General features: G+C 37.6%; 1 protein-coding gene across 5 annotated transcripts; it reads right to left on the bottom strand.

The window, feature by feature from the left end:
- Positions 1-62,353: 62,353 nt before the first annotated feature.
- TTC6 (tetratricopeptide repeat domain 6) lies at positions 62,354-288,143 on the bottom strand. Of its 5 annotated transcripts, XM_047739120.1 has the most exons (33): positions 288,031-288,143; positions 277,703-278,629; positions 201,410-201,502; positions 196,307-196,516; positions 182,763-182,896; positions 177,879-178,073; positions 163,524-163,665; positions 143,868-143,972; positions 135,881-135,973; positions 133,766-133,840; positions 127,142-127,515; positions 121,549-122,011; positions 121,094-121,223; positions 119,744-119,916; positions 117,558-117,694; positions 114,540-114,709; positions 111,953-112,073; positions 109,978-110,128; positions 106,780-106,862; positions 103,525-103,601; positions 102,940-103,100; positions 99,823-99,957; positions 98,274-98,423; positions 97,114-97,254; positions 95,739-95,852; positions 91,981-92,100; positions 86,750-86,823; positions 75,683-75,893; positions 72,320-72,472; positions 71,334-71,504; positions 70,904-70,933; positions 63,632-63,857; positions 62,354-63,186 (listed from the first exon to the last, which is right to left on the bottom strand). In XM_047739120.1, the coding sequence occupies exons 2-33, from the start codon at positions 278,612-278,614 to the stop codon at positions 63,050-63,052; spliced, it is 5,661 nt and encodes a 1,886-aa protein (XP_047595076.1). In that variant the 5' UTR covers positions 278,615-278,629; positions 288,031-288,143; the 3' UTR covers positions 62,354-63,049. The 5 variants fall into 5 exon arrangements, with proteins under 5 accessions (XP_047595076.1, XP_047595077.1, XP_047595079.1 ...); XM_047739121.1 differs by lacking the exon at positions 70,904-70,933; XM_047739123.1 differs by lacking the exon at positions 98,274-98,423.
- Between the last annotated feature and the right edge of the window lie 215 nt (positions 288,144-288,358).

The following is a 288,358-nucleotide window of genomic DNA, read 5'->3' as shown; positions in this document are numbered from 1 at the left end:
CTCCTCTCTGATTTTAGGACAGTCATACTTGAGTGTCTTTCCTCTTTTTGCCCACTCTGTGCTGAAATCCAGTGAGCTGGTATTAGTGTGTGGCTTAGGGGACAGACACCAATAAGGTCTCTTGGCTATTTTGTCATGGTCGTTGTGAGTTTTGTGTTTATTACCATTTATCTCAATCACTTAGGTCTGACTCCTCTGGATTAAAAACATCTCATGACAGATTGTGGTACAGCTCAGCTCCCAAGGAAACTAGATTTAAGTTTGGAGTTAAACTTCCAGGATTTATAGGCTATCTGTACCTGAATTTCTCTCTTACACATCACCTTTTCACTCTGATGCCGTTAGAAGACCTATCACTAATGATGCTCTACTTAAGATAATAAGCCTTGCTTTGTAAAGGTGGGGAATGACATATCCTTTAGGATTACATAAGGCAACTCTAATGGCCCTTAAACGATTTTATAGCTCTGTAAAGAAGAGACAAACCTGAAGCATTATCAATATGATTAGAACCTAGAAATGGGTTCAGAGACTCTCTTGCCTTGTTCCCATCTGATGTCCACAATTATTCACAGATGCAATAAGAAAACAAACCTGGTTGAATATTTGAACAGTACCTGATTCTGTTTTTCACCTTTGTAAGCAGAAAATATTGCTTGTTTATGCTTTAATTGATTTGCAGCTTTAATATCTTGTTTATAAAGATAGAAAAACAAAGGGAATATAAAAGTCGCCCATGGTCTCAATAACTAGTTAACCTCTGTTAACATTTGCAGAATTCACTTTTAGTCTTATATATACGTATGTCTAAAGAGCTCATTTATATCTATATTTTCATTTTATTTAATTATCTGAGCAACATAGAGCTAATTTTTCATTAACAATCTTTTTTTTTCAAAATCATATGTGAACTAATATTATTTTCTAATTCTAAAATCCAATAGTGACATAAATATTAGTTTAATGCTCTTTTATTTCCCAATCTTTGCCAGTAAAACCCAAGAATATGCACCTGAAAAATCATGGTATTGTTTTTTGTCCTTTTATTTTTTTGTTTTTGTATTTCATTTGGGTACCAATTTAAAACAATTAGCTGGGCCCCACTCTACAAATGTGTCTGACCTCAGTATTCCCATCATGGTCCTTTAGGACAATCTGGGTTTTATATCATTGCAAGTAACCTGTTTGTTTTTCTTGCTTGAAAACTTTAAATTGTTTTTATACTAGAAATTCACATTTTCACCAGCATATATGTAGGACTCCCCAACTTCATTTATTCTGCCTGGAACGTTTTCCTAGGTCTATAGTGTCAGGTAATTTTTCAGATCCAGAAACTTTCTTTATATATCTTTGGTTATATACTTAATTACAGTTTTTACTCTTCTCATTCAGTCTCTTTCTTAAGGGCACCAATTATTCATAGCTTTATATTCTATCTCCCAATCTATCACTTCTTTTTATAGTTTTCTTTTTTTGTACATTACATAAAAGATTCTGAATTAACTAACCCCAATACAGATTTTAATTCTGCAATGGAGTTTTAATTTTGATGTTTTTTTTCTTAATTATGGCCGTTCTCTTTTGATCTTTATCAAGTCCCCCTTCAAATACTCTTTCATAGATTTTTTTGTCTTTTAACGACTCAAAGCACGTGCATCCTAAATTTTCTTCTTTTACTATGATGAACATTCACACTTTTTTTTTATAACCATACAAATTCATTACCCTTCCAGTTTCTGTAGCTCAGAAGTCTGACATGGTCTTGTGGGGCTACAATCAAGGTGTCAGCAGAGCTATGTTCCTCCTGGAGGCTCTAGCGGAGAACCCATTTCCTCGACTTTTCCAGCTTCTAGATACTGTCTGCATTCCTGGGCTCATGGCTTTTCCATTCAACTTCAAAGCCAGCACTGCAGGATCTTCAAACATCTCTTTCACCATTTCACTGAAATTCTTGCTTCCTTCTTTCTGTCATTCTTTTCTTAATTTGAGTAGAGTCGGCACACAACGTGACACTAGTTTCAGGTGCACGACATAGTGATTCCATGGGTCTATGCATTATGTTCACCACAAGTGTAGCTGCCATCTGTCCCCATGCATCACTATGACAGTATAATTGGCTATTTCTCATGCTGTGCCTTTACTCCCCTGATTTATTCACTCATAACTGGAAGCCTGCATCTCCCCCTCCCCTTCACCCATGTTGCCCAACCCCTCGTCCCCACTTCCCTCCGGCATCCATCAATTTGTTCTTTGTATTTATCGGCCTGATTCTGCTTTTTGCCTGTTTGTTCATTCATTGTTGTTTCAGATTCCACATATAAGTGAAATTATATGGTACTTGTCTTTCTCAGTCTGACTCAATTTCACTTAGCATACCATCCATGTTGTCTCAAATGGCACAATCTCATCCTTTTTTATGAGTGCCTAATGTTCCACTGTGTACATATACCACATCTTCTTTATACACTAGTCTACTGATGGACACTTAAGTTGTTTCCATATCTTGGCTATTGTTAATAATTTTGCAACAAACATAGGGGTGCATTTATCTTTTCAAATTAATTTTTTCCTTTTCTTTGGGTAAATACCCAATAGTGAAATATTGGATCACTAATATTTGGTGATGTTTCCATTTTTAGGTTTTTTTTTTTTTTTGAGGAACCTCCATATTGTTTTCCACAGTGGCTGTACCAGTTTGCATTTCCACCAGTAGTGTAGGATTTCTTTTTCTCCACATCCTCACCAACACTTGTTCTTTCTTGTCTTTTTATTTTAGTCATTCTAACAGTTGTAAGATGATGTCTCATCGTGGCTTTGATTTGCATTTCCCTGATGATTAGTGATACGGAGCATCTTGTCACATTCCTGTTGGCCGTCTGTTTGTCTTCTCTGGAAAAATGTCCATTCAGGTCCTCTGCCTATTTTTTAATTGGAATGTTTGGGGGTTTTTTTGGTGTTGGGCTGTAGAAGTTCTTTATGTATTTTAGATATTAACCCCTTATTGGATATATCATCTGCCAGTATCTTCTCCAATTCAGTAGGTTGCCTTTTTGTTTTGTTGATGATTTCACACCTTTCTTTAAAAGTACTTTGTAGCAATGGCTCTTATTTACATTATATACAACTTTTGTAAAGTTCTACATGTTTGGTGTTTTCTCCCTCTTACTTACACATCTTGAAAGAGGAGAAATTTTAACCAGGTCTAGTGATCTCCAAGCAGCAGAGGCAGTTTTCCCTTTGTTCCCACTCAGTGTTCCCAGCTCTGACGGTGTCTCCCTCTCAGCCCTTCCTCTGAATGTGGATGAACACAACCTCTCCACATGTTTATCTGAGACACTCTGCAGAACCTCAAATCCTCTACCTAAACTGTATTAATTCCTGAAGAATACGATCCTGTGTAGGTCTCTTATGTGTACCCAGAGAAAGTGTGTTTGTGTGTGTGTGTGTGTGTGTGTGTGTGTGTGTTAAACCTATATTGAACAAGTACGTTTCATGATGTACTAAGAAGCCAGTGACCCCACATTATCCCCTTTATTTAGGGTTTCCATTTTAGTTTCCATTTTTAGTCTCCCCTATTTAATATAAACTTTTAAATTGAAATGTAATATACATAAAGTTTACAAATTTTAACAGCAGCTTGATGGATTTTTACATTCTGAATATGCCCACATATGCACCAACTAGATGGAAAATTAAAGCATCATCAGCACCCCAGACACCTTCCTTGTGCCCTCTCCCAACCATTAATCCCACCCAAAGGTAATTACTTATATCATCATGGATTAGTTTCCCCTATATCTGAAATTTACCTCAATGGAAATATGCAGTATGTGTTCTTTTATATCTAACTTGCTTTGCTCAAGATTATATTTCTGAGATTCATCCATGTTCTAAGTAATCCATCATATGAACATACCACAATTTATTTACCGCCCCCCCCATTGATACACATTGAGTTGTTTCCAGTTTGGCGTTATAAATATGTTTTGGGGGTACCTATGCCATAAGTTTTATGTATACCGAGTTTTAGCAAATTCTGCCCCAGAGTTTTTTTGTAAGCAATGGATGGAAGTTTCAGTTACTCCAACTCCTTTCTAACTTTCAGCATTGTCAATTTATTTTTTTTTATTTTATCTATTCTTATAGGCCCATGGTGATATTTCACTGTTTCATTTGCTTATTGACCATTTGAATATCTTCTTTTATAAAGTGTTTATTCAAGGACTTTCTATTTCGAGCCATCTTTTTCTGTGTAGGATGTGTAGATCCTTTTTATATATTTGGATATAGTAAATAGTCAGATATTTGCATGTAAAATATCTTCTCCTACTCTGTGACTAACATTTTACTCTCTTATTGGAGATTTTTAAAATATTCTATATTGAAATAATTTCAGTCTTCAAAAGAATTGCAAAAATAGAGAGTTCCCATGTATACCTCATTCAGCATCCCCTAATGTTAACATGAACATTTAAATAGTTTGATTAGAGAAATCAGAGTTTTTTTTTTTTTAAAGATTTTTCTTTATTTATTTGAGAGAGAGGCAGTGAGAGAGAGCATGAGCGAGGAGAAGGTCAGAGGGAGAAGCAGACTCCCCATGGAGCTGGGAGCCCGATGTGGGACTCGATCCCGGGACTCCGGGACCATGACCTGAGCCGAAGGCAGTCGTCCAACCAACTGAGCCACCCAGGTGTCCCGAGAAATCAGAGTTTTAACATTGATTTAATACTATTAGCTTATCACAGATCTTCAGCAGAAGTTTACTGAGAGCCCCACTAGTGTTCTTTTTTTTTTTATTCAGGATTCATTGAAGAAACCAATATTTAGCTGTCATATCTTCTGGTCTCCCCCAGTCTGTGACAGTTCCTTAATCTGCTTTTGTCTTTCATGATTTGAAAGTTTTAGAGGGACTATCACCAGGTTTTTTTTCTTTTAATTACTTTCAATTTTGGTCTGATGTTTTCTAATGATTAGATTGAGGATATGCATTTTTTTTAAGATTTTATTTATTTATTTGTCAGAGACAGAAAGAGAGTGCACACATGCTGGAGAAGCAGCAGGCTCCCCGCTAGGCAGGGAGCCCCACGTGGGACTCAATCCCAAGGCCCTGGGATCATGACCTGAGCTGAAGGCAGGCTCTTAACCAAATGAGCCACCCAGACATCCCAAGGATATGCATTTTTGGCAAGAATACCAAAGAAATGATGTTCTGGGGGCGCCTGGGTGGCTCAGTGGGTTAAGCCGCTGCCTTCGGCTCAGGTCATGATCTCAGGGTCCTGGGATCGAGTCCCGAGTCAGGCTCTCTGCTCAGCGGGGAGCCTGCTTCCCTCTCTCTCTCTCTCTCTCTCTCTACCTGCCTCTCTGTCTACTTGTGATCTCTCTCTGTCAAATAAATAAATAAAGTCTTTTAAAAAAAATTTAAAAAAAAAAAAGAAATGATGTTCTGTTTTCTCAGTGCATCGCATCAGAAGATATACAAGGTTTGCGCATACCAATGGTGATATTAACTGATTATTTGTCTAAGGAGGTGCTTGCCAGATTACTCCTCTATAAAGTTACTATGTTCCTCTTTGTAATTAATAACAACCTTCTGGAGAGGACTTTCAAACCATGCAAATATCCATCTCTTCATTATACTTTCACCATTAATTTTAGCATCCATCAATGATTCTTATCAGCAATCATTATTATTTATTTTTTTAATTTTTTTTTTATTTTTTTCAGCATAACAGTATTCATTATTTTTGCACCACACCCAGTGCTCCACGCAATCCGTGCCCTCTACAATACCCACCACCTGGTGCCCCCAACCTCCCACCCCCCACCCCCCCAAAATTCCCAGATCGTTTTTCAGAGTCCATAGTCTCTCATGGTTCACCTCCCCCTCCAATTTCCCTCAACTCCCTTCTCCTCTCCATCTCCCCTTGTCCTCCATGCTATTTGTTATGCTCCACAAATAAGTGAAACCATATGATAATTGACTCTCTCTGCTTGACTTATTTCACTCAGCATAATCTCTTCCAGTCCCGTCCATGTTGCTACAAAACTTGGGTATTCATCCTTTCTTTTTCCTTTTTTTTTTTTTTTTTACAGCTTTATAAACATATATTTTTATCCCCAGGGGTACAGGTCTGTGACTCGCCAGGCTTACACACTTCACAGCACTCACCATAGCACATACCCTCCCCAATATCCATAACCCCACCCCCGTCTCCCAACCCCCTCCCCTCATCAACCCTCAGTTTGTTTTGTGAGATTAAGAGTCACTTATGGTTTGTCTCCCTCCCAATCCCATCTTGTTTCATTTATTTCTATATCTGTCCAACTTTGTGCATATACATGTATATTACAAATCATCAGTTCATACTGACACTCTGGTATCTCTGATGTCCACAGTCTCTTTAGCTTTCTCAAGTAGGCATGCGGCACAGTTCTCTTCACAACTGATCCTCTTGAAGCTCCCTCTCTAGGCACAGCGCCCTGCCGTCCCCAGACTAGGGGAGGAACTTACACCATTCTGACACACCAGTTTGGACAGAACTTCAGGGCTCCCTTGGCAAAATCTTGTCCAAAGAGCCCAGGAAATGAGGAATGCCTTATAAATCTATCTCTGAAGAGGTTTCCTCTCACACTCACTGTTGCTGCCCTTAAAATTGAGGCACCGAAAAGCCCAGACCGATGGTTTATACACAGCCTATAGATTTTCCCAAGGTCCTGACTGAAGACAAAGGAATAGCTTCAGCCACATTAGAAAGCAACCATGATCTGGGACAGAAGGAGTCTCCCACCTGTGACAGTTGTTTGAGATAGAACACAGCACATGGACAGCTGCTTTTTTCCTACTACTTCCTTGCTGGTGATACACTGATCAACATTTTTTTTGTTTTTGTTTGTTTGTTTGTTTCTCCAAAGAGAGCATTGCTCTGTTTATTTTATTCCATTTTATTTTACTTTATTTTTTAATTTTATTTTATTTAAATTGAATTAATTAACACATAGCTTATTATTAGTTTCAGAGGTGATTTTTCAGTTGCATAGAACATGAGTGCTCATCACATCACATGCCCTCCTTAATGCCCATCACTCAGTGACCTCATCCCCCCACCAACCTCCCCCTCTCCAGCAAGCATCAGTTTGTGATCATTCACACACAATAGAGGCAATTCCTCCAGATGTTGCCAAATCAGAAAATCATTTTTAGGTTTCCACAACACTCTGCCTCAGCAATGGCACGTACTTTCATAAATATCTCAATGTGAAGGTTAGGAGATAAATAAAATGTAACTAGTTGATCACCATCACACATTAGAAGTCTCTATGTATTTTCCCAAACATATATAACTTGTTTTTAAGGTTGTTTGAGGTTGTCTTTTTTAAAATATTTTATCTATTTGACAGAGAAGGATTGAGAGCACACACAAACAGGGGGAGCTGCAGAGGGAGAGGGAGAAGCAGGCTCCTTGCAGAGCAGGGACCCTGATGCAAGACTTAATCCGACGACCCTGGGATCATGACCTAGGTCAAAGACAGAAACTTAACCAACTGAGCCACCCAGCTGCCCCCGTTGGAGGTTATTTTTAAGAAACATCTTCAAGACGGAGTAGTATAAAAAGAGATGGAAATAATATCACAAACAGGCATAATTAACCAAATTTTGTTCTCTCCTGGGTAAATTCATCAAACAAAAGGTATAACTGGTGGGGTGCCTGTGTGGCTCAGTCAGTTGAGTGTCTGACTCTTGATTTCAGCTCAGGTCATGATCTTGGCATCGTGGGATCAAGCCCCACATCGGACTCTGCACTCGGTGTGGAGTTTGCTGAAGATTCTTTCTCTCCCACTTCCCCTGCCCCTCCCACCTCTCACCCCTCTCTCTAAATAAAATTTTAAAAATATATAACTGTTCCAATTTCTGTAAGTGGTTTCTTGTAACTTTTTTAATTAAAATAAGAGCCAGTTCCCTCAATACTTTACCAGAAATTAGAGGACAAGTGAGTAGGGGTAGTCAACTGAACATCTGGGGGCTGTCAGGATTAATAGAATCTCTGCTTACTGGGACAGTTTACCAGCTTTTTGGTGATGATGGAAAAAGCCTTGTTCCACACAAACAACAAGATAGGATGGCAAACACAGTTACCAGTAACGATTACAAAGGCCAACAGTAATAAGAAAAACTGTTATTGATGATGAACTTTGGTCTTCATCTCTTCCTGGTGGACCAAGTTGCTAAAGGATGAGCTCAAACTTCTGTCTCCTTAGCTTTTACCTTGATAGACTTTCCCTCCTCTCCTCTAAGCAGCCCCTGTCCCTCATTTTCATCATGAATATGGTGGACAGAGGAAAAACATTATCTAAGTTGAATACGCACAAAGTATATTCTCTTTCTTACTATATTCTTATGCACAAAGCATGACTAAAACGCGTGATGTTCTAAATAGAGATGCTAAAGCATTGATGAGCTGTTTACTTTCACATGTCATCAATTATCATGGCCAATAAATCAATTGTACTGATTGGCTCCCTACAGCACGGTGTAGGATGTATTTCTTCATACAGTGATACATTGCCAGTTATCATTACTCTTCAATTATCATTGCATGGCCACTTTCCAGTGCCCAATGAATTGGCAATGCTTCAAAAGTGAACTGGAATCAAATTTTCCTGTATCTATTTTTTTTTAATTCACTTAACTAACTTAATTTCCATTTACTAACCTTTATTCTAAGAACCCTTGTAGGCTTTGTGGTAATTATATAACAGTCTTGGCTTTCATAATAAAAGAGAAATAAATATTATCTCAGCTAGTATTTACAAAATGCTGTGCAAGGAGCATGGTAAAATGGCAAAGTGATACAGAAGTAGAAATACATGTTTCCACCCCAGATTAAGAAAAGTTTCTTAGAGTACTTAGTATCCAAGATTCTCTATAAGAGTAGGTAGGTTTTGAAAACATGATATTGGGAGATAAAAGGACACTCCTAGTAAATGGAATAGCATAGAAAAAAATTAAAATATCCAAAGACTGGCAAGTGGCTTAATTTGACTGAGGGCTGGGGTACTTAAAGACAGAAGTTGTAATTTTGGAAATGTAGGCCTGAACCAAGTCAGGGAAATCTTTGAACGCCAGCTGAAAGGTCTGGATTTTCTCTTGCAGTCTCTTCAGCAAATAAAATCAACTTTCAAACTTTATTTACTTAAAATATTCTGACTGAAGATTTGCCAACTATTATATCTGAAATTAGTTCTTATTTTCAAGAGAAAAAAACTGTTTTCAAAAGCTACAGAGTTCCTGTCTTATAATACCAACTGGGTGATTTTTTAAATAAATTGTAATCTTGTAGTTTCACCAAGTACATTATATGTTAGACAGCGACACCTAATGGTAGCATGTTACTTTACAGCCAATTCTAGGAATCTGGAAGAACACCAACAAAAGGCAAAGAATGAAGTCCAGTCCGAAGGGTCCTCCCAGCAGGAAGACTGCTCAGGACCATAAGTGACGAACTTAGCTAAGAACAGTGAGAAGAGATGCAGGGTGATTGGGAAGGACTCAGAATTTCCTGAATTACTAAGTTCAGATACAGCCCCAGTATCACTCAGCACCTGGGACTCTCCATGACCATGTTCCCTGAATCTGCCAGATGATGACCGGCTTAGAGCATTTTTGACTAAGGATGGTAAGAAAGTGAAAAATTCTATTTGGTTCTTGCAGGTCCCTGGGTATCAATGCATGCATGCCAACAAGACAAACCCCAGCGTGCCTTGTTTAATACCACACGCAACAGAAATGTATAAGAACTGTCTTATGTTCTTATTACTGGTGTCTTTCTGGGGGCAAAGAAAGAAAGAAAGAAAGAAAGAAAGAAAGAAAGAAAGAAAGAAAGAAAGAAAGAAAGAGAGAGAGAAAGAAAGTGGCCAAGTGTCATAAAATGTCTTCAATCTCTTTGTTGCTGTTCTATCACTTTCCAGTTTAAAGGTCACTGCAGCATCTGACTGCAGATGGTCACAGATGTGTGTTGGAAAGCCTTCTCTTCTGATTACATCATACAAAAAGTGTGGGGAATGATCTCGCTAGGATAAACTCTCCCGAGTACATGTGCATGACAAATCCAACCTATTAAAGAGGCAGAGTCTGTCACACTCCTACATGACTATGATAACGTTCAAAGCATACATTCCCTTGCTCACCCTTTAATATTGGCAAACTCAGGAAGAAAATGTTCCCTTGTTTCAAAGAAGGGGAACTTAGTTGTCACTTACTCTTTGCCGGTGTTTAATATGAAGATCTGTCGTCACTCTGACTGGGACTCCAGGCTGTGATCCATTGTATCCTAGACTGGAGGAGGAAAAGTAAAAGTTAGTGCAAAACATCTAGATTATTTTAGGTTTTCAGTTTGTCAACCTCACAGCCTTCCACTCACACTTTCAAGCACTACAAAAAAAGGAACACAAAAGAATCCTCTTTGCTTCTATGATTCTAATTGAGTACACTTCATTTCAGCTTTTAGCTCAAGTTTTATAATTTTAGCTCACACAGCTTTGAATTATTTTTCTAATTAAGATACAGCTTTCTGGATATAATTCATTTCTGTAAATGACATTAATTTAATGCCATGTATTGAATATCTGTTCCAGACCATCACAGACTTAGATCCAAGGAAGAGGCTGACAAAAAACAGGCATACTTCGCTTCCAACATCAAGTGTTTGTTTTTCCACTGCATTTGCATCTTAAGAAAATACTTTTTTTTTTAAGATTTTATTTACTTGAGAGAGAGAGAGAGTGAGAGTGAGTGGGAGGGAGAAGGAGAGAAACTCTGAAGCAGACTCCACACTAAGTACAGAGCCCAAGGTGGGGTTCGAGCCCCCCACTATGAGATCATGACCTGAGCCGAAACCAAGAATAGCGCACTCAACTGCCTGAGCCACCCAGGCAGTTTATTTATTTGAGAAAGAATGAGAGTGAGCAAATGAGAGAGAGAGCATGAGCAGGGGGAGGAGCAGAGGGAGAGGAAGAAGCAGACTCCCTGCTTGATCTGGGGACTCCTGGATCACGACCTGAGTGGAAGGCAGACGATTAACGGACTGAGCCACCCAGGTGCCTCTCCTAAGAAATACTCTTATGGGGACGCCTGGGTGGCTCAGTTGGTTAAGCAGCTGCCTTCAGCTCAGGTCATGATCCCAGCGTCCTGGGATCGAGTCCCACATCGGGCTCCTTGCTCATCAGGGAGCCTGCTTCTCCCTCTGCCTTTGCCTGGCATTCTGTCTGCCTGTGCTCGCTCTCTCTCCCTCTCTCTCTCTGACAAATAAATAAAATCTTTTAAAAAAAATACTCTTATGCACCTTCGATTTACTCAAATTTCTTACTTGACTTATGATAGATTTGTATTATATAGTGGCTAAAGAATACTTGCAAAATTTTCAATTCCTGTTGTTTATACCACAATCTCCGACGAACATACAGAAGTGGGGGAAACATCAGAGGAAGAGAAGGTTTCATATACCGGGTGTGTCCTAAGGCATGTGGCCTGAGAATGGACTAGCAACACAAATGGAAATCATGTGTTGAGTCTGGAGCACTCTGATGAGAGTAATCAGGGTAGATGAGCCCTGACTGCTTTGTCCAGCCCCCAGAGAGAGGGCGCTAGTGTGGGTAGAAAGACCTGATGTCTCCCACAGGGACCCTGCCTGCTAATGGCCCTGCAGGGACAGGTCCCTCGGTGAGCTGTAAAGAGACTGTCAGGCAGAATAAATTCTCCCAGGGAAGGAGCCTACCAGCTGCCCCACCACTGGGTTCTTTCCAGCTGGTTGGAAGTCAGCCTCCTCCACAAGACAAATCCTAGAGAGACCGATTTTCCATTTCTCTTTCCTGCTTCCCTCACCTCCAGCACAATAATGTTCTCAGTGAGAATCACAGAAAGATAGAGATGCCCTTTGTTCACAAGGCTGTTAGTTTCCTTTAGCATGAACCCCAAGCCCAATCTGTATTCTACTCCAAAACCACAGCTTGATAATATCCTTCATAAACGTAGATAATAAGCAGCTACGTGAAGTCCATACCACGGGACTATCCTGCAATCTTTTGGGGCCACTTTATAGGGCGTGTATTTCCTACAGAAAACCTACTGTATGTTTTTAAACTCATTCTGAACTTTTCTGTCTTTCAGTTAACGAATGTAGCTCGTGCCCATCTTACATGACAGGAGGTACACATACTTTGCCCCTTTCGTCTGATTTTAGGTTTCCTATTTATAGTTCTTTGTTTTGGATCCATCTGTCCATAGTGGCTTTCCAGCCACACGGTGGAGAGAAGCACCATCCAAAAGAACATTCTGTGATGATGGAAATGTTCTAGATCTGCGCTACCCAATTCAGTCGCCCCGGCCCCAAAGAGCTATCAAGCCTTTGAAATCCCATTAGTGAAACTGAGAAATTAGAATTTTTATTTTATTTTATCTTGGCTAATTTAAATTTAAATGGTCACGGTGACTGGTGGCTCCCCCATGGGTTGGTGCAGACCAGAAGCTTTTGTCAGGTTGGGTGCTACGCGTGAGAACCCACTTCAGAGGCAGATGCCTGGATTACGGGCTAGTGTGGCTGAGTCCCGCCTGCTTTTTTGGCAGCTCTGGAGCAGAAAAAGGTCTCCAGATAGCAGAGAGGAGAAGATTGCCATCCCGAGGAGGCTCAGAGTCAATTTTCCAGGTGTCCTCGCTGCAGATTGATGTCATCAAAAGCACTGAAATGTCTCATATCCAGGACTCTGAAGGTTTCCACAGCACCAGAAAGCTCTCTCAGGCTTCAATACTGTAGGTCCTGGGGAGCCTTCTAAGTTTCCTCCTTCAGTTGTTTTAATATTCCATAAAAGAATGGGAAGAGTAGCTCTCAAACCTGTTCTATTCCAAGACTCACCTCTAACCAATCTTCTGAAAATGTTGTATCTTGGCAATGACTTTGCAAATGACTGCACCGAATGACTAGGAAGTACTAAATGCTAGGCCATTTTAGCCTGGGTCCCAGAAGCCTGTTCACCCACAGTTGGCTGGAACTTTTCTGAAACTTAGCTTTTCTTACACTCCAGTTAAGGTAATCTTTGCCACCTCTAACCGCAGAACCACAGGGGACCAAACTCTGCCCTCTATGGCACCTCCCCGCCCACCCTCTTTTTTTGTTTTCACTTTTTGGAATATGCCCCATTTATTATGAACATTTTAGAACTACAAAGGGACTAAAGATCTTCTAGTCTAAGCCCCTAATCTTACAGGGGAAGAAAAAGAATCCCAGGAAGGACAAAGAGAAGGCACACACACTGCCACTCTCCCTTCCCACACATGTGGCAGAAACCACCGTTCAGTTCGAGGAATTTTTTCTACTGAACCTGGATGTGGCCTTAAACTCGAGCTCAACAGAAGGCTCCAGGCAGCCTCTTCATATTTAATCACAAACATGATTGGCATCACACATTAAACCCATTTGTGGATGCAGTGTTAAATGATGTCAAAGTAATTTGTGGCAGAACAGAAATCGAGACCTGAACCCATGTCGCCTGTCTCTCAGGCCACTGACCTTTCTGCCACATCACAGCGCTGTGCTGACGTCCAAATGTCATGCTTTACATTTTCCCAGCAAATATTCCATTTGGGTGTAAATTTCCCAAAAAAACATCTAATCGTGTTTTTGACTTTTAGCTTTTTTTCTTCTTGATTAATATGCCTGCAGGGCTTAGAAACCAAAGCACTATAAAGGCGCACCCCAAGAAGTCATGGTGTCACCCTGCCTCCATCCACTCCATCCCTCCACTTTTATTAATTCCTTGTTTACCCTTCCAGGGTTTCTTTGTGCAAATACAAGCAAATCGAATATATATTTTCATTTTCTGCCCTGGTTATACACAAAAGGTAGCACAGTATATACAATTTTAGCAACTTGTGTTTTTTTTTTTAACTTAATATATTCTGGAAATGGATCTCCCTCGTTTTTGAGCAGGTACATAATCATGTCACCTTTGACATTTAGGCCATTCGAACAAGATCCAATCTGCAGTACATGTCTTCTTAAGCCCCACTTTTGTTTCTGCTAGGATTTCTTGTCTTTCTTCGGGCAGTTTGCACCTGAGTCCTTTCTGTTTAAGTGTAAAGATCATTCATGGTCCCCCTCAGAATGTAGGTGAAGTTTTTCTATTATCCATCACACAATATGGCCAACATTTTTTTAATTAACTTATTAAAAACACCACCCCGTTGACAAACTTTTTTTTTTTTTTTTTTAATCACAGAGACACCTATAAAGTATCATAATGGCATTGGTCAAAGCTCAGGATTTTGGAGTTGCCAAGCATAAACATGGAGGCTTCGAAATTAATTTTGAGGGCTGAGCCCTGGTTATTGGCTGACATGCTGTCCATCCCACTATTAGAAAGCCAGGGACCCCTCTGGCTCTCGGGACCTTGGCAGAGCCCCTTCAAATCTGTGACCACCCTAGAACTGACCCACTTAGACTGGGCTCTGATTACATGGACCCCAGCGGGCTGGCCCACTCTCTTGTGTCAGCTGCCCTAAGTGAGCAGGACTGATCTATCACAGGAAAGTGTGGAGTCTGGTCTGGGCAGCATCCGTGCACTCGATCTTGATTACCTTCTGTAGAGGTACGAATCACCAGGGTGCTTTCCAGTTCCTTTCAATTGCCTGATAATAAAGAATGATCCTCCCGTCTAAGGAAGCCAACATCCCTATGGGAAAACAAATACTGAGGAATTTATATAAAGGAAATATTGGAGGATACAAAGCCTCCTTCCCTTCACAGTACTTCCTTGGATGGCAAATTTCATTGGAAATTTTAGAAAACCAATTTCGGCACAGTGTGGATGGAGACAACGTATTGCAAGACCTTGAAGCTTGCATTTTTGAGGCCAGAAAGGTGGCGACGCCATGTGGAGACTATTTTTGCCTTTTTCCTACCACTGGTCCCTGGAGAGTCCTGTGAGGAGACCACACTGGCAATGTTGCCATGTTTGCAGCCTGCCCAGGACGGGGCAGAGTCTGGTCAGTCCACCTAAATGCTAGACAAGAAAATTAGCCCTAACAGCACTAATTAGTAATTTATTTCTTCCTCATACAGCTGAGCACCTAATGACCCAAATCTCGGCAGGGAACAGGGTAGTAGTAGTTCCTTGCTGGACGACCCATCTCGACTTTAGAAGTTGCTATTGTTTTTACATTACTCTCAAGTATCATCATTAGGTGGTGAGCAAAACCAATTTTCTTAATCATCCCCAATCTCCCCAACCTCCTCCACTAGAATAATATCATCAACTAGCTGTACAAAGCGGGCATCTGAGATTTAGTTGAATTAGTAACACCTCAAAGATCATTTAAGGCTGCAGCAATCAGCCTCCAATTTCATCTAATTAGAGAGCAAGATGATTTCCCTAAATCCTCACTAATATTTTGAGTTGACAAACAATGAAGTCATCCTGATAAGGAGAATAAATGAGTTTCATAAAGCCGCCGCTTTTTTGCTCCCTCAGTAACCTGACCGCTGTGTCGCATGTGCAGATTTAAGTGGCAAAAACAGAATAGATGAGCATCTGTCACAATAGTCATTAGTCAAGAAACCTCCAAAGAAACTCGCCTGAATCATCAGAAACACTTAAACTCTGGGGCCGCAGTCCACCAGGAACCTCGCTACTGCTTTCATGCTTAAATTCTTAAACACTCAGGGACAGTGACAAATCTTGCTTGGTCCCTTACCATGAGACTACTGAAGTATTTACCGAAGCTAATTTCTGCCAATAAATTATGGCTCATTCCCCCAGAGATGTTGTTTCTCGAAGATGCTAAGGAACATTTAAAAAGAGCGGTCAATAAAATGTTATGGGGAAGTGGCAACCTGACAAAACCTGCTCTCACTTGGTAAATGACAACTTTTTCCATCTGAGACAACATTTGTAGATATGTCTACTTTGAGCACACATAAGGATATTAAAATAAACACAAAATTGTGGACACAATGTTGGTGAGTGTGCTCTATGGAACAAAACGGGAAACACACGCAGGTGGAGAATGGAGACAAGAGCAGAGAGGGATGTGAACGGAAAGAAGACGGAAATGAAGAGAAAGGTTAAGGGGGAGAGAAACTGCTGAGGTCGGCCTGACAAATGGCACGTGACCACTCACAGCTCCTCGAGGGAACCTGCTAGGTCAGGGCTTGGGCTGAGTGTCCTGGGAATGTACCTGGCTTTGTCCCAAAGCTCTTCATGCGGTGACCCTGGCAGGGTCCTTCTCCACCTCAGCTTACCTGGCAACATTCTGGAAAGAAAAGAGAAAACCTGTATTAGAGAAGCAGTATGGAAAGGGGTGTCCAGGAGGATATAGGGAAATGCTGGGTTTCATTTCCTTTAACAGGAGGTCAGGCAGTGTCCCCTTCACATCTGTCCTCAGCAAAATAAAACGTGCCACGCAGTCCTGCCACTTGCAACAAAAAGAATACCATGGACAGGATTTGCAAAATGCTTCCTGGAAGCTTAAAAGTGTCTCATAATTTATTTTCAAGTGAATAACTCACTTGGAAGTGTATAAACTTCTATTTCCTAGGAAGCTAGGAAAACAACTAACCCCCTTGATTTTCTGAGGACCAGCAGTAAGTATAGCTTATGAAGACAGAGGTCAGCAAAGCAAAGAGGGCCTGTCTGTTGTTTTCTCTCTCCCCTGCAAGTGCCAAGAACATCACAGCAGGAGTCTGCAGACCTGTTTGTTTTCAACCAACAAAGGTGATGGTGCTTAAATGTAGGGGCCACATCTGAGCTCCACTGTTGTGGCACTTTCTTGGCTTCCACTCTTGTTCCCTGCCCTCTAAGCCACACACCAATCAGTCCTCTGATTACTTACTGAACCCCATTTGTCAAACTTCACAGATACTTGAGAAGTGCCAAAATGGGGGGGGTCGTGCCTTCCTCCTGGTGACAGGAAGCCGGTGGGCTGTCCCTGCCTTGGGTGAAGTAATCCCTAACTTGGGGAAACTGAGGATCCACTTAAGAGCTAACCTTGATGAAACACCTTCACTATATGCCAACAGTGTTCTCAACACTGCATGTAAATCAGCTCTTTTAGCACAACTACTCTAAGTGGTTAGCCCTTTTACAGATGAGGAAACGGACTCCTAGAGAGGACAAGTGGCTGAAGGCCTCACCACAGGTGAGTGGGGGGTGCCTGAGTGTGGACTGTGGCTCGAGCCACCGTCTGCCTGACTTCTCTCTCTCCTTTCTGAAGCTTGCTGATGTTTCTTTAAACTCAAAGCCCCAAATACTTAGTTAAAAATTGGTTTAATACATTTTATCATTGTCATTGTCACCAAATTTTTACTTTTTTCCAAATGTTATCCTGTCTTGCCAGTATTTTACTTTTTTTTTTTTTTACTTTAAAAAAAAAAAAGGTTCACGCAGGATGCTATAGGATCTCCCTCTTTCCTACCACAGCCTATGCAGATAGACAACCCCAGAGACAGCCAGGACTAAAGGTTTGGGGAGGTGGTGTGCATGATTCTATGTATTTATCATATAATATCTGTTATATTATATATTATTTATTTATAATTATTAATTATAATTATAATTATAATATATAAATTATATTATATAATATATTATATATTTTATATAATATATAAATTATATTATATATTATTTAAATACACACACACAAACACACACGCATACACACCTTTTTAACGTAAAAGGATTACACCCAAGATACAGTTCTGCAACTTGATATTTTCAGTAAACAAGAGGTCTCGAAGTACTTTTAACTCCTCTGTGTGTAGATATGTCATTCTTCCAAGAGAAGCGAATAATCAAATGTCACCTTATCGGTGGGCACCCCCCACTATCCTATATAAAATAGCACCCACTCACCTTGGTCATTCTCATCCCTTACTTGGCTTTGTTTTCTTCTTAGCTTTTATTAAGCCAAGACGTATATTGCTTTGTTTATTTTCTATCTCCCTCCACTGCGAGAACAGGACTCTGTGTTTTCACAGTTATATCCCCAACCCATAGAGTAGCACTGCACCTAGGAAGCACTCAAGACATATTTTTTGAATGAATGGTATGAGATGACCCTTCAAAAAGACTTTATCAGATTACATAACCACAATAGTGTATGCATGTCCATTGATCCGCCTAATGTTGCATATTATGCAACTTTTTAATTTTTGTTAATCCGAGTTTATTTTAATCCACATTCCCAAGAACTTCTTGAATAAATTACCTGTTCAAATCCTTTTTCCTTTAACAATCAGATTTGATGTCTTCTTATTTACATGGAAGAGCTCTTTATACACATGGGCATTGATCTTTTGTATCTTATGTGCTGAAAGCATTTAGTCCTATTCTGTCCCTGTGTGTCCCTGGTTAGGCACAAAAGCTTTTGGCTGGCTCCTCAGGGAGCCCCGCGTCTAGGTGGAGACCAAAATTCTAAGGACTTGACACCACCACAAATTGGCTTGTTCTGGATAACCTGGACCTTCCAGAATCATTCAGTCGGTATCCACCATTCACTGAGTCCTACCCTGAATAAGGAAGATTCCCCAATTGTGCCTCCTCTAAGGCCTCACACAGTTGAATTAGCTGCTGTCCATCTCTCATCAAGTCAAGATAAAATATTTAAGGAATATGGCTGGAGGACCTGCTGCCCATCCAGGCCTTTATCTATTCTATCCAGCCTAATTATCTGAGAGTTGAATTCTTGGCCTCTGCTCTCCTGGAGTCAAACTAGCTGACCTCCACTTATCCAGCTTGCTGATTAACAGATGTTCCCCTGTTCCCTCTGAAAATGCACCAAGGAAAGCTCACAACCAGCTGAATGCTAGCAGCTAGCAAATCCGGGCATTTCCATCTCTCTGGTTATTTGCTTGCTGGGGCTCAGTTGTGTTTTCTCTCAAAGCTATTTATACTAGTTACTTTCGTTATTATAATTTACAATTTGATTAAATATGATATAAAGTGATCAAAATGGGGGTGAAAAGAAATCAGTTGTTTCTGTGAAAATTTAGTTGATTGCTTTGGATACGCTCAGTAAATTAGGTGCTAAAAATTGCTGTCTTGCTAGTTTATATGAGACAACTGTAAAGAATAGGGAAATTTCCAAAAATGCCAAGTTCAGAATTCAGACTGCATTGTAAAGAAAAATCCCTGACTTTACATCAAAAATAGCTAAATGATGGCACCTTTAGTTAGAATAAAATGAATATCGTATGCATCTCTTTCTGATTCCCTGCTTTAATACCTTTCTCTAGTAGCTGACCCACTCAAAGTGCATGCTGCAGCCTCAGTGAAGCCTATTAGCAATGCAGGACGGCAAGCCCGCCCCAGCACCACTGATTCAGGATCTGCATTTTAATTAGTCCTTCCGGTAACTGTACGCACGCTTCACTCTGAAAAGCCCCACCCTGCAGAGTGTTTTTCCTCTGCTTTTATAAGGACGTTAAAATAAATCCGTGGAGGTGAAGAATTTTCTACGCACGGCTTAGTCCATGTCAAAAGTTTATCTTAGCGGCACCTGGGTGGCTCAGTGGGTTAAAGCCTCTGCCTTCGGCTCAAGTCATGATCCCAGGGTCCTGGGATCGAGCCCCACATCAGGCTCTCTGCTCAGCGGGGAGCCTGCTTCCTCCCTTCTCTCTCTCTGCCTGCCTCTCTGCCTACTTATGATCTGTCAAATAAATAAATAAAATCTTTTAAAAAAATTATTTTAAATTTGATGCTAAGAAAAGCTTTTAGAGCTGGTTGCTTCTTCCCTGCAGACAGTAATAACTATAAAATCAATCTTGCCTTCCTTTTCGCTTTGACCACAAGGAAGCTCATCCACAGAGCTTTTACTCTGCTAGGTCACCTATTCTCGTGTCCTTTTTAAATTTAAACGCTAGTTCTCCTAGCGTGGTAGTTTTTCATTATGTTTTATTATTTCATTGTATATGTTCCTTGAAATTTATTTGCTTTATGCTTTCCCTAATATCATTTTTGGAGAAAGGGGGAAGATGGAGAGATAGACACTCCTCTAGCCCTGAGGAACTGAACTTAACCTGATCCTTCCCTACCTTCCTGAACTCAGCTCCTGCTCCCCCACACCCCGTACACAAACAGCATATCCTAACCCAATTATTCACCCCTTTCCATTAGCCAGACATTAGCCTTTTTTCTTGAACTCTCTGATTTTCCACAGCTCAGCCCAGAATTTACACCTCTCTTTTTAATGGTTTTCCCTGGTCATCAGCAGAGATTTTTCCCCCTCTAAGCTCTAAAGAGCACTCTGTAGTATCCCCCAATAGAAATTCACATTTAACCAAATATTGCATACATGGCTTACAAGAGTACATTAAAGAGAGGAGACACACATCCTTTGGGTACTCTGAAGAGCCTACTGTGTGGTAAATGCTACCATAGTGAATGAATAAATTCTATGTGTAATATAATAAAGTACATATGACAAGAATTTCATTTGGTTTAAATTTTTTTTTAATTGACAGAAGTAGCCATTCTGAAAGGTAAAATAACCCATTATTTTTACATTTTCTGGTTTACTCATCATCTGAAAAGTTTACTCAATATTTATAAGATAACAAGTACAAATGATGTGAATTTTAAGTCAAGCGAAGTAGGTATTGAGATGGCCAGTAGAGTGAGTCAGATGTCCAAGTGACAGAAGAGATTTGGATGAGTGCTAGAAGGGATTTCCATTTTTCCCAAACCATACTGCTCACCTAGGGCTTCTGGAACCACTTCTAAAGACTTGAGAGCCTTTAGCCAAGAGTTTTAGGGCCAAAAGTTCCCCACAGACTGTCTTACAAGGATCTGCCAGGGAATAAGGTAACGTTAATTCTACACTGCAAGGCAGAGCAATGCAGCAGCAGACAGACAGCATGGCACCCAGCCATCCAAGAAAATGGGACATCTGTGTGTGAGCCAAAACATCCCACTGACCTTGAGCTGAAGGGATGAGCCTCTGGCAAGGACCATTAAAAGGCTCAGGCTCCCTAAGCAGAAAATGAATGGCCCAGACAAGTACAGGAGAGTGGCCCGTGCCACGTTCACCAGTCTGGGACAGAGCAGTAATTAATAAAGTCAACTTAATTAGGGGACACAGGGAATAATAAAGTTGATCAATTCTCTCTTCTATTGAGATCAGTATAGTACTGTCTGAGAGAAATGTAATTCAGGCTACAAAAGTAATTTTAAAATTTCCAGTGGTTGTATTAAAAAGTGAAAAAGAAACAGGTGACACTAATTTTAATAATATGCTGAAAATAATAATAATAAGCTATATTTAACCTAATATACCTAAACTATTAGCATTTCAATATCGAATATGTAACATATTATGAGTAAGATATTACATCCATTTTACATAACAAGTCTTTGGGATCCACATCTTAATTTGGACTGGCCACATTTCAAGCACTCAATAGGCACCTATGGCCAGTGGTTACGATACTGGACAGTGCAACCTTTAGGTCCCAAAAATACAAAAGTGGTGAATTAAGCACCTCTAAACAATGGGAAAGGTCCCAGATTGCAGACCAAAGCTTCTGGCTTTTATTTCTACTCCTTGGCTTAACACTGAGCTCTAGGCACTGGAAAGGCCTTCTAACCTCGCTGAACCTTTCCTTATCTGGAAAATGTTGATGAATAATCCCTACCTTTCAATTTTGCTGGGATGAATGTATGCAAAGTACCAAGTGTGCCATAGTCCCCTGGAGGACACTCAATAGCGACAATGTACTAATAACATACCAAGAAGGACTGTAATGCTAACTGCAGTGAGAGGGAGAAACCCCTCTAAAGCAAGGTAGAGCCTCATATTTTTCCTGGTTTAAAAAATCACAAGAAGAGGAGGAGTGTTTCATCCTAATTTTCCTTAATTTTAAAGTACATTATTCCAATAGATGGTATTCCTTTGATGAAAATACACAGATTGGAGGAATCCATGTGTTGTTACATTATCATCTTCAAATCAAAGAGCCAAGACATTTTGAATGTGCCACAGAACAATATTTGGAGAAATTGGAAAATAAATACCTTTCACCAAGAAATGTTTTACCTCATACTATTACTCACACAAAATGATTTCATGATCAAGAAATTTAAAAGACAGTGTCTAGGGGTGCCTGAGTGGCTCAATTGGTTGAGTGTCTCCCTTTTGCTCAGATCATGATCCCAGCGTCCTGGGACTGAGCTCCGCATCAGGCTCCTTGCTCAGTGGGGAGCCTGCTTCTCTCTCTCCCTCTTTCTCTATCAAATAAATAAATAAAATCTTTCAAAAAATAAAAATAAAAATAAGTAAACAACAGTGTCTATTGTCAAGTGGTTAAATAAAATACCTGAAAATGTTCAGTCCTCTTGAGACCCACGACACTGCTAAACTTAACATCTCATGTGCTTCATTGTCCTTTTGTCTTTGGTCCTTCATGGGTGTAATTGGGATCTTGGAAATTCAATGCACATTTTTACTTATTCAAAAGTAGTATTAGAAAATGTCTCAGAAGAAGGGGAAATGAGTTAGACATTCAGGAATTGGGAAGTTATTCTAGAAGTGAAGAGTTTTTTTATGTCAATTTTAATTAAAAAAAAAAAACATTGTCAAGAGACAAATTGCAAAAAGACAATTTCCTGGCCTTAAGCAAAAGTAGAAAAGAATCAATTTGGTAGGTAGAAGTGGAGCTTGGGCAATATAGGAATTCACTGTCCTCCAGAAAACTCTAAGGTCAAAATAATTACTAGAGAGCCTGGGGAAGAATATATGTTATGAAATGAAGACACAGGGAGCAGAAGGGCAATTTCTCAAATCACTGCCAGGGGAAAAAAGGAATAGTTTTCAAAGGACAAGCAGAGCAGGAAGGTAAGAATATGAAACTAGAGGGGAGATACCAGAATGTTTTCCTGGAAGGCAAGAATAATTAGAAAATGGCAGTAGTTTCTCTCTTTAGAACAGAAACATAACTCCTGGAATGCATCTAGAAGAAGGTGGGTCAAAGACACTGCAGTCCTTGAAGAGGTCAGATGGAACTTTGGCTGACTGCTTCCACCTAAGTAAATGAAAAAGAGGGGCTGATGGACACTGAAGGCAGAGGGAACAGAATGACATCCTGTGTGGTAAAGCAAAGAGCAATCTTGCTTATGAAGCTATTTGAGACAGAATTCTTATAGGCTGACATCGTTCACTAGTAATTGTTAGATACTTGTTGCATTCCTGTCTCCAGCTCTCCACACTTGACCTTGCTTTTTTCTTTCCTGTTGCCACTGACAACAATTCAAGCACCAGCTCTTGCTTCCTAAGAATGAGGAAATTCTACAGACCCAACATATCAAATGGTTAGATTAGAAGGTACTGCTGGCGGGCGGGGGGGGGGGGAACACCTTGGGAAAAATTCCTTCCATTTAGCAAAATTCAAAATAGTATTTCTATAAGATTGATTATTTGCCACCTGTTTTGTCCTTTTTTTCTTTAGGAAGTTTTGAACAACACAAATTTTCCAGAGGACTTGTAAATGTTGTTAGCCAGATCTGGAACTAGTTTCACCACATGACTTCTTGAGGCTAAAAGCAGTAAAGTGTGGCTCTTAGAAAGGAACTCCTCTCTCCTCATGCTGTTTGGCACAGGCCACCATTTCATGCCTCTGCAGCCCCACAGGATGAAGCCAAGATAAACTCCTCATGCAATCTCACTCTGCTGTGTTGATAATCTAGACTCACTACAATGTTATGTGTTCCAAAATTGCCCAGGGTCTTTTTGGCAAGTTACTATCTATCAGGACATCTGGAATCAGTAGAAGAAGACACCACCTAAATCACTGGCTTTTCAACTTTTTTTTTTTTTTACCTTGACCCATGGTACAAAATGATTTTTATATCTTGACCTTGCACACACATTTGTAAACTAGACAAAAATATTCACAAACTGAATCAAGAGAATCATGAAACAATACTTTCTTACCCTGATATACCCCCAAATTTCAATCCCAGCTCTATTTCATTAAAAAATAAATAAAATGAAATTGTTGCTGCACACTATGTTGAACACTGCCCTTCAATGGGTCATATGCTTGTTTGAAAAACACTGGCCCAGAAGCTGTGACTGTGCGTCCCAAGTTGCAAGACCTTCCACAATCTCATCCCATTTCCCTGTTTTATATGAGTTCCCACTCTCTTAACACAGCTTTAAAAATATTACGACAGTTTCCTTTTATTGGGCACCTACATTGTGACAATTTCTGTAGAGACAATACATATAGTATCTCTAATACTCATTACCCTGGGATGAGAGCATGATTTCCTCTCAAATAACAAATGAAGAAACTGAGGCTTAGGGAATTTGATCAAGTGACTGACTGAGCTAGAACTTGAACTAAACTGGGTATAATCCCAGAAGCCCTTCTCTTTTCACAGGAACACAGAGGCCTGTGTGTCTCCCTACAGTCCCTCCGCTCATTTTGCCTGGAACCCACCATGTTCATGCTGTTTCTTTACCTGGAAAGCCCTTCCAGCTTCTGCCTCTGGGATTTCACAACTGTCTAGTCACATTTCTGGACCTACCTCAAAATCTGCTTTTTCTAAGAAACCACCCAGATGACATTGGCCCATGTCTTCTAATTCTGGTAGATAGTAAATCTCAGAGGTTAGAACTCAAGCACAGGAACCAGACTGCCAGTTTTGAATGCTAGTTCAGTCGCATAGAGCCTGGTGATGGTATTAACCATCTGTGTCTCCATTTTGTCCTCTGCAAATGGGGAGAATTACTGCTGCTACCCTTTAGGGGTTTTGTCAAGATAAATGAGTTAACAGTTAACGGACACAGAGTGATTTTTTTATAGAAGCTGGTGGACAGTAGGTTTTTAATAAATATTATCATTACTCAGTTGCACCACAATGAGACTTCCTATCCCTTATTTATGTATTCAATACATATGTGTCTTACTTCTCTGACTAAAATGTAAGCTCTTCCTGGGCAGGACTGGACCACATTTCTATGTATAGTTATATCCCAGAGTTACATAATCTCCGGCATGCCATATGCGTTTAACAAGTCAGAATTAAGCATTTCAAAACTGACCAATGCCAGATGAAGAAATTTTTTTCAGCCAAGGAACAGCCATTGAGGACCTGATAGCCTTCATATTTCTGAAGGTAAATATTGATGAAATTTGGTGATTTTTTTTTTTTTTGAGAAACTCACCAGGACGGTTTTGAAGGTCCCCACGTAGAACAGCTCTTGGGGAGATCTGTGGTGCAGATCCACTGTACCCCGTTCAATGACTAAGCAGACAAAGATTTCATAGATTATGTACTGAGACTGGGAGATGCAAAAATTTACATCTTTTTATTTTTCCCAAGCTGCTGTTATTTTAGCTCTTGAACTTTTATTTCCATTTCATTAGGTTGACTTTGTCTCTTCAGAGTAAAAGCTGTCATTCTAACTGCGATTCCTACCCCCTCACTTCACTTTCTCTCCTTCTTGACCAGGGTAGTCTAAGTTCCTAAGCCCAACTGGGGCAAGGACAGAGTGAGACAAAGGACAATAAATTCTGGAGGTTTTTGCCACCTTCAGGCCTTAATGAGCCTGCAAACATGGCACCAAAAGGTCAATGCATCATATGGGCCTCTGCAGAAAATAGGACATTTTAAATTCTCTCAATACAACCAGTTTCTTTGCCCATGGTTTTCTTTTTTAACCTCACCCAATGTGACCCATTCTGCAAACACCTGCCCTTCATAACAAGCACTTGCTGTAAGGAAGTGACAGTTACAGCAAACGCACAGACCTCCAGCCTGGCTGACTTTAGCTACTAGTCATAATGGAAACACTTTTTTTTTTCCCCCTCACAGAAGCGCAAAACAGCAAACACAGAAAGAGTCACAAAGAGAAAGCCCACAGGAAAAAGCATTAGGAACATCAAAAGAAAATCACATATCTTACTGTATTTATTATCTTTTCCAAGAAGTAACAGTGTGAGATCCCTTAGATATCTGCCTGTAGGGAAAACATTTCTGTTCCACTAACAAAGCCTTTATTGATTTTGATGGAACCAAAACACTGCCCCCCTCTTCTAGAATTTCACTTGTTAAATGCTGGTCCTCAGAATGTGGTTCTGCAGTCTTGCTCCCATATTTGTTGGCCTGGTTCAAGGAAGATTGGTTCAAGGAAATATGGATAGAAATGACAGCTCCTTGGGAAGCAGCATATTTTTTTTTTCTAGAAAGCTACTTGAATAAGTTTCAGCTGAAGGATAAATCATCCTCAAACTCTACCTGCTCTATTGATGGCTCACAGAAAGCTCTAAAAGAACCTGGACACTCACTGGTTGCTCAGAATTCTTGGAGTTATAACCTTGTCTGACTGATTGTCTGATTTCACTCCAGAATCTTTCAGTGTGTTATATTGCATGTGCTTCTATTGGTGCAAATAGAAATATATAAATCAGGGTACAGTCAGCCAGGTCTGAGGATTTTATAGCATCCTTCAAAATATTGGTAGCAGACTAAGATTGTAAAATCATATTCTTGGCTTCAACCCAAAGCAATAGGTACTGGTGTGATCAGGATAGTGCTAAATATGAATTTGGAGAAATTTCTTTTAGGAATCACATACCCACTTTAGTTTGTGTTCTGAGACTGGTTCTCCCAGGCTTCTTGGGACATCTCTGAAGACCAGATCTGCTACCACAGAACAGCCACAAGCTCAAGTAGCCAATCAGTTTGGCTTATTACAAACCCAGTTTAGGGGTCCAGTGGGGCTTATGACAAAGACAGATGTTAAGTACTACATGTTGGTATTACTTACAAAAAATAGTTATGTTTGTTAAGAAATCATAAATAACAAATTTCACTAACTAAACAATTATTCGGTGATAATAAGACAGAACCAAAGAAAACAAAACAGAGTAAAATCTTTCTGATGTACCAACTTTATTCTGATGTCTCTTTCTCACAATCTCCATGTAATTATTTTAAAAGTAAATCCTATTTCCAATAATAAATTAATGTCATCTTTCCTCTACTTTCCTCAACTTTCCGTGCTGAAAGTTCTAAAATGAGATCGGCCTGCAAGTCAGTTTGCTAGTCAATTTTTAGGGTTTCTAAATAATCTGCCTGTTCCTTCTAGATATAAGTACCTCCTCCTGCAGTAAATTTTTTTCAGCAAAATCATACTTTTGAGATTCTTCTTTTCAAAGCAGAGCTCTCCCTGTGAACTTCCCTTTCCAGGAATTCTACCCAGGGATGAACCAGTGTCTACTCTAAGCCTATTGAAAACTATCCTTAACTTTTACATACCAGAGGCTTATTTTCACGAAATAAGCATCATTGGATATAGAGTTAGAATACATTATGAGGAAAGAACTTCAGAAGGTCTACACTGGACCTATTCACTCAAATTTTGGAGCAGGGGGCTGGCTGGGGGAGAAGAAAGGATCTAATTCAGGGAGTTGATGAAATCTGGGTAGCCAGAGGCTATAGTCCTGTGCTCATGGAAAGTGAGGAAGAAGGAGAACTAGGTGTCCTTTTCCATCTCACTGGGTGTGGTGGGATATTGTCTGTCCTAGAACCCTGACCTAAGCTGTTTAGCTCCCTGTGAGAGGTCACAACAGATGAGAAGAAAGAGAGAAGGACAGTGATGAGACATTCCAAAGACTCAGAGACTACACTTAAGTCAAAAACTAGGTACTCCCCAAAATGGATCCATGGCCCAGAGATTCTGAGTCAGGTTCAACCTGCATGAACAACAGCATGTTGTCATAATGACAAGATGATGTCATGTTACTCCCTGGTGTTCAACTCTCCGGTGGCTCCCTTTGTTCTCATGATGAATCACCAAAATGTTCCAAGTCCTATTAAACCTGCAGATTTGGCCTTGTCATAGCTCACAGGCTCCCTCTCAGGCGACCTCCTTCTCCATCTTTGTGCTGAAGCCACAGTCACTTTTCTGATATTCCCACTCAGTTCCTGCTCCTCTCAGGACCTCCTGTCTAAAATGCCTATTCCCCCCAGCCCCACCAACTCCAATATCATTTGTGTCATTTTTTCCTGGAAGCCACCTGATCTTTCATCACCCTAACACCTTCTCCTTAGGCACTTGATATATTTGCTATTAAATTATAATTTGTCTAACAGCTGTCTTCTGCATTAGACTAGAAAACAGATGAATGCAGGAAGTAGATCTGCCCTGAATTCTCAGCATCTAAGACAATGCCTGAGTCCCAGAGGGCACTCGGTAAACCTTTGCTGAGTGAACACCTGAGAATGAATGAAGTTGTGTAGGAGGACATGGGAACACTTAAGTCAGTAACATGGTGCATTTCTAGCATTCTGTAAAACCCCCACATTAATGTTTCCTAAATACCCGCTGTAGAGAGATGTTATAAATTATAAACAAAATAGATCTCTTAACTTATAGAATAATTTTAGTCTATCTTCGAAGCCAGAATGTAACACTTCCATTAACAATCATGGAAGGCAAAGAGAAAAAATATGTAGAAAGATTCAAATAACTGTCCCACAATTCATGTGCTATGCCTTTCCACCATTTAATTCAGTGGATTGGTGGATTAAGTCAATTTTCACTTAGTGGATTTTTAAAATTTAGAATTTCATGTGTGCTATTTCCTGCTTTGTTAGTATAGGCAGTATTCACGGCTGAAATGGAACAGAAAAAACTGTCTGGGCCAGAATTCATCATGACCAAGGGACAGGACTGGAACAGGTGTGAGAGTGATCAGAGATAACTACCAAAGTAGATACAACTGATACTGATTCTTTTCCCTACGTGTAGTTGAGTTTCATCAAGAACAGCACTTCTCAAACTTTCATGTGCAAAGGGAATCTGGTTAAACGGCAGATTCTGATTCAGTCAATGAGGAGTGAAGCCCAAGATTCTGTATTTCTAACAAGCTCCCAGGTAATGTCTATCCGGTTAGCTCAAGGATTACGGTTTAAGCAGCAAGCAAGGGGCTAGAACAGACAGGACCGGTCACAGGTAGGCACAGGTCAGATGGCACCATCACACTCTGACGCAAGTGTGAAGTGAGGATTCTCCTCACTGAAAGGTAGTGTCAGAAAGTGCCAAATATAACATATTTTAGAGGCTAGCTAGGCCACTTGACACGGTGAAGAGCAAAGACCATCTGTCACCAGCAGAGGGAAGCAGAGGGCAGGGTAAGTGGCACAGGACTCCCCAACAAGCCAAACACCCCCGAGGGCAATTCCACTAATGCTCAGAGACTAGGTGAGAGGGCACCCGAAGAGTCCTCAGTGTGGAGAGAGGTTCACATGGATCAGAATAAATGCACAGGACAGAGCACTTTGTAGCAATGGAAGCAACACCCATCACTGAGTCAGGAGACCCAGGATTCAATTCCGACAGAAGCTGAAACCCTTTGGGGCGGTCACTCACCATCAGCTGGATTCCTTCGTCAGTAAAACAGGAAGGAGTGTGAAGCATGGTCCCTAATGGACGTTTCCATCCTTCACATTCTGTGATGAGTGCTTCTTATTCAGACTTTGAGGAAAATGGAAGGGTCCCTATCCTATAGGCAAAGGATGGAAGTCTGAGGGAGGACAAAGCCTGTGAAGAAATGGCTGGTCACCGGGAGGCAAGTCCCAAAGGGCACATGGACAGCCAGTAATTGGTTTGGCCTAAAGGCCGGGGCTTTCCTGAGGCTGTGGGGGTTTTATTGTCAGTTTTAGATTTTTGTTGTTGTTGTTTTCTTTTTTTAATCAAAGATTATGTGTAAATTGGTTTTAAAAAGCCAAAGAAGAGGCATCTGGGTGGCTGAGTCAGTGAAGCCTCCAACTCTTGGTTTCTGCTCAGGTCATGATCTCAGCGTGGTGAGATCGAACCCCACATGCGCTCTGTGCTCAGCGCAAGTTGGCTTGAGATTCTCTCCCTCTCCCTTTGGTCCTCCCTCTGCTCACACTCGCTTGCTCACTTGTGCTCATGCTCGCTCTCTCTCTCTCAAATAAATAAATAAAATCTTTTTTTAAAAAGCCAAATAGGACAAAAAGGCTTATAACCAATAGTCTCTTGTCCACATTATCGTCCTCATCCTTTTCCCCAGAAACAATGTCTTTTAATTATTTTACTGTTTCTTCTCCACATTTCCAAATAATAGGTACAATATAATCCTGTTACTTGACTCAGTAGCTTTTGACTTTTTCCTATGGTGGCTTAGGATATTAATACAATCATACCATCTCTTCCCTTCCATTATTCTCCGAATATAGTATATCTTACTTTTTTTAGATTATATCTATGTTCACTGTTTCCATTATTATGTCTATATATTATTTAAGTAACCTACTGTGTCAAGTAAAATACTGTGATTATACTTAATATTTTGTACAACTATCTGTTTTTTCTGGAATAATTGTCTTTTTTTTTTTTTAATTTGCATCGTTTCCTTTGACCAGCTGACTAAATTTCCCACACTCTCCAACAGCTCTGTAAAATGTCTCTTTCAAAGACAGTTTTCCACATTGGGGAACTGTCAGATTATTCTCAGGTTCATCTTTTTTGCGTTGGATCCTGTTTGTGAATTCCATCCTTCCTCTTGGGTTTTTTTCCTATTTTAGTGGAGCATATCCTCTGGTAACATCCACCAATCTTTGTTTCTATGCCAGAGTGGCTCTCTGGGCATTGTGGTTGCCTAAGGCACATTCTCCAGTGGCTTTCTCAGGAAGAACTCACAAGGCCAATGCCTCTTAAATTATGGTCATGACAGCAGGTCTCAGCTCTTCTATTTGAAGATACGTTTAGCTGGAATAAAAACTCCTTAGCTTACATTTTCTTTCCTTGAATATCTTTATTATTTTCTTCCATGCTTACTGGCATCGTACATTGTTCTTGAACAGTCTGATGAAAACCGATTTCCTTTCCTAACACATGAATTATCTTCTAGCCCAGACACCCAAAGGATTTTCTTTCCTTCGTTCTTTCAAATTCAGTATGTTTATTAGACTATGTATCAGTGGTGGCCTTTTTTGGGTCAGTTTTCCCAAATATTTTCCCTTTTAATCTGAGGCTTGAAATCATCTTTTACTTCAAGAAAGTTTTCTTGAATTACCAATTTTAGTTTTTGTTGTATCCATTTACTTGGTTTCCTTTTTTGAGGATTCCTATCATTCATATATTAGGTCTTCTTTACTTATCCTTTTATCTGTCCCTTGCTCTCAAATCCTCTCTCTTCATTTCTGATTGATCCATAATTTTTTTCCTTTTCCTTATTCTGTTTCTCTAGAACAGTATCCATTGTGTTTGTCTTTTGTTTTCCTCCTAATTTTGTCATTTCTGAAATTTTTCTTTTATTTTTACTTCTTTTTAAGTTATGCTATTTCTCATTTAATGTTCCTTTTCTCCAATTATCTCACTCATGGGTTTTTCTTATTCTGATTGCTGTTATTCTCTCATAATTTCTATCAATTTTCTTTATCTTGTTTTAAAATATTGGTTTACAATTGTCATCTGCTCTGTGGGTATATATATTTCATTGAATGAGGACATTATTCTACTTCTTAGTCTCCTTTTAAAATAACTTTGTATTATTTCACTCACAACATTTTTCTGGTGCTCATTTGTCAAACAGATGAATTTTACTGAACTTTTAGGAAGCAGGGATGAGTTGGTAGCTTTTGTAGTTTCATAGTCTTAGCGTTCCTTCTTCACTGTTTTAGAAGTGATAAGTGCACTGCCTTGAGCTTTCTGATATGTGCCTCCTCTGTGCCCCTCTTCCATTCCCAGCAAAATTTCTTGGTCCTTTGTGATTATTCTTTCTATTCTCAATTTGGATCATACTCTCATTAGTTTCTCCTCAATCCAAAACTTTGCCTCTGAATGGAGCTTTGGGTTTTCAGTTTCTAGACTTGGTAGAACCCAGACTACACTAAATGCTTTTGTGTTAATTACAGCCTTCAGCTCAAGTCACAGATGGAGCTCAGACTCTGCTACGGGAAGTCTAAACACTACTCTTTTCACCACGCCTCCCTGTAAGTCAGAAAGGCATGGTGCTGGTTCCACTCTGTATCCTGTTCCCCTCCCGGGGTTTCTTAACTATATGTCACTTTTAAAGGGGAAGTCTGAAAGGGAAAGTAACAAAAGCATAATTTATGAATCTCCACATAAAACCTGAGAGAGCAAATATTACCCTTGAGTTTTAGGTTCTTACCAGTATTATTTCCAAAATGCAGCAACTCATTGGATCCACTGTTTTTGGATTTCTATACTAGTTGTTCTATCTGAGTACTTGAGTTTGAGGGGGGTCTGTGATCTTGGGCTTCTATAATCCACTATTTCACCATTTGTAAATAGTATAAAGAACAATAGCCACAGAGTTATTGAAATGATGAGATGAGGTGATGTGGAATTTGAAGAGATGAAATTGCCTGTGATTTAACCTGATATGTAAAAATTTATAAACTGTAAAATGATGCAGCATTGCTAGCTATTTCAAAATAGATTTATGAAATATGTGAAAACCTATGGTTTTAACTGCACTGTTTTCACCTTATATGCTACGTATTTCTGTCTTTTCCCACCAGAATATAAGCTTCATAAGAGCAAAGATTTTTTCAAATTTTGTTCACTCCCTAGTACAGTGCCTGGTACACCGTAAGCACTCAATAAATACGAAAATGGCTGGTATCCAAGGTCTATAAAGAACTTCTCAAACTCAACAACCAAAAAACAAGTAATCCAGTCAATAAAGGGGCAGAAGACATGAAGAGACACTTTTCCAAAGAAGACATTCAAATGGCTAACAGACACGTGAAAAAATGCTCAGCATCACTAGGCATCAGGGAAATACAAATCAAAACCACAACCAGATACCACCTTAACACCAGTTAGAATGGCAAAACTTAACAAGACAGTAAACAACAAATGTTGGTGAGGATGTGGAGAAAGGGGAACCCTCTTACACTGGTGGTGGGAATGTAAGCTGGTGCAGCCACTCTGGAAAACAGTATGGAGGTTCCTCAAGAAGTTAAAAATAGAGCTACCCTATGACCCAGCAATTGCACTACAGGTGTTTATCCCAAAGATATAGATGTAGTGATAAGAAGGGGCACATGCACCCCAATGTTCATAGCAGCAATGTCCACAACAGCCAAACTGGAAGGAGCCAAGATGCCCTTCAACAAATGAATGGATAAAGACGTGGATCATGATTTCAATGGAATATTACTCAGCCATCAGAAAGGATGAATACACACCATTTGCAACCACATGGATGGGAACTGGAGGGGATTATGCCAAGTGAAATAAGTCAAGCAGAGAAAGACAATTATCATATGGTTTCACTCATATATGGAACATAAGGAATAGCATGGAGGACCACAAGGGAAGGGAGGGAAAACTGAATGGGAAGAAATCAGAGAAGGAGACAAACCATAAGAGACTCTGGATTTCGGGAACTGTACTGAGGGTTACAAAAGGGAGGGGGTGGAGGGATGGGTAACCGACTGATGGGCATTAAGGAGGGCACGTGTTGTGATGAGCACTGGATGTTATATGCAACTAATGAATCGCTGAACACTGCATCAAAAACTAATGATGTACTATATGTTGGCTAATTTAACATAATAAAAAAGGAATAAAATAAATAAATACTTGATGAACAAACTAATCATTTGTGCTAACTTTGCCTTAAAGCCTATCATGCAGGAGATAAAACAAATGGGCAAAAAAGACATTATTCTTCAGCTGTTGTTGAATTAGGACTGTGTAACATGCTCTGCCAACCCATTTCCTTCACCATTTTAGTTTGCTTTGCATTCTTGCCTAAAAATAACACCCCCCCAACCCCTCCCACACCCACCACACACCACCCCCTCCCCATGCTGTAGCATAGGGGCTCCATGACACCCAGAGTGCCAGAAACAGCTGCTGCTGAAAACGTGGCAGCATTGGCTTCATGCCTCCATCCTCTGGTCCAAGACATAAAAAATTGGAAACAATGTGGAGAATAGCTGGGCAGAGAACAAGGAAGAGCATTGTCCTTCTCTCACTGATGTTTGGAGAAGTCAGGCAGTCTGTTTTTAAGTAAATAGACTTGCTCTAATGGAGCAATCTGTCAAAATAAGCTGGGCTGCTTAGAGGGGATGGGAAGGTGCAGCACCGCTTCCCTCTCCCCTGGGAGCTATTTATTTGCAAGGGATGACAAATGAGAGCAAGGCCGAAGCCTGCGGTAATGACACTCAAAGTGAGAAAAATAATGGCGTGTGGCTTAGGATGGGCTCATCCTAACTCGATGTATAGATGGGTTTTGTGTGTTTAAATAGCTAGCCCTTCCATTTGCATCTCAAATGCTCCAGAGAAGGAGCAGACAAATGCAGAACCATCACCAGGTGGTTTCTAGTCAGTTGGTTTTGCAAGGCGGGAGAGGGGACACAATGAGCAGATTAATGGTGAGAAGCTAAGTCTCTGCAGGTTGTCTCCCTCTTTACTAATGGAGGTGGGGGGGGGGGGACCAGAAGTTTGCTTTGTCACCACACAGTACTTGACAAAGGAGTACCATATTTACATCCGGAGGTATATGCAGCAGGGGTGGGGTGCAGGGGGACGTGGAGGGGGACAATTACCAAATGCTCACGTGAAAACTCATATTTTGGACTTTACCCACAATACTCACTGCTGGTGAAACAACACAGTGAAAGGGCCACAGGTGTAGGTTAACTCTTTTAGTTTGTGCCAGAACCTTGAATTCTCTGGAAAGAAGAAAAGGATTTAATGTAAACTACAAATGCTTTAATCAAGTGGCTTTCTTCGCATACCATGAAAGCATTTTGAAACATTCAAATAAAAAAAAAAATCCCTTATTTTCTGAAAATATAACCTCTTAAAACACCAAGGACGCTGCCAGACCAAGTCCCATCAAGTAACAAGGCACAATAAGAAGCTTAAAAGGGGTAAGGATTAAGTTACATTTGTATGAATAAGCTCTTTTTTTGTTGTTCAGGTTCAATCCTTAAATGATCCTATCTCGTGCGTGGAAGGTGTCTCCTCATTAAATTATACATTTAAATCCTCAGTGTGGGTCTCAGACCCAGAAAGTCCCCAGGGCTCACCAACCTTTGGAGACAAATACCTACATCAATGACTATAATTCAGAGTTTGCTGGCCCATTGTCCCCACTGGCAGGATCCTCCCCTCACCCCAACCAGGTGTTACTGAGATGCCCAGGACCGTGTCACATGTGCAGAGGAGAAGCCTGCACATGCTGCCCGCCCATGAGCACAGAGACAGCCCCACAGTAGGCACCCTCTGTGGGGGCGCCCTTCTTGCCCGGTGGTGTCCCCAGGTTCTCAAATCCGCAAAGCACACCACTGCCTAAAGATGCCCATCAGGTGCAGGCCTCACTGGTCAATGCCATGCTGGTTCCACAACAAAAAACTGAGAGGGCCTCTCAGTCCAGTGCCGTGTCCCACTTTGTTCCTTGGGCCTTGAAACAGCCTGATGGAGGCCCCACATTTCATAAAAATTTTTCATGAAGACATCTTCGCCCGCTTCGGCCTTCTGCTTCTCTCTCTACCTGTCTCAGATTGAGACTAAGACCCCAGGAATGGATAAACACCACTCTTCCATCACTCGAAGGCGACCACATGTCCTCCTTCCCAGAAATATTGAAGTACCCATGTAAACTAATTCCCTGAGGACTTCCCTCCCATTTTACAAACTTGCCAAGATCTATTTGAACCTTAACATCCTGCTTTACCTTGTCTCTCACACCCAGGGACCAGGTTCTGGAAATTTTTGTTTTATAAGTCTTCACCCCGATGTTTCCTTCCCTTTCCTTCTCCTCTGCCTCCATCTTCATTCAAGCTCCTCTCTCCCTCTCTCTCTCTCAGCTCCTGGCTTACCTCAGAAGTTTGCTAACTGGAATCACTGCTCTGCTAATTCAGCCTAAAAGCTGCTCCTAAAACAATAATCCTTAAATGCCGCCTTAAACACATAAACTTTTTGCTGTAGTTTCTGACTTTCAATTGGCCATACAAATCAGGTATGTTACAGTGGAGAGAATGCTAGCCTTGGAATCAATCACCGTGTGTACAAATCTTCTGTGCTTGAATAATTTCCATAACTTTAATTGCTTAAAATTTAAATTTCATCATCTGTAAAGTGTGATATTAATATGTGTTTCATAGGTCTATTGTAAAAAAAAGTTAAATCACGAATACGAAGTTTTAAAAAAATGTGAACTACAGATGTAAATAATAATGTTATAAAAATTCAAGTGCTTCCCTTAGAACTGAATTCCTCCACAAGCTGGCAACCACCCACTTTCCAACCTTTTCTCCAATTACTCCCATTTCCAACCCTCCTGCCTGGACTCCTTTCTTTGTTTCTCATCCCTCAAATGTTTCTTTCACTTCCAGATAATGCTAGTTGCTAGAACAGATAAACCAAAAGGTCATTGCCTTAATATGAGAGCAGTTTCTTGCTTGCTCACTTAAAATCCAACACAGGTATTCCCACTTGGCATGTGGGTCTCCTCCAAGTGATCTTCAGGATCCTTCTCTCTATGGCCCCACCATCTTTAACATGTGGTTTCCAGGGTCACTTCAAAAGGAAAGAAAACAGGGAGAATCGCACATGAGAGGTTCTTCTGGGTCAGGCCTGGAAGGGGCTCAGGTTAGAGTTGAGTCACAGAACGGCATCAAATGTGGGGCAGTGGCATGTCCAATAAGAAGAAGATACAGATTTGGAAGACAGCCAGCAACTCTGTGCCACTACCTCAGATACACAAGTAGAGAATAGTTGCCAGAATGTGTTCCCCAAATATATCCTCCAATGACCAGTTTAGACCTCACTTCATTCATGAAATCCTTTTAGAGCAATCTAACAGATCTCATTCTCCAAACTCAAACTCCTGACACATACTGATTATATTATCCTTTGACTCATTAGCCTCCTTTTTGTTAAATCACAAAGACATTTATCAGATCTCTTTCTTCTCAAACTCTCTGGAACATTTAAATCTGACTCTGACAGATTTAATGAATCTGTCGGAATCAAGGAATGCTGATGAGACACCTCCCCACATTGATGTCCATAATTTTGGCCCTTCTCCTGACCCCAGGGAGCTCTATGGTTGGCTCAGTTCTTTTTTCCATTGCATAACTGTGAGAGTCTCGCAAAGCAGCATTCTTCTGGCGAAAGAGGCTGGGAGGATGTGGTCTGGCCTCAGACCTCACCTCTGGTTGGAAAGAAGCCGACCCCTGCCCAGAGATCTTCCAAAGTATCTAAAACCTCTTCAGCTGTTGAGTTGCATGATGTTAACAACACAGACATAAAACATAATAGCATTTATACTTGTCGGTAGCCAATGATCCACAGTAAGAAGTTGGTAATATTGACTATAGAAATAGTAGTAATTAAACATTTAAGTAAGTAAGGTGGGGAAGAATAGAAGATGTAAAAAATGTTTCTGTCTACTTTTTATAGCATTCATTGGTCAGACAGTGAAATTTATATAATGTTTTCTCCCTATCGATGGCAACATGTGTACTATCCACCCTTGTCTGTTCTTCATTGGTTTGGGGAACAAATGAGACTCTATGAGATGAAGATAAGAGTATGATTTAGAGATGGAAGAAAATTAAGGAATTCATCAGTAATTGCTTACAGAACTTTGAAATATGAAAAAAAAAATTACCAGAATTCCAAAAACCCACCTGCAATTGTAAAATAGCCTCCAACTCCCTATCCTCTCCTTCACCCGGGAGGGAACTCAGATGCCCAGAGCTCCCGGGACCATTTGGAATTCCCTACTGTGAAATCTCTAGAGCAGCTGCTCCCCCACGGCTCTGAACAGCCCCGTGGTGACGCCTTGGGGTTCTCGGGACAGAGCAGCGGGCTCAGCCCATCCTTTTGAAGAGACACAAGCCTCACTTCTCGTTCCGCTGGTGACAGCATGGAACGGTGTAAACGAAAGGCTCCTTCACATTTATTCATGCAGCTCAGCTCCTGGCCTGTTGACGTTCCCAAGCAGATGTGCAAGTGCCCAAAGACAATTAAATTATGATTCATGCTCCGGGACGCCTGCTAAGGCAGGCTGCCTGGCCCTGAGCGAACACCTATTTTAGCAGTAGCTGATGTTTCCCTTTGGTTGAGGACCAAGTCAGACCAGGCAGGGCTTTGAAGTTATTTCTGTCTCGGTGGATTAGAGGTATCAAAAGAAGCAGCTCCACAAACCTTTTAACAAATATTTACAATCCTGTGCTAAACAACCTCCACCGTACCTTAACCTTTACCGTCTTGTGAAATGCTTGCCAACCTCCCTGCCAAACTCCCGTGCCTGCCAGAGCGGGAGAGAGGGCCCCGGTTCGGAGGAAAGCAAGTACAAAACGGCAGGGCGTCTGCGCTTTCCGCCCTGGGGGCGCACACGGCCTGTGGGCGCTGCCCGGCCCAGGAGGGGCCTCTTCCCCGGTCCCCCCTCCCCACCTCGGAGGGGTACTGCTCTGCCCCTGCGGGAGGGTTCCCCTTCTCGGCCAGGGTGGCGGGAAGTGGTGTATTCACCTCGGGGGGCGTCGTGGGACTGCCCTGAAGCCGGTTTGCAAATGTGCCTGAGGGTGGGCGCAGCCAGCCCAGGAAAGACATAACAAGACAGGGAAGCTACAAGGAAGACGGTTGGGAGGCTGGAGGTCGGAGGCTCTGGGTTTTAGTCAGTCAGAAGGCTACAACACTGCGCGTAGTTTCTAATAGGCCTCCTTCTGTGGGAACTGCTCATCCCAGAATTCTTCAGTTGCTTCCTAAATGCTCTAGGGGTTAATTAAATGGATGACCGATGTATTTTTATTTTTTATATTTTTTTAAATTTACTTAGGAATCCTCACCTCATAAGCACGAAAACCTCCCAACAAAAATAGATGGAGACCAAAAAGATACCTGAAGGAAGCCAGCGGGCGAGATACCACGGTGACGGTAGGGAAAGAGCAGTGGTCCAGTCCCTGGCTTATCTCCATCCCCACTTCTCCGGGGGTATCCGTGACACCACACCTGTGGAGTCAGGCTGGAGTCGTTAAAGGAAACTCACAGCACTGGCGAGGTGCCCCAGGTGGTTTTCACCAGCAGCAGAGGCCTCCATCAGAGAAATTAGCCAAGGCAGAGCTTTAGAGAAACTGATGGCAGCTGCTGACTTAAGAGCCACCGCGGTTTTGCTGTAAAGCCCTGTGACGTGGTGCCCGCAGCCCCCCAGAACTTACCGTGAGACCCTGAAGGGACCTAGAAGAGGCCTCACAGCAGCGACAAAAGCAAGGGCACGAAGTATGCATTATACTCTTCACAGGACCAGCAACTGTTACCTCCGGCTGCTGTAGCCCAGGACATGCAAATTAGAAGCATGTGAGCTCAGAGGTTTACTGGCTGTGGTCATGGCCAGGCATTTAATTCATTCGTTCGTTCATTCATTCATTCAACAAATGTTTATCTTTCAAGGCACTGGGTTAAGTGTCTTGTGAAACAAAAATAAACTGCGCGTAGGTCTTGCCTCTAAAAGCTTACACTAATCACTATGGTAAATACACAAATAGCTATAGTACAGGTTAGAATGGGTCATCACGTAGTCAGAGTGTGCATTGTCTCAGGTGGCAGAGAGGGACGGGACGATCTCTGTATGGGGGGAATTGGGAAAGATTTTACATGGGAGCTAAGGGTTGAGGTAAAATTAGTGCATGCGAAGGTGACGCAGAATATATTCTCAAGGAAATGCAGTGTGAGGGATGGCATTGAGAAGGGAAAGTGTGGACTCGCCTAAAAACAAAAGCAAGTTGTTCCATTTGACTGGGCAATAATGAATAGGAAAGGAAATATTGGACAAGTGGTCAGGAAAGCGGGATAGTTAGGAAATGGAGGGCGGAGTGTGCCCGCTCAGGGAGTCTGATTTTCAGGATAAAGTCATGGGAAGTCATTAAAGGTTCCTTAGCAAAAGAGTGAGTTGGTAAGATGGATACTTCAAGAAGATGTCTTCTTTTTTTTTTTTAAAGATTTTATTTATTTATTTGACAGAGAGAGATCACAAGTAGATGGAGAGGCAGGCAGAGAGAGAGAGAGAGAGAGGGAAGCAGGCTCCCCGCTGAGCAGAGAGCCCGATGCGGGACTCGATCCCAGGACCCTGAGATCATGACCTGAGCTGAAGGCAGCGGCTTAACCCACTGAGCCACCCACGCGCCCGAAGATGTGTCTTCTTAACAGCCAAGAAAACTCTTGTACACAGGGCCAGGGTCACGACCAAACTTTGTAGTAGCTTCTATTACAGTAATACTCAGTAGCATCAACAAGCAACCCCAAACTGTGTCCTCCTACTGCCCAGAGTACTCTTTGAGGCTACCAAATTTTCTGTGTGCTTAGGGAGTAAAAACTCATGTAAAACAAGTCTGTGCCAATTAAAATTAGAAAGATCTGCCTGCTGGAGGGAGGGGCAGGACAGAGCACAGTGAAGAGTTAATGACGATACTTAAAATGATTCTTATTCCCACGATTACCAACAAGTGGCACAACCTCCAGAAGCCTTTCTGAATGCCCTACAATCTCTCCTCACCTCAAATGGATTGAGGGGACTGCTTTCACAGCCCAAAATTTCCAGGTACATATTCTGAATTTACTCAGGTAACTTATAAAGTTTTTGATGCACCACCTCATTTCTGAAAATTGGTGAAAATATCTTTTTCTACAGGGGTATTTTCCTTGGTAATTACATAAAAACAATGGTAATAGCACATAGACATTGGGAGTCTTATTTTTAGGCATTAAATATATGATAAACTCAATACACGTTATTTCACCCACTTTAAGAATAAGAAATGGTGGGGGGTGACCTGGGTGGCCCAGTTAAGCATCCAACTCTTGGTTTTGGCTCAGGTCATGATCTCACCGTCATGAGATACAGCCCCGCATGGGGCTCTGTGCTCAGTGTAGAACCTGCTTGAGACTCTCTCTCTCCCTTCCCCTCTGCCCCTCCCCCCTCCTGGTGCTGTCTCTCTCTCTCTCTCAAAAAAATTAATATATCTTTTAAAAAAAAGAATATGAAATGGGAACAATGGTCATCACTCTATAAGATCTAGCCGACACCTGTTGGTTATACCCAACGTGATCATGTTTATTTATAGAAAATGCCTCCACAACTCCTACAGCAGTTAATAAATATTTGCTTTTAATTTCAGAATTGAAATAAAATATAAATAAATTGAAATAAAAATAAGTTGAAAATTAAATGAAGTTGTTTCCTTTTAAAAATGTAGAAAATACATTATTGTTTTAACAAAATTAGGAAAATATATATAAACAAAATAAAGAAAAATCTTTAATCCTTTAATCCCACCAAGGACAATGACTGTTAATATTGTATATATTCTCCTACATACATATGTAAACAAAAGCATATGTGCACATTACTTTGTAGTTATATACTGCGCAATATATTGTGAATATCTTTCTAGGGAAAAATATTTAGTTATGATGTACAGTACTTGTTAATAGAGAAATAACATCTTATTGTATAAATATACCATAATTCATTTAACTTATATGTTTTTGTTTGTTTGGATTATTTCTAGCTTTTCCACTTTAAAGGCAGAACTTTTACGAGCATGTTTTCTAAATATTTGCTTACATTTGTAATCATTTCCTTGGAACAAATTTGTATAAGTCTAATTTCTTGGTCAGAAGATAAGCATATTTTAAAACGTTTTGATGAATACTGACAAGTTTTCCAGAAATCTTAGGCCAATTTATTTTTCTTCCTGAAAAGAATGAAAGTGGCTATTTTCTTGAAAACTGGATATTACTATTACACTGTATTGTTTATTCAAATATTTTATAATGCGTATTATTCATGTGATTTCTTTCTTTTTGAGTTATGTTATTTGCCCATTTTTAAATTTATCTATTTGGAATTTGTAATTCTTATGTTTAATAACTCTTCATATTTATGTTGCAAATATCTTTGATATGTTTTAGTTTACCATATTTTACTGGTTTTGATATAGTTCAAACTCTGTACATGGTCAAATCTACCTTTCCCTTTTACAGCTTCTGGATTTGTCCCTTTTATGGCTTCTGGGTTTAAAAAATCTAGCATACTAGATTCTATAAGTAGTCATCAAAACTTTTCATACTATTCTTATGAATTTTTGACATTTTTAAATTTCTTTAATCCATTTGGAATTTATTTTGGCATGTAGTGGTAAAGTAGTTGTTTGTCCCTATGCATTTGCAAGTAGCTAACCCAACACTATTTGGTAAAACATCCAATCCTTTTCACTGTGTCCCCCCTTTAATTACATACAAAATTTTCATAGATGAATGAGACAGTTTAAGGATTTTCTATTTTTTGAGTCAGAATTCCATTCCTCAGTCAATGGTATGCACTTTATTAATTTAGCTTTTTAATACCTTGTAATATCTACTATGGTTTGTGAGGTCCTCATGAGTGGTTTGTTTTGTTTTATTCAAATAGAAATTGAGCTAGTCTCACCCATTTATCATTTAACATTTTTCATATGTTATGAAATTTTTCAAGCATTTAAAGAAGCATATAGAATAATAAAATTAACACCCATGTGCGCACCGTGAATCTAAAGATTCTTTTGAATCCATTTACAACCTATGTGTGCAGATATATACACTTGTTTCTAACTTTTAATTAAAATCATGCTTTGAGGGAGCCTGGGTAGCTCAGTCAGCTAAGCATCTGCCTTCGGCTCAGGTCATGATCCCAGCATCCTGGAATCAAACCCCATGTCAGGCTCCCTGCTCAGCGGAGACTCTCCTTCTCCCTCTCTCCTTCTCCCCCACCCCCTCTGCTCCTGCACATTTTCTCCCTCTTTCTCTCTCAAATAAATAAATAAAATATTTTTTTAAAAGTTTAAAATCATGCTTTGAATATTATGTCTCCATTTTTTTGTTGATGTTCAATATGTTTGTGAGGTTTATGCAACTGACATATATATATCTAGCTCTTTCATTTTCATTGCTTCATAATATTCCAATGTATGAATGGAATGTATAAATTATCTATCCATTGCCTTGTAAATGAGGTTTTATGTGCTTTCTTTTGCTGTGAACATTCTCGTCCATGTCTCTGTATGTGCATATAGGCATTTGTCTAGGAGGAATACAGACTTATGAGTAGAATCTCGGAGTTATGGGATGCATACCTCTTCAGCTTTGTTTTGGGTATTGTTCCGGTACTCTCCAGAAAGGCTGTATGTTTACTTTGTTACAATTAGTGTGTAAGAGTATCCTTTGCTCCACAGCCTCACCAGATCTTAGTGTCTCCAAGTTTTTAAATTTTCATCAATCTATCAATTTATTCTTCCACATGAACTTTAGAATTCTGTTGTTGAGTTCTAAAAAACCTAGCTCAATAAGATTTTTAATAGAATTTGTAACTCATATATTTATTTGGAAAAAGTAGTACCTCTATATGTAATGGAAACTCTCCCCATCTGAGAAGATAATTTTTCTTTCCAGTATTTTCTTTCTCCTCTTTCTAAAGTTTTGCATTTTTTCATAGTCATGAACATTGTTTAAGTTAATTCATATGCATTGCATATCTTATTGCTATTGTGAATGAACTTTTTTCAAAAGTTGTTTTTTTAAAGTCAAAATTTATTTTATTCTTTTATTGACTTTGAATTTAAGTAGATTAGTGCCCCCAAAAGATGGAAAATATGTTAAGAACAAATAGCTGAGCACATCCATAGCATTATCTAAAATGTCAAATAAAAGGTCAGCACTGAAATTAAACTTCAGTACTATTATAAACACTGCTGGTCCCCTTCATCTGATATGCCCCACTCTCCAGAAGCCCTATTAAAAAAAAAAAAGTCACTTTCAATGGCTCCTCCTCCTAGCAGACTAGTAACCTCAAAATGATCTAGAATTCATCACATGAAGGAGTGAACACAGAGTAGGCAATTCCTATGGGACACTCCTCTCCAGGGCAATTTGCACCATCTTGCAACATCTTACCAAGTTTCACTAGCAGTTGTAAGGACGGTGTTTAATCCTTAGCTCTATGTTCAAAACTCAAGGACACAGGGGAAGGTAGGAGTACAAATGGGGGTCTCCTACCTAAGTGCTCCTCCTTACCTCTGTGAGAATCCACCCTTTATCATCAGGTGTTATCAAGCTCCTGTCTGCACCAAGGGCTGGGTCCAATGCTGCTGGGGAAAGGGAGACAGTAGGAAAAGAGCCTGAGGCGTATTTCCTATCCTCAAGGAGCATACAGGTCAGCTGGAAAGAGAATTCATGTGCACACAGAATTAGAGAACAGTTCAGAACCTCTAAAGAGTCTCTCATTCTTCACTACTACTCTCGGCAGTATTCAGTGATGGAGATAAATGGATAGATAGATAAACAGACAATATAAAATATCTGGGGTATTTTTAGTTTCTCTGTTCCTCTGTGAATTGGAACAATGGACAACACCATAACTGGACAGAGGACCTATTTTAATGCTGCTGTGTCTCATGAGTGATAGCCAGGTACAAAGTATGCCATTATTTCCCTGTGTGCTCATAGTGCATCCCATCTGCTATCACCACTCAGTGGCTCTCCAGCTGTGGGTTGTTCTGAACTACAGCACTTTCCTCCCCAAAGATGTTATGTTGAGTCCCTTGCTCTGTTTAAGCAATCTCTGGTATGAAAGAGTAAACTAACCTGCTTCTCAGAACTTTGAAAGGGGTAGGGAAAAAGTCCAGAACTCTGTGTACTTGGGATTAATTTTTACCTCAGTTGGGGGGGGGGGAGTTCCTCCCTCCATCCCATTGCCTTAGAATGACACTTGGAAAAAAAAAAAAAAAAAGAATGACACTTGGAGTAACATCTAGTGAGAGAGAGATTAGTCTGTTCAATTGTCTTGCGTTATGGTGTACAACATTAAAGACCTAAATACAAAAGATATATACACAGTCTTGAAGATTAAAAGTAAATTGCAAGCTATTTTGGTTCTTCAGAGGGAATTAATAGTATCACATTCCTTAATCTTTTGTAGAGGATTTACAAAGTAGTTTCATAAATATGATCTCCTTTAATTCCCACAACAACCCAGTTGGGTAGGTTGGACAGGTAATATTATTCCCATTAAATCCATGGATCTTAAAGCTAGAAGGGACTTGAAGACCTATCCTGAAGATAGGTCTTCAGAGCAGCCAAGTTGACATAACTGGTAGAGATGGGACTAGAAAAATCTCATTCTGACCACCAGACCCATTGCCTTTCTGTTACATCATGATCTCTCATATATGTCAAGTACAGAAAGCTGAAAGGGATGATTTAGTCTGCAGATGATCACAAGGGAAGGCAGAAGAACAAGGTGTTCAAGGGTTTCAAATAGTAGAATGTTTCTGTTTTATAACCACATCAACTGAGACCCCCACATTCAAAGTTATGGAAGTGTGAGGTACAGAACCTCTTAAATCTCTGAAGGTATATGTGCCAGTGTGAAAGCTGATGAAGCAGCAAAAATCCCCACATTTAGCCTCTCCAGCCTCAAGGGAACATTGGTTTCCAGTCAATGCATCCCACCTGGCTTTCTCAGGGGATACCTAGGTCTGAGATTTCAGAATCCCTGAGGAGGAAGGTCATCTCTAAAACTTAAACTATGCTCCACAGGCTCCAACTTTAATCCAAAATCTTGAAATCCCATTAGAACAAATTCTACTTAGAAACCAAATTGTACAGTTTCTCCCCACAATCAAAGCCACAGAAAAGCTCCAAAGCAAGGACAACTGTCTAGCCCCTCTCCTCTGAATAACCCTTGGGTTAGCCCATAGATGTACTGACAAGACTAGGCAAGGTGACAACCAAGCTGGGAAGGGGGAGAGGGGCCATTTATTTTATAAGGAGACCCCTGTGTCTACACCTTCATATTCAATAGCTGACATGGGAGACGCAAGGTGAGACAGGTTGCCCAAGGATTGTATCGCAACCTCCTTGCCCCTTGTGAGGCAGGGTAACGTGTGGCCGCCTAGCTAAGTTCTTTATTTGGCAAGCCACCAGGCATTTGGAACAGACAACTGGGTCACCATGCCCCTGTGACATCAACACTGTTCAGACACTGGAGCAAGTAAGACAGGAATTTGATCCAAAGATTGGTTTTGGACAACCACACTCAGACTGGAAGGCTGAGCCCCTGAAAAAGATCTGTCTCGCCAGCTGGGCAAAATAAATACGTGCGAAAAGAAAAGAAAAGGGGAGAAAAGCAGATTATGAAAACTTTTTCCAGACATGCAATTCTAAACCTTAAGTCCAGATATGCACTTTAGAAAAAAAAAAAAAAATGCCCCAGTCTTTTAAACTATTACATCCCTGGGAACGACCTTATTTTACTTTCTATTTCCTTTGATTCAGAAAATTGACATAGAATGAAATCAAGGATCTTATATGCATTTATGTAGAAGCTTATGATTCTGAGTATTAAAGCACATTAGTACAAGGCTGAAATGCATGTCAGTTGATTACGGCTGATACAAAACATGCATGAATACCTTCTATATCCTGGGAGTGAGCACTGCCTTTTTGTTGCAAATTACTGAAATCCATGTTCACATTTTAAATTGTTTCTTTTCTGAGAGGTCAAATCTACCCCCCCCCATGTTGTTTTACTTATTTCAACAAACACACATCAAATACCTACTCTTTGCTGTGTAATTCATTACTGAATTCAAGACTTCTTCTTTTTTATGTTGCAGCAAGGAAGAAGAGAAAGAAAATGAAGTTCCCCATGGGGAAATAGCTTTGAGACCTGATTGTTCACAATGCTAATCTTCATGTAACTTAGAAAAAGTACATATTGAATTTGGAAAGGTTTTAAGACTCCCATTAAGATGAGATGGGTAGAGTTTTGTTTCCACTCATAATGAATATTGTCGTCTTATTGTATTTTGAAATGGTAGCATGCATTGGTTGTTTCCAATCCCACAGTCTCAAATAAGAACAACATCAGTGAAACAAATTTGTCATGAATAATATATTAATTATTATGTGCCAGAAGTTTAGCAGCAACAATATTAACTAGTAAGTAGACCCTTAAAGTCATCAATGATAAAGAAATAATCGTCAAAATACTATAATACTATGGAAAAGGGAAAAGATATTCCTATAATTAACTGCTGTATTCCCCTGTTCCAGTACTCCAGGGCCTGGGAGAGCAGAATGTTTATAGCCTGTATTAACATTCATATCCTAAATAGCTTTTTAATGACACTGTTCTTCTTTGGTTAAATTATGTCACATAAAACCTCCCAGAGAAATGGGGAAAAAAAAAAAAAGGAATAAAGAAAGAAAACCACAGCAATGAACAAGACATATAAAGTTCCCAAATTCCTTCCATTGCCTTGCTGATAGCTTGCCCATTACCGAGCATGCTTTCAAAGCAGCCATTCTGACCTTTCTAATGAGTATCTTCTGAGAATCACAACTGTCATAAAAGAAAAGAGATCTTATTAACCAAGAAAGTTCATGTTCCACGTAAGCCTCACACGTTAAATATTGCATAATCCTTTCACTAGGGAGCAGAAAAGATCAATATTCTAAGTACAATGATCTTAGATAAACTTATTTTTTGTATTTGGATAATAATGACACACTCTAAACCCTAAATTATGAGTAAACATTTGAATGCAAAGCACATAAACACTTTCCCTTATTTTTGACAATTTATTTAAAACTATTAATTATGCCTTTGATGCCTGACCCATTTATATACAAGTTACACTATAAATGAAAGACAAAGAGAAGATGCCCTTATTTGGGCACCACATAGCATAACTAATTTTTCGTATCAAAGGATATTTATTCTTCTTTGGGACAAAATGAGATTGATTGGCGAGGTGCTCAGGAGTATCAGTCTTTATGTAACCTGCCCAGGGTTAATGTTAAATACCAAATTTCTCTATGCAAATAGCTAAAAATACCTTGTTTTGAAAATTCTCAAATCAAAGAAATGTGGATAATAGGGGATGAATAAAAAAAAACATTCAAAAATAAATCCACTCATGTTGTGTTGATGCTGAATCTATATGCTTCATATGTTTAATTATGTCTTAATATCTGCTTACCCACATCAATCATGTCTGGCTCTTAGGTAAAGCTCAGATTCATTACACTTCTTTAATAGCATCTAGCACAATATGATGCCCCTATTATAAGGACCTTTGATGACAGTTACAAACCCCCAGCTGAACTCCCAGTTACCACAAGAGTATCTTCCCAAAAAAAAAAAAGAATTTTTTTAAACAAACTAATAATCACCAATAACAACAGATTCTTGCACTGACTTGTCACTGTTCTTCAGTACTCTTTCAGTCAGAAGGAAATTCTTCTGAGTAATGCAGTATTTCTCTAACTCGAAGGTGCAGACAGAGCACTTGCAGATCCTGATTCTGATCCTGGGGGGAGGCCCAAGATTCTGAGTTTTTAACCGCCTCCTGGTGAGGCCAGCGTTACCTGTCCTGGAACCACACTGCGTGTAGCCAGAACAGAGAATTACCTCTAGGATACCAGTAAAAAGCCTCGGTATGCTACTGGAGCATGTTTTGGACTTTCCTATAAAGGCGCTCATCCCAAACACTACCTACCTTCTTAGCTAAATTGAAGAACAACTTTCATTGCTGTGACAACAGATCCTTCAAGTGGAAAAATGTAAAGCATTGGAACACCTGGGTGGCTCAGTCGGCTAAGTGCCTGCCTTTGGCTCAGGTCATGATCCCTGAGTCCTGGGATCAAGTCCTGTACCAGGCTCCTTGTTTGGAGGGAAGCATGCTTCTCCCCCTGCCTGCCACTCTCCCTGCAGGTGTTCAAGCACTCTCTCTCTTCCTTTCTGACAAATAAATAAAATCTTTAAAAAAAAAAAGAAAATATAAAGAAATAATAGTCTAGCCCTCATTTAAAGGAATTAAACATACCCTTTTCCCACTGAAATATTCATCCATTAATCAAACATCTGTTCAGCATCAATGGAGTGCCACTGCCAGGCAAGGCAGAATAAAAAGGGGCACAAACCTTATATTTGAGGAGTCTGCAGTATAATAGAAAAGCTGAAACATCTTAACATCTTCCCCAAACACTGTTAACCGCGCCCCCACATAGACAGGAATCTGTCCTCCCACAAGTGGAAAGATGAGGGGGGTTAAGGAGGGGCTGAGGAGAGAGAGAGCTCAAAATTGTGTGAATCAAGGATACCTGAAGGGGGTGGGCATCGCCCTCCGAAGATGAGCTGAGCCGAATATGCAGAGAGTTGGAGAGTGAGGAATGGTCCCCCACAAAGGCAAAGAGAGAGAAATTTGGGTGTTTTTGTTAACAGTTTTCTTCTTACAACCAAAATATTTGACATTTTAGACCATGTTTTCTTAAAAGGTTTTTTCAGGACTTCAAAGATTAGACTAGAACTTCTCAAAGCTCCAGAGTTCATGAAGCAGGATTTTTGAACCAGTAGCATTAGCAATACCCAGGAACTCCATAGAAATGCAAGTTTTTGGTTCCCTCCCGGGACGTACTGGATCGAAAACTCTGGATCAGAGCCTGGGATTCTGGTGAAACAAGTCTACAGCAAAATTGGAAAACCACAGGGCTAGACCTCCTCTGCTTCAGTACAGAAAGGAATCTCTCAGGAGCTTATTGAAATGCAGAGTCCCCAGCTCCACTCCAGAGATCCAGATAACTGAGGTAAGGCCTCAAATACACATTTGTAATAAACATTCTAGCCTATTTTGACCCACATGGACCACAGGCCCCATTTTGAAAAGCAGAGAGTTATAGTTTCAAAACAGGGCATAAGGGAAGGGAAAAAAAGGTGTGAAGAGAGTCAACAAACAAACAAAAGGAGAAAAGGAAGGAAAAGAAAGTAAAACAGCTCTTTGTTTATCAGTATGTAACCAGCCAGTAAGGAAAGGGTTTGATTCTGAATGCTCTGGGAAAAAAAAAAAAAAAAAAAAATTAGATCCAGAAAGCTGATACCTAAGTAACTCACACATTTCATAAAGTTTGATGGACAGTTCTGTGAGGATTTTTCAATAGCTATAAACAATTCCTCTTTTATAACAGAGGTCTCTGAGTAGGGCTCCTCTTGACATTACAAGTGTAGAGAAATCACTCGAGTTCTTCCTTGCTTGATGCCCAAGATAAGCCATTGCTGTTTTTTAAAAGACTGTCATTTATTGCTTGTGGGTCACAGGAGAGCTGAATGGCAGAAATTATTCTTAAAGCCTTGTCCTATTTAGAAAGCTAGGTCAGCATTAGCCATTTCTTCTTAGAGCGTCCTTTCTTTTTCTCATAAACTTTCAGGGATAAACTCAGAGATCTTAGTATCTAGAAATAAAAGTTCTAGTGCAGTAGAGGCTACAACCTTATAGTGTACTGAGGTTAGATACTAAATGTTAGGGTTGAATTGTCCTCTCTAATCTTCCTCATTTTAAAACAAAACAGGATGAAATCAGAGAGGGAGACAAACCATAAGACACTCTTCTTAATCATAGGAAATAAACTGAGGGTTGCTGCAGGAGTAGGGGCAGGGAGTGGGGGACGGGGCAACTGGGTGATGGACATTAAGAGGGGCACGTGATATAATGAGCACTGGGTGTTATATAAGGCTAATAAGTCACTGACCTCTACCTCTGAAATTAATACTATATTATATCATATGTTAATTAATTGAATTTTAATTTTAAAAGGGGGTGGAAAAGCCAATAAACAAACAAACAAATAAATAAAACAAAATTATATTGCCACTTTGGGCCTAGGTTATTGCAAACAGAAGATAAGGCATGGAATTCCTGAAGTCCTCACAGAACTGTATAGTTTCTGGAGTGTCAAGAGTCAGTGTTTCCAGGGCACAGATCCCAAGACCTGCAGACCCCTGCCAGGTAACTTCTCTGTATTAGTTGGGGCCTCAGTGTCTGTCCTTTGAGAGACAACTTAGACTTCAATAAAAAGCCAAGGCCCTGCAGATTGTTCAACCCCTTAACTGATGTGTGGCTTAAGTAAATTACCTAGTCTGTTTCGCTTCAGTCTTCTCATCTGTAAAATGGGCATGGTAATCACAATAACTTCATGGATCACTTGTAATAATTAAAGAGATAATACATATACAACCTTTAGAAAGGGTCTTGACAGTTTGTAAGCACTTAAATATTATTATTCCACATATTTTATATAGCATAGAACAGATCTAAGGAGACATGAAGATAGTACTTATAATATTAAAATACAGGTATCACTGAACGTTCTTTGAGAAATGAATTACTCTAATCAAAAATACTTTCCTTCAGAATCAAAAACAAAACAAACACCTCAAAGAGAGGAGCTTCAGCCTTTTTTTTCTGCCTGTCTTGGTATTTTCATTCCGAAATATTCCTGAAATAGCATTCCTCAAATTTCTCAGATTGCCTGGGTTTTGTATTAAGGCTCCTTCCTTAAATGTGGGACCTTGGTGAACCGCCTAATATCCCTGGACCCAAATTTCTCCATCTGTAAAATAGGCCCCTGAGCACCTGCTGCGGAGGGATTCTCAGGAACGGTGTTGCTGTGTTGTGGCGGCAGTGGCTGCTGCTATCTTGTGGTCCCCAGGAGCACGGAGTGAATGCTGACCTCCACAAGTCTGTGGTACATCTCCAAGCAGCCACTCAAAGGGGTGAAATGTCTTCAAAGTCCTTTGTTTTACGGTTAAGATTCATGTGAATTTTTAAAGTTCTATTCCATGACTTAGTGGTATCTTTTTATGTGAAACTGCTTAAATTGCTTTCCTGTTAAATTACTGTAATCTTTCTCTCCTCTCTCCCTTGAACACTCCCCAAGTAAAACTGATATTCTTTGGCTACCCAGTTATTTCCCTCGTGGTAAAAACATCCCAGGTTCAGAACCCTAGAGGAAAGTTCTGTTCAAAACTCACATTTTCACAATCAAGCTTCGACAAGAAGTCTAGTCTATTAAGGTATTTTCTGGATTGCCAAGGATTCTCAGACATTCTTTCTCCACCTTGACTCACCATTAAAGATCCAATATAGTAAACGTACAGCCTAGGAATTGAAAGCAGGAGATGCGGTACAGGAGAAGCCAGGGTTCCTCGGAAATGAGAGTGTGCTGCAGAGCTATTACACAACTCATACATTATTCAGGGTCAGTTGCATCCAGAAAAATTGTGTTGAGATGTCTCCCACATTTCAAAGGCAGAGTTGTACTACAGAATTTGCAAATTTTCTGAATGGGGTGCCAAGACTTTAATAAAATCATTGTTCTGTTATTTTTAAGGAAAGGAGACCTCATTTCTAGCTTTTGTGTAATAAATCACCTTAACTGAAACACTAAAATTCTTATCTTTCTCTTCAAATTCAAAAGAGAAATTTGTTCCTAGCTTATAAAGCAAACATACCTAAATGGCAGTCTCCCATTCTAATAAATTCAGAATATTGTGATTTATAAGAAGCTTTTTAAAAAAACTTACTACTGCGTAATGGTCGTAATGCCATAAATTATGAAGCTAAATTCCCAATTACCTTTTCTTTCTTTAAATAGGAGTCAAGCTAAGTTGATTCATAGACTTACAAAGGTCTCCTTTGGGAAGGTTATAGAAAAAAAGAAATGTTTCATGCAATATAATTAGAGATTTATTCCTCAGGCCTTAGAACTACATAAATAAAAATCACACTTTAAAGTATCAAATTATATATATAATATAATATATAGATAGTGGCAATAAATGGAATTGTCTAACCTAGTAACCAACTGACTTAACATTAAGGAGAATTTTTCTATCTGGAATGTAAATGATGCTTTTTCCATTTTCCAGTTAGTGATTTATTCCTTGTAAGTCATGGTTATAAAATTATAAGTATCATCAGCATAAACCACTAGTCAGTTTAGATTCCTTTCTCTATTAAAATTTGGGTCATGAAGTTGACACAAATATGTAGAGGGAAAGTTTTCAGTGATTAAGTTTTTTTTTATTTTCATCGGAGGCTTTGTAGAGCTTTCTACTTGCAAAGAAGCATCTCGAGTAAAACAAAATCACCATATGGGTACATTCAAACTAATACCCTCTCCTTTTGCAGATAAATTAAAATTGTGGTGCTGGGAAGATAAAAGATTTCAACTGAATCACAGGTTTAAAAAGCAAATTTTCTGTTTTTCTTGGAAATTTAAGTGACTATGATCACTACACTATATATTTTAGAAGATTTTTTTAAGGCTATTTTTTTGGAAGAGATGGTCATGGTGCAAACATGGACTGAGAAGCTTCATGAGCAGGACCTGCCTGATGCACATGGACCTCTAAAGGGGACCTGCCTTCCAGCTCTAGCTCAGAGTCCCCTGTGGGCACCCAGGGAAAAAGAGCAATGTGTGTCTTTCATAGTCTTAAGTATTGCCTCAAATAAGCTATTTAACCTAGGGGACAGGGACATAACTTTATATCTTTTCTACTATAAAATCTAGACATGCTCAATAATTAAAAAATAAATCCAAGAATGCAGGAGCATCAAAAGTGAAAAACCAAGGTTCTCTTAAATCTCCCATATACCGTCTATCAACAAAGCCTACACCAGCAATCTGCTCTCCACAGGTACTCACTGTTACAGGCTGGTGTAAAAAATCATTTAAGACTTTTATGAAAATGCAATAGGCATATTTTGTATAAGTACGATTTTACAATAAAATGGGATTATACTCTAAATGTTCTACACGTCCACATGGGAAGCCAAATTATCACTAGAAGGTTTCTTTGCTAGAACAGAATCTGAAAGAATAGAAGTAGTTCAATTGCCTTAGTGGTTTAGTCGATTAAAGTTATAACAGTGGTATGCTTCATTTACTTTATGGGAATTTACCAGGTCAGGATCCCAGGGTTGGGCTCCCTGCTCAGCAGAGAGTCTGATTCTCCCTTTCTTTCTCCCTCTGCCTTTCCCCCTGCTCCTGCTCACGCACTCTCTCTCTTTCTCTCAAACAAATAAAATCTTCAAAGAAAAAATAAGGTCAAAGATCAGAACATTCCTGTCCACTCTCTAGAGCACCCATTCAGCAGAGCTAAGAACACACATGTAAATGTTTGCGGTCAGACCATTCCCTCCCCCATTCTAGGTTCAATGCACACCATTTCCCCTTGATTAGCATAAACTTCCTCACAGAAGAATCATAATTAAAAATTTGTTATAGTCTCTTATTCATTATCCTTGATTGGGTTATAACTTGATTATATCATAGCATCACCCAATTATAAAAATTACAATGATCAGCCTGAGATGTTGAGACATGATGATTTCAGACATTTCGCCCTCATCACCTTGACCGAGATGTTTTTCACCTGTTATTTTTACTGAAGTCTGATCTCATTCATTACATCTGGAGGTTTTCTAACTTCGTGTTCTAAAGCTCTTCATCTTCTCTTGTGGTTTTGAGGGTGCTGTGCGTGTATGTGTGAGTCAGGCACTCTAAGAGCTGTGGAGGCTGAAGATCTCTCTGCTCACAGAAAGTGTGAAGTAAGAAGAGCAATGATGTCATTGCTTTGACCTTTGAAGAGTCTGGGCTTGCCTAGAATCTCACGGGATATTCGCTTTATCATAGAAATGAATAGTCCTCTGTAGCCTTAGTGTGTTGGGTCATAATGTCCTGCAGGACACAATGTTCAAGACTGCCTTTTATTTAAGTAAACTCATCAAATATGTATGAAGCACCTGCTGTGTGCCAAGAACTGTGGTAAGCATTGGAGATAGAGCAGCATGACATGACCTGACCCATGCACAGTTTCTGACTAGTGGAGAAGACACCCACTAAAAAAGAGTGGACATATATGAAGCATGTTCCAAAGAGTAGGTAGGGTAGAGCAAAAAGGTCTAAGCTACCACCCCCCCCCCCCACGGGAAGGGGAAAATGTCTCTTCCTGAGAATAAATTAGCCAGGCAAAAGTGGGTAAGGAGACGAAGAGATGTTGGACATTGGGAGCTCAGCATAGATAGTCATAAAATGCCCGTTATTCTAGGAGACCAAGGATTCTAAGACATTGACTAACATATTTTATGCCATTGGAGAACCTCTCAGAGTAAGACCTTGTTATTACAAAATTCTCAGAATATAGACAGACTCTCAAAGTGCATGATTATTGCTTCTGGTTCTGCTCTGCCTGTCCAGGCACCAATCAGCTTCTGCTTCTGGTTCTTCCTCTTTCCCTCCACTATCTCAACTAGGCATTATTTGTTTTTTCCTCCCTCCCTCTGATCACTCTTCCAGATGCACTCATCAACCACCAGTACTGTGGAATACGGTGTTTCCCAAATTGTAATATGTGTAATACCAGCATAAAAGGAGATTCTTTTAGGTAGAACAAAGACAAACTTTTCATTAGTTACACATTTATTTTTACAAATTTCTTCTTTTTAAGTAAATTCAATTAATACTAGTAAGTCTATTTAAAGAAATATAGAGAGTAAACAAAAATGAAACAACGTTTGGGCAACATCATTAAACTAGAGGTACTCTAAATTATTCTTTAACCTTTCTGTACCTCATATTTTTCTCCTATAAATGGGAATAACAAGATCTGCCTCAGTGACAATGGTGAAATAAAAATGTCCATAAGCCACACCTGAGTTTCTGGTAACTAATAGGTTTTTAACAAATGATAATTGTCTGTTTCTTCCCTTTCTTACTGCCTACATATCGAACTTTCTACTGTCATTCCTACCTGGCTTTTAATATTAAAGATACAATGTTAATATTAAAGATATTATTAATATTAAAGATATTAATATTAAAGATAAATAAATATTGCCCATTAGACTATATTTCAAATGAAAAGCTCAAGCTAACCTCACCACTATCATACCATTTATCTAAGGCTAAGTTGGATAGAGTACATAGACACATTGACAAAGATATAAATATATCCATAGATATGCCAGTACAAAAGAAATGTTAAAGACTGGCAATCCTTTTACTGCACTAATGATCATTAGGCAAAAAGCTTTAACACCGGTATGATAAAGATTAATAGACTATGAGTTAATCTTGTTTGACTTTTCTGTGGTGAAAATAAGAAGGAGGAGCAGTGACTTTTTTCAGGGTGGCGTTTGGTTAGAGGGAGGGAGAGAGAAAGAATCTCAAGCAGGGTCCAGGCCCAGCTGGAGCTTGACACCAGGCTCAATCTCAAGACCCTGAGATCATGACCTGAGCTGAAATCAAGAATCTGACACTTAACCAACTGAGTCACCCAGGAGCCCCAAGGAGTAGTGGCTTTTAAAGTAGAATAGAGGGAGGAGGAACAAGATGGCAGAGAAGTAGGAGACCTAAATTTCATCTGGTCTCAGGAAACTGTACTCAGAAAACTATAAAGAACTCATGAAAGAAATTGAGGAAGACACAAAGAAATGGAAAAATGTTCCACGCTCATGGATTGGAAGAATAAATATTGTGAAAATGTCTATGCTACCTTAAGCAATCTACATGTTTAATGCAATCCCTATCAAAATACCATCCATTTTTTTCAAAGAAATGGAAAAAATAATCCTAAAATTTATATGGAACGAGAACAGACCTCAAATAGCCAGGGGAATGTTGAAAAAGAAAGCCAAAGTTGGTGGCATCACAATTCCAGACTTCAAGCTCTATTACAAAGCTGTCATCACCAAGACAGTATGGTACTGGTACAAAAACAGACACATAGATCAATGGAACAGAATAGAGAGCCCAGAAATAGACCCTCAACTCAATGGCCAACTAATCTTTGACAAAGCAGGAAAGAATGTCCAAAGGAAAAAAGACTGTCTCTTCAACAAATGGTTGGGAAAATTGGACAGCCACTTGCAGAAGAATGAAACTGGACCATTTCCTTACACCACACACAAGAACAGACTCAAAATGGATGACAGACCTCACTGTGAGACAGGAATCCATCCAAATCCTCCAAAATGTTTGACCTGATCGATGAGAAATGGTGTTTTGCAGGGAAATACAGCACATAGAATTCATGGCTTTTTTTCCCCATGATTCTTTAGTCTTTCAAAGTTAAATTTTTAAAATTCTCTTTTTTTTCCCTCTTTTTTTAAATGTACAATATGTGCAATACAATGTCTTTCTCAAGAAACAAGAAAGGTCTCAAGTACACAACCTAACTCTACACCTAAAGGAGCTGGAGAAAGAACAGCAAAGAATGCCTAAAACCAGCAGAAGAGAAATAGTAAAGATCAGAGCAGAAATCAATGAAATAGAAACCAAAAGAGCAGTAGAACAGATCAACAAAACTAGGAGCTGGTTCTTTGAAAGAATTCATAAGATTGATAAACCCCTCGGCAGATTTCTCAAAAAGAAAAGAGAAAGCACCCAAATAAATAAAATCATGAATGAAAGAGGAGAGATCACAACCAACACCAAAGAAATACAAACAATTATAAGAACATATTATGAGCAATGATATGCCAACAAATTTCACAATCTGGAAGAAATGGATGCATACCTAGAGATGTATAAACTACCAAAACTGAACCAGGAAGAAATAGAAAACCTGAACAGACCCATAACCAGTAAAGAGATTGGAGCAGTCATCAAAAATCTCCCAACAAACAAGAACCCAGGGCCAGACGACTTCCCAGGGGAATTCAACCAAACATTTAAAGAAGAATTAATACCTATTCCCCCTGAAACTGTTCCAAAAAACAGAAAGGGAAGGAAAACTTCCAAATTCATTTTATGAGGCCAGCATTACCTTGATCCCAAAACCAGACGAAGATCCCATTAAGAAGGAGAATTACAGACCAATATCCTTGATGAACACAGATGTGAAAGTTCTCAAATCCTTGAGGAGAACACAGGCAGCAACCTCTTCAACCTCAGCCAAGCAACTTCTTCCTAGAAACATCACCAAGGTGAGGGAAGCAAGGACAAATATGAACTATTGGGACTTCATCAAGATCAAAAGCTTTTGCACAGCAAAGGAAACGGTCCACAAAACCAAAAGACAACGGAAAAAATGGGAGAAGATATTTGCAAATGACATATCAGATAAAGGGCTAGTATCCAAAATCTTTAAAGAACTTATCAAATTCAACACCCAAACAACAAATAATCCAATCACGAAAAGGGCAGAGGACATGAACAGACATTTCTGCAAAGAAGACATCCAAATGGCCAGCAGACACATGAAAAAGTGCTCCACATCACTCGGCATCAGGGAAATACAAATCAAAACCACAGTGAGATATCACCTGACATCAGTCAGAACGGCTAAAATTAAGAAGTCAAGATATGACAGATGTTGGTGAGGATGTGGAGAAAGGATAATCATGCAGACACACACACACACAAAAACAAAAAACCACAAGATCTTGCCATTTGAAACAATGTGGATGGAACTAGAGGGTATTATGCTAAATGAAATATGTCAATTAGAGAAAGACAATTATATGATCTCACTGATATGAGGAATTTGAGAAATAAGACAGAGGATCATAGGGAAAGGGAGGGAAAAATGAAACAAGATGAAACCAGAGGGATACAAACCATAAGAGACTCAATCTCAGGAAACAAACTGAGGATTACTAGAGGGGAGGAGGGTGGGATAGGGTAGGTGATGGACACTGGGGAGGGTATGTGCTATGGTGAGTGCTGTGAATTGTGTAAGACTGATGAATCACAGACTTGTACCCCTGAAACAAATAATATACTATATGTTAATAAAAAGAAAATAATAGAATAGGGATGGACTCTCAGCTCCACTGTTTACACCTATGTGACCTTGATCATGTAATCTGATATTTTTGTGCCTCAGTTTCCTCATCTAATGAAGCCTACTACCTTGTAAAACTGTTAAGAAGATAGAGGTGAGTTATATACCTTGCTTGAAGTAAATGCTAAAAATCGTGATTATTATATTGTTTTCAACTTTGACCCACTTTGACCCATGGCCAAACTAGAAAATACCTCATTGCAGAAAAGATTCTATTACTCTGATCCATTCATGAGAAAAGAAAACCTCTCCATTTTTTCTAAATCTTCGAAACTGTATCAGAGTTAAGCCAAACATAAAAGAAGCCATTCTTGAAATTTTAAGCAGAAAGAGTTTTCATACAAAGAGAGGGGTGCTCACATCACTGTTAGAATGTCTAATGAAGTGGCTTCTAGATTGAGCCATCAGAAGAGCAACACAAAATTGTTCAAATTTGGGGAATCTGCTCTGCCATAAAGAGAAAGGTAGAAAATCAAGAAAAAGGCACAGCAGCTATTGGCTTCAGAAAAATGTGCAATTCACCCAGGATCAGAAAGCCATGGCCATGAGGGTTGGCTGCAGAGCAACGTTGCTAGATAAGACAAAGGACACCCAGTTAAATTTGAATTTCAGATCAACAACAAAACATTTTTAGTGCGTGTCCCGTACAATAATCAGGACATATTAGACTCAAAAATGTGTTGTTGACCTGAAATTCAAATTTAACTGGGTGTCATGCATTTAAGCAGGAATCCTGAATTACCCCTTCTTTATTTGAAATTAAAATTCAACCAGGTGTCCTCTCTGTTTATTTGCTAAATCTCAAATTCTGCTCTAGAGACACCCATAGCCTACTGCTTTAAGACCAGCAGAAGGAGGTCTTGAATAATACAGCTTCAATTCAGTCTCATGCAATTATGTCAGATCGGCAGAAACTAAATCACATCAGGAACTCTGGCTGCAAGGACATTTGGGAGACATAAGTCTTAGCTTTTTAGTCTCTGTATTATGGCAGGCATGGGAGAAGTGTGAAGGGGCATGTGACAGGCCAACAATTCGCCGGAATAGCTGCACAGTAATATTGATTCATTGCATTTGTAATTTGTTTTATTTTGACAGACATATATTGAAAATCTCTTCTTTTTTGGTCAGTATAAGTATTAAGGATATGGCACTAAACAAAACAAACAAACAAAAAAATAAATCCTTGTCCTCATAAAGCTTAGATTCTAGTGGAGAAAACAAAATGATTAACAACAACAACAAAAAAACCCCACTAAATTACAGAGATTGAAAATAAAACTGAAAGTAAAAGCCATTTGTAATCCTACTAGTCTTCTTCGAGCTTTATGTAACAGCAAAGGTTAAAAAAAAAAAATCTCCTTACTCTTTTCTCCCTCCAATTTTATTTCCCAGAGTTTATAATCAGTAGTTGTATGTGTGTGCTTGCATGTTTATTATAAATAAGTTAAACATGATTACTAAGTCCCGTGATGGTAGGAAGGATATACCTCAGTTCATCTGCTGAAAAGCTCAACATTGCTCAAGCTATTACAAAAAAGACAGAATCCAGGAATCTCCTTCTTCCTGCCTTGGGGTCTTCTGTGCCTGACTTAGCTCCAGTCATTTTCTGGAAATCACTTTCTCCCTTCGTCTTCATCCTCTCTCCATTTTGCCTCTATCCTGCTGGGTCTCCTTTACCTGCCTTGGATCTTCTCAGAAAAGACGGACTCACTTGGAGTCAGAGTGGAGCACATACAACACAGGGTAAACCTCTCTCTGCAGAGATCTGATTAATTTTCATACGTCCAGTTTTCACCTGGAGATGATCAAATGTCCCCCGTACATTAATGTGAGGATGGAGGGAGATGAAGGGAATGAAGGGAATAGAAACCTATCACTCTCCCACCCCACCCCTACCTTATACCCCACTCATAGTTAAGTCTTAACTCCTCGTTCTGTCTCCTTTGTCTAACACTAAAAATTCTTCATGTCTGACTCTCTGTGAGCATGGTTGCCTGCCACCATTTCCTCACAAAGACCCTGCTCCAGCCATTCTCCAAACATGCTTTATTTTCCCATTTCTATCTCTGTCCTGACATTAAGTCTGTATGGATGGCCTTCAATCCAACACTTCTGCCCATGGGCACTGATCTCTGCTCAGGTTCTGGCTTCAGTGCCTCTTCCTCCATGATGCCGCCTTACATTTGTTCCTGCAGAAGCTGACCTTGAGACCAGGATTTGAGGACAGAGGTTTATTAGGAAGGGGGTTCCAGCAAGTTGGTGTTGAGGAGGAGAGAGTGAGGCAAGAAAGAGGAAAACCAACAAAGAGTATGTTTTGAGGAGGCTGTATGGTCAGCAACAGAATGGCTGGGGAGGGGGGCAGTGTTCAAGCCAAAAGCTGAAGTGCTTATCCCTCACCTTCCATGGGTGATTGCTGAAGGTGGCTCCTAGTGACATGAACTTGCCGGTCGTTTGGAACTGGCCTGTGAGTGGACTGAGAGAAATGCCTCAGGTAGAAAGTGCAGGTGCGTGCAGGAGGACACTGCCAGTGTGCACAGAAACTGGGGGCCAAGGGGATGTGGACAGGGGGACGTGTAGCATTTTGACCAGTTGGACATGATTTGGGCCATTATACTATTATGGCCTTTGGTTTCTATCAGTCCTGCCTCATGTTATAAGTGTTTGTGTGTGATCAGAAAAAAAACGTTAAATTACTCATTATCTTAGCCTGGTTTATCCCAAAAAGCAGAACCAAAGGCAAATGCTTCTGTGCTATGACTTTATCAAGAAATGCAAAGTGGGGAAAGTGGGAGCAGTGACAAAAGGGAGTGAGGCAGGGAAGGCAGAAGCGGGGACACAAGGTATGTTTTGAAGGTGGCGGCTGGGAGCGTCCTCAGGGAAGCTATATATGCTGATTGTCTCAAGACACCCCACCAAGAGAAGGGAGGGAGAAGACTCTACCTACCAGTTCCTTTCTCCCATCATGAGAGGTTCATTTGACAGGGATTTAGGTCCCTGCACGTCCACAGTACAGTTGGGGGAGTGCTGGCAGCATCCCACAGCAATCCAACACCCCAGCACCAAAACAGATGCCCTGGGGCAGGGGCTGCGTGAAGCATGAGGCATGGGGCTGTCTGTGGGGACATGCACTTGGTCTGAGTCTCATCTGTGGCCCGGGCTGGGCCAAAACTGTCTGCAGACAAGTGAAGGCAAGAGATCCGAAGTGGCTTATTAAATGTGTCTGACTCACCAACAGAAACAACTCACTAGGGGTGACCCAATCCTCATGTGGGCCCCACACATCATGCCTAGAAGATTATCTTCAAATAGTGTGAAGCATCCCCACCGTGGCTTACAAATGAAAATCAACCTTCTATTGTGAAAATCTGGTACATCAAAATTTTAAAAAAAGGAAACTGAGTGGATAGAGGTATTCTTTCCAAAATGTCTGATCTCTGGGAAAACAAGTCTCTGAGGAACTAGAGATGTACTGGAAGAATGAAACGAAGAAGGAACATAAATGAGTGAAGCAAATGTGGATGAAGTTTTGTTTTTATCAGTAAGATAAAGTAAAGGGGTTCTCTGGTTCACCCAAGGATCCTTTATAGACATTCTATACAGAATTTTTAGCTGTCTTTAATTTTTACTCATTAACTTCTTTGAAGCACTAATTATAAATGTATACAAAGTTTTTATATATGTTTATGAAACTTTCATCAAAGGGGTAAAAAGAACTATATCGAGGAAACGGGAAGGTCAAAATTTTTATAGGTGCTGTGTTGGAAGGGAGGAAACATGTAAAAGAGAAACGTGTTTATCCAGTGGAATAACCCAAGTACCAGGAAAAATAGGGGCCTGTGTAGATGTTGTTTACAGGAAGAGAGAAGAAATGTACTTAATTTCTTTATAGCCATAAGCTCTGCATTTATTTTTTTTAAACCTGGATACTGTCAACTACATCATGAACAGGTATTGATGAAAAGATCAATGATACTTTTTCTATAATCATGAAGATTATAGTGTTTCAAAAGGAATTATTTTACTTTAAAGAAAATATTTTAAATGTTAATATTCCCAAAGAAACATTCCAATTTGAATTCTGCACCTCATGAAGAAATTCAGTTATTACTAGTTTTTTCAAATGTGCAGAAAATGATCTAGAAGTCTTAGAATTAATATGTAAATATATTGTTAAAATGAATTAAAGTGTTATACAGATAATAAAACATAATGAATGCAATAATGAAAATAGTGCAACCTTTGAAACAACAAATAAGTTTCAATTTCAGGAAGAAGAGCTGTGTAGATTGCTACAGAAACCATGGTCCCTGTAATCATATCCCTGAGGCATATTCTTGAAGGTTGAGTGCTTGAATATAGTCAGCCACAGCTTCCTCAGTCAGACCTATTTTACCACGAACCTCAGCTCTAAGTTTATACACTAGAGCATCGTCAGGCGTCAAAGACAGGGCTGTAAAAGGAAAACATTTTAAGATATGTTTTATGATGACACTGGAAAATAGTCCCCTATTTTAAAAATAAAAATTTTCTAAGAACTTTAGCACTGCTTATTTGAAAGCATTTTTCTTCAAATGTAAATGATTATTTAGTAAAATTAAATATTAAATCTTTCTAAGAAAACTAACTTGAGGAACACAGTACAATGTCTTTCCTTGGACGGCTGGCAGTGTTTATGTCTGGTTGCCCTGATGATTTTCTGTATCTCAGCTTATCCACACTTTAAGTTATTCCATAAAGGAATCTATATTGATGGCATTAAAGATAAGATATATAAGAGCCTTAATTCTTATGTAAGCTTACCAAGACAGACAGACCTGGTGATTTTCTTCTTTTATTGTCTAAAAACAAATATATCAACCACTGTGATTTCCCCCCAAAATTATAAAACAAAATACCTTGACTTAGGTCTTCCTCAGCTAGTTCATATTGCTTTAAACAACAGTAGAAGTGTGCTCTGTTAAAATATACTGCGGCCCAGAAGGGACAGCTTTCAACCACATGTGCAAAATCTTCTTTGGCTTCTTTGTATCTTTCTAATATTGTATTTGCAATCGCTCGATTCATGGTAGCATATTCATTTTCTGGATCAAACCTTAAAGCTTTTGAGAAGTAGTCACTGGCCTATAAAATGTGAAGATGACGATAAGTTGAATATATTTTAATTGGCAGCTGTATAGCGATCTGAAGCACTTTTGCTTCATGTATAAAACTGGTTAAATTTAAAGTGTATTTGAACTTTTCTTTCTTTCTTTCTTTCTTTCTTTCTTTCTTTCTTTCTTTTTCTTTCTTTTTCTTTGTGTGCCTGTGGTTCTATTTCCCTGGAACTGGGCACACATTAGCTGGGCAAATATTTCATCTAAAATGTGTCCAGCCAAAAGTCAGTTTGCTTTTTGTTATCACCATGTATTGGCAAATCTCAATAATGTCAGTGATAAAAATGCTCCTCTACTTACCCCTCAAGTCCCACACCTTTACACGGTACCAGAAAAAGGTAAAATATAAATCGGAAAAGGTCACAACATGATAAAAATATGTTAGAAAATTAACATTATTCATATACAAGCAGAGTATCTAAGAGCTAAAAAGGTAAATGAATTCTCCAAATAAGATTCTAAACCATACCACCAGGCTCACCCCCCCCCCCACCCGCCCCATGGAGCACTGGGTGTTGTATGTAAACAATGAAATTTGGAACACTGCATCAAAAACTAATGATGTATTTTATGGTGACTAATATAACGCAATAAAAATTTTTTTAAAAGATTCTAACCCATACCAAAAGGGATAAAAACTTAGTGATACTATGAAAGTTATGAAGAAGGAAGAGTGAGGGAAAAAATCAACTTGTCAAGAAGATCGAAGACTCTAGATTATTCTCTACTCATCATCAAGCTGAAAAGAACCCTTTCAAGTGTGGTCTGTAGATTGGTTTTGGGGTCTTAGTCTGAGAAATCATTTCCTACAGCTCTATAAAGAGATTAAGTACAGAAACTACGAGTAAACCATTACTAACTTTTATAGCACTTTGACATAGTTATGACATTCCAGGACATGAACATATTTCTAATAACTTGTTTATATTGTGTTTTAGCAAATTATTGATGAATAATAAGTTAGAAATTTTTAAATGGTCTTTCACCACAAATAGCTTCAGATGCTGCTTAGACATCCAACTAGACATCTCTTCTCTAATTCCATGAGGGTAAAAATTTGGTTCCTACTTTAAAATTTACTTCACTTAAAGGAAAAGTCATTTTTAACAATACAGGTTGCTCTCTAATTTTTTACCATTCAGTTTTTCCCAACACACCACTGTCTTGCTTCTATCTTCCCCTATTTTGTGAGTTCCACTCTTGCTAAGGCTGCAGATGTCCTCAAGCCCAATGGACATTTTCTAGTTCTTTACTTTCAGGACATTTCTGTGGCATGGACACTCTTGATCTCTCCTTCCTTTGTAAAATTCTCTGTCCTTAGGACAGAGCATCTCTCTGGTTTTCTCTTACCTATCTGTCACTTTCTCTGTCTCCATACTGAACTATTTTTCTCTATGTTTCCCAGGGATCTGACTTCAATTCACTTCCATCATGAGTGAAATTGAATACTGGTAGCATGGTGGCCAAGAGCTCAAACCATGGAGCTAGATTTCTAGGTTCAAATCCTGGCTCTACCACTTGTCATCTCTATGTCTTGGGTGAGTAGATAAAGCTCTTTTTGTTCCCAGTTTTCCTTGTCTGTAAAATGGAAGTAACAACTAGAACTCTACTTCCACTTTTGCTTTTAGGATTAAGTGAGGTTAGTCTATGAAGTATATACAAAATATCCATCTATCCTAAGACAATTCTCCATGAATTTTGCTGCCTCTGACTTTCAAGAGGCAATTCGTTCAAGATTGTGTAACCCATCTCATTTTTGGATGGAACTATTCAATGCGCCAGCGAAGTGCGGTATAAGGATCTGTTAAGGGGATGGCAGAACTGACATCCTCCTGTGAAGGGCTTAAAGAGAATTCACTCGCAGACAGAAGACTGGACTCAGAATCATCAGAAATGAGGCAAGGAAATGACTCCAAGCAGGGCCAAGACTAAAAAGTAATTTAGGCTTCATTTTAATTAACCAGTAAATGATCAATAAAGGCCACACTATTCTACATCACAAAACCAGGACTTCAATCAGGTAGGAGTAAGTGCCTACTTCAGCTAAGATAAAAGAATTCAGTAACTCACAATAATGTGCCTGTGAACAATTTAAGTTTCTCTTATAGCTTCCAAAATATATTGCTGAGAAAATAAAAGCCTATCCATTTCATGAAGTAACTTGAAGTATAGGAGTAATGGTTGTGATGCAGTTAAAATCCAAAGACACCTACCACAATGATGGTCTTGATTTTTTAACAATCGGTCTAATGCCCTAATAACTGTAATTAATTAAAAAGCAGATCCAGTTATCTTTTTAATGTCACTCATAGTTCATGATGCATGCACGTGGCTCATCCAAAAGTGATTTAAAATTATTAAGTCACTAACTAATGCTGAAAGAAGCCAGAACATATCTAGGTTTGAACCGTCTAGAGATTATTTGATGTATTGAGGGACCCTTCTTCCTGCCCCTAAATCTTCCTTCCAGAACAGTTAGAAACAAAGGTTGAGGAGGTGGGGAGCAGGGGACAGAAGCCATTTTCTCCAAAAAAAGTTCTGTCTGCATTCAACTGTGCCCCAAGTCTCTGCCTTCCCTCATGGTATAATCAATAACGTGTCCTGCTCCCTTCAAAGACCACCCCAGAAACTTCCATACTTTAACCTCAGTTCTCTAAGATTTTGATCTTAATCATCCCTGCCACTTTCCTTCTGTCCCAACAATTTCTTCTTTTCTATTACATTTTTTATTAACACGGAGCATGAATCACTATCCTTCATATTTACAGAATTAAGAGAACTTCTTACCACACTCTACCTCATTTCACTACTTCTCATCTCATGACTTCTCTTCCCAGGACCTCCTGACCAGTTGAACTGCTTAATTCTTCACCCCATATTTCCTCCACAACCTTTACCTATCTAAATCTCTGATTCACCATGGCCGCAACAACATTCTTGCCAAAATCATCAGTGACTTCCTCCAACACCCTCTTCCTTGACTTCTCCCAGCAGCGCTTGACACAGGACACTTTTCCCTTCTTAAAGCACATTATTCTCAAGGTATTATCATACTGTCCTGCTTTTCTTCCCATCAGCCTGGCTGGATGCTCTCTTCTCAGTCTACTCTCTGGCATCTCCTCTCTGTTTCACTCTTAAACATTGGTGTTACCCCCCGGGCTTGCTCCTTAAACCGCTTCTCTCCACCTATACTTACCTATCCAGGCAATCTCAGTCTCAGTCCCGCACATATGCTCACACTGATAGAATAATGCTTCTGTGAGACTGCCTTAGATCTTCATCACTACTACTATTTTCTTGTTTGTTTTCTATTTGTTCCTCCAATAAGAAGTAAGTTCCATCAGTAAAAAAAAGTCTATCTTGTTTAACTCCATACTCTCAGGGTATTATTAATGCCTCATACACGGCAGGTACGTCATAAATATATGGAGATTGAAGGAATGAAGAGCTAAGTGGTATAAGGAAATATTTGCTGAACTTTTCCAGGAAAATAAAGACAAGAACCATAGCCTCTTGGTACATAAAGATGACTCAATGGGTCATTTTATTAAGGGATCCGGTGGCAGTATTGGTGGCACAAGATAACACAGAGGTTACAGGTCTCAGAAAATGCAAGCAAAAGAAAAAAAAACAAACAAAAAAAAACAACAACAACAACAAAGAAAACCCAAGCCTTTTAAAAATGTGTACATCACATCAGGGGTGGTGCTTGGGTGGCTCAGTCAGTTAAGAATCTGCCTTCAGCTCAGGTCAGAACCCAGGGTCCTGAGATCCAAGCCCTCCATTGGGCTCTCTGCTCAGCAGGGAGACTGCTTCTCCCTCTCCCTCTGCTGCTCCCACCACCTTTGTGCTCTCTCACTCCTTCTCTGTCAGATAAATAAATAAAATCCTTAAAAAATAAAAATAAAATAAAGTGAGTACATTATCTTTGAAGGCAAGGATTGTGGAAAGTTCTGAAAAACACAGAGCTTGTGGTAGAAGCCTTCCCAGACTAGCTAGGCTAGAGAGGACATTTTGTAAAGTCCTTTGCCATAGCATCAAACGGAGCACAGGTTGGAGTTACCATGGCTCATCACCCTGCTCTCATAAGAATCTCTGCTATTTGACAAGGAACAAAATTTCTCTCATCCAAATGTAACAGAAAAGTAATTTGCCTGCCTTCATTGCAAAAACAAGGATGAAAAATAATAGCTTAATTTTTGGAAAGAAAATAAAAACTCACCGGATAATAAAAGGTATTGCTACAACGTAGATAAAAATTATAATATAACATTTCCAAATGAACTAGAAAAAAATTGTTAAAGGAACAATTGCATTTAAGAAAAAATAAATCAGTAATGAAAGATCTCATCAGAAATGAGGTGGCCAGGAAGGTTTGACATGGGAATGAGATGAAACTAGGAAAAAAAAATTTTTTTTAAGAAACCTGATCTATAAAGTCCACAAGAGATAATAGAGATTTCAGAGAACACAGGAGAGATTTAGAAGAGAGATGTGAAAAAGGCAAAGAAAATGAAACAAAAACTAAGAGATAGAAAACATGAGAAAAAATAATTGGTATATAGAACTCAAAGGACATCTTAGATATAATAATTGTCATTCATTCCCAATGAAAAGAAAAATGAAACAAAAAAATTTTATACTGAATTCAACAAAACTTTTCTGAAATCTACATATTGAAAATGCACACTGTGTACTATGATGTACTTTGGCAAAAATTTTTACTTAAAAAAAATCTTTGATGATCTTGACAAAAAGAAGTCACGGATAAAAGAATTGAAAGTCAGGTTTGCAACAAAAAGATCATATTTTGACACCAACATCCACCAGAATATAGTGAAACAATACTTAAGACACTCAAGGAAAGAAAAAGTGAGTCAGAATTTTAAACCCAGACAAGCTGCCTTAAGTTGTAAACACTGCAGGCAAACAGCTATGAACATAAAAAAAAATTCAAGGAATATTGTTCTCATGAGCCCTTTCTCGGGACTCTGCTAGAAGACCAATTTCAGGCAACTGAGAAATGAGTGGTCAGGAGGGAAACTTTGGCAAAAAGCCTGGTGATGAGAACTGAATAAACTTAACTGGAGAACTAAGACTAACATGTGAAATAAGGGTAACAAAATGGTATGCAAATATGAAGTCTTTTGGTGGTAGAGGAATAATGAAACTCACAACAAAATGGGAGAGTAGAGACAGAGTAGAAGGCTGGCACCAACTGACACTGTAACACATTTAAGAATAAAAATATAAATATTATTTTTTAAGATTTTATATATTTATTTGACAGAGAGAGACAGCAAGAGAGGGAACACAAGCAGGGGGAGTGGGAGAGGGAGAAGCAGGCTTCCCACTGAGCAGGGAGCCTGCCAAGGGGCTCCCCCTGGGACTATGACCTGGCCAAAGGCAGATGCTTAACAACTGAGCCACCCAGGTGCCCCTAAAAAAAGATCAGTATTTTTTAGAAAAGAGAACACTATTAACTAAAATCAACAAACAGATGAAAGGGAGGAATAAGGGAAGAAAAGATTAAATGATTATTTTATTGTTGTTCGTAATAGAAAAATTAAAGAAATAAGGAACTAAGAGTATAAAGATTACCTTTATAAAGGTAATCATTAAAACAAAGCTATAAACCTTCCTAAATATCAGAAATCCTTTAAAAATAATTAAATAAACCACAGAATAAAATACATCAAATATAAGTACACTGTGACATTAAATAACAGAACTAAATCAACCATGCCAAAATTTTACTATTATTATTATTATTATTAAAAGCTAAGTATTTTCAAATTGCCATCTAAAGCAAAATGTAACTGTATGCTGTATAAAAGAGACACAAGCTGGAAATAAAGTATTCTGAACATTAAAAATAAAGGGAAGGGCAAAGGAATACCAGGCAAAAGCAAACCATTTGAAATCAGAGGTTATGATCTTTGTATCAGATGAAAGTGAATTTATACCTAAGAGCATTTTAAAGGAACAGAGGGCATTTGAAATGCATTCACAATGCATAGGTAATGTATTTGAATATCTGTACATAAAATAATAATGTGGCAGCACTTTTCATAAAGCAGAAATTACAAGAGATGTAGAGAAAATTATAGAGGGCACACTAATTTAAACCTTTACCACTCCAAAATCAACCAAATGGAAAACAAGCGTGAATACAGGCTAAATTAAAAACATAATTTATAACGTAGATCTTATATGGATATTTTTAACTCTATATCCTTATAGTAGAAATTCTTTTTTTGAAAAGTCCCCTGGAGTACTTTTTTTTAAGTTGGCATGTACAAGAACACATTAAAACTCAATAAACTTCAAAATTAGAAAATGTAAAGCCTTTCCACCTGGACATTTTAAGTGTCCTATTAATTTATTCTTCAATCAAAGGGGAAATAACATTTCATGTGTAACATTTTAGGAAAACAAAAATAAAAAACATTACAGACCGAAATACGTAGGATACTGCTAGAAGCAGTAGTTAGGGAAATGGCCTAAACTTAACACTCATCACAGTACAAATTAAAGGGTGACAATAAATGAATTAAACTTCTGACTCGGGCACCGGGGTGGCTCAGTGGGTTAAAGCCTATACCTTCAGCTCAGGTCATGATCCCAGGGTCCTGGGATTGAGCCCCACATAGGGCTCTCCGCTCAGCGGCAAGCCTGCTCCCCCCCCGCCCCCTCCCCAACCCTCTGCCTGCCTCTCTGCCTACTTGTGATCTCTCTCTGTTGATCAAATAAATAAATAAATAAATCTTTAAAAAAAAAAAAAGATTTAAACTTCTGACTCAAGGATAGACAAAGAGCAAGATAAGTTGAAGATAAAGAACAAAAGAGTGAATATAAATAAAAAGTTGAAGTTGAGTTTGAATTATATAAGTGCATTACAGCTCAAATAAAATAAATTCAAAATATAAAAAATATCATCTAATAACCCAATAGTTTCATTTCAGACATTCTGAAAAGATTAAGATGTTATATAATCAGAACTGATATCCTTACCTCCTCACTCCCAGTCAAATGCTCATGTGACTGAAATTTAGAAATGTTAGCAATTAAGATGAGTTTGATAATCACATCAATGAAAAAGAGTCTTGAAGGAAGTCTGAGATTTGTCTAAGTGGGGGCACAGAGAGAAAGAATTTTAGGCCAGAAGCTGACAATAAGGACAGCAAGGCAATGGCCCACACTTGGGGAAAGTCCAGAACAATGTTTACTGGACAAATGTTGAATGGTTGATGATATTGAGGAAAATAAATCCATAGAAATGTGAACATGTAATAAATAATTACAAACATTCTTAGGAAAAAGAACTTTGTTAAAAAGAGCTAATAAATGATTAGCCTGTGACGTAAGGATTGCTCTTTGGAAATTATATATGACAAAGAAAGCATTTAGTGTCAAAAAGAAAATGTTAAGGAAAACACATTACCTGGGAAAACTGCCTGTGGTGAAAATAGATATTTCCTGCATTAAAGTAAGCCAGTGAATATGTGGGGTTTAGAGAAATTGCTGCTTGATAGTCTCTCATTGCATTCTGTTTTTGACCCATAAACTCGTGAATCACACCACGATTTGTTAAGAATTCTGCTGTAGTATTGATCTGCAATATAATAGTATGAGTATTTAGCATCTAGGAACAGTATTTATCTCCAATTTCATGTCTGTAAAAATGAATGTTATGAAATCTACTTGTAGGAAACGAGTAATTTTATAGTGCTGGTGAAACCCCATTAGAGCAAATATTTTGGGAAAGGGCTTGGTGTGAAGTTGATTCAGTGTCAACCCTTTGTTGATTTGGTTGCAATAAAACAAATAATCTTACTGCTATACTCAGTTCCTTTTGAAAGAAGAGACGCGGTAGGCAAGAAGCTTATCTGTTTGACTCAGTTATACTAGAGAATAAATTAAATAGTTAACATGCTTATTTGTCTGAGGTAGTAGCAATTATCTTTCCATCCTTTTCTTTTTTTGGCAACTAAAAATTACAAAATCTGCCTATTTGTACAGAAACAGAATCCAAAAGCTAGAAGAAAAGGTTTTCTGTCACTGTATACAAAACCTGAGGCTTTTGTGTTTTGCATTCATTTTTATGACAAAATAATATTGATGTCCCATGAAACTATAAATTACATTTACTGAGAGGAATCAACATTTATCATGAGTGTGTATTTTGGATTTTAAATGTACTTAGGTTATAAAATTGGCAAGCCATAAAAATTATTTATTCTGGGAATCTCCTGGAAAAAATACAAATATTATTTTCCCTACAAGTTACTTTAAAAAGTTACAGAGAACTAAAATATATGTTTATAAAAAATAAAATTAAAAAAAAAAAGTTACAGAGAACTTACATGATGCTATTCATTAATGGTGCTAATTGATGCTAATGATAATATCATCTAAAGGGATTTTTACCTTCATGGCAGCATTAATGTCTTGAATTGCAGCAAAATAATCACCCATCTGAAGACAGACCACGGCTCTTCCTTCATAGGCTAAACAGCATTTTGGATCAACTTCTATGGCAATGGTAAAGTGATTCCAAGCTTTCTGGAATTTTCCTTGGGCCTAGAAAAATTTTTCATTTACATAAAGTAGGAAATTGTCCATAACATGACAAATGTTTATGGTTCTAACCTAATCAAATAAAGCCTTTAGTAAGGGTAAATTTATATTGTGCTAAATCTAACCTATTTTAAACAAGGAAGTAGACTGTACTCTGAGTGCATTCAATTGACTAAATTACCTCTGAGTATTTATGCTTACATTTTAATTAATCAAAATAAATCTAATTGTCAGAGTCATCTCTTATACCGGTCTTGGACAACATAAAATCATGGCCACCATAAAGTCATGGCCACTATATCAAACACCGATGTTTCTGACAATCACCACCACAAAATTTACACTGAACTCCATGCACATAGGTAGAGATTGTATTTATTGCCTGGCATTGAATCTCCAGTTAAACATTTTATATACATATATAATGTTTATATATATATTGAATATAATAAAATAAATGTGTTTAATAAATAAGAGAAAAAATAATGGTGTAAAACCTATTTTGATAAACTGTACCAGCATCTGGAATTTTAGGGTACCTATACATAGTCCATGGAAAATGCATTTAAATCTGCCAAGTTTCTGTTTATACAAACCTTAGCACCAACTGGAAAACAAGAAAAAAGTTAGGAGAGGGGCACTGTTAATTGAAAGGTATCTGAGTATTTCCTAGAGAAGAGCAGGTAGCAACTAAATACCTCATCGGTGTAAGGTAGTGAGTTGATAAATGCACTGAGTCCAGAGTCTGTCCTTTATATGTATAGGCTAAAAATCCAACTTACCAGAATCTCAGAAGCTGAGAAGCTGAGTCACATTAACCAAACTGAGCCCAGTGACTCTTGCATAAAACTAGTAAGATAACTACACACTGTTCTTTAACTGGCAAATCTTCTCCCTCTGGTTGAAGTACGTGAAAATCAACATTGCCATAAGAAATTCAGTGGAGAAACAAGGAATATAAGAATATTAAGCTGCAAACAGCCTCACAATGGGATATCTGTCATCTGTTCCTGAAATCCTTTTTGGCTAACCTCGATATCACTAATGCGAGGCACATAGTAGGGAAATCTGTAAGAATTTGTTGAACAAATGGTTATTCTTTCCCTTGGGCAGAACTTAGATGAACCTCTCTAACTCTCGTTTCTCAGTCCTTTCTTTCCTGATTCAATCCTTCCTACTGAGTGTTTCTCAGTCTTCTTTCAGGTTGATACATACCAAGTGACATCTTCATAAAACAAAAATATGATGTCATTGCTTTGGTTAATTATACTGACATTTCTTTTTTTTTTTTTTTAAGATTTTATTTATTTATTTGACAGAGAGAGATCACAAGTAGGCAGAGAGGCAGGCAGAGAGAGAGGAAGGGAAGCAGGCTTCCTGCTGAGCAGCGAGCCCGATGCGGGACTCGATCCCAGGACTCTGGGATCATGACCTGAGCCGAAGGCAGCGGCTTAACCCACTGAGCCACCCAGGCGCCCCTATACTGACATTTCTAACTGTCCTGCAAAGCCTTCACCTCCAGTCATTTTCTACTTTCTAGCCTGTCCTACAACACTCTTTTCTTGTCCATAACACTCCAACATTTGGGTCCTCTGTCCATTCGAATGGGTTGTTCACTGGGTCCTAGCCTCAACTCTTAAGTCTGACTGATTACCAGTCTTTCACACTCAATTTAAATGTTAATTTCTCAAAAAGTTCTCTCTTCCCCTTAAACAAATCTAAGTTTCCTTGTTACAAGTTGTTCTAAAACCCATCCTTTTCCTTTGTATCACGAGTATAATTAAATAACTTCATATGATTGCCTGATACTCATCTCTCTACTAAGTAGTAAACCCTTTAAGAACCAAGTATATTTCGTTCACTGCTGTATCCCTAGGCCCCTATCTTAGGGGCTCAGTAAAATGCCTACTGAATGCAATGAATGATGATGTTAACACATTTCATTGGATTGCAGTTAGCTCTTACAGCTTTGGGAGTCATCCTGTCTCTTCCAATTGACTTTATAAATTTCTACTGTGATCCAATAATGGCTAATTTTATGCTTAAGTCTCAGAGGGCGATCAAATTGTTTCCCTTATTAATGAGTTCTTGGGCATACCTCACTATAACCACCAATTCTAAAAATCACCTCCAGTATTATTGGATCAGTCAAACTCATTTTCAAAGTTAAAAAAAATCAACTTTAATTGCAGATTATTAACAAAAATTTATGCAGATTATGATAATTTGAGCACATTTTTTGCCCATTGTCTAAAATTTTAAATATTAAAAAAAGAAGATTTAAAATTGCTCAGTTCCTCTTCATGGAAAATATAACACACTTAGCACTTTATTCCAAGAATGTCACTACAAATTTTATTAATGCAAATAGGTTGGTGAGTGCATGTGTCAGGTCAGAGTGTTCCAGAAATCACTCAGAGACCTACTTGGTAACAGAGTAATGCTCTCCCGTCTTGCTGAAAGGACAAACACCTGGTCTCTTGCCTTCCCAGGATAGGCTCCCTGCCATTTGGAAGATGACCTAAATCCCTGTACAGTGGTTGTCTGACCCAGTGCATGGCTAAAATCCACTTCAGAACTTTTGTACAGTGTTTATTCTCTCTAGCTTGTCATTAATTCAACAGGACAATACCTATGGGGCCCAAGTATAAGTTAGTGAAACAAATGTTAGCCACATTCTCATATGTGAAACTCATCAGGCAAATTTCAAAAGTTGTCTGTAAGTGTGGGGGTCAGATAAAGCATTAAGAAAACTCGGGTTCATGGGGCGCCTGGGTGGCTCAGTGGGTTAAGCCGCTGCCTTCGGCTCAGGTCATGATCTCAGGGTCCTGGGATCGAGTCCCACATCGGGCTCTCTGCTCAGCAGGGAGCCTGCTTCCCTCTCTCTCTCTGCCTGCCTCTCTGTCTGCTTGTGATCTCTGTCTGTCAGATAAATAAAATCTTTAAAAAAAAAGAAAAGAAAAGAAAACTCGGGTTCAGAGGGTCCACACTTCACTAGTAGTTCAGGTCCCTGGATGTGGTCCCCAGGCAGGCTCCCTCTAACTAATAAACACTTTTGGAAGCTCTGATCTGGATACTGATAGTAAGGGAAAGGTAAAATGTACACAACCAAAGAAAGAATATATATCCCTATCACCACTAAAGGGCTAAATATAGTCTTTCTCTTGTCCAAAAGGTGTTTTTATGGGCTAATATATTGTTATATAACGTTACCTGCAAATTATAACCCAGGCTAATTCTGGCTTTTATATATGTTGGATTAATGTGCAGTGCTTTCAGAAAGTCCTTCTGTGCTTGGTTGGTGGCTTTCTCATGACCATATTCCATGTAAGAATTTCCCCGTCCAACATAAGCATCCAGAAAGCATGGATTAATTTTAAGAGCCCAAGTGAAGAAATTAACAGCTTCTTCAAACTCTTTATTTCTGAAAATAAATGAAAATATTGATCCTTTCTAGTGAATTTTCTAAGTACTTTTCTATACATAATTTATTCATGACGATTGGCTTTGACCCTTATATAAAAAAAACTTTCATTTTTTTTATCATCCATCATAGGAAGTAAGTTCATATAACCTAAGAAAGTCTGACAGGGTCTTTGAAGATTTTGGTGACAGGAAAGAGGGAGGTAAGAGCCATTTTTACAACAGAATCTGCTGGGATGATATTTTAGAGTTCTTTTTTCAGAACTATAAATGTCTGAATAGCATTCATGAACTTATTTGATTGATGAAATATACTATTTAAATCAGAATAAAATAAGTGCTTTTATGTATTTAATATTTCCTTATACAATGAAAGGAACCAAATTTTTATCACATAGGAGGCCTTATTTCAGATCTTTTATAAAGGCAAACACTTTCTGTGGACACCAGGAAAGGAGAAAAGGAAAATGCATTTGATTTATTAAGTTACAAATAGATGTGACTAAATGATAACTCTATCTCTCATTCTTATTATTCTCTTGGGGGGTGAGGGCTAGAGAACAAATCAGTCATTTGCTCATGGCCAGAGAGAATCACTTTTCCATCTTGTATGTGTATCTAATAATTACATTCAGTCTCAACTGACACAGAGAACATCTAGGATCTTTTTTAAAAACTGGAACGAGGGAGCTAACATTGAGTAACTGCTAACTTACCAGGTACTGTACTTAATGCTTTACGGTAACTATGCTATTTCACTCAATCCCTCCACCAATTCCTAAGCTAGTCATACTTTTCTACATTTTATATATTAAAAGACAATGGCTCAGAAAAGTTCGCACATAGAAAGTAACACGGTAAACAGTGTAGGGAGGCTCAGCAGTGTACATATCTAAGATTCAGACTCGGGTCAACGATAACTCCAAACTTCACATTTTTCCACACAGTCATCTCTACCTCACATTCACCTTTGACATGTCTGCAGTTAGTGCACAAGATTTTATATCTCAACAGTGTAGTCAGAAGGAAGGTGTGACGCTCAGACCTAAACCTCAATGTGCAAATTAATCCTAATTGTTCAAAGTTGTTATGAGAAACAAATGTGCATGTGTGAAAACCATTTAGTAAAGAAATGCTCAATAAAGATTATCATCTTTCTCCCACTCCCTTCATTACTTTCTCAAAAAGGCTTCAAAATTTAACAAGATGCAGGGATGCCTGGGTGGCTCAGCAGGTTAAGCCTCTGCCTTCAGCTCAGGTCATGATCTCAGGGTCCTGGGATCGAGTCCAGCATCGGGCTGTCTGCTGGGTGGGGAGCCTGCTTCCTTCTCTCTCTCTGCTTGCCTCTCTGTCTGCTTGTGATCTCTCTCTGTCAAATAAATAAAAAAAATCTAAAAAAAAAAAAATTTAACAAGATGCATCACTACTTTACTAATTTTTCCTTTATAAAATACATGGAACCAAGGGAAACTGTTCTAGAGACTGTCATCTCCTAGATACTATTCAAGAATATTCCTTAAAGTACTGTTTCCCAAACTTCAGCCCCTCCTTGGTGACAGTTGCCCTATATTCTACCTATACTATCATTTACTGAAGATTTTTCTTTATGTCAAATCACCATTTTACTTAACTCAGTTTATTTCAAAAAACAAAAAAAACAATTTCAATCCCATAAATATAAAATTATTTATTTCATACCATAAACAGAAAGCAACCATAAAAATAAACAAGTATTGGTGTTGGATACTACAGTAGTCTGCAGAAAACTGAACCTGAGGGCTGGACCATCTCTTAGAAAATGTTGGAAAGACAGAAAGACTAGCTTTTAGCTGAGACTTTCTCCTTGACAAATTCAGAAGGTTTGAGAAAGAACTCACTTTGAAATTGAAAAGCACTCTAATTTCTCACAATGTGATTGAATATTTTTAATGCCTGTCTAAGCCATGAAGAATAATTGAGGTACTTACGATATTTATTCCATGTTTTGGCAAACACTACCCAAAAGTGGGGCATCGAGTGTTCTGCCAGAAAACTGTACAAGAAACAGCAGTGAAATACCAGGAAAACTTGGCCTCTGATAATTCAGACAGGCAGAAAGTGAACATTCATATGCATGAACCAATTGTATCTGTTAAGTTCTCTGTGGATTGTTACTAAGAAAACATAGGTTTATTTCCCTCAGTAGCTTAGAGTGAAATTGTGCTTCTCTCCTGATAACTGGCACTAGTGGAGAGGTGAAAGTTCACTAAATAAGAGTAACAATGCCTGAGGTTGTGCTCTGTTTACAGAGATCTTTTCCTCTGTACCTCTCAATCCCTTTCACCTATTTCTCTCATTACCCACCCCTGTCCTCACTGGCAGTCACCAACCTGTTCTCTGTATTTATGAGGATGCTTCTGTTTTTGTTTGCTCATTTGTCTTTTCAATTTCCACATTTAAGTGAAATCTTACCCTATTTGCCTTTCTCTGTCTGATCTATTGGACCTAGCATAATATCCTCTAGCAATAAATATCCTCATTTATGTTGTTGCAAATGGCAAGATCTTTTTTTTTTTTTTTATAGCTGAGTAATTCCATTGTGTTTCATGCTTGTGTGTGTGTGTCTGTGTGTGTCTGGGTGTGTGTATTGTATCTTTACCCATTCATCTATCCAAGGGCACTTGTGTTACTTCCATATCTTGACTATTATAAATAATGCCACAATAAACACATGGTTGCATAGATCTTTTCAAATTAGTGCTTTCATTTTCCTTGGGTAAAATAATGGAATTACCGGATCATACAGTATTTCTTTTTTAAAGGAAACTCCTTAATGTTTTCCACACTGGTTGCACCGGTTTACATTCCAACAGTGCACCAGAAGGTTCCCTTTTCTCCACATCTTCACCAACACTTGTTATTTCTTGTTTTTTGGGTACCAGCTAAGATGACTGGTATGAGGTCATTTCTCCTTGTGGTTTTAATTTACATTTCTTTGATGATCAGTGATGTTGAGCATCTTTTCATGTACCTGTTGCCATCTGTATGTTTTCTTTGGGAAAATATCTATACCAGTTCTCTGCCCATTTTAATCCAGTTATTGGAGGGTTGGTGTTGAGTTGAATAAATTTTTTACATATTTTAGATATTAACCCCTTGTCAGATAAATCATTTGCAAATACCTTCTCCCATTCAATAGGTTGCCTTTTCTTTTTGTTCATAGTTTCTTTTGCTGTGCAAAACTTTTTATTTTGGTGTATTCCCCATAGTTTGTTTCTGCTTTGTTTCCCTTGCCTGAGGAGACATTTCAAAAAAAAAAAAGTCACAAGACTGGTGTCCAGGAGATTATGGCTATGTTTTCTTTTGGGACTTTCATGGTTTCACATCTCACATTTAGGTTTTAATCTATTTTGAGTTCCTTTTTGTGTATATGTAATAACGTAGTCCAGTTTCATTCTTCTGCATGTAGCTGTCTAGTTTTTCCAACAGCATTTATGAGAATCTGTCTCAAAAACAGACTGTCTTTTCCCCCATTGTATATTCTTCCCTCTTTTGTGTAGATTAATTGATCATACAAACATGAATTTCTTTCTGGGTTCTCTATCCTGTTCCATTCATCTATGTGTCTACTTCTGTGATAGTACCATACTATTTTTATTACTACAGTTTTGTAGTATAGTTTGAAATCTGGGATGGTGATACCTCCAGCTTTGTTCCTGTTTCTCAAGATTACTTTGGATAACAAATTCTTTATCAAGAATAATTAGACAGCAGTGATTCTGTATAAAATGCATTTAGCTGATAGGTTGTTGTGCTCAGTATTTCTATCTATGGGTGGCAGCAAATTATTTACCTATCATGCATACCTACGGTGATTAAGTAAACTGAAATTTCCACAGCAATCTCAGTTCTCTCATAGTTTTCTTATATATCATTGAAATGCTTCTAGTATATTGACATCCAACTGCATCAAATGCACTGCCCCACTCATACCCAGAAGGAAATTAAAAATCTTTGTGAGTACATATACCAATATATGGCTTATAAAATACAGTATCACTTTTTGTATGAACTACTCAATTTTAAAAGAAAAAATAAGACAATAATTGAAGCTATTTTTCTATACCTATGTAGTTATCACGCCTATATATTTTTTTTTAATTTTAGTTAACCTACAGTGCAGTATTGTTTTCTGGAGTACAGTTCAGTAGTTCCTCACTTACATACAACACCCAGGGCTCATCATAATGAGTGCCCTCTTTAATACCCATCACCCATCTAGACCATCCTCCACCCATACCCCTCTATCAAGCCTCTATTTGTTCTCTATCATTAAGATTTACTTATGGTTTGTTTCCCTCTCACCTTTTTTCCATATGCTCATCTGCTTTATCTGTTTTGTTTCTTAAATTCCACATATGAATGAAAGTATATGGTATTTGTCTTTCTCTGAATTATTTTGCTTAGCTTAATACACTCTAGCACCATAAATGTTGTGCAAGTGGCAAGATTTCGTCTTTTTTATGGCTGAGTAATATTCCTGTGTGTGTGTGTGTGTGTGTGTGTGTGTGTGTCTACACACCACCTCTTCTTTATCCATTCATCAGTGGATAGACAAATGGACTCTCCATAGTTTAGCTATTGTTGATAATGCTGCTACAAAAATCAGGATGCATGTACCCCTTTGAGTCTGTATTTTTGTATCCTTTGGGTAAATATCTATTAGTGCAATTACTGGATCATAGGGTAGTTCTATTTTAACTTTTTGAGGAACCTTCATACTGTTCTCCAGAGTGGCTGCACCAGTTTGCATTCCCACCAACAGTTCAAGAGTGTTCCCCTTTCTCCACATCCTTGCAAAAATCTGTTGTTTCTTGTGTCGTTAATTTTAGCCTGACTGGTGTGAGGTGGTGTCTTATCATGGTTTTGATTTGTATTTCCCTGATGATGAGTAATGTTGAGTATCTTCTCACATGTCTGTTAACTATCTGGATGTCTGCTTTGAAAAGTGTCCATTCATGTCTTCCACCCATTTCTTAACTGGATTATTTGTTTTTTGGGTGTTGAGTACAGTAAGTTCTTTATAGATTTTGGATACTAATCCTTTATCAGATATGTCATTTGAAAACATCTTCTCCCATTCCATAGGCTGACTTTTAGTTTTGTTGATTGTTTCCTTTGCTGTGCAGAAGATTTTAATCTTGATGAAATCCCAGTAGTTCATTTTTGCTTTTTTGTTTCCCTTGCCACCAGCAACATTTCTAGTAAGAAGTTGCTACAGCCAAGGTCAGAAAGATTTCTGCCTGTGTTCTTCTCTAGGATTTTGATGGATTCTTGTCTCACATTTTGGTCTTTCCTCCATTTTGAATTAATTTTTGTGTATGGTGTAACAAACTGGTCTAGTTTCATTCTTCTGCATGTTTCTGTCCAGTTTTCCCAATACCAGTTGTTGAAGAGAATGTCCTTTTTCCATTGGATAGTCTTACCTGTTTTGTCCAAGATTAGTTGACCATATAGTTATCTATTCTGTTCCTTTGATCTATGTGTCTGTTTTTGTGCCAGTACCATACTGTCTCGATGATTACAGCTTTGTAATATAACTTGAAATCAATAATTGTGATGATTCCAGTTTTGTTTTTCTTTTTCAAAATTGCTTTGGCTATTCAGCATCTTGTGGTTCCATACAAATTTTAGGATTGTTTGTTCCAGCTCTGTGAAAAATGCTGGTGGCATTTTGATAGAGATTACATTGAATGTGTAGATTGTTTTGGGTAGTATAGGCATTTTAACAATATTTGTTCTTCCAATCCATGAACATGGAATGCTTTTTCATTCCTTTTTGTCCTCTTCAATTTCCTTCATATGTGCTTTGTAGTTTTCAGAGTACAGATTTTTTACCTCTTTAGTTAGGCTTATCCCTAGGTATCTTAATGTTTTTGGTGCAATCACAAATGGGACTGATTCCTTGGTTCCTTTTTCTGCTGCTTTATTATTGGTGTATAGAAATGCAACTGATTTCAGTGCATTGATTTTATATCCTGTAACTTTGCTGAATTCATATTTGAGTTCCAGCAATTTTGGGGTGGATTCATTTGGGCTTCCACACAAAGTATCATGCCATCACTGAAGAGTGAGAGTTTGACTACTTCTTTGCCAATTTAAATGCTTTGTATTTCCTTTTGTTGTCTGATTGCTGAGGCTAGTACTTCTAGTCTATATTGAACAATAATGGTAAGAGTGGGCATCTCTGTCATGTTCCTGATCTTAGGGGGAAAGTTTTCAGTTTTTCCCTATTGAGAATGATATTAGCTGTGGGTTTTTTGTAGATGGCTCTTATGATACTGAGGTATGTTCCCTCTATCCTTACACTGTGGAGAGAGCTTTAATTGAAAGGATGCTGTATTTTGTTAAATGCTTTTTCTGCATCAATTGAGAAGATCATATGGTTCTTGTCCTTTATTTTATTAATGTGATATACCACGTTGATTGATTTGCAAATGTTGAACCACCCTTGCTGTCCAGGGATAAATCCCACTTGGTCATGGTGAATAATCCTTTTCATGCCCTACTGGATCCTATTGGTTAGTATCCTGGTGAGTAATTTTGGTATCCATGTTCATCAGGGATATTAGTCTGTAATTCTCCTTTTTGCTGGGGTCTTTGTCTGGTTTTGGGATCAAGGTAATGCTGACCTCATAGAATGAATTTGGAAGTTTTCTTTCCATTTCTATTTTTGAAATAGCTTCAGAAGAATCCTATTAACTCTTCTTTAAATATTTGGTAGACGGGCGCCTGGGTGGCTCAGTGGGTTAAGCCGCTGCCTTCAGCTCAGGTCATGATCTCAGGGTCCTGGGATCGAGTCCCGCATCGGGCTCTCTGCTCAGCAGGGAGCCTGCTTCCTCCTCTCTCTCTCTGCTTGCCTCTCTGTCTACTTGTGATCTCTCTCTGTCAAATAAATAAATAAAATCTTAAAAAATAAATAAATAAATAAATAAATATTTGGTAGAATTCCCCAGGGAAGCCATCTCTCCCTGGACTCTTGTTTTTTGGGAGCTTTTGATTACTGCTACAATTTCTTTGGTGGTTATGGGTTTGTTCAGAGTTTCTATTTCTTCCTGTTTCAGTTTTGGTAGTTCATAAGATTCCAAGAATGCATCCATTTCTTCCAGACTGACTAATTTATTGGCATATAGTTGTTCATAATATGTCCTTAAAATTGTATTTCCTTGGTTTTGGTCATGATCAGTAGACATGGTGTCAGCTAATTGTTTGTGTTGGTCCTCTAGGAGAGAGGTCTGTTGTGCTGATTCTCTGGCTGAATTGTTTCAGTGGAAATGTGCCTCCAGGGCACAGGGGTGGGGGGAAAGGGGGGCTTGGTGTAAGGAGCTCCAGCCTCCTCTGGGTGGCATTGGTTTGCTCCCTGAAGGCTAATGGTGGTGTTGGGCAAGATGAGTATGGCGGTGCCCTGATCTTTAGCCTCCAAGCTGAACGTCTGTGCCCCTACTTTTCAGTGCACCCTCATGGAAGAGCAATCAATCACCCCTCTTGTGTCCCCAGTTTCTCTCAGAACCCTGCATTCATTCTGCCTGTGTCCAAACTTCCCCACTTCTATGTCTGGGAACAGTGCAGCATGTTGGAGCCACCCATTCTTTCAAACCAGGGAATCTTCAGACCATGTTTTCAGTCCTGGGATTCTGCCCCACTTTGCCACCTGAACACCTTTAAACCAGGCATGTCCTCCATGACAGCGGACTACTAAACATCCAGATTTTGCACTCCACAGCTTCTAATACTTTGTGGTAGCCTCTGTAAGTAGTCTCCCTCCCCACAAATATATCCACAGCCATATCTCCCCTAAGTCAACTCCACATCTCTTACTTTCCAAAGGTGGTCACTTTGCTACTTATAGACTTGCAGTTTTTGTTTTCACAGACCTCTGATTGATTTCTTGGGTGTTCAGAATGACTTGATAACTATCTAGCTGTGTTCAAGGGATGAGAGAAGCTTCAGGTCACTCTTTTACTCTGCTATCTTAACTCCTCTATAAGCACTAAAGTTTAATGAGCACCTAATCTATTCAGACTAAATAAATAATTATTAAACCCTAAAGTTAGAAAGAGACCTTGAAAGACACATAGCAACCTCTTCAAGGATGACAATGACAAAAATCAAGTCCAGAGGAGGTGACATTGCCAAAACCAGAGACTTCCCAGCCCCCTGTACAAATAGAAAGAAAGAAAGACAAACAGAAAGGCAACTTAGAAATAGCAGTCTCATTTTTTTTAATATGTAGATATCACACAAAATCCTAGATTGAAGCCTTTGTTAAATAATCACATGGCAGTTAAACAACAGAGGACGTGGTCAAGTATCCAAAACAGGATACATATTCAGCCAAGATATAAATTATTAAGCATCAATTACAAATATAAAAATATCTAAAATTAGTTTTTTTAATAAAATGTGTTTTAATAAATATAAGATGATCACTGAGGAAGGTGCATGATTATCATTAGAGTGTCCATAACTATGGACCATGTGCTGAGTGTGCAGGCAAGACCACAGACACAAAAGCCCACTGCATTTTCCAAATTAATCACATACGTGACCAGATGTGCCCTACTGAGTTGTACAAATAAATCATAAATACCTCCCAATACTAAAGAATGTGGCTTGCAGAGTCAAAGGTTCAAAAATACTTTATGCAAATATAAAAAGGGTAAAATAGACGTTAAATAGACATTCTGGGATAAAAAGTGGCTAGGACATGTAACTGAGTAAATCAGGCTCTCCCTCTGTGGCATTTTTTTTTTTTTAATCTGAAAGTGCCTTTCTCAAAGAGATCTAAAAATTAACTCTACCATAACACTCTTAGTGACCAAATTGGATATTGGATATTCAGCCTAAGGAATGTTGTCTCCTAGCAACCACAAGAGTGAGAGCCAGATATATACAAAGGCATACTTCAAAAGTCTGCAACCCCATGAGTTCAAAGATCAAAGTCCTAAAATTTAAAGATTTATTCCTTTTTTTGAATTTTCCAAATGGGAAAACTTTTACTTTCCCCACTATAAGACATCAATAATGAATCTCAGTACTTAGAAATCAACCTGCTGTGGTATAAGCATATTATAGCTTACCTTGAAAAGCAAAAATACTTTTCCTGGAATAAATATAACCAATCACTAAACATTCCTTATTGCTAAATTCAGTAAAACTTAAAACACATGGAATTGGGACTGTGAGTTATCAGGGCTTTACTGTTGATTTAAATTCTACTTTTATTAAAGGACAATAGAGATTCCAGTCGGCTGATGAAAGTTGGGTTATTTGGAATTGCAAAGCAGTATCAGCTTAAGGAGTCTGCCATATAGACCCAGTGATTACATTTCATAAAAGAGCTCAGGAACTGACACAGAGAGAACTTTACTGTCTCTAATAGCTGCTAAACATAGGAATGAGGCTGAGAGAAATTTTGGAGTCTTTTTTTTTTTTTTTTTAAGAGAATACAATGACCTCAGACATTTTTGGTCTGCACTCACCCACCAAAACAAACACGTCAGTCATCATTATTCCATCTCTTTTTAAGAATGACAATTACCTAAAGAGATGAATTGTACAAAGGTTCCTGGATTAACATAGACAATGGTGTGACTATGTTTTGCTTTCTATATAAAATTAAACGTCTGAGACTCGTTTAGGCTTTTACCTCAATGACACCTTTTACAAGTACCAATTATTATATTACTATGTTCATAAAATTAAAAGTCTGACACTCAAAGAAAAATGTAGCTGTACTATCTGTGTCCTAAAAGGGGGGAAAAAAAAGAATGCTGATATCCTAAATAATTCAAACTATGTTCTATTCTCTAAACTAGATATTTACACAGCCTAGCTTACATAATTTATGAATATCCAAATTTCTCCTCCAATTAATTGCTGTTGTTTCATGAAAATAGTACTGTAAACTATTACTTAATCAAATATATCTCATCCTACCAAAAAAATCTTCATGTGCTAAATCTCTATGCTTTTTAAAGCAAAATGACCAGAAACTAACTTTTAGATGTCAAATGTATATGTAGAAACATAAACACTACTGTTAACAAAATCTACCTACTCTAGTATTATCTGAGTAACTTTTAAACTGATTGTCATCTATATTTGAGCCTATTCTTTTCTTCCCTTCTATAAGTTACTTTTTTTTTTTAAGTAGCCCCCAATACAGCCCCCAACACAGGGCTCAAACTCATAAACCTGAGATCAAGACCTAAGCTGAGATCAAGAGTCAAGATGCTTAACTGACTGAGCCACCCAGGTGCCCCATTACTTATTTTTATAATAACCCCAGAAACAGGTAATAATGGTTTAAGTAATAAGTTTTTTATAGATTTTCTTATATTTTGTGGATATTTACTGGTATTGTTGTAATTAGTTTTAGATTTAGGACTACGTTTTCTAAATGCAAAATTTTCTTGAAAATATGTTTTGAAATCATTCTCTCTTCCAGGAAACAGGCTTTATAAAAGTTAGTTCCATTTTATGAACAAAATTAATTAATTTTATTTTGTTCTTAGCTATTTCAAGCTATGCATGATTTTATCCTGTATATTACCAAGGTCCTTTCCAGTAAATGGGGTTGTATCAGATGGGTTCCCCAATGCCATGATGCAGGTATTTCTTGAAGACTTGGCTAAATCATTTATTATAATGACACATTCAGGGGGGCTCCCCACTTCTCTACAGGGAATCTTTGTGTCTCTCCCCATTTTTATACTCTGTTAGTTCCACAACATTTTCCTGTTTCTTCTATTCTTCTATCATTATAAATATGATGGTTCTACCTGCTTTCACATCAACATAAATTGCACTCCATACCTGTGATAGCACATGGCAGTTGCTTGACAAAGGCTCACATTAGTCTTGCTTATCAGTGCAGCTTGTTTAAAATCCTGAAATAGTTTTATAAGTTTTTGTTAATTTTGTAACATTATCTTTTGTGCTTTCTTAAACTTCCTTCTAACTTTGATTCTACCATGAATATACTTAACACAAACATTAAAATACACATCTTCCTAAAACTTTGCTTTTCATTTTAGTATCACAGCTAATGAGAATGGATGGAACAGAGGAAATTCGTAACTGAAAACTCACTCAGAATCTTATGCTACTGGTTTCCACTTTCCCTGTGGCTTTGCCCTGCTCTGTGTAATGAGTTATTTCATCTGCTTTCTTTTATTGTTTTTTCCCCAGTGCACATCACCAGAGACTTCCCCTTCTAGATAGAAATGGAAATTCACTTGGAGAGAAGTTTTGGCAGTGTATGTCTATAGGACAAACAGGCACCTAGGCCCAGGAAATTGTATAACTGGGTGGTTTGTGTGGATTGACAAGGCTGCTCCTACCTTTGGAATCCACACTTCTGGGAAGAAGTATGTCGTTTTGTCCAGAGATCCTAGAAGCTCTTGAGAGGAAGCAATGTAAACTCTAACCCCAAGATTTTGAGTTAAAGAAGTCAGCTAGGATAGACCTGAATGGCCCTGGGGAGGAGGAGGTTAAGAGAATAAAAAGGGCTAAGCCCGCAAAAGGTCCTGACTTTGTGGCCCTGACACTCACTGTCTTCTCTTAGGCACTGAAGAGGAGCTAACCTTAATAGGTGGTCTCCCTCTCCTCCCTTCCGCTTTCCTTCTCTTTGCTCCTCTTTCATCCACAGACCTTCCCAGGCTGTGCCACAGGGAGGAAGCTGGCTGTCTTGTGGGGGTAGAATGAGATTTCTGCAAATACTGGTGTGAAAGAGGGAGCAATAGGGTCAAATGAGCACTCCATGAGCACTTCCTAGGACTCTAGGAAGGTATGAGTCACATAGACCAATCTGTGACTGCAGACTCCCCATTTAGATTCCTCAAGTATATCTTGATATTAAATGGAAATATTTGGGAAAAAACAATTAAGTTATTGTCTACTCAAATATAATCTAATCAGATATGCTGCCAGCTAGCTGCCCTACAAAGATTGTTTTTGCTAAAATGGAGGCAAATTTACAAGGGTGAGATTTGTTACAAACATTCTTATTAATTTGAGGGCTGTGTGGAGTGACCATAAACTTAAAAGATGGAGAATACCAAGTTTTATTTTGTAATCAGATATAATTTACAAATGTCAACTTGACTTTACATACGTAACTGTTATTATGCTATATGGTAATTAGGCATTAATCATCAGCAATAGACATAAATGATCACTGTTAGCATTACTTAGAATAAAGCTAACAGAATTTTTATGGTTTTTCTTGTCTGCATGAATCTTTTCTCTAATACGGAGATCAAAAAAACCAACCACGTGAAGTCACTCACATACAAAGCAAAATCCCAACTCCTATTCCCTCCACTGATGAGTTTATTTGTAAAGACCTTCACCCACACTGTCTCACTTTCTGTGTCAGAAGGTGGACTCTTGACTTTATTCCTCCCTGTCTCCTCTGGAAACTTGATCCTCCAAGTTTTCTCTGCTTTCTCTATCTTTAATCATTGGCTCACTGCCCTGCCCTAATGTGCCTTCCTTCAATCCTCCCTCCCCAAAAACTGCACTTGGCCTTGTCATTCTAATTCTTGTCACTATCAATCCCCTTGAAAGCATGGTCAACACACAACAGCCATGTCCCCATATCCCCTCAACTGATTGTTCTTGTTCCAAAAGGCCAACTTTATTTTGTAATTGGTAAACTGTCTCTAAAGGTATTTGTTCTTTATTTATTTTTATTCTTATCAAAGTAAGCTTTATATACAATGCATGGGGTCTAATAAAACTAGAAAATGTACAAAGCTTATAGGGAGCCCTGCTCCCCCTCTTGCTCCTCCTCTCTGTACCCAAGTCCACTCCACAAAGACAATTGCTTTCACAGATTGCTAGGTTTTGTTCTGCTATTTACCTTCAAATTTCTAATAACATGAGTATTGTATCATGTTTAACTTCTGACATAGGATAATACTTAGTTATCTTACACCATCATTCCATGCACCTCCCCTTCTGCCACTATCCCATATACCTATGGCAATGCATTTGTTTGTTTTAGTCTCTGTTTCACTTCCCTCAAGTGTAGGATCCTTGGCTACCCATTCATTTTTAAGTTTGAGGTATTAAAATCTTGAGTGGTAGTTTTGGTTGCCCCAAAGAGCTCTTCTCCACTATCTTTAACTTTGTGGAATTATATCCTTTTATTCCTTTACTGTTTTCCTGATAGGTTTTCAAGAGGACAAAGAGATAAACAAATATTCTCAATCCAACCAGCTTAACCATTAACTTCCTAAACAATGCCAGTCTAAATGCTGCATTCTACTTCCTGGTCAATGTGTTCCTATGAAGGCAGGACATACAACTTTCAATTAACTAAAAGGTTTTCAGTGTTTGTCCTACTTAACCACACTATTTATCAATCACTCTTACTAAAAATTTTTCTGTATGCAGGTTTTAAGATTCTGCTTTCTCTTGTTTTTTTTTTTAATCTAGCCCTCTTAATATTAAGTCTTATATTATTTCACTGGTTCTTCCTCAACCTGCATCTTTTTTCTTAATTTAATGTTTCAAATTAATAGTTTCAAATTAATATTTTTCACTTTACATTGAGAAAAACATCTTTTTTTTTTAATTTTTAATTAGTGTTTGCCTGGCATGCTTTTTTTTTTCTAGACTTTTTCACTATATTTAAAGTATGTTTCCTAGAGCCAAAATATAGCTAGGGCTTTTTTTTTAAAGACATATTTATTTATTTGAGAGAGAGAGAGGTGAGGAGGAGCAGAAGGAGAGGGAGAGAAAGTCTTAAGTAGACTCCACACTGAGCATGGAGGCTCAATTTCACAACCCTGAGATCAAGACCTGAGTTGAAGCCAAGTCAGACACTTAATTGTGCCACTCAGGTGCCCCTATAGTTAAGGTTTTTTAAAAATTCCAATCTGATATTCTCATTATTTTAGTAGGTATATTTGACTGTTTCTATTTAATGTAACACTGATATGAAATTTAGGTCTAAATTTTATTTTTTGTTTTCTTCTGGTTTCCTCTGTTTTCTGTTCCTTTGCTTTCCCTTTACAGACTTATTTTGAGTTTATTTTAATTTTTTTTATATTCCATTTTAATCAATCTATGGTCTTTTTGACTAAGGAGGCCACATTTGGGCAGAAATCTGAAAGGAAAGGAAGGTATGAACCACAAACAGATCAGTGGGAAGAGCATTCTATGTTTAAGGAATAGCTTGTAAGATAGTTCTGAGGCAGGAAGGGAGCGGGCATTTCCAAGGAATAGCAAAAGGCCAGAGTGGAGTGACCAGAGTAAGAAAAGAGGAACATATGACAATGAAGTCAGATGAGTAGACAACAATCAGATCATGTAGGGTCTTGGCTGGCCATAGTCAAGAATTCAGATTGCAAAAGAAAAAGAAAAGAAAAGAATCCAGATTGCATTCTAAATGTTATAGGAAGCAATGGAATGTTTTGAGCCAAGGAATAACTCGACCTTCTTTATGTTTTTAAGAGGTCTCTCTGGCTGTTGTGTAAAAAACAGCATGCTGCGGAACAAGAACAAAATCAGAGAGGCCAGTTAAGAAGCTACTACAGTAGTCCACAGAGGAGAGATGGTTGTGGCCTGAATTAGGAGGACAGCAGTGGCAAAAATGAGAAGTGATGAATTCAAAATGTGTTTTGATGGTAGAGCTGACTGGACTTACTCATGAGTTGATGTGGGGTAAAGAAAAGAAAGGGTTAATAATGATTCCCATTAGACCATGAGCTCCTCAAGGACTGGAACTCTGTCTTCATGTTCTCCGTGATTTTACCACCAATGCCAGTTACTTGCCTTGTGAAAAAGAATGTAAGATTTGGAATTAAGAAAGATTTGAATTCAAATCTTGCCCTTCCTAGTTGAAAGATTTTAAGTACTAAATGGTATATACTTGTTAGATAACACAGGGCCTGAATTTAATTCTCCAACGGCTGAAGTCTTTTCCTCTCAACCCCCATTTTCCTCACTTGTTCCGCTCAAATACTGTGACCCAGAGTTCCATAGCTCACTTGCCTATCCCAAAAAAGTTCTTTAGCTTCTTCTACCCGAGGGAATTCTAAATGGTATATCTCAAAACCAAAACCTAAAGGAGTTCAACTCTTAAAATTACATTTCATCATAGTATAAATTCCCTAGAATAAGATTTTTCAGACACCTCCCTAATAATAAGTATTTCTGTGAAAGTAGAATCTCTAAAGTTAACTCTAGGACACGGAAAAATAATACAAGCCATCTCTAAAGGTGAAAAAATTAGGGAACACTCATTATATTCTTATTGTTATTCTTATTCTCATTGTTATTCTGTTGTCATTCCTCAGAAACACAAAAGCAAAACTACCATTATTTAACCGCAAACTTCAAATTACTATTTGATTTTTGCCTCATATCTCTTAATCTTAATTCCAAAGTTAATTTAAAATAGACAATACAAATAAGATAAAAATGAGAATGATGAATTTTGTTTAATTATAATTAATAACAATTAATTACTAAAATACATTTTAAACAACCTATTTCTCTTTTGATACACTGCAGATGCTCTTTTTTATTGCAATTCTGAGTGCCTGTTTCCAGTAACTTAAAAGTCTATTCCCAGTAGCCTATTTTGAGCAGCCATTTTCTGCCCTATGCTAAACAAACAGATTTATTTTTATATATTTTCAATGGGGAATGAGGAAAATTCTGAATGAGGAAGAATTAGCACCAAGCTGCAAAATAAACTGATACATAAATCATTTTATTTGCCAAATAATTGAGTTTTATTTGTAGCCAAGATACTCCCTGAGAGAAGGTGAGTGTATTGATATTTCATCAAATCAGAAACACTTTTTTACATATTAACTATTTACCTGTAATCAAAACAAAGTAAAAATACACATTTTTGGGCAAAGATTCTATTATTCATTCAAAGTACTTCAATACAGTTCTTGCTACGTTTTTATTGCTTGTTAATATTGCCATTTGATACCAAGAAAAATTTGTTCACTAGTTTTCAGAAGAGAATGTGCAAAATCAAGTGGGTTCATTTTTACAAGTAAACAGGAAGGAAGGTTTACCTCCAATGCGAAACTATACTGCTGTAACTCTACGTAGATGAGTCCACGATTAATGAAAGTATTTAAAGTCACAGTTTCTCCAGCATCAAGAAGAAGCACAATTCCATAATCTATTAATGCCTAAAAATAAAATAATCACTTACAACATAGATTTAACTCTCTAGGGCCTTGCCACATTGGCTATGAACAAATGTGTTTATGCCCAAACTAGGACCTAACATGGATTCTTTAATGTGACTTACTTTTATGGCCAAAAATAATCATTCAGATTTAAAGGGTCCTGTTAACTAAATATTACAGACACTGCTATGTTTTAATAAATGATCCACACTGTGCTTGCCTTTCACATGTAATCTCTGGATCATCCTAAGGATTTTTATTGTATATGGTTTGGAATGGTTGGGGGTGGGAGATGTAATATCCTTCCCCCTCTCAGTAGTTTCACCAAATGACTTTTGACATTAAAGCACAGCACTGGTTACCTTTTAAAATTTAATTCCTTTTTAGTGTTTTATTGTTTTTCCCACTGAAACCTAAGTTTTATGGAGACAGAGTTTATCTATTTTGTTTACCATTGTAAAGCCAATAACTAACTCAGTGCCTGCCTCTGATGGCAGTAGATAAATTTTTGTTGAATGAATAAATCACGAATCAATGAAAATAGATTTTAATACACTAACAAATAAGCACTCATTGGAAAATTACTTCAAAATATTTTGATAAGCATACTTGTATTTTGAAAGACACCAATCTAAACTAAGAATTATCAATTCATAGGACCTTTCTCCATTACTTTAATCTTTTTTTATTTTTTCCACTGACTCTATACCAGGTACTAGGAATAGCATAAATCTGGGTTGGAACTTAATGTCTTATTTTCCTATTGAACATTTTGTCCAAAAGTGCCATATGGATTTCTATGATGTTTAAATGGGGTGTCTCTCAACTGGATGGGGGTTCCCAGATATAGGGCGCTAATGGGGTGGAAACTGGTGGCATGGGCAGTGATAGATTTCACCTGAAGCAAAGCAAAAGAGATAGAAGTTTAGCAAGTGAGTAGACAGGCAGGCCAGCAGAGGAAAGGCTGTCTGCAAGGAGGCAGTGGGTGGGCACTGTTTTTAGAGAGGGAGGGTGAAGAGGTATGCCAAGTTTGGAATCTCCTCCTTTTTTAGTATTGTGTCAGGTTGTAAAAAGTCCTTTGTTAGTTAAGGCCTACAGATATTTTAAGGTGGGTCACCTGATTGGGCTTTCTATTCAGCCAGGGGGTGGCTGTGGGCCATTACTACCTATCATCGCTCAAACCTGTTTGCCTGAAAGTGGCATCTACAGTTTCATCAGAAAAGGGCCAAATCTTATATGCCTTTAGCTCATGCTAACTGAAAATACAAATAAGCATTTTACTATTTGCTCATTGGTCCTTCTCCAGTATTTCATTACCAAACACTCAAGTGTCTAAAAGAACTGTACAATTAAAAATCCTGTATGTGCATTGTGACATAATTATAAGCAAACCCCTGGCAGAGCTGTAAAAATAATTCATAATATGCGTAAAACAAAACAAAACTAGAATGTTTGCAGTTTTCCTGTCATGGAATCCCAGAATGTAAAACCTGTAAGATGCCTTAGATGCAGCTGATTATGTGACACAGGAGGAAACAAAAGGTGGGAAATGAGATGTCATGAAGGTCAATGAGCAGGATTTGGATCATGCCTCTGCTATTATTACTAGATCTTCAGTCTTGGGGAAATTACTTAACACTAAGCCTCACTCTACTCACATATAAAATTGGAATATTAATAACATCATATTGTTGTAAAAGTCCACTTAAAAATATTTTGATTGTATGTTGGTAAAGCATGTAGCTCAGTGCTTGTCACCCAATAAGCCCTAAGTAAGTGGTAACTGTTATTTATATCAAAATGAGGTGGTAGGAAGCAGAATTCCCCTCTTCTTAATTTTTTATGATAGCTTATCTTAGAAGAATGCCTAAGTGCATTTTCTGCAGAAAGGTACTTGGGTTTTCTCACTCTAGTGATGGCAGGAATGCTGAGAAACAAGTGGAGGGAGACAAACAGGGAGGAGCGGACACTGTTAAATGACATCCGGTCCACATGCTCGAGGTCAGCTGGTTTTACAAAGCCACCTAAAGACTGTTAGCCAGAAGCAAACAAACCTGTGAATGCCAATACAGGTTTCTACTCTGTGTGACTTGGATATGTTCCTAACTTCTCCCTGCTTCCATTTCCTCCTCTGTAAAGTGTCTCAGTTGGAGGAAATGTGTTAGCTGGCTGGCAGCTCTAAGATAACCAATATGTCATTATTCTAGTTAGATCTCCAGGTAGTTTCTCATTTTCCTATTCATAGAACACTGATTCTGCTAGATATCAGAGATAACAAAAATGGGAGTTCCCTGCCCCCACCCAGTCCATTGTTTGTGGCTTCAGAGTTACCCAGAAAAGGCAGGAATGGGGTGGGGAGGGAGCCGGTCAAAGACGCCTGCTGTGCAGGTTACTTGATAAATGATCCTTTAATTAGCTTTTAGAATCTTAACAACTCCTTCGTTAAAAATTAGTTATTCATTTGTCAAGATTTCTGGAGGAAACCTGACAGACTGGCTGCCAGGAATTCTACAGTCTCTTAGGTAGGAACAATGGTTCTCAACTTCTTCCTTTCCATAGCAAATACCTCTCTAAATCTCCGAATGTCTTAAACAGATTTCACTGTCCAAATTTCAAGGAGGTTGGAGGAGAACAGCGGGAATGCGAGGTAGTCTCTTAGAGGAAAGCTTCACTGACTGTGGAAGTAGAGAGAAATGAGAAGAGAAGACAAGCAGACAACAGAGGAGAGAAGTGAGAGGGTGGGACAGGGCAATGAGAGGCCAAGACCAGCTGGCCCGCGAGAAATCTTGACTGGGAAAGGACCAGTCCTGCAGGCGTAGGGAAGAGAAGGGTAAGATTAGAAAACAGAAAAGACATTCTGCCCAGGTAGAAGGTGGATCAGGACAAATAGAGGAAAAAGTTTTACTGCAGCCATCATTTGGGGCTTCAAAATACACAGGCAATGCTCGTCACTGGTCCCAGACCTGGAAACCATCATGGAAAACTCCCTGCTGTGTCTGTGGTCTGAGTACTGTACAAAAAAAAAAAATCCCTAAACAAACTTTTCTAGCTAATGTTGAGATTTTGAAGCAAAGATATTGTTAATGATCACTGCTTAAAAATTCTGCAAGCAGTATATCAGTAGAAACATTCCCTCAAATGAGAATTGTGAAATATATTTTAATTTGTAAATACCTTTAAATGCTTATGAGCATTGTAAAATTAATTCTCATGTGACATTGCAAAGATTGTATAAATATATTTGGTGATGACCAATAAAACCTTAAATATTCTTTGAAACTGTTCTTTGGTTTCTCAAGTTTGTGTGTGTGTCTATGTGTGTGTATGTATATTTCCACAGGAAATACTTTTCAAAACTATAACAGAAGAAAATGCTTTACACTTGCTTTAAATGTGTTTACAGGGGCGCCTGGGTGGCTCAGTGGGTTAAGCCGCTGCCTTGGGCTCAGGTCATGATCTCAGGGTCCTGGGATCGAGTCCCGCATCGGGCTCTCTGCTCGGCAGGGAGCCTGCTTCCCTTCCTCTCTCTCTGCCTGCCTCTCTGCCTACTTGTGATCTCTGTCTGTCAAATAAATAAATAAAATCTTTAAAAAAAAAATGTGTTTACAAATGTGTAGTTTACTAAAATGGTCACTTACCATTCGAAGTTCGTTTATCTTGGTGTAGCATAATGCTCTGTTATAAAATGCTACATAACTATTTTTGTCTATATTGATAGCTGTAGTTAAATCTGTTATCGCTAGCTTATAAGTCTACAAAGAAAAAAATAACTAGATAAGAAGGATCAATCATAATGGACTGAAATTTAATTACAAAATAAATTCTTGATTCTATCAAAATTTTTGGAACATTCATTTACCCATTCTGTGCATCATCTGTGAAATTAAGACAATTAAGCTAATCTTTCACTGAGTTAATTAAGATCTCTTGGTAGGAATTATTTATAATAATGTTTTTCCTACCAGCAAATAAAATTCAATATATAATTTAATTTAGATGATTATCTTATTGCCAATATTGCTATAAAGCAAAAAGAAGATTATACTTCTTATTAGTAAAAGAGAAGCCACATTCATCCAGCAAACATTCACCGAACCTGGCTTGCTTCTGTCACTCATACTGTTATGTAACATAATGGTCATGTTTTCTACCCATGGTCTCTTTCACTTCCTCTTTGATGCTTCTCTGATAACTTAGATCATTCATTTCTGTAGATAGTAATTTTCATGGACTTAACATGTAATACAAGGTCTTACCTTTGCCTTAAGGTATTATTTGCAAAATATTTCATATGAAATAGTTACAAAGAAAGGTCAGAAAAGAAAAGTAGGGAGAAACAAAGTATTCCATGAAGTATCAGGTATCAGTGGGGCTGTTCACACCATTTGATCCAGTAAGTTCCATTTAGGAGTCAATCATAAACTCCAGCAATGGCTTTGTTCTCAGTGTGTGTAGCTGTATTATTTAAGACAGCAAAATGGTAAAACAGTAAAATGTCCAACAATAAAAATAAACTATGGTAGAATATTATTCAGTCTTTAAAAATGGTATCTTCAAAGATTGTGAGAAGCAAGGCACAACAAATTTGTAAGTAGCATAATCCCAGTTTTGGAAAATACATATCATATTTTCAGGGAAAAAAAGACTAAATGTAAATAAACCAAAATGCTCTCAGGAATGGTCATTTGATGATGGGGGTAATAGGTGATTTTAATCTTCTTATTCCTCTATGTAATTTCCAAATCCTTTGTGATGAATATACGCTACTTTCTTAATAAGTAGTAAGTGCTATTTAAAATATAAATATAAAAAGTAAATATCACTATTTTGTGCAAAATTATGAATTGAAATCCCTTTGATGTACTGTGAAAGCATAAAGGGTTCTATGCAGTTGTGCCTTTTATACCACGGGGATTCTCCCCCACAGAGGGAAAAAGGAAGCTAGTCACAACTTGACATCTGAGCATCCACCCACTCTAAAATCTCACTTAACAAGACAGGAAACAGCCCTACCTTGTTGTAGTATTTCAGAACTCCTCTGTAGATATAGGCACGCACACTCTGAGGATAAATTTTGATGGCCTCATTACAATTCAAGATTGCTTTGGAGTATCTGCCTTTCAAACCATAGAAGGCTACTCGGCTTAAGTATGCCTTTTCAGGAAAAGAGCAGAGGAAAGCAGGAATGAATATTTTAGTAAAGCATCAATTCTCCCAAAAGATACAGTTTGAACAAATCCATGCCATTCAAAGACGGTATAAATTATAGTCTTTTTTCCCCACTCTCTTTTATTAGAAATATTTCAAACAGACACCTGGGTGGCTCAGTCCGTTGAGCATCTGACTCTCGGTTTCTGCTCAGGTTGTGATCTCGGTCAGGGCTGTGGGACCCAGCCCCATGTAGGTTCCAAGCTCAGTGGGGAGTTTGCTTGAGATTCGCTCCCCCAGTCCCTTTGCCCCTCCCCCACTCATGCACACACTTTCTCTCAAATAAATAACTCTTTTTTAAAAATAAGAAAGTATTTTGAACATAGAGAATAATTTAAAAAATAGTACAATGAACATCCATATAACTACCATGTGGATTCAATGATTATTGTTTCACAATATTTATTTTATCTATTTTTCTGAACTATTTGAAAATAAGTTGTAGACATCACTCTACTTAATACATAATACCTGGCGACCCCCAGGCTTTCCATTATGCAAACATTCTCCTACATAAGCACACTATCATTATATATCTGAGAAAATTAACAGTATTCTCTAAAATCATCTTATGTTTAGCATATTCAAATTTCATAGTCAAGCTTCACCTATTGAATTTTGTGTTGTCTGTACAGCCTCTTAAAAGGCAGGAATAAATGTGATAGCAAAAGATGAAGTAAAAAAATTAATAACAGTATATGAAATCATAATAAATAGGTATAATAAAATATTAACAGTATTTATAAACATCACAATTCATGAAGCACTTTTACATAAAGTATCACTGTTGTAAACAAAATTTTTAGTTCAGGGGGAAATACAGATACAGGAATTATCAAAACACAGCCGAAAAGTAGGTATAAGTAACCAGATCTTGTTAATTAATAACAATGACATATGAAGATTTAGTAGTTTTAACAAATTTGACACATTCTCCATATCATTGAAATTATTCATTTAAATACCTGGTAATGTTTTGGATTGAGGGTAATTGCACGATTAAAATCCAGGACCGAGCTATCCTTGTGGAGTTTTACTTTACAAAGCCCACGTTGATAAAAGCCTTCTGCAAAATCAGGACTTGCTTTCACAGCTTTTGTAAAACAATCAAAAGCCTAGAAGAGTATTTTGTTAAGTAGTGAGTAGAACATAGTGAGTAGAATATATTAGTGAAGATATATGAATGAGTAGACTATATTAATTTAAAATGTTAATAAATTTTAAAAAAATATTAATAAATATAGTGTGTAACAATCGTGGAAAAGTTTTCACTTATCTTTGGTCATTTTAAATTCATTTTTCCCAGTGAACTTTGTGAAGAAAATAAAAGTAATATAAACAGGCCAGGTTTATTACTGTAATTTATAGGTCCCTTTACTCCCGGAGTAATGTCAATATAACCCATATTATTACATAACAGTACTTCTGGAAGTATAATTTTAATTGCTATTCTTCATATTGTGTCTATTCAAAGTACAACTTGTACATTTATTTTTCATGAGGTTCCAAGAACCATAGCAGATACATAGTTATGAAATTTCTTAACAGTGGAACTCTAAAATTTTTCCCAACCTTGTAAAGCAAAGATAGGTTTGCTCTGGTTGTCCAAAGGGGCTAAAAACACAGAAAAGATTTATAATTAATCTTATATTTTAGGGGATTTCCTAATGGAACTACTAATCAAGTGCAACTCTTTTTCAAGTTTATGGAGTTGCAAGACCCTATGAATACAAAGACCAGAATGGTCTGTGGGTGTGTGTGCATGACTATGTGTGTCTGTGTCTATATGTCTGTGTGTAGAGAAATTAAATTATGAAATACCCCATGTTAGCCATTATAAAATAACAATTATTTTGTTACATCATTAACAATTTTAAAATGGAGTCTGCTTGAGATTCTCTCTCTTCCTGGTCCTCTGCCCCTCCCCTGCTCACATTCCCTCTCTCTCTAAATAAATAAATAAAATGTTTTTGAAAAAATAAAAATAAAGTACGTATAATTTAATAAATAAATTCATAATGTGATAAAAATATTCTGATATAATAATTTCTTAAAGTTAGATTTACTGTTTTGGTAGGAATCAGACATTAGTCTTTGGAATACTGTGAACAAACAAGCCTCAAATAAAATATGTTGAATAAGTAAAACAATATAGTAGGCATTGCAGAGTGCACACTGATTGTAATAAACCAACTTTTATAAGAAATTTGGTCTAGGGAGCCTGGGTGGCTCCGTGGGTTAAAGCCTCAGCCTTTGGCTCAGGTCATGATCCTATGGTCCTGGGATTGAGCCCCGCATCAGGCTCTGCTCAGCAGGGAGCCTGCTTCTCCCCACCCCACCCCCACTCTCTCTCTGCCTACTTGTGATCTCTGTCTGTCAAATTAATAAATAAAATCTTAAAAAAAAAAAGAAATTTGGTCTAGTCACTCACTGTATAGGTCAGAAACAGAATTGAATGCAAAGGATGAATTTCTATAATCACAAATAATCTATGCCCCTAAACATACAAAATACCATTTGTATGTTGCCTTCTTCCATGTAACAAAGACCCAAGTTATACAGACAGTCTGCTGAAGCTGCTACGGCATTTGGTCCTTTGTCAGAATGAGAAAAGATATCCAACGCCTTTTTAAACATTCTCACAGCTTCCTAGAGAGATTAAAAAAAAAAGAGAGAGAGAGATGAGAATGTTTCTTTCTGGTATTTATTTAACATGATGAACAAGACAGCTTAAACATTAAAGGGAATCCTGAGTGCACAGCCTGACTCACATTTCACCCTAGGCACACAGGCCTGGTAATGACACAGGCCTTGTCAGTGCACTGCCAGACAAGGACCCAGGCAAGGAATCTGATGCCAGGGAATCCCACCAAGGTGCTTCTCCTACAATCCACTACTTAAGCAGGCTTATACATGCGCACTTTGAAGCTATAATTTCTAAGTTCTAAAGGTTATTTTCTCATAGTCTAAAATCAACTTAAATTTATAGACTAGTTTATGGCCAATTCTTTAGAAATGTTCCTGGAAGAAATACTAGACAGCTATTAGATAGTAAAGGATTTCCAATGATAATATCTGATGTGGTTTTAATCAACCTGTATTTTGTCCTACTGTCCTCTTATAGGATTCCGCTGGCACCAGGAAATGAACTAACATCAAAAATCACCCATTTAAACTATTTAGTCAAAATAGTTGAAATTCATTAATGAAAAAAATTCAATTTCTCAGAAATGACTTTTTATAACAAACTAATAGGTACATTTATCTATATGGAAATACAAATATGTATGACTCTTTAGCCCATTTTCTTAATTATATTAGATTACTAAAGACACCATGAGATTTAGCTTGGATATGCTAAGTGTCCTCTGTGCCCCCCACTTAGCTTTTACTTCATATATTTACAGCCCACATTAATGACCATCTTTCCACCCTCACTCTCAGCATGTGACCTTGCTGTAGAAAAAAAGATATCACCTTATTTCTCCATTTCCCTCCTATTTACTTTTCAGTGTATCTATATCTTCCTTCATCTCCATCTTTTTTCTCTCCTGTCTTTGCGTGGTTTCCTTTCTTCTCCTTTCCAGAGCTAATTCCTCAAGCTGTATCCTTGAGCCCAACTCCTTCTGCCCCACCCGAACATAGGTTATTTCATGCCTCTTCTGGATTACTGCCCTTTCACTATCTCTTTGAGTCCATTGAGTCTTCCATCCCATTTAAATTAAAGTGAACACATCTTCACTTCCTCCTGCTTCCTCTTATAGTTGATGTCCTACCTGTTGCTTCTTCACGACTCTAAAAAAGTCTCCTAGGGAAGCTCTGGAGGGGCTTGCAGGTAAAGCATATTTACATTCTAAATAGAATACTGTATCTGTTGTGTGGATAAAAGCTTGGAAGAGAGCAACACAGTTGCTATCATTCTAGGAAAATAAAAATGTGCTTTGGACTAGGATAATGACCACAGAAAGAGAAAAAGGAAGTAGAATTGAAAGATATTTAGAAATAACCAGGTGAACATACCTATTGATTGGATAGAAGAGGGCAATCAAAGGTAACTCCGAGTTTCTACAGAGCAATGGGTAGGGGCAGAGAAGGTTAAAGTACACAGAAGCACAGAAGAGTATTCCAAAAAGAAATTCTATATCATAAAGGTGTCAATTCTCCCTACAATAACCTAGAGTTGACAGAATTTTTAACAGATCTTGACAAGCTGAATTTAAAATGTATATAGAAGAGAATAAACAGGAGTTTCCTAGATAAGAATATGGTGTAGGTACTAGCTCTACCGGATATCAAGAATTACAATAAAACTATAATAATTAACTATCATAATAATTCAAACATTGTAGGGGCACCTGGGTGGCTCAGTCAGTTGAGCATCCTACTCTTGATTTCAGCTCAGGTCATGATCTCAGGGTCATGAGCCTGCACTGGGCTCTGTGCTCAGCAGGGAGTCTTCTTGAGATTCTTTCTCTCTCTTTCTGCCCCTCCTCCCCCTGCTCTCTCTCTCTCTCCCCCTCTCTAAAAATAAACAAATAAAACTTAAAAAAAAAAAAAGACTTTACACTATTGGGCCAGGGATAAAAAAAAAAAAAAAAAACCTGACCAAAAGAACAGAATAAAGAGCCCAAATTCAGATCTGCATATACATGAAAACTAGATGTACCTCTTCAGATCTTTGGTTTGAGAGAACGTTTCAATAAATGATACTAGAACACCTGAATATCCATATGGAGAAAACGGATATTTTATCACTTATCTCACACTCAAAGAAATCAATTTAAGTTAAAGTCTTAAATGGAAAAAGCAAAACTTAAGCATTTAGGAGAAAATATGGAAGAATATCCATATGACCTTGGGATAAGGAAAAATTTCTTAAAACAATATTTTTTTAAAGCCATGACAATAAAATAAAAAATATATTAATTCTACTACATTAAAATTAAGAACCTCTATATAAAACCAGGCACACATTCAAGAAGAAACATGGCACACATAACTAACCAAGGATTAATATACAGAGTTTATTTTTTAATGCCTAAAATCAATAAGAACAAGATAAACAAACAAAAAATAAGTTTAAGATATTGATGAGGCAGGAAATATGAGTGGTTAAGAAACATATAAGATGTTCAATCTGTGCTCAAACAGAAAAATGGGAATTAAGACCACAATGAGACATCAGTTTTTATCTACTAAGTTGACAAAAATAATGTCATAACCAGTTACAGTAGAGGATGGAAATGAACAGGCACACACGTACATGACAGGTAGGAGAATAAACTGGTACAACCCTATGTAATAATGTGTCACTTTCTTGAAAGTTAGATATTCACATTCTCTACACACCAGCAATTCCACTCTCTAGGAATATATCCTAGAAAACTACTCCACATGTTAACAGAATACAAAAAGAAAAGAAATACAGAATACAGAATACAAAAGAAAAAGAATATTTATAGCCGCCCTACCCTTAAGAGGAAAAGAAATAACCCAAATGTTAACACAAGAATCAATAAATAAATGTTATAATTTAGTTTTATTTTTTAAAAGTATGTAAACCATCATTCTAATAAGCACAAAGTAAAATCCCTGTTAATAGGTTAGTAAATGTTATCCAAGACTTTTCACCTTGTTTCTCTTGGCCTTCATTTGGGCTTTTGCTAGTAGAATATACATGGTGAGCTCAGGCCTGTTCAAAGTGATTCTATCCAAGACCTGGATGGCCTTGTCATGGTTTTCACAAAATGAATAAATGAGTGCTTGCTGTATAGGACTCAACTCAATGAGACCTAAAGGAAAAGAAAGTTTATCAATACATTTACCAAGTATCTAGGATTAAATTATTTTAAAGAAGTCAAGCAACTCAATAATTTATATTTGAAATATGGATTAATAAATCAATACACTACTAAAATCTGTTTACCACCAACAAAAATAAGACATTCCAATTACAAACAACAACAAAAACAAAATAATAAAAGTATAACCCTGGCATCTCCTATAATAATCTCTCACAAGACTCATTTTATTATGAAGCATTTAATAGTTAACTATGTACATATGAAACTGAAGATATAGTTTCAAAATCTATCTTTGATTAGAAATAAACCTTTCATGTTATCTATATATAACTAGTGCAAACAGTATAAACATTTTTAGGAGGTATTTATTTTTAAATTAAGACAGTTTTAATTTTGCATTGATTATATTTACCTTTGTTCATTTCTGCTACTTGATAAATAGTAAACTTTGCAAGATCATAACATTTCATCATAAGAAGATATTGTCCTCTGGAAGAAATAATACCTTTTTAATTCTAAGCAGTAAAAAATAATTTTTCTAAAACAAAATGACTTATAATAAGTCACTTACATTTTTGTAATTATAATACTTTTATTCATACTTACATATGTATGATAAAAACAATGAAAAAATTATAAATATTTTATATAGTCTAAATAGACCAATTAGCATGCAGATGTGATGAAAAACAGTTTAGGAAAAGTTAAACTGAAAAAAAAATACTCAATTTTTTTTCAATGATCTGTATTTTAAATTTTCTACTCTAAACCCACAGCTAACATCATACTCACTGGTGAAAAACTAAGTTTTCCACTAAGATCAGAAAAAAGACAAGAATGCCCATTCTTGCCACTTTAACATAAAAGTCCCAGCCAAAGCAATCAGACAAGAAAAAGCAATAAAAGGCATCCAAATTAGAAAGGAAGAGGTAAAACTCTCACTATTTGCAGATGACATGATACTATATAGAGAAAACTCTAAATACTCCAAAAAAAAAAAAAAAAACTATTAGAACTAATAAAAGAATTCAGTAAAGTTGCAGGATACAAAACGAATATAGAAAAATCTTTTGTTTCTATGCACTAAATAAGGAAAGATCTGAAAGAGAATTTTTTTTTAAATCTCATTTATAATTGCTTCTAAAAGAAAGAAATTCCTAGGAATAAATTTAAACAAGGAGGTGAAAGATATGTACTCTAAAAATTATAAGGCATTGATGGAAGAAACTGAAGTTGACACAAGTCAATGAAAAGATATTCAGTGCTTATAGATGGAAAACTATTATTATTAAAATGTCCACGCTATCCAAAGCAATCTAGAGATTCAGGGCAATCCATATCAAAATACCAATGGCTTTTTTCATAAAACTAGAACAAATAATCCTAAATTTTGTATGAAACCACAAAAGAACCCAAATGTCCTAAGCAATTTGAGAAAGAAGAACAAAGCTAGAAGTTTCATACTCCCTGATTTCAAATTATTCTGAAAAACTATAGTAATCAAAGCAGTATGGTACTGACAGAAAACAGACAACAGACAATGGAAGAGAATAGAAAGCCCAGAAATGAACGCACACTGGTATGGTCAGTCAATCTATGAAAAAGGAGGCAAGACTATGCAATATAGAAGACAACATAGAGATACAGTCTCTTCAATAAGTGGTTCTGGGGAAAAACAGACAGCTATATGCAAAAGAATGAATTGGATCATTTTCTTACACCATACACAAAAATAAACTCAAAATGGATCTAAGACTTTATCTTATGTAAAACCTGAAACTGTAGAACTAAAAGAAAACATAGACCAAAAACTCTGTTATTGGTCTTAGTAATATTTTTTTTTTTTGGATCTGTCTCCTCAGACAAAGGAAACAAGAGCAAAAATAAAGCAATGGGACTACACTGAATTAAAAAATAATAAGTCTTGCACAGCAAAGGAAACCATTAACAAAATGAAGTCAACCTACTGACTGGAAGAAGATATTTGCACATGTTATATCTGATAAGGGGCTTATATCCAAAATATATAAAGAACTCATACAACTCAATACCAGAAAAAAACAAATAATATGATTAAAGATGGGCAAAGCACCTGAATATTTTTCCAAAGAAGACATGTGGATGGCCAAAAGATGTTCAAATCATCAGGGAAATGCAAATCAAAAGCACAATGAGATATTACCTTACACCTGTCAGAATGGTTATTATCAAAAAGACAAGAAATAGCAAGTATTGATGTGAAGAAAAGGGAACCCTTGTACACTGTTGATAAGAATGCAAATACAGCCACTATGGAAAACAGTACGGAAGTTCCTCAGAAAACTAAAAATAGAAATACCATATGATCCAGCAATTCTACTTTTGAGTATTCATCCAAAGAAAATGAAACACTAATTCAAAACAGTATATGCACCACTATGTCATTGCAACATTATTTGCCACACCTAAGATATGGAAGAAATCTAAGTGCCCATCAGTAGAACACTAAGTCTGAAAAGACAAATACTATATGATTTGTATCATATACAAATACTGTATTATTGTCTGAAAAGACAAATACTGAATGATTTCACATGTAGGATCCGAAAACCAAATGAACAAATAACAAAAGCAGTTTTGGGATCATTTGGATCCAAAAACCAAATGAACAGACAACAAAAGCAGAAACACCCATAAATACAGAGAATAGTTGCCAGAGGGGAGGGGGTAGGAGGGTAAAATTGGTGCAGGAGAATGGGAGGTACAGGCTTCCAGTGATGAAATGAATAAATCATGGGAATGAAAGATACAACATAGGAAGGAGAGTCAATTGTATTGTAAAAGTATTATTTGGTTGGTAACTACACTTATGGTAAGCATAAAACAAGGTAAAGAGTTACTGAATCACTATGTTGCACACCTGAAACTAATGTAGCATTGTGTGTCAACAACACTTCAGTTTTTAAGAAGATATGGTATATATATGCAACAGAAAATTGCTCAGCCATAAAAAGTTCACCCATCCCCTCCACCCACCTCCCCTCTGGTAACCCTCTGTTTATTCTCTTATTAAGAGTCTGTTTTTTGGTTTGTCTCTTCCCCCACCCTTGTTTTGTTTCTTAAATTCCACAAATGACTGAAATCACATGGTATTTGTCTTTCTCTGAGTGGCTGGTTTATTTTGCTTAACATTATACCCTCCAGATCCATCCATGATTTTGCAAATGGCAAGATTTCATTCTTTTTGTGGTTGAGTATATTCCACTGTATATATACACATCTTCTTTATCTGTTTATCTACCAATGAACACTTGGGCTGTTTCCATAGTTTGGTTATTGTAAATATTGCTGCAATAAACATAGAGATGTATATATATCTTCAAATTAGTGATTTGTATTCTATGGATAAATACCCAGTAGTGAGATTACTGGATCATAGCATAGCTTAAACAGTTGTATTTTGATGCAAGGATAGAGCAAAGGGGAAATCTGATTATTTCATAATATAAATTATCTTAAAATTTAATAAGTACAATAGCTATATCCGACCTGTTAATTAGAAGAAGGCCATTGCTGGGAGAATGAATGCAAAAAGAGGAGCTAGAAGGATCAAGAGGGAAGTAAAGATCTCAACAGCTAGCTCATGTGCTAAGTTATCCAAAGAAGAACTCCATTTCTATGTTCATACCTTATTATATATAATTGGATTCCATCTGGCTGAAGGTGGATAGCACGCGATAACTCTCTTACTGCCTCTTTTGGTTTATGTAACTGTTGAGTGATAAACAGAAACTTTGCTTATAATACTGATTGCTTCCCTTCTGATGTTTCCCTCCCACCATTCAGTATGGAAATTTTGCAAGAAAATCTCCTAATACACATTTTTAAAGAATCATCAAAGCAAATAAGATGCAGGAAAGTTTTTTTAAAAAAGTTTATGATGCAAAGTCTTTGGTTCCTTAAAACCACATAAATGTGGTTATATCACAATTTATAGTTTGTTTTCCCTTTTCACTTAGCTTTTTGGTTTTTCTCCTTTAACCAGAACACCTTTTCCACCTTTTCCACACTCATTAATAAACTAGCATGCAAAGGATGGTAAAATAAAAACTACAAGTAAATTCTACTTAAAAATAGGGGAGGAAAGCAGCGCCTGGTTGTCTTAGTTGGTTAGTGAGCAACTCTTGATTTCAGTTCAGATTATGATCTCAGGGTCATGAGATCAAGCCCAGCATCAGGCTCCATGCTCAGTACATGGAGTCGACTTGAGATTCTCTCTCTCCCTCTCCCTCTGCTCCTCCCCTTGCTTGCACATGTGCGCTCTCTTTCTCTCTGAATAAATAAATAAAATCTTTAAAAAAAAATAAGGGAGGAATAACAAGTTTGCACTTAATAAGTAAGTGAATGAATAAAACAAAATACAAGAACAATGGAAATTATATGTTTAAAATCAATATATAATGTAAACATTGATTATTTCCTTAATACAGGTCACAGGAGCATAATCTAGGTTTGTACTAATGTGGAGGGAAAAAACCTACTATCACTGGGAGTATCACAAAAGGAGGACTATAGAACCCCAGCAAAATGAACCTGGGACATCAACAACTCCTCTTACATCGCTGACATTGTGATACAAAGAGGAGAAGGCACAGAACTAATTTGTGCACAGAAGTAGGCAGCATCTGTTAAAATATACAAACTGTCTGGAGGAAATAGTGGGTGGAGTCAAAAGAAGGAATCCAGAAGTAGGGAGTATGAAATGTGTTTAAATAAATTTGAGGGGGCGCCTGGGTGGCTCAGTGGGTTAAGCCTCTGCCTTCGGCTCAGGTCGTGATCTCAGGGTCCTGGGATCGAGCCCTGCATCGGGCTCTCTGCTCAACAGGGAGCCTGCTTTCCTCTCTCTCTCTCTGCCTGCTGTTCTGCTTACTTGTGATCTCTCTCTGTCAAATAAATAAATAAAATGTTTAAATAAATAAATAAATAAATAAATAAATAAATAAATAAATTTGAGCATTTCCATAGAACTTCAGTGCTTCTCAAGCTGATCCTGCTCCACTTTGTGTAATTAATAAACCATCTAGTTTCATTATGTCTGCATTGTTCCACCTGTTCCAATATCTATGCATTGAGGAAACGCTGTTTGGGAAAGATGGAGGTTCACTGTCTGATCTTTATAAGCTGTCCTGGGGTAGGACTTCTCCAGGCAGCCTTAGATTAGATTCTCTTTCTAGTCTGAACACACACAGTAGGCATACGCATTCTTCTATGTACAAACACAGGGTTTGATTTGCAATTGTTTTATTTACATGAGATCATGTTGTGCACACTTAACACTCTTTTCTGAATCTTGCTTTTCTTATTCGACAATACTAGTATCATTCTAATTACTGTTTTTATTGACTACATAGTATTCTATGGTATGACTACAACACAATTTATTCAACCAGTACCACATAGACTTTTTCCTAAGAATAATGAGACTTTGAATATATGTCTTTATACCCTGATATCGTGCTGGTGCTTTGGTTTGTAAGTGTACCCAGAAGGAATTCCAACTTCTCCAGAAGCCTTCAGCTCCATCAACATGGAGTTAAGCAAAAAGACCACACACCAGAAGTATGTCCATCCCTTCCCCAGCAATAGTGAAGAGCAAACTTTCCCTGAGGCAATACTAAGTCTGCCCTGGTTCTTCTACCTCCATCATCAGGGAGGGAAGGACTTTGTGTGGGACTCCAGTCACACTGGGTCCTGAGATGTGGACAGTGGAGAAGACCTTCTAGCCAACTCTCAGTGGACAAGCAGTATGAGCAAGAAATAAACATTTGCTATTTTATTACAGTGATTTTTTGTGTTTTGGCGATTTTTTGGTGTGTGTGTTTATATGTGTTAGTGTGTGTATGTGTTTAACCATAGCACAAACTAGGCTATCCTGACTGAAACCAGTGCGATTAGAGGACTTCTTGAAGACAAGGGTAGAAAGGTAATAAGGAGCCAATTCCTGTGGCTCTTGCAGGCCTTTGGCTTTTGCAGGATTTGGCTTTTATTCTGAGTGCAAGGGAAACTATTAAAGGGATTTGGGCAAAGTGAAATAATCTAACTTATGTTTTAATAGGATCATTATAGCTGCTGTGTTGAAAAATCCACCAAGAAGTAGTAAAGAACAGAAGCATGAAGACCAAGAGGTCCCTGCAGTAATCCTGGTGAGGAATGACAGTGTTTTGGACAGGATGTTTAGTGGTGGAGTGGTAGACAGGGATATCTATCTTGAAAGGTAGAAACAGCAGTTAGTAGTGTTTATCACTGGAAAGTCCGATTTGATTGGAATCAGAGAGGACTTTTTACTATTTATTGCATTGTTTGACTTCATAACACTAAAGATAAATTACACTATTTAATTTAAGTAACATAAAATTTAAATAATATTAAAGGTAAGCGTGAATGAGTAGGATCTCATTATATGCATGGATCCCAATTCTACAAACCCACCTGCTCACTATACACACACACATACACACACACACACACAGAGTCCAAACAGACTGCAAAACATTAACAGCAGTTGTCTCTAGAGAGTAAAATTATGGATGATTTTTAACTTATTTACATATGTATATTGCATGAAATAAATATATATTATTTTGGGAATAAGGAAAAAAGTTATTTTTTTAAATGAAAGACAAAAATTCATGCCTCATAAGTAGAGTTTTTATGCATAGGTAATTATAGTTAACTACCTCTATGTAATATTTGTTGCTTGAAAATGCATTAGTCTCTATAATTACCTGAAAACAAGTACATTGATAGCTAAAATTATATTGAACAGGTAGATATCCAGAAAATTTTTAAAAAAAATTTTAAATCGAGGTTTTCAAAACCTAAATACCTTCTGATAGGTTTCTGCTTGACAAATATAGCTTTGAATATATAAAGGATCAAGTCTAATAGCCTCAGAAAAATGCAAAGTGGCTTCAAAGTAGTTATCCAAGTATAGCAGATGTATGAGGCCAATATTTATGTAAGCCAAAATAAGGGTTCTAAAAAAAAATGAGAAAACAAAACCTTGTTAGACATTTTAATTATTGCAAATGTTTTTCAGTTTTGAATGAACCTAGTGAAATACATACATCAATATATAGCAGGGGTTTTTTTTAATGTTTTACTAAAGCAAAGTAAATCAATGAACTATTCTCTATTAAAAATTATAAACACCTTTATAAAAATCCTTAGTAGAGAATCAACATTTGTAGAGAGTATGCTAGGAACAGAATTCCTGAAGTCCTCAGGCAATACTTTACTCTTCCTTGACTTAATCTTGACTTATCTTGAATTATAAGTTCAGTTTTTCTCAATTTAAAATTTTCACTTCAGGCTATATTGTATTTGCCCTGAGTAACAGAAACAGTAATATTCCCAAAGCCTGGAATTAAAAATCCTCTCCACATAGGTATAACCCAGCTTCTTTTCCATATCAACTAAATGTATTTTTTTTCTCTCTTAGAATCCAAAAATTTTTAATATATAAATGGTCTTAGAAATTACTTGATCCAGGGCGCCTGGGTGGCTCAGTGGGTTAAGCCACTGCCTTGGGTTCAGGTCATGATCTCAGGGTCCTGGGATCGAGTCCCGCATCGGGTTCTCTGCTCAGCGGGGAGCCTGCTTCTCTCTCCTTCTCTCTCTGCCTGCCTCTCTGTCTACTTGTGATCTCTCTCTCTGTCAAATAAATAAATAAAATCTTTAAAAAAAAAAAAGAAATTACTTGATCCAATGCCTCTATTTCAAAATGAGGAAAACTACATATCCTATAGCCCAGCTTCATTAGAAGCCTAGACCCTTTGCCTAAAAGACTATCAAAGTTTGTGCTGCCCATTTTTTGGCCTTTTTTCAACTTAAACTCTTTTCCTTCCCCTTCTGGCTCAAAAATATCCAAAAGAAAACTACCAGGGCCATTATGGAGCCATTTTCTACCTTTCCTGAATCAAACTTAAAGTTTACCTTATATAAGCTAGGTAAACATTCTGCTGGTTGGCAGTTGGCATTCTCTGTTACTTTTTTTGGACACCTTTCATTTTAATGAATGCTTCATTGAAAAGAAAGGAAATTAATTAATTCTGTGTTTTAGAGCTGAGGCTTCTGACTAGTGTGTGCAATTCTCAGTCTTTGTTTCTTCCTGAACCTACGTTCTAGTGGAATCGGTTTTTTTCTTTTTGCTTTGCTACGCAAAATGAAGTCAGAAGTTCTAAATAGAGAGTTTCTTCCAATTGAGTCATATGTTGTGCATAGCAGTATCAAGCAGAATGTTTTCTCATTATTTTAATTTTTTTTAAGATTTTATTTATTTATTTGACAGACAGAGATCACAAGTAGGCAGAGAGGCAGGCAGAGAGAGAGGGGGAAGCAGGCTCCCTGCTGAGCACAGAACCCGATGTAGGGCTCAATCCCAGGACCCTGGGATCATGACCTGAGCCAAAGGCAGAGGCTTTAAACCACTGGACCACCCAGGCACCCCTCTCATTATTTTAAAAGTTGGTGACAGTTTTTCATGAAGTTAACTTCAAAAAGCCCTAACCTGGGTATCCCCACACTGCTGTTAATAACTTTGTATTGTTATCTGTGAATCGGACTCCTCTCAAATGCATGCAATCTCTAAAATTTGCAAAAGTATCTGAGGCAAACCAATGTTGGGAACAGGTCTTATTTTAGAAGTCGTTTTATTTTCAGAAGTAGTATTCTGTTTCTAAGATGGCTTTATAAATATCTCGTTTTACAATGTTATTAATGATGAGGGGAAAGGACTTTTTTTCATTCTTTTCTTAATTTTATACAAAAGTGAAATCAATAAGAATAAAAGGTAAACATACCTTTCTAGAGAAATAACAGTTTCAAAGTCACAGATTGCCAGCAACCAAAGTTTTAGATCTGCATAGAGTATGCCCCGATGTAGAAAACAACCAAGATTCTCATAGCCATCATTTATGAGAGCTTGAAAATAAAAATATATAGCTTATTCAGGTTCTGAACAAAAATATCTGAGTTATATTTTAGTCTTCACCCTTCTTATTGCTTATTCTTACACTTTAACATTTTATAAAACAGGTCTGTGGTGAATATATTTGGTGAGTAAGAAGTAACATTCACATAAAAATGTATGTGTTCGAAACCTATCAAGGTTCGAAAACTCATTAAAACTGGAAGAAATCCTGATGGTAATCCAGGATAGTCCACTCACTTCATAGATGAAGAGATTAAGTGCAAAGGAGCTAGGTTCATTGACCACAGTCATGTTGCAAGTCAATGGCAAAGATGGAACCTCTGAGTCACATTAGTGGATGGCAGATAGAAGAGCACCCTTGCTCTTGATGACCTGTTCATTATCAGGAGGGCATTGCTATTGGCCATTAAAAAAAGGCTCTGGTACAACCCCAGACTGGAGTAAATGGTAGAGATCAGGTTACTACTCAACAACAGAGAAGGGCAACTCAAAGAGGCTACTCCAAAGCCAGCAGAGCTTGGAGTTAAGGCAGGCAACTTGACTATGCATGTCCCAAATAACAGGAGTGTGGGGCAAAAAGAATCTTCTCTCAGTTCTCCAGGTGTGTGTCTCTCATTTGTAACTGGTCTAGAGGACATCTCACATCTCTTCACTTACTAATTTTCCCTTCACTTTTTCAAAAGCAGGTTGGTGAATTATATGGGTTTTCCACAATATTTGATCCATGTCTTCTAAGCTTCTCAAGCCCATTCTGGCCAAGAAGGGAAAGTTTTGCCAAAAATGTGCATAGTGCTTAGTCTGGAACACAATCTTACAGTACTAGATTTTGGGAAGTGTATCTAGTGTAAGCAACGATCATACAGATTAAATAAATAACCCCATGAAGGCAGTCTGACTGCTCCGTTCACGGTATGACTGGCTGGCAAAAAGCAACTCAGAGGCAGTTTCAGGGTTGCTCTATGAAGGGAAAAAAAATATCAGAATTACTTCACTTCTCTGGGCCTCCACTTCTTCATCATGGATGAAATTAAAACCTACCTCATAGCATTATTCTGCCTATTGATTGAAACACCATATATAGCATTTAGAATAGTGTTTGGCAAATAGTCAAATGCCCAATATATGATAGATGTTATTACTACTTAGAAAACGATCTTAAGGGTCCTTTTTGAATGTGGAAGATAAAACTCTTTAGGCTAGGCTGCAGACAAGGATTAAAGCCAAAATCAAGCTGGTCTGCTCTGAATAATTAAATGACAGGGATTTTGTATTATTGTGATAGTCTAGAAAAGAGGGAGTGAAGATTCCACAACTTGGAAAAGAGAGAAGTATGAGAAAGAGGCTTAGATGACTGAAGAGAAAGGAGTCTGGCCAGGTGGCAGATGGACAGGGCTGACAGAGAGAAATAAACTTCAAGAGAAAGGGGTGCGCTTGACCTTCAAATTTAAATTGTTTCTGTTAAATTTGTCCTTTGAACCCCAAAATGTTCATGAACAGTAACCACAAGAATTGTGTGGATGAACAAAAATGGAGAATCAATCAGGGAGCAGAAATTAGATGCAAAGATTATAAGAGAATTAAATAAGAACTTAACTTAGTCTTCCTTTCCAAAAATCCTTAGAAAGGAGACCACCAGAGTCCTTTCAGCACATAAAATGGACTTTTGAGTTGTTTTATTTGAATATTCATGGGAAGGGTGGCCTCAGACTCTCTTTATAAGAGTCTAGTTGTCTCTTAATCTCTAGATACTGCCTTGTCTAAAATGATAGGGTTCTAGCACTTTGTACCCGGGGGAACACAACCATGTTTGGAATGTTGGTCTCTGGCTATAATTATCCAACCAAAATGGGTTAATTTATTCAGCTGGGGATGTTTACTGAGTGTTTACTCTATGCCCAGAATTGTGCTGGGCCTATTGATATACCAAGAATACAATGATACAAGGGAAAGTGGAAATGGTTACCTTTAGCTATTGGCATCCTATCACTAAGGATTCTCAAAGCTCATTTTTATGTAAGGGTTAAAAACTCTGAATTTGACTAATCAATGGGCTGGGCTGGACCTATGGAGTAGGACACAGCCCACCAGGAAAATTCGCTGCAAGCTGACTAGAAATAGGCCTGGATTTCCAGAAATAACCTCAGAATTCAATATATAAAAAGAAATTTCTTTGATATGATATTCTCCCATTGCCAAAGTTACATACCCATGTAAAGTACAAACATATTCACATTCACTAACAGGGCATACTAGGAACACTTCAGCTAAACCATTGTAGCTTGTAAATATATATAAAAATACATATTACATAAATATATATTAATATATAACTATATCTAACTATATAAAAATATACATAGGACATTAATCCTCCCATGTTAGTATTACATTTTCTGAAAGTGAACTGATGAACTTCAGATCAAATTCCTATATATGTGTAGTTGAAGGTGCAGTACCTGAAACACTATAATCCTGCAGTGCTCTAAAGGGGCTACTCTTTCTAAATAAGCAGGCTCTGTAATACAAAGCTAGCCAGTTATTAGGATCTAAGTGAATTGCCACAGAAAAATCTTGAGTTGCTTGTTTATAATATTGCCGTTTAAAATATGCTCTTCCTCTGTATGTCCTAGAAAAAGAAAAAACATCATTTTAATATGTATTGCAAAATACACATTTTTCTCTTTTTGTAAACACAACTAATTTTGTATTTGAATAATAATTTGTGATTATTTCCACTTGTTTCCCAAAAAAGTTCAGTGATGATGCTAATAGCAAAAAAAAGAGAACTTCTTACAAATAATCAATTGCACTTTATTGTATATATAATTACATGCTTAGAAATAATATGCTATATGCTAATTATATGCTTAGGAACTCTATTATATTTTTTGCACTTATCAGAGAGATGTGTCTATAAAATAAATGTGAGATTTATTTTAATTATGTGAGTACCCAAAATGTTTGACTAATTTATACAACATTGTTCTCTAGAAAAACCAAATAATTCATTTTGAAGGAAATGGGTCTCAGTGAGTGGAGCTGTTAGATTTTTCTCTGGCATTGTAGATAACGCCCAAATAAATGGGAGTCTGTTTTACATGGATGAAATTTCATCAGTCGTGTGATTGGATTTTATCTCTATTAATTTCTGACTGCAATTTTGAAATTATCATGAAAATTCCATTTTCAGTCATTTAATAATGTAAAGCAAATCAGCTTTTAGAAATAAAATAGACAATTAAGGAAAAACAGGAATAATGAAGTTATGCTATGAAGAAGTTAAATCCAGTATAGGGGGGATAAAGAGATGTTCAAGAAAGTTATAAAATCAATGATAATTTGGAGAAAAGAGTGCAGCCAGTATGTTGGCAGACTGGTAACAAAGGTCTTTCAAAAGCACTAAGCATCCAGAGGGGCACCCGCGTGGCTCAGTCAGTTAAGCATCTGACTTCGGCTCAGGTCCTGATCTCCCATTGAGCCTCAAGAGGCCCCAGCTCAGCAGGGAGTCTGCTTGTCCCTCTTCATCTCCCCCTCCCCCTGTTCATGCTCTCTCTCTCTCTCAAATAAATAAAATCTAAAAAAAAAAAACTAAAAATATATTAAAAATATTAAAAATAAAAAAGGCACTAAACATCCTGAAACACAGGATATTTTATCCTGCAGTAAAACGGTTTTTTGTCCCATCTTTAAGACATGTCTTGTATATTTTCTAATGACTACAAGAATGTTATATTTATTTTTAATTACTCCTGTTTCCTAAGAATAATCCTAATATTTTTCAGCATATACATAATTCTGAACTTAAAATTTACAGAATAAACCTTCAGTAATATTTTTGTAAGATACCATTAAGTCACATCAATTCTTTTTTTTTTAAGACTTTATTTATTTATTTGACAGACAGAGATCACAAGTAGGCAGAGAGGCAGGCAGAGAGAGAGGAAGGGAAGCAGGCTGCCCCCCGAGCAGAGAGAGAGTCCGATGCAAGGCTCGATCCCAGGACCCTGGGATCATGACCTGAGCCGAAGGCAGAGGCTTTACCACTTAGCCACCCAGGTGCCCCAAGTCACATCAATTTTTCAAACACAATGACTTTTACATCCTTTCCTTATTTTGCTTCCATTGCCTCATACTTCAGATTCTCATCTGCTCACACCTATGCTACAATTTTACTCCATTCCTAGCTCCAGAGTAATAAGATTTATCATCAGGTAATAAAAATGTCTTTTCTCAAAAACTTTCAGCAAACCCCTATTGGCAATGGAAGGAGGCCAAATTCTTCAAAATGGCATATAAGGTCTTCCATAAGATAGCACCACCTTACAATGCCTTGAACTAATCTTGTTCTTCTCCAACTAACTTGATGCTGTTTGGTACAAGAGTTCTAGCACCAAACAGCCAAGTTGTGAGTACAAAGGCAAAGTTCTTGAAGGAAATTAAAAGTGCTCCTCCAGTGAACACAGGAATGATAAGAAAGTGAAACTCCCTATTGCTGATATGGAGAAAGTTTGAGTGTCTGGATAGGAAGCCAAACCAGCCACAACATTCCCCTAAGCTAAAACTAATCCAGGGCAAGGCCCTCATTCTCTTCAATTCTGTGAAGGCTGAGAAAGGTGGGAAGCTGCAGAAAAAAAATTTGAAGCTAGCAGAGGTCAGCTCATGAGGCTTAAGGAAAGAAGCCATCTTCATAACATCAAAGTTCAAGGTGAAGCAGCAAGTGCTAGACACAAAAAGAATATCACCACATGATTCTACCTATATAAAATTTTTTAAAATGGCAAAATTAAACTAAGAGTGTTTAGGAACATATACTTATGTGATGAAACTATAAAGAACTACAAGAAAGTGATTAAAATGGAATCCAGGACAGTGGTTACCCTCTGGGGGAGGAAAGGCACAAAGAGGTCTCTCAGGTGCTGGAAATGTTTCTGGACCAGGTAACAGTTACGCAGCTATTTACATAGTGACAAGTCATTAAGTTGTATATTTGTATACTTTTCTGGATGCATGTTTCATGCTACTCTAAAAAATTTCAATATTGAACAAATTGTGAGTGAAAAAATGAGAAAGTATGACTTATTTACACATTTTAAATCTCTTCAAAACAAAACTTAGATCGAAAGAAAAGCAACAAAACAAGAACTGTATTATGTACCACAAGTCTGGCAAAACAGTTTATTATTCAAGTTACAATAATGAAATTTAAAGAAAAAACATGGGTCAATATTTTAAAAATTGATAATGTAACTAGCATTTAGAAAATGCAAATGAAACAATGCTAAATTTTATGCCTATTAAATTAAATTACACACTATGGTTAGGATATAGGTAAAGATTTTCATTCACTGGTAACCATGAAAATGGACTTCACTATTTCTAAAGAACTGTCTGATGTATTTCAAGCAATTTTCTTTTCTGGGAATGTATTTCTAAAAAATGATAATTTCAAAAATCACATCTAAAATAATTCTTACCTGGCTTGAGAATTTTGGGGGTCTATAATTAATAGAGCTGTAAAATCTTGTATGGCTGAAATCCAGTTTTCATTTTCATAGTAAAACATCCCACGTTTTAATAACGCATCTGTTCTTTTGGGATCATAAAAAATACACTACATGGTGGATAGAGAGGATGCACAAAAACATATCAATAATGAAAAGCCAAAAAAACACAAGTATATAATCTCATAGTAAATTAAATGGACTACAACTACATGTTTTTCAACTTGAGATTACATAAAAGCGAACTACTTTAAGATGCCTAAACTTTCAAATTTCCATTTAAAGACAACATCTTTAGGGGCGCCCAGGTGACACAGTCCATTTAGCATCTGACTCTTGTTGTTGCTCAGGTCATGATCTCAGGGCTGTGAGATCCAGTTCCAAGTGGGGCACTCTCTCTGTCTCTCTCTCTTTCAAATAAATGAATTTTTAAAGACCATGTCTTTAGGAAGAGCATTTATCATCAAATTCTAAAAACGGGAGATTTTCTGAGGGAGGAAAAAAAAAAACAGTATATATAAGAAGCCAAGGCTTTTTTGCCTGCTGGAATTTTAACTGATAAAACTTCTTTGGGGTGCCTGGGTGGCTCAGTCAGTTAAGCATCCGACTTCTGATTTCGGCTCAGGTCATGATCTGAGGGTCTGAGACCAAGCCTTAGACCAGGTTCCACACTCAGTACAGAGTCTGCTTAACACTCTCTCTCTCCCCTCTCCCTCTGCCCCTCCCCCTGCTCTCTTGCTTTCCTTCTCTCTCTCTCAAATAAATAAATAAAATCTTTTTGATAATAGAGCACAGCATTTATCCCAATTAAAGATGTTACATATTAGACTGCATCAAGGTTGACTCAATCAAATCAAATATGTATTAATCTAGTCCCTAAAATGGTGAAAAGAAATAAATTGGTCTTGGTTTATTTATTTCACATTGACATACAAGGCGAGAGCAAGGAGACAAAATCATTATATACTCTATTATAAACTCATTGTCTATATAGTGATATGGGGGTGGGGGGGAAAGTGAAGCAGAAGGACTACTAAGTATTTTAAAACAGAGGGGAAAAAAAAAACCCGAAAAATTTTGAAACTTGTTTGACCTCAAGTGGCCCCATTAGTCAATGCAAGGAGGAAATGAATAGGAGTAGGTATCTAACAATTTCAATATTTTCAAGAGACTTTTGGTCACTTTCTAGACTTTTGGTCACTTCTAAAATAGAAGTGACCAAAACTTATAATATTCTCTTGAAGCAAAAGAATATCATGTATGTGGTTATCATGGATTAAGAAACAGGGCAATTGGGAACATGGAAAGCTAAATTATTTCAATAACTTCTAAATTCTCAGTTGTACTACAAACTAGAATTTAAAGTGAAGTAAGGAGATGAGTACAATTCTGTTGCAATAGGGGAATATTTTGCCTGACTCTAGCCTCAAAGTATAGTTCATCTAAAAGTTTACTTCTTCAAGGGAATTCCCTGATATTCCCCAATATAAATATATAATTAAATATCCATTTACCCCCCCCCATCATCTGTATTTCCTTCATGGCACTCATCATAAATTATAACTATGCATTTATGTATGTATTTATTTCTTTAATATCTGTACTTTAAACTATAGGCTCCATGTAGGCAAGAAACATAATTGTTTTATTCACCAACATTTGTCCACTACATTGTACAGCACCTTAGTCAATAAATATTTGAGTGAATGAATGAATGAGCCAATGAGCACAGCTTCCTTAAGAGCAGAGAGATTTGCTGCAGAAGAGAATCAGCCATGTCTCAAGAGTAAGAAGGGGAAAATCATTTTCTCTTTTGTTTGAAGGGAAGAAGCAATTTTCAAAAGTTTCTCTAACCACTGTTTCATGTTTCAAGAGGAGAGAGCTAGAAAAGTCATGCACCCTCCGTCCCAGAGTTGTCTCAATGCTCCCACACCCAACTCTTTGACATAAATTCATTCATTCACTAATAATTTTAAAAAATTATTGACATAGTGTTAATATCAATTCCAGTACTGAGCACTCTGGGTCCTAACATATAAAAAATTAGTTTTGATTATATAACATATATGAAACAATTTCAATGATTTGCTATAATATCAGAATGAGAATATCACGATCTAAAATATATAAATGTCAGCATTATATGTAATAGAGCTTACTCTAGAAAAGTCATCAATGGCCAGTACTTTGTTTCCTATTTCATGCATCTCACCCCTCCTGAAATATATATCGGCATCTGTGGGCTTGCATTTAATTGCCTGGGTATAGTTTAGAATTGCTAAAGTAATGTTGTTTCTTCTCCTGAAAATTTCTGCCTTTGACAAATATGCCTCTAAAGAAAATTAAAAAGATAAAATTTAGTGTTACAGTCCTTTTATTACCTATAAAAATTTTAATCCCTCTCCCTCTAAAAATGTAGTCTCAAATAGTTTTTTCTCTATTACTTCCTTAACTATTTCATTTAAGGTTTTTTTTTTCTATTTCAACAGTGCAGAACATGCCCTCAAAAGCTGATAAATGCTCACTATAGTTAAAAGCATTTTCTTTCTCTCTCTTTTTTTTTTTACACTTAGTAAAATCAAGGTTTAATTGTTTCATTGGTCAAAGGCATTTTCAATTTCAGTTTTAAGTACCAAAATTACCTTTTACCTTTTTGTATATCTAAAGTGTTCTGTACTCTTTCAATGTTTAGAGTAAAACAAAAATTTATGGACTTTGGCAAAAATAGGCATAGATCAAAAAATATTTAGAAAGCTCAACTTATATTCTAGGGGTATATTATGCATGCTGGGAATACAAAGATGAATGTGACATTTTCTCATTCCCAAAAAATTCTGTTTCTTAAAAAAAAAAAAAAAAATTCTGTTTCCTCATTCCATTCAAGCTGGTTAGAGGATGGTACATAAAGAAAATTGTACAGATTCCATCCAACTAAGAAGTCTTGGAACACTGCAAGGCTTCAGAGATTTGTGGTCAAAAAAGGCTTTATGAAGGGGTGCCTGGGTGGCTCAATGGGTTAAGCCTCTGCCTTCGGCTCAGGTCATGATCTCAGGATCCTGGGATCAAGCCCTCATTGGGCTCTCTGCTCAGCGGAGAGCCTACTTCCCCCTCTCTCTCTGCCTACCTCTCTGCCTACTTGTGATCTCTCTCTCTCTGTCAAATAAATAAATAAAATCTTAAAAATAAATAAATAAAAAATGAAAAAAAGAAAGGCTTTATGAATCACTTCTATAACTAAAATTTTTAAGTTCATATCCTTCTTGTGGGATGAACAGTAAGGAACCAATTTATTGTAATATACACAAGGACATTAACATTTCAAAGCATGTATTTTGAAAAGTATAGGATCATATAAGTCCAATATATACAATATCAAGAGTAAATTTAACTTTTAAAGCTACAATCAATTTTGGAGACTTTTATCTGTTAACTCATATATATTTATAACAACACTAAATGACCAAAACTTAGGTAAAGATATAAATAATACAACTGCCTAGACAACCCACCTCCATTATTTTTATTGTATTTATTTATATAATTCAAATCATCCAAAGCTTCATTAATTTTGTCTTGAAAAAGATAAATGAAATGTCGGTGCCAGTAGGCATTGAGAAACAATGGCTCCAAAAATATAGCCTAGAAAATATATGTACAAATTCAATTAAAGTTGTTTTATTAAAGGAAGACATACTATCAAATAAATTTTGCAAATTTATTTTTCCAATGGCTTTCTATGTATATAGTATAAAATGATACCTCCCAATCTGACAAAATATAGTGGTTTTAATATCAATTATTGAAAATGCCAATATTTATAATTTCATAATCCCACATGTATACTAAAATATTTGTGTTTCAAAATTCTAGTAGAAATTATCATGTAAATTATTACATAGAGGATTATAATGATCAATATAAGTGTAAATTGTTAATATTGTTATTTCGATTAAATAAGACTTACTTCCTGCAGATCTTTCATGGCACTCTGTAACTTTCCTAGTTTCCTATAAATAGCTCCACGCCTACAATATGCAAATGCAGGGTATGTTTTCTTATCATTTATTTCTTTAGTCAGGATCTCCACTTCAGATTCGTAATGTTTAATAACTTCTGGAGAAAGACTAGACTTCAAAGAATCACTCAATTCTATTTTTGGTGGTTCTTTTATTCTTTCAGATGAGGCTTTCTGGATAGATATTTTAACAACTTTCTTTTGTGTGGTTGTCTTCTGATTTTTATCGTGAGAGAACATATCAAGAGCCCACATTCGAGGGTCACAATTTTCTGGAATTCCTCCCTTACTTTGGACAAATTCATCAAAATTTAAACACATAGGTAGACTGGGACAAGGAAGTTTACATTCATATAATGGAACTTTGAGTAAATATTTCTTCTGTCCAGGAAGGATTCCGTGAGATGTTGATCTAGTTATTAAAAGAATGATTTTTAAATTATACAAATATAATTATTTTTATAATCAATAAATCAATTCAGCCACACATGAAATTACCTTTTTCTATTATTAAAATAAAATTATACACTATTTTTATACAAAAAAGTCCTCCTGTTCTTTCATCAAAATTGTAACACCATATGAAGAATTTATTTATGAAAGCAGAAGATTGTTATCTAAAGATGTGGCCTTCTTACAGTACTGAAATAAGGTGTTGATGCTCCTTTCAGATTTAATTTATACCCCTGTCCCCCCCCCACCACAGAAATTACAATGAGGAATTGAGAAGGTAAACTGATGTAATACAGGAAATGCCATCCAAGAGGCTGGAGAGCACAGGAACTTGAGGAAATGGGAAGAAGGAAAGATTTGACTAGACAGTAAACTACCAAATTAACATCCCAGTCTTCACCCTTGTTTAGTAGAATATGATACTTTGCTTTCAATAGACATTTCCACCTCCACATTCATCTTTACCCTTCTCTACTTCGCCCTCTGCCCAGGAGACTAATCTGTACAGACTACATCCATAAGATCCTTTGTTCTCTGTCTTCTAATTGGGTATGTTCAAATAGAAATCCCAAAGAGGAAAAGAGGAGAGCGAAGTCAAGGTATTTATTCCTCTGGCTCCCTCCTGAAGGGTCACCTCAAACTGGCTGTAATCTTTGACCAAAGATCACTACTTTTTTTAAGGAAACACTTTCTATACTAGAACCTTCAAGAGGAATTGTGATCACTCCTACTTTTTGTCCTCTCAGACTTAGGGATAGAAAATGGCTCTGTTGTTTTTGACCCTAGGATACTACAATATCATGGTATAATTTGTACCTGGCTGATAAAATAATTAGCACCAGAGGTAGATTCAGGAAATACACACACAGAAGGATCCTAGGATAAATTTCCTGCCAGGATAAAATAGGACACAAATAATCCATGGTAGGTGGTGCTATCAAAGCTCCTCAAATTATCACCAGTGTTAGCCGGGATGGTGTTCAGGTGGAAGGCAAGGAATTAGGAAATCAAGTAACTACCAATTACTCACAAGGACAACAGTAATGATTATAAAAACTGTGGAATCATTTTACTTTGGACCAAAAGAGAAGAGCAGTACCTATTAAATACCCAAATTCCCTAAACCTTGTATACCAAGGTAATGAAACTTCTAAGAAAGGAGTAGAGAACTGAAATACAGGATGTGAATATTTGAGCAAGCATGAATGAGGCTGATAATTTTGAATCTCCAAATTCCACTCATCTTCTCTTGATAGAAGAGATTAGTTGAGGGACGGTCAGATTCCCTATCTGAGAGACTCAAACCTCTCCCATATAAATATTTCGATGACTACACTGAGACATTGGTTCATACGCTATATCAAATATACTTAGGCCCACCCCAAAATCACTCAGCTGGGACCTCCTGAACCCTCTCATGAAGCTACAGCTACTACCCATCAGCCTCCTACATACCTCCTCCACATAGGTGGTCTTGGATCCGCAGCTGTTAGCCCTAGCCAATGCAGCCTTGTTAGAACATCCTACCATACTCTGAGTGATCCCCAAACTTTAGCATCAGTCACCTGGAAGACTTGTTAAATACAGATTTCTGATGTAGATTTCTAGCCAGATTTGGTAGGCAGAAATTTTTTTCAAGATTTATTTATTTGAAAAAGAGAGAGAGAGCAGGAGAAGGGGCAGAGGGAGAGAATATCCAATCATGCTCCTGCTGAGTACAGAGCCCAGTGTGGGGTTTGATCTTAAGACCCATGAGACCAGGACCTGAGCCACAACCAAGAGTGCCACGCCTAACCAACTAAACCATCCAGGTGCCCCAGACAAAACTTGAAATTATAGGGATCTGTGGCAATAACTAAATGACTGCAGGTCCTCAGAAAGTAAGGTAGATGGGCACCTAGCTAAGATGTTTTTTTACTTAAATGGATGAAAAACTGTTAGGTCTTCTGGGAATAAGCCTAACCAGCCATAGTGGGGTTTTTACAACCTCTTACGCAGCTCTCAGACCCTAGCCAGCTCATACCTAAAATCTCTCACCTGACAGGGAAGCCAGACCGGGTCCTGTTGAGGAAAGATCTTGCAATGTGGTCTTGATGTTTTTAATGATTTGTTCCCAAAAGTTTCAAAAGTTCTAGGAAAAAGGAAATACCCAAGCCTCCTGGGAATTATTAGATACCCTAAACTTATGCTGATCCAGATACCCATTGTAAATGCCACTGAAGTCCAGAGCCAAATTAGGAAATTATGAAAATCAAGTGATATAAAGGATCTTGGCCTAAAACCATCTAACGGAATCTAGTGAGACATGGACCCATCCTGAGATAATTTCCTTAGTTCCAGAATGTGTAGTAGGAATGAATCAACTTAATAACTGCATAAACTATACACTGAAGAGGATAATAGTATAAGGATCAAGTGGGAATCTCTATAACTGCCCCCATTCCATCCTATACCACCATTCACCAAGAGAGTATATCAAAAGCAATACCAGACCATGAGGGAAATTACAGATTAACAGCACAAGAAAAGTACGTCATCTCCTTCTTATGAGGGAAATATATTCTGCCTCTGTTGGTGGGGGGGGGGGGGGGGCAATAACAGCAGCAAGATGGACCAAGAAAATCAGACCTGAGACTACCGATTCACTTTCAGTAGCTAGTCAAGTTTGGAAGTTTTGATAGTGGAAGTCAGGACTATGGCCAGTTATTCTAGAAAGGGAAGAAGGTAATGAATGCATTCACAGAAATCAGAGAGCCAATAGCAAAAAGGCTGGCCTGGATCTCAGATCAAGTATGTTACTCAGTCCTCGAAGAGAGAACACTGTCAGAGATCTGAGAAGCTAACAGTTTACAGAAGTCCAGGTCAGATAGAAGCAATGAGTACAAGGGAGTCAACGTGGGCCAGGAGCCATCAACAAACACAGCTTCCTGCTGTATCCATGAGCTGAAACTCTGCCAGTTGCTCACTGGCTGGTCCATCAATATTGGGCTCAGAGACCAAAGCAGAGGGAAATTTCCAGAGAAATGGTGAAGGAACAAAGTTTCTGCGGACACATGGCATCCTTCCATGACCTAGATGAGGGGGCAAGCAATAGGGGTAACCTATAGTAAAGGGACTGACAGAAAACACATGGGTCTGGGTTTTTAATCAGCTCAAATATACTTTGGGATGAGTTACTTTTCACAGTCAAGCTTTGGCTTGATATATGAGTGTATATACACAGTCTGGTTCTAACCATTCAAGGGGGCCAGCAAGAATGAGTATAATTAAACAAGCTTAAAGGTCAGATATAAAATGGTAAGGATAATTCTGTGTTAACCACATTAAGATTAGTGGGAAAAGATCTCAAACTATAGGAATAAGATTATTTTTTAAAGTTTTCTCCATAAACTTGTTTTAAAATAATAATTCTTTCATGGCTACAATTTTGCACTAAGTTAGTTTAGATTAAGATTTTTCTAAAAAGAAGTTAGGCAAGCTATACTAATCTATTATCCTAGACAAATACTCCCATAGTTGGTTTTACTGCCTCCACCAAAAGGTGCATCCTATTACCTCTGTTGGCAATACATACAAATTTCAAATCCAGTTGTTAAAAGGCAAATAAATCTCTTTAAATGGTGAAACTTTATAATCAAAGTGAAAATCAGTATGCAGTAAAATACTATACCAAAATAGTGTTTCACCTGCTTATATACTTTCTAGAGATAGAAGTAGAGATAGAAGTCACTTAGGTCATGGCCAGAATGGTGCAGTGTTGTATCCTCTCTAGGACAGTGAAGATTCATATGCTTTGAAATCAGCAAATGTTTCAAAAATGTATAAGCAATGTCTGGTTCTTGTCAAAAACATTTGTCAACTTAGGAAACACCTATCTGAAGTCTTCTAAAGATGAGCTAACAAAAACAGCTCCACATTTTTTTGCAGGGAAAACTCAAGCATAAGTAGCATGCAGGAACTCAGGACTTAAATGGCATATCCTCCCCCAGGGTTAGTCTCTGTTCCACTCTGTCACTCTGCTTACATAGGCTGTTCCCAAGGCTTTTCAGGGACAGTAAGTCACCACACCAAAACATCATTAATTTAACCCTTTTTCAGAACCAGCAAGTCTTTATAATAATGAAGTAAACAAAACACTTATGACTCTCTCATGAACAGGAAAGTCTTTACTTTTCAAAGGGAATAAATTTAATGAATTTTGTCATCTGAGGATATCTAAAGAGAAATAAAGCCTAGAGCCTTTTGCAAACTATTTTGTACAACCCTTCAGTTATAAGAAAGTTGCACTCTGAACACTTAAATATGAGCATACTTGGAACTTCCATTGCTGTCATCTTAGGTCCATGCACCTTGGTTTAAAGAGTTATTTATTCACTTTAGAGAGACAGAGAGAGAGAGATTGCACAATAACAGGGGGTGAGGGAAATCTTAGGCAGACTCCCCGCTAAGCGGGGAGCCCAGCACTCGGCTCCATCTCACACCCTGAGATCATGACCTGAGCAGAAATCAAGAGCTGAATGCTCAACCCACTGAGCCACCCAGTTGTCCCATGTCCTAGCACATTTTTAAACATGCTAGCTACTATCACTTTTAAGTAAGGAGAAAAGTTAATTATTTCTATGTGTTGATTCCTGTATAAGGGCTCACGCAGCATAAAAAAGTTGATTTAGATTATTCCATTCATTAAGTTGAAATTTGAAAACAGTTGAATTTCAGCAATCTATTTGAACTTTTGAATGGGTGATATTTGTTTTGAGCAGAGGTGGTTTTTTGCTGTTAAATCACTTCCGAAAAATAACTTAGCAGATTTTATTTCTTTCCATTGAAAGATTTCATTTAACTATCAAATTGACTTAGTTTTACTTCATGTCCTTAAGTCAGCCTCAACTTTAAAATATAGTTTAAACCAGTCATATATTTACACTATTGAATACCCATATACTAAAATGTAGGGAATTCTTCTTTAGCTAAGACTTTAACATATTTTCAATGGTGAATAAAATAACAACTTCAGTTAGTGAAATTACAAGATTAAGGCCAAAACCAGAATACATTTCATAAACTTTAACAAGTATTGATTAAACAAGACCTTTTAAGCACTTTTGGAGGCTTGGATAATTCATCATACACAGTTGTAAGTTTACTGTGCTTCAATCTTTTCTTCAGTCTCGTCTTCTTTTTCTTGGGATAAACAATGTAACTAATGCCAGCTTTTTTAGATGCTTCAATGAGAGAGAGAGACAGATCTCTCAAACTCCTTCTGTCTTGAATGTTATCTAAGATGGTATCTATATTTTCTTTCTCAAGGGGTTCTTCAGTTTCATTTTGCTGAGCCTTCCAATCCTCCAACTGCTTTGCTTTCTGAAATGCAATGTCTTTTATATTGCTTTGCATGTCATCCTTAATCTCTATTGGCATTGTGGCCTCCTCCTCCTTCTTCAATTCAACTGCAGATTTTACTCTCTTATTAGCAAGGAAACAAAGATAGAAAAACTTAAAATCAATTTAGTTGCTAGATGCTTGAAACTAATTCAGTTACAATTATTATTCATGTAGTTTGGTCACTTACTGAAAATTTTAAATTGTATTCTTGATGTTTTTCAAAGTCAGCTTATAAAGTTAACAGTAGGTTGGTTAAAGCAAAGTACAATAATTTGGTTATATGCCATTTTGTTAGCTACATAAAAATAACACTATAAAGTAGATATGCATTAACTGTTTTTTATATAAACTGTTATTTTATATATTCTTAATTAAAAGAGAATGCTCTTTACATATTCAAATAAAGTACATACTCTACTTTTACTTTTAACTAAAAAATTGGTAGAATGGGTAAAAAATATTAAAGTACTTTATCCTATAAAACCAATTTGTGGGCCTATTTTCAAAAGCACTTTAACAACATTGAATTTCTATACAACAGTATTCAAGTATCTTCTAAAATAATTTTCCATACTTACAAGCTTAAGAACAAAATTCCAACCTAATATTGCTTTTATCTAATCATCAGGGAATCAATTTAACTTTTAATAATAATATCAATATAATAATATACCAACAATTATAAATAATTTGCAATAACCATGTATTAGTACTTGAAATTCTAAAAACTCATTATTAATAAGAGATTAGTTCCAATCCTTTGATATAGCATTTCCAGCTTATTGAGCCACTATCAATAACTTAACTGCATTTAAGTTTGTTAATAAATAATAATTTGCTATACAAATGTTTTTCTTTATTGTGAAGTTAGGCCCAAATTCCAAACATAACAATTTCACACAAGCTAGTTGTATTCTTTAAGATACCCTAAAGTATAATAGAAATATTGACCCTCTATAACTTACCATACTTCCCCCATCTCAAGAAATTATATGTAAGTCACTATGTAATTAAAATAGAGAATAGGGTTATACATAGACTATAGAATATATGTATGTATAATATAGGTATATATCAAGAAATACAGACACATATGTATGTAAGTATGATATATATAATCAATCTGAGGAAAACATGTGCCTGAAAAAGAAGTAGAACATAAGATACTCATATTTCCCCTTGCTGACTACATATGAATTACACAGAGAGGCCATATGCAGCTCTGTCAAACACTCAGGAAGGAACCACTGACAGAATCTATAATTATAAAGCAGAGCTACCAGAATGAGTTTGGGGTTCTTTCCTACCTTTACTAAAATATTATGTAAAATATTATATGATATTATGTTATATTTCATAATACTATGTAATATTTGGGTTTGGGGTTCTTTCCCACCTTTACTGAAATATTAGGTAAATATTACAAAATATTATATATTATTACATAATATTATATAATAAAAATATTACAAAAACATATGTAAGTTTAAGGTATACAATGTGATGATATGATACATGTATATATTGTGAAATGGTTACTACAATAAGGTTAGTTGACACCTCTATCCCCTCACATAATTACTATTGTTTTTGTGTGGTGATAGCACTTAAGATCTATTCTCTTAACAACTTTCAAGTATATACAGTGTTGTTATAGTCACCATGCTGTACATTAGAACCCCATAATTTATGTGTCCTATAACTGGAAGTTTGTACCCTCTGACCAACATCTCAATCCTCTCCTTTCCACTGTAGCCCCACTGTCCATTCTATGTTTCTATAAGTTCAGCTTTTTTAGATCTCTCATATAAATGAGAACAGAGAGTATTTGTATTTCTCTGTCAAGTTGCATAGTGTCCTAAGGTCCAGCCATATACTTACAAAAGGTAAAATTTCCTTCTTTTTTATAGTTATATTCCATTATTTATATATGTGTATTTAACACACACACACACACACACACACACACACACTATAAGAGAACTGTAGCCCAATATCCCTGATTAATAAAACTGGAAAATACTCAAGAAAATGCTAGCAAATGTAATTCAACAGCACATTAAAAGGATCATACAACATTGATCATATGGGATTTATCCCTCAGATGCAAAGATGATTCAACATACACAAATCAATAAATGTGACATATCATATCAACAGAATGAAAGATAAAGACCATGTATGATTGTTTTAATAGATATAGATAAAGCATTTGACAAAATTCAACATTCTCACATGTTAAAAACTCTTAACAGATTTAGTATAGAAGGAATATACCTCAACATAATAAGGTCCATATATGAGAAACCCACAGCTAAAATTAGGATCAGCAGTAAAAGACTGAAAACTTTCCTGCTAAGATCAGGAACAAAAATACTCACTCTCGCTACTTAGTATTGGAAGTCTTAGCCAAAGCAATCTGGAAAACAGGCATCCAAATTAGAAAGAAAGCAGTAAAAACTGTCTCAGACAATTTTATTTGCAAATGACATAATCTTATATATAAAAGACAAAACTCTAAAGACTCTACTCTGTTAGAACTAATCAATGAATTCGGTAAACTTGATTCCAGGGTCCTGTGATAGAGCCCTGCATCAGGCTAGGCTCCCTGCTCAGCAGCTTCTCCCTCTGCTCTCTGCTCTCACTCTCTCTTGCTATCTCTGTCTCTGTCTCTGTCTCTCTCTCAAATAAATAAAATTAAAAAAAAAAAAGAAAAACCCATACACATACACAATGAGAAATCACCTCAATCCTGTTAGGACGGCTATTAAAGGGAGGGGTTCCCATCCAAGACAACAACACAGCAAAACCCTGAACTAATTTTCTCCACAGAACACACTTAATTATACCTTTTTACAGAATAATTTCTCCTGAAGAACTGAAGGTCATCTGAACAGCTTCTGAATAATCAAAGACAGAATGACAAAAAAAAAGAATAGCAAGAGAGATAGACATGGTAACGGAGGGACCCTCCACCCCTGATCCTGCAAACAGCAGTGGAGAGGGATAATACTGAGGAACTGGAAATAGATTCAACTGTCCTTGGACACAGGAAAAAAAAAAAAAGCCATGGTTTATTTTTTTTTTAAATTTTAATTATTTATTTGATAGAGATCACAAGTAGGCAGAGAGACAGGCAGAGAGAGACAGAGGGAGCCGGCTCCCACTGAGCAGAGAGCCTGATGTGGGGCTCAATCCCAAGACTCTGAGATCATGACCTGAGCTGAAGGCAGAGGCTTTAACACACTGAGCCATCCAGGCGCCCCAAAAGCCACGGTTTAAAAGAGCAACTAGCATATAAGACAACACTGGAACTCTGCCAAATGGAGGAGGAGCTTCAGGAAGTTCTCCAAGTCAGAGGAACTAGAGAACAACACAGTTTCCATCCATCCTCCACCTTAAAAGCCAATCCAGGAGCAGAGTCTGAATACCATAACTGGTGAGTCCCGTCATTACAGTGAGCTTATTATCTCAGTAAGCCCAGAGTCCACAAGTCCACACCAGCTCCTGTAGTGCTAGGGAACAAAAAATAAACCAGGATTTTTGTTTGTTTTAGGTGTTTTTCCATTAATTTTTATCTTTTTTTTTTTTATTTGTCTCATTTTGCTTTTATTTTTGTCCTTTTAGGGTTTTTTCCTTCTTTTTTCTTCTCTCTTTCTTCTTTTTTCTTTTGTTATTTTCTTTTGTTATTTTATTATTTTCTTCTTTCTGTAAAAAGCCATGGTTTAAAAGAACAACTGGCATATATAGCCACAGACACAGCCAGTCAGCAAAAGCCACCAACCATACAGAGTCAACACAGGGGATACTGCACACAAGACCATTCCTTCAAGTTTAGAAGTAGCTGTTCCATCTAGTACGTAGAAACAAAGGCAGAAAGTCAAGCAAAATGGGGAGACAGAGGAATATGCTCCAAAAGAAAGAACAACAACAAAAAAACCTCAGAAAAATAAATAGATGAAACAGAGATAAGCAATATGTCTGATGAAGAATTTAAAGTAATGATCCTGGGGCACCTGAGTGTCCCAGTTGTTAAGCCTCTGCCTTCAGTTCAGGTCATGATCCCAGCATCCTGGGATAGAGCCCTGCATCAGGCTCCCTGCTCAGCGGGAAGCCTGCTTCTCCCTCTCCCTCTCCCCCTGCTTGTGTTCCCTCACTCACTGTGTCTCTCTCTGTCAAATAAATAAATAAATAAAATCTTTTTTAAAAAACGACATAAGAATATTATGAATAAAAATATGTAAAATATAGCAATTTATGCATAAAATGTACAGGAGGGAGTGAAAGGGGAAAAGAAAGATGTTCTTTTTCTTTTTCTGTTTTTTGTTTGTTTGGTTTCTTTGTTGTTGTTGTTGTTTTTCCAGAATGTGCTTGAAATTAAATGGCCATCAATTTTGTATAAACTGCTACTTACTCTGGGTATTATATATGAACCTAATGGTAACCACAAACCCAAAACCTATGACAGATACACAAAAAATAAAGAAGTAGAATAGCTAGTATAAAAAAGACAAGGGACTGGGGCGCCTGGGTGGCTCAGTGGGTTAAGCCGCTGCCTTCGGCTCAGGTCATGATCCCAGGTCCTGGGTTCGAGCCCCACATCGGGCTTTCTGCTCAGCAGGGAGCCTGCTTCCTCCTCTCTCTCTGCCTGCTTCTCTGCCTACTTGTGATTTCTCTCTGTCAAATAAATAAATAAAATCTTAAAAAAAAAAAAAAAGACAAGGGATACTGAGTGCTGGCAAAGCTATGGGGAAAAGGGAAAATTGTACACTATTGATGGAAATGTAAATTGGTATAGCCACAACAGAAAACAGTATGGAGGTTCCTCAAAGAATTAAAACTAGAACTACCCTAGATCCAATCCCACTTCTGGGTACACACCCAAAGGAAACAAAGTCAGGATCTTAAAGAGATATCTTCACTCTCTTATTTCTTAGAGCTTTAGTCACAATAGTTAAGATATAGAAACAACCTAAGTGCTCATCAATGGATGAATGGATAAATAAAATGTTATATATATATACATATATATATACACATATATATACATATATATGTACACACACACACACACACACAATGGAATATTATTTAGCCATTTAAAAAAAGGAAATTCTGCCTTTTGCAATAACATAGATGGACCCTGAGGACAACATGTTAAGTAAAATAAATAAGTTAAATAAGTCAGACTGTGAAAGACAAATACTACATGATCTCACTTATATGTGGCATCTTAAAAACAAAAACAACAACTTGTAGGTACAGAAAATAGATTGGTGCTTGCCAAAGGCAAGGAGTAGGTGATGGATTAAATGGGTAATAATGGTCAAAAGGTACAAAACTCCATTATAAGATAAATAAGTCCTGTGGGTGTGACTATACTTAAAATACTGTATTTTATATTTGAAACTTGCTAAGAGAGTAGAAGGTTCTCATCAAAAGAAAAAAAATGTGTAACTGTGTGTGGTGATAGATGTTAACTAAACTTAGTTCAGTGATCATATTGCAATACATACAAATACTGAATCATTATGTTGTACACTTGAAACAAATATAATGCTATATGTCAATTATGGGCCAATAAAAAAATCTTAAGGATAGTGTGATTGTACAGGGATATAAAACAGAGGAATCAAAAGGTCAGTAAGAAAACAGAATGTCAGAAATGACATAGAAAGCAGGCTAACGTGAAGCAGGTTAAAAGCAAGTTACAAGCAAGTAAGAAAGAATTAAAAAGATTTATAAGATTTCAGGGAGAAAAAAAGCTGGAAGCTAGTTGTCAATGCCATGGAAGGTAAGAACTAGCTCCTTCAAAAAGCCTGTGGATTATTGGTGCAGAGGAAAGTACACTGCATTTAGTAAGGGGGGTGTGGGTCGAAGTTCTAGCTCTGCCATTTATCACTTTCTGACCTTTGCTTTTTCACACATAAAACAAGGATAATATCTGCCTTGCCTTCCTTCTCTCAGAATGTCATGAAGCTCAAGGCCCGACTGGAATAGTGTCCATAAAAGTGCTTTGAAATTGTGAGCCCAATACAAATGTAGGTCAATATTATAATGACTTGACTTAGACCAGGTAAAGTCAAACTATGAACATAAGATACTCCCAAGAGCCTGCCAACAATCTCAAATCGGCACCACCAAACCAGTTTTACAGGAGCAACCAAATACACACTTGAACCCAAACTTTTCATCAATTCTGAATGAATCAACTGACTACATTATTTCAGGAAAGCAAACAAACAAACCAAAAAAAAAAAAAAATCAGTAGTGATTATTACTGGAAATATAAACATTTCTCTTGAATAATAAAAACTAAGAATTATCATACCTTTAATTGTGGCAATGGTGTACTGAAACATTTTTGGATATTTTCAAATGATGCAGATTTTCTTAGGAAAAAAAACTGAAATAATCAAATGATAAAAATTCATTGACTATAGATACTATTTGGTAAAGTAAAATATCATATGACAATTGACTAATGATAACTGCTTAGTTAAAATATACATTCTAATTGATTTTAAAGTCACTGACTTCACAGAGAGGAGCAGAACTGAAATTCCATCAATTAATTAGAAAACTGTATAATAATAGAAATTGTCTTATTTTTTAAAATTCAACTTGATGCAACAAAACTTACCAAAGTGTTCTGGTTGGTGCGAGTAGCACAGGTATGTATAAATCTGCCATGAATATCCTAACCCATGAATCTCCTTGGTGAGGCTGCACTAGTGGGACATGAAGCAGCTACTGTCCTCTGAACAGTCAGCTCTAATTATGAGCAACCTCAACATTTTACTCCACCAGACCATACAAATAACCATCACTTGTCATGAGAGCTATTATACTGAAAGAGCTGGGAAATACTACTTTACTAGATAGTGTAGAAAGTTCAGGGGAAAAAAGTGACATGTTCCATGTCCTCAACCAATATAATGGTGGAAACAGAAAGAATAGAAATAACTGTAATCCAAAGCAGCTGTGACACTGACTAAAGATGGCATGAATGGATCTGGTGTGAAGAGAACATAGGGGAGGGAGAAATCAATTCTCAGTGGGATGGGACCTCAACAGACTGGCAGGAAGAGGTAGCACAAGGCTTGCCTGTGAATGATAGCAACATTTCCGTAGACTGAGATAGAGCTGAGAATATTCCAGGCCAAGGAAACAGCCTAAACAAGCCCAGAGAAATGTTAAAAGGCAGGGGATTTTAGTCCCCAAAGACTTGGGTGCAGGCAGAGTAGAGCGTATGTGGAGGTACCACAAAAGCAGAATATAATGGGAGGTAAGATAGAAAGTATAGATGAGGCCAGGTTATGAGGCTCAATGAACCTCTTGACTTTATTTGGTAGGTGGAGTTACTCAGTTTGAGACATGAGTGACATAGGATTGGAAGGATTGGAAGAAGCAGCTACTAGAAATGAGAATATGTGACAGGTAGGTGTGAGTAGTGTTACTACAATAGTCCAGAAAGTATAAATGGCATTCCAAACTAGAAAGGGACATTCATTGGTTCAGTAATTTTTTTATACGATAAAGCAGTAACCATTTATACGATGGTTACTGCTTTAGGTGATATGGATAAAACAGTGATGAAGAATGCTATGATGCCAGGCTGGTGAGGAATAAAAAAGGTGAAACACACATAAGGACAAATACTTAGTAAGTAAAAAAGTGATCTATGTTAATTAGAAATATTATCCCCTCCAGAAAAAAGTATCACCTAACTGTATGGGGGATAAAGGAGGGGCATAGACAACTTTTTAACCTAGTTAACTGACTAGAATAGGATTTGATTTGTCCCATGGCACCAAGACTGTGCCATTCAGCATCCCAAGATATCACCAAGGGGAGCAGAGATCTGAAGGCACTAATGAAAGAAAAATAAAACTGTTTATTTGTCTCCCATAAAGTTCAATACACTTATTAAACCAGTTATATATACTTTATACTTTTCTTCTTCTCTCAGTTTCTCTCAATCACTATCTCTTTTCTCTCCAATTATGTTTATTACTTAATTAGCTTACTTGATTACACGACAAAGATAACAAAGTCATGAGCATGAGTCTAATCACCACCTAGAAAATTCAGTTTTACTTTTTCATGGCCAAAACCAATCATTTGGGTCTAAACATCCACAGACATATTTCTTGAATCATATAAGACCTAGGCAAAGTTCAAGACCAGAAATTTTCAAATTTTTAAGAAAGTCAGATATTCTGCTATTACTTAGTAAATAGCTTCTTCTAAGCATCACAAAGACAACAAACATACTTGAAAAAGAGGATATATGTCCTCAGCAAAGATACCAGTAGTGAATGTTCTGAGGCATTTCCCTAAGGAAGCACCAAGAAATAATTTCCAGAAGTACTAGAAATAATATATCTGAGCTATTGGCAGATAAAGCAATCAACCCACAATTTAGAATAAAAATTGTACATACCCTAGTACTTCTGCTATGCTGATTTAAAATAATGACACTTTCCTTGCTTTCAGCTGAAAATCTCTCAGTTAAAATTCTGCTTGTTTGAATACTCTGTAATAAAAAGATAACAGTTTTAAATTATACTTTAAAAAGCTTATGATCATTGTTACTTCATAGTACCTTTATTACCAAAAGAGAAAAGCATGGAAAAAGTAGAATTATAGACAACACTTACCAGAGATACATCAAAAGTTCAGCTATAATAGGCTTAGTATTTAGCCCAAACCCACAATTTGGCTTTCATGTTGGCCATTAGCCAAATAGATATTCTACCTTACTTCTGGTATCACTAATCTTAGAAGCAATCAATTATACCATGATCTCATAGCTTAGCATTGAATCTATTTAGTATATCAATATCAGAATTATGAATATGACTTATTTGGATTCATTGTCAATATAGGACTATTTACTGTCAAATACAGGTAATCATTCTAAATTTTTATTGGAATGAAAATCTCACTAAATGTTTATAATTCAAACTCTTTCCACCAATTAAGTTATATATGTATATTTATTGTTGTAAGGGTGAACTGCTGCAATCATTACAATTATTATCAAATGTGTTATCCTTCTATCTTTTAATCAGTGATTTGGATATATAGAAACAACTAAAAGATCTAAGTTTGACATCCTGGTGTATTTATGATGAATTAAGTTATGCTGCTACTTTGCTTAAATGTTTAGGTCTCAAACAAATAACATTTCAAATGAAAAAAGTATTTACTCAGTAGGAAATTATCTTTTAAAAAATACCATGAAATTATCATTGAGAATGGAACAGATATGGAAAAGGCTGTGGGTAATTTAGGAATCACCAGCATTGATTTTTATTCATGTTCTATTATATTTTTATAATGTAGCTATAGCACAACGTAAGGTAAGAGAATAATGGTGACCAAGTATCCTTCTACTTTGTTTTATTAAACCAAGGATACTTGGTCACCATTATTCTTCAAAGATAAACTACGTGACTCACAAGAGATTTTGGAACTATTTTGTCATATGTTTATACAAAATATTCAAATATGACAGACTATTGACAGAATTATTATACATTTAAGGAAATGCTTTTAACAATAAGAAGGACAAAAGCCTTAATACTGTATTTTGCAGATATCAAAACAGCAAAACTTACTAATCATCAGTGGTCACTTTTTTTTCTTTTAGTTTCTTTTTTTTTTTTTTTAAGAGAGAGAGAGAGATGAAGAGGGGCAGAGGGAGAGGGAGAGAGAGTCTCAAGCAGACTTCATGCCCAGGGCAGAGCCCATCGTGAGTCTCAATCTCACAACCCTGAGATCATGACCTGAGCTGAAATCAAGAATCAAATGGTTAGGGGCGCCTGGGTGGCTCAGTGGGTTAAGTCTCTGCCTTCAGCTCAGGTCATGGTCTTAAGGTCCTGGGATCGAGGCCCACATCAGGCTCTCTGCTCAGCAAGAATCTGCTTCCCCTTCTCTCTCTGCCTGCCTCTCTGCCTACTTGTGATCCCTCTCTCTGTCAAATACATAAATAAAATCTTTAAAAGAATTATTTAAAGAATCAAATGCTTAACTGACTAAGCCACCTAGGTGCCCCAATGGTTGCTTTTTTAAAAGAGAACATGGTTCATATGGAACCATATCTTGGAACCTACCAAGATATTGGCCAAACTAATGTGTCTTGAGAGAGAAACTATTGCTTATATGATATCTGATGTAAAAATCCTCCTGCTCTACTCCAGAGCTATTGCAAAAACTGGTATTCACCCAATAAAAGTTGGGATGCAGGTAGAAATGGAACCAGTTTTGCTATTTTAAAAGCCAATTATGGGGTGCCTGGGTGGCTCAGTTGGTTAAGCAGCTGCCTTCGGCTCAGGTCATGATCCCAGCGTCCTGGGATCGAGTCCCGCATCGGGCTCCTTGCTCGTCGGGGAACCTGCTTCTCCCTCTGCCTCTGCCTGCCATTCTGTCTGCCTGTGCTCGCTCTCTCTCCCTTGCTCTCTCTGACAAATAAATAAATAAAATCTTTAAAAAAAAAAAAAAAAGAATAAACTAATATAAAGACATTTGAAACAGAAAAACCAATATTTTCACTAATTGCAGACTTCCCATTCCCCTTAAAACAAATTCTAAAGTATATGTTTCAGGCAAAAAATAAAATGATTTCAGACAATGTTCTGAAAAACTAGGGGAAAATAAAGAAAAGAAGAAAAGAAAGGGATAAGCATATGGGTAAAAATACAATAAATATTGTATAAAATGATAACAACAATGTATTGAGGGTTTTAAAAGATAAAGATCTAAAAATATAATGAAGTAAAAACATATCAAGTCAAGAAGGGGTAAATGGAATTGAAAGGTTTTAAAGTCATTGTATTTTCCTGGAAGAGTGCAAAGGTACTGATTAACATAAGATTATAAGTTAAAGATGTCTATTCAGGGAAACCACCATAAGAATAAGAAATAGTATATATACTTCCAAAATAGGGATAATAAAACACAATTTATCAAAATAGTTGAAAAAGTAAAAATAAAACCAGAATATATTATATTTAGATCACTGACTTTTTTTTTAAAGGAGCAACAACAAAAGATGAATTAATAAAGGGAAGAAAAGAAAAAATAAAACAAACAACAGCAGTGTCAATAAAAAAACATGAATAATATGTCAAGATAAAATAAAAAACACCAGTAATCACAATATATATAAACATGGTAAATTTACCTTTAGAACAGGGCACACAAACCTTTGTATCTACATACCATTTCCCATTCAAAGGAAAATTTGAACAAAGGATTCTTTGAACAAAGGTCTGATTCCAGTTGGGATGCATGAAAAGTGTCCTGGGCCATCTTTTTATGCCAGAAAGTCCTTTTGGATCTTTTTTCCTCTAGACATTAGGTATGAATAAACACCAGCACTGACTTACTTTTGGACCATCTTTCTAATGGGTTACTCCATCACCACCAGTCCCAATAATAAACCAATTTTAGTCCTACTACAATTCTTATTTCTGTTCAGAAACTTCTGCCTACTCTCAATTCCCTGTACTCACATTTTCTAAATACAAACAGAGAAAAATACATGCTTCTACTTTATAAACATAGGGTTTGGAAAATATTGCACTCTTTACAGTATAATGAATAACATTGCATATTACTTGTATCGCCCCCTAGCTGGGCCATTTCCATTAGAAGAAGATACTACCAGTGGAGGCTACAGAGAGAGGGAGTGATAGGTAAACCTTCAGACCATGATATAGTCTGACACCTGTGAAAGGGGAAGATAGAGGAAGGAGTGAGAAGGAAGAACTTCAGATCACAAAGCAATTCTGAGATTCAGCCAGGCAGATGAAAGTTCTTGAGCCAAAGCCACCTGTTGAAACAATCCCCCATCAAGGAGGTATGGGTCACCTCTCTAGCAAACCCCTTGTGCTCACTCACTGGCTAAGAGAAGCCTAGAGGGAAAATGACCTTAGAGTGAATGCCTTGATAGATCTACAGGACAGCAGCTGGAGGCTGGCAGTCAAGTATGCTTATGTCAACAGATTCTTGAAGGAGATGGGAGCATCACATTTGCATGGATGCCATACCTACTTCTGCAAATTAATATTCACCAATCTTACACTAAGGCAATCTTTTATATACTTTACGTTATGAACCTTTTCATTTTAGCCCACCACATATTTTTCCCCAAAAAACATTATCTTCCTGAATAAATAAAAGGATTAAGCTATACTTAAGTAAAGGAAATGCAAATATACACAACAATCGTTCAAGACTTAAATTACACATGTACTTTGACCAAGAATTCTCAATAGAAAAATATACGTATGTATACAAAGATATATGTGCAAGTATGGTTTGTGGGAAGGTTGTCTTTGTTTTGTTTTTTGTTTGTTTTCTATGATGCAGCCTCAGCTGAGATCCTAACTAAAACCACGTGAGAGATATTGAGCCAGAACCTCCCAGTTAGTCCAGAAACTGTGGATTCCAGATCCTCAGAAACTGTTGTGAGATAATAATAGTTTGTTGTTTTAAACTGCTAAATTTGGGGATAATTTGATTTGCAGCAATGAATAATTAATATACCCTTTAAAACTGGGTTAGTGGCTTTTAGCACCAGGAAGAGGTAAGGAAAAAGAGTAACAGAACAAATGGGAAAAAGGGGACTTTTTTGAATGGGGACATAATTAGTACCTCTCTGGGTTCATAGGAGAGTCAAATGAGATAATACATGTGAAGTGGCTGGCACAGTGTCTGGCTCATAGTAAACACTCAATAAATGAGAATCAAAGTATGTTTTAAACAAAAAACTCAAGATGCAGAATAATATATATTATATTATTCCACACATATAAAAACATTAATTTCCCCACACTTGCATTACATAAATGAAAAAAAAATGTCTGAAAGGATACACACACTGCACTTAATATTAGTAAACTTCAGAGAGAAGAGAACTGGGAAGGGACAGCATTCAAGGTAGGGAGTGCTCTCTATGTCATGTGCAGCTGTATCATTTGAATTTTTTCTACACTTAAGTATTCATATAATACTTGTGCAAGTTCTTAAGTAATTTTAATTGGCCTTGTTACTTAGAACAGCAAAAGCAAAAATATTGCTAAAGAAAATAATGGTGGTTTAACAAGAGGGAGAATAAATAAATAAAATTTTTAAAATTTTTAAAAGATAGAAACCACAAATTAATAATAATAATAATAAGTAGTAGTAGTAGTAGTAGCAGTAGTAGTAAAAATAGTAGTAGTAGACCAAATTAACCATATACCACTTACACAGCTCCTCTGAAACCAAACAAAAACAAAGAAAAACAGCAAAGGATTATAATGAAAATATTCCTGAATACAAACAGAAAAGAACACAAGGCTAGCCATATTACAATAGAATTCCAGCATTAAAAAAGCCAAAGTTGTTCATTTAAAATTGATGAGACAGAATTCATAAAAAAGGTAAAACATTGCTAAATTCATAATAAGGATAAAACAGCTTCTAATCACATAAAAGAACTACTGGTAACACGTGAAGAAATAGGTAAGACTCAACTGCTGAAAATCCCCAACAGGTTTTTTATTTTTATTTTTTTAATTTATTTATTTTTTAGTAACCTCTACATCCAACAGAGCTTAAATGCACAACTCCAAGAGCAAGAGTTGCATCCTCTTCCAACTGAGCCAGCCAGGTGTCCCCACACACACAGCGTTTTATAGAACAAACAAAAGATGAAGAGAGCAAGATGGCGGAGGAGTAGCAGACTGAAATGACATCAGATCCCAGGAGTTCAGCTAGATAATTACCAAACCATTCCAAACACCTACAAACTCAACAGGAGATAGAAGAGAAGAAGAGCAGCAATTCTAGGAATAAAAAATCGACCACTTCCTGAAAGGCAGGACATGCAGAGAAGTGAATCTGAAGCCACAGGAAGATAAACTGGATGGGGGAGTGGGCAACAGCTCCCGGCAAGCAGCAGAGCAATGGAGCACAAAATCAGAACTTTTAGAAATTTGCTCCAGTGAGGGACATTACTCCAGAGGCTAAGCGGGGGTGGAGCCCTCACAGGGACATTGTGGTCTCACGTCCCACAGGGTCACAGAAAGATTGGGGGAGTCTGAGTGTGGCAGAGCTGTCAGGTATTGGAGCAGGGAAGCTGACTGAAGAGACAGAGCCGAGGCATGAGCTTTCAGATTGGGGTTACCTTAAACTGTGACCCAAGGCACAGTCGGGTCCCTGCTCTTTGGAGGAGGGTGAAACAGGTGATGGGGATTAAAGAGTATATTTATGATGATGAGAACTGAGTAATGTATAGAATTGTTAAATCACTATATTGTACACTTGAAATCAATATAACATTGTATGTTAACTATACTAGAATTAAAATAAGAAATAAAACAAATAAAAAACACTGAACCACCCAAAAATTGGAAAAGAAAAATGCTTTTTTCAATGAGTTAAGCATAAATTATTCCAATATTCTTCTGTACATAGGTTTGCAAACATTTACATCATAATGAAGGAAGATATACTTGAAAGCATATTATACTCAGTGTAGTTTCAATAAGCTAAGCACAGGATTCTTTTTTTTTTTAAGTTTTTATTTAAATTCTAGTTAGTTAACATACAGTATAATATTATAGAAAAGAAAAAATTCTAATTGTCAACCAATTACCTTCACAAATAGTTCAAATGTTCCACTGAGTTGTTCCAAATTTTCTAGATTATTTCTATGCTATATTAATTTCAGAGTATTTTTTAAAAATGAAATGCTACCCAATTAACTTTTTGAAGCAAGAATAAGCCTAATAAAAGGGTCCAGTAAAGAAAAAAAATGATATTACATACATATCTCACCATGAATATATTATTAAAAATAAAATGTTGCCTAAAAGAATTCAACATAATATTTAAGCATAATACACCATGACCAAGTAATCTAAAAAATGTAAAGATGTTTCAATATTAACATGCAGAATAGGTCAAATATGAATATGATTCCATCCATGCCTTGGTTGCAAGGAAGGTAAGAGGTAAATTGATTATTCCATTCCAAGCAACAGCATATATGGACAGAATTTTTTTTAATAATTTTATTTATTTTCAGCATAACAATATTCCTTGTTTTTGCACCACACCCAGTGCTCCATGCAATCTGTGCCCTCTCCAATACCCACCACCTGGTTCCCCCAACCTCCCAACCCCCGCTGCTTCAAACCCCTCAGATTGTTTTTCAGAGTCCGTAGTCTCTCATGGTTCACCTCCCCTTCCAATTTCCCCCAACTCCCTTCTCCTCTCTAGCTCCCCTTGTCCTCCATGCTATTTGTTATGCTCCACAAGTAAGTGAAACCATATGATAATTGACTCTCTCTGCTTGACTTATTTCACTCAGCATAATCTCTTCCAGTCCCGTCCATGTTGCTACAAAACTTGGGTATTCATCCTTTCTGATGGAGGCATAATACTCCATAGTGTATATGGACCACATCTTCCTTATCCATTCTGGACAGAAATTTTTAATTTAATTTTACCTTGGACTCTATTACACTATTACCTTTCTCATTTTCTCCCTATGACTTCCTCAACTACTTGTTTTATTGTTTTCTAATATGAGTTTTAGTAAGCTGCCTTAAATCACATGCATATAAAATAACCCTAAGTACCATTAAAAGATTATGCACAATAATGTTCATCACAGAACTGTTTTAAGAGGAAAAAAAATAAAAAGGAAAAAGAAAGAGGGGAGAGAAAAGAAGGAAGAGGAAGAAAAATTTTAACCATAAAAGAAAATGCAGGCCGTAATCGTCTTGCAGAAATTCTTCACCAATAATAGGTGAACTTGGTTTGCGTCTCTTGATTTTTCTAAGTTTTAAAATAATCACTATAACATAAAATGAGAGAAAACACTGCTTAAGAAAGGAAGAAAAAACAGTGATAATCATATTGGGTGATGTTAAGCTTTTTTTTTTTTTTAAGATTTTATTTATCTGACAGAGAGATCACAAGCAGGCAGAGAGGCAGGCAGAGAGAGAGGAGGAAGCAGGCTCCCTGATGAGCAGAGAGCCCGATGTGGGGCTTGATCCCAGGATCCTGAGACCATGACCTGAGCCGAAGGCAGCGGCTTAACCCACTGAGCCACCCAGGCACCCCTAAGCTTTTTTTTAACATTAAATTAACTAAAAGTTCACTTTAAAAACCAATGACATGAAGATCTTATATATCTTGGAACTTCAGTCAAATAAAGTATTTTTTCAAAAAAAAAAAACAGAACAATCTTCTTGACTGGCTAAAGTAATATGGATAAGTATAATGCTATAGTACCATCTTGTCATTCTTAATTATGCCAATAGTTGTCTGACAATTTCCATAAAACTATCCAGTAAAATTTAATGTCATGATCAATTACACCATTTAATTATTAAACAACAACAGAGAAAAGTCATTCTGCAGGTTACCTCATATTCTGGATATAGAGTTTCCTTCATAACAGATACTGGGGCAGAGAATTTGGGTGAAGTTAGACTCCAAAACAACTTCGTACATCCTGGATAAGCAGACACCTTTGAAAATAAAATAAGTCTATTAGAAACTAACAAATAATCTGTTGTTTAAGAACCCAAACTCCTATCAAAAGTATTTCTAGTGGCCCAGATAGTGAGTTGATTGGTTCCATAGCCTCTGAAATTCTGGAAAAGACAACTTTTCATACCCATCGGATTAGCAGAAATGTCAAGTTGGCAATTCCAATTTATGCTGAGAATGTGGGGAAACTACTAGAACCACACTGGAGGCAAGCTGGCCATTCCTAGGAAAACAGAAAATGTGCATACCATATGAACCAGTAACTTCACTTCCAGTTATATATTCTAAGAAAATTCTTATACATTTGCATGAAGAGACATGTACAAAAATATTAATATAGGGGCGCCTGGGTGGCTCAGTAGGTTAAGCCACTGCCTTCAGCTCAGGTCAGGATCTCAGGGTCCTGGGATCAAGCCCCACATTGGGCTCTCTGCTCAGCGGGGAGCCTGCTTCCCCCTCTCTCTCTACCTGCCTCTCTGCCTACTTGTTATCTCTGTCTGTCAAATGAATAAATAAAATCTTTTAAAAAAACTAATATAGCTATGAAATAGCAAAAAAACAAAGCCCAATCTAAATGTCCATTAATAGAAAAACAGATGAATAAAATATGACATAGTCATATAACTAATACTATAGGGCTATTCAAGCCCCAAAATTACAAACCATAGATGGATCTTAGAAGCCTAGTATTGACAGTATAATAAGGAAGTTTTAGAAAGATGGAAACAAAATAGTGTCCCTTATATAAATATCTCTAGAACACACAGAACTATAGTATTTATTGTTTAGTGCCACAAATATATCTATTAAAGTATAAAATCATGGATGAGGAAGACCGGAATTATAACAGTAACTGCCCTTAAGTAAGGAGGAAGAGAAAAAGAATTAGAAAAAAGTACAAAAGGACGTATTTTTCAAGTTTACTTTAAAAATCTAAAACAAGTATGACAAAAGTTAGCATCAATTTTTTTTAAAGATTCTATTTATTTATTTGACAGACAGAGATCACAAGTAGGCAGAGAGGCAGACAGAGAGAGAGAAGGAAGCAGGCTCCCCACTGAGCAGAGAGCCTGATGCGGGGCTCGATCCCAGGACTGGGATCGTGACCTGAGCCAAAGGCAGAGGCTTTAACCCACTGAGCCACCCAGGCGCCCCAGTTAGCATCAATTCTTGATGAAGTGTCCCCAAGTGTACATTAGTTTGGTTTCTATAATTGTTTGTTTATTCAAACTTTTTCAAAATAAAACTTAATCAGGCATAGGTGAATTTTTAGGGAGGTGAAATTATTCTATATGATACTGGAATTGTGGCTATATAACATGCATTTATCAAAACTTACTGAACTTTAGAGCTCAAAGAGAGAAACTTTATGTATGTAAATTTTTTAAAATCATTTAGGAAATCAAGAGGAATCCCAGGATAGAATGCAGAATGTAACAACACAATCTAACTGTATTAGAAATGTATGAAACAACCTCACTGAAGGGGTTGGGGGGGAGAGTTGTTGACCTTAGTAGCTTTGGAAATGAATACAGTTTACAAGAGTAAAGGCAAAAGAAATTGTACATAACACTGAATTTAGTTGTGAAATTGTATCTCGCAGAAATATGGGTTAATAATTCTGATACTTCTCTACTGGAATTGAACAGTTAAGTAAATAGATGGAAGACGGTAGAAGCCAGGGTTATTGCTATTGGATTGGGAGTTTAAAGAAAAGCAAGGGAGGAGGTTGGAATGATCATGTGGTAATGGATTAGAGTTGAAGACATCAGTATAAACTCTTACTTAGCTTAATTTAGACACAGATGGTTACATATAGAAATATTTACAGGAGTTGGTATACCAAACATATTTCCTTGCTGTGTCAGCTGAGGAGGCCTGGTACCAACAAGCACACCTAATGCCTAGATCTTAGTTTCTAATCACATTCTCCAATAAAGGCAACTAGGGTTTCTTATATAAATGGCTGAGTCTATGGACTAGGGCAGGAAATACATAAGATGAGCCTGTTTTTTTTGTTTATTTTTGTTTTGGGCTTTTTTAATTGTGTTATGTTAGTCGCCATTCAGTACATCATTAGTTTTTGATGTAGTGTTCCATAATTCATTGTTTGCAGATAACACCTACTGCTCCATGCAATCTGTGCCTTCTTTAATACCCATCACCAGACTCACCTATCCCCCACCCCCTCCCTTCTAAAATCCTCAGTTTGTTTCCCAGAGTCCATAGTCTCTCATGGTTCATCTCCCAATCTGATTTCTCCCCCTTCATTTTTCCCTTCTCCTAACGTCCTCCATGCTATTCCTTATGTTCCACAAATAAGTGACACCGTATGATAATTGACTTTCTCTGAGCCTGTTTTTGAAAAAAGTATTTTAAAAAAATCCCACAAGGGGAGCCTGTGTGGCTCAGTTGTTAAGCATCTGCCTTTGACTCAGGTCATGATCCCAGGGTCCTGGGAAGAAGCCCTGCATCAGGTTCCTTGCACCGCGGGAAGCCTGCTTCTCCCTTCCCTACTCCCCCTGTTTGTGTTTCCTCTCCCACTGTCTCTCTCTGTCAAATAAATAAATAGAACCTTAAAAAAAAACAGAATAAAAATAAAAATAAATTTTAAAATCCCACAATAATGGGATATGTTAGAAGAGACATAGAAGCCAACTGAAGGAACTCTTAATAACCAAAGCTCAAAATATGTTAGTAAAACAATAATAATAGTAATAAAGTATTATTAGAATATAACTTAAAGTACAACATAACCATCCATGAGTCATACTGATACAAATAATTGAATGAATAAATAAGAATAGACAAATCTGTACAAATACAGATTAAATTTTATGTTATACTCTACCCTCAAGAAGGTAGAGCACAACTTCATATTCCAAAGACTGCAATATGGATGAAGAAACTTGGCAAACAGTACCTTAGATCATTAACATCAGAAGTGATAACACAGGTTGATAATTTGTACCTTTGATATGATGTGATCAAAATGGCACTTTATCTTGGTTGTCTTAATTTCAAAATCACATCGGGCAAATCCCAACTGGAGGACATTCTACAAAATATCTGACCACTACTCCCCCAAAGTGTCAGAAACTGTCACAGCTGAGAGAAACCTAAAGCAACTAAACATGACAACTAAATGTGGTATCCTGGATGTGATCCTGGAACAGAAAATGGACATTATATAAAAACTAAAGAAATCCGAGTGAAGTATGGACCTTAGTTAATAATAATGTATAAATATGGGGTCATGATACTGTCAACTGTATTAGTCTCCTAAGGCTGCCATAACAAATTACCACTGGGTGGTTTAAACTAACAGAAATGTACTCTGTCACTGCTCTGGAGACTAGAAGTCCAAAGTCAAGTTGTAGGAAGGTCCATGCTCCTCTGAAGGCTCTAGGAAATGATCCTTTCTTCCCTCTTTCGAGCTTGAAGTGGTTGTCATCAGTCCTTGGCATTCCTTAGCTTGCAGCTGCCTCATTCCAATCTCTGCTTCTGCTGTCACATGTTCTTCCCTGTGCGTTCAAGTGGCATTTTCCTCTTATAAGGACCCTGTCCTATTGGATTTAGGGCCCACTCTAAATCCAGGATTAATCCCAAAATCCTGAATTATAACTGCAGAGACCCTATTTTCTTTTTTTTTTTTTTATCTCAATGTGGTTTTGATTTGAATCTCCCTGATGGCTAATGATGATGAACATTTTTTCATGTGTCTGTTAGCCATCTGTATGTCTTCTTTGGAGAAGTGTCTGTTTTGTGCAAAATCCTTATTTTCAAATAAGGTCACATGCACAGGTACTGTGGCTTAGGACTTAAATATAGCTCTTTGGAGCCACTATTCAATCCAATATTGTCATATTAATAACAGAGGAAACAGAATGTGTAATATATGGGAAACCTCTATACCTCTGTAACTTTTCTGTACTCTAAAATAATTCTACAAAATTAAGTTCAGTATCAATAAATAATAATAAAGCAAACAATAAAAGACAAAATTATTTTTAAAAATGGTCAGAGGCATTGTGGCACCTGGATGGCTCAGTCAGTTGAGCCTACAACTCTTGATTTTGGTTCAGGTCATGATCTCAGGGTCATGGGTTCAAGCCCCATGTTGGGCTATGCATTCGGTGGGGAGTCTGCTGGAGATTCTCTCCTCTTCCTCTTCCCCTCCCCCTGCACACACATGCATGCACTCTCTTTCTCTCTCAAATGAATAGATAAATCTTTTTTAAAAAATAGTTGACGTCAAAAACTAATGGTGTGCTGTATGGTGACTAACAACATAATAAAAAATTGATAAAAATTAAAAAATTTTAAATGGAGGCAGAAAAATAATCAGGCATTCATGGCAAAATGTTCAAGAAAATGTAAGATTTTAAAAATAATAGCTGCTTGAATGCATGGTATTATTGGTAATTATATTTCCACTGACTTTTTTTTTAAGGATTTTATTTATTACTTGACAGAGAGAGATACAGCAAGAGAGGAAACACAAGCAGGGGGAGTGGGAGAGGAAGTAGCAGGCTTCCCGCTGAGCAGGGAGCCCAATGCGGGGCTTGATCCCAGGACCCTGGGATCACCACCTGAGCTGAAGGCAGACGCTTAACAAGTGAGCCACCCAGGTGCCCCTCCACTGACTTTTAATAACACTTAATTGGGCTATTCATCTTCCCTAAAAAGATTTTTCAAGAGAAAAATGACCTCAAATAATTTTAAAGCATCAATTTGCAGGTATCACTGCAGCATTAACTATGAAACCTTAAGAGTGACATCTCCCGGAGTACAGATGTTACAGACCTTTTAGAGTAAAACACAAAGACCTAAACATAGTAAATAAAGACCCACAATTATAAGGTGACATTGAGCCTTGACCACTTTTATTTCTAGTCAGATATACGTCAACCATTCCATTCACTTGATCACATTTTCTATCTACTGACAGAGTATTTTGAGAAAAGCAGATTTTGCAGTTGTCCGGTTAATTTGTCCACCATACGAATTCAAAATTAAGTTTCCATCTCATTTGTCCTCTGTTTTGCTGGACACGCTGTATCACTTTATGCTGTATAGACCTAGAGCTATGAAGTCATTGCTAAAAAGATGAATAAAACCTTCCAAAATCAGCTGACAGCTCTTCTTCCAAAGATCACCTAGAAATTAAATTTCAGGCATTCAAAAGATAGGACATACACAATACAGTAACTCCTTCCATGTAGTAGATAGACGTCCAGCAGCATAAGCCTCCAGAATAAAACGATTCCCTTAAAGTAAGCAAGATACAACCCTCCAAGTGGGAAGAGAGGAAAATGTCTCACTAAGCAAACAGCAACTTTGTTATCAAGGAAAAGCATAGGTGCACCTTCAGGAGAGAATTTATCAAATTAAACCAGTGAAAAAACACTCATCGTGGTAAATTGATTTCTTTTGCAATGCTCAGAACTTTCTAAGAGAAGAACTAGGAAAATGGTTAGAAATGATGGGTTGGTAGCTGCCAGTACTTAACAGAAGGATAGATATTACAAAGCAAACTGAATTACTACTAAGCAACCAGCTTGACTTAGTATAATAGCACCTGCACAACCCCTATGGGTATTATGTATATTATAAGCCAATACAATAAAATTGTATTTTCCTGACTTTTCCAAAGTTGGGAAATTCTGTTCACTAAGGGAGAGAGACATGCAAATTAGTTCCTAGGGGTAAATTAAGCTTCATATAAGTGGAAACATAAGGATGAACAAGACTTTTCAAAATGTGGTCTAAAGAGCTGAAGACCTTTTCAGGGGTCCTTCCAAACTTTTTCAATACCTTTCCACACCTGAAAACTATTCACTCAATAATATTTAGAGGCTACTTGCCTTTCCTCTGCATTGAAATTTGCAGTGATAATGCAAAAAGAAAAAAAAAAACTGGGCAAAACTGATGGCGGCTCAGCATGAATCAAGACAGCTACACCTTAAAAGTGTCCACCAGAAAAGAGGAAAAAATATTAATTTTATTATATCTCTTTTTTTTAAGATTTTTATTTATTTATTTGACAGAGATCACAAGTAGGCAGAGAGTCAGGCAGAGAAAGAGAGGGAGAAGCAGGCTCCTTGCTGAGCAGAAAGCCCGATGTAGGGCTTGATCCCAGGACCCTGAGATCATGACCCGAGCCGAAGGCAGGGGCTTAACCCACTGAGCCACCCAGGCGCTCATATCTCAAATTTTAAACACATCTTTTTTTTAAGTACACATCAATGTGACTGAATGAGAAATACACATGAAGTGCTCCTGCGGCCACAGTGAAGTAGGATGCTGGCTGTGAGGAAAAACACATGTGCTATTGTTAGAGTTGTGAACTGAACTAGCCACCATTTTCATCTGAAGGACAAACATCAAACTGTTCATTCAGATTTGAGTACACAGCAAACATTTTCTTGAAAATGAATGAAGCAATGGTGTCATTTCAAATAAAACCACTGAGAGTAAGTGTGCCAATGAAAAAACTTAAGTTTTTAGGAAAAATGAAAATTCTGGGAGATGTGTGTCTCTCACCATATAGAAGGAGTCTCTCACCATGAGTCTCACTTCCCAGTGTGTAGAAGTGTTGACAACACTGACTCCATTTTTGGCTCTCCATCTTGTTCATGCCCGTGCAAAGACCTCTCTCAGTGCCACGTCTTCCAGGACCCATGGAGGTTAATGTATACCCTGACAGGAATGTGAGAGGGCTATTCTGATCTCAGCACACAAAGGCTCCACTTTCAATAACTGGTTGAGATGACTGGTGCGCAAATGGCGTCACTTGAGATGACTACCCTTTGAACTCACCTCCATGCATCTCGCTCTATAAAATTTAGGGATTAAGGTCCAGATTGGACAGAGATTACCTGCATCATACCTGAGTCATTTGTGTGCCCAATCCCCCCGTGTTAGTAAGTTACCCTGAATAAACTGTGTGAATAGTATGGAGTGGTTTGCTTCATTTTCAGTCTCAAAGTGCCTCCTAAGTCTGGAGGATATTTTACTGTCCCTCCTCCACCTTCTAACACAATGCTAAAACCTTTTTCTAGTAATATTAAAAATTGATATTTTGATATTGTATAGTGAAATGTATCAACACTTAAGAACTACATAACTTGAATAAAAAACTGATGTACAATGTTACAAATCATAAATAGATAAAAAAATCCACTCAAAGTACAAAATAATAATTTTTTTTCTATTGACATATAATGTATTATTTACTTCAGGGGTTCAGGTCTGTGATTCATCAGTCTTACACAATTCACAGCACTTACCATAGCACATACCCTCCCCAACATCCATCACCCAGGCACCCCATCCATCCCACTCCCACTCCCCTCCAACAACCATCAGTTTGTTTTCTGAGATTAAGAGTCTCTTATAGCTTGTCTCCCTCTCTGGTTTCATCTTGTTTAATTTTTCCCTCCCTTTTCCTATGATCCTCTGTCTTGTTTCTCTAATTCCTCATATCAGGGGGATCATATGATAATTGTCTTTCTCTAATTGACTTACTTCGCTTAGCATAATACCTTCTAGTTCCATCTACGTCATTGCAAATGGCAACATTTCAGGTTTTTTGATGGTTGCATAATCCATTGTATATATATATAACACTTCTTCTTTATCCATTTGTCTGTTGACGGACATCTAGGCTCTTTCCATAGTTTGATTATTGTGGACATTGCTGCTATAAACATTCAGGTGCATGTGCCCCTTCGGATCCCTACACTTGTATCTTTAGGGTAAATACCTAGTCATGCAACTGTGGTCATAAGGCAACTCTATTTTCATCTTTTTGAGGAACCTCCATGCTGTTTTCCAGTGTGGCTGCACCAGCTTGCATTCCCACCAAGAGTGTGGGAGGTTTCCCCTTTCTACACATCCTCACCAACACCTGTCATTTTCTGGCTTGTTAATTTTAGCCATTCTGACTAGTCTGAGGCAGTATCTCATTTTGGTTTTGATTTGTATTTCCCTGATGCCAAATGATGTTGTGGGCTTTTTCATGTGTTTGTTGGCCATTTGGATGTCTTCTTTGCAGAAAGGTCTGTTCATGTCCTCTGCTCATTTCTTGATTGGATTATTTGTTCTTTGTGTGTTGAATTTGATAACTTTTTTATAGATTTTGGATACTAGCCCTTTATCTGATATGTCATTTGCAAATATCGTCTTCCATTCTGTCAGTTGTCTTTTGGTATTATTGACTGTTTCCTTCGCTGTGCAAAAGCTTTTGATCTTGATGAACTCCCAATAGTTCATTTTTGCCCTTGCTTCCCTTGCCTTTGGCGAACAACAATAGATTTTTAATGTATCAAGGCATGAAAGTCATTGATATGGTTTTAGCTGTGGGAATTATCACTTAATATATTCTCTTTTAGCTACACAAATTATCACTCAAGATTACCTTTATAACTAAGTTCAACTGCTTTTTCTTCGCTCTAATGATCATAATTTTTTATTAAATTTTTTATTTTGAGATAATTGTAGATTCACATGCAGTTTTAAGAAATAGTAAGAGATATCCCACCTATCCTTTACCCAGTTTCCCTCAAAGGTAACATCTTGAAAAACTATAGTACAATATAACAAGCATATATTAACATTAACAGTCAAAATACAAAACATTTTCATCACCACAAGGGTCCCTCATGTTGTCCTTTTATAGACGCACTCATCCAATGTCCTCCCATCCTGAAACCCTAGAAACCACCAATGTGTCTTCCATTTCTATAATTTCATTACTTTAAGAATGTTATATAAGGAAACCATACAGTATGTAATCTTTAAAAACTGGCTTTTTGAGTGTAAATCTCTGAAGATTCATCCTTACAGCTGCATATATCAAGAATTCATTCCTTTTATTGCTGAGTGGCTGTTGCATTTTCAGTTTAAAGAAAGGTGGGGAGAGCACCTGGGTGGCTCAGTCAGTTAAGTGTCTGCCTTTGGCTCAGATCACGATCTCAGGGTCCTGGGATTGAGCCCGTGTCCATTCGGCTCTACACTCAGTGGGGAGTATGCTTGTCCCTCCGCTCCTCTCACTGCTCATGCTTGCCTTCTCTAAAATAAATAAAATCTTAAATATATATATTATATATAATATATGTATTTATATATTTAATATATAAATATATATATATTTTTAATCTCGAGACTTTGTCATCAATGCACAGGTACTTCTAACTTTATTGTTTAGCTTCCAAATATTTGGAGATTTTTTTCTTATCTTTGTTATTGATCTCTAATTTCAGCCCATTACGGATATGTTCTATCTTAGTATATATCCTATGAGAACTTGAAAAGAATATTTATTCTGCTTTTGGGGGGTAAAATGTTCTATAATTTCAACTAGATTGGTTAATGGAATTTTGAGTTCTCCTATAACTTTGCTGATTTTCTAAGTGTTTTTATTAATTATTTAGAGAGGTGGTGACGTTTCCAAAAGCAATTGTGGAATTGCCTATTTCTCATTCCAGTTTTTGATTCATATAGTTGTAGGTCTGTTCTTTGGTGCACAAACTTCTCAAGATTGCTATGCCTTCCTGGTTGGTTGACACTTTTATCACAATACAAAGCCCCTCTGTCTCTGATAATTTTCTTTGCTTCAAAGTTTGCTTTATCTGATATTAATGATATTAATATTAACTAATAATCTGCATTTCTTTATGTTTACATAATATACTTTTTTTACCTTTTTAAAATTTTTTTAAATTTTTTAATAAACATATAATGTATTTTTATCCCTGGGGGTACAGGTCTATGAATTGCCAGGTTTACACATTCCACAGCACTCATCATAGCACATACCCTCCCCAATGTCCATATCCCCACCACCCTCTCCCATCTCCCCTCCCCCCAGCAACCCTCAGTCTGTTTTTTGAGATTGAGTCTTTTATGGTTTGTCTCCCTCCTGATACCATCTTGTTTCATTTATTCTTTTCCTACCCCCCAAGCCCCCCACATTGCATTTCCACTTCCTCATATCAGACAGATCATATGATAGTTGTCTTTCTCCGATTGACTTATTTCGCTAAGCATAATACCCTCTAGTTCCATCCACGTCATCGCAAATGGCAAGATTTCATTTCTTTTGATGGCTGTAGAGTATTCCATTGTGTATATATACCACTTCTTCTTTATCCATTCATCTGTTGATGGACATCTAGGTTCTTGCCATTGTTTGGCTATTGTGGACATTGCTGCTATAAACATCTGGGTGCACGTCCCCCTTTGGAGTACCACGTTTGCATCTTTAGGGTAAATACCCAGTAGTGCAATCGCTGGGTCATAGGGTAGCTCTATTTTCAACTTTGTGAGGAACCTCCACACTGTTTTCCAGAGTGGTTGCACCAGCTTGCATTCCCACCAACAGTGTAGGAGGGTTCCCCTCTCTCTGCATCCTCGCCAGCATCTGTCATTTCTTGACTTGTTAATTTTAGCCATTCTGACTGGTGTGAGGTGGTGTCTCATTGTGGTTTTGATTTGTATTTCCCTGATGCTGAGTGATGTGGAGCATTTTTTCATTTGTTTGTTGACCATCTGGATGTCTTCTTTGCAGAAATGTCTGTTCATGTCCTCTGCCCATTTCTTGATTGGATTATTTGTTCTTTGGGTGTTGAGTTTGCTAAGTTCTTTATAGATTTTGGACACTAGCCCTTTATCTGATATGTCGTTTGCAAATATCTTCTTCCATTCTGTCAGTTGTCTTTTGGTTTTGTTAACTGTTTTCTTTGCTGTGCAAAAGCTTTTGATCTTGATGAAATCCCAATAGTTCATTTTTGCCCTTGCTTCCCTTGCCTTTGGCGATGTTCCTAGGATGAAGTTGCTGCGGCTGAGGTCGAAGAGGTTGCTGCCTGTGTTCTCCTCAAGGATTTTGATGGATTTCTTTCTCACATTGAGGTCCTTCATCCATTTTGAGTCTATTTTCGTGTGTGGTGTAAGGAAATGGTCCAATTTCATCTTTTTGCATGTGGCGGTCCAATTTTCCCAGCACCATTTATTGAAGAGACTGTCTTTTTTCCATTGGACATTGCTTCCTGCTTTGTCGAAGATTAGTTGACCATAGAGTTGAGGGTCTATTTCTGGGCTCTCTATTCTGTTCCATTGATCTATGTGTCTGTTTTTGTGCCAATACCATACTGTCTTGATGATGACAGCTTTGTAATAGAGCTTGAAGTCTGGAATTGTGATGCCACCCACTTTGGCTTTCTTTTTCAATATTCCTCTGGATATTCGAGGTCTTTCCTGGTTCCATATAAATTTTAGGATTATTTGTTCCATTTCTTTGGAAAAAAAATGGGTGGGTTTTGATAGGGATTGCATTAAATGTATAGATTGCTTTAGGTAGCATAGACATTTTCACAATATTTATTCTTCCAATCCAGGAGCATGGAACATTTTTCCATTTCTTTGTGTCTTCCTCAATTTCTTTCATGAGTACTTTATAGTTTTCTGAGTATAGATTCTTTGCCTCTTTGGTTATGTTTATTCCTAGGTATCGTACGGTTTTGGGTGCAATTGTAAATGGGGTTGACTCCTTAATTTCTCTTTCTTCTGTCTTGTTGTTAGTGTAAAGAAATGCAACTGATTTCTGTGCATTGACTTTATATCCTGACACTTTACTGAATTCCTGTACAAGTTCTAGCAGTTTCGGAGTGGAGCCTTTTGGGTTTTCCACATATAGTATCATATCATCTGAAAAGAGTGATAGTTTGACTTCTTCTTTGCCGATTTGGATGCCTTTAATTTCTTTTTATTGTCTGATAGCTGAGGCTAGGACTTCTAGTACTATTTTGAATAGCAGTGGTGATAATGGACATCCCTGCCATGTTCCTGACCTTAGCAGAAAAGCTTTCAGTTTTTCTCCATTGAGAATGATATTTTCAGTGAGTTTTTCATAGATGGCTTGGATAATATTGAGGTATGTGCCCTCTATCCCTACACTTTGAAGAGTTTTAATCAGGAAGGGATGCTGCACTTTGTCAAATGCTTTTTCAGCATCTATTGAGAGTATTATATGGTTCTTGTTCTGTCTTTTATTAATGTATTGTATCACATTGATTGATTTGCAGATGTTGAACCAATCTTGCAGCCCTGGAATAAATCCCACTTAGTCCTGGTGAATAATTCTTTTAACGTACTGTTGGATCCTATCGGCCAGTATTTTGGTGAGAATTTTCGCATCTGTGTTCATCAAGGATATTGGTCTGTAATTCTGTTATTAATTGGTTTATATAGTTGGCTGCTCCCATGTTAGGGGCATAGATATTAAAAATTGTTATGTCTTCTTGTTGGACAGACCCTTTGAGTATGATATAGTGTCCTTCCTCATCTCTTATTATAGTCTTTGGCTTAAAATCTAATTGATCTGATATAAGGACTGCCACCCCAGCTTTCTTCTGACGTCCATTAGCATGGTAAATTGTTTTCCACCCCCTCACTTTAAATCTGGAGGTGTCTTCGGGTCTAAAATGAGTTTCTTGTAGGCAGCATATTGATGGGTTTTGTTTTTTTATCCATTCTGATACCCTGTGTCTTTTGATTGGGGCATTGAGTCCATTAACATTCAGGGTAACTATTGAGAGATATGAATTTAGTGCCATTGTATTGCCTGTAAGGTGACTGTTACTGTATATTGTCTCTGTTTCCTTCTGATATATTACTTTTAGGGTCTCTCTTTGCTTAGAGGACCCATTTCAATATTTCCTGTAGAGCTGGTTTGGTGTTTGCAATTTCTTTTAGTTTTTGTTTGTCCTGGAAGCTTTTTAATCTCTCCTTCTATTTTCAATGATAGCCTAGCTAGATATAGTATTCTTGGCTGCATATTTTTCTCGTTTAGTGCTCTGAATATATCATGCCAGTTCTTTCTGGCCTGCCAGGTCTCTGTGGATAAGGCCACTGCCAATCTAATATTTTTACCCTTGTATGTTACAGGCTTCTTTTTCCAGGCTGCTTTCAGGATTTTCTCTTTGTCACTAAGACTTGTAAATTTTACTATCAGATGATGGGGTGTGGACCTATTTTTATTGATTTTGAGGGGTGTTCTTTGCATGTCCTGAATTTTGATGTTTGTTCCCTTTGCCATATTAGGGAAATTCTCTACAATAATTCTCTCCAATATACCTTCTGCTCCCCTCTCTCTTTCTTCTTCTTCTGGAATCCCAATTATTCTAATGTTGTGCCGTCTTATGGTGTCACTTATCTCTCGAATTCTCTCCTCGTGGTCCAGTATTTGTTTGTCTCTCTTTTGCTCAGCTTCTTTATTCTCTGTCATTTGGTCTTCTATGTCACTAATTCTTTCCACTGCCTCATTTATTCTAGTAGTAAGAGCTTCCATTTTTTATTGCGCCTCATTAAAAGCTTTTTTTATTTCAACTTGGTTAGATTTTAGTTCTTTTACGTCTCCAGAAAGGGCTTTTATCTCTCAGGAGAGGGCTTCTCTAATATCTTCCACACCTTTTTCAAGCCTAGCTAGAACCTTGAGAATCGTTATTCTGAACACTAGATCTGTCATATTACTAATGTCCGTATTGATTAGGTTCCCAGCCTTCGGTACTGCCTCTTGTTCTTTTTTTTGTGGTGAGTTTTTCCGCCTTGTCATTTTGTCCAAATAAGATTTGCTTTCTCCTCCTCTGGAATTCCGCTGTTCTCCTTGGTGAGTGAAGCTGGTCTTGGCTGGGTTTCTTGTTGATCTTCTGGGGCAGGGGCCTGTTGTAGTTATTCTCAAGTGTCTTTGCTGGAGGCAGAATTGCCCCGCCCTTATCAGGGGCCAGGCTAAGTAATCCGCTCAGGTTTGCTTTTGGGAGCTTTTGTTCCCTTAACGCTTTCCATAGAATTCCGGAGGACGGGAATGATAATGGCGGCCTCCCAATCTCCAGCCCAGAGGAGCTGAGAGCTCGGGGTCCTGCTCCTCAGTGCGCCCTCAGAGAAAAGCGCCCAATCACTCCCATCTCCCTGGCCTCTGGTCGCGCTTGGAGAAAAGCACTCAATCACTCATGCTTGGAGAAAAGTGCTCCGTCCTTCCATTTCCCTGGCCTCCAGCTGCGCACTTGGAGAAAAGCATTCAGTCACTCTGTCTCCCTGGCCTCCAGCCATGGTCCGAGCTCACCCAGCCTGTGCCCGGTTCAAGGAAATCCCGAGCTGAGAGCTCACTCCTCGGCTTTGTCGCTGTAGCAGGCTTCCCCACTTCAATACCTGTGAGCTCTGCAACACTCAGACACCCCCGGTCCTTCTGTGACCCCACGGGACCTGGGGTTACGCTGACCCCGCGTGGGCTTCCTCCCAGTTTAGCCTCTGGAACAATGTCCCTCAGTGGAGCAGACTTTTAAAAGTCCTGATTTTGGGGCGCCTGGGTGGCTCAGTGGGTTGGGCCGCTGCCTTTGGCTCGGGTCATGATCTCGGGGTCCTGAGATCGAGCCCCGCATCCGGCTCTCTGCTCAGCGAGGAGCCTGCTTCCCCCTCTCTCTTTGACTGCTTCTCAGCCTACTTGTGATCTCTCTCTGTCAAATAAATAAATAAAATCTTTAAAAAAAAAAAAAAAGTCCTGATTTTGTGCTCCGTTGCCCCGCTGCTTGCCGGGAGCCGGCCCCTCCCCCCGTGGTCTATCTTCCCGTCTCTTTGGAGTCACTTCTCCGTCAGTCCTACCTTTCAGAAAGTGATCAATTTTCTGTTTCTAGAATTGTTGCTCTTCTTCTCTTCGATTTCCCATTGGATTTGTAGGTGTTCGCAGTGGTTAGATAAGCTATCTAGCTGATCTCCTGCTACCTGATGTCGTCTCAGCCTGCTACTTCTCCGCCATCTTGACTCCTCCTCCTACCATTTTGTTTTCAATCTCCTATGTCATTATATTTGAAGCAAGTTACTTGGGCCATGTTTTTTAATCTACTCTGCAATCTCCATCACGTAATTGGTGTACCTAGACAATTTACATTTATCTTGGGGATTTGCTCTGCCATTTCATTTTTTGTTTTGTTTGGTCTCTCTGGTATCTTTTGTTTCTTTGTTTTCATTTTCTTGCCTTCCTGTTATCTGGACATATTTTTAAATTCTACTTTTGTTTATCTATTGTGTTTTTCAGGGTATCTCTTTGCATAGCTTTTTAATTTTGATCTAGGAATTATATTCTATAAACATAATTTATCAAAGCCTACAAATGTCATCATTTTACCAGTTCAAGTAATATGAAACCTCACTTCCCTTTATACCTTTCCTCATTTATAACTATTTTAAACATTTCTTCTATATACAGTTAATAACATGATAATTTCTTACTTCAACTGACAAACATAATTTAGAACATTCAAAAGGAGAAGGAAACTTTTGCTTTAATCATATTTTTGTTTTACTTCTTTTTGTTCCTTCTAGATACTCCAAGATTCCTTTTTTTATTATTTTCTTCCTATTTAGAGAACTTCCTCTGGTCATTCTTTTAAGTGAAATCTGCCAGCAACAAATTGTCCTGGTTTCCTTTTCATCTGAAAGTGTCTTGATTCCCCTTCATTCTCAAAGGATATTTTCTCTAGATATAGGACTGATTTCTGGCCTCCCTAGTTTCTGATGAGAATGCACTGCTATTCAAATGTTTTTCTCCTATAGATAACATATAGTTCCTCTCTTGGTGCTTTCAAGGTTTTTCCTATCATTATTTCTCAGATGTTTGACTATTATATGGCTTACTACAAACTTCTTTAGATTTTTCTTCTTGGGGTTTGTTCAGCTTCCTAAATATGTCTTTTTCCAAATTTGGTAAATTTGGATATTTTTTTTTCTCCTAAATTTGGAAATTTTTTTTTTCTCCTACACATTTTCAGTCACCACCACCTCTTTTTTTTCTTCTCCTTAAATGAATGCAATAACACAAATGTTAGATCTTTTACTATATTCCCACAGGTCCTTAAGGGACCTGCCCCCACAAGTCTGTAAATTTTTTTTCAATCTATTTCTCTTTGTTGTTCAAACTGGATAAATTCTATTGTTCTATCTTCAAGTTCACTGAATCCTATCTCCTCCATTCTACTTTTGAGCCCATCTACTAGGCTTTTTCAGTTATTATATTTTTAATCCTAAAATGTTTGTGTTTCTTCCCAGTATTTTTTATTTCTTTCCTAAGATTTTCTATTTCCTTTCTATTTATTTTTGTTATTGAAGTATAACTGACATATAACATTATACTGGTTTCAGTACAATGATTTGTCATTTATATATGTTGCAAAATGATCACCACAATAAGTCTAGTTAATATTAACTAGTTAATATTTATCACCATTACCTGTACTGCTGGGGCAAGTAATACATGTTAATAAAATATAATGTTCATAAAAATAATTTAAAAAATAACAAATTATTTATCACCATATATAGTTACAGAATTTCTTTTCTTGTGAAAAGAAACTTTTAAAATCCACTCTTTAAGCAACTTTCAAATATGCAATGCAGTATTGTTAACTATAGTCTCCATGCTGTGCATTACATCCCCAACTTTTTTATAACCAGAAGTTTATACCTTTGACTCCCTTCACCATATCTTCCACCTCCCTGCCCCTCATTTCTGACAACCACCACTCTGTATCTCTGAGCTTGTTTTTTTTGGGGGGGGGGTGTTTTTAGATTCTGCATGTAAGTGAGATCACTTGTCTTTCTCTGTATTGTATTATTTCACTTAGCATAATGTCTTCAAGGTCCACCCATGTTGTAACAAATGGCAAGATTTCATCCTTTTTTTGTGACTGAATATTTCTCTGTGTGTGTGCGTGCACATGTGTGTGTGTATACGTGTGTGTGCATGTGTGTGCTGTCACATTTTCTTTATCCATTCACCCATCAATGGACATTTAAGATGTTTCCATATCTTGGTTATTGTAAATAATGTTGCAATGAACATGAGTGGGTTGCATATATCCCTTCAAGTTAGTGTTCTCATTTCCTTTGGGCAAATATCCAGAAGTGGGGTTGTTGAATCATGTGGTAGTTCTATTTTTAACTTTTTTAAGGAACCTGTTTTCCATAGTGGCTCTACCAATTTACATTCCCACCAAAAGAGCATGAGGATTCCCTATTCTCCACATCCACATCAACACTTATTATTTCTTGTCTTTTTGATGATAGCCATTCTAACAGGTGTGAGATGAAATTTCCTTGTGGTTTCAATTGCATTTCCCTGACAATTACTGATGTTGAGCATCCTTTCATGTGACCTTTGGCCATCTGTATCTTTTCTGGAAAAATTCTACTTAGATCTTCCCATTTTTTAATTGGGTTGTTTTTGGTTTTTTGCATGTTTTTTGGTGGTTTTTTGTTTGTTTTTGTTACTGAGTTGCATAAGTTCTTTATGTATTTTGAATATTAACACCTTATTTGATATATGATTTGTAAATATTTTCTCCAACTCAGTGGGTTGCCTTTTCACTTTTTTAAAGATTTCATTTATTCATTTGAGACAGATAGAGAGAGAGAGGCATGAGTGGGACCCTGGGAACATGACCTGAGTCAAAGGCAGACACTTAACCAACTGTGCCACCCAGGCAGCCCAGTTGCCTCTTCATTTTATTGATAGTTTCCTTTGCTGTGCAGAAGCCTTTTGGTTTGACATACTCCTGCTTGTTCACTTTCGCTTCTGTTGCCTTTGCTTTTGGTGTTAAATCCAAAAAATCATTGTCAAGACCAATGTCAAGGAGCTTACCATCTGTTTTCTTCTAGAAGTTCTATGGTTTCAGGTTTTACACTCAAATCTTTAATCCATTTTGAGTTAATTTTTGTGTCTGGTGTAAGATAATGGTACAGTTGCATTTTTTTCCATGTCACTGTCCAGTTTCCTTAACACCATTTATTGAAGAGATTGTCCTTTCCCCACTGTATATTCTTGGTTCCTCTGTCATCAATTAATTGACAATGTATGCGCGGGTTTATTTCTTGGCTCTCTATTCTGTTCCATGGATCTATGTGGCAGTTTTTATGGCAATAACATACTGTTTTGATTACTAGAACTTTATAATATAGTTTGAAATCAGGGAGCATGATACCTCTAGCTTTGTTCTCTTTCTCAAGACTGCTTTGGTTATTCAGTATCTTTTGTGGCTCCATACATATTTCAGGACTGTTTGTTCTACTTATGTGAAAAATGCCATTGACTCTTCATCTTATTTAATGCTTCGGTTTAGCTGACGCTCCACTAGGCTTCCTCTGATACCATCACAGTGGGGAAGCGGAGCTGTGGTCATTACTACTACTTGAGGATGGAAGTCCAAGATCCCCATATGGTTGGCACTGACAATATGGAGGGGGAATCTCATTAATCCTCTGTTAAGATGAAAGTCCCAGCTCAACATTCAACCTTTTTTGGTTCCACCCTGGCAGGGGTGTAAGAGTACCTCATTACCTCCGGCAAGAGTAAAGTTTCAATTTCCCACCAGGCTTTTGATGGTGGGGTGGGGCCAATTTTTTCTGTCATATTTAGCTGGAATGGAGCAGTTACAGTCTAAAAATTTTTCTGTCTTGCTAGGCTGTCCTTTTCTGGCTCTTTGGCTAAAGAGAGCAGGCTTTTGTTGGAGCTTTTTTTCCTGTGCTTATTTGCTTCCAGCTTTCTCAGCTTCAAGTCTAGTATATGTGTAGTAAAAAAGAAAACACAAGGAACTAACTCACTGCCCTGTCATTTCTTGGGTGTCAAAGTTTCTAGTTAATGTGTTTTGTTCTCCACTTTTCAAGAGTATTTTATGTTTGTAACATCCAGCATTTTTAGTTGTACTTAGCAGGCAGAAGAGGGAGCAATAAAAGTACTTTTTCTCCATCTTCCCTAGAGGTACAAGACTTGCAACAACTTTCAAGAAACTATTACATGTTAAGTTTTGGCATATTATCAAAAGAAAATATCCATAATTATATTAAAAATATATTAAAATAATATTTTCCAACTACACAGCTGTGTGAGAACAGAATTTTCCTTATATATTTCAACCAAAACAACTTACCACAAAATTGAATACAGAAGCAGACATGAGAATTCAGCCATCTTCTAGTAAGCCACATATTAAAGAGATTGTAAAACATGTAAAATAACCCTAGTTTTCTCAAAAACACATTTTATGTTAACATATTATTTTGTTACTGTTATTTTTAGTAAATAAACACTTAGTGTCTTCTCAGTTTTAATTCCCAATATTTGTAAATGTCAATAGATATAACTCCTACGGGGGCACCTGGGTGGCTCTGTTGGTTGAGCGTCTGCCTTTGGCTTGGGTCATGGTCCCAGGGTCCTGGGATCAAGACCACATGTCAGGTTCCCTGCTCAGTGGGGAGTCTGCTTCTCCCTCTCCCTCTACCTCTCTCCCCCAACTCATGCACATGCTTGCTCTCTCTCTCTCAAATAAACAAACAAAATCTTGAAAAAAAAAAAAAGATATAACCCACATAAATCGTTGTCGAGATCCTCAGTGATTCTTAAGATTATAAAAAGGATCCTAAAACCAAAAAGTTTGAGAACTGTAAGGTAGAGAGAAGTAATATTTAAAGGATGTTCTTACTTCTTCTCCCAAGAGTTGTAGGTATGGTTTGGAAGCAAGTTGTCTAGTTCCTTGTGTCAGCTGAGGTAGTACCACTGGTGGTGGTGGGAGGACTGGAACATAGTCTTGATTGTGATCCACAACAGGAATTCCTTGCAGCATTCTATAATATAATAAAAACAATAAATTTGTTTTTTAAATCATTGATGAGTCTCATTCCATATCTCTGCTGAAACAAACACATTAACATGTGATGTCTATACTAGGCAGAAACTGTGCAGAAGTCAGATGATCAGAAATGGGAAATTCAAAATAATTTATCCATTTATCATATAAATTAATTTATCCATTTATCATATAAATTAATTTATTAATTATTTATCATATAAATTATCAATTTGAATAATTTATCAATTATTCAAAATAATTTATATCTGTTCTGTATATATTTTAGTAGTAACCTTTATGATGGTTTTATTATATTGGAATAATAAATTCACACTGTGAAAGCTTAATTACAAAAGAAATAAAAAGGTCTCTACTTTCTGATCACTAACCTGTTCCCACTCCAAGCCCACAGGAAATGGTGTCATGTTTTAGAGTGAGGTGAAGTGTCAGCCCAAGCAGAAGTGCCTTCTCATGGTAAAGTTTTCTCTTCTTTTTTTTTTTTTTTTAAGATTTTATTTATTTATTTGACAGACAGAGATCACAAGTAGGCAGAGAGGCAGGCAGAGAGAGAGGGGGAAGCAGGCTCCCTGCTGAGCAGAGAGCCCAATGCAGGACTCGATCCCAGGACCCTGGGATCATGACCTGAGCTTCGGCAGAGGCTTAACCCACTGAGCCACCCAGGCGCCCCGAAGTTTTCTCTTCTTAAATCATATCTTGCCAGGATGAAGCAAAACACTATAGCATTAAGTTTTCCCTTCTAGGCTGCATATGTATATTAGGATATCTGTGAGATACAAAACTTATAAATAAAAGTCTTAATTAAGCCAAAGAGATAAGCTAAATGAAAATTTGAAGGCGAAATGTGTTATTTATGACTGACTTACAAACTGCTTTAAAATAACATTAATTGTGTATTAAATTTTGTATTAATTTTTGCACTTGCTATAAAAGAACTATAAAATGAGTACAAAATGGGCCTGCACAGACTATGGCTGTATCAATTTCACATGGAAGTATTTAGAGCTAATGTTCCTTCCTTCTTTTGGATATACCATTAGATGAACAATCACTTTATGAGCCATCAAATGTGAAGACTAAGAGTATCCAAACCACCCAAGTAAGTATTATACTTAACTTAATAATATGCTGAAACCCTCAGATCCTGTCATACCAGCTGTTAAAAAAATAGGCCCACCCAAAGTTAGGCTCATGGAGATAGGGTTTGCCAAAGCAGAGTCACAGAGAACAGCCTCCTATCTCAACTAGTCAAAATATTTAAATTCAAAGAGAAGATAAAGTTCAACTGCCATTATGGTGAATATAGTAGACTGCCCCTCAACTCCCAAATTATCCTCCTTCTAATGTGCTTTCCTGAGCTACTGAGGTAAAACTCTCCTGAGGCCAGTGTCTTAGATGTGATTTAGGATCCTCTTATCAGATGCAGTCACTTAACAATCTGGAGGGCAGAAGGTTCCCATGTTTTTGTTGGCAAATAATCATGGCAACATTGAGCTCTACTGTAGCAGCGTTTCAGTTAATAGCACTTTGTTTTTAGGTTGTTTTTCTTCTTTTAGTAGCGGGGAAGGGAGGTGGCAGTGAGCATATCAAACAGAAATACTGTGGTTCCAGAGTCAAAAGCTGTGACAATAGAGGCCACTGTATCCCTGAATCTCAACTAAGGTGGTACGTTGCCAGTACTGACTTCCAGATTTACTACCTTCCTGACTATGCTAGAAAGAGCAGCTCCTTTGGCAGCCAGTTAAGTGTGCTGTGTGAGTCATCTCTGGAAATCCTCCTGCCTAAAGCCCATTTTCCCAATCTTCCCACTGATTTTATAAGCATCAAATTCTCATTACTAACTCCCTTTTTGCTTAAAATAGCTGAAAATATTTCTTTTTTCTGAAACTGAATCCTGACTGATACATACAGAAAAAAACAAAGAACAGGGCAAAGTCTATTGGCTGCAATAGTGAGCCAAGAGAGAACATACATCAAGATCAGTAAAGAATTTCCAAGATCAGGAAGGAGAGGTGCGACTTTGAGAAGCCATCTTGAGACACTGCTGTGTTTTTATCAAGCTCTATACCAAAAACAAGGTAGTAAGTGTCATTCCCATCTTATTGTCTTGTCACATTCCAAATGTGCACTAAAGAAACAGGCATAGTGGTTGACAGGAAGAGAAGTGAAAGAAGTCATTGGACATCTTAGAGTGCGTAGCTCTGGCAGACATGTATGGAGGACCCTACTGAAGGCCTACGCAAGATTAGCCACTGTTTATGTATGACAAAGATGAATCATTTACTTTGAAATTTTTCTCCAGACTTTCCCCACTTCCTTCTTTATTTCCAGAGACAAGAACTTAATCCTTTCTAGAGTTCTCCCCCTTTGGAAAACACCATTTCAGACTGAAAAATCTCTTCATAACCAACCTTTCCCTCATGTCCAGCAGTAATCACTGGTTCTGCTCTTTCTCCTTCCATGGTGTCTATCCTGTCCATCGCATTTTCTCTCCTCTGAGTCCTATGATACCATCTTTACTGGCCCCTTACCTTAGACCCTCCTTCCTCCAATGCATGCTCTATCCCCTGCCAGAGTTGCCATCAGTCACGCCCTTTCCAAATACTTTAATGACTATACACATTGTATAAACTCAAGCTCCTGAGCCTCACATTCAGGGTCCTCCACAGTCTGAGCACCATCTACTTGCCATCCCACTTTCCTTCCCTAACTCCCGACTGAACCTACATTCACTATGTGAAAGGTGCTCAAGGTGCCCAGATTACTAAGGAGCTGCAGGGAAGACAGGAGAACCAAACGACAGTAACAGTGTGGCTATAAAAACACAAAAAGGCAGCCTTCAGATTGCAACTTCCTCATCACACCTTTATAAATTCCCCTCTATCCAGTCAAAATTCACCTTTCCTTCCCTAGTTTTCCTGCTGTATTTGATCTGATCTTTCATTGTAGGAAATGCTACTTCTTTTTTTAAAAGATTTTATTTATTTACTTGGCAGACAGAGATCATAAGTAGGCAAAGAGACAGGCAGAGAGAGATGGGGAAGCAGGCTCCCTGCTGAGCAGAGAGTCTGATGCGGGGCTTGATCCCAGGACCCTGGGATCATGACCGGAGCCAAAAGCAGAGGCTTTAACCCACTGAGCCACCCAGGTGGCCTGGATATGCTATTTTAGATTCCATGTATCTTTTTCACAGTAGACGTAGACTGCTCTGAAGAGAAAAGTGATTCTTACTCATTTTCTTTCTTCTATGGATGTAAATGCATACTGAATAAGTAGGTACTGAATAAGGTACTGAATAAGTATTGTATTTCGGCTCATCAAGAAAAGTCTCACAGCCAAAGCCAGTCCTACACTCTGTCCTAGGGAACTGAGAATCATAGGTACTGCAATGGTTCTCAAAGTGTGTTCCCAAACCAGTTCATTAACATCACATAGGAACTTGCTAGAAAATGCAAATTCTCGACCCCCATCATACTTAATGAATCAGAATCTCAGGGTAGACCCGGTCATCTCTGTTTTAACCAGCCCTGCAGATGATTCTGATGTACACTGAAGTTTGAAAAGCACTGGTGTACTGCAATCTTTCCTAAAACTGCCTGATCATAAGAATATTGTAGGATTTTGTCAAATCTATAGCTTTACAGATTCCTCCTCTAGAGATTCTAATTCAGTGGAAAAAGAGCCTAGGAATTGATACACTTACCATAGACTCTAGATGATCCTTTTCCAGGGGGAAGCTTAAAATTCATTGATACAGTGAGAAGACCTAGCTTTTGGAATGAGGCTAGAAACCAGGATTTTAGCCCCACTTTGGCCTCCTGCTGTTCTGTGTGGAATAGGTCACTTTTGCTTCCAAGGTCTGTTTCTTCATCTATCTATAGCAACAGTGATCAGGTCTTTCAGGTCTTCTAATGCTTAGAAATAATACACGTGAGAGTTTGCACATAGTGCACGCTCAGGAAGTGGTAGCTATTACAATTATTATTGCTTTTATTGAGGGTATCGAATGAAGAAAACATGCCCACCTCTCTCAGAGTGAGTTAAACCTCTTTCCTTGTCTCTCATGGGCCAGAGATATAAAATAGGTTTTTTGTTGTAGATTGTTATCAAAGAAGCTTGGAAAACATTTGCTCTAAGCTGGGAGTACTCTTTTAAAATCTCTGCATACATACTCTATGAGTTACATTAAAGTGAACACAAGCTCCATCCGATGAAGCATACAGAAAGGTTCTCCCTGCAGCACCCTTCTCCCCTCCTTGGTACTACCCTAACAGAGAAGGCCTACCACATCTTTACTTAGTGAATTATCTTCCTTAGTGAATTTATCTTGCTTCTTGGGGGACCAAACCTGGAAGAGGCTTCACAGGATAGAGCTCACAGTTGCTTTTATACAACTCAGAGAAGATGTATATGGGGATATTTTAAGAGTGCTCATGTATAAAAGTTTTGCCAAAATAATACTTATATGCAATCGAGTATTCTATTCAACACAACAGTTTTTTTAAGTGCTTGTAGCAAGCCACTAAATTGATTTCACATCCCCTTATTCAGTCACAATCTACAATTTAGGAAATAATAACTTACAAAGAATATTGCTTGAGAAGCAAACTCCTAGATCTAGAAAAGACTTTAAGAGTTTGTCTTCTTGAAGATTACAGACAATTTTCTTTAGTCTTCAAAATTTATAGTAGAGGTAATGAACACTGAAACTTTTTTAAAAATTCAGGGAATATAAGCTTAATAAAATAATAAATCTAAAGTAGAATAAGAGTATAACTATATAGATTTTCATTTTTTTACAAAATATGATTAGGGAAGTGGGGGATTTTATTTTTAATCAGTTTAACTTCATTGTTACATGCAAACAGTGACATCTGGTGGAATGACATTGCTTTGCTTTAAAAAAAATTCAGCTTTCACATACTGAGTTATGAGATCAGATAAATGTCCAAATAATTCCTGTTTTTATACTTCCACATAAAATAAAAAATAGACAATCTAATATATCATCAAACATCGATAGTGCATAATAAAATGACTTCTATAATCTCAATCTGTATTTTTTAAATATGCTTAAGCCTTACTTAGGTATAAGGGTTATTTATTAAAAATGGATATAATAGAAGTCTAATTGAAGTTACTGTTGATTCTACTTCTAACTCTGCTACCAGCCGTGATTTGGAGTGTGAAATTTACCCTCAGTTTCCTCATCCATAAATATGAGAAAGTTAGACTAGGAGAAGAGTAAGATCTCTTACGGCTCTAAAACATGTGCTTCTGTGACACATCCCCAGCTAGACTTCAGACAGGAATTAAGTCTTATGTGCTTTGTATCTTCGGTCATTGCCTGGATTACATAGCAAGGAACAAGGCCAAGTAAGGGATGGGGATGGGGCCAGGATTAGACTTAACCATTGAGGAATGGAAGACAATGCAGGAAAAGAGGCATAGTGAGGGAAAGTCAGGTCCAGATATCCACGTTGTAAGGAAATATAGACCAGGAGATAGAAAACAATATTCCAAACGTAGTATGACAGACCACAGGTGGTAGTGCACTAGAAGTGGCATCAGAAAGTTCTGGCTTGGGACCATGGCACGTTCTATTGGAGGTGGGGTTGGGGGTGGCAGTCAACTGGAAATGGGGAAAACAAAGCCAGACAGTATTCAGTGAAAGCTTTCAGCAATTAAGTAATTAATATCAGGAAAGTCTCCCACAGTTAGCAGGGCCCCAGCCCTGGCCTAGTACTCAGAAATAGAACTTCAGTTGTTAAGAAGGAACAAGCAATGTAAGGACCTCCACCCTAATATAAGCAGAAGCCCTGCTTCCAATGTTGGGTCACAATGAATCAACTAAAGAACACCAGGGTTAAATAAAATATGCATATCCAACTAGATCTTCTCAGATTCTTTCTGGCTTATATCAAGATTGGTTTTGAAAACAAGATAACAAGTGTTCAAAATGAAGCATGAAAAAAAAAGTGAGAGAGTCTTCACAAATTCACAAAACAGTGGGATAAAATGGAAACCACATTTAGAATAGGGGAGCTCTAGTTCTGAATCTTAGTTTTTTTACCAGCCCTATATACATGGGGTAGTCACCGAATCTCTGAATAACATTTTCTTCATTTGGGAAATGGAAAGGCTTTTTCCATTTATATGCAGGTGTTGTTAATACAAAATTATATAGGGGTGCCTGGGTGGCTCAGTTGGTTAAGCATCTAATTCTTGATTTCAGCTCAGGTCATGATCTCAAGGTCCTGGGATGGAGCCCCATGTCAGGCTCTGTGCTCAGTGGAAAATCTGCTTGAGGATTCTGTCTCTCTTTCCTTCTGCCTCTTCCTCTATTCACTTTCTCTCTTTCTCTCAAATAAATAAATCTTTTAAAAAAACATTAAATTATATAACAAATCCATCTCGACACATTTCCTATTAAATAATCTTATTTTCAGGGGCGCCTGGGTGGCTCAGTGGGTTAAGCCGCTGCCTTCGGCTCAGGTCATGATCCCAGGTCCTGGGATCGAGCCCCGCGTCGGGCTCTCTGCTCAGCAGGGAGCCTGTTTCCTCCTCTCTCTCTGCCTGCCTCTCTGCTTACTTGTGATTTCTCTCTGTCAAATAAATAAATAAAATCTTTAAAAAAATAAATAAATAAATAAATAATCTTATTTTCATATTCAAATATCACTACAATATTTAGAAGATTCAGATAAAATCTTTGAAGTGTCAGCATACTTTATATAGTTCATCTGTAAGTAGTAGAGATAATAAGTCAAAATAATTACTCCTGTGTCTATATTTCAGTTTTAAAACAAGAATCCTCGGGACGCCTGGGTGGCTCAGTTGGTTAAGCAGCTGCCTTCGGCTCGGGTCATGATCCCAGCGTTCCTGGGATCAAGTCCCACATCGGGCTCCTTGCTCTGTGGGGAGCCTGCTTCTCCCTCTGCCTCTGCCTGCCACTCTGTCTGCCTGTGCTTGCTCTCTCTCTCTCTCTCTGACAAATAAATAAATAAAATCTTTAAAAAAAATAAAAATAAAAATAAAAAAATAAAACAAGAATCCTCAAAGGAACATAAACTGCAAAAATAGCATCTTTAATATCATTTTTGTAAAATGTATGTATATATAATATATGTACATGCACAGAAAAAAAAATCCTGGAATAATCGTCATTATATAGAAAAGCCAATGGAAAAGGCTAGCTTCTAGTATAATAGTTAACAATCACAGAAGAAATATGTAGAGGCAAAATTCTCAGAACCTGGTCCATCCCACCCGAAACACCTTTCAGGATTCTGAATGATTGCATTAATTATATAAAACTGCATCTTCTGGTGCACCTACTTAAGATCTAAACATCGTATTCTAATGCCTCAAGATGAGCAATCAAGAAATGCCAGGTAAATCTATCTGATATTAACTTTGGGCAACTAGAAATGACCTATCTTCATTCAAGGTGAGTACACACAAAAATCAAATATGATTTCTATGAAGACAGTCTGAAGTGTATAAAAAAGAAATATACCATCCAAAAGTTATATGAAGAACATTCTTTTGAAAAAAATTTATTATAGAACTCAAAAAGTACTTTTTTAAGATTTATTATTTGAGAGAGGGAGAGCATGTGAGCAGGGGAGGGGGAGAGAAACAGACACCCCACCGAGGTGGGGGAGGCCTGACTCGGGGCTCAATCCCACCACACAGAGATCATGACCTAAGCCAAAATCAGGACACTGCTCAGCCAACTGAGCCACCCAGGCGCGCACTCTCTCTCTCTCACTCACTACATCTCTTTCTCTCAAATAAGTAGATAAAATCTTTAAATAAATACAAAAATAAATAAAACGGTAGAAGAAATTTTTTAAATTTATACCACAGAAAATAAAACAATTGATTTGGAACAAAGGTTTGAGACATGAATGTAAGCAAAATAATGATAAATGTAGAGGATAGATAATAAAGGTCCAACATATAGCTAATTGATATACCTGAAGAAAGTCATTAGATAAATAGAATGGAAATACTACGGAAAATAAAATAGGAAAAAGTCCTAAACTGAAGAAGCCTGGAATCATATATTTAAGAATATAAACAGTACTATCTCTGGATGGTAGTAAATGTAGTTTTTAGTGTATCAGGTAGTAAAGTGTTTTTTGTGTATCAGGAAAAATTAATTAAAAAGCAATCCCACTCCCAAACATGTGCTAGTGACATTATTTAAGGCAAAATTTAAAGTCCTAGAAGCATCTAGGAGGAGTGGTGAGGAAATAGATTACTTGCAAATAAAATAAAAACAGGCTGGCTTCAGATTTCTATCTCATAATGTTAGATATCAGATAATGATACAAACAAAAAAAACCACATGTACAAATATTGGCTAATACGACAGATTATAAGAAAGAGCAAGAAAAGAGAATATAAAGTAAGATGACAAGAATAATATCAAATATATCTAATATAACAATTATTAAATGAATAAGGGGTGATCCAACCCATTATAAGAAAAATTTTGATTGGATTAAAAAATATTCTAGTCTAAGCAATCTACAAGAGACACAACTAAAAAAAGGTTAAAAATCAAAGGGCAAACATATACCATATAAACCACAGAAAAAATACAAATGTATTATTTTTTATGGAATTAGTGTACAATCTATAATGAAAACAAAAGGACTACAGTTAACAGTTTCTTCCTTACACACACACAAAAATTTGTATACAATCATATATCTGTTTATATATTTAGTTCTACCTCCTTTCAGAACACAGGGCACTACCTTATTCTTAATCAAGGTTGCAATGCATCCCATCATTGAATGTGTCATTAAAAAATCTTCCATTGATAAAAAACCCAAGTAATTTCCAGTTTTTAATTATTGTAACAAAAATGAACATCCTTTTGCATGTATCTTAGTAAATGACAGCATCAGCATATAGATGTTATTTACAGCCATGATCACACCTTGGAAGTAGGGGAGAAAAGAGATCCCAGTATATTTGAGTACTCCAATGTTTTGAAGTCAAGAGATGAGGAGACACCAGCAAGAGAGACTTGAGAAGACATAGTCAGGAAGACAGAAAGAGAACCATAAAAGAGTACAGTTCCAACAGTCAAGAGATTAAAATGTTTTAAGGAAGAGTTAATGCAACTGCGCAAAATGCTACTAAAAAGTCAAGTTGAGGACTGTGTATCTTACAGCAAATCTGACGATGTCATTCTTCCTCAAAAAACTCTATCAATCCCTTCCCATACACTATGAATAAGAATTTCTCCCCCAAGGCTCCATATACATGCCCTCACACACACATACAGGGCATCTGTGAAATCTTACATGATCTTATTCATGCCTCCCCTCAGCCTCCATTGCACCACTGCTCTTGTTCTCCAATGCTAGACTTCTTTCCAGTTCTTACATGAGCTCCAACTGTCCACAGCAGGGACTCTCAAACTTCAATATGCATTTGGGATGCCTGGGTGGCTCAGTGGGTGAAGCCTCTGTCTTCAGCTCAGGTCATGATCTTGGGGTCCTGGGATGGAGCCCCGCATCGGGCTCTCTGCACAGCAGGGAGCCTGCTTCCCCCACCCTTTCTCTGCCTGTCTCTCTGCCTACTTGTGATATCTCTCTCTCTCTCTCTCTCTCTCTCTCTGTTAAATAAATAAATAAAATCTAAAAAACAAAACAAAACTTCAATATGCATTCAAATCATCTGCATTTCTAACAAGTTCCCAAGTGATATTGATTCACTCTTCAGGTTGCAATATAAGTAACATTTCCTCAAACCTCTGGAGATAATCAGGAAATCTTCCAAGTTTCCAAAGCACCCTGCACATCTGCATATTAATGGTTACATTCCTGATAAGTAAATTACCACTGTTCCTTTCTGGTAATCTCCACATTCCCTGAGGGCAGGGATTATGTTAGCAGATGTTTCCCTAGTGCCTAACTCTCTGCCTGTCACACAGTAGGTACATAAAAAATATTTGCTGATTGATTTAAGTGATTATTCAGATCTGTTTTCCTTGACATGAAAAGATAATTACAACACAGTTTAAGAAATCAGGTTACAAAACATTAGGTACATAGCATTATCCCAGTTTTGTTCTATGCTATTTATTTGCATACAGAAAATTCTAGAATCATATATTTAAGAATATAAACAGTACTATTTCTTGATGGCAATATTTTGAATAATTGAGGGGTTTTGCATTTTCTTGCATATTTGCTAAAGTGATGTTTTTATTATTACTTTGTAACAAAATAATAAATGAAATTAAACATTAAATTCTGACAGTTAGCCTTTGGTTTTCCAATTGCTGCAGTTGCCACTGTTTTAATGTATAGAAGTAACAGCCTGTCCACGTTTTTTTTTTTTTTTCAAAATGTGACTAAGAATTTCTCTTGTAATTTGAAGCCAAGTGGAGTGTTATGTCTGGGATCTCTAGCCTAAGCACGGCTTACCACGAGGAAGCTGGCTATAAGGTGAACCTGACTTGAGAAGGTCAGCCAATGTTTATTAAGACAGCATTTTTTGCCAACTCTCTCTTTATTGGTGGTGGATCAACAAAATACACAAGCAATTTTACATAGAGAAGTCAGTAAAATAGAATGTAAGTCCATAAATAGACTAAATAACACACTGGAATTTAAGGTATGACAAGTTGGCATTTCAAATTAGTGAGGAAAGAGGATTTATTGAATAAATGATAAGAAACTGACTAGTCACTAGGGAAAAAATAATGCTTATCTATCAAATTAATTACAGGTGGATCGAGGAAAGCTATGAAATTACTAGAAGAAAATATGAGAAAATACATTTAAATTTAAGTGTAGAAAAGCCCTTTCTAAGAACGATACCAAGACCAGGACACATGGAGAATGATTACTATAGTTTTTAACTACATAAAAATTAAGGCTTCTGGATAGCATAAAACACCATAAACAAAACTAGAAAAAAGCAAACAACAAATTAAAAGAAAAAGTCTACTATCTAAGAAAATAGTTAAAATCTTTAATATAAAAGATCACTTAGGGGCGCCGGGATGGCTCAGTGGGTTAAGTCTCTGCCTTCGGCTCAGGTCATGATTTCAGGGTCCTGGGATGGAGCCCCATATTGGGCTCTCTGCTCAGTGGGGAGCCTGCTTCTCCCTCTCTCTCTGCCTGCCTCTCTGCCCACTTGTGATCTCTTTCTGTCAAATAAATAAAATAATTTTAACAATATCATTTATAAATCAATAAGGAAGAAATGAATGATGACTCAAGAGAACATGAATTGATAATTCTCAAAAGGAGAAAAATAGCCAAAGACATCTAAAAATGTGCTCACCCTCACTAGAAATCAATAAAAATATAATAATAAAGAGATATGTTTCCTCATCAGATTAGGAAAAACTCAAGAAGAGTGAAAGGAAATGAACAGCATCATAAATTATTGAAAGCAGTGTAAGTCAATGAAATTTTTCTGGAGAGAAGTCTGGTAATATGCATCAAAAACTTCAGAGCAAAAGTTTAATAAACTATTCCACATTTGAGGTCTTCTTACATTGCAGCTTGGTTAAATTAGTGAATAATAGGAAAATATTTAAATGTTCACACATAACCTTGGGTGAAAAATCCGTCTATAGAATGCCATACATGGTTTAAACACCTACACATCCAAGAGATGTTAGAAGAATATTCACCAAAATGTGAACTTAATCTAAGTGTTTAAACACTTTTAATGCTTTACCTTATTTTAAAACCCCAAATCTCAAATTCCATGCTAATGCTAAACAACTATAAACTTCTCTTTAAAATACAGAAAATTTAAAAGCAAAATTATAATCAATATGAAACATTTTTATAGTTCTCATCAAAATTGCTATCTAGCAGGTTAAATGTAAGTTTGAACAATATATTGTTATTTTAAATAAACTTAAGTATGTACCAATGCTAGTCCATTAAAATATCCTTGGTGTTTGCTACAAATAACAATTACTATGTGCAGAATTAGGAGAACATTAAAATATACAAGCACAAACATTGTTATGCTCTGTAGTTAACTGTTCATCTCACAGAAAAAACAAAAACCACCAATGAAAGGGTATTCATTTTGTGTTTACAATTACCTTTCTTGAGAACACTTATTAGTGCAGAAAAAAAATCATACATTTCTCCGAACTTGTAGGCTCAGCAGACAGATATATTTTGAAAAGGTTAAGCTATGTTTAGCAAGGTAATCCTCAAGAGATGGATGCCAGAGAATTAAATATTCAGTACTTAAATTAACTTCTTATTTGGTACTTAGGAACAAATTGCCAAGAATTATCATCATCAAATAGAACATTTATTGACTCTCTTGGAAAAAGAATGATCTACTTGAAGAAAAAGAATTTTAGAATTGGAAAGAAACCAGTATTTTTAACACTTTGCATGACTAACAGAAGCTATAACTCTTTAGAATGTTGCTTAGCTTACAGTGCTAATGGAAATTACTCAAAATGGTAGTTTCATGATTACTAGATTATGTTTATGTCTTTATTTTCCACTCTCAGCTTTAGCTCTTAAAAGATATTCCAAAAATTCATACAGAACTGTTACTTTCTACCAGAGAAGCAGGAAGTTTTGAAATTTCCAAAATTCTTCACATACAATTTATTTCAAAAATTTCAGAACACTCACCTTATAAATCAAAACTAAGAGACTTAGGTGTATAAGATTATGAATAGCAAATAAATCCTTGAAAAATATTTTCGCCTAAACAGAAAATAAACATGAGAATGACCCTCTTTTAGGAATTCAAATTGAATTTCATTGTGGTTACTAAATGCAGGGAAATTGGATGATTTTAAATGCTGAAAGAATGCAGTAAAGTGTTACAGTTTTTACTAAAAGTCAAGTTTGAGAAAATGAGCTCAGCATATACCACGAAAAGAAAGGGTAAGTTACTTATAATTCTGTGATAGTTCATGTAATTAAAAGTGGTCTTTTAAAATACTCTCATATTTTAATGAAATACTTGAAACATGATACTTAAAATGTTTCTATTTAAATCTAACTAAATATTCAATATTCTCAATATTTTCAAATGTGTCATAGATAATGTTTCAGGATTCCTATCAGCTCTTCTGAAAGACTTATGAATATAAATTCTCAATGAGCTGGTGATTTCGCCCCCAAAGGGGTGAAAGTTGGTGCCTGGGGAGGAGGGTGATGAGAGCTTACTCTTTATATATATGGCATATATATGAACACACACGCATATATGTATATGTATACATACACATATGTATATGTATATGTATATACGTGTGTGTAAACAGATAGATACAGCACCATAAAGAGATACAACGTATATCCAGGATATTAAAATTTAATGGGGAAGGGCAATTAGGAGGAAAAGCTTTTAAAAGCCTTCCTTAAAGGGGTGACGGTGAAAAGAAGTTTGAGGAAAAACTGTGTCAGACACGACACATCTGAATTTTTATCACTATCCAAAGATGAGAACTTGGGCAAGCAACCCAATATTATGGAGCCTAAGCTTCTTCAAGACTAAAATGGAAATTATGACTTCTTGTAGTTGAGGCTTTAAAAAGAAAAGATGCAAAGCACACTACACAGTGCTAGGATTATAGTTTCAGCTAAATAAATGTGACCTCCATTCCCTTTTCTTCTCTCTTTTGAGGATGCTATAAATTACATACTCTCCAGTAAAGAATGCTCAGATGCCAAAGGGGAATGAGACATGAAGAGAAATGGAAGAAACTCCAGTGCGATGACTTTTATACATGATCCCTGGACTCAGTACGCCCAAAGGAGGTGTGAAATCTAAAAGACTGACTTGGAATCTCAAATCTGTGATTTTCTTAATTGTATAAGCCTAAAAATGTGGCTTGATTTTTATGAACCTCAATTTTCACATCTCTACTCCACAGAATTATTACAAAGAACAAATATGCTAATGTATGTGACACTCTTTGGTAACTAGACACCACTAAACTAAAGTTACCAAATAAGCCAAGGTTCATGCTGTTAATAGCAGGAAATGAAGATGTTGTCCTAGACTGTATAAGTACTGGGAAGGAATGGAAAAGGACAAAAACTGCTCCTCTCTAGTGTCTAAAAGCAGAACTGAGTCTTCAAAATCTCAACCTCAAAGACAGGATTTCTTTGACAGTTTAAATCTGGTTTAAAAGAAAATTACCAGAGGAACTCTTACCTGTCTCTTCGCTCTTCATCTGTTAAGTGATTATCTAAGAAAGAGGTTCCCAATATCGTAAGCAATGTATTGTGACCTTTCTTGTCAGCTGTATGGTACACTCGAGAAGCCAAGTGCAAGTTAACAGGCAGCTCCTGGGCTGGGACAGTGGTGCACAAATCATGAAGGGTTGGAAAGCGGTAGTCTTGCAGAATTCTGCAATGGAGAAAAGAAAGTGGAATTCTTTGATCATTTGCGGTCTTTTCAATATAAAATACTTTGATGTTAATTTAGGCTCTAAAAAGGGTGTCAAAATGTGTAAGATTTAAAACTATAATACTGGTTTATAACAAATTTAATACCACCATTGACCAGATCTTCAAAGTTATATATCCAGCCTTCTGCTGAAGATCTCAATCTATGTGACCTACAGATACCTCAGAAACAACAGGTCAAAAAGCAAACTCATTGTTACCTCACCCCAAAGCTCTTCTGCTGATTTCTGTAACTCAGTTGGTGATACGTATCCAACCATCATGCATTATGTGTTTGCTACTCTGCTCAAATGTTAGTGTCCCTGAAGAAATAGAACAATGTATCATATTATCCATTAACTAACATCAATGGAACCCAGGTCTCTAAAGTTTATGCAGCATCTTCCTTCCCACTCTGCTAGAACTTGCTTCTCTCCTGCCTTTCCAAAGTAGAGAAGAAGACATGAAAATCTTTCTTAGTTCCCATTGTCACTCGCCATCCAATCAACAGATATGTGTAGAACACCTACCATGTACTACTACTACTACTAATCTGTACTAGGCTATTTATATACATTCTCATTAACTCCCACAATGAACTTATTATATGGGAGATATTACTATCCTTATTTTAGAGCAGGCTTATTTTGGAGAGGTCAATAAAATTGGTAACTACTAGGATCTACATACAATGCTGCTGGCTATAAGCCAATTTTTTTCCTAGTACTGCCTGTTAATGACCCCTGAGGTGGAAGTGGACCCTATCCAGTATGATTCCATCTCCGCCTTCCTACTATAATTACACCAGTAGGTTAAGCATCTGCCTTTGGCTCAGGTCATGATCCCAGGGTCCTGGGATCAAGTCCCGCATCGGGTTCCCTGCTCAATGGGGAGCCTGCTTCTCCCTCTCCCTCTGCCTCTGACTGCCAACATCCCTGCTTGTGTGCTGCTATCTCTCTGTCATAATAAATAGATAAATCTTTTTTTAAATGTTTTTAAAAATAAATAAAGTTATACTCTTACATTAACACATGATGTCCTTTTCACCAAACCAAATCAAATGAACTTTAGATCATGTTCTCTAGGACCCCTAAGACACAGCTAACAATATCGATGACCTTCCTGAAACTGCAAGCTTTTTTAAACCTGTGCTGTCCCAGCTCTCCATCTCCCTCTCAAATTCATGATTTGATTTAGTCACTCTGTTTTCTTTCTCCATCTTCCAAACGGAGGGTGACTTCCAAAGTTGAACTCACCTTTGTACGTTGGAAAAGTAAGCTTCAGTGTTTCTATTTACTCTTGTGCTGAGACCTCCCAAATTTCATCTCCAGTATCACTATCTCACCTAGATTCCTGGCCTATAAGATATGAAACACTGAGCCATCTTTGACTTCTCTTTCCTTCACTTGCACATCCTATGAAAAATTGGGGCTTTCTGCAGCTCGGGGCTGCTCCTTCTCCCCCCTCACTTCCAAAACACTCCAGTACAGGTCCTCAATCACTTCAGCCTGAGAGTTGGACTGAGCACCGCTCCCTCTGTCTCTTTCTCTCTTCTATTCTTCCTGCAAAATTCTATCACACTGTCTGTAAACACTCCTTTGCCCAGCACAACAGTTCTCTGTCTCTTGCTGCATTCATCTACCTTCCTCTCTCTAAGTTTCAAGGCTCTTAAAGTCTGACTGCACTTCTAACACAGGGGTCAGAGTCAGGCTGACTCTGCTCAAATCTTTTTAAAATTATCACTAGGTCATAAGCAAGTCAATTCATTTATTTATACCCTGGAAAATTGGAAATAACATTAGCACCTCCTGGATAAAGCTACTTTAAGAAAGAAAGGAGATGAGAACAAACTGGTGTTTGCCAGAGGGGAGGCAGTGGAGGAATGGGCAAAGTGGGGAAGGGGAGTGGTAGATACCAGTTTCCAATTAAGGAAGGAATAAGTCTTGGGAATGAAAGGCACAGTTGAGGGGATATAGTCAGTAGTATTGTGATAGCAGTGTATGGTGCCAGGCGTTAACTACACTTGCAGTGAGCCTAGCATAACAGAATTGTTGAATCATTAGGTTGTATACCTGAAACTAATGTAACATTGCATTTCAACTCTACCACAATACAAAGAAAAGAAAGGATTGAATGCATTTAAAATAGTTTCACTCACAAGGCAGATATAAGCTATTATTATCTGTCTCCAGGACAATTCATGGGGACAGAAATACCGGTCAATTCCTTCAGTTATGGATCAAGTACGCCTATCGTTTTGTCCATGTTTAAATATCCTTCAAACAATACCTGAAGACAAACTTCTCTGCAAAATTTACTGTTCTTTTTTCTTTTTGACAAATATCTCTTTTCATACATTGCCTTCTTTTTGTGCCACCCCTTCTGACCCTTTATCTAATGGATTAATGCTGATCTGTCTACCTACTGCTCCATGTAGTCTAGATAGGAGCAAACTACAAAGAATTTAGACTTTAGAGTTGGCTGGGCCTGGATCAGAATCTTAGTTCTAACACCTGTAAGCTATGTCACTAGGTTCTCTGAAGGTCTTCCGTAAGATGAAAATAAAATCTCTAACTATTAAAAGAAATCCCTAATTACTGCATTTGTAAAATTGATAATAATAAACAGTTCCTGGCCTGTGGGAGTTTCAAGAAATGCTTGTTTTATTTTTTTGCTATTGTTATTAATTTGTATTGGACAGCACTTAACCCATCACTAGGCACAATATGAACATTACCGAATCACTAATAGAGAGCAGTTTATATCATTTCCAAAACAGCATAGGACTCAACAAGAACAGGGCATAAAATCTATACATGTTTGAGTAGGGGAGGGGCTAGGGGAGGTAAAACCAAAGCATTTAGAAATGCCCGAGACAAAGAAACCTAACTAGAGGAGTGAAAATGGGTGTCCAGGAAGCCAGGGATCCAAAAAGAGGACTTGGGACAGGGGAAAAGAAAAAAAAAAAAAGAGGAGAAAAAAAGGTGAGCTCTAAAGTCAAGCTCATCTACATCATCATTCTGTCTAGAACAGGTCCTGGCTAATGGAATGTACTTGAGATTACATTACGAATTTTTTTCCTTGAAAAAGCACTACAACCAATCTGAATTCCTATGCTCCCATTATACTCTAATAACAGATTTGCAAGTGAATCTCCCTAGGTCATTGAGCTAACTAACATGTTTCCAAGAAATGGCTGAATTTCCAAGAAAATGATTTAATTTGGGGGCTAGTCACTGGTGAGAAAAGTTAGGTTAAAAAAAAAAAGTGTTTAAAGAAAAAGGAGTAGTGAATAAAAGATTTTCAGAAACATTGTTCTAAAACTGTCTTTCATTATGCAAATTTCTTAACTATCAGCTTTTCATTCCTCAGCATCTTATTCTTAATTCTCTCTAATGAAAATTTCTCATTTCAATTTTAATGAATTAACACAGTACTATATATATCAAAAAGATCTACAAATATTTTTGGCATGCTCGAGAAAGGCTGTATGTTTTTATAGCACACTCTCCTTAAATAGGACTATTTGTCATTCTTTGAAACACTAAGACATAAAAAAGAAAAGACTCTGACTCTGTGTGTGGCCATACTACTTTGCTTAATGCACTAAATGCAAGGTTTTTTAGGGGAAAAAAATCACGAAGTTTCTGCTTCATTGATAATCTGACAGTAACTATTTATTGAAGGTAAAATACTTGTTGTCTGCTGTCACTATTTGTTTTAATACATAATCTTGCTAACTAAATGAGCTTAAAGCAATGCAGATAAGCAATGGCATGTACAGGGTCACTTAAATGCCAATTCGACTCTTTCATAAACTTTGGAATTCTTTTCCCATGAGTCTATTCTCAGCTACTAAATTGTGAGTAATATCCATTTACAAAGTGTAGGCTGGCCATAAAAAGGTTGTCTTCCATGTCCAGCACAACCTTTCAGTGCCCTAAGCAACAACAAAAGCTAATAATTAAAGCTTCTTTAAGCCCCAATAAAGAGTCAAATGAAGAAGAATCTAGAATAAACCAACCCATAAAAACCTAGTGGTAAAATAAGGAAAAAACCAGTTTCAACAAGGTAATTGGCAAAAGAGAAACCCATAAATCTAAATTGCATTTACACATATTATTCAAAATTGAGGTACCCTTGCATAATAAGACCCTCCATTAAAAATTGGGGGAGGGAAATGAAATGAAAGTAGAGAAAAATAAGGTCATCTAAATTACCAAATTGATTGGCCTATGAATATTTTTTGTTGGGTTGAATTTTATTTTATTTCATAATAACAAAATAAACCAACTTACTTAGCAGTTAATCCAAATTAGTCATTATTGTGACCAAAAATATCAGATCTAACATGTTAACATTTAATTTTCCTTAGTCTCACAAAGAGTTATTTTTATTCAATTATATCATTGTTAAATCATTAAACTAAGTACATTGGCCAAAACAGTTATGGAAAGAAGTGTGAAGTAGAGCACATATATCCCAACCATAATATCTGACACCAGCTCTTCCTGTGGGAAAGTTTAACTTAAATCTCATATATATGAACTTCTAAAACATTAAATTTTCCTTTAAAAATGCATTTTCAGGTATCAATGCTATTAAATAACTTCTCTTCAGGCAGTAAAATTTGTAAACTTAAGGAAGTTACTTTTTTTTCGGTAGTTTTTGATCCCACGAGGGTTTTGAACACCTTCCTTGTCTCTGTTGCGGAATTCCTAATTTATTTTTTTGTGTTCGCTTAACTTCTTTTCCTCTAATTTGCAGAAATTCTGATGATTTCGCCTTCAAGAAAATATAAAGGAGGCTATTAAGGAAAGTTGTAACATGAGAATTAGATCTTTCTCTCATATTTAATGGTCTATCTTATATTTAAACTCCTAATTTCTATGTATATTTTATAACATAATATAAATCCTAAAGGTGAATTGATATTTTCCTCTAAATCCTTTTTTAAATTTTTACATATACACCTTCATAGCAATAAAAATATTAGTATCATATTTATCTATAATATTTTATTTATTGCCTGGGGCACCTGAGTGGCTCAGTCAGTTAAGCATCTGCCTTAGGCTCAGGTCATGATCTCAGGGTCCTGGGATCGAGTCACACATCTGGCTTCCTGCTCAGTGGGTCCTCTGCTTCTCCCTCTCCCTCTGCCCCCTCTGCACCGCCCCCACAAACACTCTCTGTCTCTCAAATAAATAAATAAAATCTTTAAAAAACATTATTTTATTTATTGCCTTAAAACTATTAGAAGAAATACAAGATTTTCCCCTCCATGGCCTACTCTTCTTTATTGCTTTTTTTTTCTAAGATTTTTTTTTAAGTAGTCTCTACACCCAACGTGAGGTTTAAACATAAAACCTTGAGATCAAGAGTCACACACTCCACCAACTGAGCCAGCCAGGCTCCCCTTCATTGGTATTTTTAATAGAATTTTCCCTTAGTCTCTTAAAAGTTTGGCATGACTGGTTGCAAGCAGAAGCCAAAATGAACTTTAATGGTTTATATAACTGTTTTGAGCAAAGTTTACCAATTTGTACTTCTTACAGTTGTACTGTTTTCTATTTCTACCGCTTGGGGAAAATCAAACGCATTTCTGTCTCTTAAATAATTATCTTTTAATCGTTACAGGTATTAAGAGTATCATTTTCCTAGATTTCCTAGAAAATTTGCAGAATTCATGGTACAAGGTCATCAAAATATATTTTCTCTGTGGGACGTTCTGGGTTTTTTTGTTTTGTTTTGTTTTTTTGTTTTTTAGACTAGATTTAAGGAAGAAAGCAGGGTGGCTTTCCTTGGGAAATGCAGAGATATGGTTGAATAAATAGGAGAAGGCCAGATAAAGGGAGGTTTTTATAAATTAGGTAGAGGGTTTGGGCTCCCAGCAGTAGAAAGGAGAGAGCTATTGTGATTTCTTAGGTGAAGAAGTGATGATGAGTAAGGAAAGCTCAGAGTACAGACCATTCTATCTCACCACTCCATTAACGTTTGAATTTCACCACTCCATTAACGTTTGAATTTCCCTTACAGTTTCTCCACCAAATGGTCATCCATCCTGGCTTGAACATAGTGGGGAATGGAGGACTTCAATATATCCAAAGGCAGCCACTTTCTCTCTGAAAGTCCCCCAGTTGTTTGTTTGTTATAGAGCCTAACAACTTTCATCCACCAGTCTCAATTCAAACCTCAGGATCATACAGGTACAGTCTAGCTTCTTCCATCTGACTGGCAATCAAATATTTGAATACAGCTGACTCACCTGGGCCTGCTTTTCCCCCAAATAAACAATGCAGTCCCTTCAACTCTACCCTATATGATATGTTTCTGAAGTACTGTGCTTTGTCATCTTAAATGCTCTGTTCCAAATGGTCTCCAATTTGTCAGTGTTGCTCCTGGGATTGTAAACCCAGATCTGAACACGACATGTGAGGTGTGATGGGATCTGATCAACCAGGAGAAAGATGATCGTCTTTTATAGTATTCATCAATCAGCGCAAACTATGATGATTACACTTGTCTTCCTCTCACAAAACAAAATCATGGCCTAAATAAAACTCTGAAGTCTTTCACATTTGCTCTGAGTCATGTCATCCCATATCTATGCACTTAGCTTGTGGACCCAAGGGCAGAACCATAGACATATTATTCCAATTAAATTTCATCTGAGGTTTGACAACCAAACTTTGTCAATGCATTTGGATGTTATCTACCAATACAATCAGTAATCTTCCATATTCTCATTCAAATTATTAGGAAATATGCTACAATGGACACAGCCCTCTCACAGTCCACCAGGGACTTTCATAGCTAGCTGTGCATCATTTGCATAACTAATTACAAATCCGTCTAGCAATTCACCTGATTGCAGTCTAGTCTATGAAACCATCATTGGGAGGCTTGCATAAATGGATTGCTGAAATCCAAAAGCTATTAACAATAACTAATGTTTAATGAGCTTCCTTGTAGGACAAGCTCTTCACCATGGTAGCCTTTCATTGAACTCCAGGCCTGATACTTTTCTGACGCTCAGTCCAGTAAGTCTAAAAAAGAAATAAGTTTGGTCTTCTGTGGCTTGTCCTTAAGAAACTCATGCTGGCTCCAAGTGATGACTGCTTCCTCTTATAAGCTGTATATAAGGGGTTCTTTTAAAGTTCTCACAGTTCTTTTAATGAGTCATTTATCATTCCAGGGTTCTGTCATCTGATCAATGCACACATTACAAAAACCATAACCCTTATCCTTAAAAAGATCAATCTCAGATTTGCAGTTGCCAGACCCCAGGCTTTGAGCTCCCCTCCCACTATAGCCTGTCCTCAAAGCTGCTGTGGACAGGGGCACAACAGGCTTCAACCCATCTGCCTGAGCTGACAGGCTCAGGTACCTAAGTTACTCTTAAAATCTTTTACCAATCTTGGACTTCAAGTTTCTTTTATCACTTCTTTTTCCCTTCTTTCTAAACTAAAGATTATTCTCCTTGTCAGATTTAAGAGAAGCAAAGTACAAGTTTATCAGCTTCCTTTTCTCTTTGTCATATTTCTGTTTACTTAAAATCTCAACCTTTTTTCAAAATTAAATTAAGGCAGCTATGTTGTCATCACACCATTCATCCATAATGATGGGGTTATCCTTCCTTTTTTCTCTCTTTGCTCTTAAACTCATTTGAAAAAAAAATAATTTTTTATTCTTAGCATGATTCACAGGTCTCAACCCATTCTGGATCTGAGGCATTTTGATATAATTATTATAGCCATATGTCACTTTCATGTTTATCTATGGATGTCTATTTCTTCTTTCATCTTTATGTATCTTTAAAACTCTGAATGCAGTAGATCATTTATAACTGTTTTTGTGAGAATTCTTTTTAAGATTTTGTTTATTTATTTGACAGAGAGAGAGAGAGAGAGCAGGAGGAGAGGCAAGCAGAGGGAGAAGAAGAAGGAGAAGCAGATTTCCCGCTGAGGAGGGAGCCCAATGTTCCTGGGACTCCAAGATCATGACCTGAGCCGCAGGCAGTTGCTTAACCAACTGAGCCACCCAGGCATCCCGTTTTTGTGAGAATCTGAGGGGATTTAGGGCATCCTGCATCTCTTAAACTTCCTTCCATTTAGAATCCCAAGACATGTAATATCTATATTTTTACAGACTTTTACCCTTTTCCCTCCTAAAATGTTCAACAATCCTCTTGCAGGCCCTGGTGTCAGTCATTTCTTCACGGACACCATTACCTCATTTCTCTTTTTTGTTTCATTTATCTAAGTCATGTTGCTCATGACTAAGGACAGAGTCCTAACAATTTTTATTATACTAATGAGCTTCTTAGAATAGAAATGGTCATAAAACTAATCAAATTATCTGCTTTTCTGCTGAATGAGACCTTTCGGCATATATCTGAGCAGTGGAAGTCCTGCACTACTCCTTTAACACACCTCTGTGCTAATTCCTTTTGCTGTGTCAAAAGAAGTCTTCTTGTCCCCCCAAGTCTGGTTGGCTTGTATATTATTCCTCATTCTTGTACCAGAGATGCTAGAGACTAATTTTATGCCCTCAGATGTCCAAAGTAAAGTTCATGGTTTATAACTCATCCTGACATGTTAATGCAAATGAATACAATATACTTGGTGGGACAAGTAACAGGACTACTGCCTTTCTATGGCATTACTAACATGTCCCACACTATGCCAAAAAAATACACCATCAAGTCTTTGATGGTTTTCTCTTCTTGTCCTCTTGAAACATTTCTGGTTCTAGTTTAGAGCTCTCTTAATCCATTCTCCCAAGTCTTTCTTGACCAACCATTCCTTCTAGTTTTGTGAGGACCACCCTATCCTGACTCATTATTGTAACGGAGAGTTTCCTTTTGTACTTAACCAGATATCTGTTAATTGTTGTTATGAAAGAGCACTGTTGCAAAGAGGCAAAGAGTAAAGGTTCCAGAATTAGACCATCTCAGTTCAAGTCTTGCTTTTACAAACTAACTAGATATTTCCACTTGGACAAATTCTTTATATTCTTTTTTTTAATTTTTTTTTATTTAACTTTTTTTATAAACATATAAAGTATTTTTATCCCCGGGGGTACAGGACTGTGAATCACCAGGTTTACACACTTCACAGCACTCACCATAGCATATACCCTCCCCAATGTCAATAACCCCACCCCCCTCTCCCGACTCCCCTCCCCCCAGGAACCCTCAGTTTGTTTTGTGAGATTATGAGTCATTTATGGTTTGTCTCCCTCCCAATCCCATCTTGTTTCATTTATTCTACTCCTACCCCTTAACCCCCCACATTGCATCTCCACTTCCTCATATTAGGGAGATCATATGATAGTTGTCTTTATCTGACTGACTTATTTCACTAAGCATGATACCCTCTAGTTCCATCCATGTCATCGCAAATGGCAAGATTTCATTTCTTTTGATGGCTGCATAGTATTCCATTATATATATATATATATATATATATACCACTTCTTCTTTATCCATTCACCTGTTGATGGACATCTAGGTTCTTTCCATAGTTTGGCTATTGTGGACATTGCTGCTATAAACATTCGGGTGCATGTGCCCCTTCGGATCACTACATTTGTATCTTTAGGGTAAACACCCAGTAGTGCAATTGCTGGGTCATAGGGTAGCTCTATTTTCAACTTTTTGAGGAACCTCCATGCTGTTTTCCAGAGTGGTTGCACCAGCTTGCATTCCCACCAACAGTGTAGGAGGGTTCCCCTTCCTCCGCATCCTTGCCAGCATGTCATTTCCTGACTTGTTAATTTTAGCCATTCTGACTGGTGTGAGGTGGTATCTCATTGTGGTTTTGATTTGTATTTCCCTGATGCCGAGTGATATGGAGCACTTTTTCATGTGTCTGTTGGCCATCTGGATGTCTTCTTTGCAGAAATGTCTGTTCATGTCCTCTGCCCATTTCTTGATTGGATTATTTGTTCTTTGGGTGTTGAATTTGCTAAGTTCTTTATAAATTTTGGACACTAGCCCTTTATCTGATATGTCATTTGCAAATATCTTCTCCCATTCTGTCAGTTGTCTTTTGGTTTTGTTAACTGTTTCCTTTGCTGTGCAAAAGCTTTTGATCTTGATGAAATCCCAATAGTGCATTTTTACCCTTGCTTCCCTTGCCTTTGGCGATGTATGTAGGAAGAAGTTGCTGCGGCTGAGGTCGAAGAGGTTGCTGCCTGTGTTCTCCTCAAGGATTTTGATGGATTCCTTTCTCACACTGAGGTCCTTCATCTATTTTGAGTCTGTTTTCATGTGTGGTATAAGGAAATGATCCAATTTCATTTTTCTGCATGTGGCTGTCCAATTTTCCCAACACCATTTATTGAAGAGGCTGTCTTTTTTCCATTGGACATTGCTTCCTGCTTTGTCGAAGATTAGTTGACCATAGAGTTGAGGATCTATTTCTGGGCTCTCTATTCTGTTCCATTGATCTATGTGTCTGTTTTTGTGCCAGTACATGCTGTCTTGATGATGACAGCTTCGTAATAGAGCTTGAAGTCTGAAATTGTGATGCCACCCACTTTGGCTTTCTTTTTCAATATTCCTTTGGCTTATTCAAGGTCTTTTTTGGTTCCATATAAATTTTAGGATTATTTGTTCCATTTCTTTGGAAAAAATGGGTGGGATTTTGATAGGAATTGCATTAAATGTGTAGATAGCTTTAGGTAGCATAGACATTTTCACGAATTTGTTCTTCCAATCCAGGAGCATGGAACATTTTTCCATTTCTTTGTGTCTTCCTCAATTTCTTTCATGAGTACTTTATAGTTTTCTGAGCACAGTTTCTTTGTTTCTTTAGTTAGGTTTATTCTTAGGTATCTTATGGTTTGGGTGCAATTGTAAATGGGGTTGACTCCCTAATTTCTCTTTCTTCTATCTTGCTGTTGTTGTATAGAAATGCAACTGATTTCTGTGCGTTAATTTTATATCCTGACACTTTACTAAATTCATGTACAAGTTCTAGCAGTTTTGGAGTGGAGTCTTTTGGGTTTTCCACATATAGTATCATATCTGAAAAGAGTGATTGTTTGACTTCTTCTTTGCTGATTTGGATGCCTTTAATTTCTTTTTCTTGCCTGATTGCTGAGGCTAGGACTTCTAGTACTATGTTGAATAGCAGTGGTGATAACGGACATCCCTGCTATGTTCCTGACCTTAACGGAAAAACTTTCAGTTTTTCTCCATTGAGAATGATATTTGCGGTGGGTTTTTCATAGATGGCTTGGATAATATTGAGGTATGTGCCCTCTATCCCTACACTTTGAAGAGTTTTGATCAGGAAGGGATGCTGTACTTTGTCAAATGCTTTTTCAGCATCTATTGAGAGTATCATATGGTTCTTGTTCTGTCTTTTATTAATGTATTGTATCACATTGATTGATTTGCGGATGTTGAACCAACCTTGCAGCCCTGGAATAAATCCCACTTGGTCGTGGTGAATAATCCTTTTAATGTACTGTTGGATCTCACTGACCAGTATTTTGGTGAGAATTTTCGCATCTGTGTTCATTAAGGATATTGGTCTATAATTCTCTTTTTTTGATGGGATCCTTGTCTGGTTTTGGGATCAAGGTGATGCTGGCCTCATAAAATGAGTTTGGAAGTTTTCCTTCCATTTCTATATTTTGGAACAGTTTCAGGAGAATAGGAATTAGTTCTTCTTTAAATATTTGGTAGAATTCCCCCGGGAAGCTGTCTGGTCCTGGACTTTTGTTTGTTTGGAGATTTTTTTTTTTTAAGGATTTTATTTATTTATTTGTCAGAGAGAGAGAGAGAGAAAGAGAGAGAGAGAGTGAGCACAAGCAGATAGAGTGGCAGGCAGAGGCAGAGGGAGAAGCAGGCTCCCTGCTGAGCAAGGAGCCCGATGTGGGACTCGATTCCAGGACGCTGAGATCATGACCTGAGCCAAAGGCAGCGGCTTAACCCACTGAGCCACCCAGGCGTCCCTGTTTGGAGATTTTTGATGACTGTTTCAATCTCCTTACTGGTTATGGGTCTGTTCAGGTTTTCTATTTCTTCCTGGTTCAGTTGTGGTAGTTTATATGTCTCTAGGAATGCATCCATTTCTCCCAGATTGTCGAATTTGTTGGCATAGAGTTGCTCATAGTATGTTCTTATAATTGTTTGTATTTCTTTGGTGTTGGTTGTGATCTCTCCTCTTTCATTCATGATTTTATTTATTTGGGTCCTTTCTCCTTTCATTTTGATAAGTCTGGCCAGGGGTTTATCGATCTTATTAATTCTTTCAAAGAACCACTTCCTAGTTTCGTTGATTTGTTCTATTGTTTTTTTGTTTGTTTGTTTCTATTTCATTGATTTCTGCTCTTATCTTTATGATTTCTCTTTTTCTGCTGAGTTTAGGCTTTCTTTGCTGTTCTTTCTCCAGCTCCTTTAGGTGTAGGGTTAGGTTGTGTATTTGAGACCTTTCTTGTTTCTTGAAAAAGGCTTGTACCGCTATATATTTTCCTCTCAGGACTGCCTAATCTGTGTCCCACAGATTTTAGCCGTTGTGTTTTCATTATCATATGTTTCCATGAATTTTTTCAATCCTTCTTTAATTTCCTGGTTGACCCATTCATTCTTTTTTTTTTTTTTTTTTAAGATTTTATTTATTTATTTGAGAGAGAGAGATCACAAGTAGGCAGAGAGGCAGGCAGAGAGAGAGGAAGGGAAGCAGGCTCCCTGCTGAGCAGAGAGCCCGATGCGGGACTCGATCCCAGGACCCCGAGATCATGACCTGAGCCTAAGGCAGCAGCCCAACCCACTGAGCCACCCAGGCGCCCCCTGACCCATTCATTCTTTTGAAGGATGCTGTTTAGTCTCCATGTATTTGTGTTCTTCCAAATTTCCTGTTGTGATTGAGTTCTAGCTTCAGAGCATTGTGGTCTGAAAATATGCAGGGAATGATCCCAATCTTTTGATACCAGTTGAGACCTGATTTATGAGCCAGGATGTGATCTATTCTGGAGAATGTTCCATGTGCACTAGAGAAGAATGTGTATTCTGTTGCTTTGGGATGAAATGTTCTGAATATATCTGTGATGTCCATCTGGTCCAGTGTGTCATTTAAGGCCTTTCTTTCCTTGTTGATCTTTTGCTTAGATGATCTATCCATTTCAGTAGGGGAGTGTTAAAGTCCCCTACTATTATTGTATTATGGTTGATGTGTTTCTTTGATTTTGTTATTAATTGGTTTATATAGTTGGCTGCTCCCACGTTAGGGGCATAGATATTTAAAATTGTTAGATCTTCTTGTAGGACAGATCCCTTGAGTATGATATAGAGTCCTTCCTCATCTCTTATTATAGTCTTTGGCTTAAAATCTAATTGATCTGATATAAGGATTGCCACCCCAGCTTTCTTCTGATGTCCATTAGCATGGTACATTGTTTTCCACCTCCTCACTTTAAATCTGGAGGTGTCTTTGGGTCTAAAATGAGTTGCTTGTAAGCAGCATATTGGTGGGTTTTGTTTTTTTATCCATTCTGATACCCTGTGTCTTTTGATTGGGGCATTTAGCCCATTAACATTCAGGGTAACTATTGAGAGATATGAATTTAGTGCCATTGTATTGCCTGTAAGGTGACTGTTATTGTATATTGTCTCTGTTTCTTTCTGATCTACTACTTTGAGGGTCTCTCTTTGCTTAGAGGACGCTTTTCAGTATTTCCTGTAGAGCTGGTTTGGTGTTTGCAAATTCTTTCAGTTTTTGTTTGTCCTGGAAGCTTTTAATCTCTCCTTCTATTTTCAATGATAGCCTAGCTGGATATAGTATTCTTGGCTGCATGTTTTTCTCGTTTAGTGCTCTGAATATATCATGCCAGTTCTTTCTGGCCTGCCAGGTCTCTGTGGATAAGTCTGCTGCCAATCTAATATTTTTACCTTTGTACGTTACAGACTTCTTTTCCCGGCTGCTTTCAGGATTTTCTCTTTGTCGCCAAGACTTGTAAATTTTACTATTAGGTGACGGAGTGTGGACCTATTCTTGTTGATTTTCAGGGGGGGTTCTCTTCACCTCCTGGATTTTGATGCTTGTTCCCTTTGCCATATTAAGGAAATTCTCTACAATAATTCTCTCCAATATACCTTCTGCTCCCCTCTCTCTTTCTTCTTCTTCTGGAATCCCAATTATTCTAATGTTGTTTCATCTTATGGTGTCACTTATCTCTCGAATTCTCCCCTTGTGGTCCAGTAGCTGTTTGTCCCTCTTTTGCTCAGTTTCTTTATTCTCTGTCATTTGGTCTTCTATATCACTAATTCTTTCTTCTCCCTCATTTATCCTAGCAGTGAGAGCCTCCATTTTTTTTATTGTACCTCATTAATAGCTTTTTTTATTTCAACTTGGTTAGATTTTAGTTCTTTTATGTCTCCAGAAAGGGCTTTTATCTCTCCAGAGAGGGTTTCTCTAATATATTCCATGCCTTTTTCGAGCCAGGCTAGAACCCTGAGAATCGTCATTCTGAACTCTAGATCTAACATATTTCCAATGTCTGTATTGATTAGGTCCCTAGCCTTTGGTACTGCCTCTTGTTCTTTTTTTTGTGGTGAGTTTTTCCGCCTTGTCATTTTGTCCAGATAAGAGTATATGAAGAAGCAAATAAAATACTGAAAGGGTGGCAAAGACCCCAGGAAAATGTGCTTTAACCAAATCAGAAGAGACCCCAAATCGTGGGAGGGAAAAGGGGGATAAAAAGAAGTTCAGAAAAAAAAGAAAATAAATTATTTTAAAAAATGAAAATAAAGAAAAAATATAAAAAAGAAATATATATATGTATATATATACATATATATATATAAGATAAACTAGTAAAAAACATTAAAAAAGAAAAGGGTAAAAGTTAAAAAAAATTAGCAGAAGGAAAAAAAAGTAAAAAAAAAATCAATTTAACTGCAAGACTAAAGAATCATGAGTAGAAAGCCATGAGTTCTGTGCTTTGCTTTCTCCTCCACTGGAATTCTGCTGCTCTCCTTGGTAGGTGAACTTTGTCTTGGCTGGATTTCTTATTGATCTTCTGGGGGAGGGGCCTGTTATAGTGATTCTCAAGTGTCTTTGCTGGAGGCGGAACTGCACCGCCTTTACCAGGGGCCGGGCTAAGTAATCTGCTCGGGTTCGCTTTCAGGAGCTTTTGTCCTCTGAATGCTTCCCGTAGAGTTCTGGAGGACAGGAATGAAAATGGCGGCCTCCCAGTCTCTGGCCCGGAGGAGCCGAGAGCTCGGGGCCCCACTCCTCAGTGCGCTCTCAAAGAAAAGAGCCCAATCACTCCCATCTCCCTGGCCTCTGGCCACACTCCAAGCTCACCCAGCCTGCTACCAGTTCAAGGTAACCCCGAGCTGAGAGCTCACTCCTTGGCTCTGTCTCTGTAGCCAGTGTCCCCAGTCTAATACCTACGAGCTCTGCTACACTCAGACACCCCCGATCCTTCAGTGACCCTGCAGGACCTAGGGCCACGCTGGCCCCACATGGACTTCACCCTGGTTTAGCCTCTGGAGCTATTTCCCTCAGTGGAGCAGACTTTTAAAAGTCCTGATTTTGTGCTTCATTGTTCCACTGTTTGCCAGGAACCGGCCCTTCCCACTCCCCACCCCCCACCCCCAGTCTATCTTCCCGTTGCTTTGGATTCACTTCTCCGCCAGTCCTACCTTTCAAAAAGTGGTCGATTTTCTGTTTCTAGAATTGCTGTTCTTCCTCTCTTCAATCTCCCATTGGTTTTGTAGGTGTTTGCAATGGTTTGATAAGCTATCTAGGTGATGTCCTGCTACCTGATGTAGTCTCAGCCTGCTACTTCTCCACCATCTTGACTCCTCCCCCCAGTTCTTTATATTCTTTATGACAGTTTATTCAAATACAGTCTTGTTAAGAAATATATTTTTAGAATTAGGATAATATATGCAAAACACTTAACAAAGTGGTTGGCCTGTGATAAATAAAAATACTAATTACTTTAGGGAAGGGCTGCCTCTTTTTACCAAAAATAAATAAAATTTCTGTAATTTCTTAATAATATTTAGGGGCGCCTGGGTGGCTCAGTAGGTTAAGCCGCTGCCTTTGGCTCAGGTCATGATCTCAGGGTCCTGGGATCGAGCCCCGCATCGGGCTCTCTGCTCAGCAGGGAACCTGCTTCCTCCTCTCTCTCTACCTGCCTCTCTGCCTGCTTGTGATCTCTCTCTGTCATATAAATAAATAAAATCTAAAAAAAATAATAATAATATTTAATAGCAGCCACAACAATCCAAAAGAATTAATGTGGAATTTTTCTAATGAGAGACTTTAATTCCTGCCAGGCCATCGTGGTTAAATCACTCTCCAGATATCCATGTTATTGTTTTACACATTTACTAGCTAACCATTTGCTTCTCGTGCCCACATTTTATTTCCAAAGTCCCAACATTCAGATAGAAGTATGGATGAAAACATTATCTATGCCCACCTGCCTAACACTTTTTCATCAAGATTCCGTAGTCTTCAAAGATACTGTTTAAGGGGCGCCTGGGTGACTCAGTCGTTTAAACATCTGCCTTCAGTTCAGGTCATGATCTCAGGTTCCTAAGATCGAGTCCCAAGTTGGGCTACCTTCTTTTCAGGGGCCTGCTTCTCCTTCTCCTTCCACTCACTCTCTCTTGCTATCTCCATCTCTCCTTCTCTCTCTCAAATAAATGAATAAAATTTTTAAAAAGAAAAAGATACTGTTTAAAAAAAAAAAAGAAAGAAAGAAAAAGATGCTATCTAAGGGCTACACACCTAGAAGGTGTCAACCTGAAAGACGGGATTCACCTGAAGTAGTTAGCAATGAGTGCGTTCACTTAACCTTGGCAGGATTCACTTCATATCCCACGTCCATGCTTTAGAAAGGCAGCATGACTTTTAATGGAGTCCATAGCCCATCACAAGTCCCTTCTCCTTCACAGCAGTTGTGGATTTTCTCTGGTCAATTATTATTTGTGCATCTTCCTTATTACCCATTATTCCCAGTAGATCTATATGCTAGCATCATGCAAGATGAACTTAAGAAAGTAGGGCTAGAGAAATGAAGAAAAACCAGGAGACCACTGTGTTAATCCAAACACAAGTTCACTAGGACCCAGACTAGGATGAACGCAACTAGAAAAGAAAAGGAAAAAATTACAAGCAATAATGTTAGGAGGAATCTAGATCTTGGAGACTCATTTTGGGTTAAAGGCAAGGGGAGGGGAGGTCACAGATAAACCCAAGTTTTCAGAGTTGGGAATTTGGGGTCCAAGTTAAAGAATGGCCAGTTGACATGGGTGAAAAACATAGCAGGAACATTGTCTTCAATAGGAGAGGGTACCCAAAAGGAGAGGGAAGGTTGTTTACCTTCCCATTTGAATCAGCTAGAGAGAGGATCCATGGTGATAATAAGATAATATTTTGTGGTTCAGGGAAAAATGGCTTTTTTTTAAATCCTAATAAAATGTACCCATTTTAAATAAATTCATTAAAGTCTAAAAGTATCTCAAATTAAAGAAAAGTACCAAGTGAATAGTAGTAAAGCAATATAACAGATATGGTAAAAAGTTATTTAAATTATGCATATATAAAATGAATCTGAGAAACATTCTCACAACAGGAAAAGACTTAGGGTTAGGATAAACCCAAACAGGGCAAAGTTATAAAACATACAAAATTCACCCAGTTCTTTTCCCTGGGTTACAGTTTCTGACTCTCTCAAGATGGTAATGGGAGGACTCTTGGTCAATTTCTGAAAGCCCTGAGTTTCCTTCCCTCCTTAAAAATGTGTCTTTTTCCTGGGTGGCTCAGTTATTAAGTCTGTGCCTTCCGCTCAGGTCATGATCCCAGAATTCTGGGAGTCCTGGGATTGAGGCCCCATATTGGGCTCCCTGTTCAGCAGGGAGCCTGCTTCTCCCTCTCCAGGTCCCCCATGCTCGTGTTCTGTCTCTTACTATCTCCCTCTGTCATAAATAATTTAAAAATCTTTTTTAAAAAATATGTCTTCTCTCCCCAGAATTATGACTAGGGTTGAGACAAAAAGCCCTCAATACACAGATATCCCCTTTTCCCAAATGAGCAATTTACAAATAGAAGGCCCTTTTTCAGGGCAAATCCACCTCCACACCATGGCCCTTGCCTGATCCATTTCTTCACACTTGCACATCCACACAAATCATAACTGTTTCCAACACAAATAGTGTTTTACCTTTAAAGATGCCTGTTTGGCTGCTTTGGAATCACCTGTGGGCTGTTCGTCTTTCAAAGGTTTACTTGATTCATCTGCTGGCCGAACTTCCAGAGTTTCCTGAGATTTACATACTGTGCTTCCTGCTTCTGAGACTCCCCACTCTAACACATCTTCTTGTTCAAGCTGGAAAATACTTGAGATAGCTTTAGGAATTTCCTCAAGCATATTCTGTGGGAAAACATAAGTGTACAAGAATGTTCTTCTTATTGGTCCTCCCAAAGTTTTAAGTCACACAGTGCTTCTTTCTAACCACAAAATGATAATAAAAAACACATGATTGAAATTAACCAAAGGTAGTAAATTTCTTCTGAAGATTTAAAAAGAGAAATTCAAATTGACTTAAGAACAATGTAAAGCCTAGCAAATTATTTTCTCTGGTTCTTGTCTCAGAAATATAGCTACCCCACAGTAACTATGCACCAACTCTAAGGAAACCATGAGACACCAATCTGACCCTGACTTCACCGCATACTCATTCAGAATCAAGGCCCACTGAAACATCTGACCTCTGCGATTCTTCAGTCCTGAGAAATGGGATTTCTGCTAACTAGATGCTCTTCCAGAAGCCTGACTTCAAGTACTCAAAGAAGAGCTGACCCAGAGGCCCAGAGGCCTCGAGAAGACTATCCAGACATCCCCGCTCCATTGCAAGCCCTAGTGAAAAACCCTCACAAAATATCACTCTTAAAACTATTTTGTGTTCCTTAAAAATATCTCATTGATTTAATCTGTATTTTACCAAGTCTTAGGTAAAGTATCTTTATAACCATATTTTGATATTACCCAATTTTAAACCAAAACTATTTGGGATGATGGAATACTGGCAATTAAAGCTTCATTGCCTCAAATTAACAGATGGATAAAACCAGTCTGATTTATACAAAAGTCTGAATTCTAGAGAATGACTTGAAAATGCAATTGCATCACTTTGTTCTTCGATACATTTTCATTTGCTAATAAGTAAAATAAAGGATAAAGATGTCATACAACATCAAATACTATTTATCTTTATTATACAAAAAAGGATGGCTAATCCAAGAAATTTCCATTTGTAAAATGAAACTTCAATCTGGAGTTCATATTTCTATAAAACTATTGGATGGTACAATGAAAAGATAAAAGTTTTGTAACTGGATGGGACATTATTCAAATCCTGGATCTGTCAATTAATAGATGGGTGATTTTGGTCAAGTTACTTAATTCTTTTTAGCCTCATTCTCCTCATTGTAAAAAGGGGGGTTAATAAAATCTTTTTCATAAAATGGCAGAACAGATACACTCAGGCGATATGTGTTATGGGCCCTGTGCTTTCTATGACAAGCTCATTCGTTCCATCCTCCATAGATTTGGCATGTTAATCACTCCCTTTCTTTTCAATTTCTCTTCTCCTGGCTTCAACACATACTCCCAGGTTCTGGTTTGGGAGACTGAACAGATGAAGGTACCACCCGTCAAAACAGAAAATGAAGAAAGAGAAGCTTGAGGAGAGGGCAGTGACAATCCTGTAGCTGCAACGGACACTCTTCAGGACTCTGCTGAGCCTTCCTTTTGCCACCAAACCTTTACAGATTGTGTCTGTATCCTGTGCCCTCCTTCTGTTTCAGCCTGCATCACATTGTACTGTAGTTGTCTAAGTAATCATTATCATAATCATAATCATCAACATACATGAGCATTATCTCATTTAAGCTTAATCTTCACCACGACTCCACGAAGCAAGAACTGTTTGTAACCCGATTTTGTGGATGAAGAAACTGAGGCTTTCAAAAGTTAAGAAACCTTCCCAAGGTCACAGTGAGAGTAAGTAGCAGTGCTCTATTTGAACCTAGCCAACCTGAATCCAAACTTCACTCTCTTGCCCTCTTTCTCCTACTCCCAATAGACAAGCACTTCTCAAAGTGTGGTCCACAGACTCCTGACAATCTTTGAGACCCTTTCAGGGGATCTGCAATTTCAAAGCTATTTTCATAATAATACCAAGTCTTACTTGCCTTTTTCACTATGTTGATGCTTGCACTTGTGATGGAAAAGCAGTTGTGGGTAAAACAGTGAACGAGTACTTTTCATATGATTAACATGTGAGCTTACAAAAGCATGCAGGGGTTGAGGAGCCATTCAAAGAACAAGTTAGACCAATGGATGTTAATGTAAGGATATACAATAAGTTACTTTATCTTGTTTCAGATTCCTCGTTGCAACTCATCTTTAAGACTACCACTTGCAGAGTTTTGGTATATTAATAAAGAATAGTGGCCATAATTTTGTTAAGAAATTGTTAAAATATTATTCCTTTTTTAATCTGTATGAAACCAGGCTTACCTAATATATTTCAACCAAAAAACATACAAAACAGATTGAATGTAGAAACAGATATGAGACTCTAGCTCTCTATTAAACTAGGTATTATACAGATATGCAAAAAAATGCTCTTGCTAAAATTTTTTGAGATTTTTTTGTCTAAAATGGTATGTTCCATGTTCATATGTAATTGGCTTATTATTTTAAATGAATGGATAAATATTTTATATTTTTCTCAGTTTTAATTTCTATTATGGTAAACATTGATTGATACAATCCATATAAACAAAAACTTCTTTGGATCCTTAAAATAATTTTCAAGAGTTTAAAGGCATCCTCCAGCAACTGGGTGATGGACATTAAGGAGAGCATGTGATGTAATAAGCACCGGATATTATACAAGACTGATGTATTAGAGCTGTACCTATATAACAAATAATTCACTATATGTTAATTAATTGAATTTAAATTTTTTAAAAAGAATATTTAAGCTGTAAAAAATAAAAGAGTTTAAAGTCATCTGAGACCAGAAAGTTTAAGTACTTTAAAACTTAAAATCTAAGAAAAAAAAATTGTATCTTACCTATCTCTATATCTCAAGTACTTAGTGCATTTATACCATCTCCAATTATTTGTGAACAAGTAAATGAATAAATGAAAGAAAATTATATCAATTTTTTCTTCTGCTATGTAGTCTTTATTTAGAATATTCATTAAGCAGTATTGTACTTTGTCTCTTTATATATTGGTCTACTCCATACAATGAGTTCCTCAAGGTCAAAAACTGTCTTTTCTATCTTTATATTAACCATGTCTAAAACAAAGCCTACCACGTTGTAAGAAAAGGAATGAATAAATAAACTCTGATTTTTTTTAGTAAGTATGTGAGGAAATTATTCTCTATGATGATTCAAAAACTATTGTATTTGAAATGGTGGGTACTTAAAGAAAATAAGTTGCATCAAAGAACTAAGAGGTCTCTGACCTGTGGCACTGAGATGTTCACAAGTGAGGCCGCCATGCTCTGAGGGTAGGATGCAGGCACAACCAGATGACAGCATGTTAGCCAATGTTCCCCAGATAAATATCAGCCCAGTAAACTTCTAGAAGCCTAAGGGACAGGTAGGATGGACAGATAGAGTTCTGCTCTCTGGCAGAGTGTCTGAAATGAAAGATATCACAGAGGAGCCTTTTTACCATGACCAGGTATCAAGTTAAAAGGTATTTTCTAACTTAAAAAGCCAGTGGCCGGGAGTGCCAGGGTGATTCAGTCAATTAAGCATCTGATTCTTGGTCTCCGCTCAGGTCATTATTTCAGGGTCATGAGATCAAGTCCCACATCAGGCTCCATGCTCTGTTTGGAATCTGCTTAAGATACCCTCTCCCTCCCCCTGCCCATCCCCCATGCATGTACACATGCGCTCTCTTTCTCCTTCTCTCTCTAAAATAAATAAATAAATCTCAGAAGAAAAAAAAAGCCAGTGGCCAGAAAAAGTCCAGTGATTGCTTGTAAATGTCAAAACTGAGAGAATGGTTCCCACAGAATTACAAAGAAATCAATATTTTTGTTTAAATCTTTATTTTAAATAGTCAAAATGATGTCTAAGTCAAGTACCTGATATTGGGCCCTTTTCATATTTTCCTGAAAAATGGTATCTTTTGTTATACTTTACATGAATGCAGTAAATGGTTTTAAGTCAAATGGTATTAATGAAGAATTTCTATTTTTCCACACCTGACTAATCTTGTATTTTCAGTTTATTATACCCATTGGAAGCTTATATATCAGAGGTTTCAATATCTACCTATAAATGGTGTTCCCTAGAGAAAGCTACCCTAGATGTCAGTTTTAAGTCCAAAGCATATGTGGGAAGGCTTTAAAATTGATATATCTACATATTAGCCTTACACATGTGGGGTCCTGGGGTAAGAGATAAAAATACAAAGCAGAAAAAGGCATGGTCTCAATCCAGAAGCATTTCAGACTCTGGTAGTTCAATCAGTTGTAGAAACGCTAACATTATAAGATCCACGGCTTTTGTGGAAAGATTCCATATATTTTCTAATGATAACATATTACGATAAAAATGAAATGTAATCTGAATCTTTTATGTATGTGGACTCATTTTCAGGAACTAAAGGAGCTTGCTATGTAACAATATTTTACAAATCCTTTATAAAGGAAATGATCATGGTGCAATGATTTGTTTTATGTAAATGTAGATTTCTATACACAGGGAGACATGTCCTATCCATAGGGAATGTATTCCAGATTGCTTTGAATCCTATAAATACTTTGCCAGTGATAGAAGAAAAGGAAGCTTTACTTCTGAAACAAATTCTGTCACCAACAATCCATTATTTCTCTACCAAATTTTTCCCTCATCAATGCTATAAACAATTTTTCTAGCTAAATAAAATATATGATGATGCTTCTTAGAAGCTAACAACCTTTAATTAATTCTGCAACAACTTTCTGAATATAAATGCCTAGGCCAGAGGAATTGTTAAAATATTCCCCTTCTGGAAAGAGTTTTGGGCCTTAGCTCAGAAGGTCTATGATAGGCAGCAATGGTGAGCCAAAATAGCCAAGATTCCCAATGTGATATTGGATTAGTTGTTCATACGGTTAAACACACCTCTAAAATGAATGAAGGGAGGTTGTTTGTTTGTTTTTTTAAACTGTCTAAGCAAGTATTCAAGCAACAAGAGACAAACCACTATTTCAGTATAGGCAAAGAGGATTTTTATTAAAAACTTTACCATTTGAGGTTCCTCAAGATTTATCTGTAATCCTTGCTCTGCTTGCACTTGAGACGGCTTGTGCCAGTACACTTTCCCCATTAAAGATATATCCTTGAAGAAGAAAAAAAAATAAATAAAATAATGCCAGTTTTTAACATCATAGAGGTATATTATTCAATGCAGTAAAATTCCAGTCATTTAATCAGTGAAGAATATATAAAAGAAATTTAAGCTAAATATTATGCAGTAAATAGGAAACCTAAAACAAAAGCTACAATGAAAATATTTTATCTATTATTCCAATTTCATGGCTTTTTAAGTTATTGATATCAATAGATATAACATCAGATTTAATCAGACAATTAGGTATAGGTACAGATTTTGTAAAACACTGCTATTAAACGGCTGTACAAAGAAGATATATTAAAAACTAAAATTTAATCTAACTCAAAGCAAGAAGGAATATGAGTATACTTTAAATTTTAATGAGTATAACTGTTAATATCATTTTTATCATTACTAATGCTAATTGCTATGATAAAGTCTCATTCAGCTGAAGTGGTAAGAAGATAGCACACTACAACATCTAACAACAAAGAGAAGTAAAGAAACCCAGCTCCTGCCCAAATTGCAAAGTCACAGACCAGGTATCAACAGGCAAGTAACTATGTTCCTCCTCACCTCAGTTCTATCATCTTTAAAATGGGGATTCAATTCAATTACATGACATTTTTTTTTTTTACTTCATAGATACAACTTTTTTTTTACTTCATAGATACAACTTTTTTTTTTTACTTCATAGATACAACTTTTATTTTTTAACCTATTTACCATTACAATGAGCTGTCCAGTACATCGAATTTCATAATAACCTTCTAACCTGAACTTTTTGATACATACACACGTGTTTTTATTTTGCTTTTCTATTTTTTTAATTATATTTTTTATAAACATATATTTTATATAGAGGTTGCTGCCTGTGTTCTCCTCAAGGATTTTGGTGGATTCCTTTCTCACATTGAGATCCTTCATCCATTTTGAGTCTATTTTTGTGTGTGGTGTAAAGAAATGGTCCAATTACATTTTTCTGCATGTGGCTGTCCAATTTTCCCAACACCATTTATTGAAGAGGCTGTCTTTTTTCCATTGGATATTGCTTCCTGCTTTGTCGAAGATGAGTTGACCATAGAGTTGAGGGTCCATTTCTGGGCTCTCTATTCTGTTCCATTGATCTATGTGTCTGTTTTTGTGCCAGTACCATGCTGTCTTGATGATGACAGCTTTGTAATAGAGCTTGAAGTCCGGAACTGAGATGCCACCAACTTTGGTTTTCTTTTTCAATATTCCTTTGGCTATTTGAGGTCTTTTCTGGTTCCATATAAATTTTAGGATTATTTGTTCCATTTCTTTGAAAAAAATGGATGGTACTTTGATAGGAATTGCATTAAATGTGTAGATTGCTTTAGGTAGCATAGACATTTTCACAATATTTATTCTTCCAATCCAGGAGCATGGAACATTTTTCCATTTCTTTGTGTCTTCCTCAATTTCTTCCATGAGTACTTTATAGTTTTCTGAGTATAGATTCTTAGTCTCTTTGGTTAGGTTTATTCCTAGGTATCTTATAGTTTTGGGTGCAATTGTAAATGGGATGGACTCCTTAATTTCTCTTTCTTCTGTCTTGTTGTTGGTGTAGAGAAATGCAACTGATTTCTGTGCATTGATTTTATATCCTGACACTTTACTGAATTCCTGTACAAGTTCTAGCAGTTTTGGAGTGGAGTCTTTGGGGTTTTCCACATATAGTATCATATCATCTGCGAAGAGTGATAGTTTGACTTCTTCTTTGCCGATTTGGATGCCTTTAATTTCCTTTTGTTGTCTGATTGCTGAGGCTAGGACTTCTAGTACTATGTTGAATAGCAGTGGTGATAACGGACATCCCTGTTGTGTTCCTGACCTTAGCGGAAAAGCTTTCAGTTTTTCTCCATTGAGAATGATATTTGCGGTGGGTTTTTCATAGATGGCTTGGATAATATTGAGGTATGTGCCCTCTATCCCTACACTTTGAAGAGTTTTGATCAGGAAGGGATGCTGTACTTTGTCAAATGCTTTTTCAGCATCTATGGAGAGTATCATATGGTTCTTGTTCTTTCTTTTATTAATGTGTTGTATCACATTGATTGATTTGCGGATGTTGAACCAACCTTGCAGCCCTGGAATAAATCCCACTTGGTCGTGGTGAATAATCCTTTTAATGTACTGTTGGATCTCACTGACCAGTATTTTGGTGAGAATTTTTGCATCTGTGTTCATCAAGGATATTGGTCTATAATTCTCTTTTTTTGATGGGATCCTTGTCTGGTTTTGGGATCAAGGTGATGCTGGCCTCATAAAATGAGTTTGGAAGTTTTCCTTCCATTTCTATTTTTTGGAACAGTTTCAGGAGAATAGGAATTAGTTCTTCTTTAAATGTTTGGTAGAATTCCCCTGGGAAGCTGTCTGGCCCTGGGCTTTTGTTTGTTTGGAGATTTTGATGACTGTTTCAATCTCCTTACTGGTTATGGGTCTGTTCAGGCTTTCTATTTCTTCCTGGTTCAGTTGTGGTAGTTTATATGTCTCTAGGAATGCATCCATTTCTTCCAGATTGTCAAATTTGTTGGCGTAGAGTTGCTCATAGTATGTTCTTATAATTGTCTGTATTTCTTTGGTGTTCATTGTGATCTCTCCTCTTTCATTCATGGTTTTATTTATTTGGGTCCTTTCTCTTTTCTTTTTGATAAGTCTGGCCAGGGGTTTATCAATCTTATTAATTCTTTCAAAGAACCAGCTCCTAGTTTCGTTGATTTGTTCTATTGTTTTTTTGGTTTCTATTTCATTGATTTCTGCTCTGATCTTTATGATTTCTCTTCTCCTGCTGGGTTTAGGGTTTCTTTCTTGTTCTTTCTCCAGCTCCTTGAGGTGTAGGGTTAGGTTGTGTACCTGAGACCTTTCTTGTTTCTTGAGAAAGGCTTGTACCGCTATATATTTTCCTCTCAGGACTGCCTTTGTTGTGTCCCACAAATTCTGAACCGTTGTGTTTTCATTATCATTTGTTTCCATAAGTTTTTTCAATTCTTCTTTAATTTCCTGGTTGACCATTCATTCTTTAGAAGGATGCTGTTTAGTCTCCATGTATTTGGGTTCTTTCCAAATTTCCTCTTGTTATTGAGTTCTAGCTTCAGAGCATTGTGGTCTGAAAATATGCAGGGAATGATCCCAATCTTTTGATACCGGTTGAGACTTGATTTAGGACCAAGAATGTGATCTATTCTGGAGAATGTTCCATGTGCACTAGAGAAGAATGTGTATTCTGTTGCTTTGGGATGGAATGTTCTGAATATATCTGTGATGTCCATCTGGTCCAGTGTGTCATTTAAGGCCTTGATTTCCTTGTTGATCTTTTGCTTGGATGATCTGTCCATTTCAATGAGGGGAGTGTTAAAATCCCCTACTATTATTGTATTCTTGTCGATGTGTTTCTTTGAATTTGTTATTAATTGGTTTATATAGTTGGCTGCTCCCACGTTAGGGGCATAGATATTTAAAATTGTTAGATCTTCTTGTTGGACAGTTCCTTTGAGTATGATATAGTGTCCTTCCTCATCTCTTATTATAGTCTTTGGCTTAAAATCTAATTGATCTGATATAAGGATTGCCACTCCTGCTTTCTTCTGATGTCCATTAGCATGGTAAATTCTTTTCCACCCCCTCACTTTAAACCTGGAGGTGTCTTCGGGTTTAAGATGAGTTTCTTGTAGGCAACATATAGATGGGTTTTGTTTTTTTATCCATTCTGATACCCTGTGTCTTTTGATTGGGGCATTTAGCCCATTAACATTCAGGGTAAGTATTGAGAAATATGAATTTAGTGCCATTGTATTGCCTGTAAGGTGACTGTTATTGTATATTGCCTCTGTTTCTTTCTGATCTACTACTTTTAGGGTCTCTCTTTGCTTAGAGGACGCTTTTCAGTATTTCCTGTAGAGCTGGTTTGGTATTTGCAAATTCTTTCAGTTTTTGTTTGTCCTGGAAGCTTTTAATCTCTCCTTCTATTTTCAATGATAGCCTAGCTGGATATAGTATTCTTGGCTGCATGTTTTTTCTCATTTAGTACTCTGAATATATCATGCCAGTTTTTTCTGGCCTGCCAGGTCTCTGTGGATAAGTCTGCTGCCAATCTAATATTTTTACCTTTGTACGTTACAGACTTCTTTTCCCGGGCTGCTTTCAGGATCTTTTCTTTGTCACTAAGACTTGTAAAGTTTACTATGAGGTGACGGGGTGTGGACCTATTCTTATTGATTTTGAGGGGGGTTCTCTGAACCTCCTGGATTTTGATGCTTGTTCCCTTTGCCATATTGGGGAAATTCTCTCCAATAATTCTCTCCAACATACCTTCTGCTCCCCTCTCTGTTTCCTCTTCTTCTGGAATCCCAATTATTCTAATGTTGTTTCGTCTTATGGTGTCACTTATCTCTCAAATTCTCCCCTCGTGGTCCAGTAGCTGTTTGTCCCTCTTTTGCTCAGCTTCTTTATTCTCTGTCATTTGGTCTTCTATATCGCTAATTCTTTCTTCTGCCTCATTTATCCTAGCAGTGAGAGCCTCCATTTTTTATTGCACCTCATTAATAGCTTTTTTTATTTCAACTTGGTTAGATTTTAGTTCTTTTATTTCTCCAGAAAGGGCTTTTATATCTCCCGAGAGGGTTGCTTTAATATCTTCCATGCCTTTTTCGAGCCCGGCTAAAACCTTGAGAATCATCATTCTGATCTCTAGATTTGACATATTACCAATGTCTGTATTGATTAGGTCCCTAGCCTTCGGTACTGCCTCTTGTTCTTTTTTTTGTGGTGAGTTCTTCCGCCTTGTCATTTTGTCCAGATAAGAGTATATGAAGGAGCAAGTAAAATACTAAAAGGGTGGCAACAACCCCAGGAAAATATGCTTTAGCCAAATCAGAAGAGATCCCAAATCATGAGGAGGGAGAAAGGTTCAGAAAGAGGTTCAGAAAGAAAAAACAAAAACAATTAAAAAAAAGAAAACGAATAAAGAAAAAATATAAAAAAGAAAAAAATATATATATATTAGATAAACTAGTTAAAAAACTTTAAAAACAAAAAGGGTAAAAGTAAAAAAAAATTTAGCAGAAGAAGAGAAAAAAAATTGAAAAAGAAAAAAAAATTAAATTAACTGCAAGGCTAAAGAATCATGGGGAGAAAGCCATGAGTTCCGTGCTTTGCTTTCTCCTCCTCTGGAATTCTGCTGCTCTCCTTGGTGTTGAAACTGCAGTCCTTGGTAGGTGAACTTGGTCCTGGCTGGGTTTCTTGTTGATCTTCTGGGGGAGGGGCCTGTTGTAGTGATTCTCAAGTGTCTTTGCCCCAGGTGGAGTTGCACCGCCCTTACCAGGGGCGGGGCTGAGTAATCCACTCGGGTTTGCTTTCGGGAGCTTTTGTTCCCTGAGCGCTTTCCATAGAGTTCCAGAGGACAGGAATGAAGATGGCGGCCTCCTGGTGTCCGGCCCGGAGGAGCCGGGAGCCCGGGGCCCCACTCCTCAGTGCGCCCTCAGAGAACAGCGCCCAATTACTCCCGTCACCCTGGCCTCCGTCCGCGCTCCGAGCTGACCGAGCCTGTGACCTTTCAGAAAGTGGTTGATTTTCTGTTTCTAGAATTGCTGTTCTTCTTCTTCTTCGATCTCCCATTGGATTTGTAGGTGTTTGCAATCTTTAGATAAGCTATCTAGCTGATCTCCGCTACCTGAAGTAGTCTCAGCCTGCTACTTCTCCGCCATCTTGACTCCTCCCTCCAATTACATGACTTTTGACAGCCCATTTCTCCTCTAGACTTTAATGACATCAATAGCAATATATAAACATTCACTGTGCTTTAAAACATTACCTTTTCTTTGCTTCATCAAAAAGATCCAACTTAGGCCATTGGCTTCTACTTCAGCCTTTCTATCACAAATAACTATAAAATTGGACAAAATATAAGAGCAACTCTTTTAGGACTGGGCAATAAGCAGTACACAACTGTACTGACTAAGATAATGGAAACCAAAAAAAGTTAAGAGGCAAATCAATCCATATTTCTGCCTTTCACAATTTCCAGACCACAACACAAAATAGAGGAAAACAACACAGAATCCAGGTATCTCACTAAGTTGAAGAAAGAGAAATTAGAGTAAGGGGAAGACAAAGAGGGTAGAATTTGTAATGCATAGTATGGAAAGGAAGGAACAGAATAGAAAAATAGCTCCAGGAATCTCAATCAGGTATTCGAGTTATTGACTGAATACCAATCTGTTCATACAGTAGTGAAACCCATGAGGGCAGACAAAGATAAACTAACCCTTCCTGGGGCAGGGGAGAACAATTACCAAAGAGCTATAACCACAATTCCCAAAGCTCACACAAGACTAGGAATCATCAGTTCTCCCACCAGACATGCTGAATATGTGGTACATTCATTATAAACCTCAGAAGAGTCAGACATTAATAGTAGTTCTAAATTAGCTCTAGAGCAAATGCTTCTTAGGACTTTAACAACATTTTTAAAATAATACTTGAAAATATCAAGCTGATCTTCAGGTAGTTTAACATACTATTTGAACAAACTCCAACACTTTTAGAGGAAGACAACAAAATCTTATATTCCACAATGTAAAATTCACAATGTTCAGCACTCAATCAAATTTTACTAGTCACATGGAGAAGCATAATTATGTAGCACACAACCAGGAGAAAAATCACTAGAAAAAGACCTAGATATGATAGATATGTTGGAATTAGCCCATAAGGATCTTAAATTTTCTAATTTAAATATTAAAATGTTCAAAGATGTAAATATAATAAGAAACAAATGTAAGATATAAAAACAGAATCAGGGGCACCTGGGTGGCTCAGTTGGTTGAGCGACTGCCTTTGGCTCAGGTCATGATCCTGGAGTCCTGGGATCGAGTCCCACATCGGGCTCCCTGCTCGGCGGGGAGTCTGCTCTTCCTCTGACCTCTCCACTCTCACACTCTCTCTCTCTCAAATAAATAAAATTAAAAAAAAAAATAAAAATAAAAAATAAAAATAAAAGCAGAATCAAATGGAATATATAGATAAAACATTATCTAAAACAAAAATTTCACTGAGTGGCATTAATAACAGAGTAAAATTATAGAGGAAAATATTTGTCAACTTGAAGACACAGCAATAGAAACAACACAAAATGAATCACAGAAAGAAATAAAAACTGAAAGAAAATTAATACTCAGTCTAACATAATATTTAATTAGAGTTCCAGAAAGGGTAGTATGAAGGGAGCAGAAAATATCTGTACAATAAATGGCCAAAATTTTCCAAATTTGATGACAACTATAAACCCCTTGATGCAAAAATTTTCAAGAATGCCAAGCAGAAACACGTAAAGAACATGATGCCAACCACATTATAATCAAAATTAAGAAAACTAGTAATAAAGAAAAAAAACTTATAAGCATCCAGAGAAACATTAACTACAAAGAAACTAATAACTACTGACAGCTAATTACCACAAACTAACATTGCAGGCTTCCTATCATAATTATGTAGGCCAGAAGACAAGGAAGAAATGTATTTAGAGTACCCATAATGAAAAAAAATACCATCCACATAAAATTCTATATCCAGCAAAAATATCTTTCAAAACTGACGGTGAACTACTTTTTCAGCAAACAAAATGTGTAAAAATTCATTGTCATCAAACCTACAAGAAATGTTAAGGAAATTCTTTGAGCAGAAGTAAAATGGTATCAGATCAAAACTTGAATGCACACAATGGAAATAAGTAACAGAATGATTTAAAATGTGTGTAAATAAAAAAGATATTTTCTCTTTTTAAAGATTTTTTAAAATATAGTGGATGGTTTAAATAAAATTAATAATGTTTTGTTTTATACATAGATACGAAGTATGCATTAATAATGACACAGTGTCGGGGCGCCTGGGTGGCTCAGTGGGTTAAGCCGCTGCCTTCGGCTCAGGTCGTGATCTTGGGGTCCTGGGATCGAGTCCCGCATTGGGCTCTCTGCTCGGCAGGGAGCCTGCTTCCCTCTCTCTCTCTGCCTGCCTCTCCATCTACTTGTGATCTCTCTCTGTCAAATAAATAAATAAAATCTTAAAAAAAAAAAATAATGACACAGTGATGGTAGAAAGGAAAGGAAATATACTTCTGTAAAAGTTCTTATATCATATGTGAAATGGCATATTATTTATAGGGATATAAGTTAAATATGCACAATGTAAACTCCATAACTCCTACTAAGACAATAAAGAGATAAATAAGCTATTAGTACAAAACAGAATAAAATGCTAGAAAATATAATTAAAAGAAGGCAGATAAAGAAGGGAAAAAAAACATAAACAAATGTGACAAATAGAAACCAAATACCAAGATAGTAAATATAAACTCAACCTTATCGATAATTACATGTAAATGGCCTCCAGTTAAAAGACAAAGACTGTCACTGCAGAAAAAGACAAGATCCTGCAATATGATTGCTATAGGAAAGAAACCTGCTTAAAGTATAAAGACACAAATAGGTTAAAAGTAAAAGGATGAAGGGAGTTATACAAACATTAATCATAAGAAAACTGGAGTGGCTATATTAATATCAGAAAAGGCAGACTTTGGGGAGCCTGGGTGGCTCAGTGGGTTAAAGCCTCTGCCTTCAGCTCAGGTCATGATCTCAGGGTTCTGGGATTGAGTCCCGCATCGGGCTTTCTGCTCGGCAGGGAGCCTGCCCCTCTCTCTCTCTGCCTGCCTCTCTGCCTACTTGTGATCTCTCTCTGTCAAATAAATAAAATCTTAAAAAAAAAAAAGGCAGACTTCACTTCAAACAAGAAATATTAGCAAAAGAAAGATCATTTCATAATAATACAAGAGTCAAGTTTGTCAGAAGACATAGAAATAGGCACTAATGTCAATGCTTCAAAGGACATTTTTTTAAAAAAACTAACAAAACTGAAAAGAGAAATAGAAAATTTCATTATTATAGTTAGGAGATTTCAAACCAAGACTAACTGGCTCCTGAAACTCAGCTCTTCATAAATATACTAACTAAAGGTGCCTGGGCAGCACAGTCAGTTAAGTGTCTGACTCTTGGTTTTGGCTCAGGTCATGATCTCAGGGTCCTGGGACTGGGCCCTCAAGTGAGCTTCACACTCCGCATGGAGTCTGTCTGAGATTCTCTCTTCCTCTCCCTCTGCCCCTTCCACTTGTGCTCTCCCTGGCCCCCACTCAAATAAATAATTCTTTAAAAAATAAATAAATAAAATAAATACGCTAACTAAATAGCAAATGTGAAATCCTGCAAAAAAAAAAAAATTCTTTACAACCTTTTAGGTTTATAAATATACCATTCAAGTATAAAAACCTGACAATAATGAACACGAAATTCAGGATATTGTTCACATCTGAGGAGGAAGAGATTGATTGGAAAGAGGTACAAAGGGTATCTCTATCCAATCTGAAGTGAATATGACAAAAATATTAAATTTTGAAAAATCTGAGCAATGAAAACAATATTTCATGATAAAGAAATTTCTCAACACATTTCATGTAGGTAATGTACCAATATCAAAGATAGGCTAAAAATAGCTTAATAAACCTATAGTTTACCTCACTTGTGAACATAAACACAAAAATCCCAATTAAAATTTTGGCAAAGGAAATTAATCAGCATATTTAGAAACAATAAAACTTGACCAAGGAAATTTTTCCCATAACTTCATGGATAATTCATTACTAGCTTATAACATTAACAGATTACCACAGAAATTCATGTTATCAACTCAGTAACTGCTAAGGATAACCTTCAATAAAATTCAACACCCATATCTGAGTAAAGAGTAAACAGAAACAGAAAAAAACTTAACCCCACAAGAGGTTTTTGCAGATTCCTGCACCAAATATATTTCATAATAAAACATTAGGCAGATGAGACCCAATGCAACATGAAAAGAAAGAGTGCATGTATAAATAACACAAGAGAGAAAACCAAAATATTACTATTAATAGATTATGTAACCATGTAATTGGTGAAAAAAAGAAAGTTAACTGAAAAAAAACTAGCAGGCCAAAGCATATCTAACAATTCAACAAATAAAATTTCATACTGGCAATAACCAGTTAAGATTGCATTCTTAAAATAAAAAGGAGCTACTAATATACAAAATGCAAATCTCAGAAACATTATGCTAAGCAGGAAAAGCCAGGTTAAAATGGCATCAGAATAGCCAAAAACAGCATCTCCAAACCACCCAATAAAGTAAATATAAAGATAAAAATAGATGAAAACTTAAAGTATTTGTCTAGTTAAAGTCCAATGCCTAGGCTTTTTCAAGAAAAGTTTTGTTTCTTTTCTATGGGTCATACTTCCTTCCTTTATTTGTATGCCTCAGAATTGAGTGTTGAAAGGCTTATAGCAACCCAGGGAGCACTTATTCAAAGATTACTAATGGATGTCAATAAGAACAGTGAGTATTTTTAGTGTTTTAACTTGCCCTCTTCCCATAATCTGCTATCCAGCTAACCAGTAACCTCGAAAAATAAAGATAACAATAAAATAAATATTTTAGTAACTTTCAGCTATGTGAATGTGTATTGGTTGTTTAGGGTCAGTCTCAACCTATCAATAGTGATGTTATCAACTGGAAATGCCTGTGGGGAACCACCTGGGCCCACACTATTTGTGGTAGGTCCCCACAGAATTTCCCAAGCCACAGCAAATATTACGGCTGGATCAGTCCTATAGTTCTTATTATGAATATAAAATATACCTCAGCAACAACTATCAGGGAACTTTGAAACAATAAGGTTTACTACTCATGAGTTCTAAAGGGTACATGGCATGCCCATGACCACACAGCGAGTTTGTGAGGATAGAGAGAGGGAGAGAGAGCAAGTGCATGGACCTGGTTCTGACTTCATTGGAATTGAGAGTGGGATGCCCAGGGTTTAGCAGGTTCACTCCTTATCAGTGAATTTAAAATATAAGTGTGGCAATTAAAGCACAAGAAGGAAAATGCAAGCAGCAATCAGTCAAATGATTATCTAGGCAACCAGAACTTTAAAAAAAAAAGGAACTTCATGAGAAGGGTATCCTTCTTTATCTAGTTATGTGGTTGGCAATGTGTTTATTCAAGATGGATGTCTTTGAAATGGATTCCTCAGCAATCAAAAACTTAACAATCAAAACCAAAAACATTACAACAACACTGTAATGTAACTTACATTACAATAAAAAAAAGCCAATTGTCAGGTGCCTATTCTACATTGATATGCACACCACGGGCTATACACATTCTCAGAGGAGACTAGAAGCATTAAGTTTTCACCTCTGACAACACTGAGGTTCCAGGCAAACTGGAAGTTAGGACTAATACAGTATTGTAAATTGTCTGCCTGAGTACTAGGGTATGTCCCAACACACAAAAGAATCCCTCAGCAAAATCTGAGAGACACTCGTTCCAGGCATTCAAGAAAATCTATATTCAATTATTACCTGACCATTAAGCTAACCAAGCAGAGACTTCAGCAACCACACGCAATAAAGAAGAGACTTTACAAAATTAGTTCAAGAAAGTCACTAATTCTTTAAATGACAACAATAAAAATAAGAACAACAGAAAACAGCAATAATAACACACCCTGGAGGAAAAGAAGGATCTTATTTTCACAATTATCACATTACATAATTTTAAATGTCCAGTTTAGGGGTACCTGGGAGACTCAGTCAGTTAAGTCTCTGCCTTTGGCTCAGGTCATGATCCCATGGTCCTGGGATTGAGCCCCACATTGGCCTCCCTGATCAGCAAGGAGTCTGCCTCTCCCTCTCCTTCTGCCGCTCCCCGCCAGGCTCATGCTCTCTCTCAAATAAATAAATAAAATCTTTAAAGAAAAAGATTTTATTTATTTATTTGAGAGAGAGAGAGAGAGAGAGAGAGCACAAGTAGTCAGAGCAGTAGGCAGAGAGAGAGGGAGAAGCAGGCTCTCTGCTGAGCAGGGAGCCCAATATGAGGCTTGATCCCAGGACCCTGGGATCATGACCTGAGCTAAAGGCAGCCACTTAAATGACTGAGCCACCCAGGCACCCCAAATAAAAAAAAAAATTTTTTTAAAGATTTTATTTATTTGACAGAGAGACACCAAGAGAGGGAACACAAGCAGGGGGAGTGGGAGAGGGAGAAGCAGGCTTCCCACTGAAAGGAAGCCCGATGCGGGCCTCGATCCCAGGACCCTGGGATTATGGCCTAAGCCGAAGGCAGACACATAACAACGGAGCCACTCAGGTGCCCCCCAATAAAATCTTTTAATAAATAAATAAATGTTCAGTTTATAACAACAACCAAAAAAAATGACACATGCAAAAAAATAAAAAAGCATAGCTCAACATAGGAAACAAGACAATCAATAGAAACCATCTTTTACAACTATTATATGATCTCCCTGATATGAAGAAGTGGAGATGCAATGTGGAGGGTTTGGTGGGTAGGAAAAGAATAAATGAAACAAGATGGGATCGGGAGGGAGACAAACCATAAGAGACTCTTAATCTCACAAAACAAACTGAGGGTTGCTGGGGGGAGAGGGGTCGGTAGAGGGTAGTGGGCTTGGGGAGGGTATGTGCTATGGTGAGTGCTGTGAAGTGTGTAAACCTGGAAATTCACAGACCTGAACCCCTGGGGCTAAAAATACATTAAATGTTTATTAAAAAATTAAAAAAATTATTAAAAAAAAAAAGAAGAAAAGAAACCGTCTTTTAGAAAGCCCAGAGATTGGCCCTATTACACAAACACTTTAAATCACTTTTTTAAATATGTTAAGAGAGCTAAAAGAAATCATGTCAAAACAAATGAAGGAAAGTATGATATGTCTCATCAAATATATAATATCAATAAAGAATTAGAAGTTATGAAATGAACGAAATAAAAATTCTAGCATTGAAAAGTTCATTAACTGAAATGAAAAATTCCATAGAGGTGCTCAGTGGTAAATGTGAACAGATATGGAAGAAAAAAATAGTGAGCTTGGAAACAGATCAACCGTGTTATCTAAATTGAAGAACAAAAAGAAGAAAGAAGAAACCTCAACAGAGCCTTAGAGACCTGTGGGACATCATCAAACAAAATGGCAGTCCCAGAGGACTAGGGAAGTACAGAAAGGATGCCATAGGAATAATGGCAGAAAACTTCCCAAAGAACTCTGTATATCTCCTTTGCAGCAGGGATCACATACATACCCCACTCAGAAAACATACCACACATATATTCATGTTCTGGAAAAATTATTTGACGATGCAATTAACAGCTCCAAAGTGGAAAGTTAAAGTATAAAAAATAAAAAAGTAGAGATGATATGCAATGACACTGTTTAAACGTAAGTAATAATCTAAATAATTTTAAAATGACTCACAAAATTGAGTGTGAATGTCAGGAATTCTGGCTTTTTTTTTTTTTTAAAGATTTTATTTATTTATTTATTTGACAGACGAAGATCACAAGTAGGCAGAGAAGCAGGCAGAGAGAGAGGAGGAAGCAGGCTCTCTGCAGAGCGGAGAGCCCGATGCGGGGCTCGATCCCAGGACCCCGGGATCATGACCTGAGCCGAAGGCAGAGGCCTCAACCCACCGAGCCACGCAGGTGCCCCAGGAATTCTGTTTAAAAAGACAAGTAAACTATTAAACCTGATCCATGAAAAAGTAGAACATTTGATCAGACCTGTAACAAGTAGATAGATTGAATCAGTAATCAAAAACCTCCTTACAAAGAAAAGTCCAGGACCAGATGGCTTCCCTGATGAATTCTACCAAACATTTAACATCAATCCTTCTTAAACTTATACAGAATACGAAAGAAGAGGGAACACTTCCTAAGTAATTCTATGAAGCCAGCATAATTCTAATATCAAAGCCAGATAAAGACACTGCAAGCAAAGAAAATGATAGGCCACTTTCCTTATAAATATAATAAATGGATGTGGAGGTAACAGGTAAGAGTAAAAAAAAATGCTTCATTTAACTTTAAGAAATACATGATTTCATAAGTCAAATGAAAAAAACATATAGTAAAATAGTTGCTTCAGTTAACCATAGGAAATTTATCAATTTATAAGTCAAAAAAAGAGAAACATATAATCATATCCATGGTAGTCTCCAGTGAAAAATCACACGGAAGGCAGCATGATAAGGTGGTTGAGCCCACATGCTCTATAGTCCAATTGCTTGGATTCAAGTCTTGACTCTGTTACTTTAGTCCCAAAAGAATCTATTGCAAAAGTATTAGAAAAAATGTTATCTAGCAGTAAATCCATTACAAAAAACCAAATTTAGGAAATGAGAAAGGCAGCGGGAGGTGCCTGGCTGGCTGAGTCAGTAAAGCACGTGACTCTTAATCTTAGGGTTGTGAGTTAAGTCCCATATTGGGCATGGAGCCTACTTTAAAAAAATAAAAATTAGAAAAGGAACAAAATCACAAAAGCAACAAAAAATTATAAACTACCAAAACAGTGCCTTAAGAAATGTGAGAAAAGGGGCACCTAGGTGGCTCAGTGGGTTAAAGCCTCTGCCTTTGGCTCTGGTCATGATCCCAGGGTCCTGGGATGGAGCCCCACATCAGGCTCTCTGCTCAGCGGGAACCCTGCTTCCTTCTCTTTCTCTGCCTGCTTCTCTGCCTACCAGTGATCTCTGTCTGTCAAATAAATAAATAAGATCTTAAAAAAAAAAAAAAGAAAGAAAGAAAGAAATGTGAGAAAAACTAAAAAAAACTTTACCAAGATACAAAAGTGGACTTGAATCAGAAATCTTGGATTTGGGACTAAGGAAAAAACCACAGAAAATTTTTAAAAGAAATATAATTATAGTAGTCCCTACTTATCCATAGGGGATATGATCCAAGATGCATAAACCATGGATAGTACCTAGATATATATGGTTTTCCTATACAGATATACCTATGATAAAGTTTAATTTATAAAGTAGGGACAGTAAGAGATTATCAGCAGTAACTAATCATAAAATAGAGCAATTATAACAATATACTGTAATAAAAGTCACGTGTATATGGTCCCTGTCTCTGTCAAAAAATCTTACTATACTGCACTCATCTTCTTGTGACAAGATGATAAAAGATCTATGGGATAAGGTGAAGTGAGGTGAACGACATACACACTGAGATCCAGCATTAGGCTACTACTGTCCTTCTGACAATATGTCAGGAGGATCATCTGCTTCTGGACTGTGGTTGACTGTGGGTAATTGGAACTGCAGAAAGCAACCCCAGAGATAAAGAACTACTGTTGTCTTTTGCCTAACATGTACGATTAATTCTATCTTGTCTCCCTGGGTCAGAAACGACAATGTGTAACATATTTCTCCAGTTCTCACATGGTCTATCACGGTGTTGAGCAAATTTTTAAAAGCCAGAAGCAACTTGACAATCCTAGATACATTTTTCATGTGTTTCACAGAGCAGTTTCTACCTCTGGTGTCTAACTTAGAACCCGGAATGCTAGAGCTGGAAGGAACTTGAAAGATCAGTGAAGTCTGAAGGAAGCCCGAATTTCAGCCACTGAAACCAGAGCTCTGAGCCCCAAAGTGCACTGTGTAGTATTCAAAACAAACAGAGTCCATGGTCTTTCCCCTAAACTGCTTCAAGCAGATGGACCAGCAACAGAAGCAGCAGTGTCTCTCTGGCCTGTTAGGCAGGCTCAGTATTTTTTCAATCATCTTCAAAAGAAGAGAGGTGGGGAGAGCAACTTCCCACCCTCACCCCTGACTCTCCCTCATGCAATCCAGGTTCTTCCCAAAGGACACTAGCTGCAAAGACATGGACCAAAACAGTGTTTTTAACATATACCCTTTCATGATTTCATCAGCACTTATTCAAGATGCCCTGCCTTTAAATAACTTACTATGAAGTTCAAGTTTCAGAAAGAAGGAAAGAAAAGACATTTTTACAGCCCTAAACAAATACTTGTCCACACAGGTTTTTCTCCTGAGAAACTGCCCTGATTTGCATTGACTTTTTCTCACTTCCCGCAGGCAAAACCCTGCCGGCATTGGCCTGTAGAATCCTGCTTACAGGCCCAAGAATGTGTCAAGGCTGCTTTGCAATCATTCTCAACCACATTTGACTTTTTCTTTTTAACATTTTATATGATTGTTCTGAATGGCTGGACCCCGTATTCAGTAAACTGTCAGTTCTAAAAAACATGATTAAAAAAAACAGGAATCTGAATGGCTGCCATATAAATTTAAATTTCAAAATTGCTACAGACACTATCTATAACTGAATGTGTTGGCATCTTTTCCACAATGTCCGAACAGAATATAGTAAAATCCTTAAGCGTATTTAAAAAAAAAAAAAAAAAAAACTACAAATATTTCCAGAATCACTGTGTTTCAAGTAGATGTATACTTTTTATATCACTTTTCTGATAGGTGCCCCATGATACAAAACTATATAGAACTTTTAGAAAAAAGTTATTGAAACTTTCATGAAAAGCTTGTTAAATTCTGGTCGTCTAAAACAGATGTAATCAGAAAAATATTTCCAGAATATGATCAAGCCTGCAGTCAAACAATGCACTATCCTCTACTCCTCAATATTTATATCAAGGAAGGCAACACAAATCTGGGCTTTTTCTTTCAGAAACCTATAGATAAATTTTAATGACTATGCCTGCTTCTAGGTTATGGTATCTACCATATTAGATATGACATTCCTTTGAATTAAGCACTGACTATTTGGTGAATTAGGACAAGCTATGTGACCACCATTTTGCTACAGTGCTTTAGGGCCAGGAATCCAAGAGAAATATGAAGCAAGGTTCTTTTCCTCAAGAAGTTTACTATTTAATTAGGGAAATTAAAATAACAGCCTAGAAATAATGTCTTTAATCCCAAGCAATGTATTCAAGCAAGCATAATTATTATGTGCAGGATCCAAGTTCAACGGGGATTCATTCAGTTTATAAAGAGAGATGAGGATAAAGGCATAAATACCAGAATAGGCACCAGTTCCAATTATGCCACTGAAAAACAAATTTGGGGAAGAGATCAATTGATTTTTGGGCTAGGGGCAGAGAAAGAGGGAAGGAAGAACAGTGGTTCTCATTTCATATCTTAATATAAGATCCCCTGAATAATTATGTGCCTGTGTCAGTTGACTTTGAAATTCTTATACCTCTTTTGTTTATTTAGTCAACAGGAATTTGTAATACTAAAACTTCCAAGACACAATCTGAAGAAGGATTAAAATATTTTTCTTATGCTTTCTCAAATGACACTAAATCTAAGAAACTTACTAGTTTTTACTGTCTCTAAATCAAATAATAAGTTCAATTAATTTTCTTAAATATCTCCTACTGTAAAATTATTCAGAAAATTTAAAACTCAACAAGTTAACATACAACTAACCTATCCTAATATTCAACAAAAACATTTGCAGTAATAGCTGCAGATCTTATTACAAAAAAGCTCAGGTAGCCAGTGTCCAAGATGGTCCCTGGTGGTTTCCACCTCCTGGTATTCATGCCCCTGAATATTCCCCTTCTCAGTGAATAGGGCTAACCTGTGTAATCAGTAATATATAGCAGAAATGATAGTATATGGCTATGTCATAAAAGAAACTGCAACTTCTACCTTGCTCTTTCTTAGATCACTCACTCTAGGAGAAACCAACTGTTGTGTTAACACTCAAGCAGGCCAATGAAGAGGCTAAGAAACTGAGATCTCCTGCCAACTACCAGCACCAAATTGTCAGTCTTGTGATTGAGATCCTTCAGCCCAAGTCAAGTCTTCATATAATGGCAGCCCCAACAAGATCTTGATGACAACCCCATGAGGAACCTCAAGACAGAATCACAGTGAAGCGGCTCCTGGATGCCTGAACCACAGAAACTATATGAAATAACTAATGTTCATTATTTTGAGCTGCTAAGGTTTGGGGTAATTTGTTGCAAAGAAATAAATAACTGAAAAATTTTCTAAAGGTAAAACTCTAGCTCTTCAGGTATTTCATGACATTTCCTGGAGAACCTAAAATCTTAAAATCACATACCAATTACCATTTATTTAGGCAAGTACATGTTTTCTTCATTATTACCTTTATTACATAATTTTTGTTAGATTTTTTGCTTAAGAAAGTCCATTAAAAAGTGAAATATTTTGTGCTGGATTTTTAATCAAAACAAAAATATGTACATTATGTACAGTATATTATACTGAGAGATACTTAATATACCCTTGTTTGTCCCACATAATTATTCCACATACACTATGAAATATTATCATCTAATATTTCATTACATATGTCAGCAACTTTAAAAGACATATGCCATTTCACCTCACCCCTGTCAAAATAGCTAAAATCAACAACACAAGAAAAAAACAAGTGTTGGCAAGGATGTGGAGAAAAAGGAACACTTGTGCACTCTGGTGGGAATGCAAACTGGTGCAGACACTCTGAAAAACAGTATGGAGGTTCCTCAGAAACTTAAAAAAGGAACTACCCTAAGATCCAGCAATCTCACTACTGGGTAAAGAGTACAGACACATTAATTCAAGGGATACACATACCCCTATGTTTATAGTTGCATTCTTTATAATAGCCAAGATATAGAAGTGGCCCAAGTATCCATCAACTGATGAATGGATAAAGAAGATGTAGTATATATAAAATGGAATATTATCCAGCAATAAAAAAAGAATGAAATCTTGTCATTTGCAATGTGGTATGCTAGAGAGTATAATACTATGTGAAATAAATAAATTTAAAAAAAGGCAAGTACCATAATGATTTCACTCATACATGAATTTAAGAAACAAAACAAGGGGAAAAATTGAGAGAGAGAGAGAGAGAGAGAGAGAGAGAGAGAGAGAGAAACCAAGAAACAGACCCTCAGTTATAGAGAATAATCTATGGTTACCAGAGAGGAGATGGGTGGGGGGTGGGTGAAATAGATGATGGGGATTAAGGAGGGCATTTGTGATGAGCACCAGATGATGTATGGAAGTGTTGAATCACTATATTGTACCCCTGAAATTAATATAACACCATAGGTTAACTAACTGATTTTAAAATAAAAACTTCTTAAAAAAACACATCCCATGAACCATTGCTACAGTCATTGTAAAAACTACTAAATCACAGAGAACTGAAGAGCTTACTAGAAGCAGGTGTCATAAGCCCACACCAAAAAAGGGTTTTTGTTCAAAGCCAATGAAGGAAATTCTGTAAGTCCCCTAACACAGTCTATGAATAATAATATCTAATCTATGCTTATATTCTAGGCAATACACACAAACACTTTCATTGGTTAAGATGAAGAATAACTAACATCACCAATAAAGGAGCATTAATTATCAGCCTTCAGTTATCCTTTCTCCACACTAAATTCCAGCTCCTCCAAAATTTTCTTGTATAGATCAGGGAATAGAAATGATAAATTTTCAGAAGAACCCATAAGAATATTCTTGAACCCTCCTAATCTCACACATGATTTAATAACAAATAAGTACTTCAGTAATAAAATTCATGTCTCCAAGAGTAAGCATTATTTTAATTTGTATCATTCAACAAATATTTATTTAAGGAATGACTACTAAGTCCAAAGAATTATGCAGGATAATGTGAGGAATAAAAAGGCACAAGATAAATAATCTAGCCTCCAGGTTGTTTATGATCTGATAGGACAGATTCGGCATTCATTTGATCCATCCTACTAAAAATAGAAAGACAAGTAGGACTTGATTCTGATCACTTAGGTATTCACAGCCTGGACAAACATATATATTGGTGTGTACATAAATAACAATAATATGACATAAAAGACACAAAAAGTAAATTTGCCCCATGGAGCTGGAGAAGAGGGCAGATTAAATAGATTTAAAATAGAAGGCAGTACTGCCATAAAAATAGGCCTTAAGAGAAAGGTAGCAGTTAAAATTGCCCAGTGATGCAAAAGGCATTTCATGTGGAAAAAGACTCCTTGGTCATATTTTCAAGTCCTTTCTCTTCCCCCAGGGGAAGTACACACATGTCCCTTACTGCAGATAGGTAAGGTGAGGATGGAAGGTATCTTCCTATTTGTCCCTTCACTCTCTACACCTAGGTCTGCTTCCAAAGGGTGGTGATGAACCCTACGTCTGTGCATACTTGCTTCTCTCAAATAGCTGTACTGATGATTCCAATTTAAAGAAGAAAATCATTCTATTCATTTGATTTCTGTGAAGTTGTGATAACTTGTACCACATTGCCTATGTCCTTAATTTCCCTCCTGTCACTTTTTAAAGCAACAAAGTTCATCTCTGGGTGGAAGCAAAGAGCTTATCCAGATCTTCAAGTGATTTGACCAATGTTCTCAGTTGGGAGCATCAGAAAAGCACTCTTCTCATGTAGGTGGCATTGAAAGGCTGGCAAGACTCATACAGCCAGTGGGAGAGAAACCAAAGGAGTAACAAGATTAAGAAGCAGGAAGCATCATAATAATGTTATAGCAAGAATAGACTTGCCAGCCTTCTTCATGACACAGGGCTCAGAATGAATCTTTACAATCCCTTTATCAAGCAGACATGGTATGTTCAGGAAGTTTTAAAAGTGTAGTGGATGCCTGGTGTGTCAAATCATACTAATGGCCTCAATTCTTCACCTCTCATTCTTTTCCATGTAAATTTTCGGTTTTCCCATAAAGAAGCAAAGCATATTTTCCTATCTCTCGAATCTAAACTCATCTATGTGACTTACTTTGGCCAATAAAATGAGACAGAAGTAACGATATGCCAATTCTGAATTTAGGGCTCAAGAGCTCTTTCATGTTGTTCTCTTGAGCTTCTGTTGTCACTATAAGGAAGGTATGTCTGGGGGCACCTGGGTGACTCAGTCAGTTGAGCGACTGACTCTTTATTTTGGCTCAAGTCATGATCTCATGGGTCCTGGGATCAAGCACTTTGTCAGGCTCTGCTCAGTCAGGAATTTGTTTGAGATTCTCTCCCTCTGCCTCTTCCCTCATTCATGTGCTCTCACTCTCTCTCTCTCAAATAAATAAATCCTTAAAAAAAAAAGTATGCCTTGTCAAACCAATGCTTCCAGGGTAAAAACACACATGGAAGTGCCTGGTCCATATGTTGGTTCCAGAGGGGAGACACATGAAATAAAGCTGCCCTACCTAAAGTCTCCAGCTGAGCCAATGACATATAAACAAGCCAACCGACTCACAGACACATGTGCAAGCCCAGCCTAAATCAGCTGATTCCAGCCAATCCACAGAGGTGAGAGCTATAATACTATTGTCTTAAGCCAGTGGCTTTTGGGTTTGTTTGTTACACAGCATTAGCTGACTGATACATCTGATAAATTCCATTAGATGGCAAAGGAAAAGTATTAAGCTAGTAAGGTCAAATCATGAAAAACCCTCTATGCTATGTTTTAGAGTTGGACCCTATCTTGTGGTTGGTAGGGATCCAACCAAATTTTAAATGAGAAAATAACATATTACTAGTGTTTGGTGAAAGGGTAAGAACTGGAATTTGTTCCAAGTGAATGTTGATGAGGGTTTAATTTAAGGTACAGTCAGTATAAATAAGGAAAAGTTTTTTAAAAAATATTCCTTATTGGGGTACCAGAATGGCTCAGTCAGTGGAGCATCTGACTCTTGATACTCTTGATTTTAGTTCAGGGCATCATCTCAGGGTCATGGGACTGAGCTCCACATCAGGCTCCATGATTGTCATGGAACCTGCTTGAGATTCTCTCTCTTCCCCTGCCCCTGATCATGTTTTTGCGCTCGTGCTCTCTCTCTCTCTCTCTCTCTCTTAAAAAAAAAAAAAAAAAAAAAAAGAATATTCCTTAAGGCTATTACTACAGTTCAAAGGAAAAGAGTAATAAAAATAACCCTCAAGTTTTTGATATATAGGTAGTCACATCTTGAATCTAAATGGGATTCGGATATATTTGAACATGTCTGGCAAAGTTTAATGGGATAGGCTTCCCAAAATCTCATTTGCATAAATATGAAGAGTTACTTAGGGAAAGAAGAAAAAAAAAAAAACAAGGAAAGAGAGAGCCAGGCATGATGCATAGAACCCCATAAGAAAGACTTGGTCTTCTGAGAGAGGTGACAATTCTGCCTCTCAAATTTGTCTTCTGGTCCAACCCAGTGGAACTCATGTCTGATGCATAGTAGTTATGTGATGGGGGTTGGAAGGTACACCAGAAAATGGGGATGGATGCTATAAGTAAACAATAGAAGAATTAACTAACTTAACACATCCCACTAAGGGATGAAGAAGAGTCCTCCTCCTCCCCCAACCCAATCCTCTTGCCCTAATCAGGGCTGACTTATCCAGTAGACTCAGTGCTGGGGGGAGCCAGGCATGATATTTGAAGGACCTGCAAAGATGTTTTCACTTTGATTCTTTTAAAATCAGAAGAAAAAATAAATGTAATAGTGGTGAACATGTGATAATGAACTCAGCCTTTAATGTTTTCTATAGCATAAGTATCCAAAGGCCAAAGTAGGGCATACAAAAGTCATAATGCAGGGCATACAAAAGTCATAATGCAGCTCTGGTGCCACCACAGTGTAACTTGGAACCCTGAGAGCCCTGAACTATGGTAGAGATTACCAGGATGGGGGCTGGATAATTGTCCTTCCCCCCACCTACCCTCACAGGAGACATGAGTAGTAAATCACAAGGCAAGAGTTGGACATGGGATTTAGCAGATTGAAAACTAAGGAGTTACGGTATCTTTTCTTAATTCCTCTCCCCATCTGTCCTAAGGAAGACTCTGCCCCACAACAAGGCATCCCATTAGTAGTTATGACAAGAAAGCCACCACCTGAGAGAAGCAAGAAATCAAGTAGCTTGAACAGGCACTCCACCTACACTGCTTGAGAAAAGGGCTGTGCGTTGATAGGCACAAGAGAATTAAGACTATCAGAAATAATCTTTAAATTAGTGGTTTTCAACTTTTTAAAAGCAGAATTCTTTTGTCAATTTGTTTAACAAACTCAATACTTGGAGCTTCAGCCTATAAAGTAGATCAATAGGAAATGTTGCAGTAGGGTAAGTGTTGATGGGAGGACCAGCATCCTGCCCACTCAGTCCTTCACCCCTCTCCATAGGACTTCAAGATTCTCTGGAACTCCAGAAATTGTTGCTTGTACTAAGTTAATAATATAGACAGGCTCATCTAAGAACAAATTTACATCTGGAACTCATTTCATTTGTAAATTGCTTTGTAATCATATGCTCATTTAGCTCCCAAAAAGTCAACTAGTTACATGGGGAAAAGGGGAAGAAAAAAAATAATCTATTTAAACCAAGGCTCTGGGAGAGGGGGCCAAGATGGCGGACGAGTAGCAGACTGAAATGACATCAGGTCCCAGGAGTTCAACTAGATAGTTATCAAACAATTCTGAACACCTACAAACTCAACAGGAGATAGAAGAGGAGAAGAGCAGCAATTCTAGGAACAGAAGATCAACCACTTTCTGAAAGTTAGGGCATGAAGAGAAGTGAATCCGAGGCGAGAGGAGGATAGACTGCAGGGGGAGGGGCCGGATCTTGGAAAGCAGTGGAACAGTGGAGCACAAAATCAGAACTTTTAGAAGTCTGCTCCACTGAGGGACAGTCACTCCAGAAGCTAAGCGGGGGTGGAGCCCTCACAGGAACAGTATGGTCTCAGGTCCCACAGTGTCACAGAAAGATCGGGGGTTCTGATTGTGTCAGAGCGCTGAGGTATTGGAACAGGGAAGCCAACTACAGAGACAAAGCTGCAGAGTGAGCTTTCAGACCAGGGTTACCTTAAACCATGATCCAAGGCACAGTCGGACCACTGCTCTTCAAGCAGGGACCCCACAAGTGGCAGATCTGGAGAGACCCCCTACTTTCTCCTTCAGAAGGAATGGCACAGGAATGAGTGGCAGAAATCTGCTAGGTTTGGAGACTCCAAACAAGTCTGTGTGCCAGAGACAGAAACACTCAGTCGTAGGCCAGGTGAGCACAGAGCGTGGCCAGAGACCAGGGAGATGGGAGTGATTGACTGCTTTTCTCTGAGGGTGCACCGAGGAGTGGGGCCCCAAGTTCTCAGCTTCTCCAAGCTGGAGATTGGGAGGCTGCCATTTTCATATCCATCCTCCAGAACTCTATAGAAATCGGTCAGGGAACAAAAGCTCCTGAGAGCAAACCTGAGTAGATTAGTTAGCCTGGCCCCTGGCAAGGATGCTGAAATTCTGACTCATGCAAACACATTTCAGACTCACTGCAACAGGCCTCTCCCCCAGAAGATCAGCAAGAACATCCAGCCAAGACCAAGCTCATTGATCAAAGAGAACAGCGGAACTCCAGAGCTAGGTGAAAGCATGCATAGAGTTCGTACCTTTTTCTCCATGATCCTTTAGTCTTGCAAAGTTAACTTTTTTGTTATTTTATTTTTTTCCTTATTCTATTTTTAAACATTCCTCTTCCCTCTTTTAACATTTTTAAGTAGTTTATCTCAACAATACCTTTCTTTAAAAAAATCATTTTAAACCTTCATTGTTATAGTCATATTTTATCGCTTCATTGTATTTAACCTTATTTTTTGTATACATACAGGGTTTTTTTTTTTCCTTTAAAATTTTGGGATACAATTTCTTCTAATAGATCAAAATATACCCTAAATCTAGCACATGGCTTTGTTCTAGTCTCCAGCCTAAACACATTCTCTACTTTTTTTTCTTTTATTTTCACAACCAACTTATCTTATCAAATCCTTTTTAGATTTTTTTAAAATTTTCATCTTTACATTCATATTGCATCACTTCATCATGTCCACCCTTATTTTTGTATATATATAAGTTTTTCTTTCTTTAAAATTTTGGGAGGTAGTTTCTTCTAAAAGACCAGAATACACCCAGAATCACCTGGGTGTGGCTATGTTCTATTCATCAATCTAATAGATATAGATATATAGATATAGATATATGTTTTTATTTTTATTTCTTTCTTACCCCTTTGTTCTCCCTCTGGTTTTGGGTCTCTTCTGATTTGGTTAGCGTACATTTTTCTGGGGTCTTTGTCATACCTTTAGTATCTTATTCTCTTGTTCATATACTCTTATCTGGATAAAATGACAGGGAGGGAAAAACTCACCACAAAAAAAAAGAACAAGAGGCAATACCAATAGATAGGACCTACTCAATATGGACATTGGTAATATATCAGATCCATAGTTCAGAATGATGATTCTCAAAGTGCTAGCTGGGCTTGAAAAAGGCATGGAAGAGATTAGAGAAACCCTTTCTGGAGAAATAAAATCCCTTTCTGGAGAAATAAAAGAAGAATAATCTAACCAAGTTGAAATCGAAAAAGCTACTAATGAAGTACAATAAAAAATGAAGGCTCTTTGTGGAGCATAACAAATAACATGGAGGACATGGGGAGATGGAGAAGAGAAGGGAGTTGAGGGAAATTGGAAGGGGAGGTGAACCATGAGAGACTATGGACTCTGATAAACAACCTGAAGGTCTTGAAGGGGTAGGGGGTGGGAGGTTGGGGGAACAAGGTGTGGGTATTAGGGAGGGCACGTATTGCATGGAGCACTGGGTGTGGTGCAAAAACAATGAATACTGTTATGCTGAAAAGAAATAAAAAATACATACATACATACATACATACATACAAAAAATGGAGGCTCTTACTTCTAGGATAAATGAGGAAGAAGACAGAATTAGTGATATAGAAGACCAAATGATGGAGAATAAAGAAGCTGAGCAAAACAGACACAAACAACTACTGGACCATGAGGGGAGAATTCAAGACATAAGTGATACCATAAGAAGAAACAATATTAGAATAATTGGGATTCCAGAAGAAGAAGAAAGAGGGGGGTGCAGAAGGTATATTGGGGCAAATTATTGTAGAAAATTTCCTTAATATGGCAAATGGAAAAAGGATCAAAATTCAGGACACAGAGAACCCCAAAATCAATAAAAATAGGTCCACATCCGATCATCTAATAGTAAAACTTACAAGTCTTAGTGACAAAGAGAAAATCCTGAAAGCAGCTCCCAACAAGAAGTCTGTAACATACAATGGTAGAAATATTAGATTGGCAGCAGACTTATCCACAGAGACCTGGCAGGCCAGAAAGAACTGCCATGATATATTCACTGCACTAAATGAGAAAAACATGCAGCCAAGAATACTGTATCCAGCTAGGCTATCACTGAAAATAGGAGAGATAAAAAGCTTCCAGGACAAACAAAATTAAAAGAATTTGCAAACACCAAATCAGCCCGGCAGGAAATATTAAAAGGGGTCCTCTAAGCAAAGAGAAAACCTAAAAGTAGTAGACCAGAAAGGAACAGAGACAATATACAATAACAGTCACCTTACAGGCAATACAATGGCACTAAATTCATATCTTTCGATAGGTACCCTGAATGGAAATGGGCTAAATGCCCCAATCAAAAAACACAGGATATCAGTATGGATAAAAAAAAAGAAAAAAAAAAAAAAACCAAGACCCATTAATATGCTCTCTAGAAGAAAATCACTTTAAAACCAAAGATACCTCCAGATTTAAAATGATGGGGTGGAAAACCATTTATCATGCTCATGGACATCAAAAGAAAGCTGGGGTGGCAATCCTTATATCAGATCAATTAGGTTTTAAGCCACAGACTATAATAAGAGATGAGGAAGGACACTCTATCATACTTAAAGGGTCTGTCCAAGATCTAACAATTTTAAATATCTATGCCCCTAACATGGGAGCAGACAACTATGTAAACCAATTAATAACAAAATTAAAGAAACAATCGACAGTAATACAATAATAGTAGGGGACTTTAATACCCCCTCACTGAAATGGACAGATCATCCCAGCAAAAGATCAACAAGGGAAGACAGGCCTTAAATGACACCCTGGACCAGATGGATATCACAGATATATTCAGAACATTCCATCCTGAAGCAACAGAATACACATTCTTCTCTAGTACACATGGAACATTCTCCAGAATAGATCACATCCTGGGTCACAAATCAGGTCTCAAATGGTACCAAAAGATTGGGATAATTCCCTGCATATTTTCAGACCACAATGCTCTGAAGCTAGAACTCAATCACAAGAGGAAAGTTGGAAAGAACTCAAATACATGGAGGCTAAAGAACATTCTACTGAAGAATGAGTGGGTCAACCAGGAAATTTAAAAGAAATGAAAAAATTCATGGAAACAAATGATAATGAAAGCACAACTGTTCAAAATCTGTGGGACATAGCAAAGGGAGTCTTGAGAGGAAAGTATACAGCAATACAAGTCTTTCTCAAGAAACAAGAAAGGTCTCAAGGACACAACCTCATTCTACATCTAAAGGAGCTGGAGAAAGAACAACAAAGAAAGCCTAAAACCAGCAGAAGAGAAATAATAAAGATCAGAGCAGAAATCAATGAAATAGAAACCAAAAGAACAGTAGAACAGATCAACAAAACTAGGAGCTGGTTCTTTAAAAGAATTAATAAGATTGATGAACCCCTGGCCAGATTTATCAAAAAGAAATGAGAAAGGACCCAAATAAATAAAATCATGAATGAAAGAGGGGAGACCACAACCAACACCAAAGAAATAAAAACAATCATAAGAACATATTATGAGCAACTATACACCAGCAAATTTGACAATCTGGAAGAAATGGATGCGTTCCTAGAGATGTATAAACTACCAACACTAAACCAGGAAGAAATAGAAAACCTGAAAGGACCCATAATCAGTAAGGAGATTGAAGCAGTCATCAAAAATCTCCCAACAAATAAGAGCGCAGGGCCAGACAGCTTCCCAGGGGAATTCCACAAAATGTTTAAAAAATAATTAATACCTATTCTCCTGAAACTGTTCCCAAAAAATAGAGATAGAATGAAAACAGCCAAACTCATTTTATGAGGCCAGCATTACCTTGATCCCAAAACCAGACAAATACCCCAAAAAGGAGAATTACAGACCAATATTCTTGATCAATACAGATGTGAAAATTCTCACCAAAATATTAGACAATAGGACCCAAAAGTACATTAAAAAGATTATTCACCATGACCAAGTGGGATGGGCTCCAAGGTCAATTCAACATCCGCAAATCAATCAATGTGATACAATACATTAATAAAAGACAGAACAAGAACCATATGATAGTCTCAATAGATACTGAAAAAGCATTTGACAAAGTACAGCATCCTTTCTTGTTCAAAACCCTTCAAAGTGTAGGGACAGAGGACACATACCTCAGTATCATCAAAGCCATCTATGAAAAAACCACAGCGAATACCATTCTCAATGGAGAAAAACCGAGAGCTTTTCCACTAAGGTCAGGAACATGGCAGGGATGTCCATTATCACCACTGCTATTCAACATAGTACTAGAAGTCCTAGCCTCAGCAATCAGACAACAAAAAGAAATTAAAGGCATCTGAATCAGCAAAGAAGTCAAACTCTCACTCTTTGCAGATGATATGATACTATATGTGGAAAACCCAAAAGACTCCACTCCAAAACTCCTATAAATCATACAGGAAGTCAGTAAAGTGTCAAGATATAAAATCAATGCACAGAAATCAGTTGCATTTCTATACACCAACAGCAAGACAGAAAAAAGAGAAATTAAGGAGTCGATCCCATTTACAATTGCACCCAAAACCATAAGATACCTAGGAATAAACCTAATCAAAGAGGCAAAGAATCTATACTCAGAAATCTATAAAGTACTCATGAAAGAAATTGAGGAAGACACAAACGTTCCATGCTCATGGATTGGAAGAAAAAATATTGTGAAAATGTCTATGCTACCAGAGCAATCTACACATTTAATGAAATCCCTATCAAAATCCCACCCATTTTTTTCAAAGAAATGGAAAAAATAATCCTAAAATTTATATGGAACCAGAAAAGACCTCGAATACCCAGAAGAATATTGAAAAAGAAAGCCAAAGTGGGTGGCATCACAATTCCAGACTTCAAGCTCTATTATAAAGCTGCCATCACCAAGATAGTATGTATTGGCACAAAAACAGACACATAGATCAATGGAACAGAATAGAGAGCCCAGAAATAGATCCTCAACTCTATGGTCAACTAATCTTCAACAAAGCAGGAAGGAATGTCCAATGGAAAAAAGACAGTCTCTTCAACAAAGTGTGTTAGGAACATTGGATGTCCACATGCAGAAGAATGAAACTGGACCATTTCCTTATACCACACACAAAAATAGACTCAAAATGGATGAAGGACCTCAATGTGGCAAAGGAATCCATCAAAATCCTTGAGGAGAACACAGGCAGCAACCTCTTCAACCTCAGCCACAGCAACTTCTTCCTAGGAACGTCATCAAAGGTAAGGCAAGCAAGGACAAAAATGAACTATCGGGACTTCATTAAGATCAAAAGCTTTTGCACAGCAAAGGAAATAGTCAACAAAACCAAAAGACAACTGACATAATGGGAGAAGATATTTGCAAATGACATAGGGCTAGTATCCAAAAATCTATAAAGAACTTATCAAACTCTACACCCAAAGAACAAATAATCCAATCAAGAAATGGGCAGAAGACATGAACAGACATTTCTGCAAAGAAGACATCCAGATGGCCAACAGACATGCAAAAGTATTCAACATCACTCAGCATCAGGGAAATACAAATCAAAACCACAATGAGATACCACCTCACACCTGCTAGAATGGCTAAAATTAACAAGTCAGGAAACTACAGATGCTGGCAGGGATGTGGAGAAAGGGGAACCGTCCTACACTCTTGATGGGAATGCAAGCTGGTGCCGCCACTCTGGAAAGCAGCATGGAGGTTCCTCAAAATGTTGAAAATAGAGCTACCCTACAACCCAGCAATCACACTACAAGGTATTTACCCTAAAGACACAAATGTAGTTATCCAAAGAAGCACATGCATCTGAATGTTTATAGCAGCAATGTCCACAATAGCCAAACCCTGGAAAGAACCTAGATGTCTATCAACAGATGAATGGATTATATATATATATAATATATATATATATTATATATATATATAATGGAATACTATGCAGCCATCAAAAGAATATATATATATATATATAATGGAATACTATGCAGCCATCAAAAGAAATGAAATCTTGCCATTTGCAAAGACATGGATGGAACTAGAGGGCATTATGCTGAGCAAATTAAGTCAATCAGAGAAAGATAATTATCATATGAGCTCCATGATATGAGTAACTTGAAAGGCAGGGTGGGGGGGTTGGTGGGTAGGGAAGGAAAAAATGAAACAAGATGGGATCAGGAGGAGACAAGCCATAAGAGACTCTTAATCTCAAAAAACAAACTCAGGTTGCCGTGAGGAGGGAGGTATGGAGAGGGTGGACATTGGGGAGGGTGATATGATGAGTGCTGTGAAATGTGTAAGCCTGAAAATTCACAGACCTGTACCCATGGGGCAAATAATACATTATATGTTAATAAAAATAATTAACTAAAGAAAAACATAAACAAAAAACAATAAGGCTCTGGTGTGTGCATGAGATGACAAACCTGCTGCCTAGGTCATTCTCAGTCACTGGTACAGCCTGGGAGTATGAGCATCTCACCTAAGGAAAATGATTCTGGTTTTAAGGTGTTGTACAGCCCCAAACATAAACCAGCCTGGTCATCCTGGGCTCAGCCTGGCTCCCCTGGGCTTGCTTGGAGACTATATAGTTGCCTCACACAGTCCCACTGCCTTAGAGATGTTCAAAGGTAATTTTGACTGTTCATCATTTTCAACTTCTGTGCTGATTTGGGAACCTGGACCCCTCATAAGATAAAACTTCACATTAACTTTCATCCTGGCAATTCTCTCATTTTCAGATGGTCAAGAGTGGTACAAATGCCACTGTCATCTCAAGCCTCTATCTATGTTAATACCATGGTAATCATGCCTGAAGTAATTAGCATAAATAATAAAGGAAAACGGTTTTGATTTGATAATACAAGTAAGAGAATTAAGAATTTGGATTAACATTTGAAATCAACTTGTAAATCTTGGTAATTAAATCATCATATAATTTATATTTCAAAGAAAAACAAACTGCACAACACAATGATTACAGCTTTGTGAGACTAATATCTAAATTTTAGAGAGGAAACAGAGATATATTCTCAAAAATTTCATGAGTTTCCACAATCATTTCATTTTACCTACATTTCAAAAGTGGAGCTCAAGTAAGGACTTTTTGGACATTTTCTTTTGTAAGAACAGAAAGCCAAGACTAACCAAACCAAAATTACCTCCACCAGAGGTCCACCATCTCACATACACTTTCAAATAACAATGCCCAAGGTCTTCATATTCTCTCTTTTATTCCGAAAAGGAAAATATGATCACATAAAATGACTGCCACACTTTCACAACATGATATAAATCAAGAGTTGGCAGACGATGGCTTACCAACCGTATCTGGCCAGCTACTTGTTTTTGTTTGGCCCATGAACTAAGAAAGGTTTTTAGATTTTTCAATTTTTTTTAAGATCAAAAGAATAATATTTCATAACAAGTGAAAATTATATGAAATTCAAATTTCAGCATTCATTAATATCATTCTGAATTTCATCAATAAATATTTGTGGAAATTTGTCTTCTCTCATTACATAAGTACCTACATACTATCCTTGACTTTTGCGTCTTGGCTTGCAAGGCTTAAACTATTTACTATCTAGTCCTTTACAGAAAAGTTTGGTAACCCCTGATGAAAGGACTGATAAGTAAGAAGAAATCACCATTCTGTGGGAAAAATGCATTGCTAAAGAAGATCTAAAAAATGAATTTTTCACTCTGGAATTTCAGACAAAGTAAATACTGTTAAGAGTTGGTACATATCACAAAAAGAAATCAAACTATTTCCTTACGTAGAGTCACATGGGTTACACTGATTTTATCACCTCATTACATACCATATTGTCTGAAAAGCAAGATAAAGTGGGATATCCTCTCAAAATTAGTTCATTGAAAATTTAAGCCTAGAGGTGCCTGGGTGGCTCAGTGGTTAAGCGTCTGCCTTCAGCTCGGGTCATGATCCCAGGGTCCAAGGATCAAGCCCCAAATCAGGCTCCCTGCTCAGCAGGAAGCCTGCTTCTCCCTTTCCCCCCAACCCTTGCTTGTGTTCCCTCTCTGGCTGTCTCTCTGTCAAATAAATAAATAAATAAATAAATAAATCTTTTAAAAAAAGAGAGAGAGAAAGATAGAAAGAAAGTTTAAGCCTAAGAATTCAGCAACCACTATATATTATCCTTCCACTTTAACTTAATAAGATTTTTATTAATGAAAATACTATTTTACAAAATTAGTATCTGTGAAAACTCTAATCATTGGCAGGTAATGTATTGTGTAATTTTCAATTCATAAAGCATACCAATAAACTTTGTATTTTTCTTTATAAGTTGTTCAAATCATTCACACTGGAATAGTTTCCCAAATACATCAGGCCCTTTCTTGCCTCAGCATCCTTACTTATGCTTGTTTCTCCATCAGGAAGTCTCTTTCCACATACTCTCCAGCAGGAATTTTCTCCTGGTAGCATAGGTAGATGAGCAAGATATTTTGGAGTTTGTGGGGGAAAAGGGGAGGGGTCTTTATTTTTCTAATTTGATAGCTTCCAAACTTTCTAAACCTTTTGAAAATTACTTTTTACTGAAATACCTCTCCTCCTTGAACATTTACTCAGGATTCATTGTCCCCACAATACATTATTTATATTTCTATTTATTATTTATGCCATTCTATCCAACTGGAATGTGATTTTTGAATCAACCACCTAGTTCTTTACAGATTTCAAGAAGCTGGTTATCTTCTGGTGTTCCTCATCTCTGGAATGGCACTATCAAGGAGCAAATGCCAGATAGGAGGAGCCATCTTTGACACTTTCCCTTCCCTCACCTCCCAAATCCAATACATCATCAAATCCTTAAATTGCTACCTGAATATTTCTGGAACCCCCACTGTAGCCTCTTAACTATTATAAACCACAACCAATCTAAACACCTCCCACTACAGCTGTTTCCTCCCCCACAAAACAGCCAGGAAATCCTCTCAAATAAACTGTCATAGATACACACATATCCTGATATCCCTGATTAGTTCATTTAATCATAGTCCAAGCAATCATAGCCCCATGTGGCTTACAAAATTATATTAGAGTTTGAAGCCTGCACTCCCACCATAAGTGGATCATAAGTGTATAATATGTATACAGCAGCTGCTCAAAGATGTTTCATGATTGAATTAATGCTGTTCAACATCTTTTTATTCTTTGTATGCTCCAGGTTGCCAACTACTTTACAGGGGTCCATTTTGGAAGTTCTACCACTTAATTCTATGATTTTTGGAATATCTTTTAGGATTGCCTTTAGAGACAATTTGTCATCCACAAAAGAAAAACTGTCTTTCTTCTTCATTGCTACACCTAGATCTTTGACACAGAGCGGTTTTACTCCAAAGTGTTCACCACTTTTATTCAAAAAACATTGCTTGACATTTGGTTGTTTCAAAAGATCCAACCCATCCCTGAAGGCCAGATAGGTAACAAAAGATAAGCAAATTAATGTTCTATGGACAATGAATGCTAAAAATTACTGAATGCTTACACTATGCCAGGCATTGGTGAATATTTTTCAAACATTATTTCACTTAGTTCTTATAAAAAAAAACCATATGACAATAGTTATTATTCCAACTTTACAGATTAAAAAACAAAAACATAAGCTGTACCAAACATTCAATAAACAGTTAAAAGCTATTCTCCTAGATTATTCTTAAAAAAAGAGAAAGGAAAGCTTTCTTTTTTTAAGATTTTATTTTTTATTTGACAGAGAGAGACATAGTAAGAGAGGGAACACAAGCAGGAGGAGTGGGAGAGGGAAAAGCAGGCTTCTTGTCGAGCAGGGAGCCCAAAGCATGGCTTGATCCCAGGACCTTGGGATCGTGACACAAGCTGAAGGCAGGCGCTTAACAACTGAGCCATCCAGGTGCCCCAAGGAAAGCTGTCAAACACACTCTATATGGCCAATATTATCCTGATTCCAAAACCAGATAAAGATACTGCAAAAAAAGAAAACTATAAGCCAATATCTCTGATGAACATAGAAACAAAATACTCAACAAAATATTAGCAAAGTGAATTCAACAACACATTAAAAGACCACTCATCACAATCAAGTGGGATTTATTCAAGAGATGTAAGAATGATTTAACATTCTCAAATCAATCACCATGATACACCATATTAACAAAATAAAGGATGAAAATCGTATGATAATCTCAATAGATGCAGAAAAAACATTTGACAAAATTCAGTATCCATTCATGATAAAAAGAATATCAACAAAAGTAGATTTAGAGAGAACATACCTCAACATAAGAGAGGTCTTAATGGAAAACCCACAACTAAGATCATATGCAATGGATAAAATCTGAGAGCTTCTCCTCTAATATCAAGAACAAAGATGTCTACCCTTGCCACTTTCACTTAACGTAGTATTGGAAGTCCTCGCTACAGCAATCAGAGAAGGAAAAAAAAAAAGACATCCATATTGGTAAGGAAGATGTAAAACTGTCACTGTTTGTGGATGACATGATGTTAAACATAGAAAACTCTAAAAACGCCACCAAAAAAACTATTAGAAGTAATAAATAAATTCAGTAAAGTTGCAAGATACAAAATTAATACACAGAAATTGGTTGGTTAGTAAAAACCAATAATGAGGCAGCAGAAAGAGAAGTTAAGAAAACAATTCCAGGGACAGCTGGGTGGCTCAGTTGGTTGGGCTTCTTTCTTCAGCTCAGGTCATCATCCCAGGGTCCTGGGATCGAGTCCTGTGTTGGGCTCCTTGCTCAACAGGGGAACTTGCTTCTCCCTCTCCCACTCCCCCTGCTTCTGCTCACTCTCCCTTGCAAACAAATAAAATCTTTAAAACAAACAAACAAACAAATAAAAACAATTCCATTTACAATTGCTCCAAAAATAATAAATACCCAGGAATAAACTTAACCAAGGAGGTAAAAGACCTGTACTCTGAAAACACTGATGAAAAATTTGAAGACAACACAAACAAACAGAAAGACATTCCATGCTCATGGATTGGAAGAATTAATATTGCTAAAATATTTGTACTTCCCTATGAGATCAGATGCTGGGAAGATCGTAGAGTAGAAGGACCCTAAATTCATCTCATCCCAAGTATACAACTAGATAACTTCATGGAATAAATAGCAGGCCGGATGAAACAGAGGAACAAATTAATGACTCTGTCTTTGACAGAGTAATGGAAAGTAACCAACCTGAGCAAATAAGGGGGAAAAAATTACATAAATTGAGGAGAGTCTTAGGGAACTCAGTGACTCCATCAAGCATAATAACATTTACATTAAAGGGATCCCAGAAGAGGGAAAAGGGGGGGCAGAAAATTTATTTGAGGAAATAATAGCTGAAAACTTCCTTAATCTGAGGAAGAAAAACAGATATCCTAATCTAGAAAGCACAGATATCCAAAAAATAAATCAGCCTAAAGAGGTCCACACCAAGACACATAGTAATTAAAATGGCAAAAAGTACTGATAAAGAACAAATTTTAAAAGGAACAAGAGAAAAGATAGTTATGTACAAGAAAAACCCCATAAGGTTATCAGTGGATTTTTCAGCAAAAACTTTGTAGGCCAGAAGAGTGGCATGACACACTAAAAGTGCTGAAAGGGAAAAATCTGCAGCCAATATCCAAGGCTATCATTCAGAATAGGAGAGATAAAGAGTTTCACAGACAAACAAAAACTAAAGGAGTTCATGACCACTAAACAACCCCTACAAGAAATATAAAACTTTTTGAATGGAAAGAAAGACCATAAGTGAGAGTATGAGAGTAAACACAAAAGCAGTAAAAATAAGTATTTCTGTAAAAATCTGTCAAGGGATTCATAAAATAAAAGGATGCAAAATATGACACTCTATGCTTAAAAGAGTGGGGGAGAATAGTGAAGAAAGGGTTCAAACTTAAGTGACCATCAGCTTAATGTAGACCACTATATACAGATGTGATATACAAATCCAATGGTAACCACAAATCAAAAACCAGTAATAGTTATGCAAAGAATAAAGAGAAAAGAATCCAAATGTATCACCAAAGAAAGTCAACAAACCATGGAAGAGTAAGAGAAGAAAAGATCAGAAATAAACTATTGTAAGGTGACTAACATAACATAATTTAAAAAAAGAAAACTACAAAACAATCACAAAACAAGTGACAAAATGCAATAAGTATATTTCTTTTGATAATTACTTTGAATGTAAATGGACTACAAAAAAAATTTTTTTCACAGAACTAGAACAAGTAAACTAAAATTTATATGGAACCACAAAAGACCCCAAATAGCCAAAGCAATTTTGAGAAAGAAGAACAAAGATGGAGAGATGTACTGATTCTAAGATATACTACAAAGCTGGAGTAATCAAAACAGTACAGTACTGGCACAGAAATAGACACAATGGAGCAGAATAGAGAGCTCAGAAATATACCCACACTTTTATGATCAATTATTCTATGACAAAGGAGGCAAGAATATATAGTGGGGGAAAGACAGTCTCTTTAATAAATGATGTGGGGAAAATTGGAAAGCTGTACAGCTAACTACATGCAAAAGAATGGAATTGGAACACCTCCTAACACCATACCCAATAATCAACTCAAAATGCATTAAAGACCTAAGTGTGAACCCTGAAACCATAAAAATGCCAGAAGAGAACAGAGGCAATAATCTCTCTGACATTGGCATAACAACATTTTCCTAGATATGTTTTCTAAGGCAACAGAAAACTAAAGCAAAAATAAACTACTAGTGGGGCGCCTGGGGGCTCAGTGGGTTAAGCCTCTGCCTTCGGCTCAGTTCATGATTCCACGGTCCTGGGATCGAGCCCCGCATCGGGCTCTCTGCTGAGCAGGGAGTCTACTTCCCCCTCTGTCTCTCTGCCTGCCTCTCTGCCTACTCTCTCTCTCTCTCTGTCAAATAAATAAATAAAATCTTTAAAAAATAAAAAAAATTAAAATTAAAAAAAATAAACTACTGGGACTACATCAAAATAAAAAGCTTTTGCACAGTAAAGGAGACCAACAACAAATTAAAAAGTGACCTATAGGGACACCTGGGTGGCTCAGTTGGTTAAGCAGCTGCCTTCGGCTCAGGTCATGATCCCAGCGTCCTGGGATCGAGTCCCACATCGGGCTCCTTGCTTGGCAGGGAGCCTGTTTGTCCCTCTGCCTCTGCCTGCCACTCTGTCTGCCTGTGCTCGCTCTCGCTTCTCTATGACAAATAAATAAATAAAATCTTTAAAAAAAAAAAAAAAGTGACCTATAGGGCACCTGGGTAGCTCAATGGGTTAAGCCTCTGCCTTTGGCTCGGGTCATGATCTCAGGGTCCTGGGATCGAGTCCCACATCGGGCTCTTTGCTCAGCGGGGAGCCTGCTTCTGCCTCTCTCTCTGCCTACTTGTGATCTCTCTCTCTCTGTCAAATGAATAAAATCTTTAAAAAAAAAAAGTGACCTACCGAATTGGAGAAGATATTTGCAAGTGATATACCTGATAAGGAGTTAATATTCAAAATACATAAACAATGTATACAGCTCAACACCAAAGAAAAAAGAAAAAACAACCAAAAAATGGGAGAAGATGTGAATAGACATTTCTCCAAAAACATAGAGATGGCCAACAGACATGAAAATATGCTCAACATCACTAATAATTAGGGAAATGAAATCAAAACCACAATGAGTTATTACTTTACACCTGTCAGGATGGCTAGAATAAAAAAGGTAAGAAATAACAAATGTTGATGAGGATATAGAGAAAAATGAACTATTGTACACTGTCCATAGGAATATAATAGATACATGCACCCCTAGGTTTTCTGCAACATTATTTACAATAGCCAAGATATAGAAGCAACCTAAACGTCCATCATTAGATGAGTGGATAAGAAAGATGTGGTTTATATATATACAATAGAATATTACGCAGTCATTAAAAAAAAAAAGAATGAGCTCTTGCCACTTGCAACAACATAAATGGGCTTAGAGGGTGTTATACTAAGTGAAATAAGTCAGACTAATAAAGACAAATGAGTTCACTTATGTGTGGAATCTAAATAACAAAACAATCAAAAAGAAAGAGACCTATAAATAGAGAACAAACTGATGGTTGCCAGAGGGGTGGGGTAGCAAGAGTGAATGGACAAAATGATGAAGGGGAGTAGGAGATACAGACTTCCAGTTATGGAATGAATAAGTCACCGGAATAAAAGGCACAGAATAGGGAATATAGTCAATAGTATTGTAATGGTTTTGTGTGGTGGCGATTGGTAGCTACACTTAAGGTGAGCATAGACAGCATAACAGTAGACTTGTTGAATCACTAAGTTGTAAACTGGAAAATAAAGCAACATTGTCTGTCAACTCTACTTCAATTTAAAAAAAAAAAAAAAACTGAAGTTCAGAGAGACAGTTTAGAGTCTGAAGACAGACAGCCTTCAGCTTTGGACTCCAAAGCAGAATGATGTTATACTAAAGTCCCTTATAAATGCCCATAAAGGGGCACCTGGGTGGCTCACAGGGTTAAGTCTCTGCCTTTGGCTCAGGTCATGGTCCCGGGGTCCTGGGATCAAGCCCCACATCGGGCTCTCTGCTCAGCGGGGACCCTGCTTCTCCCTCTCTCTCTGCCTGCCTCTCTGCCTACTTGTGATCTCTCTCTCTGTCAAATAAATAAATGAAATCTTTTAAAAAAATAAAAATAAATGCCCATAAATAAAATATTGAATGGTGGTTTTATCTATCAGATTAATGTTTGTCTTTGCATTTCCCGGGAATCCATAGTCTTATTTCCTTATCTCTTGTTGGTCTCTCTTCAAAGTATTTGGGGTCCTTCATGATGCTGAGTCATACTGAATAAGCTTGGGAAGATTTGTTAGAAAAAGAAAAACCTAGGACAGCAAAGAACAAATAATCCAATCAAGAAATGGGCAGAAGACATGAACAGACATTTCTGCAAAGAGGACATCCAGATGGCCAACAGACACATGAAAAAGTGCTCCATATCACTCAGCATCAGGGAAATACAAATCAAAACCACAATGAGATATCACCTCACACCAGTCAGAATGGCTAAAATTAACAAGTCAGGAAATGACAGATGCTGGCGAGGATGCAGAGAGAGGGGAACCCTCCTACACTGTTGGTGGGAATACAAACTGGTGCAACCACTCTGGAAAACAGCATGGAGGTTCCTCAAAATGTTGAAAATAGAACTACCCTATGACCCAGCAATTGCACTACTGGGTATTTACCCTAAAGATACAAACGTAGTGATCCGAAGGGGCACATGCACCCGAATGTTTATAGCAGCAATGTCTACAATAGCCAAACTATGGAAAGAACCTAGATGTCCATCAACAGACGAATGGATAAAGAAGATGTGGTATATATACACAATGGAATACTATGCAGCCATCAAAAGAAATGAAATCTTGCCATTTGCGATGACGTGGATGGAACTAGAGGGTATCATGCTTAGTGAAGTAAGTCAATCGGAGAAAGACAACTATCATATGATCTCCCTGATATGAGGGAGAGGAGATGCAACATGGGGGGTTAAGGGGGTAGGAGAAGAATAAATGAAACAAGATGGGATTGGGAGGGAGACAAACCATAAGTGACTCTTAATCTCACAAAACAAGCTGAGGGTTGCTGGGGGGAGGGGGGTTGGGAGAGGGGGGGTGGGGTTATGGACATTGGGGAGGGTATGCACTAAGGTGAGTGCTGTGAAGTGTGTAAACCTGGCGATTCACAGACCTGTACCCCTGGGGATAAAAATAATTTTTTAAAATAAATAAATAAATAATAATGATGATGATATATTCAAAAAAAAACAACGTAGGACAGGCATATCACATACCTTCATTATAGATATAGTAAATGGTTCAAGGGAAAGAACTGACTTCAGAAATTGACACTAAGGTGGTTCTGGAAGGAAAGACAAATCCTGGTTGTTTATTCATGTTCTATAAATTCAAGATATCATGTCTCATACAAATAGCATGGTATTAAAGTAGCAATACAGAAATTAAAACCAGAGGTTTTACTTTAAAACTTCTGGAAATATTATGAAAATACAGAAATTAAAGTGAAAATAGAATTAATATGAGAAAATATGCATTCTAAGATTTTTCTTGTTTTCTAGTCTTTGGTCCTCTGGGTATCATTCAGGTTTTCTATTTAGATAAACATCTGTCAGTTTGTTTTACCACAAATATTCTTCTTTAACAGTATCAGAATTCATCGGTGGTGTTTGGCCATAGTTCTTGCTTTTCCAACCTTTATGTCAAAATCTCTAGGACTGCTGCACTAGACAAGAAGTGGTTTAACAGCTGGGAGTAGGGGGATTGGCACAATGGAGGGGGGCAGTGTCAGTAAAGGTAATGCAGACCCTAAAAACAGCCCAAACAGCTCACTCATAGAGTTCACAAACCCACCCACAGGATGAAGCTGAATCATATACTCAAGTATTGATTCAAAAGTTATTGAGGAACTAGTTGATTAATGAAAAAGTATAATCTCCAATTAACATTAATAGATTACAGTCAAATATAACATCTAGCATCATTCTCTGTGGATTAGAAAACAAAATTTTTCAATGACCCAAGTACCTGACTTATCCCTATTTCTGGAAGCACTATTATTTCAATTTAACTTTTGTCTAGGTACCAACCAGCCTTTCAAAGAAAATTGTTATAGATCTTCTTCCAGACTAAATAAAACAGGAGAAAAACTATCCCTGAGCTGCTTTATTCCCTGACAATTCTTTCAGTTCCAGCTTCATTTTCTTAAAATTATTTTCACTATCTTCTCAATAAAAAGAGGATTTCTAAAAAGTATATGTAGAAAAAGTTAAAAGTTATCTAAGACAAGCTTAACTATAAAAAGACACCGTTTTTAAATAAACGTTTTTCTAGTTGGGAACAAATATAGTAGAGGAAGTTTACTTTGGACATGATTTGAGAGACCATAAGAACCTCAAAATATATTCTATAAGACATTTATTATTATGTCTCACTATTATAATGCCTATAGTTTAGTTGCTAGTATATAAATGTGTTATTAAAAACAGTAACAATGATAAACTGACACAAGAATGTCTTGTAAATATATTATTTTTTCATCACAAACTCTCAATGAAATGCAACGACATTTTACAAAAATAAAAGCCTGGAAGTGAAACAAGTCATCATACTGTAGAATCTCAGAATGATTTAGGAGTTGGAGGCAACAATCTCCGAAAGTGAGGGTGCAACTGGGGCTGAAAATGCCTCCTTAGGTCCAACTCCATGCAGCCAAATCTCTCTCCCACACCAGAGCAGAAGGCAAAAAGGACTGAAAGCAAAATCTATCAACAGGAATGTTTACTTTAAACACAGAGAAGTAAAAATTGAAAAAATTCTCCCAGAAGAAAGAGGAGACAATGAGGAGAAAAATAAGAGAGAAATATAAAAAAAATTGAGAGAATTACTCCAGAGGACCAACATTCAAATAGAAGTTCCAGAAGGAGGGGCGCCTGGGTGGCTCAGTGGGTTAAGCCGCTGCTTTCGGCTCGGGTCATGATCTCAGAGTCCTGGGATCGAGCCCCGAATTGGGCTCTCTGCTCAGCGGGGAGCCTGCTTCCTCCTCTCTCTCTGTCTGCCTCTCTGCCTGCTTGTGATCTCTCTGTCAAATAAATAAATAAAATCTTTAAAAAAAAAAAAAAAAGTTCCAGAAGGAGAGAATTAAGAAATCAGAGGGGAAGATATTTTTTTAAAAAATAATAAAAAGAGGGGCGCCTGGGTGGCTCAGTGGGTTGAGCCTCTGCCTTCCGCTCAGGTCATGATCTCGGGGTCCTGGGACTGAGCCCCGCATCGAGCTCTCTGCTCAGCAGGGAGCCTGCTTCCCCCCTCTCTGCCTGCCTCTTTGCCTACTTGTGATCTCTATCTGTCAAATAAATAAATAAAATCTTAAAAAATAACAATAATAATAATAATAAAAAGAAATTTCCCAGAACTGACAGAAATGAATCACTGGAGTTGAAAAGGCTACTGAGGGCTCACCACAAGTGAGTTATGAAAGAATCACACCACTTCATTGTGAAATTCCAAGAAACTTGAGGTAAAAACTTTTACGGGGGCGGGGGGGAAGGTGACTGAAAAGGAACAGAAATGAGAACATCACTGGATTTTTCACCTGCAACTAGATGTTAGAAGATGAAACAATATTTCCAAAGTTTTGAGTAAAATGATTTCCAACATGGCATCCTGTGACCAGCCAAACTATTATTTTAAGTTAAATTAAAATAAAATTTTCAGAGGTGAGATCTTTAAAAAAAAAAAAAAAGTACTTCCCATCTATCCTCTTTTTTTTTTTAATTTTATTTATTTATTTAACAGGCAGAGATCACAAGTAGGCAGAGAAGCAGGCAGAGAGAGAGAGAGAAAGAGGGGAGCAGGCTCCCTGCTGAGCTGAGAGCCCGATGCGGGGCTCCATCCCAGGACCCTGAGATCATGACCCGAGCTGAAGGCAGCGGCTTAACCCACTGAGCCACCCAGGGGCCCCGCATCTATCCTCTCTTGATAGTAAATCAAGAAAGAGGAAAATAAAGGATGCCATCAATCACAATGAAGGGAAATGAAAGGGCCATAGCTAAGAAGTGGCCCAGAGGGCAATTAATCCTGACTACAATAGGAAATCAAAGAGCTCCAAAAGGAATGTCTCAGTAAAAGAATATGAGGGGCACCTGGCTGGCTCAGTTGGTAGAACATGTGACTCTTGATCTCAGGGTCATGAATTCAAAGCCCCACATTGGGTGTGGGGGCCTACTTTAAAAAAGAGAGAGATATTATTTGATGTGTGTAAACGAGTAAAAGGACATTTATGCTTGTATCAAAGTTTAGGGATTGGAGCACCTGGGTGGCTCAGTCAGTTAACTGCCAGTCTCTTGGTTTCAACTCCGGTCCTAATCTCACAGTTTTACAATTGAGCTGGGCGTCTGGCTCTGCAATAGGCATGGAGCCTGCTTAAGATTCTCTCCCTGTGGGGGAGAGTCTGGGTGGCTCATTCGGTTAAGCATCTTCCTTTGGCTCAGGTCATGATCCCAGGGTCCCTGGATCAGTGTCCGAATTGGACTCCCTGCTTGTCGGGAAGCCTGCTTCTCCATCTCCCACTCCCCCTGCTTGTGTTCCCTCTCTCGCTGTGTCTCTCTCTGTCAAATAAATAAATAAAATCTTAAAAAAAAAAAAGTTTCTCTCCCTCTACTTCTGCCCCAGTATTTGCACGCACTCTCTCTGTCTCTCTCTCTCAATCTCTCTCTCTCTTTTTCCCTTAAAAAAAAAAAAGGAGCTTAGAGATAAATTCATAATGTATACATGTATACATAGAAAACTAACTTAAAAAATGAAAAAAAAAAACCTTTGCAATCAGCAGCTCTAGGAAGAAGCAGTTACTCAATAAAAGAAATATTATTTGTGATGTCTTCCTAGATATAACACTGTAAATATGAAAAATTATTGAGAAGATACTTAACTGTATATACCATGGTGGGGGTATAGGGCGTTAGTAGTAGCAAAAGCACTAAACTGTCATGTTCCATAAAGGAAATCGATAAATGCTATCTAGTATGAAGAGAAATCCAAAATAGAAGAATTTAAATATGATCTAGAAATATAAAGAGATATATATCTATATAAAGTGAGGCACTGAAAGTGAGACAGTGAAAAAGTTAGATCGTAATTTTCTGTGGGGAGTCAGAATGGGAGGTATGGAAAGGTTTGCAAAGGGAATGCTGTTAGAAGCCTAGTCATGCTATATGACCTTCTAAAGTATATTTATGTCTCACTTTGACCAAAATTAAGTTAAAAATGAAACAAAACAACAACATTAAACCCATTTCTTCTATCTTCGATCCTTCTCTCCCCTAGGTCTTTCCCCTCAGTACATAAACGTCTTTTCAAAGACTGGGGCGCCTGGGTGGCTCAGTGGGTTAAGCCGCTGCCTTCGGCTCAGGTCATGATCCCAGGTCCTGGGTTCAAGCCCCACATCGGGCTTTCTGCTCAGCAGGGAGCCTGCTTCCTCCTCTCTCTCTGCCTGCCTCTCTGCCTACTTGTGATTTCTCTCTGTCAAATAAATAAATAAAAAATCTTTAAAAAAAAAAAAAAACAAAAAACGTCTTTTCAAAGAGAATCCTTATATAACTTCTTCCAATATAGTCCAATTTCTTTTCTTTCCATCACAGCCAATATCACTACAAATTATTCCCTAATCAGGTCCTCACCATCACTCCTCAATCTGCTGCAACAGGCTAAGTTGAACCATACGAAAGGTTGATTTGGCCGTTTTTTTTACCTATGAAAAGAGCATCTAATATGGTTCAACCTAGTGGTTTACTGTCATCGCCTCCACCAAATTCTGAGTCTCTCACCTCAATAGGTACTGCTGTCTGTTTCATTTATCCCCTGCCCTCCTGCCTTAATTCACTCTTCATTTCTTTCTGAGTTAAGGCTTCAGCCCCATAACTCTTACCTCCCACCAGTCTATGCTGGCATCTTTGCCAGAAGGGTCTTTCTAAAACATTTATTGTATCATGTCACTCTCCTGCTTACAATTCTTCAGGGCCATCCCAATGCTATCAAAATGAAACCTAAACTCTTTCCAGTGGCCACAAGCTGACCACTACCTGCCTCCCAAGCTAATCTACCTCTAGTTTCTACATCCACAATTCCTTGACCCCAACCTTGACCTTCACCTTAATGTAGAATTCACCCCAACTCTCTACGTGAGTCATATTATACAACTTATATGCAGAAATGTTCCTTCGATCTTTATATATTTAAATATGGATGATTATAAATCACTAATATTTAGCACTTCAAAAGCATTTGATAAATATGAAAGAAAAATTCAGTGTTTTCTTAATGATCCAAAAATTAATCATAGGTGAAAAATATATAAACATTCAATTTTTTCTAAGGGCTAAGTGAGTATTGAAAAGGCTGATGATGACCAGAGGGTGGGGAGACAGGTAGGCAGATGAGCGAAATAGGGGAAGGGGATTAAGAGCACACTTACTGTGATGAGCACTGAGTAATGTATAGAATTATTGAATCAATATATTGCACACCTGAAACTAACATAACATTGTATATTAACTATACTGGAATTAAAACAAAAATATTGGGGTGCCTGGGTGGCTCAGTGGGTTAAAGCCTGTGCCTTCAGCTCGGGTCATGATCCCAGGGTCCTGGGATCATGCCCTGCATCGGGCTCTCTCTCTGCTTGGCAGGGAGCCTGCTTCCTTTCCTCTCTCTCTGCCTGCCTCTCTGACTACTTGTGATTTCTGTCTGTCAAATAAATAAATAAAATCTTTGAAAAATATATTTTAATAAAAAAGAAAAGGCTGGGGCACCTGGGTGGCTCAGTGGGTTAAGCCTCTGCTTTCGGCTCAGGTCATGATCTCAGGGTCCTGGGATCGAGCCCCGTATCCGGTTCTCTGATCAGCAGGGAAGTGCTTCCCCCTCTCTCTCTGCCTGCCTCTCTGCCTACTTGTGATCTCTGTCTCTGTCAAATAAATAAATAAATAAATCTTTAAAAAAAAAAAAAGAAAAGGCTGGTGATGTTTTCCTAAATATTCAAATGCATAGCTACAGGGAACTAAGAACAACTTATAAATTGCATCAAATTGAGGAAGAGAGAGGATGGAAGGAAGGAAGGAAGGCAGGCAGGAGGAAAGGAAGGAAGGAAGGAAAGAGAAAGAAAGAAAGGAAGAAAGAAAGAAAGGAAGGAAGGAAGGAGGGAAGGGAAGGAAAGGGAGGGGAAGACAGAAATCTGGAAAAAATGAGTGTTACCTCAATTTTACAATGTAACTACTACAAGAAGAAATTCATAAATATCACAACTAATCTGTATGCAGAAAACTGTTCTGCATTTTCCAAAAAGTGATAAAACCAGGGCCCTCTGGTTAGCTAGAAAGTATTAGTACTTCTATGTGTTTTCTGGTGAAAGAATTGCATCATTAAGTTCTAAAAGCTGTCCGACCAGTTCTCAAACTAGCACCGCATCCAACAAAAGTTTAATTAGGCTTGGAGTTTTGTTTAAACTGACAGCTGTGGTTCAAAAAGGCCCCAAGCTCAGGGTATAGTTTGCATCTTAAATAATCAAATCGCCCAAGGAATTCTGTGGTTCTGTGGTGGTTATTTTTTATTCTGATTTGCAAAGAATCTAGTTAATAGCCCTCTTCCACGAATATGGTTCATTCAAATGTAAAATATTTTTACATTATCTCTGAATCAATAAAGAAAAAAAAGCAGTTATTCCTCACCTGTTCACATTGCAGACATCCTGCAACCTCACGGATCTAGCAGACGGGAAGCAGGATATAAGCAAAAAAGGCCTTAGAGCTGGCAAAAGGGATGTCAGCAAAGGCCCACGCAGAGGAAGCTCACACACTTTCCCATAGGAAAGCTTTTGAGGCCCTACCTTGGAGACTATTTACTCTCACTTTACAAACAATATTACCAGGCTCATTTATCTAGTGTCGAAGCCTAGGGCAGAATAGAAATAAGATATTAGGAAGAGAGCTGTGGGAGAGGGGCTACTTACAACACACTGAAATACTGACTGCAAAACAGAGACAGCTGCCAGCCTAATGGGAAGGAGGAAACAAAAATCACAAAAAGAAAACAAAAGAACTCAAAGCACAGCTGAAAATAAGGTGTAGGGCAAACGCTTCACTCACCTGGTAAGACCCTGGGCATCACTGTATCGTAGGCTAGAGAAAGGAACTGACATCCAAAATGGTGTCCTTTGTCCTCAAGAAAAAGGATCAGCTTAGCACCTGAGCTAGGTAACTGGAAGGAAAGGAGGAACAAGTCACTCCTGCTTTTACAAAAGGAAACAGTATAAAAGGGTTTCTTCTGAGAGAGTAAAAATTAACAAGGGCATGTTTGTCCTTAAAGGATCAAACACATGGTTATTAAGAAAATGACTCATTTGCTAAGGGACCCTTATGATGGCAATTATAACATATTTTAAAATCTAGGTGAAGTAACTATTGAGTATTTACCCAAAGAAAATGAAAGCATTCATTTCAAAAGGTATATGTATGCTATGTTTATTGCAGCATTATTGATAATAAGCCAAGATATGGAAGCAACCTAAGTATCCATCAATAGGCAAATGGATAAGAAAGATGTGGGGTTGTGTGCATGTGTGTGTGTGTGTGTGTGTGTGTGCACATGCGCGCACACGTGTACACATGTGTGTACAATGGAATATTACACAGCAATAAAAAAGGATGAGATCATGCCATTTGATACAACATGATCTAGAGGGTATTATGTTAAGTGAAATAAGTCAGACTAAGAAAAGTAAACACCACATGATTTCACTCATATATGGGATCAAAACAAAACAAAACAAAAAGCAATAAATGAATAAATAAGCAAAAAGCAGAACTTGACATTTAGATATAGAGAGCAAACTGACAGGTACTGCAGGGGAGGAGAGAAGGGCACGGGGCAAAACAGTAGATGCAGGTTTCCAGTTACAGAATGAGTAAGTCATGGAATAAAAGGCACAGCATAGAAACTAGAGTCAATGGTATTGTAATAGCATTGCATGATGACACATGATACCCATACTTGTGAACATAGTATAATATATAAAATTGTCAAATTGCTATGTTGTATACCTAAAATTAAAGTAACATTCTGTGTCAACCATACCCAAATGTAAAAAAAAAAATCTAGGTGAAATATATATTGGGTTGCAGAACTTAAACTCCATATGTGTTTCAAATAACTGTTATACAACTTAAAACATCAAAGAACACAAGAATGGGGTACTTGCATGGCTCAGGGGCATCTGTGTGGCTCAGGTGATAAGCGTCAGACTCTGTTTCAGCTCAGATCATGATCTCAGGTTGGCAGGATCAAGCCCTGCTTTGGGCTCCTCACTCAGCTGGGAGTCTGCTTCTCCCTCTCCCCCTGCCCCTCCCCTGCTCATGCTCACTCTCTCTCTCTCCTGCTCTCCCAAATAAGTAAATAAAGTCTTTTTTAAAAAGAAAAAAGAACAGTAGAGTAGTAGTTAGTGTGTCTGGAGTTTGGTCTCTCTGCTCTACAATAAACTGTATGGGACCTTGGCAAATCAGTTATTTCTCTGAGACTGTCTCCTCTTCTGTCAAACTAAGGGTCTGGGAGAGATAGTTTTGAAGTATTCACTGATGTTTCCCTCAAACCCACACTCCCAATATTCTCCCTTTACTCAGCTTGGCCATTCTGGGCCCATGGTTTAAGGTCAAAAGTGCCATCCCAGAACATAAAATGATAAAACAAGAGTCTTTTTCTGGCTTTCACGTTTCAAAAGCCTGAGAATCTTTTGGAACCAAAGAACACTGAGCAATGACAATTGATCTGGTAGAAAAAAAAGACGAGTTTATTGAGTGATATATCCTCACTCTGAAGCTAGAAATGAATTCCTGGGCCAGAGAAAGCTGGTAGGGAGGTGATGAAAACATAGATGCTGCTGGGTAACACTGTGAGGTCTCATACTCAGCTCTCCATGGCTAAGCCCCTAGGAAGCAAAAGGGCAGTGTTTTGGAAATGGAGAGAAAAAAAAATTGGGGACCATTTCCAATGGAGATTCCAAGAAGCAGCAAGATCCCAGAGAAGAAATGGCCCTGTGGGAGTGCTGAGGCAGATGGAGCATTGCATAACCTTGCAGAGTTTACCAGGCCCCAGCAAATCTTGAGACTAGCAAAATGATTTCTTTAGATCCAAGAGTGGCAAACGCATGTGGGACAGCTGGGGGAACTGAAGGAACCCTAGAGATGGGAACAAGAGGCAACTTAGCAGGGACCTGTGTGGACTGACAATGGAGCAGACACCTATGGAGTAACTGGCATCTGTTGCCTGTCACCAGGAATAGAAGTCTAAATAATTTTAACACTGTGTCTTGGTATTAAAGACACTGGAAAACAACACAGTCCAGCTCAGGATGAAACAATGTTACATAAAGAAGACACAGAGCAAGATAAGCTTTAGAAGTGGCCATCAGTCCATCCTGGCCAGCAGGTCCCTCCCAACAGACAATGCAAGACTTCCAACTCACTGGCTTTCCCCTCCTGTAATCCAGAACTAAGGGCCTCATCCTCTCCCTATAGGAAACAGATATAGTAAAGGGACTGGCCAGATGCCATATGACACTCATACTAAGCAAAACAAAGAAGCACACATTGAATCTGAAACAGGAAAGCATATTTCCACAAAAGGCTACCAGCCCAGCACTAGCTATAGGTACTCTTTATCTCTTGGTAAAAAAGTGTTCCAGTGGAGCACTGGGTATGGTACATGAACAATGAATCTTGGAACACTGAAAAAATTAAAATTAAAAAAAAAAAGTGTTCCATGCCTAAGGCCCATTTTTATGGGCCAAGTGAGGATCAAAAGACTATATGCACGAGATTTCCTTTCCCAACAAGACCTAAGTGGACTTCCAGATGGAAGTATGGATAATTCAAAGAGGTGAGCATGGCACATGACCTTAAGGAAGTCTGTAAATATCCCAGGGATAGAGAGGGGATTCCCCAAATTTCCTAAGACCAAATTTCTGTGGTCCTGATGGAATGGGAACTCCAAATAAAGACTAAATTGAGTTCTAGAGAAATAAACATATTTCTTGCACATCTGTGTTTGGAGACTGAGATTCATGCCTATTACCCACTGAGACAGACTCCACAGCTATGAAATCAAAAGATTAAGCAAGGAATAAGAAGAAATAATCTATGAATAACATCATGCCAATAAATGTGGGAAAACTTGGATAAAAAGAGTTATTGTCTGGAAATACATGTCACAAAATTGACCTAGGAGTAAGAGGGGATCAAAAGCCTGAAAAAATTAATAATCATTAAAGAAACTGAGATAATTTTTTAAAATCTCTCTTTACCCAAGTAACCAGCCTACCAACATAACAGATGAAAATTACCAAACTTTCAAGGTGCAAAACAAGTTTATACAAACTGTTCTTAGGGAACAGAAAAAGAAAGAATCAGTTTTAGTGGTTGGCACAACCTTGATACCAAAAATGAACAAGCACCAAAAAAAAATGGACAAGCACTTTAGAAGAAAAAAATAGTATACACCAATCTCATGTATAGACACAAACACAAAAACCCAACTAGAAATCCTCAATATATAAAAACATACTGTAATATAACCAAAAACACTTCTCTCAGATTGCAAGGACAGTTCAGATGGATCAAAATTATGACAATAGATTTAAGAAGCAGAAGAATTCAACGAAATTCAACATTCATTCATGACTTAAAAATTCTTAGCAAACTGAGAAAGGAAGTGAACTTAATAAAGAAATCTATCAAAAAGCTATAAAAAACATCATACTTAGCGGTGAAATTAAGAACCAAGCCTTTGTTGTTTTTTTTTATTTTTTTAAAGATTTTATTTATTTATTTGACAGACAGAGATCACAAGTAGGCAGAGAGAGAGCGGGGGAAGCAGGCTCCCCATTGAGCAGAGAGCCCATGCGGGGCTTGATCCCAGGACCCTGGGATCATGACCTGAGCCGAAGGCAGAGGTTTTAACCCACTGAGCCACCCAGGCGCCCCACCAAGCCTTTGCTTTAAATCCAGGAATAAAATAGGGATGCTCACTACCACCACTTTTATTCAGCACAAATTTTCTTAAACAAGAAATTCTACAGGCTAACTATTGGAACAGATAGGAGAGTTCAGAGAGATTATAGGATAAATGGTCAATGCATTAAACCCAATATGGTAATAAGCAATTTGAAAATGTAAATAGAAAAAAACATCTCATTCACAAAAGCAATAAAATCTATAACATAGGTATGCGTGTGAAGTTAAATATTATAACACTATGGTTACACCTTAGAAGTCCTCATCTTACTTGATTTAGCAAGATTTGACAGTTATCACACCCTTCTAGAAATACTTTCTTCACATGGTTTCCAAATCACCATACACCTTCCGCTACTTGTACTCCCACACCTCACTTTTCTTCTCTGTTCCTTTGGTTCACTCTATCTCTTCCCTCTGCCTCTAAACAACAATGTGCCCCAGGCTCCTGCTCCTTAGATTTATCCTCCTTTCCAGGTACACTCTTCCTCTTGGTCGTCTCTTTCAGTTTAATGAATTTTAAACACCGTGTTGTCACTGATGACTTCAATCTTTCTAGCCCTAACTTCCCCACTCAACTTTAGAATTATAACTAAATGCCTGTCTAATATCTCCACTTGAGAGTATATTAGGCATCTGAAACTTAACAGGTCCAAAATGAACCCCACAACCTGGCTAACCTATGGTCTTCACCATCTCAGAAACAAACAAACAAACAAACAAACTATATTCTATGTTAGCTACAGCCACCAAAAATGATGAAATCATTCTTGATTTCTTTCTCTCTACACACACACACACACACACACACACACACACACACACACTCAACTCATAAGCAACCATCAAAATGTATGCTGAATCAGACTATTTCTCATCTCCTTATCACTTTGGTTGGCCCAAGCCACCATCATCTTTCACCTGGATTATCATAATACGTGCCTAACTGGTCTTCGTTCCTTCCCATAAAATCCATTGTCCACACAGAAGGTAGATGCTAATTCTAAAACCCTCTGCTCAAAACCCTCCAATGTTCTCCACATCACTCAGAGTGAAATCCAAAGTTCTTATCAGGGCTACAAGACGACACATCAGCAATTCTCAGCAGGGACAGTACTGCTCCCTAGGGAACATTAAGAAATTGCCTGGGGAGAGAGGGCAGCATTTTTGGTTGTTATGTTGGGAACATGCTACTGGCATTTATTTAATGGGCAAGAAAGGAAGAACCTAGGGTCTATTAGACATCCTGTACTTCCTGGGACAGTTCCACAGAACAAAGAAATTTCCCACATCAGCTTGAATATCAAGTGTCTTAAAAGGCTTTCATATGGGTGAAAGACATTTTACAAATGTCTGAGACCAGGAACTAATTTCATTTTATATGCTTAAATATAAAATATCCCCCCTCATTTAACCCATACTACATTTTCTAGGAATGCAACTACTATGTGAACAGAGGGAAGACTACTTTGTCTTCTTCAGAAATTTAACAAGAGTTCCTTGCTATCTTAGAGTACCAATTCAACCAAGGCCACTGCGCTAGCAGTTTACCCACCAAAACAACACACCTGCTTCATTCTGTGTTGGTAGCAGTTGTCTGCAGATTTCAACAGAGGATATATGAAATCCGTGCCATTAACTTTGAACGAAACACAATAAAGCAGACACATGTGAAACACAGGAATGATGAATATTATGAAGGAAAAATTTTTGGAGCACCTATCACCCTTATTACGTGATAAAATGAGCACGGGGTGTTATATAAGACTGATGAATCACTGACCTCTACCTCTGAAATCACTAATACATTATATGTTAGCTAATTGAATTTAAATAAATATTTCAAGGTAAAATAAAATATTAAACCGTGTATCCTCTTCTGTGATTCTATGCTGGAGCTGGGTTTTTCAATTTTTTTTTTAAGATTTTATTTATTTATTTGAGAGAGAGAGAGAGAGAGTGGGAGAGAGCATGAGAGGGGAGAAAGTCAGAGGGAAAAGACTCCCTGTGGAGCTGGGAGCCCGATGCTGGACTTGATCCCAGGACTCCAGGATCATGACCCGAGCCAAAAGCAGTTGCTTAAACAACTGAGCCACCCAGGCACCCTCAATTATTATTTTAGTTCTGGTCTGACAACACCGAGTAAGAAAATTTCTATTATGCTAATGTCAGAATCAGGCTAACATGCACTAAACATAAGCTGAAACCCTTAAAATGTTGAGAAACAGGCTTTGTCTCAAGTAGTATTTAGTCTTGAAAGAAGAAATCAGAATTCATGGGGCGCCTAGGTGGCTCAGTGGGTTAAGCCTCTGCCTTCAGCTCAGGTCATGGTCTCAGGGTCCTGGGATCAAGCCCTGCATCAGGCTCTCTGCTCCGCGGAAAGCCTGCTTCCCCCCTCTCTCTCTGCCTGCCTCTCCGTCTATTTGTGATCTCTCTGTGTCAAATAAATAAATCTTAAAAAAAAAAAAAAGGAAAAGTTTGAACTACATTATTGTCAATGTGTATGATTTTTAAATGTTTTAGCAAAATAATAAATTTGTCATGAAAATTACGTATTAAAGTTATTTAGTTTTGTTTTGTTCTCAGATTGTTTACAGAGGTCTGTTTCTCCATACCTTCTTGGATCACTCTTTTTTCTGTAGTCTCATCATCTATCAAAGGACATGGCTTCCAAGGTCTTTTTAAGTTCCAAAGACTGAAGGTATTCTGACATATGTGGAGATTTCAAGTTGGAAGATATGGGAGGGAGGGGAGCTGTTAATACTTTTTCACCTTGTTCCATGTTGAAATAGGGATTTATTTTGACACTATCCTTATGAAGAGGCTTAGCTCATTTTCTCCATTTCAGAAGTCCTTAATTGGTCTTAACATGCATCCCTATTTCACTTGTCATTTCCCATTTTCTTCTATCATATACACAAAAATCTAATCTGCTATTTTTTATCCTAACACGCATGCTAGTGCTACCCGCACTGTGTTTTCATTTGCCTGTCCTCCTTATACATTATAGCGGCTTATATTCTTATCAAGAGCACATTCATTATCAGTAGACAAAAGTAGCTAACAACTTCATTGTATCTTCCAGAGTAGTTGTTTATAATTACAATTCAATTATAAATTACTCTCATTTTTTCTTTATGTTACAAATAGGGCATTATATCAATGCTTGGTATTACATGGGACAGGAGATGATAATTATCTATGAAATTTATTTCAGGATAGTCAAAAGGGCAAAATATATGCAACTTATATACAATAAGAAAGGAGCACTGAGTCTGATAGTATCGAGAACCACTGTCCTGGCTGACTGGGCTCTGGGCTACCTCTCTGACTTTATCTCCTACCATACGCCCATTCACAGCCCCATTCAAACTCCACAAGAACATTCTTCCCTTGGAGATTTGCAACGTTTCTTCCCTCTGCTGGGAATCACCTTTCCCTTTATAGGAATTGCACTGCTTGCTCCATTCTTTCAAGACCTCTGTTCAGGGGCGCCTGGGTGGCTCAGTGGGTTAAAGCCTCTGCCTTCAGCTCAGGTCATGATCTCAGGATCCTGGGATCAAGCCCCGCATCGGGCTCTCTGCTCTGCAGGGAGCCTGCTTCCCTCTCTCTCTCTGCCTGCCGCTCTGCCTACTTGTAATCTCTTTCTGTCAAATAAATAAATAAAATCTTTAAAAAAAAAAAAAAAGACCTCTGTTCAAATGTCCTTTCCTGACCATCTGATTTAAATATCTCTCCACCTCATCACTCTCTCTCTCTCCTATCCAGCATTATTCTTTTTTATGTCACTTACTGCCATCTGAGACATTAGTGATTTGTTTATTCTCTATCTCCTCTCTCTAAAACGTAAACTCCAAGAATGCAGGAACTTCATTTTTTCATTGCTGTTTCCCCATGTCTGGTACAGGCACCCAATAAAACTGAATGGAAAGACAGATGTCTTCATGGACAAAGAGTGTGCTGCTGTGAGCCTGGATCAAGCAGGTAGGTTCCAGGTCCCTCATTCTCAGCTGAGATGCTGCTGCCACGATATTAAATGCTTGGGATATTTAACATTCATTGAATATTTCATTTAAAGAAAGTTTCCCACAACTGAAAAGTATTGGGAAGGCACTGGCCTTTCAAATTAGTATAGACTCAAAAGGCGGCTGTGAGCTGTAGGGAAACAGATAGGTGGGAATTTAGGTGGTTCAACCTTACTGAAAGGCAATGTGAAAGTATACACTAAAAGCCTTTTTAAAATGCAGCATATTGGGGCGCCTGGGTGGCTCATTGGGTTAAAGCCTCTTCCTTCAGCTCAGGTCATGATCCCAGGGTCCTGGGATCAAGCCCTGCATCAGGCTCTCTCCTCAGCAGGGAGCCTGCTTCCCCTTCTCTCTTTCTGCCTACTTGTGATCTCTGTCAAATAAATAAAATCTTTTTTAAAAATGCAGCATATTTAACATGTGTTGTCTTATTTAAGGTCATTTTACTTCCACAGTACTATAAGGCAAGCATAAACTCTAAGTGCAGGGATGAGAAAACTCACATGCCAATAATTTTAAGAAACAAATAAATTACAAACCAAGAATCCCTATCAAGGTCATCAAACTGCAATCCTAAGGCTTTCTCCACCATTTTTCATTGTCAGCTAGTTCTCTTGTTATGTTACCTAACTGCTTAAAGCTAAAAATTGGGTCACAAATAAAAACTTCAAATTCTTAGTGCCTACTACAATGCTAAACACTGCAGGTGCTCAATAAGACTTTGTTGGAAAAATATAGTCTCCATAAAAGGCACATCATACAAACAGACTATGGCAGAAACTGCCCCAATACCTCTCTTATCCTCTTCCCTAGTAGTAGTATGTGAATCTTGGTACACAGCTGCCCAGAATAGTGACTTCATTTTTCGTCCTTTTTTTTTTTTTTTTTGTAGCTAGATGTGGGCATGTGGCTACGTTCTTACTTTATTTACACCTTTCTGCTGACTAGAATGCAGATGCGATGGCCACAGCTGCCACACTGGACCCTGAGATGACCTTGGTAATGAGGGTCACAGTCAGTGAAGCTATAAGATGGCAGGTAGGATTCCTGACTCTGCAGAACACCATATCAGTCCTATGTTACCTTTTACATGACATTTTATAAGGGAGAAATAAACTTCCATCTTATCTACGTCACTATTATTTGGGGTTTTCTGATTATCTTTCCCATTAGCTGCCCAGAATAAGTTCTATTAGGACTGCTACTTATTCCCATTTCCTTGTTACTTGATATTTGGCTAAACTAATTCAGCATTGTACTGGTGACAGCCTATATGAATTATGCATTCCATTTAGCACTTTAAAAGATTCCATTGTAAATGGATATTTAATAAGCTTTTTCACTTAACCCTAAAGAGCAACAGAATAGTCATGCATAAAAGCCATAATTTAGTGAACTGTTTAATAATCACTTTCCAAAGTAATAATTGATTGTCAAAGACTGAACATCTAGGCAGGTCTCAACAGCATAACGAAATCAGAACGATGAAAATTGTCTCAGCTGTCTCAATCTTTCATTTCTTCAGAACCTTATTTCAAATGATTAAGAGATGAAGAGCTTGAAACTGGAGATGTTCTTGAGGGGAAATCTGGCTGAAATGATGAGGTCTAGCTTTATTATAATCTTCTCTTGTATGCCTAATAAATTTGCAGTAAGTCAAGCAAAGAATAGGAATTTTATTTACTGCGTTATCTGTGAGATCTACAGAAAAGACAGACTACAAATTTAAAAGATGCAGAAGGGGTGGAGGGTGCAAGGGGATTTTACTTATTATCAAGACTGGTCAAATTTGATGACCAGTATGCCAATTAATACTTAATCACGTGATCATGGCAATCCTACATCCTTACGTAGATAATATCCAAAACATCGGCTCTCTGTCCTGGCTTTTAAGGGAATTCCTGGTAAGACAACTAACACACTTCATTCTCTCAAATCAAGGGTTCTCAACAAGATGCCAAACCACCACAGATAATAAAATTTCAAATACGTAAAACATTCCCCAAAAGAATGGGACTCTACCTATGCCCACCGGGCTAAGAAGAGAAAGTATCTGAGGGTATTTTTCACTTTGAGAATAGCTCAGAGTTTAAAATAAAATAAAATACAGCTAATAAGATGAAGGAGAAGTGATTCAATCTGTGTGTGTGTGTGTGTGTGTGTGTGTGTGTGTGTGTGACCTGTAATTTATCCCCCCTCTATCCTTTAATGTTATGACTCAATATGAATCATAGGTGCACATTCTGAGCCCCATCCCACAGTCACCAACTGTACCATCACCACGGAGTTCTGTGAGCAGCAAATCCTTGCTTCTTGATCTAAATGTGCTATGCTCAGAGGTCATGAGGGTGACCATTCCTGAACATGAGAGTATGATGGTCCTCCCACTGATGTATTCATCACAGAAATCTGAGAAGGGAGAAGTCATGGTGAAAAAAGATTCTGGATACCTGGGGTCTAGGTCTTATAATAGTGAAGGAAATAATGAAGGGACCAATGAGGGGGAAGAGAGAAAGGAAGTGCCATCAACATGACATAGTAAGAATAAAAACAATTCTTGTCTGCCTGGCAGAACTAAGGGATCCAGTCTCAACTATGCTAATTAGCTATATGGCCTTGCAACAGTCACTTGCTCTCATTGGGTCTCAGTTTTGCTATCTAAAATACGTAGATAATTAGGTTGTCTTCGAGCTCCAAACACTATTTTACTGAAAAATGAGGGTAAGGAAACACTATGGAAAAGCTTATCACCAAGACTCTAAAAGTTCTTTTCCAGGGACGCCTGGGTGGCTCAGTTGGTTAAGCAGCTGCCTTCAGCTCACGTCATGATCCTGGGATTGAGTCCCACATCGGGCTCCTTGCTTGGCAGGGAGCCTGCTTCTCTCTCTGTCTCTGCCTGCCTGTGCTGGCTCTTGCACTCTCTCTCTCTCTCTCTCTGACAAATAAAAAAATAAAATCTTTAAAAAAAAAAAAGTTCTTTTCCATAAAATAAAAACACAAAGTAAAACATGTCATAGAAAATCTATTAAATAAGAATATATTATTTTCAGTTGCAATGCAATAAACTAAAAATTTAACCTTTTTCTGTTGGGCTCATAAGAACTAATAAAGAAATAAAGATAATAAATATGACAGATTTTGTCAAGCCATCCTTTTCCACTATGGTGGGACCAAGATTCAGTGCATTTTGCAGGGGACTAGGGAAACCAGGTACTTATAGAATAATATCCCTCTGAAATGAAATATATATATTTGAATACATAAATATAAATATATTTAAAACCAGGTATTTATAAAATAATATCCCTCTGAAATTAAATATATATATCTATATATATATTCAGTACAACTAGATAATGTGCGACACAGTCTATTAGGCTGCCTTGATTTGGGATGAGAGATGTTCAGACAGGATTGTGGTTTGCCAGTTCTCAAGGTTTTGATTTTACTGTCAAAACTATTATCTACCCATCCTTAAAACCCAAATGTTTGTGCTTTAAAACAAGGATTGTAAAGAATATAGCTGCCTAGGTTGAGGCTGTTTATAAATACAGAATAATGGGCTTAAATCACAACAAAATACTACACTTCTCAGTAATAAAAAATAAATGGCTTCCATGTATGATAAGTCAATATAACTTAACTGAGTTATTCAGTTGGCTCAATTTTCTGTCAAGGCAGCCATATTATGCTAAGCCCTGATATCAAGATTAAATTTCAAAAAAACTATTTAAAATTATATAAACTCTTTCCTCTCATTTTACACAAAATAGATGAAAATCATGACTTGAAGGTATCACAAGAATTACCCTTAAGTGGACTAGAACTCTACAATATTAAGGGGGCAATTAGTGCTGGATTTTAAATGTGCAATTTATCAGAAAGTGTCCACATCACTTCCTTCTGAAAGAGAGTCTAAGCCCTTGAACCAGTCCTTAAAATTTTAAAGCATTAAAAAGGCCTACATTAGGAAATCAAAATTTTAAATTGAGTTTTGTATTGAAATAACAATCTACAGAGGGGAAATAATTTTATCCTAAATAACCAAATAATTATACATGAAATAGCAAGAAAAGGCAATTATTTTGCCAACTTATTTAATATTTCTTCACTTTTCCTCACACGTCCTTAAACCCTGGTATATGTGAAAATGGATCACTTTCAAGATTCAAATGCATTTGTCCTGTACGGTCTAAATTAAGGGACATTATTATACAAACAGGCAAAAGGAAAAAATATTGCTGAGAGGCATCTGTGCTAAGAATCAGAAAATAACATCTGAATTCTACAATAAATTAGCATTTCATTTTTCAAAAAACTTCATATTTCAATCTTGAAAGAAAATCCTCATGGAAAATAAACTTCACTTTTATATCCAGAAAGAAAAAGTTTATTTCAAAGGAATAACTTCTAAGTTAGTTCAAAATTATTACCATAATCAAACTGACTAAATGAATAGGAATTTTCCTTCAAAAACTAATTTAGTATTTTCCATCTTCTAAAAATGAATGTAAATTAAATACCTAAGCATTTGGTATTTTTTAAAAGTACCCAAGTGTTATCTGAGATTTTAAAACTTCACAGAGGGGCGCCTGGGTGGCTCAGTGGGTTAAGGCCTCTGCCTTTGGCTCAGGTCATGATCTCAGCGTCCGGGGATCGAGCCCCGCATCGGGCTCTCTGCTCAGCGGGGAGCCTGCTTCCTCCTCTCTCTCTGCCTGCCTCTGTGCCTGGTTGAGATCTCTGTCTGTCAAATAAATAAACAAAATCTAAAAAAAAAAAAAAAAAAAAACTTCACAGAAAAAAACGTGTAAATCAAGAAACCTCTTAATCATTATTTCATTTGTACTAGCTTAAGCTGTTATGTCTATGAGGACAGAAAGTCCTGCACAAAGGGAATGTGTAAGAGAAAAATGTAATAAATGTGTCTGTCATTTTGAATAGAAAAGATTTGTCCAAACTAGTCCCTCCCAATTGTATTATGTCATTCAAACAATATAAATTGCTTTTCTTGGCCCAGATCCTGGTAGGTTCCCTAATTTATACCTCCAATGAACAAAAATTTATTCCTAGGAAAGGGAAAAACAGAATTTGAAAAGCAAAGAGCCAAGAAAATGTTTAAATATTAGGAAATAATAAGCAGCTCTTTAAAGGAACAACTTAGAAGCCATACATATTAATATGTGTCACAGAGTATGTGGCAAAATAATGTATACCATATGTCCTTATCTTCATAAAGAAAAAACTCGGGGGGCGCCTGGGTGGCTCAGTGGGTTAAAGCCTCTGCCTTCGGCTCAGGTCATGATCCCAGGGTCCTGGGATCGAGCCCCACATTGGGCTCTCTGCTCGGCAGGGAGCCTGCTTCCTCCTCTCTCTCTCTGCCTGCCTCTCTGCCTACTTGTGATCTCTGTCTGTCAAATAAAATGAATAAAATCTTAAAAAAAAAAAAAAGAAAAGAAAAAACTCAGTGTGCATGTATGTATACATTTGTACTGAACTATTAAGATAAGTGTAGAAGGATAAACAACAATAAGCATTGGTTACTATGGGGAGCTAAAGAGGGCTTAGAAGGGAATATATTGTTTCCTTGTGTTTCTTCTTATAACTTATAAAAACAAAGACGTTTTTATAAAGAATCTGATAACATTTTAAAGTTTTTATTTTGAGATAACTTTAAGCTCATATTCACTGTTGCAAATAATATAGAAATACCCTAAGTACTCTTCTCCTGCCTTGCCTGCATGGTAATATGTTGCAAAACTATAATACAATATCACAACCAGAACACTGACAATGATACAGTCAAGACACATTTCCATCACCACAAGAATTTCTCATCTTGCTTTTCTCAAATCACAAACACTTACCTCCTACCTTCCCCTACCCCAAGCCTCTCCTTATCCCCTGGCAACCACAAATCTGTTCTCCATTCCCATAATTTTGTCCTTCTAAGAATGTTATATAAATGGAATTTTACATTATCTAATGTTTAGAGATTTTTCATTGTTGTGGTGGTGGTGGTGGTGGTTTTGTTGTTGTTGATTTTTTGTTGGCTTGTTGCCTCAGCATAATTTTCTGGAGATTCATCCAAGTTGCTGCAGGTATCAATACTTCATTTCTTTTTATGGCTAATTAATATATCCATTTACTCCATGAAAGACATCTGGTTTGTTCCTTGGTTTTGGTTATTAAACAATAAAACCTGAGCTATGAACATTCATCTTGGATTTTTATTTGAATGTAAAGTTTTCATTTCAGTGGATAAATGCACTGCTTTGACTGTGTCCCACAAATTCTGACATGTTGCATTTTTATTTTCACTTGGTTCAATGTCTTTTTTTTTTTTTTTTTTTTTTGCTAAGACTTCTTTGTTGATCCATGGGTCATTTAAAACTGTATTGTTTAGTTTCCAAGTGTGTGGAGATTTTCCTATTATTATTCTGGTATTAATTTCTAGTTTTGTTCCATTATGGTCAAAGAAGACACTCTGTATGATTTCAATTCTTTTAAATGTATTTAAGCTCATTTCTATGCTCCAGATACATACAGTCTTAGTATATGTTCCATGGACAGTTGACAAGAATGTGTAATCTATTTTTGTTGGGTGCAGTGTTCTATAAATATTGAGTAGATCCTGATGGTACTAGTATTGTTGAGTTCTTCTATATTCTTGGGGGAATTTCTATCTAGTTTTTCTACCAATCGTTAAAAGAAGGATGTTGAAGTCTTCAACTATAATCATAGATTTTCCCATTTCTCCTTTCAGTTTTTATTTCATAGATGTTTCAGCTTTATTATTTGGTGCATACATATTTAGGATTGCTTTGTTTTCTTGATGTAGTGACCCTTTTACTATATTATAATCCCATCTTTGTCTCTGGTAATTTTCTTTGTTCTGAAGTCCACTTTATCTGAACTTAATATAGCCAATCCTACTTACTTTTAATTAATGTGTGCATGATATATTTCTTTTCATCTTTTCTTTTCAACCTACCTATATCATTATATTGGAAGTAAGTTTCTTATAGACAATATATAGTTGGGTTATGTATTTAATCGCTTGTCAATTTTTGTCTTTCAATTGGTATATTTAAACAACTTATATTTACTGTAATTATCAATATGCTAGAATTTAAAGTGGTCACTTTATTTTTTGTTTTCTTTTTTCTGTTTTTCATTTCTCTGGTTTTTACCTGCCTTACTATGAGTTAACAGTTTTTATGATTCTATTTTGACTTATCTATAGTATTTTTTTAGTGAATCTGTACAGTTTTTTTTAAGTCACTGCTCTAGGCATTATATTATATGTATTCATAACTTAACCACAGTCTACTGGTATTGTCATTTTCCAGGTAGAGTGAAGCATAGAAATGTTATCTCCCTTTATTTCTGTTTACCCTCCCCTGTTTATAATTGTCTTAAATTTCCTCTACATACATTTAGAACCACAACAAACAGTGTTATAATTTTAGCATCAACCATCAAACACAATTTAGAAAGCTCAGGAGGAGAAGGAAAATCTGTTGCATTTAGCCATAGTTTTTGTTTATTTTGTTATTCCTTCCTGGTGTCCTTTTTTCTAATAATTTCCTTTCTTTTTAGATAATTAATTTTAGCCATTAAGGTATGACTGCTATTGACAAATTCTCTGAGAATGTCTTGATTTCCCCTTCAATTCTTGAAAAATAATTTCACTCGATACAGAATTCTGGATATACAGTGCTTTTCTTTCAGCACTTGAAAAATATTGTGCTTATTCCTTCCGGCCTCCAGAGTTTCTAATGAGAAATCCATTTTCACTCAAGTTGTTTTCCTCCATAGGTAACACACTGTATCTCACTGCTTTAAAGGCTTTATTGTTTTCTTTAATTTTCAGAAGTTTGACTTTTCTATTTTGGTGTGGATTCTTTTGGGTTTCTTTGGTTTGGGGATCACTCAGCTTCCAGGTCCTTGATGACATAAAGTTAGATCTTTTGTGATAGCCCCATAAGTCTCTCAGGTTTTATACATTTTTTTTCCTTGGTCTACTGTCTTTGTTGTTCAGATTGAGTAGGTTATATTGTTCCATCTTCAAATTCACTGTTTCTTTCCTCTGGCCTCTCCATTCAGCTGTTTAGCCATCAACTGGGGTTTTATTTCATTTATTGTATTTTCAGTTCTAAAAGTTTCCTTTAATCAGGCACCTGGGTAGCTCAGTCTGACTCTTGGTTTCAGCTTAGGTCACGATCTCCATGTTGTGGGATCAAGCTCTGCATTGGGATCCATGCTCAGAGCAGAGTCTGTTTGGGATTCTTTTCCTCTTCTTCTCCCTCTCCTTTTGCCCCTTCTCCTGATCACATGAACATGCTCACACACTCTCTCTCTCTTTCTCATATAAATAAATAAATAAATAAATACATTCTTTAAAAATTTCTTTGGTTCCTCTTTGTATCTTTGATTTCTTTACTGAGACTTTCCATTTCCCTGTTAACTCCTTCTATTTTTTCACTGTTTCAAGTGTGCTCATATTGCTTAATGAAGCATTCTCTTTGAGGGTCATTTTAAAATCTTTGTCAGATAATTCTAACATCTCTGTCATTTCAATGTTGGCATCTATTAAGTATCTTTTTTTCTTTCAAGTCAAGATATTCCTGGTTCTTAGCATGACAAGTGATTTTCTACTGAAACCTAGACATTTGGATATCATGAGAGTCTGGATCTCTTTTAAACTTCCTATTTTAGCCAGCTTCCTATGGCATTGTTCTAATAGGGGTAGTTGGGAGAGGGCATTACTACCAGGTAGAGGTAGCAGTCCAGGTTCTAACTTGGTCTCTCTTGACACCAGGAGTCGGGGCTTCCTTGTTATTGCTGAGTGGGAGTAGGAGTTCTTGGCTCCCACTAGGCCTCTACTGCCACCATCCTAGTTGTAAAGGATAGGGTTATCTCTTTACTGTTCCCCACATAGGCTCCAGTGACACAGGGAAAGTGGAGAGGGTAGCCTCTTTACCGCTGAGCAGTGTTGAAAGTCTTAACTTTCCACTGACATCACCTCAGTGGGGAGAAGTCTGGGGTAACTTGTTACAGTCTGGTGAGACTAACAGTCCAGGATTCCCATTCAGCCTTGGCTGGTAGGGGTGGAGATGGGGCCATAGATTTTTTTTTCCTGCTGTTTCTGGCTTGAATAGCACAGTTATTGACTAAAAGTTTTGTCTTTCTAGTCTGTCCCTTTCTTGATCACTTGGCTAAAGAGAGCTGCCCTTCACTGGAGCTTTTTCAGAATCCATTGGCATTTTAGCTTGCCAGCTTCTTTATCTCCAAGTCTAAAGGATAGGAGGAAAAAAAGAAAGCCCAAGGAAGCATCAGTATGTGATTCCTTTGAACCCAAAGTCCCTAAACAGTCTGTCTTCTTCTCTCCACCTTTTGGAGTATTCTCATATTTGTCTTATATACAATGAACTTAACTGTGGAGAAGAAGTAGGGGAAAGTAGATCTATTTCATCTTCCCTGAAGTGTAGGTAGGTATAAATTTTATGATACAACATTTGTGAGCTATACATTATTTGTTCATGGAAGATCTTGGAACATAAATTCTTTCTTACCTAGGTCATGTTAACCCATTTTTCTTTTGAGCTCTGTGGCAAAAAGCAACTACACATGAAAGGAGCAAGACTGGGCTGGTTCCTTCATCCTCAATTAATATTTGGAAGGTAGTCTCTGAATTTTAGTCTCATAGAATTAGAATGTATATTGAGAATAATTGATTCCTCAGTAAAGCAAACATAGGACCATATAACATTTCTATTCTTCCTGCCATGGTATATTCATATTGTTTAGGCCAGTGATTCTCAATGTGTGGAGGGAGGGTGCCCTACTCTCCAGGGTCTCATTTGGCAACATACATATATTCTGATTGTCATGACTTGGGCAGGGGTAAGGAAGTGAGAGGGAGGATTGTGCTACTGTCATTCACAACCTACAATTCACAGATCAGCCACCCACGACAAAGAATTTTTTAACCCAAAATGTCAGTAGTGTTATGGATGAGGCAACTTGGTTTAGATGTCTGACCTACATTTGACAGCTAAATTTAATTCTCAGACATTCTATGCAACTTTTGGCCTATTGTTTGTGAAACACTGAATGCTAGGTCGGGAATGGCCTTGCCCAAGCTCTAAACAGAGACAACGCATCCTGCCAAGATTGTCTTTTCCTCCAGCTTTCCCTCTGAGATTTGCTGTGTGACTGCAAGGTAAAATATCTAAAGTGAAGAACCATATTCCTTATCTTGGAAAGGATGTTGCTTATATAAATTATAAATGTTTCAAACAAATGACTTATTCTATCTTGGGAATTTCTGGGGTGCCTGGGTGGCCCACTTGTTAAGCATCTGCCTTTGGCTCAGGTCATGATCCCAGAGTTTTGGGATCGAGTCCCACATCAGACTCCCTGCTCAGCAGGGAGCCTGTTTCGCCCTCTCCCACTCCCTCTGCTTGTGTTCCCTCTCTCACTGTCTCTCTCTGTTAAATAAACAAAATCTAATCATCATCATCATCTTAGAAATTCTAAAAACCATAATTTAGATACCACTTTAACAACTGCATTTTTTAATTACAATCTATCACCTACCTAGCCACCCACAGCCATTTCTTACCCTAATAAAACTTCTGAAAGCACTTTTATTCAAAATAATACAGAGGTCTGTCTTCTGAAATCCTTGGGGTGGAGAAAGAAAATTTAAAAAGGAAAAACAAAATCACTAATGCACTAAAAATCATGAAAGCACAAAATCAGTATAATGGAAACCAGGGATGGACTAAGGCATTTGATACAGGCTAAGTCCTATAACACAGCATTACTGTCCCTGGCTCCTGGCCCCTCTTCTACATTCAATAATTCAGGTAGCTAAAGCACCACGAAAGGAAACACAAGACAAATAAAATGTCAGAAAGAACAGAATTCACTGTCCTGGTATCCATTCCTCATTTGACACTCTTCTTCTTATATTTTATTCTATTTAAGCTCCTCAGAATGGGTTTCAGAGCAAAGGCATTCCTCTCTTCTGGCCCTTGCTCTGAAAATGTAACTTTTCCCAACTGTGCAAGACTCTGAGCCAGTTTCTAATATGGGCCCCTCTTTGTGTCAGGTACCTTGATTATGTCACAGAGTTACTTCCTACAGGGGCAGGCACTGAGACCTTCGTTCTCTCTATTAAAGCTTGTCAGTGCACATTCCTGATTATTTTTTCTGTGACACCACACAAAACCTAATTAGAAATCCTCATTTTGAACTTTCATCAAAATAAAAAAATGTTTTGCACAGCAAAGGAAACAGTCAACAAAACTAAGAGGCAATCCACAGAATGGGAGAAGATACTTGCAAATGACATTAAAAATAAAAGGTTGGTATCCAGGATCTACAAAGAACTTCTCAAGCTCAACACTCAAAAACAAATAATCCAGTCAAAAAATGAGAAGACATGAACAGACACTTCTGCAAAGAAGACATACAGATGACTAACAGACACAGGAAAAAATGCTCAATATCACTAGCTATCAGGGAAATACAAATCAAAACCACAAAGAGATACCACCTTTAACATCAGTTACTATGGCAAAAATTAATAAGACAGCAAACCACAAATGTTGGTGAGGATGTGGAGAAAGGGAACCCTCTTAAACTGTTGATGGGAATGTAAGGTGATGTGCCACTCTGGAGTGGCCTATATGAGAGAGCCTATGGAGGCTCCTCAGGAAGTTAAAAATAGAGCTACCCTATGACCCAGCAATGGACTACTAGGTAATTATCCCAAAGATACAGATGTAGTGACAAGAAAGGGCACATGCATCCCAATGTTCATAGCAGCAATGTCCACAATAGCCAAACTGCAGAAGGAGATGAGATGCCCTTCAACAGACAAATGGTTAAAGAAGATGTGGTCCATATACAGAATGTAATACCACTCAGCCAGCAGAAAGGATGACTACCCGCCACTTGCATTGACATAAATGGAACTGGAGGGGATTATGTTAAGTAAAATAAGTCAAGCAGAGAAAGACAATTATTGTATGCTTTCACTCATACGTGGAACATAAGGAATAGCACAGAGGACCATAGGGGAAGGGGAGAAAAACTGAAGGGGGAAAAATCAGAGAGGGAGACAAACCATGAGAGACTATGGACTCTGAGAAACAAACTGAGGGTTTCAGAGGGAAGGGAAGTGGGAATTGAGGAGGGCACGTGTTGTGATGAGCACTGAATGTTTTGGTTTTTTTTTTTAAGATTTTATTTATTTATTTGAGAGTGGGAGGAAGAGAGAGTATAAGCAGGGGGAAGGGCTGAGGGAGAGGGAGAAGCAGACTCCCCTGCTAGCAGGGAGTCTGACATAGGGCTTAATCCCAGGACCCTGGGATCATGACATGAGCCAAAGGCAGATGCTTAACCAATTGAGCCACCCAGGCACAGCACTGGGTGTTATGTACAACTAATGAGTCATTGAACAATACATCAAAAACTAACGATGTACCATATAGTGGCTAACTGAACATAATAAAAAAAGAAAAAAGAAAGAAAAAAAAAGAAATCCCCATTTTGAAAGAGCCCTAAAACAGCCACACTCATCTGTTGAGTAAGTATGAGGACGTGTGGGTCTTAAGTGAAAACATTTGTCTTATCCTGTTGACAAACATTAGGTCAAAGATGACACTGGGGACTCTTGTCCTTACATGTTTTTGTTCCCTAATAGGATTTATGATCACATTCCTTACAGCCTAGAGTGTATTTTGGGGCTGAAACTTTTTTAAAGACATAATGTGGCAGCAGTATTCTGTATACTAACAAGAGGTTTGGTGCCACAGCTAAGAACAGTAACAGAATCTTCTTCCCTCTTACAGTCATCCTCAATGCCATTCTCAAAAAACTAGGTCTCTTGTTCCTTCTTTTCTGCCTTTCCCTTCACTCTTCCCCCCTTCCCTTCTTCTCCCCTACTCCCTCTCTCTGTCTTTCTGTAGGACTCAGATTCCCTTGTTACTATTTTTGCTTTGAATGTCCCTGTTACAACAAAGTCTAGATAAATGGACAAAATATCTTAACTTCTGGGGTGCCTGGGTGGCTCAGTGGGTTAAAGCCTCTGCCTTTAAGTTTTTTAAAACTTACAGAAGGAGGAGTCAAGATGGCAGAGAAGTAGCAGGCTGAGATAACATCAGGTCACAGGAGTTCAGTTAGATAATTATCAAACCATTCTGAACACCTACAAATCCAACAGGAGGTCAAAGAGAAGAGCAGCAATTCTAGGAACAGAAAATCGACCACTTTCTGAAAGGTAGGACCTGCTGAGAAGTGAATCTGAAGCAACAGGGAGATATACTGCTGGGGGAGGGACCAGCTCCCAGCAAGCAGCAGAGCAAGAGAGCACAAAATCAGAAGTTTTAAAAGTCTGCTCCACTGAGGGATGTTGCTCCAGAGGATAAGAGGGGGTGGAGCCCTCACAGGGACACACGGGGTCAAAGAAGGATCAGAGGTGTCTGAGTGTAGCAAAGCTCGCAGGTATTAAGCCGGCTACAGAGACAAAGACACGGAGTGAGCTCTCAGCTGGGGGTTACCTTAAATTGTGATCCGTGGCACCGTCATGCCACTGCTCTTTGAGCAGGGAACCCACAAATGGCAGATCCGGGGAGTGGCAGGAATCTGCTGGGTTTGGAGACTCCAAATGGGGCTGTGTGCCAGAAATAGAAACACCCCATCATAGGCCGGGTGAGCTCAGAGTGTGGCCAGAGAACAGGGAGATGGGAGTGATTGAGCACTTTTCTCCAAAGGTGCACTAAGGAGTGGGGCCTGAGCTCTCGGCTCCTGTGGGCCAGAGGTTGGGAGGCCACTATTTTCATTCCCATCCTCCAGAGCTCTACGGAAAGCGTTCGGGAACAAAAACTACCGAGAAGGAACCCGAGCAGATTACTTAGCCAGGCCCCTGGCAAGGGCAGTGCAATTCCACCTCAGGCAAAGACACTTGAGAATCACTGCAACAGGCCCCTCCCCCAGAAGAGCAGCAAGAAATCCAGCCAGGACCAAGCTCACTGATCAAGGAGAACAGTGGAATTCCAGAGGAGGGAAAGCAAAGCATGGAATTCATGGCTTTCTCTCCATGACTGTTTAGTCTTACAAAGTTAATTAAATTTTTTAAATTTTATTTTTGTTCTTATTCCAATTTCTTTAACTTTTGCCCTTTCCTCTTTTAATGTTTTTTAACTAGTTTGTCTTAACAATACCTTTATTTTAAAAAAATCTTTTTGGGGGCGCCTGGGTGGCTCAGTGGGTTGAGCCGCTGCCTTCGGCTCAGGTCATGATCCCAGGTCCTGGGTTCGAGCTCCGCGTCGGGCTTTCTGCTCGGCAGGGAGCCTGCTTCCTCCTCTCTCTCTGCCTGCCTCTCTGCCTACTTGTGATTTCTCTCTGTCAAATAAATAAATAAAATCTTTAAAAAAAATATATATCTTTTTGAACCTTCATTATTATAGTCATATTTTATCCTTCATTGTATCTAATTTTGTTTTTTGTACACAAATAAGGTTTTTTCTTTTTTTTTTTTTAAGATTTTTTATTTATTTGACAGAGAGACATCACAAGCAGGCAGAGAGGCAGTCAGAGAGAGAGAGGAGGAAGCAGGCTCCCTGCTGAGCAGAGAGCCCGACGCGGGGCTCGATCCCAGGACCCTGAGATCATGACCTGAGCTGAAGGCAGCAGCTTAACCCACTGAGCCACCCAGGTACCCCTAAATAAGGTTTTTTCTTCTAAAAAACTTTGGGATACAACTTCTTCTAATAGATCAAAATATACCCTAAATTTAGCAATCTAGCACAGGGCTTTGTTCTAGTCTCAAGCCTGAGCAAATTCTCTCCACATTCTTTTTCTCTCTTTTCCCAAACAACTTATCTTATCAACTCCTTTTTCAGAATTTTTTAAAAATCTTCATCTTTACTCATATTCCATCCCTTCAACGTGTTTACATATGTGTGTGTGTGTGTGTGTGTGTGTGTGTGTATTTCTTTCTTTAAAATTTTGGAAGGTAGTTTCTTCTAAGAGACCAAAATACACCCAAAACAAGTGGGTGGCTCTGTCCTATTCACCAGTCTAATATATATATTTTCTTTAATTTTTTTTAACTTCTTTTTACTCCCTTTCCTCTCCCCATGATTTGGGGTCTCTTCTGATTATAAAACACACATTTTTCGGGGGTCTTTGCCACCCTTTTAATATTTTATTCTCTCATCCATATACTCTTATTGGGATAAAATGACAAGGCAGAAAAACCCACCACAAAAAAAAAAAAAAAAAAAAAAGGCAGTACCAACGGATAGGGACCTAATCAATACAGACAAGGGTAATATGTCAGATCTAGAGTATTGAATGACGATTCTCAAGGTGCTAGCTCAGCTCGAAAAAGGCATGGAAGTTATTACAGAAACCCAGTCTGGAGAAATAAAAGAACTAAAATTTAACCAAGCTGAAATCAAAAAGGCTATTAATGAGGTGCAATAAAAAATGAAGGCTCTTATTGCTAGGAAAAATGAGGCAGAAGATAGAATTCGTGATATAGAAGACCAAATGACAGGGAATAAAGAAGCTGAGCAAAAGAGAGACAAACAAATACTGGACCACAAGGGGAGAATTCAAGAGATAAGTGATACCATAAGAAGAAACAATATTAGAATAATTAGGTGGGATTCCAGAAGAAGAAGAAAGAGAGAGGGGGGCAGAAGGTATATTCGAGTAAATTAGAGAATTTCCCTAATATGGAAAGGAAACAAGGATCAAAATCCAATCAATCAATCAATCAATCAACAATCAATAAAAATAGATCCATACCCCATCATCTAATAGTAAAACTTACAAGTCTTAGTGACAAAGAGAAAATCCTGAAGGCAGCTCCCAATAAGAAGTCTATAACATACAATGGTAGAAATTATTAGATTGGCAGCAGACTTATCCACAGAGACCTGGCAGGCCAGAAAGAACTGCCATGATATATTCACTGCACTAAATGAGAAAAACATGCAGCCAAGAATACTATATCCAGCTAAGCTATCACGGGAAATAGAAGGAGAGATAAAAAGCTTCCAGGTCAAACAAAAACTAAAAGAATTTGCAAACACCAAACCAGCCCGACAGGAAATATTGAAAGGGGTCCTCCAAGCAAACAGAGAGCCTAAAAGTAGTAGACCAGAAAGGAACAGAGACAATATACAGTCACAGTCACCTTACAGGCAATACAATAGTAGTAAATTCATATCTCTCAATAGTTACCCTGAAGTAAATAGGCTAAATGTCCCAATCATAAGACACAGGGTATCAGAATGGATAAAAAAACAAAACCCATCAATATGCTGCCTACAAAAAACTCATTTTAGACCCGAAGACACCTCCAGATTTAAAGTGAGGGAGTGGAAAACCATTTAGCATGTTCATGGACATCAAAAGAAAGCTGGGGGGACTCCTGGGTGGCTCAGTTGGTTAAGCAGCTGCCTTCGGCTCAGGTCATGATCCCAGCGTCCTGGGATCAAGTCCCACATTGGGCTCCTTGCTCATCAGGGAGCCTGCTTCTCCCTCTGCCTCTGCCTGCCATTCTGTCTGCCTGTGCTTGCTCTCTCTCCCTCTCTCTCTCTGACAAATAAATAAATAAAATATTTAAAAAAAAAAAAAAGAAAAAAAGAAAAAGAAAGCTGGGTGGCAATCCTTATAACAGATCAATTGCATTTTAAGCCAAAGACTATAATAAGAGATGGGGAAGGACACTCTATCATACTTAAAGGGTCTGTCCAAACAAGAAGATCTAACAATTTTAAATATCTATGCCCCTAACATGGGAGCAGACAACTCTATAAACCAATTAATAACAAAATCAAAGAAACACATCGACAATAATACAATAATATAATAATTGTAGGGGACTTTAACACCCCCCTCACTGAAATGGACAGATCATCCCAGCAAAAGATCAACAAGGAAAGAAAGGCCTTAAATGACACACTGGACCAGATGGACATCACAGATATATTCAGAACATTCCATCCCAAAGCAATAGAATACACATTCTTCTCTAGTACACATGGAACATTCTCCAGAATAGATCACATCCTGGGTCCTAAATCAGGTCTCAACTGGTACCAAAAGACTGGGATCATTCCCTGCATATTTTCAGACCACAATGCTCTGAATCTAGAACTCAATCACAAGAGGAAATTTGGAAAGAATCCAAATATATGGAGGCTAAAAAGCATCCTACTAAAGAATGAATGGGTCAACCAGGAAAATAAGAAGAATTGAAAAAATTCATGGAAACAAATGATAATGAAACGCAACTGTTCAAAATCTGTGGGACACAGCAAAGGCAACCCTGAGAGGAAAATATATAGCAATAGAAGACTTTCTCAAGAAACAAGAAAGGTCTTAAATATACAACATAACCCCACACCTAAAGGAGCTGGAGAAAGAACAGCAAAGAAAGCCTAAACCCAGTAGGAAAAGAGAAATAATAAAGATCAGAACAGAAATCAATGAAATAGAAACCAAAAGAACAGTAGAACAGATCAATGAAACTAGGAGCTGGTTCCTTGAAAGAATTAATAAGATTGATAAACCCCTGGCCAGACTTATCAAAAAGAAAAAAAGAAAGGGACCCAAATAAATAAGATCATGAATGGAAGAGGAGAGATCACAACAAAAACCAAAGAAATACAAACAATTATAAGAACATATTATGAGCAACTATATGCCAGCAAATTTGACAATCTGGAAGAAATGGATACATTCCTAGAGTCAAATAAACTAACAAAACTGAACCAGAAAGAAATAGAAAACCTGAAGAGACCCACAACCAGTAAGGAGATTGAAGTAGTCATCAAAAATGTCCCAACAAAAAGAGCCCAGAGCCAAATGGCTTCCCAAGGGAATCCTAACAAGCATTTAATGAAGAATTAATACCTATTCTCCTGAAACTGTTCCAAAAAATAGAAATGGAAGGAAAACTTCCAAACTCATTTTATGAGGCCAGCATTAGCTTGATCCCCAAAACAGACAAAGACCCCATCAAAAAAGAGAATTACAGAATAATATCCTTGATCAACACAGATGTGAAAATTCTCACCAAAATACTAGCCAATAGGATCCAACAGTACATTAAAAGGATTATTCACCACGACCAAGTGGGATTTATTCCTGGGCTGAAGTTTAGTTCAACATCCACAATCAATCACTGTGATATAATACATTAATAAAAGAAAGAATAAGAACCATATGATACTCTCAATAGATGCTAAAAAAGCATTTGACAAAGTACAGCATCCTTTCTTGATCAAAACTCTTCAAAGTGTAGGGATAGAGGGTACATACCTCAATACCATCAAAGCCATCTATGAAAAACCCACAGCAAATATCATTCTCAATGGGGAAAAACTGAGAGCTATTTCACTAAGGTCAGGAATATGTCAGGGATATCCATTATTACCACTGCTGTTCAACATAATACTAGAAGTACTAGCCTCAGCAATCAGAAAACAAAAAGAAATTAAAGGCATCCAAATTGGCAAAGAAGAAGTCAAATATCACTCTTTACAGATGATATGATACTTTACAATTGCACCCAAAACCATAAGATACCTAGGAATAAACCTAATCAAAGAAACAAAGAATCTATACTCAGAAAACTATAAAGTACTCATGAAAGAAATTGAGGAACACACAAAGAAATGGAAAAACATTCCATGCTCATGGATTGGAAGAAAAAATACTGTGAAAATGTCTATGCTACCTAAAGCAATGTACACATTTAATGCTATCCCTATTAAAACACGATTAATTTTTTTCAAAGAAATGGAACAAATAATCCTAAAATTTATAAAATCTATAAAGAACTTATCAAACTCAACACCCAAAGAACAAATAATCCAATCAAGAAATGGGCAGAGGACATGAACAAATATTTCTGCAAAGAAGACATCCAGATGGCCAACAGACACATGGAAAAGTGCTCCACATCACTCAGCATCAGGGAAATACAAATCAAAACCACAATGAGATACCACCTCACACCTGTCAGAATGGCTAAAATTAACAAGTCAGGAAATGACAGATGCTGGCGAGGATGCGGAGAGAGGGGAACCCTCCTACACTGTTGGTGGGAATGCAAGCTGGTGCCGCCAGTCTGGAAAGCAGCATGGAGGTTCCTCAAAAAGTTGAAAATAGAGCTACCCTACGACCCAGCAATCGCACTACTGGCCATTTATCCTAAAGATACAAATGTAGTGATCCAAAGGGGCACGTGCACCCGAATGTTTATAGCAGCAATGTCCACAATAGCCAAACTATGGAAAGAACCTAGATGTCCATCAACAGATGAATGGATAAAGAAGAAGTGGTATATATATATATATACAATGGAATACTATGCAGCCATCAAAAGAAATAAAATCTTGCCATTTGCAACAATGTGGATGGAACTAGAGGGTATTATGCTGAGCAAAATAAGTCAATCAGAGAATGACAATTATCATATGATCTCCCTGATATGAAGAATCTGTCAGGGTCAGGGGTGCCTGGGTGCCTCAGTGGGTTAAAGCCTCTGCCTTCAGCTCAGGTTATGATCCCAGGGTCCTGGAATCAATTCCAACATCGGGCTCTATGCTCAGTCGGGAGCCTGCTTCCTCCTCTCTCTCTGCCTGCCTCTCTGCCTACTTGTGATATCTGTCAAATAAATAAGTAATGGGGGGTTTGGGGAGTAGGGAAGGAAAAAAATGAAACAAGATGGGATCAGGAGGGAGACAAACCATAAGAGACTCTTAATCTCACAAAACAAACTGAGGGTTCCTGGGCGGGGAGAGTGGAGGAGGGAGAGGATGGTTGGGTTATGGACATTGGGGAGGGTATGCGCTATAGTGAGTGCTGTGAAGGGTGTAAACCTGGCGATTCACAGGCCTGTACCCCTGGGGCTAATAATACATTATATGTTAATAAAAAATTTTAAAATTACGGGGCGCCTAGGTGGCTCAGTGGGTTAAAGTCTCTGCCTTCGGCTCAGGTCATGATTCCAGGGTCCTGGGATTGAGCCCCACATTGGGCTTTCTGCTCAGCAGGGAGCCTGCTTCCTCCTCTCTCTCTGCCTGCCTCTCTGCCTACTTATAATCTCTGTCTGTCAAATAAATAAATAAAATCTTTAAAAATTAATTAATTAATTAAAAAATAAAAAATTAAATTAAAAAAAAAGAACAACAAAAAAGCTTCTGCCTTTGGCTCAGGTCATGATCCCCAGGTCCTGGGATCGAGCCCCACATGGGCTCTCTGCTCCTCTATGAGCCTGCTTCCTCCTCTCTCTCTGCATGCCTCTCTGCCTACTTGTGATCTCTGTCTGTCAAATAAATAAATAAATAAAATCTTTAAAAATATATATCTTAACTTATCCTATCTAGCTTTGCTCCCTGCTGGGTACATATCACAATCAAGGAATGGACAGTTTAGGAATGTTTCCGGTACAGTCTCTGGGGTGTGACCACCTGGGGTAGAATCAGCTCTGCCATTTCTTAGTTTGGGACATTGAGCCAATCCTTTAACAACACTAAAGCTAGGAAACATCCTGTATAAAATGGGGCTTTTATAGGTATCCACCTGATGAGGTTTCTGGGACAAATGCATACAATATCTCATTTTGCTTGGCACAAAAGAATCACTTAGCATCTCTATAACTGGGAAGGCCTAGGAAGTAAATTTTTTAAAAAACATTTTAAGAGAGAGGTGCCTGAGTGGCTCAGTTGGTTAAGCATCTGTCTTAGGCTCAGGATGGAACCCCACTTCAAGGTGCTCCTTGCTCAGCCAGGAGCCTGCTTCTCCCTCTTGCTCAACCCCTTCCTTTCCCTCTACCCTCTCTCTCCTTCTATCCCTCCTTTTTCCTCTGCCCCCTCCTCCCTGCCTCCTGCTCTCTCTCACTTCTCTCTCTGTCAAATAAATAAATAAAATCTTTAAAAACTTATATATTAAGAGTGATTTTTCCCTAAAAATATCAAAGAACTACAAATTCAACTTCTTAACAGTAATATAGTGATCTGCTTAGTATAAAAATTTACTGCCAATCCTAAACTATAACAGAAAATGACTGAGTTTTCTATAGAAAACATCTGTTATTTTGATACTCAATAGTCACAACGACTTTGAAACGAAAAGTTACCAGTGATGTATTTATTACTCGAGTCTACAACCAATGTACTTTGAGCTAATTTTTGAGATAATCTCTCAATTTCTTTCACTGAAAGAGTATACACTCCCCTGGATGGAATATTTTAAAATTCGAATTCCAAATTCTAAGCCCTCGAATAAGACCCTGGTGTTTTGTCTAGCTTATCTAGCTTGTAACACACCCGATGCACTTAAATATGCTATGAATGTTTCCTTAAGTTGCATTTATCCAGGAAAAATATTAATTCTCCTTCTGGTTCACCTACTTCCATTTTAATGTCGTAGTTCTCGCCGAGGACACTCTGGATGAGCTCTTTGACGGTCTGGTCGGAGGCCAGCTGGGCCTCCGAATGCAAGGAGGCGATTATCTCCTCTATGGAAGTCGGGATCACTCGCACGGGCTGAGCGGCCTGCCGGGCGGCCTCCCGCGAGCCGCCCAGCCGGATGCTCCCCCGCTGGCTTTCGGAAACTGACCCGAGCGGTCGGCTGTGAGCCCTGGCTCTCCTCCGCAGGCCGCCGGCCTCCGCGTCGCCCTCCCGGCTGGAAATGGAGCTGCGCGTCCTCGGTTTGGCCTGGCGGGCCTCTGCGGGCAGAGCCCTGCCCTCTTTCACGCCGCGCTCCCGGCCGGCGTGCGGGACGGGTTTGGGACCCGTGGGCCGCGGGCTCCTCCCGCCCAGGCGCGCCCCGGGCCTCTCCCTTGCCGCAGGGGGCGGCATCAGGACTAACGGTCTGGACGTGCCAGCCCTGGAGGCGATGACCGGCGGTTTTTTCGGGAGCGGGTGCCGGAGGAACGCAGAGCTCCGCAAGTAGAAGTCCTGGGGGCGAAACCGCCGGGTCTTTCCCAGAGCGGCCTCCTCGCTCGGGGCCGGAGGCCGCGCTGCGCCTCGAGGCGCCTGCTGCAGGAGGGCCGCAGTGAGGGTCGTAGGGCCTTTAGCTCGAGGGGACCCTGATGGCTTTTGGGGTCCATCGTAGGCGGCGCTGCCCTTCTCCCCAGGAGGGGCAGGGCCCGGGGCCTGGAGGCCGCACACTGAAGTTTCATCCACAGCCGGCTTGGGGGCCAACTTCTGCTGGAATTGGAGAAGATCTTTTTTAGTTTCCTGTCGAATCCTCTCAAGCTCTTTAAAGATGTAGGACTCTTCTTTGTATTTCAGTCCAAAATGCTTCGAAACTGCGGACATCTTGGCTAATTTGTCCTGTGAAATAATGACAATATATTACATTATCTATAACAAAACTCAAGTCGATAAATACAAGTCGAACTCAAAAAAAACCTCTTAAGGTACAACGCTCTGTGTGCTCCCAGAGGCCCAAGTGGGTAATTTTAGTTTATGTCATTTTAAATCCAACTATTGGCCTTTTCACAGGAACCATGGAAAACCTTCAAAGCAGTAACCTTTTTACAGTAGGAATTTCTGAAACTCCGATTGGTTTTAACATTTCTTTAGACTATAATGTAATGTCCCAATTCCAGACAAGAGAGACAGGCAGAGAGAATCTAAAGAAACCCTAAGAGAGAATAGAGACCATCAACTGATTGGAAGCTAGCCCACAAACAGATTTTACAATTGCCCCAAATTTTTCAAAGATACAAATTTGTACCAACAATTTTAAAATGAGACATTTTCACAAAATTCCAGATAAACAGGTTCTCTGGGGAGGGGAAAAAAAATGAAGGTTCTGGCAATGTAAGGGCCAAATCCCTACTCTTGGGGCAAGATGGCAGTTTCCTCTTCCTTCTCCAACTGGCGGTGGGTGCCTCCGTCCCTCATCCAGCCCACTTCCCTCAATATGCCTGCAGAGCTGGAGCAGACTGTATGCCGGGGGCAACGTGATCTGCCACAAAGTAGGCCGCAGCCAGATCACAAGGCCTCGCACGCCAAATATTCGTACTTTTTCTCTTGGCTACTGAAAACCATTCAAAAATTTTTAACAGAATATGGCTTGATAGGATCGGGTGCTTGGGGGATATTGAATGGGACAAAGAATAAAGGGAGAGAGGCCAAGAAGAATCTCCACAGCTTGAGCGTAAGGCCTGGCTGGCATTGGTAATGGAGCAGAGTGAAAACAGAGACATAACAGGTAGAACTGACAGGATCTGGCCAAAGAGAAGGAGTAAATGAAAGTGATTAAAGATCCTTCATAACATAAAAATAAATTAATTAAACTGAATATACTATTGTTAGAATCATCACATAGACTGAGCAAAAGAATTAAAAACACTATGAGTTATATTGTAAAAACAGTGTTAAATTGTCAATAAGAATTATTCAATAAGTTGTGCTGAGGCAATTGGTAGATTATTGGACAGGGAGAGGAGGAAATTAGACTTCATTTTATGCCATATACCAAAAAAAGACAGATTTAACACTTAAATATGGAAAAAAATTTTATTTTGCTTTGCATTTCTTTGCTTATCATCTTATCCACATTCTTGATTGGACTTACATTAATTCATAAAAAAATTATCTTTACAATTAGATTTATTCATTTACCATATATTATGGGCAATATGAACAAAACATCCTATTTAGCCTCTAAATATAGTCATATTGCTTTTAATATCTAATATCTGCTGGCGATTCTCAAACAGAAGACCCTGCTACATGGCAGAGCTCTCATCTGGGAATCAATAGGCACTCTTTCTGTACCCATCTCCACCAATGCCCAGACCTTGAAGAGTTCAGTTCTATCCATAACCAGATTTCATTTTAAAAAGTGAAAATAATATACTGTTTGCTCTTTTTTGCACAATAATATAGGAATATTAGAAATGATTTTTCTTTTTTAAAGATTTTATTTATTTATTTGATAGAGAGAGAGCTCACAAGTAGGCAGAGAGGCAGGCAGAGAGAGGGGGAAGCAGGCTCCCTGCTGAGCAGAGAGCCGGATGCGGGGCTTGATCCCAGGACCCTGAATTCATGATCCGAGCTGAAGGCAGAGGCTTAACCCACTGAGCCACCCAGGCACCCCTAGAAATGATTTCTAAAACCCTTAAGGAAGTTTCCCTTTTTATAAAACATGCTGTATAATCCTCCTCATAGTGTTTTGGCTATTATTGTTTGCACAGGTGGTAATATGCTCACACTGACACCATCTGCATTTCTTCCTACAAAAGGCTGTAACTGGAAGAGAGCACGGAACAGAGGCACATTAATACTTGATGAGAATCTGACTTGACTCTCCCAACTGCACTTCCCTTTTGTTTCTTAGTTCCTGCTTTGTATTCCCATCCTAACTTCTCTCAGGCTTTTGGTTTGCTATTGAAGTTTATCAAGTGTTCATTGTCTAACATTTCTCAGTACATTCCCTTGAGTTCTTCATAGGAAAGTTGCTCTTCACATGTAAAAATAAACCAATAGGATATAGAACTTCTACCTTTGACAAGAACTTCTATTGTGTTTTCAAGGTAGGTGATATCTCAATGCTAAATGGGGCGGTCCACAAAGCTTAGTGACTTTCCTTCCCCCACCCAACCCTCAACACTACAAAATATGTAAAACGACTTTTAAACATCCAGTCTCATGGGAAAATAACATGTTCCCTTTTTTGGGTAGTAATTTATTAAAAGAAAGAGACCAGTTCTGGTTTGGAGATTCTTTTTTTTTTTTTTTTAAGAGTTCATTTATTCATTTGACAGACAGAGATCACAAGTAGGCAGAGAGGCAGGCAGGGGGTCAGGGGGGAAGCAGGCTCCCTGCTGAGCAGAGAACCAGTGGAGGGCTGGATCCCAGGACTCTGAGATCATGACCTGAGCCGAAGGCAGAGGCTTTAACCCCTGAGCCACCCAGGCACCCCTGGTTTGGAGATTCTTAAGGAAAAATAATGTAACTATCACCAAAAGTATTAAGGTATCAAGCCTGCTGCTCACAATTCAGGCTAAGTTTACTTTATACTTTAAAATGGGACAGAATGTGCTTGAAATCTTTACAACCTGAGTAGTAATTTCAGTAATTTCACTTTCTGCTTCTTCCCCAATTATTGGAACTCTGAACCTTTTCCTTTTTCCTCTCCCAGGAGGTTCAGTGCCTGAACAGTGAGGCAATCAGAAAGGCCAAGAGCCAGCATTCTTTCCTCTCCTACAAGGTGTGATCAGACATGAGAATCAAGCTCTCCAACCATAAATGGCTAGAACCCAAAGAGAGCAGACTAGTGGATTCTCTAGATTCTGGGGCAGGTTGCTCTCTCGTTCTTGCAGATGTGGCCATTCCTCCTATTGGAACAGAATATCCATACTCTGCTCTAGACTTCAACTAAGGTAGAAATGAACAGAGCAGACCACCAGAAAACTTGGTTCTACGCAACATGGAACCACCTCACATAGGGAAAGAAATCCTTTATATGTTAGGCCTGTTTCCTCAGATTATTATATTGAGAATAGAGCCAAAGTGCCAGCTGGTTAGATGGAGGCCTTGACTTTGTCTATGTATAGTAATGGGTACCTCAGTGGGAGGGGTGACACTGTTAAGAACAAGATTTAGGTTCTCTTGGGTCCATGGCCAAATATCAACTCAATTCTCTTCCTAAATTTCACATCAACATCAACTTCCAGTACACACATAAGTTCCAAAAGAAATATCTAAGTCCAAAGAAAGTCTATCACATCTAGTAAAATCTTCACATTGCAAGGAAAATAAAAATATTCTGAAAACAACTACTTATTTTTGCAATAGCAGTGGTAGAAGTGAGACCTGTTTTTGCACTGATTATAATTTATGAAAAAGCTTAATAGATAATTATGATCATTTTAACAACTTTGCTAAAAGAATAAGATAATTGTATTTTTTTCTATTTTTTGATACTTTCTATAATATTTGTTTTGCTGTCTTTAATCTTAAGCATATCAATGATAGTAACTCACACTTACATTGTGCTGGTTAAAAATTATTCAGAAGCCGATAGAAATTTCAAGACTCTAAAAACATTCTACTGTTAAAACCAGTACCTAGAATATGCCCATAGCCTTTGTGATATGTATACATACAAACATAAATACATAGCAGGTAATGGAACAATGAAATATCTCCCTGCCTTTTTCTTCTCCCCACGTTCTGTCTTTCCTTCTTGAACTTCCTCCATCTAATTTGCTCAGATAGCCAAAACAGGAAAATAAAAGAATTTTATTATTATTATCACCATGGTTTTGACATGTTAAATGTTGCATGCTCTCAATTTCAAAAGTAATTTGTTGGAGTTCCACTTCCACATCTATAGAAAATCCCCTACTAATAACAGTTGCTAAACTCTGGGAAAAATATAAAAAACAAATACCTGAGGATTCTTCGAAGTAAACAAAAGCAGGCAGAATGTGGAAGAGAGCAGACACTTGTGGAAACACCAGTCTGGAGGTGAGTTTCCAGGTCTATTGTGGCCTTTCCCTAAATGCCATCCATACTGTAGAATGGCATAGTGCAGGTGGCAAAAACTTTGATAGAAAGCCCTTCATCATTCTGGTCAGACAAATCGGAGAAAAGACTGCTGGAAACAACCACCACTGAGGAGTGAGAAAAAAGTCCCAAAGGAGAGAGAGCCAGAGAAGGTAATCCCCCAATTCTGTATCTAAACCCCATACAAGTTTAGACTGACCTCTGAACTGTACCTATGTAGGACAAACTCAAAGCAGCACAATAATGGCTTAAAAAGCTAAAGCGAGATTTAGTTGAACTTAACTTCCAAACATAGAGAGTCAGATGGAGCTTACAGTGAGTGTAACCTGGTGAATTGCCTGCCAAATGAAAAACATCAACATTCTTCAGAGGCATAAGCAGAATCCACAGCCTACACAACAAAACATTAACAACATCCAGGATATAATAAGAAAAATAATTACTCAGCATAAAAAGATCCAGGAAAATGTGACTCATTCTCAAGGACAAACATAATGAACAGACACCAGTCCAGAGACGACACAGAAAGTTGAAATTATTAAAAAAGGCCTTTAAGGAAACTATTATAACTATGTTTAATGAAGTAAAGGGAGATAGGCTAATGAGGAATAAAAAGATAGAAAGTCTTAGGATAGACATAAAAGTGAAAAAATAGAAATTTTATATCTGAAAAATACAATACTTTCAATAAAAATTGGACTAACAGAATGGAGAAGTCAGAGAAAAGAGTCAGTGAATTGGAAGATAAATCAACAGGAATCATTCAATATTTAAAAGAGAAAGAAGAGAGCTAGGGGGAGGGCAGTGCAGGGAACACCCTCAGAACCCAGTGAAGCAGTATCACAAGTTCTAACATACGGGTAAGCAATATCCTGAAAGGAGAGGGAGATGGGGTGAAAAAATACTTAAACAAATAAGTGTGAGAAAACCTCTCAAACCTGAAGAAATACCTAATGAAACCCAGTACATTCCAAGCAGGATAAAACCAATGAAAACCACATGTCAGCTACTGGAAATCAAAGATAAAGATAAAATACTGAGAGCAGAGAGAGAAAAACAATACATTTTTTATAGAAATGACAAAAACTTCCCATTAAAAACCACTGAAACCAAAAGATAGTGAAACAAGATTTGTAATATGCTTAAAAAGCAAATAACTATTGACAAAGAATTATGTATCTAACAAGCATATTCTTTAAAAAAATGAAACCAATATGAACACATATTCAGACACAAGGAAGCTAAAAGAATTGCTCACCAGCAGACTACAAAACTATAAGAAATAATAAAGGTTTTACTTCAGACTGATGAGAGATTATATAAGAGGAAAATCTGAATCTTCAGGAAGGAATAAAGATTAGAGATGGAAAATATCTGAATGAGTTTAAAATACCATTTCTTAGTCTTCTTTTTTTCAGTTGTATGAAAACCAAATTGTCTTGTGCGGTGTTTGTATACATAGATGCAACACATATGAAAAGAACCAAAAAGACCGGGATAGGGTCAGTAAGGTCACTATAGTTGTAAGAGTGCTACATTTTATGTGAACTAGTTTGACATTAACTCCAGACTGTGAAATGTTAAGAATGTATATTGTAATTCCTAGAGAAACAGCTTTTTAAAGCCATACAAAGAAGTGTGACCAAAAAATCAATGGACAATAAAATGGAATACAAAAATATTAAATCTTAGAAAATATTTTAGACTAAATAATAATGAAAATACAACATATCAAATGTGTGAGATGGAGCTAAAGTAGTGCCTAAAAGGAACAGTACAGATTAAATTCTTAAATCAAAAAGGTCTAAAATCAATAACCTAAGGTTCTACTTTAAGAATCTAAAAAAAGAGGAGTAAAGTGTACCCAAGATAAATATAAGGATATAAGGACATAAATCAATCAAACAGAAAATTAAAAAAAAAATTTTGAGAAAATAAGAAGCCAAGAACTGGTTTTTCAATAACATCAACAAAATTCTTTGAGAAAACCGCTACCTAGACTGTTTAAGAATAAACAAGAGAGGGGCGCCTGGGTGGCTCAGTGGGTTAAGCCTCTGCCTTCGGCTCAGGTCATGATCCCAGGGTCCTGGGATCGAGCCCTGCATCGAGCCCTGCATCGAGCCCTGCATCGGGCTCTCTGCTCAGCAGGAAGCCTGCTTCCTCCTCTCTCTCTCTGTCTGCCTCTCTGCCTACTTATGATCTCGCTCTCTGTCAAGTAAATAAATAAAAAATCTTAAAAAAAAAAAAAAGAATAAACAAGAGAGAAAAAAATCACTAATATCAAGAATAAAAAAGTGCTTTTCACTACAGGTCCTAAAGATATGAAAGGATAAGAAGATAAACAACTTTATAGCAACAAATCTAACAATTTAGATAAAATGGTCAAATCTCTGAAATTTTCAATTTAGCAAAAATTAACATAAGAAACAGAAAATCCTAATAGTCCTATATTAAATAAGCTTATTCATTACCAAAAATCTTACCACAAAGACACTTCCAGGTACAGGTGATTCTCTCAAGTAGTCAAGAAAGAACACCAAACTTACACAAGTGTTTTCAGAAAATATGGTAACATTTTGAGACGTACATAACTATAATACTAAACCTCACAAAAGAATTTTTTAAAGGGAAATGCTTTTTCCCTATATTCATGATCCCTCATGAATATAGATCCAGAAATTTTTTTTTAAAGATTTTATTTATTTATTTGACAGAGATTACAAGTAGGCAGAGAGAGAGAGGGAAACAGGCTCCCTGCTGAGCAGAGATCCCAATGCAGGGCTTGATCCCAGGATCCTGGGGATCATGACCTGAGCCAAAGGCAGAGGCTTTAACCCACTGAGCCAACCAGGTGCCCCTAGATCCAGAAATCTTAAGTAAAAATATTAGTATATCAAATCCAGAAGTAAATTTTTAAAGGTATAATATATACTGATCATAAAGAGTTTATCTCAGGGCTGAAAATTCCGATTTAACATTTGAAAATCAACATAGTTCACTGTATGAATAGAAAATAGAAGAAAATATATGACCATTTCAATGGATAGTAGAAACCCATTTGACAAAATCCAACACCCACTCATGATAATAATAAAGAAATAATTGTGCAAATATGTTTTATAGGGAACATCAATCTGATTAAGAGAATTTACAAAAAAAATACAGTTAACATTATATTTTTGCTCTCCCACTAAAACTGAAAACTAGGCAAAAGTGTAACAACTCTTTTTTTTTCATTGCTCATTGTAACATTGTTAATGAAAGCAAGTAGGTGGACCTTTATATTCATTAACAAAATATTAAAAAGTGCCTCAACTCTTACCACATCTATTCATCATTGTACTGGAGGTCCTAGCCATTGCAATATGGTGAGGAAAAGGAATAAATTGGAAAGGAAAAAGTAAAAGTGTTCTTATTTGTGGTAACATGATTTTTAGGTCAACGGTTCCAAGGAATCTACAAAACAATCTCTAGTTGTCTATAAGTGACTTATTAATGTTGTATGAAACAAGTTAACATACAAAATCAACCGTATTTTAATATGTTAGTATCAAACCACTGGAAAGTAATACCCAAAAAGACATTAAATTCTTGAGAATAAGTCCAACAAAAGAAGTCCAAAATCCCTACACTGAAAATTACAAAACATTGCTAAGAGGAATTAAAGACCTACATAAAATTCCAAACCATGTTTGTTAACTAGAAGACTCAACATTGTTTAAAACAGCAATTATCCCCACATAGATTTATAGATCCCATGCAATTCCAATCAAAATTCCGCCAGGCTTTTTTTTTTTTTTTTTAACAGAAATTACAAGCTGATTCTAAAATGCACATACAAGTTTAAATAACTTCAAATCATTAAAATTATTTTTTAAAAAATTAGAGGACTTGGGGCACCTGGGTGGCTCAGTGGGTTAAGGCCTCTGCCTTCGGCTCAGGTCATGATCCCAGGGTCCTGGGATCGAGCCCCACATCGGGCTCTCTGGGCAGCAGGGAGCCTGCTTCTCCTTCTCTCTCTCTCTGCCTGCCTCTCTGCCTACTTGTGATCTCTGTCTGTCAAATGAATAAATAAAATCTTTAAAAAAAAATTAGAGGACTTACACGATCCAACTTCAAAACTGAATATGAAGCTACAGTAATCGAGGCAAAGGTCCTGGCAAATCATTATGCTGGGTAAAGGAAACCAGATACAAAACAGTATATATTGTATACTTCCATTTATATGAAATTCCAGAATATGCAACCGATTCTATGGTGTCACATAGCAGATCAGTAGCTGGTAGGGGGCAGTTAGAGCAGGTGAGAACAGGGATGGATACCAAAGGGAACAGAGGAATGGAAAGGTTATCAGAAATTTAAATAAAAACTTGGGGAAAAAATGAGTCAGTTATCTTGATTGTAGTAATTGTTTCAAAGATGTGTACATCCGTCAAAACTTATCAAATTGTACACCTGTACATTATATTGTAATACATTATACTAACTACTAATCTGTATGTTCTCTGCAGTTTATGGAATATAAATTATACCTTTATAAAGCTGTAAACAGGAAAATAAACGATTTGTTGAAATTTTATATTTGAACGTTGAATAATAAAAAGAACTATCGAACTTTAAATTCTTGCAATGTTAGTTCGCGATAGTTTCACTGTGGATCTGTGGTCTTGGATGCTAGATAATCCTTTCATGAACCCTGCAATGTCCCACTGCCCACCAAAGAGTTTTTGGGCCACACTCAGAAAACAGCTTCCTATTCCAAAATAAGACACACTGACCTTAGTGGGTGAGATCACCTAATGGTGTGTAAGGCTTGCCCCAAACAATCAGCCCCTGTCAAGGGATACCAGGAAAGGTCAGGCAGTTGGAAATTAAATTCCCTCCACTGCGACCTTTCTCCCTTGCCACATTCCCTCTGATCCCTCCCTGTCTTTCGCCTTCCTGACTCCTTTTCCTTTCCCCACAGCCTGGTCGTCACAATCTACCTATCTTTCCGTTCCACCAGGTTTTCACTCTTTCGGAGGGCATCGAAGCCTACTCTAGACCCGATACCATCCCCAACCCCAGCCCTATTTTCTACGCTGATTTTCTCGGCAATTGGTGTGGATTAAAGAGGCAGAACGGGAGACGACGATTGCTCCGCCCAAATATCGCAGCCTCTTCTCACAGCCTCCCAGACGAAGTCACCAGCGCCCCAGCCGGTCTCTCACCCGCCTGCCGGGACGCCTCTGCTCCCATTCAGATGGCGAGAAGGTTGACAGTGCCTCAGCCGGGCGTTATATCCTGCCCGCCTTCCGGGGGCCGAGCAGCCGGGTGGGCTCGGACAGGCTCTACCGGGAGGAAGAACGCGCTCCGTTGCTCGGCAACAAGCAGCGCGTCCGGTTCCGCCTCGTGCCCGCACTCTGACTCTTGTGGATCCCTCCGCGCTGCGGGTCTCAAGCCGACGGAACCCGCTCCAAGGGTGCCTTTGGTCCAGAAGCCAAAACTTAAGCTGAGCGGCCTCTGCTTCCTGGGCTGTACACTTGCTAGTCCCAAAGA

The sequence above is a fragment of the Lutra lutra genome, chromosome 7 (genome assembly GCF_902655055.1).
Source record: "Lutra lutra chromosome 7, mLutLut1.2, whole genome shotgun sequence".
Classification (NCBI taxonomy): Eukaryota; Metazoa; Chordata; class Mammalia; order Carnivora; family Mustelidae; genus Lutra; species Lutra lutra.
The sequence above is the reverse complement of the archived record's forward strand: the minus strand, read 5'-3'. Positions and strand labels throughout refer to the sequence as shown.

Coding starts and splice junctions, on each gene's coding strand:
- TTC6 (XM_047739120.1), bottom strand. CDS start 278,614: ATGTCCGCAGTTTCGAAGCATTTTGGACTGAAATACAAAGAAGAGTCC. Junction 201,503..277,702: donor ACTACGACATTAAAATGGAA/GTAGGTGAACCA, acceptor TTCTTCTTCAAG/GATATATCTTTAATGGGGAA. Junction 63,858..70,903: donor ATTTGACTGGGAGTGAGGAG/GTAAGGATATCA, acceptor CACATTTTATAG/GCCAGTGACTACTTCTCAAA.